This window comes from Strix aluco, chromosome 3 (assembly GCF_031877795.1).
Source record: "Strix aluco isolate bStrAlu1 chromosome 3, bStrAlu1.hap1, whole genome shotgun sequence".
Lineage (NCBI taxonomy): Eukaryota > Metazoa > Chordata > Aves > Strigiformes > Strigidae > Strix > Strix aluco.
The window spans coordinates 52595808-52884165 of record NC_133933.1 but is presented as its reverse complement, the minus strand read 5'-3'; the positions used below and the strand labels follow the sequence as shown (position 1 = coordinate 52884165).

The following is a 288358-nucleotide window of genomic DNA, read 5'->3' as shown; positions in this document are numbered from 1 at the left end:
TGAGCAGCAGCCTAGGGGCATGATGATTTCTGTGAGTTAAGTTTTCATTTGCTTGCAATGATGGTGAGGAAGTTTCACAAATAAATTATCAGCCTCAAAGCCAAATGGTAATTTCTTAGTATGGCAGAATTAGAGGCCTTCACTTAATCTTGTGCTCCAACCATCAGGATCATCCTTTTCAGGCTACCTTTATTTATGGAATGAGTGCTGCTCTCCAGTCATCCAGGTCCTCTTCCTGTAGTCTGGCAGTGCCTTCTTGACTTTCTACTGAGGGTTTCTTAAGGCAGTATTTTCTCATGTAGTTAACTAATCTTAAGCACTCAATCACCAGCTTTGTACTGATCTGTAGATATTAACTCAGAAAATGTTGGCCTTTCGGCTTCATGTTCTCTCTAAAACTGAAATACTATTTAATCATACAGCTGTGGGATTGAATATCTGCAAACATCCCCAATACTTGAAAATCTGCAGTTTGCAATATTGCAAACTTGCAACATCTGCGAATACCCCAGATGTGGAAGAGCTGAGATGGTTATATTATTATTTTAAAAGCTGAAGCACATAGGGCTGCACAGACTACTACAGCCTGATTCAAAAGTCTCAGTGCTCTGTATCCCAGATTTGCTGCAAATTAAATGTGAAGGGCTATGAACGTGAGTGGGTTAAGCCATCATGTAGCGCTGCTGTGGAGATAGCTGCTATTTATCATTGCCTCCCACTGTGAGGTTGGAATAGGCAGCCTGAATGTCACATATACTGTATTTATAATGCTCTTTTAAGGTCATCTCCATGTGCAGATGCTCTAGACAGAGGAATTGATAAGTACAGATGTGTCTGTTGTGAGGCACTAAATGGATTGGAGATTATTATTTTATAAAAGACATATTTCAGCCAGAAACACTGCTGCAGTCACTCCATCCCTGGCAACCTTCCAGTCACCAACAGCTGGCAATTAACACTTACACAAAGATGCCCAAACTTTGTCCAGCCAAAGGCTTCAATGGCCACTTGCCAGGAGCTTTAGGGCTGCACCTATTTTACATAAAATGGAGCAGATTGTGGCTGATTTAATTTTTCCCACGGAACTATGTCCCACAAAGGCTTTTGCTTCTGACGTGCTTTGCTGTACCCTGATCAAACCATTGCCCCATTGTGGAATTCAATGGACCACATTTAGCCTCAAGGTTGTATTCTGGTTTTCCCGTGAATTATGTTCACTACTGACAAAGCCCACAAAGCCTTTCAATCCAATTGTGGAAAGGCAGCAGTTAATCACATCGCTTTGTACATGAAGAGGGGAAGTGTTTGCCAAAATATAATACAAGTTCTGATGATATAATTTTAACAGTAACTACGAACAGACTGCTCGTCATTTGTGCTGAGCATTATGCAAGAGAGAAAGTTTCTGACCTGAAAATGTGCAGACTCATTATAAGGCAAGGAAAGAGAAATTAGACCCATAAAACTCCTTCAGAAGAAGAAGCCTGAGGAGGAGAAGATGCCAGTTAATGGGGAAGACAGATGGCAGTTTCAGGCCGCACCTGGAAGGGATGATCCTTTCTTTGACTGTCCCTGAGCTTGGTGATCACAGGGCTGGGCTCACCCTCTCAGGCTGGAGAAGGATTGAACCCATGGTTCCTGCTGACTGCATGGGTGGTGTACTGCTCTTCCCCTGTGTGAAGTGAGGTGTGGGCGCTCTGCCCCAGCCATATTTTCACAGAAAAGACTGGCACTCCTCCTCCCTCCCCCAGCTGTCTTGTTGGAAGGGATGCTTAACTATCTAACACAAATGAGAATTACAGGCTGTGAATCCTGGTCTGACAGATTGACTTCCCTGAAGCCTGAAAATCGATGACTGAGCTCCTAAGAGGGGTATGATTTAAGGAGCACACTTTTCCTCAGTGTTTCCTGTTGGTGAGTCCAGACACCGCCTGGTCAATGTGCAGGCTGCTGGGGGATGCCTCTGTCCCCAGTGGCTCTGTGTGGGGACCTAATTCCCAGGGGCTAAGGACTCCATGCAGGGAAGGAGTCTGACCTTGCAACCCCAGGCTCTCTTTGTGGGGTTACAATATCTGGCACCATGCACAAGGGTATGCCCAGATTTGTAGCTATAAGGTTTAGGACAGGCTGGATGTTTAGGGACTCTCACCTGACTTCTGCTTAGTGTAGTTGATAATGCTGTCATCTAGCTGTGTTTCTACACACAGGCACTTCACTGGTGTTTTCTTTTCCTTTCTGCTTTGCTTTGCTGAAATATATATGCACACAATATTCAGTGCCAATAAATGTAAATTAGTGCATAGGGGAGAGCATACAAACGTAATTCTGTGTGCCTTACCACTGACTTCAGACTATTTTTACTTTTCAGGGTTGAGATCTTGAGGACAGAAGAAAGAACGCTCCTGAAATGGCAGCTCAATATTTGGAGAGGTCAAGGAAGCAAATAGAGCATAAGGAACTAGGAGGAAAGGAAAGAGATAAGAAATCATAATCCATTATTATTCTTCTGAATAAATTCAGGGTGTACTTGCATTCTTTAAACTGTGTGCAGATCTGCTGGTCCTGTCAGCCTCTAAACCACAGCAGAACAAGGAAGAGTGCAGTAAGGGAAGCCGAGATGATCTGGTATATGGAAGTGATGCCTGAAGAGATGTTAAATACAAGAGAACTCTGCCTAGAAAATCGATGGCTGCAGGGAGAATGTTACAGAAGTCTGTAAAATCATCAGAAGCACAGAAAAGGTGAAGGGGCAATGTTGTTCACTGCAACCTGCAATAGAAGAGCTGGGGTGGTTACCAGGTAGAATCACCTACTGGTAGCTCAGGTCACTCAGATGGGTCGGGTTGTCTGTGGAACTCGTCACTTTATGATGTCCTTGATGACAAAACTTTCATGTCAGGTTAAAAAAAATAGACAAACTCATGGAAGGTGAGTCTATTATGAGTTACGAAACACAAGGATACCTCTTGTCATTCCTGAAGTCTTGAAGGTACAGGTCACTGTAGATGAGGATGACAAATCAAGGCTCTAGCTCTGCATGCCTGCCCTGTTCATGTGCTTTGAACATCCCTTGCTAGGAGTTGTGACACTAACAATGGACACAGAGCTGAGTTCAATTTATAACAAGTCTCCAATTCTTTTGCCTTTCCTGAAAAGGCTTCAAAGGGGGGGGGGGGGGAAAAATGTATCAGCCCAGACAGCTGCTTGCATCTCTTCCTGCATAATAGAAGAGATTATTCTTCAGACATGTTCACCTCATCTCAAATGTGTTGGCCTTGTGCATTGTTTTCTAAGGCAGATACTTTATAAAAAGCTTCTACATAGAAGCATTTCATGTGATTTTCTTCTTCTCCCCTTTTATTCCTTGCAACAGTGAAATATTTACATGCATCTTGCAAAGGATCCCACAAATCTTACCAAAACCCACACTGCCCCCACCATGCCCTGAGAGGCGGGGAGATAAACTGTGTGACAAAGACAGTCAAGTATTTGCCCAAGCTTACGCACAGGACCTCTAGCAAAACAAGGACCCCCAACATCCCCAACAGCCAGGGCTCAGTGCTGAATGCCAGCGCTGCCTCTTCCCAACCACTACGTGCAATCCACTCGTCTTCCACCTCTCCGTTTAGAGTAGACAGCCATTTATTTTATTGCCAAATATGAGCACATGTCAGCACATGTTAAGACTATCAGTGCCTCAGATGGGTCCTTGCTGCAGTGCAGGTGATGCTTGCATGGCAGCTCCCTCCACGGGGTGGGGGTGGGCCTGAGCTTGTACCCTGCTGTGAGGAGCATTCCCTACTGCCAGGGTGCCTAGGGCACCCTTCCCAGCACGGGGCGGAAGGCTCATACCTGAGTACTGATAGCTGTAGGCATTAAGGCCTCACCTCTCCGCTCCCAGCAGGACACCCAAAATACCTCTGCAGCAAGAAGAGGTATGAGCCTGTTGTGACCAATGTTAATTTGTCTCTCTGAGACAAAGAAAAACTCACACAGTCAAGTAGAAGGAGATTTTTATCTCTTGTGAATCAGTGTGTTGGTGGAAGGAAAAGGAATATTTTAATGAATTATTCACTACCCCTCTCCCCTCTGGAATGGGCTAAGGAGAGGAGATAGGCTTCCTGCTGAACAGGTTGAAAAGAATGCTCTTTTTCAGAAGGACTGAGCCACCTTTCTGCTGAGCACAAGTAATTCAATGCCGGGATGTGCATTAAAAGGATACTGGTAAAAGGTGGGGGATAAAAGTTAGTTGCTAGCAGTGCACGTCTTAAAGAAAAATAGCAACCAGATGATGATGCAGAGGAGAAAAAAAGTGTGGATAGAAATCCCCACAGCTTCATGTGCCGTGATTATTTCATCAATAGCTGGATGAAAAGGCATTGCCTTGACCTGATGAAGGGTAAAAAACCTTCCATGGACTCCATACTTCCAGGACAACTGATTTTCCCTGTGTGTAACAGAGTCCTGCTTGCATCACAACTACTCAGGGACAAGCTGAAGGTAGCACTGTCTGCACTGCGGGGTGGGAAGGGCATCATGGGGGTACTCGAGAGGCTGAATACCCGGAGCAGAGACAGACTGCACAGGCTCAACCTCTCGTACCAAACTGTCACAGTGATCTAATTACTGGAAGTGAAGTGTGTGACATCTGGAGAAGTGCCCAAGCTTCAAAGTGACTTAGGCAGCCAGTGAACTGTACCCTGCACCAGCTCAGGACTGCTGCACTCACCTACCCACCCGTCAGCTGCCAGGAAGGAGGAGCTGGTTTATCCTCTGAGATTCTTAACAGCTGCAAACACAAGTTTGGTCACCAGCCGGCAGGCCGGGTGTTGCTTTCCACTGAGGACAGAATGTATCACATTTGTAATGAAAAACAACATCTCCTGCAGGATTTTCCCATGCACTCAGGCAGGGAAGTATGTATTAATGAAGGGCACACGCTCTGGTGTGATGTGGCCGCTGACACCTTCCATGCAGCCAGGAGCAAGACATTATTAGGATTTCTCAGAGTTACAGGCAATAATTTCCACAGCTCTCAGAAAAGGTATTGCACTCACCATGAGGTAACCCTCTTCTGGATCTCATTAGGATGGGTGAAGATGAATTAATCGCTTGTCTGGAAGCGCTGGTTGCCTAGGGATCAGTGATCATGACCTGACTGCATTTACTGTGGGCAGACAAAAGGTGGTCGCAGTTTGGTTCTTCAAAAGGGCTAATTTCCCAAAGTAAAAGAAAATTACCAGTGAAATTAATTGGGAGGAAAGGTGTAAAGAGAGAAATGGGAGTCCTCTAAGACAACTAATTAGCTGGCCAGAAAGCCACAGTTTCACGCTCCAGAGATAGGAGAGCTCTAGCTAACAGACCTTCTTGGCTCATCTGCAAAGAGAAAGCAATTAGAAATAGCAAAGCAATATATCACACATGGAAAATAGATAGCAAGGGGCACAAACAAGTAGCTATTTAAAGCACAAGGCAAGGGATAATAGGAAGAACGAGAAATATATTAGAAACAAACACAAGCATAGAGTAGATTTAGGCCACTTGCTAGATAGGGATGGTAAAATTGTTAGTAATAATGTGGAAAAGGCAAAAAGGGCAAGAAACAATCTGCAGGGAAAAAAACAGAGAATGGATACATATTACATGAAGCTGATTCATATAACAGAATTGTCAGGTGTTGTGTCAACATTTTTTGGCAGATACAGTATTAAAACTTCGCAGACTATGAGAAAAGGAGCCACAGAAACTATGTGAAGGCTTAGCTACCAGGGCTATTTGATTACAAAATATTTTCTCCATTTGCAGGCATTAAAATGGTATTTATTCTGGCTGAGAACATTAAAAAATGAACCAATGGCTGGAAGCTGAGTCCAAAGTGTATATTTTTAACAGCAAGGGTAATTAACCATTAAGAGAAGTAGAGAAAATCACTGCCCCTCTGGAAGGCATGTTTTGGCCAGAGCCATGTTTGCTAATTCAGTGCCTGGGCAATACCCACTTGTGATTTAATGCAAATAAAAGTTGTTTGGGGATGGGTGGGTGAAGGGAGCATACCAGGTTGTATCAACGTATCACAGAGGAAATAGCTTTCTCCAGCAGCAGAGGAAGGGTGGGTCGTGGCGATCTGGTGTGGGGGGTGACCTAAGGGTCTCCCTGAGCCCAGAGCAGAGCGCCCAGAACTACAAGGTCTGTGACAGCAAAGAGAAAACCCAGGTTTCCCTCAGAAACACAGGAACTCAAAGCCAGAGGTAAACTGGAAGGGCATGAATACTTACTTTAAAAAGTACATGTTTTTTTCACTAGCACCTAGTGTACTAGACACTGAGAAAGGAAATATTCATTTAAGGAGAAAAAAAAAAAAAAAGTCATACCTGTGATTTAGCTAATTGTAAACACAGCAGGGAGGTGGCTGGGGACAGGTCAGTGACAGGGCTCGCCTTGAACGTTCTGAAACCTCAGCCTTCCCTGTCAAAGGCTTGATGACAATACCTGTCTAGGTGTTCCTAGATGGTTGTAGCCAGGTCTTAAAGATTTGGGCTTGGTTGATACCCAGTCTGGTTCAGTACAAAAAGCATGCCCACTCCCAATACTAAACCAACAAGGCATTAAAAACATTTCCTCCTTCTTGATGAGGAAACAGGACACAAATGAACTCCAATCTGTAAGTATTTCTTGTCATCTCCAATGAACATATGTATTGAACAGGTGCATTATATGCTTACCATGATCCATTATGAAATGCTTTTTTTTAATACCCCAGGCATATAAGCAGGCTATGACTACTGATCATAGTCCTGCACATGAGTTGGGTGGAGACAGCAGCAGCTTCGCTCTGGGCAGTAGTGTCAGCAACCTGCACCATCTGCACAATCCATAGGCCATGGTCTTACCACAGCCACATCAAAATTAGGAGACAAACACACCAACTATTTGCATTTTAGGGGAAGAAGAGGAGAACGAGTCTGATCTAAATGACATTGATGTTACTGGGAGCTTTTCTAGTCAATTAAATTGGAAGCGGTTAAGGCACAAGAACAAACAGAGAATGCGAAATAAGAAGTCTTCAGCTGAATGAAAGGGGAAACCTGATAAGGAAAGGCAGAGGGCAAAGCATATTAACTCCTCTGCAGTGTGAAAGAATAGGCTGCTAGTTAGCCAAGGGGAGCATGAGGATTTTTTGTTTTGTAATGGTATATTGTCATTTTATATTGAAGTGTATTTTCACATGAAAGAAGCATTAGATAGCAATGTACAAATATATAAAAAATAAAGTGCCTACCACTGCTAAAACAGGAATCCAGCCTAGCAAGGCTATCTCACAAATGACCCAGGAGCAGGACCAACAGCTGCTGGTGTTTAGAGTGGATCCAGTCTGTCTGGGGTCTTGAACACAGAAATGTGAAAGAATGCCACTAGAAAATGTGCAGATTTGAATTATAATCTTTCCTCTCCTACTCTCTGCAAATGCTTAGGGACGGAAGATGAAAACCTGTCATCAGTTTTGCATGTTTACAAAGACAAGCTTCTACTCATGGTATTATTTGCTACAGCCTCTAGCTCAGATTTCTAAAGCAGAAGAAGCTTAGTGCCCTGACATTGAAAGTGTTGCACAGGTTACAGCACAGCAGTGGATCAGAACACCGCATAGCTTCGAAATGCAAAATGTCAACAGAGTTCATAATATTTTCCTAAACTGACTTCAACCAAAGAGTGCTTTGCAAACCTATATGGCTTGATTATTATTAGCCCCTGCTTTACAGATGGGTTACTGTCTCCTAGGAAGACCACACAAACAGAAACTAATAATCTGATGGTCCCTTGCAGTCCTTTGTTCTGATTGCTGAATCCTGGTTCCTACTGATGAGCACAGTACTGTGGCTTGATGCAATCAATGGTCCTGTAATTAGGAAGACGTGCAATATCCTGGAAAACAGATACATCTTGTCTGAAGAGATTCTCAGGGGTGTCACTGAATTTAATTCACATCATCTGAAATCTCCCTGAGCCCAGCCTGAATTTGAGACCATAGATACCTTTATCTGCAGAGCTTCATCAATTTCTCTCATCAGTCATTGCAGTAGGAGTTACGTCCACACAGGGGTGTCAGCACTTGGCTCGTGATAAGATGCAGCAAGGAAGTAAAATGAGGTGCAGTTATTGGCTGCTAATAGGGCTCTGGACAATATAAAACTGTGGTGTGGCCAAATGAAATATGTTCTGTGAGAACAGGCTACTGTCCAACACTTAATGGAAATGTTTTTGAAGTGCTGGTAGATCTGCTCTATAAAATACCCAAAGCCTGTGCAAGGAATGCTAATCCATACTAGCCTCCAGGAGAAAAAAAGAAATTTAAAGACTGGGAACATTTTATGAGTGTGGGAGGAAAAACTGGTTTTCACCAATACTGTTTCCTAGATTGAGAGTAGTCTGTGCTGCCTCCGTAGTTTTCCTCAAACTTTCAGACTCAACTGCTCCTTCTCAACACTGAATCTGTCATCTCAGGTCAATCCAACATCCACCTTATCATCCTGAGCCCCATTTAAGGGGGCTCATCAGGGTGTGCTGATGAATAATTTTCTTGCACAGACTATGCACAGAATAATTTTGCCTGCAGTAACCTTTCTCTGTTTTGTCAATGTGACTACTACAATGTGTGCATCCTGACACACATTAATAATGGTTCATGTTTAAACAAGTTGCACCAGACTCCTAAAAAGAGTGTGTAGCTGCATATTCTTCATCAAGTTAAGCCCATATGGAACCAGAGATCACAGAGGCCATGAACTGCATGAAAACAGACATATTTGCTCTGGTGGGAGAGGGCTTTTTCCTGAGGACCAATGATCACATCCAAGAGTGAGAAGACTTTGTTTCTTCCAGCCCCTTACAAATTAAATTGGTAAATTTGAAGTCAGGCTAGACAATATTGCTAATACACTCAGACAGCTGCTTTCTCTGGAGTGGGACCACCACCAGTAGAAAGAAGTTAAGGGAAGTTTTGGGTTTAGAATGCAAGATTTTGTTTCATAAAAAGGAATTGAAAAATGCAAAATTATTCCAACTATTGCAATTATGCCAGAAAACCTGTGTTTCTAAAAATGCATAGAATCTGCAATACTGTCAGTAATACGAAGCTGCTTTCTCCAGCTAGGGTAAACTGAGAGAGTTGGAGTGCTAGTCTCTTCTGTATCTGTTACACCGGCATGGCTTCATTGACTGCAGCAATTATTCCTGATTGACATCTAAATGAATTAGAAACGTGCACTGCACATCTTAACTGCACATGAATTATTGCACTGTGCTAAGCAACAAACTTGGAAAGACTTTTTTTTTACTCCATGAACCTTTTTGGTGTTTCTTGAAAAGCTTTAGACCATGAGCTGAATTTATAAAATCCCATATGTGATGTCACATCAGCTGTGGTAGCATGTAATTAGCTCTATTTCATCTGAGACATCTTATTTCAAGGTAGCATCATCTAAGTGGATTTTGGCCATTTTTTTTAAGTTTTTACTTTCTGGATGTGTGCAGCCTCTGCAAATATCTGAAAATGGACACTGTGGGCAGACAATCACAACCCCAAAAGCTGTGAAGTCCACGTGTTGTGAGTTCAGATGCCTACAGCTTTTTTCCTCTGGAACCAAGCACTGAGTCATACATCAGTCCAAATGCATGCCCATAAGACATGTGTCCCTGTGTCTATACAGAGAGGCCGGTGCCCTGGACAAAATATGTCAACCCTACACGTGGCAGCCATGGTGTGACTGCAGTCTCTAGCATCAGCAGGTCTGGGCTGCAGAGCAGACAGGTGGTCTGAGGTCTGAGGAGGGGAACCAGCTCTCCTACACCACAGAGTTAACTCAATACTAGCTGGAATGGTGTCCCTCTCTGGAGTCCATCCCCACACACAGGATTCCCCTCTTTGGCTGAGAGCGGGCTGTGAGCTTAAGTCAACTGGCTGGTGGAGCCCCACATCTGGCAGCAGTCCCAGCATCCAGCCATGGGACACTAATCCCTTCCTCCAGCCAGGCTGATAACACTGCCCGTCATTCCATGCTATCGCATGGCTAAACACCAGGTTAACTCTCTAGGACAGACCTTGTGCTGTCCTGGGAAACTCCTGCACCCAGAAAGCCCTGGCAGGGTGAGAGGGCCTCATTGCTGGGCTGTGAAAGAGATCTTGAGCTGGCATCTGTCCTACCACAGGTACAGCACCAGGTGGTGCCAAGCTCCTCTGCCATCCCCAACACCACCCTGTCTTCATGCACTGCTTCTTGGCCGAGGGCTGGCAAAGGTGGGGAAAACACTGTGCTTACATTTCTCCCCTGAGCACCTTTGGGTGGCCTTGCCAGCTTCTGCTACACTGGATCCCTCAGGTTCAGTCTGCCATCATCTTACGTGCTGAGGTTCTGCTCAGCAGCTGGACTCCTTGGCTAGGATCTGAGCTTTGCCCCTGTATAGGATATCTCCTGTATTTCTCTTCTTGGTGAAATAAAAGGTATTTGCTTTCTTGCTGTTTTCCATCTGACCCATAATTTATGATAGACCATAGACAGTTAGGCTGGGTCCTTAGGACTCTGGAACCCTTATGATAAAGAAAATAAATCAAACATATTAGACTGCCCACTTAAAATTAGTTACAATGATTTGAAGAAATATATTTAAACAACAGAAGAAAATTTAACAAATGGGAATTCTTTTTTCTTTTTCTTTAAACATACATTCACCAAAACCATTTTTTAAGTATTGTGAATTTGAGGCAAAAAATCAGTTTCTTTTTAAAAAGAGAATTAGAAAAATAGTTGATGCATTTCCTTCTGGTACTTTTTAAATTACAGGTTCTGATGTTCATTCTGAAATATAGTTTTAGTTTAAAAACAGATTTTAAAGGATTAAGTCTAACAAGGATTAAATAGGCCAAGATGAAGCTTCTGCTTCATAACAAAAGTAAACAGCACATTTCCAGTATAAATAATTTTTAAAATTTTACTTGAAAAAAATCCCTGAACTTTTTCCATATGTTATCAGCTGAATTAATTTCCCCCTCTTCCTTTGTGTTTTTTCAATGATGAAACTGAAAAATCATCTATGTGCTGAGCTGTGCTGAACAGATCAATGCATACATTGCTTTTTTCACACGTGTACCTAGCAGAAAGGCATGGATTAAACAAGTTGTCTCTCTCTAATTTCACATCTCACTCATGCACAATCTCTGTTGTTTCTATAGGATGTTAGTCTGGATTAGGAAAGTAGGAGTTTGTACAGCAAGCCTAATGGATGAAGGAAGCTTTTGAAACTGAAAATGTTGACAGCATTCTGGACCATTTTCATACCTTGTTTCACAATGTGTCTGTAGAGCCATCATCTCACAAAGAGGTTTTTGTGGTTTATACCTGGAGGTGTCACTTGAATCAGTGACACTACCCAGGGAGAAATTGAGATGTTTTTAAAATGACATAGATGTGTATTTAAATATGAGCTACGTATAAAAGAGGAGCTAAATAATAGAAGCGGCATGCCGAGAAGTCTTGTTTGAATTGAGTTTTCTCTCTTTCTGAAGAAACATTTAAGGTATTTACTTCTTTAAGATCTTATGACAGGGAGTTCAATTTGGGGAAACGTGCCAACCAACTTCGGGTTCTAAATCAAGTTTCAGTCCTTGCAACTTCAGCTCCACAGATCTATGTCTGAATAACAGGCCCCAACACACTGCACAACCGAAATGGAAATATATTCAAAGCTGACAGTTCCTGCTAGTTTACAGCCACAGGCTTGTCAGATTGAACTTGAAATCTGACCCAAGCATACTCAAAATTCATCCCATGTTCTCCTAATGCTGCCTGATGATTTTTGCCTGGCAGCAGGTTTTATTAGAAGGGGCTTTCTTAAAGTATGAGATGTCGCTCCAAGCCATCTCAATAACAGTAATTATTTCAATGTTTCTTTGTTGCTAGATAGAACCCAGACCCCTGGAACCATGCAAAAAATTAGTAATTTTGTGTCAAGTCAGCATGAAAATGCTTTGGATTTCTCACAGAAAGGAGCCTTGTGTAAAATAATGTTTAAGACTCAATGAAACACTTTGTTCAGTCCAAAACAAAATGTTTTTTTTCATGTGGGGGAGTTTTTATTCTTGCAAAACGAATGTGGGTCACTCCTATTTAGCAAATTTGTTTCAAAAGATGACAGAATATCTTTCCTTACTTTCCCAAACCTTATCATGGGAGGGGAAGGTGGGAGGTGAGTGTGAAACTTGAACAAATTTGACTTCATTTGTAAATACTTCCCTTTCATCTGAAACTGCTTATTTTTTAGATGAATAGACATTTCTTCTGAACTGTTTCAGTCAACTCTATTTGGAGTCAATATGAGGTGCAAGCATGCATCATTCTGCCAATTGCAGTGAAGCCCCCTGACTGGTGGCCCTGTGGGGGTAACCTGGGCTATCCATGATGTGTATGTGGCAGACATGCTGGAGGACTGCTAATTGCTTGACTAAAGCTGTTTTCCTGAGGTTTGGGTTGAAATGAATGAGCAGCTCGGAAAGGCTGGTGGTATAAGGAAAGAAGAGCAAGTTTTCTTAGGGCTTCCTCATACCCATCTCATGGACTTATGGACTCATTCCTACAGAGGCTGATAGGGGAATGAGTATCTAAGGAACAAAGGACAACTTCAGGCTTTGTTGTTTTTGTTTTGCTTACAATGGACTAGACCTTATTTCAGGCTAAAAATCTGGCCATGAGGAGCATACTGTGTCAAGGTCAGAAGTAAACAACCACATGAGATTTCTCTGTCAAGTTTACAAATTATCAATAGCATTTCTTGGCTGTTATTTAAACAGCTAGCTACCTTGTTAGAAGATTAATTTAGCAAGGCACCTCCCACATGGCAGAAGTGCAGAAGAAAATACAAATCTGCCCTCCTTTCAAGTTGAAGGGGTTTTTGAAACAAATATAGCTCAAGCAGCTACACTTTGGTGGGGAATGAGCACGGCGTGTCATGGACCACACCTCTTCTTAGGGCAGGATGGCTGGAGGCAGCTGACCGGGAGTCAGCTCATGGCTGATGAGCAAGTTCCCATCAAAGCCACACAATGTAAAAATGTGCCCACTTTCAGACATATCACTGAGGATCTGCAGTTTCATCCCATTGCATCAAGATGAGCTAAGCTAAGCAGCTGATGCAAAGCAACATGTGGTGGCTTTATTTTCTGATTTTGCCAACCAGCGTCTTAACAAATTTATTTATATATAAAAATAATGCTGATGCTCAGGAGAATCAGTTAATACTCTCTCAAAGGTTCATAATAAACAATATTTCTACCCTTTTTTCGAATGATTTATTAAGCACTGTTTCCGTAGCTTTTTAAGCATCCTGGAAGTCTCTGAGGTTGACAAGAGAAAGGGCTGAAAACCAATTCTACCAGAATCTATTCTTGTCTTTCTCTAATGGCTTATAGATCTTGCTATTTCCATAAATGCTCTTTGAAGGGAAACTATGTGGGATTTTAATGATTTTTTGAGTTCATGGGGGTGTCACTTGCTTTGATGTATGCCAGATACAAAACAACTTTATGACTGAAGGCAACAATCAATGGGGTTTAAGGTGAATGGCAAGCACCATGTTTAGGAATACACTTATCTTGGGGTTATTGCACCCTGAACACAGCAGTAGCATTGAGCTACCACTCTTTTGTGTCTAAGGAAAAGTCTCTTTATTGTATTTTAGTGGGCATATTAAAGATGCATTATGGTTTTATAAGTAAGATATTTTTTGCCCATTGGTGACATGTTACTTATTACCTCAAGCTTAAAAGGAGTGCTTGGTCACAGTGATTGTACTCAAATCTAACTTATAGCCAGAATTTCACAAGCCATTTGACAGGAAAAAAATCATCTGGAGTTATCTGGCTAAGGGACAGAAAAGATCTAGCAGTGTTTTACTGTTGCAATATTCAAGATAAACTTGAGTTGTCACATGTGGGAGAAGCTCTAAGGCAAAATCATATTGGGAATGATTCTTGAAGAATATTCTGTGAGGAAATAATCAGGTTAAGGTTTCTCTTTCAGTCTGCTTTCTGGTGGTGAGGGATTTCAGCTCTTATTTGCAGCCTGTCCCTTTGCAGTATGCCACCAGTGATTGCAGCCTACTCCCAGACCAGTAATACTCGCTGTCCCACTGGTACCACTGCACCATATAGTCACTTCTTCCAGCCTAGATCTGTCCACGTGTGTTCACATTCCTGCACAAAACACATCTGTTATTTAAACCTAGGCTTATTATTTCATTTTTGATATTGCAGTTGTGTGCCACGACTTCGAGGACTGTGCAAAAAAGCAGTGCAAAACCAGCCAGTGCCTACAGTCTACAGAGAGCTGGATGTTTCAGCTCCCTGACCCAGAAGGTGAAACTTTGGGAAAAATACTATCTTGCTAAAGTTGCTATTTTTGTTGAAACATATCCTCCCCTATTAGGTTTCCATGTATCAGGAACATCCAGACTGGTTGACAGCCTCTGTACTTTCAAAGTATCCTGCAGCAGTTTTGTCTTTATCAAGGGGTTAGATGTAACTAGATCAGGGGACATATATCCCTAACAGGACAAACAGAACAAATGGGGGAGAGAGAGAGAGTACAGGTTTCAGCCAAATGTGCATAGCCAGGCTGGTCTTTAAAGCTGGGTGCAAGTAGCCACCGAGAAAGCAATTGTTGCAGTTACAAACAGAAAATTTTCAAGACAGTTGTTGTGATTACCTACTAAATATAATTCCTTTACAAATGTAACCAATGGAGAAACTTATACAGACTGATAAGCAGAATGCCACCTCAGATCAAATCACTGAGCCAAAAAGAGGTTTTGCTATCCATGTTGGAAGGGAAATGTGCCTTATTGCTCTTGGTTAAGAATCAAGAAATGTTTTTTTTACGTGAGGTTTCTGGCTGTAAGGGGTATACTGAGAAGACCAGTATCTGTAATTGGTTTGGGGCTACATAAAGAGATATTCTTGAAGTTCACTTTGACTAGCAAATTATTGGAGTATTTAATCTTCATGGACCCTTGCTAAAAAGAGAGCATTGATCTTTTTGTATAGAGGAGAGAAAGTATTCTCACCTATTTTGTGCAGGTGGCTCAGCTGTCCATTGGAGGACAGAAAAATGCTTCTAACTGGGAGAATTAACTAAATTTGGGCTGTGATTTATGACTTCTGACAATGGTCCTAAAACACTGCTGACATGGCATATGACCAAGCTGAACTGATTGATCCATTAGTAACCCAGAATTCTCAACCCAGGGAAAAGCGTTGATTACATGAAGAAACTAAAAGGTAGCCCAGTGATTGAATCAGCACTGACATCCTTTCCAGCAGATCCTAAGAAAAGGTGAAGTTTGTCATCTTTACGTGATAGGTTTTTATGCAGGTGGCACCCAATGCATCCTCCTCCTGATTATCTATTATAATAGATGCCGCTGGATTCCTGCTGTATCATGTATTCTCACGAGGCTCTGTACTGCCTGCTTGAATTTCAGTCGCTGAAATTATTACGGGTCCTTGCTCTCTGCCGGAGCTGAGAATTGAATACTGCCAGGAAAAATCAGCTGCATATTTCATTTCCATTTCTTTTAATATCCTTTGCATTCAGCCCATTCATAGTTTAATCACACCACAGTGCTATGGGCCTGAGGGGAAGAGAGGAGCACCGAGCAGTCTAGTTGTGAACAGGTGATGGGCAGAAGACCCTCACAGGAAAAAAACGTCCTTCTTTTTGTCTGCATTTTGTGACAGCTGTGTTGATTCTGAGCTTGGAGTATGTAGGCTGCTTTTTCCATGCATACAAGAGTGTAAGTCTGAAGGCTCCACAGGTGCTGGGCTTTGGGTGAGCTGCCCCGGTGGCTCGGCTCACTGGAGTTCTAGAGGCAAGCTGCAGGGTGAGGCCAGGCACGACAAGGCCTGTTCTCATGTGGTATGACACAAATTCATTGCACAGGCCCAAACCTGTGTGGCTTTGACATCCAACTTCAGCTGGGAGACAGCGGAAGTCCTGTGAAGAGGCATGAGAAAAAAAGGAGTAAGCATTGACTGCCCTGTTAAGGAGAAGAGCATTGACGTGTCATTAGAAGTGTCTCCCCCTCACAAAAGAAAAATTTTCGAGAGTCAGTGCTGGGACCATGATGGGATGGGACAGAATTTGGAAAGAAGGAGACCAGTCGCTGTGTTGTGGAGGGACACCCGCAGAAAGCACTTGTCTCTGAAGAGTGCCCATTTATCCGGGCAGTCTGGGTCAGCAGAGTTGCTGAGCTGGACCTGGCAAGCCAACATTGTACCAAACAACTCCAGGTGACTCTCGTGCCTGGATGCTCATGGCTGCAGGGAATAGGGAATTGAAGCCTCTGTCCTCCTTCCTCAGCATCTGCAATGCCCACTTGAGGATGACACCCAAGCTGAGACAGGGCTGAGCAAAGCTGAACAGCTCCTGGACAGAGCACACTAAGTTTCCCATTGGTATGTACACTTTTGAGAAGTACATAGGCTTGGACAACATCATTACTGAGGGAGAGTTTTTTGGTCCTTATACCTTGTCCATAAGCAGCAGTTTCCACCTTTTAATTTTCATGAAGTCCCACTCATACTTGGGAACTTGCAAGGAGACTTTTGGGATGAATGGTGCAGATGGCCAGAAGGGCCTGTACCCAAGGTGGGAGGCGTTGGTTGAGCCCTACTGCCAGTTGCTGTCCCTGCCTCCAGCTATCCTTGTGGCAGGACCTGGCTGCAGCAGCAAGACCTGTACATGTGCTCTTCCACCACAAACATCCATTTTGTACCAGAGACAAAATGCCCATTGGAGCGTAACAGTGTGTTGTCACTGTCAGTCACTGCAGCAAAGTTTAACTGATGGGCCAAGAGGGGAAAGGCTCCATCTTCTGCACTTGCAGGTGAGCTTAGACAGACAGGTCTGTGTTAGCTGCTGCAACAATACTTCACGTTGCAATGGCTCTGAAGAAACTCCGATAAAGATCCTGCAGATTAACTGCTCCTCTGCAGGTGTTTGCCGCCACTGACCCATGTGCGGCATCAATCCTGAGCTGCCATGTGAAAGCACAGATTTGTGAGACAGCTCCACAGCAGATGGAGTCTGCATGAATTACTGACATGCCTCACAAACTGATGCAGAGATGGCTGGCATTTATTAGAAGCTCTAGAATAGAGACCAAAGTGATTCCCTAATACAGAAGTTTCCCCGCTCTTAGTTTAGGCAGGCCTTGGTGATTCTGCTGTCACCTCCTCTTGTTCCCCACTCCACTTCCCTCTCCTGCAGGCAACCTGCAGCCCCCAGAGCCTTGCAGTGGGGTGAGGTGGAGGGAGGAGATGGGGCATCACCTATTTGGTGACACTGCACCTTTTGCTCTCTTACTCTTATCCCCACATCCGACAGTGTTGCTTGTACCTCTCGGCACTTGTCCTTTAATAAGAGGAAGCACTCTGAGCCCAGGCTCAAGGAATAGGAAATTTGACAAACAGGGAAGAATCCCATTTACTGTGCTTCTCCCCTCAGTACGAGTGAGGTGTGGAGGAGACACAGCAGTACCACTGCCTGAGGTGAGTGGTTTCCCCAGCCACATCCAACAGGGATCCCCATCACCTCTATACTCCCTATCCCAGGGAGGACATCATGGTTTTGGGGTGCTCTGAGATGACAGGAAAGCAGACAATCACACAGGATGGTGCTGCAGCTAGTGATTTCATATTAAATAAATGAGATGCGTTGTTGCAGGTGCTGGAGGTGATCCACGCTCACATGCTCTTCTCACAATGCAGATTATTATGGTTTTTGATGTTCCTTTTATTACTATGGGGATTAGGAGCCCTTATCATGGCCTGGCCTTGCACTGTGCTATTTGCAGTACAGAACCAGAATGAAGACAGTCCCTGCACAAAGGGTCATCTAAAACTGGCACTTGGTTCAGACATGTCAGGGATGGTCTTGTTGCTTCCGTGGCAGTGATGCTGAGGAGCAGTGGGTTGGCCAGCAAGACCTGGAGCTGGGGCTGTTCAGAGAGACAGAGAATGGGGCTTTTCTGTGGGATGTGGGCATGCTCCTGCCCAGGGGTGGACACTCAGCAGTGGTTCATTCTTTCCTTCTTCTCTCATTGCCAAAGGCAGACACCAAGCTCTTCTGGGGAGCTGTACATGAGTATAACTCAATACAGGGCCCCAAGTGAGCAGCAGCACACTTGGCTTAAAGCTATCCTCGTTATGGCCAGAGACAGGCATCTGGGATCGGTGGACCGATAATCTGATCATGTGTAGAAATCTTATTTTGTCCCAGCTACAGTGCTCTGCTTCGCTGTAATAAAAAGTAATTTGATCAAATATTTTTGCACATTATTCTTCTGTTAGAATAATTATTTCGTGTGTGCCAGCTGCAGGAGTCCTTGCACCTCTCCCTCTGCAGTGGCTGGGACTGGCTTCTCACACTCTTCTGCTTCTGGATGCTGGAGAGGCTCCTGCACCAGCAACTGCTGTGCTTATGCAACAGGTAATAGAAGAGAGAAACATTATCTTTTATTTCAAGGTGCACATGAGTTAATTTATGTCCAAAACTTAAAACAGAGAGTATGCAAATAAAAGAAACCTGAAAATGGTTCTTCCACCTGTTCTTGTTCACTCTGGGGTACAGAATACCTGGGGTGCAGGTCCTCTCAATTTAAACTCTGGGATAAATTAAACACAAGCAAACTAACAAGTGAGGTGCAGCTACCTCACTATACTCTTCCCCAGTGGTTTCATGAAGGGAAGACAAAACTATGCCTCACTTAAAATCACTATAAACACTTGTAATATTGCAGATGGATCTGATTTTTTCTAAATTAATACTACACTACAATGCATTCATTTTGTGAAGGTGCAGAGTTTGGACTCACTGCTGTAGAACTAAGGTTTAGGTTTTTGCCTGCAGCTTTTCCTCCACCCAACCAAAGGGAGCACAGTCCTGAAAAAGGGTGGCCTATGGTGCAGAGTGATTGTTCCTAATTGCATGTTGATAGGCGAGGAGCACAAAATGTACCACGACCCTGCTCCTGCACCTGATCTCTTCAAAACAAAAAGCTCAAGTTGCTTATTATATCTCAGAGAAGTTTGCTCTTCTTCCCAGAGAGAAAATAATTTATGGTCTAACTGGTCTGAGCACTAAATCCGAGTAATGAGGATCCAGCCAGAAATTCCTATTAAAGGGTTAGTATCCATCATAATTGGCTGATGGGGTGTTTTGAAACTCCATTAATCACCCTGCTGGCAGCAAGCAAATTAGAAACTCTGTGTTCTGCCGCTGACTTCCCATTTCAGCGAGCAAGTTAAATACAAAGCATGTGTTACTGGCATCAGCGATTTCAAAAGTGGGTGTTTCTTTGGATGTAAATGGTACATAATAATGTTCCACCTTTGACTGAAACTAGGGCACGCCCTGCCATGAGGTTCTCATCATCTAATTACACTTACTCAATCTGAACTCAGCAGTATCATGCAACTCGGGCTGGGTCTACCTGCCAGATTAACTCTTCAGCTTGTCTCGACACAAAAACCATATCCCAGGAAAGCAGAGCTGCCTGGCAGGGCACTGGGATGGGAAGGGCTGAGCCAGCCATGCTGCCTGTCCCGTGGCTGCTGCCCTATCAGCCATGCCTCTCTGCTTTCTCACCCATTACTGTTATTGAGAAGAAGGGGGGGGTCAGTCACTTGCAGGACCCCTGTGTTTCATGCAGACCTGATAGGAGCAGTGCCATGGGGCTGATGCACACTTGATGCAAGTTGCTGCGGTGACCGCCCTTGAGCATCGTATCCTGGGTTTATCCACAGAAGCGAAAGCAAAATGAAGTAGAAGTCTCTTGCCAGCTCTAGCAGGACATCTTGTATAGATAAGAGACCAGTCTGTGCTCCAGGCCTGCTCCACACAGTCTCTGTGCTCAGGCCCTCAGCAGCTCTCCATACAAATAAATAACACTCCCCAGAGACCATTTTGGACTCTGAGGCCAAGTGAGGTGTCACAGTTTGTTGCTTGCACTGCCAAATTTTCTCAGTCCCCAAAACAGGCTGGATCATCTCTGGTTTATGCTCTCCCCAGCTGTTGCCTGGTAGGATACTAGCTGTTATGGGCCAAAATCACACCACTCAGCAACAGTATGGACAGTCAGAGGCCAGAGCCAGTGCTCATGCCCTGACCCTGCTGTGGTGACACTTCCCTAGGGATGGGTGCACAAAGGAGGTGGGTGCAGAGGCAGCACCCTTTCCTGTGGTGCGGGATGAGACTCTGGTACTCAGCTTCACTTCATTTTGCTTTTCTAACGTAACCTAAAAACTCTCCAGGGTAAAGGTATGGAGAGGTACAGGCATGGCTCTTCTCAGCTTCACCCTAAATATTCAAGAGGTGCCTTGGGCACACTGCTCTGAGCTGCATGCCTACCTGGGGATGAAGGAACGAATGCTCCTAATCCACCTCTCTCACACACACTGATAATGGTCCTTCCAGAAAGTCCTGCTCTTGCTCTCAAGGCTTTTTTTTTCCAGCAGTTTGGGATGCTGGAGAGGAGAGAAAAGCCCAAAAGAGAACAGTGTGTGTCTCATGACCATGGATGACATTTTAACTGATAAGGCTCCCCACTCTGGTTTTCATCTTGTATTTCAGCTGTTATTTATGAAGCTGATGAAAACTGCGGTGCATACAGTGAGCAGGCAGGTTCTCCAGAGATTTCCTTCCCTCTTAATGATTCTTGGTGAGTAAATTGCCTTGTCACTGAAAGACCCCGTGTCCTGGCACACAGGAGGACAGTGTCCCGCCTGCCGTGCACAGTGGTGTTGCTGGCCACATATGAAATAAGATAGCATACAGCAAGCTTAGCCCCTCCACCTCTCTGTTCCTATCCCCTAAGGAGGAAAAGATCTTGACAGAAAGGTGTGAGGCTCTTGGATCATTTCAGTTTTAGCCACATAATCACCATAATAATGCTTCATAATTACATCTTGCATCTTTCATCTCTATATTTCAGCTGAAGTTATGAATGTTTAATTACACAAGTCTCATAGATACCTTTTGGGGCACGCCAGCATTCAGATGATACCAGTTTCCATGAGGTGTTTGCAGGTACGTAAAATCACAGGGAAAATCAGCCCTGCAGAGGGGTACAGGAGTAACCCCAGCTAAGCCAAGGTGGTCTGGTCTGTGCACAGCCCCATCTACCCTGCAGAGCCTGAACTGATGTAACTGCATGTCAAGTGCAGGGGTTACTCTGCATCTCTCAAAGTGTCATCCATCAAAGTAGGAGCCAAAATCTGCTTCCCTCATGATACACCTCGGCTACCATCCTGGCGTTCACCAAATGCTGTCTGGCACTGGTGGGATTCCCAAATGCATAGGGAGAGGAGTGTCAGGGACTGCAATGTCTCGCAAGTGATCTGCCAAGCCTGCGGTGCCTCTGAGTCTCATTGGAGTGCATTGGCCAAGTGTAACACTGAAGGTGCTTCTCCTGCAGGATTAAGTCCCCCGGTTAAATGGCAAACCATGCATCGGCCTTTCTTTTTTCCTGTTGCACACCTGTTTCCAGCAATTTTCAGGCCCTTATGACAAAGGACTGTCACTGCTGTCACTTCTGTGTCTCTTTTGTTTTTCACCTCTCAGTTGAAAGAGAGTTGTTGCTATACTCATTTCCACTACCTGGGAAGGTGCCATAACTTTGCCCAAGAAAAATCCTTTGCTTGGCATACACTGCATCCACACTGGAGCAGAGTGGGGCATCAGACAGCAGGTCTGTATCAGGATGGCCAAGCAAGACCGACAGGCCTAATTTGTATCCTCTGGAGAGAGAAAGATCCTGTGTTGTTTTCTGGTTTATTTTTCCTGCAAGATCTTATGCATTACAAGAAAGGAGAGTTCATGTCAAATATTTGGTGGCATTTTTAATATGAAAGCACTAATGAGCCCACTTTGTCATCTGCTCTGTAGCGCGCAGTGAGTGAAGAGAGAGCCAGCTTGCTCATTACACTGATCACTAGGGTGTAAAGAGCTCAGAAGAAATGGCAGGGCTGCCTCGCCTTCCTGGGCACAGGCAGAACCTTACTGGTGTGCACTGCAGAAGTGCTCAGGGCTTTAAATCAGGAATGTACTGCATCCATTTCAGCAAAGGCCCAGCTGCAGCAAGCAGGCACTCAACCAAAGAAGGTGCTTTTATTACCATATGATGAAAGTTAAGCCCTGATGCCTCTTGACCCCTAGCCACGAGCTGGCAACTGTGACACTTGGAGAAACCTGCTGCAAAGAAACTGGGAACGTGCACTGGCAGAGAAGAATTTACTTATACAGGTAGGTAAACATGTAATGCAATGAGTAATGAAACAGAGCTAATGGCATGCAGAAATCATGGGCAACAGTGACACAGAAGTCATTAATTGTGTGATTATATGGATAATGAGCAAGAGAGAGAAAACATTCATTTTCAAAACTGAAGATTTACGGTAAGGGATGTGCATAGGTGGGCTGCCTACTAGGAAAGAAATCCTACCTGACAAAACTCAGAGACTAAGTATCAGGGGAGATCTCAGGGCATCTGCAAATGGAATTTTCAGCACGGATGGACACCCATTCCTAAACCCCAGGGTGAGCCTTCTTTCTTCCTATCTAATCAGTAATACAAAATTATTTTAATCTATCTGGGAAGTTCTACTGCTTTTAATTTCAAACAATCTACAGCTATAAAGGTCATCAGTATTACTGTTCATATTAAACAACTTTGAACTATACAAAGTTATATTATCCTGTATGAGGTGGCAAATTCATCTACTGGCCATTTGTGACAAGGCAATCTTGCTAAACAGTGCCCAAAGAAAACCTGAGGCTGACTTCTTAATCTTCTCACCTCCAATGTTATTTTGGTCATCTTATTTCCTCTATCATAACTAAAACTCAGGTGGGAAAATATTGTCTATATATTTATTCTAGTTTTGCTAAACCACAGTTTACATTCAACTTCTAAAGCCATATTAAATTATCTTCAGTAAACAAGTATCTTAATAGGCTTAATCTGTCTTATGTATTTAATATACTATAGCCTACTGCAACAGTTAAGATTAAATCATGTTTGCATGCAGCAACAGAAAACATTTCCTTGCTAGAGTTGAAACCACTGGTAGGAGAGAAGTCAGAGCTAGACTCCTGGTAGTAATGCCATTTTACAGACTAACTCAGAGGTACTGGCTGTGGTCTGAAAAAGCAATCTCAAGCAGTCGTGCCCCATCGACAGCTGCCTCTTAAACAACAGGAGGCCTTGCAGGCAGCTGGCTGATTGCCTGGGGGGACATGCCTGAAGGTGTCTTGCTCAGGCACTTATGTCCAGGGTCCCTCGGGCTCCCAGGGTCCTCCTGTAAGGCCCAAGCCAACGTTTTCACCACTGTACTGGCAGTTCCGAGATCTGCTACAATACCCAGCGCTTTGCTCTTTCCAAACCTACCTCTAAACACGCATTTTTCACACAAACACACAGTAACAATCAAGCCCAGGAAATGTAGCAGGAAGCATTTGTGCTCACGTCCTGCTCTCTGTTCTACCAATAACAGCATTTCTGACATTTGTCCTTATAGTCTGAACCAAGATTACACTGAGCAATGGCTGGGGTCTCTAGTCATGACAGCGATACTTGTTTCCTTCTCTTTCAATAAGAACAGGCACATTTTGAGAAGGAATGTAAACCCCATACAGCATGCTTTGTACTTAGTGTTTTTTCAGATATTCCTACGCTAGGGCATCCATGTCATGCCTCTGTTAGATAGTAGTGCAGGGCAGTAAGTGGATCTGCTGGCCTGAACCACTGATGCTGAAGATCCAGTGATCACATTAGACATCCTGATGCCTTTTGTTAGATTAGGCAGAGGCCTAGCCATTGGCAACAGGAGTGCATTTTACTGCTTAGTTTCATCTGAAAGAGGTCTCATGTGCCCTGAGACCTCTCTGCAGTGTAAACCAAAGAGCAGACAGTGGTCACGATCAGGAGATTTGCTTCAAAAGCACATGCCTGACCTGGATTAAAATATTTAGGAGCATCTGTAGATTTAGGCTAAAGCTAACCTGGAAACCAGGACTGGATCTAAATCAGGACTTGACCCCACCTCCAATTTTAGTGTTGAGAGACCTGGAGCATGAAGAAGACATCAGAAACTGCCTGACTAGTGTTTTTAGAGTACTCGTGAAAATTACTGAGATGTACTGAAAAATTATTGTTAGGACATTTTCAATAATTTTTGCAAAAAACACCAGCTCTGTTCTTATTTGTGAACCTACTAGATAGGCTTGCTCCCTGTTCCCTTCAGTATGAACAACCGAGCTCTGAGTCCAGTTCAACCACTTCATGGAGCTAGCCCAGACCTGTGTTTAGTGGGCAGAGAGGTTCAGTCAGAGCTACTTGTATGACTGCCACGTGCACTCTTACAGCTTCTTTGCTTTACACCAGAACATGGGGTAACTTCACAGATTTTATGGATCCCCAGCATTTCTGTTACTGCCTTGTTAATGGATTCCAGCCATTAATTTGAAATTGAATCTGTCTCATTCTAACTCTACTCCTATACATTTCAAGTATACTTCAAAGTTCATTAATGAGCTTCAGTAGCCTTAATAAACCCAGGTTGTGCCATAACTACGAATGTCTAAATCACTCACTCTGAGTAGTTCAGATCTTTGCATTCAAGTGCAGATACTCAAAGGCATACTGCTGCATATAGACGCAACCACACACATTCATACTCATTTCTAGTGCTGCTCTCACAGTACTAACAAACAGGATGAACTCTGAGCCATGAAGTTCTTTTAGTGGAAACACAGATGAAATCATCTTTCACCTCCAGGTCACCAGTGTGATTCCATCAGAAAACAGGACTGCTGACTGAAAGTTTTCAGTTGGACACTGAGAGCTTAAGAAACCCCATGATCTCAGCACAGCTGTTAATAGAAAGCAAACCTAGCACTAACTCATGTCACTTTTGGCAGCCACAGCAGAAAGGCCAAACTCCCAAATCAGCATGGGGGCTGCACGGCTCTTTTAGCCCAGAGGTGGCTCCACGGTGGACAGTGCATTATCCTGGCAGGGTGGAGTTTGGAAAAACTTGTATGGCAAACCTTTGGACTATCCCTGTCCCTGGGTTAAGAGGAGGTCACTTTTCATCTCATTCTCTAGGGTCCCTATTTATAGAAAAGGAAAAATATAGGAAAGGGTAGCCAAAAGAGCTACTTGCAACTTTTATTGCACGTATGAGAACAAGCTGAATTCTGAAATAAGGGTCTGAACCTCCTGGGGCTGGATCTGAAACTTATTTATTTCACTCAATCTGTGTTCAGGTAGAAATTCCCAGTGACCTGACTAGGAACCGTGTCTCTGCAAGAGCTAAGGACTTATAAAAGTCTTCAGAGTCCAGACCCTTCACAGCAAAGTTTGCCTTCACATTTCACTGATAAGTTGCCTGAGACACTTTCTCTCATTCATTCTGCTGATGTGCAAAAAATATTCCTCTTCTTTGGACTAATCCATCCACACTCTTTTGCTTGAAAATCAAGGCAAAAATTAAATGTCCATTCCTCTGCTTACCAGTGTTCTGCAGAAGGAGAGGAGAGATCGACTGCTTCTGCTGCTCACAGAAGTATAAAGATGTAAAGCTACCGATTTGTAATGATGATGCAGGCACAAGGAGTATGAGTTTGAAATTCCAGCCTCTCCAAGAGTCTGCACAAGGTGTAGGTGCCAGCAGTTTTCTTCAGCTGGCTGAATGGAAAGTTGAAAACAAATGTGACAACCTTTCCCTGCCAAGGGAGGAAGATAAGTGTTAGAGAGATGCATTATTCAACAGGGAGTTTATTTTCATGCCACATTCAGATCTGGGCACCTAGTTATCACAAAGTTGACAAAACAAAGGGCACTGGAACATGGAAGAAAGGAGCCTGCAAAGTTGTCAGTGAGAAGGACTGGAAGAGCTAAATCTACAGAGTTATGGAGTAGGATGGGATTCAAGGTCTGTAAGAACTCAAACAAGAATTTGTTGAGTGCCAGAATGAGGAAGGACTGATCTCTTACAGATGTGCAGCTCAAGGCTGGCGATACCCTTGGGTAGCTAACATGCAAGCCACTGAATAGTTATGTTTCCATAACATCTGAAAGAAATTTTTCCACACTTACAAGGGCCCTTTCTAAAGTGTAGTCACTGATAGCTAATAGGGAGTGAGCTCATGCTGCAACTTCAACTCAGCACTCTTGTCTTTTTCTCAGAAGTGAGTTTTCATAGAACCTGTGAAAACTTAATATTTTAATCTATTAAATGCATTTGAAACTGGCCAATCAGTTCAAAACTCTGTAGAGGGAGACACACATACACACAAAACAAGGCACAGCCTATCTTGTTTCTGAAGAAAATGAGGTTAAAAGAACTTCAGGATGTAAAAATTAAAATTCTAAGTCATGAAGTATCAAGAGTCTTGTTTCCCTGTTAGGACATAGGATTTGGGACATCTTGGCCATGCCCTGAGCCATGCCAGCTTTTTGGTTGCTTCATTCCTTGGCCCAGCACAGCCCTCACTCAGACAGCAGTTCCCATTATGTGGCTGATAATGTGCAGCTGAGTTTATTTAGGCTTCATACCTTAAAGGAAGGTCTTTTACATATTAAGAGAGGGGGAGAGTTTGCCTGTGTGTGAAGCTAGAAGAGTGAAGAGGTTGTTTAATAGCTAACCTGTTTGATCAATGTGAGTTGTACTATGAGCACATTGTTTGGGGAACTCTTGTGGAGGGAATGCTACAAACAACTTCTAAAAGACTGGGCTTTAATGTGGGTTAAGCCCTCTGTAAGAGGGAGGGGTTGGTATTCATGGGTGAGCCTGTAATGAATGCGCCTGTCTGATGCTGGCCTTGTTGAAGGCCAATTCAGACGATGAATAACTTTTGTTAAAGTGAATGGCAATGTAATTGCTTCCTGAGGAAAAGTGTTTGTGTGGGTGGTGAGAAGGGTGGAGGTGATGATCTCAAATAGGACAAGTAAATGGTAGCTCTGCTCTGTTGTCCAAGCCAACAGGCTTGCAATGAAGTTAAAAAAGGGAGTGATCGGGCTAGTTCCGAAGCTTTCCAACAGTTAGAGACATTGTATTAAAATAAGTAGGCAATTTTCAAACGTGGTGGTTAGTCTCCAGTGCTCAGGCCCCCTGCAGCTGCAGAAGGGTTGGGAGGTGACAGGGCAAGGGAAAGAAGTGTATGACATCTTAGGGCAGCTGATTTAATGGGGCTAATGCAGCTTTGCCAGTTCATCAACTCAACAGGTACTCAGTGTTCACTGACTCATCTGAGAGAAGTGTTAGCAATAGGTGTCAGGCAAAGCAGTAACACCATGCTGCATTTGGGTACCTTTTTGCCTGTGTAGTCCCCTGGTGAACTTAGGTGGCTGGAACAAGTCACTAGTATGCTTTCTTCATTGGGTTTTGGTATTGACTCGAACTGTAGGAGTTAAAGTCATAGTAGCAACTTCACACTTGAATGTGCCTTCTTTTCTTATTAGTATATGTATAAATGGGCCACAAGAACTATAGGATTATTCTTAGCTGCTTCTCTCAATAAACTGGCTCTTCCAACCCAATATTACTTCCTCCTGCACCCCCTTCTCTCTATTCTTTGTTCTTTCTACCTCATCTAGATCATTTTAAAGCCATATTCAACCCCTGCTAAGATAAAGGAAATGTCTTCCAGTGGCCATTGATGGGAAGGGTACTGTACTTTATGGGAGAGTTACCTTATGCAATACTGCATTTGTTGTGGGTGGGTTTTTTTTTCAGCTTCCCCCATGGGTGACTATCCCCGAAATGGAAGATACTTTCCCTGCAATGAGATGTTCCTCTGCTCTATCACCCTGAGTGGATTTTGTTCATCTCTGCTGCCAGTCACTTCTGGGCTTGGGTGCTCCTTGCTGCCTGCCAGGAAATCCTTCAAATACTGTAATAGGTGTTGGTGATGCACAAACTGCTTCTTAAAAACATGGAGAGGGGGAAACTCACACAGGAAAAGAAAAATAGGTAGTAACTGGGTCTTTACTGGGGTCTTTTCTCACCTACAGTTCAAGAAATTGGATCTGAACGAGTGATCTTCATCTAGCAATTCAGGAGAAGCTGAAAGTGAATCCAAAGCCCCTGTATGCTCTGCTGGTTGCTCTTGTATAAATCAAATCACTTGACCAGCCTCTATAAAAGCATTATGCTTGCCTCTGCCTTCTGTAGGCATCACGCCTTAGGGCTGCACTGCTGGAAGAACATGCACCTTCCTCATGCACACAAAGCTCTGTCCTTAACTCCCACAGACATACATGGACATATATTGTGCTTTCAGGCAGGGAAATACATTTCTGACCTCAGGCACCCAGGGGTACCAAATTGCTGACAGGGTGACTCAGCCCACAAGATACTTGACCAGAAAGCCCAGCAGGGCCCAGCGTATATGATAAGATTCCTGCCTGTCATGGCAGTGTTTCTTTTGGACTGTTTTCTTCACTGTCAGTTAGGGGAAAAATGCTAAGTAAATAGGCCTCAAGCAGAGTCCAGCTCATGAAAGGGCTGGCAGCTCTGATAACCATGTTCGCTCTCACAACTCATACATAGAAAGCCTGTCTCTACATGTTGTACAGTCATTTCCACTGTAGCCATGGGAGAATAGTCTTGCCATGTTAGCCTGCTAGTGTTTGATAGGCACCTTGCACTGAAGTATATGTCAGATGTGTGATTGCAAGGATTATGCTGGGTGATAGGACTAAGATAGTTGGAAGACATTTTGAGGACACCCCACAGGAAGTAAGAGGGTAGTGATGTTGCTGCAGCTCCTGGGAATACACTGAAATGGAAAACTCCTCTCTGGTGCAGGGAGGAGTGTATGACAGGCTGGACAGGGCAGGGAAGGTATATCTGCACCACACACTGCTGCTCCAGGGCTGCAAGCAGGAGAGCCATCCATGGTGATGTTTCACTCAGGCTGCTGAGGTCTGTAGAGTAAGAAGCCTTTATGTGACCGCGTTGCTCCCAACACCCAGGCTACTGTCTGCATCCAGCACTTCCCACTCCTGCTGCAGGCATGCTCTGGAAAAGTAACATCAGGAAGGCTCAGTCAGCTGTGGTGTCCTCAGAATCCTCAACTCATAACAATGAAAACAAAAGATGGTGGAGTGTTCACCTGTTCATCCTCTTATCTCCAGTGATAACAGCTCTTTCAAAATATGAATGAAGTTTCAGGCTGCTGACTAAACCATCCTTTCTCTCCTTCACTCCTCTCTAGGTTTTAACTATGCCCATGTCTGAGATTATTCTAGGTGAATACCCTGTGACAGTGACTCCCTGGCACCTTGTTAACCAGTGAAAGCCTGCAGTGGCCCACAGTGTAGTGGTGTTTGGAGAGGGGTGGAAGCATAGCTGCCAAAAGAGTCGCTAGATAGTCTTCACCAACAATATGTTTTGGGAGGCTCAGAAGATGCAAGAGAAGGATCTGCTTCATATGGTGCCTTGGTAAAGTGCATAACACTGCCAGATATTGTAAACTTTTAGCATCTAGTATGTGAGTCCAGAAAACAACTGGAGAAACATAGGAGGAAGGGATGATGGGAGGAACTCAAATACAGAGAAATTACCTTGGGTTTTGGAAATTCCAGAGCCCCAATCTGAGTTTGAGAGAACATGCACAGAAAGTATCTCTGCTTGTCTTGTTCCTGTCTAGGTATGCACAATTGTTGTGTAAGATACTGACTGGACATTTGGCTATTCTTATATTACATTTTTATGTAAATACAGCTGCCTTTGAATGGCAAAATCCACAAAAAGAAGGTGACAGCCTAAATACAGTGGGTGTTTCTATTTTCCCAAGGTATTGAGAATTTGAGCCAGAGAGGGGAGAAAAGCTGAGCTTTCCTTTGCCCTGCATATGTAATTGCTGAGTACAGTAACCTAATGAAAAGAACCAGTGCAGGAGTTTAAAAGGATTAGCAACCTTAAATGCTGAACCACGTGAACCACGAAATGCTGAAAACTCTTCACAATCTTACCAGAACAGCACGTCTCTGGCTCTCCTGGAGGAAACCTTCTGGTCTGTCTGAAAGCAAATCCTGGAAATTCCTGTGTGCTTAACAAACAGGCCGTCTCACAACGTGCCATCCTGCTTGTTCAGAGGGTGTTGGAGATAGGGAGTGGTAGATACTGAAGTCATTTGGGTAAAATAACATACTTGGCATTTGTGGGGTGCTGATGCTGCAGCCAATCCCTTTTACCCAAGCATTCAGGCAAGGGGCGAGCCATGGTCCAGCCCAGACACACTGTGCAAGTGGTCTGGCAGCCTGTGTTGATGGACTTTTGTGACCCTGATGAGGACAAGGCAGGGCTGCCAGGCTTACTCCCAGGGCCCCAGGAAAGCCACTATCACATAGCTGAAGGAGTCTTGGACCCTACTCTCCTAGATACCAATGCAGCATGTGTAGAGAGATTGGGACATGCATGGTCTGTGCTACATACTAAGCTTCAGATTGGCCTTAGCTTAATGGAAGTTTGAGACATGAGAGGAAGGGTCAAATCCAGAAAAGTATGTTTAGAAATGTAACTGCACCATTTTTTTCAAAATTGTAATCTACTAATTTCAGAGTGGAGCCATGCCTGGAGACATCCACCTTTCTGAACTGAGGGCTAATGTTAGGCTGGGCATATAGAGTTAGGCTGATACATCCCTCTCCATCTGTCACACTCTCTGCTGCCTTCGAGGGGTGGATAGGGAAATTGGCAGAATTCCTCCAGACTAAAAGAATGAAGAGTTTAAAATGAAGGCACAGAGCAAGAAGTTGCTTTATTTGTGCCCTGTTTGTAATCTCTAGGTAATCCCTTCACTGCTTGCACAAAAGCAGCGGGATGATGTGCCATATTACCACCATAGAGGTGTGGGAGCTGCAGCATCAGCTGTCACAGCAGAATTATTTTGTGGTTTCTCTGAGACCACAGGCTCTTCAGTGCTCCCTCTGGTTGTTTCTGGGGCTTGAATAAGTAATCCTCGTACATCCTCTTGTGAAGTGAGGAGATGGAGAAAAGTGGATGTGACGAGAAGAGCAAAGATCAAAACCAGCCCTGAAACCTGCCCCCTGACTCAAAGAGAAGACCAGTTATCCAAACTGAGTGGGCATGTCCTCAGGAGCCTGGAGGAGAGGTCACAGAAGCTCACAGCTGGAGCCTGAGTCATCTTAGAAGCAATTCCTTCATCTGTTTGCTGCATTACCTGTAAATGAGATATCTTCTACAAGGCTTGTACAACATGTCGGGGTTTGTGGTAATCAGCTATAGGGCACATCTCATGCTGCATTTAGAGACTAATTTTAACAATAGTGCACCTCATTAAAGCAGTTGGTATATTCTGTGTTTTGTGGGACATGTTTGTTACCATACAGGCATAATATATTTATCAGAAGGGAGCATATTGTTTGTGTAGCTTTTCTTCTACACTGTAGCACTGTTCCTGACACTTAGTGCCTAAACCCATTTTGTATGCATCAAAATTCTCAGTGATTAATTTCTCTGCAGCCCGTAGAGGAGCCAGGACATAACGCACCAGGCTGTGGAGGCTCCTAAAACGGAGCTGTATGAGAAGAGCTCCTGCAGTGGCGTTCCTTCAGGGTTTTTACTTGGACATCGCAACCAGAGGAAGAGGGGTTGAATGCTTTGCTTGTGCTGTCCAGGCTACGTATTCTGAAGCCTAGCCACATCTCATGGGGCTGTTTGAAGACCAGCTTCTTAATCGTTGGAAGAAGCTTTATAAAATTGTTAAGGTCTTTTGACTAAAGGCCCTGGAGATATAAGGTATTATTATGATGCTATGTAGTCATAGAGATTTAATTGAAGGTATTTAACTGCAGTTGCTGTAAAACAACTGAAATTATACTTGACCCCCTCTTTGGAGCAATGCTTTTAGACATTGCTTTTAGATTAATAAGGCAGGTAATGCTTAAATCCTTACTGTCTTTCCTGAGGTTTTCTCCAATATGCCTAATGGGGTTTTCATAATGCAGCCAGATTGGCAGGTATAAGGAATTCTAGTAATTATGCCCCCTAAATTCCTTGTACTTCTTTCCAACTGAGTATCTCTAGGATCAAAGTAAACATGATAACAACTGTCTGTAAATGACGTTCTATGGAATGACATACAGAGAATCTGGCCTGACAAAAAAATTATCAAAGAATAAGTGGTTTTCCCAGTAAATCTGGGCCAAGACAGAGTCCCAAATAGACTCTTACTGAAAAACCCCTTCATGTGCATGTTTACAGGTTACTTATTCAGTCACAGGTGTAGAAATTCATGTGGTCTCCCAATTTAAGAATTAATAAAGGACGAACCAAAGAGGCTTGTTAATTTAGTCTAGATGCTAATCTGAACTTTGGTTGAACCTACTTGCTCAAGTAATCTACCCATCGAACGCCAGGAGAAGAGACTTTTTCTCATGTACAGCCAGCCTAACAAAAATGTAAGCTAACCTCTAACTGAGATGGTTATGGAGAAGAAGTTTTCCCTGTGGGTAGTTTGTGTGGGTGTGTGTGGAGGAGCAAGCAGGCACCTAAACAGTGTCTCTTTGTTCAGGGAGTTCCTTGCCTGGTTCCCTGTGTCATGGGATGGGCAGCTGGAAGCACCCAGTCACAAGCATGTCCCACGGCAAATGGGGGTGCCAGGGTGCCTCCTTTCTCCTGGTCAATGTGCTCCTGCTTGTGCACTTCAGCTTCTTTTGAGTTAGACAGTAACTGAGCAGGGATTTATGTGTAGACCACCTGTGCCTTGCTCAGTCTCGCTGAGGTACCTTTTAATGGATCTGACTTAGTTCCCCAAAGTGATCCAGAGACACCTTCCTGCCTGAAGGCAAATTGCACTAGATGGAAGTGCTGGGGTGGCCAAGGTCAGGAGCTAGTACTTGTGCCCAAAACCTTCCTTCCCCACCAGTCGCAGTGCTCCTCCTCGAGCAGCAGGTAAAGCTAGGAAGTGTTTCTGGGGCTTGCCTAGTGTCATGCAGATATGGCCAAAGCCTATGTCAGACCAGACTCCTAGCCTTGCGTGTCTCCCACAGGAACATTATTCCTTTTCTATACAAATAATAAACTGAGCTCTTGCAGTGTAGTCCTGCAGGTTACATGTGAAACTCCCATTGATGGCAATAAGATTCAAAAGGCAGGGTCACAACCACCTACTTGACTTTGAGGATTGGTCACAGATGATATGACAGGTGTCACCCCTCCCTGGTGTTAAAGGTGGTAGAATAATTTGCTGATGAATTCTTGGAATAGTTTTGATGAATTTTGCAAAGACATGTTTAAATAAAACGTTAGATACACTTTTCCTTAAGGTTTTCAGAGAGATTGTGATTATTTTTACTCTCAGTTATAAGTCTAAGAATAATCCATTACTCCATCATCCTTGGCAGGAAGTGAAGAAATATACTGGCTTCAGAAGCTAGAGAGTTACCTGTTTATTTTGAAATAAATGTTTATCTGTGCTATTCCTGACACAGCATCAGCTTTCCTGTTCCACCCTTACCATTTAATGTAAGGTCATGCACTTTTGTCCTAGTTAACTCAAGTCCTGCAACCGTATAAGTTTGTGACATCTTATTTCATATTTTTTTTAGGTCAGACCAGCCTCATCTGGCTGTTTCAGTAAACAGGCACTTGACCGAAAGCCATTCATCTTCACATACAGCAGGCATATGAGGCAATGGGAGTTGTTCAGTTGTTTGCCCAGTATTTCTTGTGAAGTCATTATTGCTTTTCTCCCACTGTCCATGCTCAGGGCCAAACATTGCTTTGTTCCTGACTTGCAAAATGAAAGGAAACAGAGGACAGTATGGGCAGGGGAATGAGTCTTTCCTCATTCTTCTGGCACAGAGCCACAGCACAAGCTTTCTGCTGTATCACGGTTATGTGCAAGGAAGCCGGGAATCAGCTCTATTCCTGGCCCTGTCACCAGCTCTGGGGACCTATTTCTTGGCTGCCTGGAAACTCATGGGTTCACTGTCACCTTCTCTAGTGGAGGTAGCAATGGTAACGTCCCAAGGTGTCATTTCACCTCATGTTCCATGTAAGCAATGTTCCCATGAAACAAAGGCACCAAGCTTCCTTTTCTGGCACTACACGCTCCCAGAGAGCAGCTTGCAGTCTGCTCCGCTGTGTTTACAGCCTCTTGCCCTGTGTGGCTTCCGAATCTGCTGGTAATTTTTTGTATCTTCTGCAGGAGAGGACTTTGATTAGCTCATAAAACTATGGACAGAGCCTATACAAATATGTGTACTTTACAGGTACATGCTTGAGTGGATGGCAAACTGTCAGGGAAGGAGAAATTACTTGGTTAGATTCAATTTTATGACTTGTAAATTTTGCTCCCCATACAATGGTTAACAGGAATGATCTAAATGTTTCTTTCTTCCTCTACCTCTTCCTGCCTGAGGGTTTTTCTCCCTCCACTCTAGCAACTCACTGCTGAAGCTGGTGCCACTTTCCAGGCATGAAGCAGTCAATGAGCATTTCTCCAGCACGATAGTATTTCTACCTCTCTTCTACCCTGCTTCTGTGTCTGCTTGCTGACACCTCAACAAGTGAGTGACACTCACGTTCTCCCATCTGCTGAGAGAGTGGTGGTAAGCCGCTCTGTGGGACTCTGCACAAGCAATGGGCTGTGCTCAATGTCATTTCACACCACGCGAGAGCCAGGTGAGAAACACATCCCACTTCTGGCAAAAGAGCAAGAGTTCAGAAGTGTTCCCTGCTTCTGCTTGGAATGAAATGAAAAGCTCTGCAGGTATCTTCCCCTCCTGGAAAGAGGCAGGAGCCTGCTAGCTGGGCATTAGCTGGGATGCGGGAGACACATGCACAAATCATCTGTGTATGTGATTCAGTCATGGGCTGGAGCTTGGTTTTCCCACATCTAAGGCAAGTGCCCTAAATACTGAATCTCTTCTGCAGTGGCTGAATTTTGCTTTGAATGTCTTGTATCCTTGTTGAATATGGCCCCATCGGAGATCTCTCATTTTGATCACTCCCGTTAAACAAACCTTACTGATTGTCCTGATCAGTGCTTCATGCTCTCTCTCAGCTTTTTCCCAAATACATTTGCCCAGATGAACAATTTCATCCCATTACCTAGGGTTGCGGTTACCTAGGGCATCGATATTTACTAGGCTTTTCATGGCACTTTGCTCTTGACCACAGTGCCACATTGAGAAGCTTTCATCATTTGATCCTTCCCTCTGCTGGTAACAGCCAGGCAGCATGCCCTGTGCAGCCATCTTTGCTTTCAACATGATATTGCACCACCAAAGCGTAAGACATTCAGGTAAGTTTTGAGTTTTGTGTCACTAATCTTTGCAACAGGCTTTCATGCTAGCCCCTGCATGGCATTCAGTTCCCAAATGTGGCTTAGCACACCGAAGTTGGCTCTTGTCTGGCCTACGAGCAATGAGGATCGGTGGCCCGGTGATGGCCCACAGTGTGTCATCTACCACATTTTCTGTTGTCTTTGTTTTTCAGCTCTCTTGAGTGAAAGGCAGCAAGAAGTAGCCTCTTTCTCAATAGTTGTAGTATATAAAGCAATAAGAAGTGCCAAACCTGCTAATGTTTAACTAATTGGGGAGCATAGTTTTCTTTCTTTCTTTTTTTTTTTTTTTATAAAAAGAACTTGAACAAATCCCTGCTCCAGTTGTGACTGAATTTCAAGTGTACGCAGTAGGTCAATGGCTTTTCTAGAAACAGTTACCCATATCAGTTAGTGTCTGCGCTACCTTTAACTGAATTGCCTGAAATAGCCCTCCCATCATCTAAATTTAGACTTTAAAATACAGCTAAAGAATGTTTGGTGGTCTAATGAATAGCTAGCCAGTCCTACTACAGGATCCTGTCTCTGAAAAGTAAATTGCTATGAGCACTAATACCACATCTCAAAAACTCATTCAACTGCAAGCTTCGTCAGCTTTAATCTGTCTTAAATTGTCTCTGGCTATTTTGTTTCCCTGGTCTATTTGTCTCTGAGGCTTTTTTATGCTGTAAAATATAACAAGATATTTTGTTGTGAAGTGAATTTTAGTTTTGGCTTAGGTAATGACAGCTATACATCCTGAAAGATGATAGTATTATGTAAAGATGAGCATATAAATTATTTGGCAAAGAAAAAAAAATTTAACCATCTTTCTGTCTCTTCTTTCCCAACTTAAAATCTAATACATGTCCTCCATATAAATTTATTTACAACAGTAAAGAACAAGCTACAGAAAAGAGAGGCATACGTTAATACATACAATAAGATTTATTTCTTTCCCTGATGATTGTGGGAATACACTTAAGCATAAAGTAGAAATCAGAGGTGTATATTGGAAGCAACATGACACTGACCTCTGCAGCAACTCAACAGCTAAAATCAAAATGAAAGGGAATAGACCTACCAGCTGATTAGATTCAGTAGTTTCATTCTTTACATGCTCTTCAGTAAGTTTTCAAAGTATGGGCTTGGATTTCTGTGAAATTTATCTTGCTAAGATTATGCAGGAGGCTGGAAAAGAAAGAAGGATGAAAATCAGAGTTCACCCACAAAATAACTCTCCTTCCCCACACATACACCACACAGCAACACGAGATATCAGTGGCAGAAGGTCATGCAGATAATTGCAATAATATTATCTGCTGTGTCTCGGGAACTTGGCTCCTCTCAGAGAGAGAGTGATAAATTAGACCTTGTCAAAATTCCATTCATGGAAAAATCCAACATTGCTAAATCTGGAACCAGGGCAGTAAACTCCAGAATTTCCCAGAGAAAATAAGTTCTGGAATTTAAGTTTTTCCAAAGTGAAATGCTTCTCCCTGACTGAATTTTGCATGTTGGTTGTTTGGGGGATTTTTTCCCCTTAGAAAAACAACCTGAACAATATCTTGTGCCCAGTTCCTGCATGCCTGGGAACCTGAAACTCTGAAATCCCTGGCCTAAGCTGGCTCTGCAAGTTTCCAGGCTCCCTAAAGTGCAGCTGTGAGTCTGAAATTCCTGAGTGAGAGAGAGATTTCTGTGGTGGAGTCGCCATAAAACCAGGTACTCTGGAAGCAAGGCTTCTCCATCAGCCTGCAGCAGACTAGCAGGAAGCCTAACTGAACAGCATTTTGTCAACAGAACTTCCTCAAAACTGAGCAACTACTACAAAACCTTTTTAGCTTTGATTAGTCAGATTGGAAAATTCTTGACCAGATGTGGTTTAGGTCTTTCTGTGAGTTCTGCTCAGTCCATTGAGTTCAATTCACATGGCCAGGACTTGGATGTATTTTGCATTCTTGATGTCCTTCTTAGTGGGTTTTGCCTCTTTCATGTATTAAGTCCTACTTCACACATTCCACCTCCATGCTAGAAATGTGGTTTTACATCTTGGGCCACTTCTTTTCACTTCTTTTACAGCTTGGGACACTTCTTGTCAGGCTTTGACTGCCAACGTCTAGATAACAATGGTGAAACTCAAAGCGACAATGTTGGTACATGCATTCACAGCCCACTGAGACAAACGGACTTCTTCGTTTCTCTCTGAATATTTGCAGCCCACTGTACATAGTGTCAAGCAGTCTGGGCTGCATTGTTCCTGCTGGGTCACATTAGAAAGTTCAGTCTGCAATCTGTGGCACAACTGTTAAGACATCATGGACCCAGGGGTAAAAGTTTATGCCTTGCTCAAGAGTCTCCCTGAAGACCACTCCCTGTTAGTAATAGCTAGTGACTTTGAGGCAGACAGACATGATGTTAGCAGTCTCAGTCCTCTATAGAAATTTGTGTGTTTTAGCAAAGAAAAAAAGTCAGCCTTGGTAGATTAGCAACTCTGGCATAGTTTACAACAAAGTATGTTTGTTTTGAATTAAAGATCTCTGTTTCACTGAATGTGGGCACTTCCTAGTCTAGGCATATCCTGTGGAACTAGAGATTTGGAGGTTTGCCTATTAGAGGAGGACAAACTTTGTACCTATTCCCCAGTCAAATGAATGCTGGTTTTCAGTGGTAAAAAAATAAACACATTTATCATAAAAACATGAGGCTGGAAAAGCAGAGAAGTTCCTTGCTGGGATACAGATTCTCCTGTTTGGTATTACTAGAGAAATTGAGGCTCGGGGCATGTATGAGAGAGGGGATAACATGGTTATTTCAGTGGATGGCTGGGAGGGCTTAAAACCCATTAGTGCCTTTGATTAGCTGAAATGTAAATGTCAATAGCACTGGCAATTCCTGCTTCTATCAAGAAGTCAGCTGTTCCTTCTCCATTCACTCTCAGTATCTATACCAAGGATTGCCCAACATTATGATGCTCCAGAGCACTGTGCCTTAATGTGTCCTTCTTGAAATGCCTGTAAACCGAAGAATAGTATTTGTGTTAATTACCTTTTTTTTTTTTCCTAAATTAACCAGCAAGGTATTACCATCATAGAAAAATGATACAGAACTTCTTGGACTACGGCCCAGATGCTTTCTGTGATGGTAAATCAATTGAAATGAATTGATGCTGAAATTACAGTGGGAAACATCTCTAAATTCTTTGTGTGATACTGAAGCATATTCCTGTAAATTAGCCCTGTTGGCAGTCATTTTGCTAATTCAGTTTTAAAGATCAGGATCAAAATGTTGCACTAGATGGTGATATTTGGAAGGCAGGATCTCCAAAAGCAGGTTCTTTAGACATATTCAACAAATAGGTAGGCAATGGCTTCTAGATCCATAATAAAATAGAGAGGCCTTTTCCAGTAAAAAAGTGTTCCTGTTTAAATGGTGACATGAATGCAGTGAGTCACATTAGTTGTCCCAGCCAGCTTTCATTAATGATCTACATTTAACTTCTGTCCATATGAAATATGGCTTTATACTTGTGGCATCTCCATAAGCCTCTTAAAAGTTTGCTTTAAATCCCATGACATTCAGACAGACGTAGGCCAGGTCCTTGAATAGAGTGTTTCAACTCTGCCAGCCGAGAGGCAGTGAGTGGCTTGAGTACAACAAATGGCATCCAGTCCCTCAGAGCCCCCATGGGCAAGCCCCAGGAGCAAGGATGCAAAGAGAGGAGTGGTGCTAGGCTGTGTGGCACCATCTTGGAGAGCAGCATATGGGCAGCTGGGGACACAGCGGTGGCCCCCCGTCCCTTGGCAGATGATGGGGTGTTCACGTGCTGCCTCTCTGCAGAAGGTGTGAGTGGTTCAGCTTGGGGCAGATGTCCCTGGGGCTGCTCTGCCTGCATCTACCCTGCCAAGGCAAAATCCCCAGGAGAACTCACACTCTTCTCCTGGTCACTGCAGCTTTGCATGCTCAGCCCTCACCCTTGTCCTTCAACAAAAGGCTGTATTTACCCCTACCACTCCCATCTGGCCTTCAGCAATTAATCTCTGCCTCTAACTGCAGCACATTCTGTGATAATTCGTTATGTTAATCCCAAGTGTCAGTGAGCCACTTAGAGGCTTCCTGGGACACAGTTCTCTGCTTCTCTTTTGGAATAAAACCTGGGTTTTCCAGTGATGCACATAAAGAAACAACCACATTCTCTGGCTTTCAGATACATGAGGCTAAAGTTTGGTTGCTCCTGTGCCTATAGCACTGTGTTCTTATCTAGCTTCAAATTTTGGATAATAGAATTAAGGGGACCTAACTATGCATTTGAACCTGCAAGCTCCCCTTCCTCTTTCAAATGCAAATCTCTAGGTCGGAGGCAGTAAGGAATTAAACATATTTACACTATTACAAGCCACTCTGTGAGCAGCAGAGCTAATGAAGCCTGGTTTTGTCCTGTCTGCACCCTGCTGCTGATTCTGATGAATCTTTCAAGAACACCTTTGAGACTATTTCTGCCTTCAGTGGTCTTTAAGATCATCCAGCAGGCTAAAATGTTGCTGGGGGGTGGGATGGATGACAGACAGAAGGGGATGCAGTGGAATCAATGACATATCCTTTTCTTGTGAAAGCAAGCTGGAATCCCTCTCACTAGCAAATTCAGTCACCTTGCAGCAAATTCAGTCACCTTGCATTATCTAACCTGGATTCAGCTCCTCTTCCCCCTCCTCTCCCACTTAATGGGGTTGTACTGAGGGTGGGGGCAGTTTATAAGATGGTCTGTCCTGGTTGTGGGCGTCAGAGAGATTGAGGACAGATAAACCAGTATGGTCTGAAATAGGGTTGTGTTTTCCTGGCACTGATGGGAAGAGCTTGTTGCTGCTCTTGGCACACTTCCCACGCAGGCAGCACCTCGGTCTCCTGCCGAGACACAGCAGATGAAAAGAGCATGGTGATGCTGACCCACCTCCTGAGCACACATTTTGGATTTAAAGAGGGAGCGGAGGGAGGGCATCCTGGATGTGTACAGGGAACAGTTTGTGCTTGGTCCCTCCAGCTAGTGCCTCCAGGCTGGAGATATACAGTCTGAGAGAGAAGTAGCTTGAGCTACCACTGACTCTGGTGTCCTATGGCCACTGAGGACTGCTGGAGATCCTGGGGCAGTTTTCCCAAGCAGTTGGCCCCTCAGAAGCTCTGAAGCTGGGCTTCAACAACCCTTAGTTGCCCGAGTACCACTGAGGATCTGGAGTGAAACACACACAGCACCTCTCCCAGAGCTCAAATAGGTTCTGAAGCCAACAGCAAGTTATGGGTGTCCTTCAGCTAGGTCACAGCGGCTTTAGATCTCAACTAACAGTGGTTTTCTTTTGGTTCTCCAGGTAGCTGAATGCCACCCACCTTGGGTCTGTGACTGAATGAAAAAAATGGAGGAAAGTTATGAAGCTAATCCGGGCTATTTTATTTCTTTTTTTTTTTTTTTTTTAGTTTTTAGTTTTTAGTTTTTTCTTTCTCTGCTTTCAAAATTTTAACTTAGATACAATTCATTTTAAAATAAATTGGGAACATTAGAATCCTGAAATGATGGTTCAATTTTTCTCCTTTTCTTTCCAACTAGATTAGTTGGGCCATGTTCTGTCTGAACTGACAAATGTTTTCAAGTGCTCTAAACTTGCTCTTTTTCTTCTTTTTAACTGAATGAAATATTTCTCTGGTATAGCATTCTCTGAATCCAGCTAAGCTGTACAACCGCATGTTTCACTTTCTTCAGCTAGCCATTGGCATAAAGACACAGTTAAGGATCTCTGTGTTTTTGTTTTTAAATTAAGGTTTTTCTCCTTAAGGCTGTTGCAGCATTGGTATTCCTCAGACAGGGAAGAACTGCATGCAGGACTAGGAAAACCTGAGAAATTGCAGGAGGAGCCATGGGCTGAATAATAAGCTCCAAACAGTCTCTGTAGTATCATAAGAGAAGCATGTTTCTGACTCAGAATGAGGAATAGGTTTTCCAAAAGCACTAAGCTTGGGCCCAAAAGCTGAACTCCGGACAAAATCAAAATAACAAGGCTCTGAGCTTTCCTGCAATCAGCCAGTGACTTCAACTCTTGCTGTTTTTAGCTTAATGTCAAGCTTCCCTACCAAGTGTTTACATGTGACTCTGCTAATCAGGCAAACAGAGCCTGCAAATGAAAGAGCAGCATCCCTGCTATCAGTGTCTAGCACAATAAATCCAGTCTGTCCACTCCAAATGGCTCTAGGCCTGCTTTCCCAGCCTTCCTCCTTGCCTCCTGCCTGGGGCTTCTCAATCTTAATGCAAAAGCAATAACGGCCTATTCCTTAGGCATGCTTCCTTAGCATATCGTGCTTTCCTGGCTTTGTTTTTAAACCAGCAATAACCGAGGGAACAGAAGGGCTCGTTAATCCCAGGGAGAAGCTGCATGCCCAGCAGGGACACAGAGCAAGCTCGGTGGCTGTGGGGCCAGCGGCCAGCCTCCCCAGGAGGCTTCAAAGACCAACTAACACTAGGAGGGGTCCCTCTGAGCCCTGGGGTCAGCTTGAAGGCCTTGCTGGCTGAGATGGCTCAGCTGCCTTTCACGGCAGATGGGGAAAGAAGGACTTGAGAGAAGCTTGCTCGGGGCCACCGAAGCACGAGCTGCAAGCAGGCTTCATGAAACGCCATGTTCCCTCTGAGCTTTTTCATGTTAAACTAAGGCGGTTGATGATGCTGAAGGGGAAGACAAAGGGAATTGAGAGCCCTTACCTGTGCTTCCCTGCTCACATCTGGGCCTGACCCATATGGCAGGCATGGGCAGAAAGATTGGTTAGTTAGGTTTAATAATCATTAATGAAAACTGTGGTCTTGGTGATGAACTGAAAAGAGAGTTTTCTTATGTTTTTTGCAAGAAACAGGAGTCACAAAAACATTTCTGTACCTGTTGTAAAAGGATCAGTACAAGCCCGTTGTGTGTTTCTTGGTGTCCAGCATTTGAACACTGTTGACAGTGCGTCATCTGATTTATGAAGATAACCAAGATCAGATGTTTTTGGCATTCTGAATGCTATCTAGACTTTTCTGGCTTTCATGCATGAGAAATTGAAGGCTTGGATCCCATACCTGCTTTATAACTCTCTCTTGAGTTGTAGAGTCTGTTTTCCGCAAGTCAGATCACAACTTCAAGAGGCTGGCAAAAAGCCATAAACCTACATACATCAATAGATGGGAATGAAGTCATAACTTATAATGATGCTGAGTATTGCAAGATCTTCTAATCAACAGCTAAAAGAGCATGATGGAAGGAAAAGATGGTACAGGGATGAATCCTGAGATGGGAACATGGACAAAAATCTGATTTCTAGGAGCATGAAAATGTTTGTCTCCTGAGGACTCAGTTTTGACTGACCTTTCTTGTTCATTTTTTCTTCCATATCATGATTTTATTGCTTTTATGGAGCAGATTTCAGAGGAGTCTGACACTGCCTCAATGGGAAAGCAGGAAGATGTATGCTGAGCTTATTGCAGGCAGTGGTTATGATTTCATTATAGAACACTAAGATTGTAATTTTGTGTGCTTACACAGAATGTTTAATGCACACATTAAGCTAGATGCATTTTATTTCAGTTTGTATAGCAGCCTAAATGGCATAACAGTATGATACGCTTGTTTATTTGACATTAAAGCTTGGATTCAGTGCTTAAGCATCTTGTTGAATTGGGGGGCCATGCTGTGATTTAATGGTTCAAATAAGAGTCTTGTTAGTGACCAAAACTCGGGGATCTGTAAATTCAGAAGATTTTCAGACTGGTGGGAAATAATACTGTACCAACATGGTAACCTTGCTGACCTTCGCAACCCAAAACCCAGTAACTTTAATGAGGCCTGTAGATGCTATCACAGTTTTCTCATGTCAGGTCAGTCTACAGACTGATAATGTGAAGGTTATAGGGTGAATTGTACAATTCTGAGGGTGGAGTTTACTGTCGCAAACATAAAATGCTTCAGAAAACTTAGATTTCTCCTACTAGTTTTGTGAACATTTTTTTTCCCCTTCATATTACTTGAAGATGTATTCCTCCCCATTTAAAACTGATTTACTGCAAAAAGTAGATATTGAAACTGGGTTATTTCATTCCAAAGCTTACTAAGATATCGGAGCTGATGTGGGTTTGGAAATAGTAGGACTGTATCACTCTAGTTATTAATAACACAGCTACTATTTGAGCTCAGGAAATACACCTGTTTAAGCACACAGAAAAAATTCAGCTTTTGATAGCCTATATTTTCATAACCCGTTAGTGTAAGATGTGGTATATTCCATAATGTTGAGTTTGTATCTAGAAAAGATCCTTGCATTAGGAAGACTTCAGTTTTAATAAAATGAGTTAATTTAGTATTATGGGGAAAAGCATCTAACAAGCAAAGTACATTCCTGCTGTGCACTGGCTGTGTGTTCAAACACCAAGGTTACTGAAATCCCCCAGCTGAAGGCTCAGCTCTCTTCCCTTCCCCCAAGCTATGCAGTGGTAAAGGACAGTACTGACTGCAATAAATTAAATTTAAAAAAGGCTGGACAAGGGATCCCTCAACCCTTTCTCCTTCAGACTGGCTGCCCTGAAGGATCAGTAGAAAATTCAGCATCTGAGGACTACAGAAGTTTAACTGTTTAATGGAAAGAACTATTTCAATTTGATGACTCCAGCAGAATCAAATTGATCTAGCAGAAAACAAAGAGATTTAGCAATAGCCAAGGTTTCTTCTTCCCCTGTGTCAGTTGTATTGCAAACAATTGTTGACAACCGGTTCTCCCTGAAGAACATACCTCAGGACATAGTGGAGGTGCCTCTTTTAGCTTCGAGGCCCACAGTTTAGCTAAGACTTAACTGTTCTTTCAGCTGCCTCAGAAAGGTGTGTTTCCTTATTTAAATAATAAGGTTGGTGTTATTTAAATATCTTGCATGTATATTTTTCCCTTGTTTAGCTTTAGGCTGATTTCGCCATCACTGAAAATCTTGCTGTGACTAATGCTCAACAGCCACCAGCAAGATGCAGGGAGTTACCCACTTACCAGATATTTTGTGATTTGGTTTAAAATCTAGGCACTGGTTATTTAGGCTGTGAGACACTTCCAGACCTGTAAAACCTTACCTGATAGCTCTTTGTAGACTACTCACACTTCTTGTCCAAGCTATGCTCACCTCTCAGGACAGCTTTGTGTCTGCCAAGTGCTGTTGTTGGCACAATTGCTTTTGCTTTGCTGTGACCTATGGCACTCCCATCCAGCCCTTTTTTTTTGGTGGCTGCAAACTTGAAGGAATGGCTGCATATCACCCTCAACAGCAGTAGGGGTTCTGGGAAAATACTCAGGATCCCCAAAGCATTCTTCCCTATTCAACCCTGTTCTGCATGGGGAGGGAGGAGAGGTGCAACCTGTTCTGCAGGACATTCCTACCCTGCTGTCAGGAGACGCCTGCCAGCTTTTCCCCTCTGGACAAGATCAGGATAAAATGATTTAGATTACATTACTGATTTGATAATGAGTTTCCTTACTTCCCCTCCCAACTTTTGTGTGAAGGGTGGCATTCAACCCAGCTGACACTAACTAGCAGTCTCATTCCCAGGGCAAACACCTTGCAGTGGGGCTTGTCACTGTATTAGAGTACAGGCTGGTTATAACAGGACAGACTTCCAGTCTACCTGTCCCCACTGCTTCACTGCCCCTCAGCTGGCCAGCTCAGAGCATGCATGTCATGCAATTTAAGGAGGATATCAGGATGTCATCTGTGCCCAGAGCTCAGCTTCCCCACCTGCTCCTGAGCCTGGACCATGACAGCAAAGTGGGGCTTCTCCCATGATTCAAACTATGACTTATGGCTTCTCAGTGGTTTCAGCTCCCTAAGCTCCTATTATATTATGCAGCATATATGGCTCTTACCTTAATGTAATGAAGTTACTGAGTAACTATTTATTTTTGCGATTAGCTTTTACACCCACTCACAAGCTTTTAATTACTGAATTCCCCACATAATTCTTTAATTCAATTTGGTTTGACCTTTCAGTTAGCAGGGAAATAAAAGAAAGGTGAAAACTGTGTTAGGCCATGGCATTTAAAGCTGGGGAAGAATCCTTGGCAGCAGTGAGCCAGGGCACACAGGCTGAGGTGGGAGAGTGTGGCAGGACAAAAGCATTGGTCCACATGAAGAAGACAGAGTATTTTGTCTTCTCAGAGGAGAAGGCTTTGACACCCTTGCTGACCACTCAGTGAAATACATCTCTTAGCCCTAGAGACCCTTTCTTTGCATTTTTTTCCCAGAAAGAAGAGGACTGACACTGAAGTTTTTGCTGTCCCTCCCATCCCATTGCCACAGCAGGCAGCTCTAGCTGTGCTCTAACTGCAAACTGTGCCCCATAAGCACAGCCCTGTGCAAACCTGCCATACCAGTCAGAGCTGTGGGGCAAGAGACCACGGAAAAAATAGGCCCCTGAGACATGGAGAACAAGGAGAGGTTGCTAATGTTATACAACAACCATCCCCAGCTGTTTGGCGAGCTAATAGTTGGCTTCCCCTGGACGACAGCCAATGTGCCAGTCCAGCGATGCCTGTGCCGGCGGATGTTTGGGATTCCACAAGGAATATTTGATCCTTGTCCAGCCAACCCGGATGGCTATGTGTCTGCTTGGAGTATTTGCACTGCAAGGTGCCGGATTAATGATTAGAGAGATTAAAATCTACAGGTGCAGTCTGGGTTGTGCCAATGAAACCTGCTTTTGACTGCCAGCAGACCTGAACCTGAGTCCAAAGGGCCATATCTAGGGGTCAAACTGCTGGTTGGACTGTAGGTTGTTCAGTGCTTGGTTTTTCTGTTGAGATTGCCAACAAGATAACATTCAATGCAGGCCGTGTGGCTGACCTTGGGATCTGTCCTGAACTGGACTGGTTATGCCGATTTAACTTGCATAGAGTCTTGATGCAGGGTGCCAGAAAAATCCCAGGGAGGACACCAGCAGCCACAAGAGGAATGCCTGGCTTTTTGTGCAAGTCCTTCATGTGAAAACAAACCCAGTCAAACAGCTTCATTAATCTTGGTTTTATCATATGAAAATTTTTGAAGCTTTGGCACGGGGGCAGATGGACAGAGGACAGGCCAAGGGTAATTGTCCCCTAAGGGTAAACTAGAAGACACAGCTTGACCACTGTCACACCTCTGGTGACAAAGGTGGGGAACTGGATGTATATAGTCAGTCATGACTACTCAGTGAGGTGAGAATCATTTGCTGGCTGGTTTTGCTGGGATCTTGTTTGTTTTGCAATGGTGATTCACCAGAAAGTGATTGCAATGAGTTTGATAATGAGGTCAGTGGGTGCTGATAGGAGCAGAAGAGTTATTATCATGATTCTTAGGGAGATTTTCTGAAATTAATCACTTAAACAGGAATGGGCAGCATTCACGTGGGTATGCTTCATTTCATGTCAATAGGGATTGACATGAATTCCTCCCTTGTCATACAAGGATCCCCTACTATTTACAGGCTTTTGTATGTTATTGCTTTCCTAAGAAATTCAAACCCACTAAGTTGCTTTGAATGGGTTTGGGTCTGGTGATGTCAGATCCATTTAAAATAAATGGGTTTAGACCATAAAGTTTCAGTAAAAATCTCGCTTTAAACATGAATCATTTTGTTTTCCAGATTGTACTATCAGGGCCTAAATTAATTTCAGTTCTTCCTTAGTATTCTTATGAATTCTGAACATCTGAAATAGTTTCAGTACATACTACAACTTAATTCTTTTTTTATACAGGCATAAAATGTAATAATAATGAATTGAAAGAATTGGAAAGAAAGGTTCTTAAAATTAATATTAACTTTGGTTTCTCAAATATTGTTCTAAGTCCTCCCCTAAGGAACAGAGAAAATATTCCAACTCCACATGACGAAAAAGCTTTAATGCAGAGAACTCTCCACAGGACTGTTTTCATTTTGTAGTGTATTTTAAACATATGGACAGGGCAGACTGTTAATTATTTCTTCTCCTTTTGGCTCAGTTCCACATACAACTCAGCAAAAGCAGAGCTCTACAGACTATTCAATGGACAATAAATGGCTGTGCATTTGCTGAGTGCTGAATAAAAATGATGAAAGGGTGTTGTGACAAGCTCTCGAGGCATTTGTTGGCCCACAAAAAAACATCCTTGCCCCTTCTTCCCTCAGCTGCTACATCTTGCTCCTTCCATGTGGTTCAGAGGGGAAACACTTTGAGAAGAGAAGTTTAATAATCCTAGAAGTTATGTCAGAAAAGATTATTCATTAGGGGGAGGGGAAGTCTTTGCAACTAGTGGGGCCATGTCCTTAAATGCTGCTGGATGCAATTAGAGTGCAACATGACGTGACCAAAAGGGCATCTGTGGCTTCTGAGGGACACATATAGGAAGATCTAGTTGCAAGAGTTTGAGATGTTGCAGCCCATGGCTGTGTGCAAGGCTCTTTGCTGTCAGCTCTCGAGCAGCGGCATCAGCAGAGGAGCTGTGCTGCTGCCTCTGCCACCACTGGCTGTTCCCCGGTTCTTCAGCAGAAACCCAGCTGCAGCAGCAGCAGCACTGCGGTCAGCAGGCATGAACTGGGAGTCTGCAGAAGGAGCACCTATATCCATCTGCTGCCTGAATTTGGCTACTCTGCACCATGTCTCCAGTGGATAGATGGTAATACCAAATAATAGTATCTGTAGTGGAAAGGATGGTAATCTCAAAAAACAGCAAACGTGAGCTCAATTGGCTTAGCCCTGGGAATGCCCTTGACCATGGGTCAGTTGCCTCCCACAAAGGAGCAGAGTCTTTGCTGGTCTTTCCCAGCTTGTCCTCCCCATGGTGTTTCTCTATCAATCACTTCTACACCCTCTGTTTCTAATCTCCCAGCAGGACATGGTGTATGCTGCAGCAGACTGGTGCTTATCTTTGTGTCTGGGGACCAGCTAATGCATCTACCCTTACCACTGGCTCCTAAAATTCAATGAATTCTTAATTACTACAGTGTTCTGTTAGCAACATTTAATCTGTTGCAAACATTTTTCAAATATAGTGGAGATAAGGTCTCTGTCTGATATAATTTTGTAGTCTAAACATGTAGCTATAACCTGGAGAAAAATAATGAACACAAATAAAGTGCTAAAGTGATGGTTTTAAGATGACATAAAGAAACGCTTGGGGGTTTTTGAGCTTGTGATTGGGATGAGAACACATCAAGAAGGAGGGGAGAGCCGCAGATTATGGAGCTATTACTCATTATTAATTATATATTTTGCACCATTACAACCACTCTGAGATCTAAACGTACCTTGCAACCAATAACAAATTAAGCTGCACAACAGCCCTTTGATGTTAATCATGGAAGACCGAGGATTATCTACCCCTGGCCAGGATAGACTTTGTTTTGCTTTCAAAGAAGTATGGGGAAGGTTAACACCAAGTTTAACATAATTGTCCAAATTAGATGCATTAGCAGGATGGTGATACGCATGAGTCACAGTCCTTAGATCTGCCTCATGGATACCATCCCTTCTCTCTCCTGTGTTTCAAGACAGAAAGAAGTGGTAGCTATGTCAGCTTCAAATCTTTCAGGATAGCTGGGGCTCCAAGAAATATTCTCTGTGGGTTTCCTTTCCAAGAAACTAAATACAACCTCAAATAAAGCAGATGGAGGCCCTTCCTCTGTCCTCCTTTCAGATGCTCTAGTCATTTTTTTCTAGACTGAGCCCCTGCTGATGTGCCTGTACCCACTGCTGGCAGGCTGATAGGAGGTTTCCAAGGATCTCCCTGTGCCCAGGGAGGCAGAACCATGTCCAATAGCTGTGGGCACCCCAACCCCTCCTGCCATGCCCCAAGACTGCATTGACCATGATGAGCTGGCACCACGACCCACCAGGAGCAAACGGCTGAGCCTGATGATGATCCCAAGTCTGCAGAGAGGGAAAGAGCAACTTCTCTGGACCGGTGCCAGTCACAGCCCTGGGGCCCTCTCTTGATGCAGCTTACTGGCTGCTCACAAAATGGCATTAGAAAGACAGTGAAAAAATTATTTAAAGTGCAAAGGCAGCAGTCCTGCAGCCATGTAGAGGAGTCTCCTGCACCCAACCTTAGCAGCAGCCTGCTCACCTCAGTGGGCAATGGACGTGTATCTATCTCATGCATACCTGCAAATGCCCAGTATTTCCATGTCTAACTAACTGGAAAGTTTATACGGTGGCAGATTTGAGAAAGGTTCACGTTTACTCTGCTGTGTCTTCGAGTGAGACATAACTCCTGAATGCAGGAGATGGTGGATCCTGCTTCAGTCCCCAGGGTGTGCTCAGGCTGTTGCCCACCAACCCCACCAGGCAGAAGGAGCAGGCTGATTTCAGCTGTGCTGAATCACCTGCTTTCTCTTTAGAAAAAAATCACTCACTTTGCCCAGGGATCTTGGAGATCACACAAGGTATTTCCCAACCAGGATTGCAGTGATGCTAATGGGATTTACTGAATGGATCTTTTCTCCCTTTCCTTTTCCTGCAGGATTTCAGTGTGAAGCAGCAAAAGAGAGGGATTTAGGACTGGGTTCCCCTTCTGCTCCCTGGCAGGGCTGGCTTCAGGTGGCCTGTGGCCTCCCTGCACTGGGTAGGACATGGCTCGGCACCCCACAGCACTGCACAGCACAGCTGGGGTGCCTGTCAGAGTGGGACGCAGATGGGGAGGCATTTGCAGCATCATGCCCTCAAATCATTACAGCCATACAGGCTGGTGATTTGCAGTCTGGTTCTTCACTGCGCTTTAGCATCTCACCCCTCATGAGATTTCAAAAGAAAATAAAAATCCAAAGCCGGAACGCTGGCAAGTGAAGCTGGCAGTGTTGAGCAGCTGCCCAACAGTCTGCAGCACTGTCCCTTCCCCCAGCCACTGTGAGCTGATGTGCCAGTCTCATTTTGATGTAGCCTGCGTTCTGATTTTGCCTTTATTTTCCCCCAGTTTTCTACCCTGAGGCAAAATTCAGCTCTCACGCTTACACGGCGCTTTGCTCCCCTCGCTCCCAGCGCCCAGAGCTCCCACCGAGAGGGTACAGCAGTCAGCCCTGGGACAGCTGTCACCATCCCTGCCGATGGATGAGGAGCAAAGTGACTTCCAGATATGCAGAGCAAGAGATTTGGATCAGCAACAAAAATGTATAAATGCAAGACTGCACAATATTAGTTTAGAATACTGATTAGATCCAGAAATAAAGGGATAGAGTAGCCAAATGTTTTGGGAAGCCAGCATTTTGTATGATTTATTATTCCCCAGCTAGATTGAGTTGGAATAGGAACTGACCGAATGCTTGAGTATCATGTTGTCACAAACTGGTACTGTTTGTGTCAGAGGTTTTGGCTTAGGATCTACAAACGATCTGGCAAGTAACCTGGCTGGCTAAATCTGCCCTTCTTCTAAAATGGGGACCAGGGAATACCACTAAAGGGATCACAGAATACGTAAGGGAAGCTGTTCCTGTTTCTCCTGTTGCACAGTCCTGACATTTTGTTTAATGATATTTCTACAGTTGTGAAGGCCTGACCAGTGCAAAAGCATCAGTTAAAAAGGAGCACTGAGAGACCTCCACAAAACACTTCTTTTGTTTAAGATGGGGAGACTTAAACAGGACACTTTAGTCCAGTGAAGGGAATACCCAGGTAGAGGAGACCCTGTTCAAGGTACACCCCACAAACTCATTGGGAGGGAGGAGCCACTGAAGAGGCAGCATGCCTGACAGACACTTGTGGAGCAAGGGCTCCAGAGGCAGAGAGAGGGGCTGGAGGTGGAGGAGAGCAGTAACAGCACTTGCACAAGAGTACCCAGAGCCAACTGCAAGAAAAGACCCCAGTCCTTCCCTGTAGGACTCTGAACTCAAACTCTTGCCTGCCAGTATAACATTGGGCCAGTATAACAAGGAAAAGAATTTGAGGTCTTTGGAGGAACTTCTCTGTGGAAAGATTTCTCTGCTAAAAAAGCGGCACACGTAAAGGCAATGCCTGAAAAGGCCTGGTCTTGATGAAAGATTGCTGCATGGCCGACCTCTCCCTGGGCTTTGCCTTTCCCCTCCCTCCTTGCACATCTCCTCTCACACATTCCATTGCTCGCTGAGTCTTTCTGGGGGTTATCTTTTATCTGCCTCTCCGCCAGCTTCTGCAGAGCCCACCCAGAGCAAGGCTGACATGTCAGTTACTATTATCACCCACTGGAAACAAGGGGTGTGGGGGACTTTGCTATTTATATCCAGAGTTTCTCGCTCTGCAAACAGCTTTCTCACGTCTCATAAAAGTATCACTGGATAAGCACCGGTGTCATGGTGACACTGGGCCATCTCAGCATGCCAGTCCCAAACTCTTAGGACATCCTGGTGAGAAAAAAGAGTGATTGCAACTGAGCTGTGCCTGGTTTGTGGTCCTATGGTGTAAGACACTGGAGACAAAACTACTCTTAGTTTTGTTTTTAATTTATTTTCTCTAAAAAAGGAAAGATATTGGTGAACAGCAAGAGCAAACTGTTCACAGATTAAAGAAAAGGAAGGTGATGCCATCTGTATAATGTAATGGGATGTAATTATTTATGTGGTACTAACTTGAGTAGTTTCTGTCCTCTGTAAGACTCAGTTTCCAGTTAATTGGAAGAAAATCCATCAAAGTCCATCCAAATAATTTAGTGATTTTGTATGTTATGATGTATGTGCACTGCAGTACACCTATGGGGGTCAGCGTTCCAGTCAGTAGTTCACCATCATCTTTTACTCCAGAAAGTTTCAGGTGTAAGGTCCCAGCCTTGCAAACTTCAAGATGGTCATTTTCCAGTCAAGGCTGGGAGGAGGGCAGCGGGACCTGTCAGAAGTCCATCCTGAACACAGTTGTTACACTGGGAGAGTTAAATGATACCACTAGCATCCCATCCCACTGCCTCTGGCTTCTCCAGATCAGAGGAATAGCTGTCAGATAGAGAAAACTGAAGGAGACACCTGAGTAAGAGGGGAAGATGGCAGGGAAAGGAAGCAGTAGAGCCCCTGGCTGTGTGTGACAGCAAGGCAAGAAATTAATTTTGTAGCCTGTACTATAGTCATTATAACAGCACATGCATTTTGTTTACTGTATTTAGAATAGTTTGACATTTTACTCTGATTCAGTTGGCTTTAACAATACAGTACTGGTGCATAAGACAGGTCAGAAGAGTGCAGTGAAAATGAAAAGAAATGCTTCTTCTGGCATCCTTGACAAATAATGGGCTTAGCAGAGAAGGCAGAGTGCCACAGAAGAGATTCTAGTGTCATTATCTAACCAAAGTATTCCAGCAGCACATGAAAGTGGTTTCACTGATCTTTGGGTTATGCCAATGTGGTGCCAATATTTACCATCACAGATAATGAATTCTATTCTGTGTAGAAGATTTGCTTCTGACAGTACACATTAGGTAAAAGGCTGTAAAATCGATCTTAAGAAGAGATTTTTATCAGTATGTTCTTAATGATACAGAATACACTTAATGATACAGTTGGGTGTTTAAAACAGCATGTGCAGGCATCTTGCATTACAAAACTCTGGAAGAGGGATTGGGGCAAGTGGGATGCATAGATATATCTTCTTTAGATTACTTTTCCAGGCAGCTGGACCGGCCTAGAACAGGACTTTCAAACTCTGCAATCATATCTACATCTTTCATTCCTACAGAAGGCTGACAGATTAAGGGATGCGATATACTCTCTTCTGTCATAATAGAAAAGGGCTTATATGGGTTTTGCAATGCAGATATGATAAAGCTTTAAGATGGTTGTACAATTTTATGCTAATCCTTAGCAAGCAGATCAATATCAAGGTAAAAGGCATAATGTTTTTGCAAAAGGAAGGATCAGCACTGATGTACTCAGATGAGAGGCAAGACTACAATCAAGTTTCCAGGTGATGCTTGTAGTACAAAATCAAATAAGGAAAGATTTCTTGTTTCTGTTCTTCAGGAACCATAAATGTTAAAGCTGGAACAGTCACATTCGATCATCTGACATATCTGAATTGTTTAGCACATCAGGTCTCTGAGTAGCTCATTTCTCAGTGTTGCTACATGGAAATTTATATTCCCTGAAGAACACTCATATACACTTATGGACATAATTAAAAATTAAAAAATATTTAATCATGTATCTCATGTGGAATTCATCAGTAACAGTGGACATTTCACTGAGTAGGTTTTCCCCTGCTGTAAATCAGTACACAGCAGTAGAATAAAATATAATAAGATGAGAATGAGTAGCTAATTTGGAGGAAGCACAGCAATCGAAAACGATGGTTTCTCGACTAAAAACAATTGGATTTTGTGGACATGTCCAGAATCTGTATATATTTCTGCCCTTGGAAAAATATAATGATGGGATTACTGACTAGTCACAGCTTGTAAATTAAGATATTTCTGATCTATTTCACAGAGAAAAGTAGGGAGCAGAAAGGGTACCTACAGGTGGGACCTGGTGCGGTGGAGGCACTCCACTCTGTGTGTTGTGTGATTGTGTAGCCTAGCTCAATGAACACAGCAACAAGAAGAACAGGGGCATAGTTTAATATTGCCCTTGACACAACAGATTAATTTTGTAGACACAGCATATTATTTTTCTGTAGCCCTGAGCTACTCCTCTCCCTCCCTCCAAGAAGTCCTGCCTGGGCTGCCTGCAGTCACCAACCTGCATGCAAGAAATTGCCAAGAGAAATGCAGGGAACGGAGGGCACTGAGCAGCTGGTTGGGCTGGGAGGAGGAGGAGGAGTGGGGTGAGCAGGTGTGCTGGGTGTGGAAAGGCAGCAACAGGATCTCAGAGCGGGGCCTTGGGCAGGAGGGAAGGGGAGTTGTGGCCATCCTTGCCCCTGGGGTACGGCAGGGCTGCATGCTCACTGTATGCCTCGCATTCCCACACCAACCCTGCTCACTTGACAAGTCAAAAATCTCCCCAAACTGTCACAGCCCTGCAAACCCTGCAAGGTCGCTGAATTCGAAGCAGGTAATACAGCTATCTCCATCACTGTCAGGGCTGAGACAAGTCTGAAGCGCTGTTTTTCTCAAGTTCACCCTGCAGAGCCGCCAGCCAAAGGGGAGTGGGCTGGGTGCTGCTTCTTTTGTTCCTGAGCAAACACTTCCAAGATCCCGTCAGATACACATCTGCAAACACAATCACACATCCATCACCAGCAACTTAATTTGAAGAGAGCAGCACAGGTGTGTGAGAGAAGCACCTGTAGCCTGCACAGTACTTTTTTAGTAGCTCCAGCAAATACAATTCTTGATTTTCCATGGGAGCAGCTGGGTTGAGTATTAAAATATCTTCTCCCCCATACAAGCACTTCAGGAGAGTTAAATACTCTGAATTTAGGGCCCAGTAAGTCTGGGTTTATGTGAGCGTGCCCTCTTTTTCAGCATACAAATTTTGTTCAAATAAGAAAAAGAAAAGTAATTTGGATTTTTTCCAGATTTTGCAGATGTCAAATAAATTTTGTCTCATCAGACAGCTTCACACTGACTCCAAATTCATTGTATACACACACACATACACTCTTACACCAACTATGCACAAGGCAGACCTGTGGCTGTGCTGCTCAACCGACCTCCACTTCCTCAGAAGGTCCCACGTTTTGTGGACACCCCTGATTTACTGCAATTAGCTGTACAGCACACATGCTACAGGCTCAGTTTGTCCCAGACTCTGCAGAGATATTATATATTGGTGCAGGGTAAGTGCTAGAGGTCTAAGATACCTAACACATGTATTTTCTACCCTCTTTTCCATCCAGGAGTCCCCTACCTGGAGATACAGGGGCCATTAGCAAATAGCCTGACTAAATTACAAGCACGACTGACACACTACACACACCCTGTTCAATGCAGCCCCAGTTTAGCTGGCATCAACCGCAGGTGGCCGTGCAGTCCCATAGCCTCTGCCAGCTCCGCAGCACCCAGCCCCGCACCCTGCGCAGGAGCACTGCAGGGGACTCCAGGCAGACCCACAGCTCATGTTGCCAGTTATCCCCGAGCTCTCTCATTTCCTGAGATCTGCAAACTGGAGAAGGCAACTGCTAATAAACAGAGTGCTTACTTAATTTCCTCCACCCTTTTAGTTGAAAAGAAAAGGCAAAAGCAAAACAAACAGTGCTAAGTGTATTATGATGGGGTTAGGTAATTGAGCTCTTTGGCAATTTCAGAGGTACGCAACTGCACAGCCTTGGTGGTGGCATGTAATTGCATATTTGCACAATGGCATGAGGCAGCAGAAAGCTACCCAGATAGGAATTTACTTACAGGTCTCATTCCATCAGTGAGAAACTTGTTTGGTAAGCCCTCATAACTCCAGGATTTTAAATAACGTCTTCCAAACTCATTCTTCTTTCCAGGGAGGCCTGTTTCTGACACCACCAGTGTGCTTTTCAGGGAGGCTTTGCCCCCAAAAGTCCTTGGACAGTTGCTGCATTCACCTGGGATACATTGTGCCTGCTGCTCGGTAATGACCGGACTAAATTAGGCCCTGGGTTCGTAACTGCCCCAGCACAGCCAGACCCCTAAGGCTCCATAAGGACCTCAGGCACGCATCTTGCCCCACAGAATCATTGGCATGGGTGGGGGTTCCAAATCCAACAACTCACCAACTAATCTTATAAAAACAAAGAAATCAGACGATGAAAGAAAAATGTGCTTTTCATGTTTCTTGTTCTAGCAACTCAGAAAGCAGCTGAATGAAGTTCTTGTAAAGAAGTTATCCCCCAGACCTGCCCTGCTGGCTGCAAAGTTCCATGCTCAGCTTTTAAGAGGAGGACATGTTTTACCCCAGAGAGTAATGGGTGAGCAAACCCAAGATGCTCATGAGGACATACACGTTGCCATTTTAAATATAAGGGCTAACGTAGGGAAAGCTGTCAACTGGATTTACAACAGACACAAAGTTTTTACAGGCAAGAGATGCCAAATTCTGGTACTTGACAATGGAAAACTCTTACTGTAGAGGGATTCAGCATCCCCCCTAGTGAAGCTCTGTTCAAAATCTGAGCCATCCCTTGATCTCATCTTTGAAAGTAGCTGCCATTTGCATCACTGACTGAAAAATGTGGATCTGAACAACACTGAACACTGGAGAATCCAAACATCAGGGTTAATATCCAGATTTCTGCTAGCCTGAAGTCTTAATGTGTCACGTTCTCAAGATCCTTGAGCAGCCTGAGAATTGCCATGGCCTTGTTGATCTTTCACTGTTGACTCTGTTTTGGGAAAACAACGGTAATAGCTGGGTTTTGGAACGACTTTTCCCCTAAGCATTCAATCTGCCTTTGCCCTTCATATAGCATGTATATGGCACAAGTTCTTTATTATTGTTATTTCCAAATTAGCTCTTCTAGGTGTGTCTCCCGCCTTTTGTAAATGGGAGTGTTATGTCTTGCAGCTGAGCAGCTATCTAGATTTTAGGATTTTTTTCTGGTTGTTCATACCCGTGGCATCTCAGCCTGAGCACGAGGCTGAGCCAGAGAGAATGAACTCCCTGCTGTTCATTCCCCCCACAATGCCTCCAGTGGGTCTGAAGATAGTGAGAAATGGTAAATGTAGGATGAATATGTGGGGAATGGATAAAACTGGAATGGAGGAGCAGAAGCTAATATAGAAGATAAAGGAGAACAGTCTCAGAAAAGGCCACAGCCACTTTTGAGGCTGTGAGGGACTGGGTTTTTTAGTCTGTCTCTGGCCCCTGAAAGATAAATGTTCTTTCATCAGCCATTTATCGTGGGATCCCTCACGAGGAGAGCCCATCCTGGCTGCCCTCTGGGGAGGCTGCTGCTCTTCTGGCCAGGATAGGAGAGACAATGTACCAGCACGCCTTGTGACTCTCAGCCTGTTGCCATCCATCTGAGACTCGCTTGGCAAGTTCAGCAGCTCATACAGCTTCCCATAAGATACTAGATAATTGCTGCTGGATTGTTGTGCGATGAGTAGGTTAGATAACAGGACTATTAAGCACTGTTTCATCACCAGCCCCAAACCAGTATACCAGATACTTCCTCTAATAATACTGTTTCATCCCAAATCTAATAAACATATCTATTTTAAACTCCATCTACTGTTACAGTGTCTAATTAATGGGAAAAATGATCAGTGTTAGATTTGATAGCTTGTGTGTAAGTTACCATGTAGTAGGATGTGTTAATTACCTGAAAAAAAAGTTAAAAGTAAACACTTTCTTTGTATTTTCAGCCTGGTCAGATGCAGTAATGATTCTTCCAAGCCTTCGAGACAATTTCCTTAATGTTTTCCTCATAATGCATTAAGACTCCCATTCAGCAAGAAACATAAACACATGCATAATCCCAGTGTAACAATCGACAGCTGCTTGTATTAACCGTAAGATTAATACCTTCTGAAAAAGGGCCTGCGAGACCTAAGGGCAAGGATACTCAGTAGACTCATCTTGGCAAGGGGAAGCAGTGTGCTGATTTGGACTGCAGTTGAAATCCCACCTGCTGAGGTTGGTGGGCAGCTTTAGGGTATGTCATGTGGTCCGGAGGGTCTGCTCCCCTCCTGCAGCTCTGGTGTGTCCCTCCCATCATTCCCGTAGCGCTGAGGGTGTCAGGAGCTGGAAATCACCATTTCAAAGTCAGTTTTCAGCTACAATCCCCAGCACCCTTCTGTGGCTTTTGGAAGGTCAAACCATATCCTGCCTCAGAGGAAATAAGAGTGAGACACAGGGAGGTCATGTCAGCGCCAGGATCTCCCGGCTGCTCACCCTGGCCTAGAGCCAGTGGCTCAGAGTCAGCAGCTCCATGTTTCCCCTTGCTCTGCCACTGTGCAGCATCCAGGGCAGGACTTACTGGGAGTGATCATGAGGGTGCAGCCCTCCCATGCCGCAAAAAGGTCTCAAACAGGGTGGGGGTCGGGTTAGGCAATGCAGAAAAGGCTCTGCTGCTACGTGGTGCCCTCCTTGCCATGGCAATTGCACTCCTGTGCAATACCTAGGCTCAAGGAGCATTTTGGCAGCAGACTCTGCCACTATCTGTTGTCTCCCAAATTGCTAGCAAGGTGATGAAGGGGTTATTATGGGCTTAGATAAAATACATAGGCCACCAAGATCATTGTCATTGATTAGACCATACACTCTGCCAAAAACATCCTCATAGCACAGCTAGCCAAAAGACTGGAATGCCATAGTTTCATTTGTGGAAAACCTTCAGAAACATCTGGGACCTGCTCCATCTTTGAGTTTTGCCAGCAGTGTGGAAAGTCTGTAGAGCAAACTGCTGCAGCTCTGTTAGCTGATGCCCTGTGACATTTTGCTAAGGGGAAAGTGGTTTTGTTGGTATGGTTCATTTCATTTTAGGACTTGCAAGAGAACTTTTTTGCTACATGTCCCTAGGTTAGACTGTGCAAAAAAGCTAGTGTCCACCTTTCAAGGACAAAAATGATTCCATGAGACATTTTAATCTCAGTATAGGTCTGCTGGATTATTATCACTTATAATTAGTTCTCTACATGCTGTGACATTCCCTGCTGGCAACCTCTTTTTCATCTGTAAAAATACTGAAGAGTTGTAAGAAGCAGGAAGGCTTGCCAAGACATCTGTATCAAGGTTGCTAGTGTAGACGAGGAGTATGTATCCCACCTGGGAGGTTTGCTGTGTTTAAGCCAGACCCATTCTATCTGCATTATAGCCCCTGCAGGGGTATGGCTATGGCAGTAGTATGGTGTTCTGTTTCAGCACAAGCTTTAACTCTTGATTTTTTGTACAATAATATATATTTTGAATCCTAATGCCTTTTTCACTGTGAGTTGGTGATAAGATTAACTACCAGAGAAAAAGTGCTTTGAATTCAATCCTGCAAATAGTGTTAATTTTTGATGGTTTGCCCTGATTCTCTTTATACACATCTAAACACCCTCTGAGTCTGGACCAGTTTGTTGCTTCCTGTGTCCTAACACCCAGCACATCAGTTATACCAAGCATTTTACACCAGTTGAGCCTAACAGCAAACGTATGCACCACGCTGAACCAGCTGAATGTAAATATTATGATAAACAGCTGACATATGAACACCACCACTTGCCTAATACCCCACTAGTCTGGTGGAAAGCTTGCTGTGCTGAAAAAGGGGAGATCAGAGTCTGAGAGTTGTTTAAATTCCTGTGTAGTTCTTCACTCACCTTATTGACTTACGCCACACACCTCACCAAGAGGAGGGCTTGAGAAGACCCACGCTCTTTACTTTAGTAATGGTCTTGGTGGTAGTATGGCCAATTGCTTCCCCAGAGGCACAGAAGCTGACAGGACCACGTGCTGACTTGCAGATATGCACAAGCATGTGATGGGGTCACTCTTAAGGTTTTGCAATAGAAAACAAGTTTTATCTGAGTTTGGGGGTGAGCTCTGATTTTTATTATTTGGCAGAGAGGAGTGCATGTCTTATGAAATGCTAGAAGGTGGGGAGCAGGACTTTGCCCTCTGCTATTTCTTCCAATCCTTTCACTGGTTTGGATGATCAGAGTATGTCCTGCCTCACGCTTAGCTGAACTATTTGTTCTGCTGCCTAAGATAGAAGTTAAACTAAACTAGCATTAGCTACCTTTTTCCTGTTAATTTAAATAGCATCCCACCTCCATCTAATGCAGAATGTTTTCCTCCCTCTTTGCTGCTCCCTGAAGGGAGTGGTCATGTTCTACCTATGCAGTGGTTCTGCTGCTACCGGGATCAGGCTGCATCTGCTGAGATATTCTTACACATTTCGAATGGCATATGCAAGAAACTTGCCCCCTTTTAATCAGACTTATGCAGAAAAGCACACTTTTCAATGGCAGAGTGAATTCTCCAAGGCATTTAATGTCAAGGCACGTCAGTCAGACTAATATTAACTCTAATTGACACTCTAACTACTCTTATATTCCTTACCTGCATCCCCTTTCTTGTCTGAGACAGTATAAATAATAAAAATCTCATCACATCAGTTCACTGAGTAGCATAAGGGGGTACATTCATCATCATCAGTAATATATGGGTCTGGAGTGCAGAGTCTGACCCAGGTATTGTTCACTGAGTCTGTGATTCAACATTCATTAATACCAGCTCTGTATCTACCAGATCATCTGGCAGTACAAGTTTAATCCAGATCAGAAACAAGCCCTCAACTGCATTTCTATCAGGTTAGTAGTTGTGTACTTTAGGGAGTCTGTGCCAGCTTGTGCCACAGTCATGACCTGGCAGCCCTGGTGTTGCATTTGCCCTCTTTTTTTTGGTTGCCTTTGCATGACTGAGGAACATTGTCCTAGTTGCATTGAGGGGATGTTTGCAGGTGGCACCCCAAGGGACCAGCCTTCCAATTTTAAGGACACCTCATGTGTGTTTCCAATGGGGTTCTGCAAAAGGTGTTCAGGGGAAGCTCAGCACTATGTCCAGCAAAATATTTCCACATCACATTAAGTAGCAGGATTAATCCACACCTAGCTGCAATCCTTACACCTGGGAGAGCTGATTCACTTAGATCCTGTTGTTTAAGTTAAATTTCCTGGTCCCTTGCCTGTTGATAAATAGGGTCAACCTAAGTATTAAGGAAAGAGTTATCCACCACACACTGCCACTCTGCTTTGGTGCAGAAACTGGACATTCAGCAAAGATAACTTTGGAGCTGATTTATGCTATCCAGAAGAGTCTCTGTTCACACTGTCTGCAGGGAATGAGCACAGATGGACGGTCTGTCAGGGCTTGCTTATATGGTTGTCTCCAGGGTGGGGACACTTGAGAAGAGGTGAATGCCTACCCTGTGCCTACCTCTGTCCTCCTCTGTTCTGTGTCAGGACCTTGTGGATGGCAATTGCTAGTTTGCTCTGCTGGCCTGGCAAACTGCACAACACCTTGATTTCTACAACTCTTGCCTGGCTAAAGCATGGAAAACCAGCAAATGAGCTCCTGTTATGGAAAGCAGTGAGGTAAATGGAGACAGTGTACTGTGGTGGTCTTTCATGCTCTTGCCTCCCCTTCCTTTTCAGAAGAGATCAACTGCCTCTAAACATATGGGGTAAGAGATGCTACCATGAAGCATCATTGTCTTATTCAAGGGCTGTACTTATGTCCCAACTTGTAATGCAGTCCAACTCCTTTGCCCCAAGAGTAGCTAGCAAAACACTTAGTACCACACATTATTGTTATTGGCTTTTTTAGGGCCATCTGAGCGAGTTAATACAAGGTGCTGAAATAATGGTGTGGGATGGTATGACAGATTGTACTATTCCATAGGTTTCCAGTGACAGCCATGGGCATGGACATGTCTCTTGACGTGTCCATGTCAATACCTGTACTTGGGTCCAGTTAGGATCCAGTTAGGACATGTGGAAGGTGGATTCTGCCTCTGCAGGTGTAGACAGAGTCATGGAGCCACACTGCTCATGCTATGCATGAGTGAGTCCAGGCACTAACATGATTGGAAACTGATGCATGTTGGCAGCAGGCAAGGAGAAGTATGAGCACAGTTCATGCCTGATGAGTGTGCAAATAGAAGAGGAAGTCCCTGGGTCCAAACCTGTTTACAAAGCAGTGCAGCAATAGCCTGAGACCATGACCTTGGCATGTAGATGGTACAGAAAGACTATGGGAAGTCCAGTCAAAGGCCTACAGACAATAAGCCTTGCAGAGCTGCTGGGAAAATGTTATCAAACATTAGCACATCTGAATCAGTAGTCTCTTTAGACTGATAAATGGATTCATGTCCTGTGGCTGTCATGTTTTTGACACAGTGCCAGGTACCCAAAATTTCATTTCTAGACTCATGGAACCATGGCCCAGGGGCAATCCAAAATAACTGATTTGGACCCTTTGCATAGATGTAAACTGTTTTACAAGCAGAGATCGGACACCCCATGCCCCCAAAAATCCAAAACATAAGCTAAATGCAGTAATATAAAAGTTAAATATGAAGCAGATAATTAATCTAAATGCTAAGAGTAGGGGATTTAATATTAATACGGAAACTTAGAAAAGGCTAGGAGATAAAAAGTTGCTACAGCTGATCAGTAGGAAGAACCAAATCTTCTCACCATCCTTTTTATTTTGGGTGTTTTTCAGAAATAACTCATCAGATCATGTATTTAAATGTCAGAAGGCGGCTTCACATCATTCCTCCCACCTTATAAAAAGGAAGAAAATGGACAAGGAATGGAGATGATAGTAGGATTTGCAAGTTAGTCCTTGAGCTGCCACACTATAGTTTTGCCATTGTGCTGATTACTGAAGGCTGAATCACCAATAAGTAAATGGCCCTTGCCAAGAACTGCAAATGTTCCAGCCATTGCGAGAACAAAAGTATGCAACAAAAGCTCACATCCAACTCTTTGGGTAATGGCATGCCTTAAGTGGGGGAAAGGGGGCTTAGGAAGTGATTTTTCTTCCATGGACTTTCCACTGAGAACTATTAAATACAAATGCACCTCCTCTTTCTCACAGAAACCCTGAGCTAGAAATCACTGGAAGCTGGGAAAGTATTCCAAGAAAATATCACTGTATGCAAGCCCTGTTCTTGCACTCTCCCTAGGCACCTGCCATTGACTCCCATCCAAAGTAACGTGTCAGGCTATGGTGATCCCCAGTCTGATCCAGTGTGGCTGCTTTTCTCTTTCTGAAGCAAGGAAAACCAATTAATTTCACTTTGAGTCATTTTTCATTACCTTTGTCCTATTACAGAATCTGAGTCTCATTTATTGTCTCTGAAACAACCAAGACAATCTGTACTTCAGCCTGGCATGTAGTCCAAAGCCGGACAGAAATCAAGAACATTTGGGCTAGCCAGCAACATGTGGGGTTTTCCAACTCAGTCCAGAATAATCAGTCTTTGTGGAATTTCACGTTGACATTCATCCATACGTTTCTGGGTATTCTTTGCTGGCTTGTTCGTCTTCAAAAATTTAGGTTATGTTTACTTGGCTGTAAACCTTTCATTGACCATCACCCTTCCATTTGACTCTACTCATTGCACACTTGCACAAAAGATGGAGTCAGGCTGCTGCTGCAAGGCTACTATCTCCCCAGCTGCAGAAAGTTTTAGGAGCAGAAAATCAACTGGCATGGACTTATCAGGAACTTCTGCAGTATTAAATAAAACAGATGGACTAGAAATGTGCTCTTAAAAAAAAACCCAAAAAACCCCAAACCACTAAGTAAACTTGACAGTCTGGCATTGAATAATAAAAACAAGCCATCCTCCAGAAAAACAAGTGTTCAGAAATCTAAGTGATTATTCCATTCAGGGAACAAAGACAAACAATTGATGAAACCAGTTAACTTTCAAGCTATTAAAACATAGGTAGGGAAGAATTAAAAAATAAAAAACAGAAAGAAAAGAAGAATGGGGACAGCATCCAGTTAGGCCAGACTGTCTTACGAGCTATCTGAAAAAATTCAGCAGGGCATCTAGAGGCAAAAGGCTGATATTTGCCATTTGGAGAGGTGGGAGCTGGCAGTCTTGGTCTACAGATTTCAAATGGGCTTTTGTTGGAGATATATATATGTATATATATATATATACTTCTCCTCAGAGCTTTCTCCAAGGTAGCTCTTCTACAGCTACATTGTACCTTCACTACCAATGCTCTGACCAGCACTCAGATAATTCTTGCCCTGCCTACCTTAGTAAATTTAAACTAGACAGGTGTTAAAACACCAGGTCTTTGTAATAATCTCCATTTTTTCTGACAATTGTAAAAGATATATCTCAGCCAAGTCAACAAAAAATGGAAACCTGTAGATCAAACCATGAACAAGACATAATACACCAAGAACATCAGAGTTTAAAACCTGGAAAAGGGACATTTCAAAACTGACTCTCTCTCTTTAAAATGCCGTAGGTGGATTGCTGCCTGGTGTCTTTCAAGATCACTCCTTGGGATGGGATGTGCCAGCTGAGATTTTTATTGTGAACAATATTATTTTTGGAGAAGTTGTAAGATAGAGAATTGGCCTAAAAGCTAACTTTTTAACTACAGAACAGCTCCTGCTACTCTATAACATTTTGGCCATTTATCATAGAGCAAGCAATAAAGCAGCTGCTGGAAGCAAACAGCAAAGCAGCTCAATTAATAACTTATGGTCACTTTCTTTTGCAAAAGTTTTCCTCCTCTTTTCTTCCATATTAATCTATCCAAGAGTAAATTGTGAAATCTCTGGATTTTTTTTAGAAAAGGTTCCCACAACTACATAAGAAATACTTATTTCAGAAGATGTCTTAGTGACCAGCTCAACTGCACTATAATGTTCCCTGGAATGTCTTTCATGTTTCCATGCAAAGCTTGGTTTTGAAGTCACTTTTATTTTATATATAAATATATATATATAAAATATAGATAAATATTATTTATATGATATATGTGAGTATGTGTAAGTATATATTCAAAAAAGATTTTATATTTTAACACCCTTTGTTATACCTATAAAACTTCATCATCGACAAATTTTGCGGCATGATTCTGCCCAATGTTTCTGCAAACCTTGTGCCTGTTCAGAGAGGACAGGGGCTGAGAGAAATAAAAAATGCAGAATGTCCTCAGGGGCTCACTCCCAGCCATAATTCATGCAGTTTGCTGCTAGTAGAGATGTGAGTAATATTTCCCATCTTGGCTCCACCCCAAAGAGTAATGACTTTCCGTTTTCATTTTGTCCTGACCTCGGTTTTGGACACTGAGAAAGCTGAGAGGAAGGTTTCATTTAACTAGTTCCCAGCTTACATAATAATTTTGGAAAACAGTCTCCTCACCAAAAAATTTTACGTTTTTTTCCTAAGCTGGCTAGCCCAAACTTGGGTACAACACTAAGTCTGAGTCATTTCACATCTTTTCTTAGAGCACGTATTTTCTGTCTTCATTTAACAACTTACAAAGTTAATAAATATTCTGAGGAAGAGTAGATCAAACTGCCACTGTTCTGTGCATTTATATTTGTGCATATACACATGCATGTATATGTGCGCTGTGTATATATATGTGTGTGTGTGTGTATATGTATATATATACACATATAAATCCCTAAAATAAATAGTAAGTGTGGCAGTATACATGAGATTATATAAAACCCTTGCTCTTACATTGGAAACATAAAACATAACAAAGCCAAGTTTGCATAGTAATTTATATCAGAGTGATATTAAAAATTGTATTTGCTTTCTATCTCCTATAAGAAACTTTTATTATTAAAGAGGATTAAAAAATAGTATGTCACTACCCACACCTGCATCTTTATATATTTGTTAGCCATAAGGTAATATTGGCAAACCTAAACAAACCAAGAGTCATATCTTCTGAAGAAGACTCAAAGGTGAACACAATTCTGCAGTCAAGCAAAATTGCCAGTGCAGGCTTCCCCACTGTTCTCAAAATAAGTGAGGTGTCAGTAAAATTCCAGTTCACATAAGGTCATAATGATTTCTCCCTCAACAAATTACACTGCAATTTTAAAAGAGGGAAAATAATCCGTGTCCTCCTCTTGACTGTGCTTGCAGAAGTAAGAAGGTGCCGCGGGTGATGGTCTCCCAGAACACAGATCATCGTAGGCAGTAAGCAGGTTTTCCCTGGCTCATTCGAACAGTCAGAGTTCATACCACAGAAAGTCAAACCAAGGATTATGTGAAGACCTAAGGAAAATAACTGGCTAGCTCGTCTAAAATTGATCCTGTAGCCTGGATAATTGTAGTGTTATAATAAATAGGCTGCTTTGTTTTCTCATCCAGTCTTTGTGTCCACTGCAAGCTTTGCTGAGCTTTCTGCTATTACAAGCTTACAAGATTTGATATCCCACTGGCCCCCATTTGCTTTATTCATTTGCATGCAGCAAACAGCCTGTAAAATACTAATACACTGACTGTAGAAAATGTGTGAAATCCAAATAGGTGCAAGTGAAACCGCCCTGATAATTGCATATCATAGTAAAAACCCAGTATAATTTAATTTAATGTGATAAGCACATAAGTCCCAATTTTCCTGACAGTTGCTTATGCGGTGTTTCAATTTTTCTTTTCTTCTTTTAATATTCTTTTAGATAAAAAAGTTATTTCTGTCAGATCCACAGTGGGTGGATAAAGATCAATAAAATATACCTACCATTCACAAAAGTGTCAGGCTTTACTTTTATTGAAAAATGTAGTAGTGATGTGTAATAAAAAGCTTTCTCCCTTTGTGGAGGTGGAGAACAGCTAGTAACATTCCAGAAGGCCTCTTTTTTCTGTACTCTTCCTGCATTTTAAGAAGAGATCACATCCATTCTCACTTGCTTTTCAGTTTTGATTGAAGCCAACAGACACAGGCAAGAAATTAAACCTGAATAAATCTGACTCTGCATTGCAAGGTTTGTGTATGTTCTTGGTTTCTCAGGAAGGTACGGGAGCTGTCCCTGAATACAAAGTTGGTCTCCTAAGTAGTCACTGTCAAAATGTTGTGCACATATTAATTATGTTTTATTTACTGGATCCTCTTTATTGTGGTTGTTTGAGAGTTTTTCTTAATGTTATAAAATATGCTAGTCATATAGCATTGTCACATAAACATTCCCAAAATAATCTTGCCTTTTGGAAGCTCCCAATTCTGCAGTGCTGGCCCCATTAACTTAGCACTACATTTTTCACCAACCTTTTCCATTTTAACTAAACAATCAGTGGCTCTGTCTGGTCCCAGCCTCTCTGAGGTCTCTCCACACTGGGTGCCTCACGGAGGCACAGGATTCCATATCCAATAACCTGCAGCTAAATATGAATGTCTTTCACATGCTAATGAGGATTCATCCCTATTCACCCCTGCCGCATGGGAGTGTGTCGGGGTCATACAGTGATGGTTGATTTCCAGCGCATCCCATACGGCTGCGCTCAGGTTGAACTCATGGAGTTCAGGGCCCCTCTCCTCGCACCTCCAGGGGCTCTCTGAAACCATTCCCGACCAAATATCTCTTATTTGGCAGACTTCTTAAAGGCGCGTCCAGGAAACTTTATCTTTAAGCCAAAAACCACTGATGAAACAAGGAAATTAAGGAGACGAGAGTGTGAAATGAATGTCCTGTCAGTACAACCACTCTTGGTCCCTGCCCTTTCCTAGCCTCCGTGCAGGCAAGCCTGCCTGTTTTATTTGCATAGACGGTGAAAAGTGCTTCTGCGCCAGGGGTCAGCGCAAAGCCTATAGATCATTTAAGACCTTGGGCTGGCCTTCTGTGCAGGGGTGAATTTTGCTCAGCCAACATCTTTATTATCTTGAAGTAATCTCCAACCTCTTGGGTTCTGTGCCATGTGGAAAAATACCTCTGCTGGGAGAAAAAATCCTCCCTGTTTATTTGAAAGGTCTAGACTGGATGGAATTTTCTTTTTCCCTAAAATTATCCAGATTATATATGTTGCATTGTAATTTTGATCTATGTCTGTTAAGATTGTACTTCTGCTCCCACCAGAGTCTGTGGCTAACACTCCCTTGATTGTAGGGAAAGCAAGCCCTTGATCCAGAGGAAGTTAGACTTCCATGGAAAGAAAAACAATTATAAGAAAATTCTAACTTCATATCGATGGTAATAGAAGGGAATAGATCAGATAAAAAATGAATTAAAGGAATGTGAAAACTTCAGGTCTGCAGGCATTTTACAGAGAATGAATATGTTGTGTCTTTAACACTCTCTGTCTTAAATGTTAGAATAGGAAATCAAAGTTTGATCCAACAGTAAATCAGCTGGTTAGCACAAAATATGATGTATTTAAAATCTGGCTTCATAAAAATGTCATTCATTGATGCAGTATAGAGAGACTGCCTGGTCTGTCAAACACCTTCAAGTAGGTCATCTTTTAGGGATTAGTCTAAGTTGCTATCATCTGTTGACATTTCACATGTGACATCATAAGCTTCTTAGAATGAATGAAACTGTTTCTTTTTTTTTTTTTTTTTTTTTTTTTTTTAAGGCAAATGATAGCCGAAATCTTGCAAGGCAGAAAGACTTGCAAAACTGGTTAGTGATTTTGGCTGCCTTGTATTTGGAGTATCCACTTAAACAGAATCTAAAGAACCTGTTTGTCAGGAAGTGAGTGCTTATTTTTTTCTGGAAATTGGACCTTCTCTCTCAAACTGGAAATCAAAACATGAAACATTGTAGGAATGAATAGTGCACTCTGAAAATCCCTAGACATCATCTTCCAATTACTGCTCCATTATTTGTCAGAAGAAGACCAGCTAAGAAGATGAATGTGAGTTTGATCCTCTAACTTTCAGTATCAGTTCTGCTACCAATTTCTTGTGTGCCCTTGAGCAAGTCACCTCACTCAGAGGTGCTCATTGCTGGCCTCATTCCTTGGGCATTACAGTCTGCTTTGAAATGATCTGTGAAGCTTTCTGTGCCTCAGTGTTACTGTCTGCACAATTGAGGCTCCTACTGCAGAGGAGCACTGTGCACACAGTGATGGTGTGTATGGCACCATTCACATGTAAAACAGACCAGTGAGACCTACACAGCAGGACTACAGGGCATTATAATACACAGATGTTTCTTTTCCAGATTATATTTTGATACCCAGACAAAGTAACAGGAATGTCTCTGAGTGGGGCTTTCTAATGGAGTGGCACAAAAGCATAGAGGGGCTACAGCTTCTTTTGATTGCTCCTTTCCTCTTTGCCCCTGCAGTAACCATGGGGTCTGGTGTTGGGGACAGGGAGAGAAGAAGAACTACACTGGGAACTGAGGTTTCTCTCTGCTATTAGTAAGAGAAAAACAGGACAGATTATTCATTTATCATGAATGAGACTAACAGCTCATCTGAATGCATTAAAATGAGACATTATATGAGAACGTTTATTTTTACTGTAGTGAAGCAGCATCATTTTATTGTGTGTTCTAACTACTTAAAGCCATTGTGTTGGCCATCTTGAATACACTTAAGAAAAATATCCTCATGGAATGACCTTCTTTTAAACATTAACTGGAGAAGAAAGCTAGTATCAGTAACAGTACACTAAGTGTACTATTTATAAATGTCATTTATTTATACATCCTTTGTATATTTGTGTATTCATTGAGACCTTAATTTCTCAAGAAACTTATCTCTGTATCTTATTTACTTGTCTGGAGTGGCTTCCCCTTTCGTACCAGTAAACTAAACATATAATTGTTTAAAAACTCTACGGATTTGCCAAAATATGAACTCATGCGCATGGAAGGGGGCAGAAGTTCAGATTTCAATCTGGCCATGTAGGGCGGCACGTGCTGTCCTAAGCTGCTCTAGCAAAGTTGTTCATCTTAGTTGCTCTCCAGAGGCTCTTTTATTGGGAGAGAAAAAAGATCTGACTGCCAAGAAGGAGGACGATGCTGTCTGCGGAGATGTATCAAGGCTCTAATAGGGAAAACAGAATATTTATTTTTTCTTCTTTCTCCCCTTCTTCTGGAGAGAATATAGTCCAAAACCCAGTAACTCTCTGCAGGGCCATATTTTCCACTCCAGGCCATGCTCTGGCCTTCACTGTGCTGGGCCACTGACTGCCCCCTTTTATTTTCTCTTTCTGCCACTGTAAAGGAGCCCCAAATTCCTGGGTCACAGGCTTCTCCTTTACTTCTGTACTCCTGCAGTCTCTCATCCACCAAACAGCTGTAACCGTAACTGCAGGCTGTTTTACAGACACATAAGTATTTTCTTGCACCTTAGACACAACTCATGAGCAATGTGCCATCATACAGCTCCGCAGTGGAACAGGACACAAAACCCCACTTCTTTTTCCTTGGACACACATTCAAATGGCTAGTCACCAACAGAAAAAACTATGGATTCGAGGATAAATAGCTTTTCACCTTTCCCCAAAAGCAAGAAAAATGTTTGTTATCAGCTGTATTGAAGCAGAAAAAAGGATCTGCTCCTTTTGGTTTTAGCTACCCACAAACCTTGTGAAATCTGAATTACTAGAGAGCACCCTATAGCTCTCCCGTGCTGTTTAGGGCTTGGAAGAACCAGGGTTTCACCAGCCTGGGAGCACCTAGGAGACCCCATTTTCTCCCTTGCTGTCAGAACTTCTAGGGTTATCCTCTTAGAGTGCTGAATGGTACCCATGCTGGGAGCTTCCCAGTTTGCCATGTAACATGGGACCAATGTCTCTTCAGGCACAGTTAACCCTGTGGTGTACTGGCAAATAAAAAGGTGTCTGCATTTTTCCTGCCAGGTATACCTTCTAACATCCCAGCTGGAACTTGTGGTTAGCATCAGCCCTGCTGCCGACTCACACGGCATGGTTTCAGACTTTTTGTTTTGATCAAGTTGCTCAGTGTAAAATGCCAAAGCATGCTGCTGACCCAGAGTCAGCCAGAGCAGGTGGTGAAGTAGAAACACTGTGACTCCTGTGAGCCAGGGTCTTGAGAAGCTGCTCAGCAGCAGCTGTTTCATGCAGTTTCAAGGGCACATCACAATAAAGAGCATTACAGAATCTTAGAGCCTGACAGTGCAGCTTCTTTGCCACAGACAGTTCAACATTCAGGCAGTGTTTCTTAGCACTTCAGAAGTCAACAAACTACAGACAAGCACTCTTGTGAGCATGCACAAGATGCAAAGGAGCCATGCAATGTGAATGGCATGCAAGAAAAGCTCAAGCTAGCTTTCACTCACCCCATCATCTGGATGGCCTGGAATAAGTCATTGCAAGGAAACCATGCTGTGAGAAGTCTGCTGCTGCTCCCTTCTGCAGAGGTTTGCTCTTCCCCAGGACATGGCCATGTGTTACGGCTCATATGGCAAATTGCTCATCAGATTGAGTTTTCTTCCCTTTCTCGGATAATATATCCCATCCTTTCTTCATTCGTTATGGGGCATGGTACATCTGGCAAGGCTCGGGGCACAGAGGGGTTGGAGGAGGTGGGCGCGTTGTGCTCAGGTGCCTGCCTCTGGGCCGGCACGCTCGTGAAGGCAGCAGGCAAACCCCACAGCATGAAAGTGCTGGCTGGGAGGACAGGATGGCATAGGGTGCAGGGTTGCTATTGGCATGTTCTATAAAATCTGTGTCTTTTTGACACATTTTGGGAGATCGCACAACAGACACGCATATGCCACCTAGCACACTTCTGGGAGCGTGGCAGGAATCCAGCGGAGTTACAGATTAAAGCTAAAATGGGATAGGATGTCATCACTCGTTTCAAAGATGTGTATCAGGCACTCAGTTCAGGTCCTTTGATTAAAATCTGTGACTAAAAAATTTCTGCAGATAATTTTGTAATTTTTCTTATATTAATGATAACCTGTATTTTATCTTGATCAACAGATATTTCATCTCAGACTAAGTATGTCCTCCCTGTGTGCTGTGAGGGACTCCTAGATCCAAACTCAGAAACAGTCCTAGAGAATGTATGCCAGCACTTTTAGGGAAGAGGTGGGGCGATATGCAGTTACAGGGAAATCTAGGCTGTGCTTTCTTGGCCAGTGTCAGTTTGATTGATTTTATATGGAAGGTCTGAACATTTTTTTGTGGGCAAGATAGTAAAAAAAGTAGTTGCAATTCTCTGCAGATGTATTGGGGGGGGGGGTGGAGAAGAGTCTCTAAATTTGAGCCACAACTCAGCCAGTTAATCAGAGCTATACCTTTGCCACAAAGCACTCCAGCCTCTCACCTGCCAGTATCTTCCAGAGGGAGAAAATTGTATGGGCAGCTCTCTTGTCTTCCTCCTCAAGGCATGGCATGAATTCAAAGTGCATCTGAAATCTGATAGAGAATCTCCATGAGGATCCTGACAGCCATTCCGGTTTTACACCTCTTTGATGTGCAGAAGTACTCCATCAGCATGCTTTCTCTCCTTGTGCGTCTGTGACTTCCAGACACAAGCAGGTCTATAGTTCTTCTAGGAGCATCCCACCAAGAGGACAATGTATGTGTTATCCATCCGCTATTATTATTATTCCCCATCTTCCAATTCTGCATTGCTATTGATTGATTGTATGCTGGCTGGCTGACTAATAGATAGCCTGTTCACTGCTTTTAATTGATTGAAAGTTCATCATCCTTTGCGCAGTACCCTGAGCAGGTTGCTATTAATTGCCATTTACTTATTTCACAATACTATTTACTGCTATCTTCCTTCTCAGCTTTTCTCTTTCCCTCTCTTGTCCTTTTTGTCCTCCCTTTTCCCCCTGCTCCCCCATCTCTTTGTCTGCCAATGTCTCTCTCCTTTTCCTCCTGTTATCTCCCTGCTCTCCTACATCATGAACCTGTTTTTCACCATGGTCTTGGTGAAAATTGTGCCTGCCACAACCTCCCTTCTTGTTGCCACCTGTCTTTGCCTGTTCTGTCCTCAGTTCTGGGGCAGCCTCTCCTCAGCCCCTGCCCCTCCTGCCCTCAGCAGCTCCCAGGAGGAGGAACAGATGGGCTGGCACGGAGCACAGCCCAGGGTCTGCAAGGACCCGAGCCCATGTCTGAGCAATACGCAGTCCTGAGCCCTTCCTCGGTGGCTGCTCAGGAGATGTGCAAGTCACAGTGCTCCAGAGGAAGGAGAGGAGACTGAGAAAAGGCAAGAGTTAGAAACAGGCTTTCCTTCAGTACAAGGAATAAGACAGGCAGTGTCTGTGCTTTGGAGTCGGAGTGTTTTCAACCCTCCTTTGCTGATCTGCACTGTGGCTACCTGTGTAGGGGCACAAGGCTCAATGACTGTTTCTTGTAGGGAAAACTACAAACAAGCAGACATCTTGTGTGTCGGGTAGTGACCCTCTTGCTGGTGTGTGTGAACAGAGTCTTCTACATGGCTGTGGTGCACATGTGTAACCTCAGCAGGTGGCAGCCAATGGGACCATGGGCAGCAGCATTCTTGTGGACATCCACTGCACCCACTGAGAGCTGTAAGCCCTCACAGTATGTCCTCCTGCACTTGACATGAGTCCAGCCAGAATGCAGCCTGAAAGCAGGCACATCTTTCTTCAGTACTGCTCATCAGCATGCGGAAATATGTACCTCCACACAGCAGGGTACAGCTATCGAGAGCTGAAGTCTGAAAGAGGAGGGGACAGCATGTTCAGGTATGACCCAGACCTTTATACATTTCATGGATCAGCACTGGGGAGGTTTTTGGGCCTCCTTGCCTGCCTTCCCCCTCCCAGGCATGATCAGTAGCCAGAGTGCATCCCAGTCCAAGGCAGTGGCTAGCATCGCAGCAGCGTGTTGTGTGGATGTTATTTCATAGGCAGGAGGAAAGGGCACAGGCAACTGGCCCTCAGTGCTCCCCTTTGGCTCCTGCCCAGGCTCAGTGACATTACAGACCTCAAAGGAAGGCTACCAGGGACACTCAGAATGCTCGACCAAAAAAAAAAAGCTAATTTTAATAACTCCAAGCCTCACACTCCTGTATGTCTTAGAAGGAGCTCTATTGCTCTCCAATCTGAATCTTTAAAAATAGTCTGTGTTTTGAAACCATCATAGTGCAGATCATCTTTTACTGGAGGGTTGATAGCAAGGTGTGAAAAAAAAGAGCAGACAAGGATCTGGAATCAAAGGCAGGGAAGCGCTTTGAGACGTGTCGATAAGAAGTGCTATATAGATGCCACATTAAAAGGACTGGCAGATTTCTATCTAAGCTGTTCCTCCTCCTGGATGCATTAATCTCTCAGCACAGCACTTCTTCATCCATATCATCCCTGTGACTGTGATGGCACTTTTCCAGAAGACCGTGTTTTGACCAAAGGTACGCAGATCTAGCCACCTTCCCTATTCAAATATCCTTATCTGAAGCCAGCAAGGTCAGGTCTTTGGTCCCTGACCTATGCAGTGCGGCGATGGTGCAGATGGTTTGTGGAGTGCCCCTAGCTCAAGCCCACGCACATTTTACTCCTCCTTTTGACCCATGATGAAAGTAGACCAGGTTGAGATTCACTCCTCTTGCAGAAGCTTAAAGATACCAGTTCCAGGCAAGGCAACAAATTCACAAGCCTCAAGTAAATATCTGCAGGTGACCAATGAGACAGCCGAGAGCTTTCCTCTGGCTGTGGGTGCTGCACGTGCTAGCACGCAGCTGCAAGACAATGCTTTGGTCATATTTTTAGATGAAAAAATTGAAGCTGTTCCTCCCACTCAGCACATGCCAGAAAAAAACAAAAATGAACAACACTACTTCCAGTTTGTTTGCTGGACAAATTATGTCTAATGAAGAAATGGCACAGTGGGGCTGTTGAAATGAAGGGTGTGTGGACGGGAAAACTGCGAGACACCCCAAGGCAGGTGCTGAGGTGATCTGTGAGCACCAGGGGAAAAGCAAAGCCTCCCTGCACTAACCTCTGCATCTCCCTGGTGCATGGGGGCTCCCAGCACAGGAGGGGATGGCGTGGTGCCCAAAGGCTGCTCAGGCTGGGCAGGTCCTGCTGGTTCGAGTGGAGGGGCCGATGCGGGTGGCTGCTGGCTGGGGGCAGCTGCGGCTCACTGGCAGTGCTGAGCAGACCCAGCAGGCCCTGGTGTGTTGCTGATGAATTTGGCAGTCATCCCCCTGTGAGCAGCAGACAGCGGGTAATATGGGAACTAAAAACTCATCTTTTAAACTGATCTCAGAAGATACAGTGACATAAATTTCAGTTTCAGACTCTCAGTTCTGACAAATTAAACTTGACCAAAAAATGATTCATTGTTCTTATTGTTTAACACTAGGGAGGAGATGCAAAATTTTCCAGAGAGAAAAGATATATGGCCAAGTTTAGATGTGATACAAAGGTGCTTTAAATTACCTTTCCTTTATCTTCATTTTTATCTTCCTTTAACTGAAAAAGATCATGACTTTTTTTTTTTTTTTTTTTTTAAATCAAATTGGTAGAATTTAGGCTTTGAGCATGAGAGAAGACACATCCACCATAGCCAAAAGATGGTTTGCAGATGTTTGTATTTGACAGCTGTCTTCCAACAGGTAATCAGATGAAATAAATGTGCCAGCTACTCACTAAAAGAGAGCTAAAAATTACATACAGGAAGATGTGACACAGTTGGTTTTAATGGTTTCCCCTGTGGTTTTTACTTCTCCTTTTGGTGAAAGCGATGCAACTGTGATTTCTCTCATTTCCACCCTCTTCAGAATTTGTGAAAGTATCCTGTCTGTGTTTCTTTTTATATCAGCATCTTCATTTTGCTGTCAATTCAGAAGCAAATCCAGTTGTTCAAACGGATTAAGGCTAAAATGAAACATAGCTAGAAAACAACATTTCTCTCAACCAGTGTTTTACACATAATATCACCAAGTCACAGAATCACGGAGCAGTTGAGGCTGGAAGGAACTTCTGGGAACCTCCTAGCCTCCTTGATGCTCAAAGCAGCTGACATACGGGGACCAAGAAATAAGAGTGTGCTCTGCCTGTCACTTCAGTGAAATGCATGCAACAATTTCTGTAAAATACTAACACTTTCTTAGTGCATCTAATGAACAGTCCTTGTTTAGATATCTTGGAACACAGGTGGTATTCAGAATTCATAAAACACTCCCTTAGTCTTCATCCCAGAAAGTAGCAACAAAGATATAAAATCAAACAAATAATTGTACACTCACACCCCAAATTACCAGTTTTTGACATAACAGCATGCCAATGCAAAAGTACTGAGCAATTTTCCTTTAAGCAGAATGCAGTGCATTGCTTTTAGGCTTGCAAGCCCCTGGCTGTGTGAAGACTTCTGTCTTTTCATAGTTTCCTTAACCACTAATTTATTATGCACATAGGAGATGCACATCTCCATCAATGTTGAGATACAAGGAGAAAGCAGTGATGTTTTTCAAAGAATGTGTGAAGACAGCTGCATCCAGTGTTTCTCTATGGGGACACCTGGCAGCAGCACACTGACATTAGGCACCACCTCATTCAGTGTGTGGTCTGTTTATGTCTTATTCTGAGTCACTGACCCTTTTCCACACTCTTTCTAGGCAACCAAGCCCCTAAACTTCAGTTTATGTGCAAGGAAACATGTAACACCCTGGTTTCAGCCACCTGAACTCTGTTGGATCTAGCTCTTCATGTCTAGTCCTGTAGTACATCCCACTGTAGGAGTTGAGGCCATCAAACACACATGTGCTTGTGCTCACACACAGCCCTGGCTGAGCAAGCAAGGGGAAGCTGTGCAAGCTCATTCATTTTAGGGGACAGGCAGGTGGTCTCCAGCAAGGCTCCTCCTCCACACAGGGTCTTTCTCATTTAATCCAGCAGCTGCAGACTTACCTGCAGACTTTTTCTTCAGGTTAAGCTTCATTGAGGTCTTTTGCTCATGTTCACCTCACAATTCACTGGGAGAGTTTCTTACCCTCTGTTTCTTGCCACCTTTCTGCCAGCCATCACCATTCCCACAGCAGAGTCGGAACAAGGGGCTTCAGCCTCTGGTTTATGGGTGGACTGACCTGGGGAATGTACCTGAAACAATGATGCTCTAGATGTCTTCGCCATGCCCACTGTACCTGGCCCTGTGCTACTCATGAATCAGGTCTGAGCTTCTGTGATTTCCAGTTGAGCAGCGGAAAGCAAACCCTCACTGATTTTGGTTTGCTCAAGACATCCCATTGTGAATGGCAGCAGCGGAGGGACTGTTGCCCCAGCTGCTCAGGCATTTGCATGGCAAACAGGACAGCAGAGGCAGTGAGGAAAAAACTTTGTGAGTCCCACCAAGGTAAGTGGCTAAGCCAATCCCATCCATCCAAGCTGGTCCCCAGTGATTTCACTGCCATGTCAATAGATACATGAACGGTTAGTTGGGACATTACCTTCAACCACTGGTAGGTTTGGCACATCTCGTCTGTCCACAGCTTAGGTTCAGTTTCAGTCTGTTCCTGAGTGCTTTGGGCAAATTTCAGCTTAACGCAGAAGATTTTAAATTTACATATTTTAAATCAGAGCTTTTTGTTGTTCTTAATCAGCTTTAAAATGACAACTGAGTTCAACCAGTACAAATTCAGTAGGTGGGAAAGTCCTGGGAAAATGGAGGGGGATCAGGAAATCTGGTCAGGTGTTCAGGTTGACCAGCTGACAGCCTCACAGGTCCTGAGTGTTGCAAGAAATGAAACTCAGTATCTACACTATTAATTAATTCAAACACTTAAACAAATGATAAAATTAAATATTGTTATAATCTGACTAATATAATTAATTTAGAATGAATTACAACTGTCATCCCAAAGTCAGATGAGCCTCAATATTACACAGGAATTTAGTCAAATTATTTCAAAAATAATCAGTCCTTATGCATTTTAAAAAGAATCTAAGAAGAGTGATGTCCTCTGTTTAGAAAGTACAGCTGAAGAATTTTACCAAAACCTGTCAAGTTGTGATTGAAAATGTTAACCTTCTTTGTGCTGAAATAAAACTACTGTCTGACAATCTGATTGTCTCAGGGATGATTATTAAAGCTTTCTTCTTAGAATTATGTTGCTGAATGGTTGAGTACTTAGACAGCCAGCTCTGGTGCTTTTGAAAATCATATTGGCAACCTTGAAAATATAGTTGTTACCTTTCCCTGCCTCCACCGTCAGAGATGTTTATCAATTTGATAAAAAGTTTGAAAACTTTATTTACTGAGAATTGTAGATAATTGATTCTTTTCAGACTTTTAAACAGAATACACTCTAAAAAACAATTTTATAAAATAATATTTGAACAGTAAAGTCTTCTCTACATTGACTCTACATGTGCTCATATGCATGCGTTCAATATGCCTGCTTTCACCCATAAGATTAAGGAACATAAAAAGACCACAGCATTTCACAGCATAGAAGACTAGAGGAAAAAAAAAAGAATAAATTTCTAAAGACAGCTGGAGTCTGAAAAACATATCAGCTCTTTCAGGCTTCTGAATTTGTACAAAGTAAAACCTAGGATTGCAGCCAATAAGCCAGATGGTGATCTGCTGGACATCACATCTCTTGAAGAGACTTTTGCTCCATTCAAGATGACTAGTCACATGTTGGTAGGGGGTAATTTTTAGTGCTGTGACTTTTCTCTGCCCAAGGTGGATGGTCACAGAGATTTTAGAACATTAATTTTCCTTATCTTTTCTTGGGCTGGTTCTTAGTGCTTTCCAGAGCATCTGTCCAAAGTCTTTGGACAAATCTGATATGATGCCTAGCTCAAAGTTATGTGAGTTACCAAAAACTTTCAGGTCAACTCCCTAACTAACATCAACTTTGAAGATTTCTACTTTTAAAAGTAATTTAAATACAGTCAGTGTTTTACTTCCCACAGTACCTCCCTACCCCAAAATATATACAAAATCCATAGACAGAAGACCATTTTTGAGGAAACTGGCACAGACTTACCTGACTGAAAGGTCTTGAGATAACATTGTGTCACCAATTTACAGAAAGTTCAGCATAAAAATAGAAGTCACTACTTAAAAAGGAACCATGATAAACATTAATCACCAAGCATTTGCCCATCAATGATATTTTGCATGGTTATTCTAGAAGATAAGTTTCACTATGGTGAGCTTTTTCTCAAAACCAGCTGATATACAATATTTTCCTATCACACAAATGGGCTCAAATTCAAGCTGTTTATCAACTGGAAATTTCATCTTGCAAGGGAAAAGCTATTTTAAAGTCATTCGGGAGTGAAATTCATGTAAAACACTAAACTGTATATATTAGATTTGCATTCCTTAAACTGCTCTTCCCATGCAGGAAATCTGGGCTTCAAAGCTGCCTGTTGTTGATAGCAGAGAATGGTTGAAATTTATAGCAAACGCTGTAGAAGTTTCTTCCATTGTGTTATTTCCACTGGGATCTGCATTCATGGGAGTGTTACCATCTCCCCATACCACCAGCAGTACCAAGTATTATTTACATGAATCCACATAGATGTTTACATCATTCTCTCTTAGGACATTGCCTTTTCATGCCATAGCAAGGCACCTTTTGTCCAAAGTCAGAGCAAACAGAAGAAAATAAACATTGTGCTGGTGAAGGTGATCAACTAGACATAAAACATTAAACCTGTGATGACTCTTAGAAGGGAATAGAAGCATAAATGCCAACTAACTCTTTGTGTGTCCTGAAAAATAGAGCTAATTCATGCTGCTGGCAGTACTACTGTGCCACAGGTACTCTTATAGGGAAACTGTTCCCGTGACTGGCTCTCTACAGGCCAGATTTCGTCATTTATGCACAATAAGAAGAGAAGAACAAACAGAAAAAACTACTTGCAAATTGAGAATGCTGAGAAGGACCAACTCTGCAGGCTTCAGGGGTAGATTATCAGAGAGGCACCACTGAGAGCTACAACTCAGAGACAGTTTCAAAGCTGTGGTACCTGGATTTGGGTGGAAACCTTCCCCTACAATTGCTTAGAAACCATTCTTATCTCTTTGGTCTCCGCCCTGACACAGTTTTATTGTTATCTCTATCTCTGCCCATGCTTCTTTGGTCTACATGCTTTACCTTGCATCTCTTGCCTGCATTAATTCTTGTCCTACTGTCCCTCACTTTTAATTCTTTATTCTTTACATTTATGTTTCTTCTTCCTCTCAACTTTTGCAGCTCCAATCACCCTGCCCATTCTCCTGCACACCAGAAGGCTTGGGGATGCTAACCCAGGAGGCTCTGAACAGGGTTGTTACCAGAGTCACAATGGAGGGAAGCCTGGGCCAAGGACAACAGCTGGAGCTGGTGGTCATATCTGTGTGAGCTTCCACACCTGGACAAGCTACATTTTCTGTAACAATACAGAGGGAACACGAATATTGTGTAAGGACCCACCTTTACCTGCACATGCAATGGCACCAGGAGTGGCGCTCATAAGGAATGAGTGTACTTTGGGTCACTCAGCTGTATTCCCTTTCATCAATCCCGTGACAAACACTGGGGAGTAAAATGTGTATTCATAAATTTTTAGTTACATAGCCACATACATATGAGTTACAGCCAAATATGAAAATTCTTATGAATCCGTGATTTCACACTGACTTTGCACTGTATTTATATCACTACAAAAGAGGCTTTACAAAATTCACCAGATTTTCAGCAAGTGTAAATCAGTTTAACTCCACTGCAGTGCATTGCCTTGACTTTGGTGTGAATGTAATTCAAACCTGAATCACTGAAAGTGCACTGACTTGTGCCAGCTAAAAATCTGAAATAAAAAAACCTCATAAAACAACTAACGTATTTATCTCCTTGTATCAAAACAAGCTTGGGTGAAAGCAAGCCAATGAGTCTATCTGTATATATACTACTTTCCATGGGAGTGCCAAAAATGTTTTGTTTAGAAGATGCGACTGACATATGAAATTCTGCATGGGAATCAAACACAGAACTGTTAAAATTGCCTCTCTGCTGCTAATGACTTTTTCCAGTTCTCATCCATATGACTAAGGTTTTCCTTATCTGATAGCTAGAGTCAGGGTACTATTAAGTATTGGTAAAGTAATTATTTTTACTGAACTTAGTAATAAAATAACTGGCTGATTTCTTCCAGTCTAAAGGACAGGCCAATTTGTAATGAGTTTGCATTGTTTTTCTTTAAAGCTCTTCAAGAAAATCCATTATTTTTTTAGGGAGATATAAAGTGGATTTAAGCTGATTCCCACTGCCACTATGTAGAAGGCAAATTGCCAGCACTGCTGACATACATGAGTGTATAACCTGAGTAACCCTTAAAACTCTCTCTGAGTCCTGCAATCTATTCTTTCCGGCATGTTGGTGTTGTGGACTACACTATTAGCTCCTCTTCCAGATGTCTTTCAGCACTCATTGCTCAGACACAGCCTGAACTTCTAGGATCTCATCTGTGCTTGGTGCCTAAATCAGAGCTTTTTTCCTTTGACTGTAACACAACTTTTACTGAGTAAGTCACAACAGAGTGTTGGAGTCCTGCCTTCGAACGGTTGATCTGAGAAGGGTGCAAGCGGATCCTCTGCTGTCGAGATTCAAAGACACTCTCATTGACCTGCCTCTATAACAAAACTCTTCACCTGAAAGTGGTACACCTCAGGAACAGATTGTGAGTGGGGAGGTCCCCATGCACAGTCCTTTTTGAGAGAACCTGACAACAGACAGGCAGGTGGCATGCTAAGGCTGCTGCTGTTGCTGCTGCATATGTAAAATGCGCTTGCACAGTCCTTAAGGCATGCCCTCTCCACAGTCCCTAAGGCATGGGAGCGCTTGACTAGGTCCCTGGGCGTATCTAGGGTACTTGACAGGTATTCAGCCCGGGGTGGCGTCCATGGACTCTGCCCAAGGACAACTATGAATGTAAGTAAGTGTGTTTACTAACAGCTCTCACAAATGACAGCCAAGTGCAGCACAACAGGTACCTATGGGAGGCATAGTGGGTGAGCGGTTAGGGAGGAGGAGTCAGAAGCCTGCTTCCTCTTTCTACTTCATTGATTCACTCGGCATCTGCTTCCTCCTCTGTAAAATGGGAGTTTCTAAGTTCACTCCCAGTTTTGATAGCTGGATGAAAAGAGGTGATGCACATTATGATTAATTTTCATACCCACATTTTCATAAGCAGCTATTAGGCTTGCTCATGATTTTGAAAAGCTCTGTCAAAGAGAAAGTCAGACTGAGATCATGATCTGACTCCTTCCCCAGCTCCAGAAAGACTCAGTACTCAGTGGATACCGAACCTTCTCATGTGGCAGGTTTATACCCCACTCTTTGAGGTATGGCAGTTTCAAAAAGGTAGGCAAACTCACTGGTTGGGCATGTCAGAGGAGAGGAGTATTCCCACAAGGGAACTTGTCTGCCTGACCTGGATATTCAGATTTTGTCAGACAGGATCTCCCTCTGCAGTAGGTGAATTTCCTTCTGCCCTGACTGAAGAGCAGTGCAGGCATTTGTTCAGGAACTCGGCATCATTAGGTACTTGAGTGCAGGAACAAGGTGGGTGCACAGGGTAGATTGGGGCACAGCCATGAAAATGCCAAGCGATGGAGGATCCACCACAGCACAACACGAATCTCCAGTACACACGGCTGTGTCTTCTCCCCTTTCTCATTGCCCACTTATGTGTGTGCTGTGCTTATCCTAAAAGAAAACACAGTACAATAAATGTGATGGACTTGCCAACTTCAGCTTTTACCCAGCACTCTCTCCTCAGGAAGGGCAACCAAAGGCATATTTGCTGCAGCTGACATTAGTCTGGGGAGCGGGTGTCCCTCAGCTCCCAGGGCTGCAGTAGCAGCAAGCCCAAGGCACGACACCTGCCCCCCTGCCCTGCTCCGGGCTCCTCTGCCTGCTCCTGCCTTTCAGCCCCATGGGGGCCAGAGACAGGCACTGTGTGAACAGCAGGAAGAGTGACCAAAGCCCCTCACTCCAGGGCTGGTGTGGGAGCTTCCACACACGGGGCGCAGGGCCTGGCACACCATGAGACATGAGGCATGTAGTATGGAAAGGATTTCCTATCATTGCTCAAAAATTAAGGAAGACAAGCATTTCCAGGAGTTGATTCAGAACAGCAAGGTGAGGATGCTGCCCTGAAGCACCCTCCACGAGAGACTTTTTAACAGCAGAGAAGCTGCAGTGAGCCTGGTTTTCCCATGGTAAAGGCAACCTCTGCAAGCATCTTGTTATCAGCTGGAGAAATCCTTGAAGATCCTAATTAAGGCCTAACTTCCCCAAAATATCTGTAGTCAGGAAAGATATGTAAGCATGTGCTTGGCATGACTTGGCATGACCTGAGTTATATTCTTAGTAAAGAGGAACTCAGCAAATATATAACTGCTTTCTAGAATGGGCAAGGCAAGGCAAAGAAAAGCAAGGCAAAGAAAGGCAAGGCAAAGAAAGGCAAGGCAAGGCAAGGCAGGAAGGCAGGCAGGCAGGCAGGCAGGCAGGAAGGAAGGAAGGAAGGAGGAAAACAGAACAGGAAAAATAGAAGGGGTAGAGTGGGAAGGGGCACTTTCTTCTAAAATGAATCTGTTATTTTATTCTACTCTTGTCCCTTCTCTGTGTACCTATTACACATTCAGTGTTGCTTTTGTTTTATCACTGTGCAGTTAGTGTGCCAAATCCCTTTGTAAAAAGCCTTGAACCACAAATGAGCCTCAATTTTGTTTTTGCCACAGTCAATAGCAAATCCATTTACACCAGTGGCTAAGGATCATGGCTTTGCTTGAAAATTAAATCGGTAGCAAGAAGGTCATTTTAATGTGTTAGGCTGGGTTCTTAATTACTTAATTCAGTTTGGGTCTGGTGTAACTTTATTTTTTCAGCACTGGTGCAAAACCTGGAATAACCCTTTTAAATCTCCTGTACAGTTAATCCAACAGGCTGCTGTACAGCTATCACAGGAAGGCTGGGCAGTTGCAGTGTCTTTAAGACGTTCCTTAAGGAAAATAATTATATTGAAAAAAAATAATTTCTGAAGTGCTCAGTCTAATGGAACCCTTTGAGCTCAAGACCTTATTTGTATATGACAGTATTAAATTGTTATTTTCTTTAAATCTGTTCCAATTTCTTACCCTTGCTGAAAGGCTGAGGGCTGTAACACCAGTATATCTGCTTTCCAGGGACAAACGCAAGTAACTGGGACTTTGGAAGATCTTGTAAATATTTCTGAAAGCACATTTCATATCCCTGCATATTTTTTTTCCTTCTTGAAGTGTATGTGCTGTAGCTTGTTCTGAGACAGAAACCCAAAACTGGCTGTTGAGCAAAGCTATGGATTGCAGGAATTTTTACCAATGACAGTCCTCTCTGACCTGCAGTAACACTCCTACTGTGTTTAAAATGAATAGAACAGTCTATAATCCTTAACAAAAGAAGAGTTATCATACATATACACAGTCTTCAGAGCCATTGCAAGCAATCTGTGATTCACTGAAGCATCCTTAATGATGTCTTAACATTTTCTCTATAAGCAACCCCTCAGGTCATTAGGACTGAGCTTTAGACCATCCCTGACGTAACTTAACGCATCACTTCTTGGCCTAAAAGCATGACATGGGAAAAAAAAAGAAGTATTGACTATATATATTTGTTTCCATTTAGAGAGATTTGTAATTGTTCAGAAGCTCCTTTGCACTTCCAGACACCAAGAAGCCTGATTTTAAGGAATTAAACTAGTTGCATTACTGCAGATAGAATTTAAACAGTTCTTCCTTAAAAAATTATACATATGTTAAAAAGATGTATGGCTAGAAAGAATGCTCTTGCACACATGAAGGAATGTTTTCTTAATATGTACTTTTTCTTTATTAATCTGGTAAAGCTCTGTACTCTCAACTGAAACAATACAATACAGCCCAAAGATTCAGGAAGAACTTGATACAAGAAGTACGGCTTAATTTATGCAGAGCTAGCCTTCATGCCAGGAGGCCCCAAAGGATTCGGTGAGTGCTCTAACTCCTACAGCCAGAAAAACGAATTCTTGTTTTGCTGGATGCTAGTATTCCCTTTCAGAAAAGTCAAGATATGCTTGCAAGTGCAGTGAACAGCCTTAGTGCTTACTTCCAAGCTAGAAAAACTGTTTTACGGTGAGAAAGAGGGTTATCTGTTTAGCTAGTTAAAAGGAAGATAAAGCAGTACCTTTATAAACCAGCAAGTAAAAGGTGAGTGTCTTAAAAAGGAGAAAATATTAAGTACTAAAAGGCTATTGAGCAAAACAGAGAAGTGTGACAAGAGCTAGTGCCTGGAAGTTGAATTTGGACACATTGAATACAACACACCTCTTAGCAGCCAGAATGATTAATGGCTGAACAAACCCCACGAGGTTCTTTATCCTCTGTCTCTTGCCATCTTCAGTTCAAGTCTCTATGAAAGATAGGACTTCACCAAATGTAAGTCACTGAATTAATCCAAAAACCAGCTGAATTAATCCAAAAACCAGCTGAATTAAATTCTATAGTTTGTATTAAACAAATCAAAACAGATCTGCTGCTCATTCTGCCTGATAATCTACTGGAATATAGATGAGTCTTTCCATTGCTCCCTCTGACTGGGGCACTTGTGTCACAGCTCATGCCTGCACCAGGGCATTTTATATCTCCTTAGCAGATCATGTTTTCTTAGCCCACTGTCAGTCAAAAGTTACGGTGAGAAGGAGCTGTAATCTCAGCACACTGCCTTCTCATATGACAGTAATTCTGATGGTCAGATTAGGGCCAATAACTGCAAGGAAATCCAGCACAGGCTGGGGATTTCAAAACACCCTACTCAAGCTGAAGTGCCTATGTCTTGGGATGACTACCCTGCCCTAGCTTTAAAATGCTGCTAGTAGCATAACCCTCACAGCAGAGAGGCCCACCAGACTGACCCTTTGACTCAGCAGTATGCTGGGTGGGGTTTGCAGGGCTCCCTGCTGCCACGACATCTTCACTAGCGACACCCAAAGCAGCCAGCGCAGCCCCATGTCGCAAATACATTGCAGCGAGTGCAACGTAGATGGGCCCAGCATGGCCAATCTCTGCCGCACTCCAGGGCCAGGGCCAAGCAGGCAGAGCCCCTGGCAGGGAAACTCACCGCCTGGCAGAACATCCCAGCTTCAGAGCAGCGCCTCCAGACGCTGGTGATTTGTTACATTAAGCAGTTTACATCCATCTGCCCTAACCACGTCTGGTGAAGTTTTTTTGCGGAGACTTTCTGTTGAATTCCCATATACGGATAGGTGTTATTGGGAGGCAAAGATGAATTTGTAAGTGAAGATTCAAAGGTGTCTTTGACGGCTGGGAATTTACAGCATTTTGGAAAACAGGTCATTAATCTAGGTGCCTATTTCTGTGCATGTGTTGCTAACTTCAGTCAGAAAGGGTAAAAGCGGTGATCTTCCCATTTTGAAATATAGAAGTAATGTGATTCAGGAGATCCTTCACCCAGAGAGCTGTACTCCTCCATAATCTTTGTCTACAACTACCTTTCAATTCTTGTTTTCTCATTTGATTGGCCTGCAGTACTGGATCTGGATAACCTTCCTCAGGATAGATGTCTTGGAAACTGTACTTTGTTTATGTCCGATCTACTACCAAACTATTTATGGTTTAGGGGTTTTTTTTATTTGGTAACATCTGAATGCACTTTTACAATGTGAAAACAACGTAAGGACAAATTTTGCACTTAGAAAAGCTGCATATGGGAAAGTTTGTCTGGGAGGTGTTGACCCTGAATGTGCTTGCAAGCTAGAGTATGTCATCTTTAGGATTTGCTTAAATAGGTCCCACAGTGCCTTTCTGGGTAACATTAAGCAAGGACACTATTACACATTTCTTAAATTACCTGTGAGACTGTATGTGGTGCGTGACAGGGACATTAACAACAAGCTCTAGCTGCCATCGTGTCAGCCTTCCCGTACTGCCAGGAGATGGTCTGCTTTTTCCATTCCTTGTTGTTGTGTAAAATTGCACTCATGGGAGAAGAAGCCAAGGGTACAAAATGCTCATGATTATTGTACCAGGGTCTGGTTGTCACACTTCCTTTCCAGTAAGCTTTAACATTTATGATGTGGTGATGCATCTTGCCCCTACCGTTTTGAGCTGTGCTAACTGCTGCACATGTACACAAGAAGATGGTCCCTGCCTCAAAGTAATATTCAAATCCCAGCACATACTGAAACACAGTAAGGAGGAAAGGAATATAAGTACCAGACAGAAGGGAAAGATGCAGAAAACACAGTAAAAATGTGAGGGTTGTGGTCAGCTTAACAAGCAGAGGTCACAGCACACCGAGTGCCTTATCCATAGGCTAGTAGTTCACAAGCTTCATGACTGTAGTGAATTTAGAAGGATCCGAAGGAAGTACCTTTGTGATTTTGGCTGGGTCTCTTCCCACAATCAAGGAGTGGCACGGGATGAAAGGTGAGGGTGTTTGAGGAAAAAACGCACAACCTGGTATTAAAGGTTGCTCTCACAGAGAAGAGTCAGGGCTCAGTTATTTCCAAGTGTAATTGCTGAGTATTTCTACGGTGGCAGATGCAGTGTTGAGCACAGACATCCCAGCTAGCTCTCTAGAAGTGAGGCAGGAGAGAATTTCACATGGACAAGTTTAGCCAGCTGAAAAGGATGCGCTTTTAAACGTAGCCCAAGTATCTCTATTTCACGTTCTGCAATGCAAATATACTCCCTAATATGCCTCCCCGCAGCTATTCCCTTCTTTACCCAGTTGGGCAGGACTGAGCTGTGACATCCATAAACTGAAAAACAGGTCCTTCATTGAGTTTGATGCCTTTGGTTTAATGCAGGTGGAGGGACTCCTTGTCTTTGTATAAATGAGATGACCAATACAGCTGCATCACTCCTCATACAAAAATGGTATCATTGGCTGAAGCAGTGGTGGGCTTGGAAGTGAAGCCTGTGCCACAGTCAAAAGACTGAAGCTTTGAAGAAGCTGAGGGATGGCAGCATTACTCTCAAGGAGGGATTCATCTCACTTCTCCATAGCCATCTAAATATTAGGGTTTAATCCTGTCACAGGATAGGTGTCAACTGCTTTCTGGAAATGGCTGCTTCTCTCCACTACCTATAGAGGGAGTCTACACTCACCCTCTCGATCTAACTTTTAGACAATTGAGGTTAGATAAAATAAATCCCACTGCAGGTTTCTACAGAGGAGTTTCCTGATGCTTTCAGTTGCATTTCATTTGTACATACAAACCCCACTTCTATTCCGTACTTGTTCTGGACAAAGACCTCAAGAATGCAGAAGCAATATACAAAGAAAAACTTGTCAAGGGAAGGATTGGGCTTTTTTTGCTGAGCAGGCACTGTCATTTCACAGGTTTACACCAATGCTTTCACTCACAAGCTTCCTGAAGTATTTGTTTTTGAGGCTAAAGCTCTCCACATACAGGACTTACACACATTGTATGATTTAAAAGAACAGTAACTGTTGGAGCAAATAATTGAATATCCATTACATTCTTAGCTCAGTGGTAAGATATTTTTAAGTGACAATCCTTCCGGTATCTTCAGATTGGTTCTAAAAAAGTGAAATCAAAACAAAAAGCCAATGGCATGCTGACCCAGTTTGCTTCCAAATCAAACGTTTCTAAGAAAAACTGCTCAGATGTGGCCAAACGACTTCTGTTCATTATATGAAATGTATGTATGAGCTATAGTCATCGTGTGAGTGTGAAAACAGATTAAAATGAATGCTCTTTTCATTTTCTATACAATGTATGCTTTGAATGGCGTTATTTTTTTAGTCAGGTAATTACAAGGCGGAGAGAATGCATGGCCAATGGCAGCAGGTTAATTACAAGACCAAACACCCACTACATCTTGCTCAAAGAGCCTTGAAATGCTTACACATTGTTGTAACTAATAGCCTAGTTTGGACCACTGATTGGAGAGCTACCCTCAACTTAATAGAAATGCATAACTTTTATCTAAGCATTTTTACAAATAATGCTGTACACTACAGAGAGATTAGCTAAATTTCTGGGTATGGGGGATGTCAGTTTATTTTCACTGTTCACTTGACAATTTTTACATAGACTCCATTTCTTCCTTTCCCTTCTTATGTTCGGTCAATTTCTCATCTTCTTTCACAACACAGCAGTTTGGGAGAAAATACTTTAAAGCAGAGATCGGTGATTAAAAATAAGAACTACCAGAAGGCTTCTGTGGTACCTGCAGCAGCTTTGAACTTTGTTTTAACTGATTGCATTTTAAATTATATGGGTTAAGGCCAGGAGAGATCATCTGATAATCTAATGTGTATTCCAGCCATTAAATTTCTCCTCAATACTTCTATGTTGAGAACAGCACTCGCTGGATACAAAGCATTTTCCAGAAAAGCATTCAGTATTCATCTGAGGATGAATCCAGCAGGATTCCAGTATTATGCTCACATTGACTGCAAACCTCTAACTGGGACCTGACCCTCTTCCCATGTGCTTCTCATTTCCAGGAGCTGTTCACCTGAAGACAAACATACATCTTGCTGAAGTCAACATGAATGCTCACATGCTGAGAGACAGTCAAACTCTTATCCACCTTGCTGAACGTGGATCAAAGAGCACACTTCAGTTAAGACAGGACTGAGGCTGTGTGTGCTCTGACCCTACAACCACAGGTATGCATGAGCACCCTGCCTGGGCAGAGGGCCCTAGCCAGTGGCGCAAGAAGAGCTTGCAGGCTCTTTCTTCACTTCTAAGTGGTCCACTGGACCATTTCAGCACTCAGAGCCACTCCTTTGTGCCTGACCATCTGTAAGTTTAATTGTTAGCATGGTCTGGCTATGAACTGGAGAGCTCACAGACAACTCCTGGGCACAGACTAGGAATCAGCACGTGCCAGCGACCACTCCAGCAGGCAATTTGCATGCAGCCACCCTGTTTTACAGCTAAAAAAATTTAAAGCCATGGAGGTAGCCAGGCTAGGTCCGTTGGCTGTAGAGAAAGGCCCTTATGCTATTTTATTAGTACAAATAGAATATGAGGGATCTTGACCCAAGAAACGTTTACCAATAAATGACTCAGAAAGATCTTTTATACATAATAAAAATTAAGCATCTTTATTAAGGGAATTTTTTTGACAGTTTTTGTAATTTATCCATAGAGAAACCAAAAGTAAGATACATTTATGAAGACAGCTGCCATTTATACAGTTTTGTGCTTCCTAAAAATAGAGTGAGGATAATTGAACTGAAAACCTAAAGATTTCCAAAAACCAATTACATAACTTGCCACACTTGCCCTGTTTTCCCCTCTACTCCCCCTCCCTACTTGTATTTTAAAGAGGTCAAGGTTATTAAATGTAATCTCCTACATTCATACAATAAGTGGGATCTAAACATACAGCAAAGATATTTCATTTGCCCACGTAGCCTGTATATACTGTGTTTGTTTACCAATTAGGCTCTGAAATTGATACTTTGATGTACATGGCGTGCGCAATTCATGCGGGTGAGATAATGGTGCAATGAAAAACTTCTTTTCCCTCCCTGACTCATGTGTGTTTATAGTGTCCAAAGCTGCAATCCTTATTCTGGCTAATTTATCTGCCTCAGTGGGTGTGTCGTCTATGTAAGGACTGGAGTTTGATGACCCAGGTTTGCAATGTTAATGTTGCTCTAACATAAGCTTTTCTATTGCGTTATGCAAAATTACAGCTCCGATACTTCTGCTCTAGAAACGCATGCAACTTGGGAAGCCATGAGAAGGGTTACTTTAGTAATTTCAGTCTTACCTATGAATTTATAACTTCTAACAGTGTGCTGATTTATACAGCGTGGCACTACACATCAGATGCGTGCTGCCTCAGAAAATTAATGCTGCACTCTGGCAACCATATGGGCAGCTGGCGAGCGGCCAGGAGACCAGCGGAGCACGACCCTACCTTCATGCAAACCTACCCTATGCAAGAGAACTATTTGCATGAACTGTGCTAGCCAAGGAGCAGAAATAAAAGGGATCCTGTACGTTGCTGTTGCTTATAGCCATCAGATCCCCCAGGGACAGATGTACGCCAATGTGATTAACGAGAGAAGCTGCACAGATACGACCCCCTCGCGGCAGGTAACTACACGGACAGGGCACTTCTTGATGTCTTGGGGAACAGAGAGGATTGCAAAGGCCTCCTTGTGTAACTGTGTTTCTTCTTTATGGATCTCTCTTCTAGTTGTTGCTCTCACCTGTGACAAAATTTAGCTTGCAAGCTCTACGGGGAAGGGCGTTTATCTTATTTGTTCTGTAAAATACATATACTTTGAGTGCTGAACAAACAATCACAATAATGGCCTATGGTAGCTTAGTTATCTTAAGCACCTTAGAAAAGAACAGAACATTGTTCAGTAAGGAAAGAAGTAAAAAACATTCTTCATTATCACTTGCAAGTAAAGCAGTTTTTGTTCCCCATTCTTCTGCTTCTCTCACCCTATCACCATATTATTTCTTATCAAGTATGTGATCATTTATAGAGTTAAATCTAACTCTGCCACCAGCTTCAGTGGGACTACCTACAGGAATGCTGGACTGAATTGGAAACTCCTCAAATAGGTTTCTGTCTTCTCACTATGTAAATAATAAAACTCTCAGAAAGAATACAGGCGAAAATTTAACTGAACGGTTTCAAAAAACTTTATGCAATACCTTAAATGGAAGATGCCTTGACGACAGCTCAAACACACAATTCTGTTTATAATGTATTTTATGTGTATAATGCTTTCCATTCATAAATATCTCTGAATTTTTTTTTACAACTGTTCACCGGAATCATGTCACTTGCGAGGCTTTACAGCAGCTGTTTTACTTCTCATTGCAATAGCCCTATGAAAAAAATAGGGATGGAAAGTAAAGCAGCACGCATTTTCCACTGTACACTAGCTGGTACACTATAATTTCATGCTTTAGCTCTCTGCACACTAGCTTTTCCAAGGAGATCAGGGCTTATGCTTTATCTCCCACAGTACAATCTCCATTCGCATACCGTCCTGCTGGTTCACTCCGACAGCTGAATTCTTGTCTATATTACGATTTTTCTTAAACCCTGATGCTGTACTAAAGCTGCTGCTATTTGACTGTTGATGGCAACAACTTGTTCTGCAGGTACAAGCAGGCCTGGTTTCTTTCAACACTGCTTCAGCACCGTCCAGCTCAGCGTACAGCTGATCAGCAGCGTGGTCGCTCCTGGTATCTGACCATCAGTAGCGTTTCCATTGCTCCTGCCACTACAGAAATACATTGTAGTGACTTGAGATTTCTGAGAAATGACATCTAAACATTATTAGCCTGCTCCAGTCCTGCTCAGTTTGAAGGGTTTGTTTGTTTCCAGGCTGGAGTCTAGCTACGGATTAGAAATGCTGACTAGCTGCGGTTAAAATAGAATAAAATCAATTCACAGCTGATTATATATACCACATGGGTCCAGCACAGTGATAATTTTATTCCTGGTGCTCCTCGGCATTTGAAAACCCAAACACGCCAGCAATGCTAAATCAACTACTTTCAGTAGCCAGTTTTCCCAGAGCAACCGCCTCTTTTCCCCAGCAAAAACAATTTTATCTATGTAGCTTCTAATAGCAAAATGGTGATCTATGCACACCCTGTACATAAAAGTCTTCTTCCTAATCCTGAAGTAATACATCCACTGTTTCTCATCCTGTGTCTTCAACAATCCCATTTCACCAACATCCAGAGACAAGCACCCAAATCAGCACACCACTCTGTAAATGTCATCTGTCACCGAGCATGCAGCTATCTGCCTGGGTTGTGGATTATGGCATCACAGATTTTACATGGTTTCTTGATCTTTGCAGGCACTGCCAGAACATCCAAAGTTATCTGGCAGCACATTCTTTCTGGACATGGAAAAAAAATTGAGCATATTTTTTTTCCCCTTTTATGTGAGTTGTATTTCTTTGTTTGTCTGTTCCATCTTCTCTCTACACTTTACTTCTAAAAGGAATATAGTATAGTTTTAGAATGATGATATCACAAGAACTTGAGGTTTTGTCCCCCCCTCCAAGTTCTCCAAGGGCTCTCAGAAGGGCTTTCAACACCTCCCTGAGTGGGATCCGAGAAATAGGATCTCTTCCGTCCTTGGAACTGTAAAACTCTAATATGGCACAGTTAGAGATGTAGGGCAAAAGTATAACTGACCTTCACCTGTAAAACCAGAACTGCTGGTACTTATACAGGAGCTATACTGGTGGATAAAAACAATAATTTAATTGCTTAATGTAGACAAGGCCTCTGAGGAATCTCCTTCTTCAAATAACCCAGCCAATCAAAACTTCATCAGCAAAACCCACTCATCTGTACTCCCTCAGAAAGAGGAACTTAAAATACTTTGCCAGGTACACTAAAAAGAAACAGTATTTCTCCCTTTTTAACCACATGAAGAAACCAAAAAAGATACACACTCCGGCAACTGAGTTCAAATATGATTGTTCAAGGACTAAATTTCAGAGGATGCCCAATGCAAAGTAAATACGACTGCTTAAGTATCAGGATGCATTACTTACTTCAGTGGGTTAAAAACCAAAGCCAAACCCCCAGAGCTGTACTGGTTTCCAAAGGCCATACAATGGGCGATGCCTCTTACAGACAACTGACACATTTTGTGAGAACCCACACATAAATTGTATGTCTAAGACGCATTCAAACATATCTGATGCTTTAACTTCCTCTCAGGTTCATCTCAAGCTGTGGAAATTTGTCAATACAGCCTTTTTTAGACAATTCCTTTCACACGGCGCTCCGAAAACACTCCACAAAACATTTTTAAACACAGCAGCACCGAGGGAAGCAGCGGGGCGTTACTCCCCTCGCTCTGCAGGGAGAAGCCGAGGCAGGGGAAGGCGAGGCGAGGGGCTGGAGGCCGCAGGGTACGCGGGTGGCACCGCCCGGCACCGCTCCGCTCCGCTCCGCCGCGGCCTTGACCTGCTCCCCCGCTCCCCGGCCGTGCGTCCTGACCTCTGCCCGCGGGCGGGCGGGGGTTTGGGAGGGAGGGCTGGGAAGCGGGGACATGCCCGCCCGCCCGCCCGGCCGTCCTGGCGCGGAGAGGCCACGGCGGGGCCGCGCCAGCCTCCACCGCAGGGTCTTTGTTCCCGCGGCCGCGGCAGCCCAGGCCCTTTGTTGCTGCGAGGGCCCGACCGCCGGCCCCGCGCGGCAGCCGGGGCTCCCGCTGAGGGCTGAGGGGCCTCCCGCGGCGCGTACGGACACACAGACACACACGCACACGCAACCCCCACTCCGCTGCCTGCTCCCCGCCCCCCCCCCCGCTAACGGCCGCCGCGTGTCCCCGGCCGCCGCCCCTCCCCCCGCGGCCGTTCCCCGCCGCACCTGGCCGCGCCCCGCCCCGCCCCCGGCCCCCTCCCCGCGCCGGAGCGGAGGGGGGGGGGGGCAGGGGGCGCCCTCCTGAGGCGCGCGGCCGCCGCCGGGAGGTGAAGGCCGGCGGGAGCGCGCGCGCGCGCCCCCGGGAGTGGGAGGGGGAGGAGGAGGGCGGGCGGCCGGGCGGGGGCGCGCACGGGACGGTGTGTGAGGGAGCGAGGGGAGGGCGATACCGGGGCGGAGAAAGGCGGCAGCAGCGGCGGCGGCTTCGCTCGGCTCAGGGCAGGCGAGTGGGGACAGACGCTGCCGAGCTGGGAGACACAGCGGCCGCCGACGACGACTTGGGGCATCCTTCCTCCTCCTCCGCCTTCTCCTCCTCCTCCCCGCCCTTCCCCCTTTCTCTTTCTCTCCTTCCCCGCTGTCCTCCGGGGCCGATCGCTATCGGCGGCGCGATCCCGGGGCGTTTCCGCATCGCCTGTGCCGGCAGCGGCCGAGGGGAGAGCCGGCCCCTCCCCTCCCCAGCCGGGACTGAGGGACCCCCCGCTCCGTCCCCGCCTCCGCCCCTCGCCGGGGCTCGGCGGAGAGGGCCCGGCCGCGGCTCGGCTCCCCGGCGGCGGGCTCGGCGAGGATGTCGGGCGGCGGCGGCGGCAGCCGGGAGGAGGAGCGGCGCAAACTCGCCGACATCATCAACCACTGGAACGCGAACCGGCTGGACCTGTTCGAGATCAGCGACCCCACCGAGGTGAGCGACCCCGCCGCGGTCCCCCCTGCCCCGCCCGCCGCGGCCCGGTGCTCCCCGCCACCCCCTCCGGGCCGCCCGCGAGGTGAGACACCGCGCCCGGGCCAGGCCGCGCCCGGCTCCGCCTCGCGGCCCGCGGTCAGCCTGGCCCCCCCCGCCGCCCCCCCGGCCGGGGGGCTGGGGCGCGGGCCTCCCCCTCGCTCTCCGGTAACGCGCGGCCCGCTCGGGCCGGGGAGGAGGCTCCGCTCCTCGGCGGGGAGGGCCGGGGAGCGAGCGCCGGGCCCCTTGCCCTGCCCGGAGCGGCTCGGGGGAAGAAGAGGCAGGTTGCAGCCGCCGGGGACAGAAAGGGAGCGCAGGGCCAGAGCCCTCCCCTCGCGCCTCCCTTCCCCTCCCGCAGGCACATGCCGGCCCGACCCTGCGGGACAGGCGGCTCAGAAGCAGGAAACCCTCTGGGAGCTGGAGGTGGCGAAAGGGGGCGGGCAAGGGCGGTCATAGAGAGGCTAACCCCCCCTCCCGACCCCGAAACGGGTTACCTCCGTGGGCTTTTTTTTGTCTATCTGTGACTTAAACAGAGCCGAAAGGCTGCTGGTGGAAGAGAAGGACCGAAAAGCCTGCTGGTGGGCTTTTCTGTTGTTGCCTGCTCGTTTGTTCCTTCAAATACTCGGCTTTGTGCAGGAGGCGCCTCCTACAAAGCAACCTGCGCTCCTAGGGCGGCTCTGGGGGCCGCTGGTGCAGTCCCCGGCGTTGCCTTCCCCCGGCGTGACGGTCGCCGCGCTTTGGTTCGCCGTGGCCGGAGGCTGCCAGCCCTCGGTGTCAAGTAAATACCGGGAGCACGTTCGTAGTCCTGAGCTCACATGTTGTACCGGAAAAACACAGCGGGTCATTTCTTCCTAATGAAATGGGTGTTTCTGATGGCTGAGGGAGGCTGGGTTTTACTCTTTTTTTAGAAAAGTAATAGTCAAACCACACCCTACCACTACCCCTTGTCATGTTCCCTTTGGCTGGTTAATGCTGCGCGTCTGGTTTGAAAGCGGCGGGGGGGGGGGGGGGGGCTGTGGGGGGGGAGGGCTGGGGAGGCAGGTTACAGCCCTGTTTGTGTGTGACAGCGAGCTCCCCTCTCCGAGGGTGGAGGCCGGTCATGTGCGTGTTCCCGGGGAAAAGGAGGAAATTCACACTTGCGCTTGGCCTGGCCCTGGTCCTGGTTGTTTATTAACAGAAGCCTCTGAGAAATCACGTTGGCTTGGTCTTGGGAGCTTGCTCCTGTTTCTGCATCCAGGTGTTGCCTGCTAGCGTAGCCACGAAAAAGTCTAGAAAGCAATTCTAAGATTAAGTCTGTGATAGCTTAAAAAGAACTGCTTTGGGTATTTTCAGTTCTGCTCGTTGCAAACTGTTTCTTGAACATGAAGATGAGGGTTTTCTGTGACTATTTCCTGCATCTTGCAATATTTATCATAATTAGAGCTCCTTGCTTGTATTGCTTAGGTTTTAATGATCTCACTGTTGGCTGACAGTCACTTGTTCAAAAAAGTGGGCTGATGCTAGCATGAAGGAGCCTTCGTGATTGTGTTTGAGAGCATAGCATGATCTGGAATTGCAGGTCGAGTGCTAACTGTCTGTGGTTTATTTTGTGTCTGATTAACTCGTTTGTCCATTCCCAATACATTCTAACTCCAGCCTGTTTTCTTCATGTTTATGGTAGATTGTGCTTCTGTAGTGTTATTAGTAAGTAGTTTTAACAAATCTTACCACTTTTTAGGTCAACCTTACGTTTATCATAATTAACTAGACTTTGCACAAAAGCTACTAGCTCCATTACAGCTGTTGTGAAAAGAAATTTTACTTGCATTAGCTCCACACTTAGGAAATTAAGCCTCTGAACCTGTATAGGAGCATACTTACCACTGTCAATGATAACATTTATTTCAGTTGAACTACCGATAGTAAAAATCAAGTGCGTGCATATCTTTGAACATCTGAGCTTTTTAGACTACTATTTCTAGAAATGTTTGATAAGACTGCAGGTGCATTTACAACAAACTGGCAGTAGGTAACAGTTTTATAGATAAAGTATATTGTCCTTCCAGATAATTACAGATACAGATCTTCACATTTCTTTCACAGTTTATCCTAAGCTGACCCAAATTTGGCAATATTTTCAACCCAGATGATGGTGTGATTCACATGTGTACTATTTATCAGCTTAAATGAAAGCCCTTTTACTAGGCTGCTTGAGAGCTGACAATCCTCTGTTGTTTTTGCCCGCTGTTCCAGGCTTAGCTTGACCATAAGGCACATCTTGCTTATTGTGGGGGATGCAGCAATCATGGCATCTCTGAAGATGCAGTAACCTGGATGTGACTTCTGGTTGGGTGTGCCTGAGCTGGATTGAACAGGATCATTTTAAACTGTTCAGACACAGTTATTGGCCTGCTGGGTTAACTTTGCGCAGCTAGCACGTGCCTGTGCTGCAAATAGTCACCCAGGAGCTTCTGGTTGTGTATATCATGTTTAGAATATGGAGACTTGATGCCTTATAGTGATTCTCCAGGCATTTCTTCAGTGTAAACAATCTGGTTTAACTGACTTGTCTTTGAAGTTTCCTATAGAGAAAGAGTAGGATTTTCCAGAGGAGCTGATCACTTCCTAATAGTAGGGTTTCAGGGAGATTTATATATTCAGAAAAGAAAAGGAAGAGTGAAATCTACTGTTAACTGACTAGAGTTTTGACAGTATAGCTTAGGCAGTGACAGTGAAAGGTATTCATTCATGTGTGACCTACTGATGTATCTCAGTGTTAGTTTGAAAGGTCTGATTCTTTGGTGAGACACAATTGCTGTCAGTCCATTGGGTCCTCATCACTTTAATGGAGAGTGTAAAATGTGACTTGGTTTTGAATGTATAGAGTAGGATTTTGAAAGTGGTTTAAATGTGTGGCGTTTTTTCAGAGAAGTGCTTCATGAAACAAATCAGTTTGAATTCCTGTTAATATTTCATGGGTAGAATAGTCCTAAGGGGTTACAGATCCACTTGTCTACTTGCCTCTTTTGAGAGATAGGCACAAATTATTTCTTGAAGTATGTTGCCTATAAGATACTAAAAAGCAAGACCCTTGGGTAGGGCACGTTGTAGAGTTCTGTTACTAACTTTTTCCTAACTTGTTGTGTGATATGAACAGTTAACTAAGTCATTCAGTGCGACTTTTCCCCAGCAAAACAGGGATGAAGGGAACTTCCTGTTCTGTGCTCAGTTGGATATTCCACTGTCTGTATCCCATGTGAAGAAGATGGAAGACTTCTTGGGAGTGGAGTGAGGGTTTCGTATCTTCACTTATGCTTTCACTGAAGTCACTTGTGGACTCATGCTTGAGAGCAAGGTGGAAACTTTAACTTTGTTAGGTATTTACCTATTTTAACACTTGTTGTTATTCTGAGAAATCTTTTAATAGTTTGCATCATTTGCATTTTGAAGATTTTTTTAATTTTATTCAGAAAGTAGGTGAGAGAAGCTCTGTGTCTTGAGATGCTTATAAATGAACAAACCCAAAACTGGTTTTTAAAGTTTTGGTTAATACTAGTTAAAATCTAGCGGTGTCAGGAGTGATGCTAGGTACAGGCCTTTGCTGAATTGCTCTGTAATGCTATGATTTAAATTTGGTTAAGCTTTACTTTGCTTTACTCAAATGATGAGGCAGCTACTCACTTTTGCAAGTCTAAAGAAGATACAGAAGGTTTGGGGGAAATGTAGGGTGAATCATGTTTTTGTAGATAAATCAACACTGAAATTCAAAATGAAACAGTATATTAGCCCTTTTCTTTAAATCTGTTTCCCCTTTCTGTTTTACTTTCTCCTTGCCTTTGTTCCAAGTGTTACCAAGTTTTTGGATGCTTTTAATATCTGGCTTGCTTTTTCCCTTTTTTTTTTTTCTTCCCTTGGCCAAGTATAGAAACACAGTAAAAAGACTTCAGACCTTTTGCAGTAGGAGATAAATTTGTGTTTTGATCTCGATTTAAATCTTGAGTGATTATAGTACCCAAGTTTTCAAAAAGGAGTAAGTTTGAATTAATGATTTGGTAACAAGTGCATACGGTTGTTCAGAAGTCTGTAGATAAGAAATAATTTGCATTTATGTACTTTCACCTTGCGCACACACTTCTCTCCCCCCCCCCCCCCCCCCCCAAGTGCTTACTGGAATTAAGTGATTGATTATATAAAATAACTGCATATGGATGTTTTGGAAGAGAGCAAGGGATGCAAAAGCACTGTAGACTAGTGCATTTATCACTGTTGGATAGAATAAATATGAATCCTCCTGAAAGCATTTAAGATCTGTTTTTAAGATGCCATACGTGAACTAGGCGTTATTGTTGGTCTTGATGTCAAAATAAGGTTTCATCTTTAATGTATGCTTTCATAATTGTGTATGAGAGGAGGAGAGCGCTGTGTTTTTCTGAACGTGGTTTGTGGGTTAGGAATGTGAATTGCATTTAATTTTTTGAGGCAAGACACTTTTTAAGACAGGTGGGGTTTTTTTGATAGTTGCCCAGGGACTTGGGGATTGTTGTCAGAAACATTAATCTGTTGTAGTTCTGTTTTCTGATGGAGAAAGCTGTTCTAAACTAATCTAATACACCTACATGTTAACAAAAGTAGAAAGGTCTAATCATAAAGCTTGGAGAAAAAGCATGCTTTGTGTTAAGAATAACTACTAATAGAGTATTTAACTTTTAAATATCCATACTTGAAAAAAGAGAAATTTGGTAGGTCTTTATGGCTATTTGATGATTTCTATTTTTTTTTTTTTGTCTGAAAATCACTTGCGTAGGCTTTGCAGCAAGGTATTAGGAATAACTCTTCAGAACGAGGGTGGAGTTATTTTGTTTAGTGTGGAGGTTTTTTTTGTTGTTTTTACATACTGGCTTCCCCCTGTTCTGGTGTTACATATGTTTGAGCTAGTCAGTATGTTTTAAATTCTTTTCACTGGCTTTAAATACAATTAATCTATTTACGGAAAGTGTTACACAGAATGCTGGATGACAAGATATTTTAAAGTTGATGCAATTTTTGTCTCTATTCTTTGGGTTCAGATCTGATTCTGGTTCATTAAAGATCATAGGGGAGACTGATATATGATGTAAATTTGTTGTCGTTGCCAAGTAGTTCTACAAGCTTGTTATTTAAATCTAGTTAGTAATAATTAGGAATCTTTTGGGAATCTACAGGGGATTTAAAACCTATCTGAACGGTTGCTCACCCATAGGTTTATCTGGCTGTGAGACTTTAAAAGGACTCATGTTTTAAGATTGGGATTACCAGTGACTGTGCCTACTGCACTGCAGGTGAAGCTTGTAGTGAAAGTGCAAGTCTAGAGGTAGGGAAGCATCAGATAAATTGGTGGAAATGCTTGGGCTTTCTCCACACGTTGGCTTCTACATTTTTTAGTAGTTTTAACTAGTGTAGCTCTGCAAACCATATAGATATCAAGAAGCTGATGAATATATCTGAGAATACTGTCTTTTTAAGTATACCAGACCTATGATACGGAAAATAAATTCTTTTTGGAACAAATGTTTAAGCCAATATTTAGACAGTCTGGAAAGGTGTCTTATAGTCTTTAAGGACTGGTGCCTACACTTTTTAGTGAGTAGAATATTTTCCAGTAATTACTACCACCAAACAGGCACAGTTCAAGAGGAGGTAAAAACACTGAGTTCTAGTTCTGCATTGAAATGGATGGAGAAAAGAAGTCAGGGACACAGGTCTGCTCATTTGCATCAAAAGGGCTACTTGGAGACCAGTTTTCGTTTAACTGAGTAAAAGTGAATACTCTGTCTTTACAAATGAAATATAATCGCTATTACCTAGAGAGCGATAAGAACTTTGAGTTAAGATTTTGACCACAGTCTACAGACAATGTACTGGCATGAAAATATTTCTAGGAAGCAGCTTTATGCTGTGCTTTTAATATTCCTTATGTAAATTATTTCTTGAGGTAGTGGCTAATTAGGTCCATACAATTCAGACATATTGGCTTTTAAGAATTCCCTCCTGATGTGTGAATCTGTTCCCTGCCTAAAATGCCACTGATGAGCATTATTTTTCAGTTGAAAAAACCCCTGGTCCTCTGGACATGTTAGGGATTTGCTTTGTTTTCACAAGCGTGTTTTTTTCTGACAAAACTACTTCTCATTCAAAAAGGTTAAAAGAAAATTAATGGAACACACTTCTATGATTTTTGAGGAAAACCTTGTTTTATAATTAATACAAATTTGCTTTTGTCAGTAAGAAATATTCATCTAAACAGGGTAAGAAAAACTAAAGCTTAGCTGAAGGTCTTAAAAATGGAAATGAATTGGTGTTTGAGATAAGGATGTAGAACATAAGAAACCACTCCGAATTTATCTTTGTGTCAGTATTTGTTTGAAAAGTTGCTTTGTTAGAAATGAAGGGAAGTAGATTGTGGCTAGGCAAAATTCAGAGCGTTGCATAAAGAGTAACTTCTGGTTTTGACCAGTTGTTCTGATGAAGGTGGAATTGCAAATCACAGTGTGAAGTAATACACTGAATGTTATGATAAACTTGTTAAATTTAGAACATATTCCAGGTAAGTAATGGAGTATTTGCTCCGTCTTTCAAGACGAACTTCATGCTAATGGAAGCCTTTTCTGAAGTATATTTAAGTAAAGCACTACTTAGGTAATTCTTGATTTTTGGCTAGGAAAAATATTTACATATAAAATATATTTTGAGTGATGCTCATTCCAGTGAGTAGAGATGTATGGGATTTTGCCTTTAGCTGGTGAAAAGGCTAGAGCCGGTTAATTTCTGCTGTTCAGGTTGTTATGTTGATTTTGGAGATCTTTTCTCTTTGCAACATTAATTTTTACCTTAAAAAATCAGCTGCTAGCAGTTAAATGTGTCGTGGTTTAGGCCCAGAGGCCAACTGAGCACCACACAGCCGTTCACTCTCTCCTCCCACCCCCCCCACCCCCCCCACTCCTCCCCGAGCTCTGGGAAGGAGAAGAGTAAAACAAAAAGGCTCAGGAATCGAGAGAGGGACAGGGAGGGGTCCCTCACCCATTTAGATGGGCACAGGCAAAAAGCAAGATGGTTATGGGAAGCAAAAAACCCAAGAACATCACTATAATGCAGATACTAACAAAGCCAACACTTAACAGACAGAATGGGACAGTGAGAAGCGTTACCATATCTTAAAACATCTCCCCCCACCCCTACCTTCTTATCGGGCCCAGCTTTGTTCCCAGTATCTCTTACCTCCTCCCCAGCGGTGCAGGGGCAGGGGATGGGGGGGGCTGCAGTTGGTCACTGCTGCTTCCTCCAAGGTGGGATTAAAGCACTCTTCTCCATTCTTCCCCCTGCTCCACGTGGTTCCCCTCTCACAGGAGACAGTCCTCCGCAAACCTCCGCTGTGACTCCTTCCCACAGATGCATTCTTCTCGAGATGCTCCAGTGGGGGTCATCTCCATGAGTTGCAGCCCTCCCAGTGCCAAACTCTAACAGTGGGGGTTTCTCCTTCCCACAGAGTCCTGGGGGTCCTCCACAGGCTGCAGGTGAATCTGTGCTCCTCTGGTGACCCCCATGGGTGGTGGTGGGGGGAAGCCGTGCCATCTCACCATGGGATACAGGGGGGGTCCATGCTCCGGTGCACCTTGTCCCCTTCCTCCTTCCTTCCACTGACCTTGGTGTTTGCATAGGTGTCCTTCTTGTAATTCCTCCTCAGAAGTCCTTCCACCCCCTCTCAGATTCCACTTCCTAAATATGTTATCGCAGGGGTGCAGCCACCATTGGTTCGGCCTTGGTCAGAGGCAGGTCCGACTTGGAGCCAGAGGAGCTTTCAAGAAGCTTTTCACAGGGGGCCGCTGCTGTAGCCCCCTCCCCCGCTACCAAAAACCCCACCACACGAACCCAGCACAAAATGCAATAACGTTTTAGGGGGATAGTTTTTTTTTAACCGGATATCCAATCCCAACGTATGAATTATTTCAGTAACTGTTAAGCAATGTGTTCACATTAATTATGTTTGTTAAGTAGTTGAGATGAAGATAAGTGGGCAACATGTTGCATTAGCTGTAGCTCATAGCAGAGTTAAGAATTGCCATATAAACAACTAGTGTGGGATTTCTGCCGTCTAGTTTTGTACATCAAGATTGGAAATGATAAATAATGTTGAACACTCATCTCCTTGGAAATTTTCTGAGATTTGTGTAGAAATGGAGTACAATACATTTCTCTTTCTGGGTGGAATCAAGATCATTAAAAGTGAAAATGCTCAAGGAACATTGCTTTTTCTAATTTGTCAGGTTTCCTTTGCTCTCTTTTCTCTCTGCTTGTTCATTTCCTTATGTCCTTTCATGCTCTTCTCTTGTTTTCAGGGAAGGAAATGTAAACTTTTCTGATTTGCATTGAGATGCTTCTTTCAGTTTTATTATTTCCTAAGCAGTCAAGAATGTGGAAATTGAAGCTAAAGTTTGCAGTAGCAACAATAATTTTTAGCGCTTTCATTAAATTCAGTGGCCTCTGTAAAGCAAATGTTCGTATCTTTTCTTTCCTGAGTTGTTGCTCAGTGTTTTTGCTGGTCAAGGTATGTATCAGAGGCAGCTCTTTGTTTTGGTTTATCTTTATGACTAAGCAGCTTAGAAATACTCTTTAGCTAAATTTTTTTGTTTCAATGAATGTTATTAGGATAAACCATACTAGGTATTAGATAGTTCTTCTGGATGCATACATGACTTGGCTCATAATTCTAGTTAAACACTATGCAGAGTGTCCCCCTCCCACCCTTAGTCTTCAATTGCAAGTAAAAATTACTGCTGTTCTGTAACTGTCCCTGTCTAGAAGTTTGATAATCCAAGATGAAAATGGGACACAACAGAGATAAAACTGTATTGATGAGAAGTAGTTCAGGTCTAGCAGTAACATCCAAGCTATTTTCCTGGACTGTATCATGCCTTGTGAACTTCTGCTTAATAAACAAATACATATGGTTGTAACATAACTTTTTGCAGTGAGAGGATATGTTTTCCATGTGATTGGTTATCCTCAATCATCAAATTGCAGTTCTGCCCTTTATTGCTGTCTAGTTTGGTTCTCTAGTAGGAATAAAAAAATCTGCTTTGATGTAAGTCTAGTGTTCATTGCTTCTTTTTTTTCAGTACTCACCTGTTTTGCTGATACCTTCTTATTCTGGGTGACTTTTAGTTTTTCCCTGTTAGGTGTGTATAATTTGGTAAAACCATTTTGTGTAATACTTCAGGATTATGGTAATCTATTTCTGTTACAGGTTTAGCCTCAAGGTTATCAATTGGTTAGTGTTGTCATATGTTGTATTTCATTACATTTTCAAGAGCTGCTTTCTTTCCTTGGGTGTTCACCTCTAAGTTAGACCTTTTGTGAACTCCTCTTCAGATCATCTAGCTCAGGTATTATTACCAGGGAATCATTCCTCTGATACCACCTACATTTTTGTCTCCTTATGAAGAAGCCATCTGTCTAGATACTGCTTTCTTCATTTCTCTCCATACTGAACAGGACAGGGCTGTATTGCCCTGGTCTGTCTTGGACTGTTTTGGTGTAGATTAAAGACATTTCCAGAAGTAATTAGTAGAGTTTTAATCCTGAAAGAATTGGAAAAAAAGTCCTAGGGTTAGGGTTGTCATCTAGAAGATTACAATGTATGGTTTGGTTTAAGTACAAATGGGACACTAGGAAATGTAAATAATACTGATACATGTATTTCTAATCTGTCTTTAAATTTTATCATATAAATAGAAGACTCTGTTAATAGAGTTTGTGATTGTATTGATGAAATTGTGTATGGTCCTCTTCTGTAAGTTTGCCCATGTAGTCTGTTCCAGTCAAGAGCAGAAATTACACATCATCAATTTTGCGAGTTTTAAGTTTTTTTAAATGGTGGTTGGTATATTCTAAGAATAATTATCAATGGATTTCTAATTTGACTCGTGTATTTCAAGATTATAAGATACACTAGACTAAAAAAGTAGTTAAGAGTTACTATAGTGATTATTTTCAAAGACATTAGAAAACCTAGTTTGCGATGTAATTAGAAATTGAGTATCTGTTTGAATATGACTTCTAATGTCAGGTCAACTCTTGGGTAAATATTCTAGAATAGGTTTTGCGTAATATGGCACTAGTTGCTATAGAGTGATGGCAGACTGAAACAAAAATGATGTTGTATGTTAATAGCTCCAGGGTGATGTTTTTTGTTTTATCTGTTCATTGTTTTTATTGCTACTTTGATATGTTGTATTCTGTTGTAGCTAGAACTAGGGAATATGATGAAAGCTCTCACAATAACTTTCTACCTAGTACTAGATTACAGTTTCTTGATGAACTGTTTTAAGTCTTGCTTGCCCTTGGTGAATTGTGTCCCAGAGCATGGCTGAATTTCTGGTCTGCTCCATAGTGAAAGCACCGTTATAGTGGCGGGAAAAAATGAAAGAAGTTGTCTGGCAACAATATTTATTTGACCAGCAAAGTATGTTGCCCATAACAGTATCTATGAACTAAAGTTTCAGTTCCTAGATTTTTTTTTTTTTTCAGCATCCCATGAGCTATTTAGTAGAGCTTTGTCAGATGGGTCTTGTCAGTCCACACTTGAGTATTTTCTTACAGGCAGATGCACAACTTAATTGCAGTGTCATGGTTTTACACGTGTATTGTATTGCTCACACAACCTAGTGGAAGATCAGAATCCCCCTTCTTAGTGAAGATTAGTGGCTGTTGTCTAGCCTACAGTTGGGCAAAAGAGTTCAAACAACAAAGAAAACCTCCCCCAATGACTACAACAAGAAAAGGTCTCCCTCCCTCTGCCCTCCCAGAAGGTGCTCTACTTTGATCATTGCATCAGCTTGAAATTAAAAAGGACCCTTTAACCATTTTATTGTTCTCAATTTTAGTAAAAAAAAAAATTATTCCATGTTCTTAATTTAAAAAATATGAGAACAATGCTGTCTGTGAAGCAGTATTCTCCTGAAAGGGAGATGTTTATGTGCCAAATTGTATCAGGTGGTGTTTTAGAAAGTTTTGCATTGATAAAATGATCTTATAATACAGTTTCTTTTATGTTGAGAAATCTGGCTTGTATTCACCTTTCAGGTATAGTTCAATAATATTTACTGTGTTCGGATCATATCCAAGCATTGCATACTTCTTGTAGAATGCTGGGCATTTCGTTAGGAAACATGTAAGTTGTTTCCACTTAAACTGATAGCCTTACTGAACAGGAATAGTATTTATTTTCAGTGTAGACAGAATGGATGTTTCAAAAGAGTTCTTTAACACTTACTGTATTTATTCTGACTGTTGAAAGAGTGGAGTAGATTGTTTTCATATCTGGAAAAGGAAAATAATTTGAAAATTGTGATGGAAGGACAGTGTTTACTAATGAAAACATTGCTCAATCCTGCTAATTGGTTTTGGTGGATTGCCTATTATGTCTAGTGTTTGCTGTATAGTGAGGAAACTCAAAAGTGGAATTAAGATTACTGCATTTTGCAATCTAATTCTTTAGCTTTGTTGAAGCCTTTTAAAAAAAAAGGGGGGGGGTGGCAAACAACTGTTTCCTCCTTCAAAAATTGATGAAATGCTCTAACAAAGCCCTTCTTTGTTTTGTGTAAGAGATGTATTGGAATACTTTCAATGAAGTCTCCAGAAATACTGAAATTTTAAGTGGTATTACCAAGAGTGTTTCAGTTGTTGCCATAGCACAACAAGGATTATTTCAATAAATTCAGCTGTTATGCCTATAGCAAACTGTTTTTAGGCAGATAAGGATTGATACCCAACTACAAAAAAAAAAATAAATCAATGAAGTAATTTTATGCACTATTGGCATATTTACTGAAGCCGTCTACAAGCATCTAAAGACCTAACCATCCCAAAGTCATGAAATTATTACAGTCCCAAGAAGTGTTCAAGACATGAGCTCAGTTTGCAGTCTGTCTCAGCTGTTCTAGCCATTTAATAAGAAAAAAATGTGGAAGAAAGGCATTGTCTCTATCCTAGAGCCTTTCTCAGAATTTACAGTGAAAAATCTGGTTCTCTGTTACCTTCTCATTTCTGTCTGTCTATGTAGCTTTTGACTAAAGTTGGCATGTAAGGTAGTATCTGTGATGACCTTATGGTGTTTGAATTTTACAGTGTTCAAAATCCTAGTAGAATTTTCTGAAGTAGTAATCAAGCAAATCTCTTAACAGTCTGATACTGACTCAGTATCTTGAGTATTGGTAGTTCTGAGGGAGTTATTAATTCTTGTTGCTGGAAATAAATTGTTTACAGTCTACTACAAGTGCCAGAATACTTTTGTTTTGTGCTTTGCTTTCTTGCTTGCATTAAAATGAAGCGTGGCTCAGAAAATCAGTCTATCAAATTTATGAGATTAGCCAAATTTGAAAACTTTGCCTGCTCAAATTAATCGTCATTCATCTTGAGTTATACGTGTCAAGTGGCAGCACAAAACTTGCATAGCATTGTACTGATGTGAGACAGTCGTGTACTGAAGCAAAGAGTATTGTACAACACTCTGGTAGTGGTAGTCTGAAATTCGTAAAAACCTATTGAAACTCAGCACTTAACCTTAAGTGTGTCTGTCTTCTCTTCAGTGTTCTGTATTTGTCTCCAGGTCTTTGAGCATCCTTGTGCGCTCATAAATATCCTTGTATATAATTATAAATGCACTGATCTAGCTCTCTCAATAAACCTGTCTGTATATAATCCTTCTCTTCACATTTCCCCTGCACACACTCTGCCCCAATAATCTCAAATCCACCACTCTAAACTGCAAACCCCAATCTTCTACTTAGGGTGAGAAATGCCAATTACAACAGTGTTGATGTATTCATCCTGCGATGTAGGCTTCAGAAAGACCCCGGGAGCATGACTCTCTGATTATCCAGCTTTGTCAGTAGCTTCCCATGAGGTTACTGATCAGCCAGTCCTGTAGCATGTGCCGTGTGGAGTTTGGAGTTTGGAACGGCCAGACCGTTGCAGTCGGGCCTCTTTATAACCAACTAGTCCCTGTGCTGATGGTGGCTGTGACAGTGGGGTTTTTCTTCTAAGGAAGTGGGGAGAAGAGGTGTTTTATTTCTTGCTTGCTGAACTATTATAACCATAGATTATAACCATTTTCCTTGTTTTGGAGAGATTTTTCTTCTAATACGCTTTGAGTTTGAGTGTCATCTGTTCTGGGTACCTGCTAGGTAGAGAGAGAATGAGTTTTCTGGATTAACCTTGCACTGAATTCCCCAGCTGCTGAGAAGTGAATCTTGCACCAAGGGGAAAAATTCCTTCCTAACCACCTCAAAGGTAATTAGGATGGTACTTACAGCAGGTAGAGCTAAATTTAGCCAAATCCTGGGGATAAAAAGGGTGTTTATGGTGCAAAATGGCCAAGGCAATTGCTCTGATCCTTGATCCACATGCCTTTTTCCTAGTTCCCTCCTTCCAAGGTGGTCTACTACCACTGACATTATCAGTGGTAGTAGAAGTCTGCAAGCAAAGTGAGATACAAGCATATTTCTGATACCATTATACCCTTAATTTCTGAAGTAAAATACTGAAGAGTACTGTTCTTTGGCATGACTGATAGATGCTTAAGTAATCTGAAGCCTTTTCCACCTCAACAGCTATAGAAGAGGATGAATAGTTTCACATGTATGTACATACTCTGTTCTGCAGTCACTTCTTCACTCACCTCTCGGCACGAAAGCTGATAGTGTTGGCCTTCTTCCTCCCGTCACTGCCATCTGATTGCCATCATGGTGGTTGTCTTCTGCAACGTGGAACTGTCTTTGATTCTCTTTCTGCTCTATTATGTTGATGACAGGGAAAGGCAATGACGGGTTTTTCTGCTGCTAATGTTTAGCAGTTGTTTTGAGCTGATCCTTACCACTTTTGCAATGTCTAGGACTACTGAATAATCACAATTAAATTTGTATGTTGGTATTTACCGTGGCTTTCAAAAACTTTGGCCAGCCCTTTCTCTGCCTTATCCTCCACCCCCAATGTCCATCTGTCTTAAACGTCATTAAAAGTTGACAACATTTTAATTGGTGCTTAGTTTATTTCAAAAAATTCTTTCCTTATTTACATGTGAACTGTATGTCAAATGAAAAAAAAGTCTTACAAGTTTAGGTGCTAAAGTTTACTGCATTTGTTTGGAAAAGCTGCTTTCTTGCTATACACAAGTGGACTCTTCTTTTTGTATTACTGAGCTTTCCTGTTTGTGTATGCCAGTACAAAATAACATGGTAGTCTGACTTTTTCCTTACATTGACTATTATCTAAACCAGTTTTCTAGGTAGAACATATATGATATGTTTTTTACGTAATGAGCAATTTTGAGTCTAATTCTTGAAAGTAGACAATGCTCAATCAAAAATATTTAGAAACCAATGATGTTACTAGATATTTCTTTTTTAATCTTTTGCTTAGAGTACTTCTCCAAGATGATAGTAAGTATGATCTAAGTAATCTCATTTTGTTTAACTTGTGTGTAGTTGTAGCCTCTTAAACTGTCTTGTGTTTGTATAAAAGACATCTAGCATCCTCAATTTGTAATAATGTCTCCAGGACAGTAGGATGGGAAAACAGTGATGCAGATACATGAAGTAATGTGTTAAAAACTGCTGTAAATTTGGTTACTACAGAGCCGGAAAGAGAAGCCAGATTTTTATGCATGTATGCAGCTTGCTATTTGCTGGGTCATGCTAACTTAAGATTTCACCTTATAAAATATAGGGCGGGGGGTGGAGTTACGCTTAGGATGTCATACGCCATTGCCACCACACCACCCCCAGTTTAAATCTTAAGCTGACTTACATGCTATAGCAAGGAATGCCCCTTTTCTCTGTTTGCTACATGGATACAGTGAGAACTAGGTTATATATCTTCGTGGAAAACAAATAATTTTAATATTTGGCTTCATTTTTTTTGTTTCAAAATACTTAAATATCAAATCTACATGAAATTGCCTCATTTCACTAAATAGGTAACTTAAGTTTTAAACTTGATGATTAATTTATCTTTTCCATGTGTGTAACTTTATGGTATTTGAACTGCTAGGAATCTTAAACTGTTAATTAAGACAAGTATATATGTTTTATTAACATTCTTAAAGTGAATACTGAATACAGAAGAAATTCAAAATCCCCAAATGCTTTGCAGTACTAATTAAAAAAAAATCTTCTTGAACGAGTTACTCTAAAGTACCTAATCCTAAAGAAAGCTTGCTTCTCATTGTGAATAATAATAAAAAATACACAGCACAGATAATATGGTGTTAACTGAGAATATAAGAAATGTTCATGGTGTTTTGTTTTGTTTATTTCTGTACAAATAAACCTGGAAAACTACTGTCATCAGTAGTAGAGAAACAAAACAGTAGCCAGCACACACATCACACTGAGAGAGTTTATTGGTTGTTAATTAAGAGGAAAAGAAGCTAGGAACTCCTTATATTTTTAAATCCCTTTCCACTTCTGTATACTGCAGTCTTTGCTTCTTGACAGATCTTTTTTTTTTTTTTTTTCTCTTTGGGTTCTCTTTTCATATTCTGGTGACATAATCCCTCTCTAATGAGAGGATAGTCATGTCTTTTGGTGTAACTTTTCAGCTATGTTAATCTTGATTTGCTGCAAAGATTCTTTAGGTAATATCACCAGTTGAAGCCTAAATTGTTTCATGGTGAGTCAGAATATATTTGAAATCTTGCATGGTAGTATCACTTATGCCTTCATTAACTATGTTTTAATATCTGAGTAAGCCAAACCAAGTTACTAAATGCTTTTGTAATCTGAGCCTGTTTAAACTCGAAAAACTCCTGTTAACTGTTAATCATGTGCGTTACTGTTTGTATTGTAAGTTGTCCTTGGTCCGTGTGCCACTGTAATGACAGCCACCTGATAAGAATAAAATTAAGGTTATTTGATAGAATTTTATTTTAGAAATATGCTTGAAAGTAAGCAATCAATTCATTTTCTGGTAGTTTTTTTTGCAATGTAATGATGACAAATGAAAGGTGGGAATTTTTTAAGTGGAGTTAACTAAACATACAAGCCGTGTCACTGGCTGCAGAACTACCTACTGGGCAGAAGTGCAAGACTTGCTGAGAATAAGGATTCATATACAGTACCCTAGCAAACTCTTTCTTCTGGCAGCTCCTGATTAACACAGCTGCAGAGACCAGTTTTGTTAACCAGTTACATGATAAAAAACAGTAACTTGTTGTCTTCTAGAAGAAATCCTTAATATAGATTTGGTAGTGCTTTTTAAAACATAGCTCCTTTGATAATCGAATGTGCCATTTGAAAGGTGAAGTGAGCATGTTCATTCCTCAGTGCAAATTTACCTTCCTGACTGGGAAAGTGCTTTTCACTTTGTAATTCTACATTTTAATAAAAATCATGTTTATAATATGAGACAGATTATAGAAAACTTAAATGCTACAAATTCCAAAATAGAATTTGCTTCAATATATTAAAAGGTGTAGATTTTATTTTCAGTCTGAAAAGCATTGCAAGCACTTTTTTCCCAGAGCTAAAGGGTATTCCAGAGGATTTGAATTTTTAAAGTAGTGAACAAATTTTAGTAAAAAATATTTTGCTTTGTTTTAACAAAAATATATCTGATCTGGACTTGATTGTTCACAAAATCTGCTCCTTGAGATCACTTTCTTAATGAAAAAAGCATGAAAATTTTCATTGCTTAGTTGTGTAAACCTTGCTGCTGATGAAGAGTGGGTAGCCTGTGGCACAGGGAGGAGTTGCGTGTCTAAGCTCAGTAGTTCTTGATCACAGCTTAAAAATGAATGGTTGCTGGAATTACTGTTTCTGACTCTGATATTGCAAATTAGTTCATCTCACTTTATTAGTATGGGTCTGTCCAAACAGAACAGCTTTCCAAAATGGAAACCTATGTCTTTATGGAGAAAATTATACTTGCTCCTTTTTGTTCAGGAGAACCTCTGAAAAATCTCACTTTGGGAAAAAGATGTTCCATTTCAGTTTGTTTACGTTTAGCTGTTTGAGATGTTACATAGCTTAAAATTTAGGCTGAAGTCCTTGTGTGGAGGTAACATCACTGGAAATTAACATCTTGAGAGGGAAGAGTCAAGACTTCAGTATAGTTTGGTCATGTATCTCAATTCGTAAAGGCCCAAATGTGTGTTTTACTGTATGGCAGTTGCTTTCAGGATAAAAGACTAAAAAATGTGATTCCTGTCTTCTACATTTACTCAAACTAATCAGTCAATTTCATTGTTCCTAATTTGTTCTGTATGTCTTTTTAATTTAAAAAAACCCCAAAATAATAATTTGCTAGTCTGTAACTTTTGGCGGCTGAAATGCATGCTGTCTTTTGGTTACGCGTTTGAAAGGTATGATTCAAAAAGACAAAAACAGCTGTTCTCTGCTTGACATCAAAAAACTCAGAGCTGGTTTTCCTAGTTCTTCAGTGCTCAGGTAGCTTGATCAGCATTAAGAAAATGCTTATTTAATTATTGCATTAAATAATTTGAAAAGAAACTGATCGAATTGCTTTGATAGTTGCCCATATGCCTTCTGTATTGAGAATTTCCAAACTTCTGATAATGAGGACCATGTTTTTATAGTGCTGAAATGGAGACTCGTACATGTGATTTTTGTGGACATAGATATCTAAAAGATATTTAGTGATTACCTGACAGCAACTACTAAATATCAAGTCGGTCTCAAAAGATGACACGATGATCCACATGTTAAAAGTAGTGTCGGTGACATATTTACACTGCTCTCTGTGGAGGAGCAGTCCTCTTGACTGCTCCAGGTATCCAGATTACAATTTGAAAACAACTCATTACTGGCTGATACAGGCCATGTAGGCTTTACAGTGCATTACTGTTAGTCTAGTACTCTCAGCAGGGGTGAATATCTGCTCGAGTATTTTTGATCATGAAATTATTGACAATGATCAGGAAAATCTTCATTTTTAGTGTAGGTGGTTTCTAGAACCAGCGCTATGACAAATTCACACGATGCAGATCCTAGACCTGTATCATATAAACAGTATCTCCATTGCCATACAGCTATAATTGTATAGTGGCATGTAGAAAATAAGACCATGACATTTTTCTGTTGTTACATACAACTTAGTAGCTACATGCTGCGTGCCAGCTAAATTAAGTTCAGAAAGTAAGATCTCTCATCTGCAAATTGAAATTAAGGAGAGATTTAAAGTTGAATTGGGTGCCTAGTGTTTTGAGATGGATAAATAAGGTGAACCACGAGTGCATTTTTCTCCTTAGAATAAGACTGTTACCTTCTTTCTTAATTTTCTTTGAGTGTGCAAGAGAAAGGCTGATCCTCTGTTTTGCGGATTTAGGACTTTTTACTTCATTTTGGGTTTTTTGTTCACAAGAACACTGAAACAGAGGCTTCTCTTAGTGTCTGAAATTCAGATACTGATTCTTCCCTCCTCCTGCCCCTATGTATACTTGTATGAAGTGAATGACTGAGAAGCTTGGAGCTAGACTGTTAGAGTAATCAGACCAGTGTTTCTTCATTCTTGATCTCTTTTTTGTCTTGGTCTACCCCACTTTCCTTTCGTTCGTGCTTTCTCAGTTTGTTTTCTTCTCATGTTCAGTTGCTTTGTGGTGTTCTCCTCAAAATCAAGTTGTACTGCTGTGGTTAGCATGTGATTATTATTATTATTATTAATAATAATATTTCCACCCACTCCTGCCCTGTTGTGCCCCATACACCCTGTAGCAACTAGAGAATAGCAACAAATTGGTATTGATGGTGGTGAATCACTTTCCCTGTTGCACTCAGATGCTTGTCTGGAACTTCAGAACTGAACTGTGTTCAAAAGTAACACATACAACCTCAGAAATCTCATCAGTTTGAGGATATAGGGAGGGCAGGTAATATTTGATTTTTTAAAATTATTTTTTAAAGCCTCTTCTGAGTCCTTGCCTTAAATTTCTGTGTTTGTCTTGCCTTTTCTGATCTTTCATTGCTTTTTGGTTGTATAATCTTTCTTGACGAATGAACAGGACTGCATGTTGAAAGAATCATCCTGAAAATTCCTGATGTTATAAAACATCACTTTGTATTCTTAAAGGAAAAACGAGGTAGAGGCTAGTCTTAGTATTTTGCACTGGCAGAGTAAGCAAGCTTATTTTAGAGCCACTGTACAGTGATAATATATAGAGATGTACATGATAATATTTGAAAAAAATGTTTTCAGGCTTACAGTTCACTTTATCCCTATTAAAAGTGAAATCATTATGCAGTTTGCTAACTACAAATGTGTTCTACAAAGTAAAACTTCTCAGATGCCAGTGAATAGTCAAGTAGTGGAACAGGTTGCACAGGGAGGTGGTGCAGTTTCTGTCCATGGAGGTTTTTAAGAACAGACTGGATAAAGCTGCAAACAGCCTGATCTGACCTCAGAGATGACCTTTCTTTCAGCAGCAGGTTGGATTGGAAAGTGCTGAGGTTCCTTACTCCCTGAATTACCCTGTGATCCTAGATGGATCAATGGTGTGTGCACCCACTCCAGTTTATTTCCATCTGGGATGGACTGCATTGCATTAGTTGGAGAAATGACTCTTGATATGTGTAGTAGAACCACTCATACAGTTGTTAGTGTCCCTAATCTCTACCAGTTGGACTCATACCTGAAGAGAAATTTGCAAATGTTATGCTGCTACTTAAACTGCTTTGTTTCTTTTGTCATGGCCCTTCTTGTGACATACCGAGATGTCCCAACATGTATCAGAACTCTCCTTTTGGTCTCAACCTCTATTATTCTGTGCTTTGGAGGTCAAGTTGTGTAAACTAAGGATGCCTGCCTGGCTGGTGTAATAATTACGAGTTTTCTTTAGGAGAATAGTCTTGGAAAATCAGTTAGCCTATCATCTATGAATGTTTAAGTAAGATCATGGGATACATTTGTTTGGAAAACTCAGGAGGTTTCTAGTTCAATCTGCTCAAAGCAAGGTCAGCCCTGAGGCCCCTCAGGGCTTTACCCAGTAAGGTCTTGAAAACCCCTAAGGACCAGGTACTACACACCCTGCTCCACTGCTTGACTGTCCTAATGGTGAAAAAGCTTTTTCTTACATTGAGTTTAAAAGCCTCTACTGTTTCAACTTGTCCATTGTCTCCTGTTGTCCAACTGTGTACTACTGTGAAGATCCTTGCTGCATCTTCTTGATGGCCTCCTTGTAGATATTGTGGGCTGCTTTGTAGGTCTACCCAAAGCCATCTCTCCTCCAGGAGGAAGAAACCCATTTTCTTCCATCTCTTCTCCTAAGACATTATTCCTTTTTGGGGCAGGACTTTGCATTTGTCCTCGCTGAATTCCATGGCATTAGAAAAACACTCAAAAACCCAAACAAAAACCAAAACAAAAAACCTCCACCCCAAAACAAAACCCAAACACCCACCTTGTAGAACTTCCTCTGGCAAAACGTTTAGGCATGTGCTTGAGTGCTATGAGAATGTTGAGCACAGCCGCCTTCTCCTGTCCTACCCAACTTCTATGACTGAAAGTATCTTAATGTTTCAGAATTGCTTTATGTATCCATTGATTTAGGCATACATTGAAGGAGCATGCTTTGCTTATATGATAGATTGTGGGGGGAGGTTGGATGAAGTCCAAATGCTGCAAGATGAGAAGTGATTGTAAGTTGTCTAAATTCTACTCTTTTCACTCCTGATTATTATTAACTTTGCTGTATTTTGTGCAGTACACTGTGTTCACTAGTTCAATTCTTCATACTGAACCTCACGTTCTTTGTGTTTTGAATTCTGCCATTGTGATATGGGCCTCTGTGATGCCTGAAAAATGTCTTAAAAAGCAGCACGCCAGTTGTGGGGGCTGGTCGTAGCTGCTGAATGTGTCTTGCATTTGTGATGTTTAGAAACGAAAAGTTTTATCTACGAAATGTTAATTTTAACCACAGAAAGGTCTTTTTTCATGGTATCAGAACTTCAAAACATCTGATATAGTTGATTAGATACGGAGATTCTGTCAATTGCATGGAAATATAGCTATGCTGATAGTGCAACATTTTTGGGAGAAGAAATGCTGAAGCACTAGTTTGAAAGTAGACTATAATATCATCTGGCCACAGATGTTTAATATTGCTATTTGTCGCTTCAGTGGGGTATTTTTACCATTAAAATTTAAATTATGACTTTGACACTTGTTAATCTGTTAATTTTGTAAATTAACAAGGCCATTATTAACATAGCAGGAATTAAAAACTGAAATAAACCAAGCAAGCAAGCCCCCAAAAACTCCACATTAGATTTTATATGTTGATATTAAATTTAAAGAAAGCTTTAAATCATTTTTCCTGCATGTTATGTTGGAATCTATTTTGATGCAAACTTGCTACCCATTCTTAAGTAGCTAAATTATCATTTCATCTGATAATCCCCAGGTCCAGATGCTTCTTTTTGAATTTCCACCTTAAAAACATGGTTAAAAAGGTTTATTGCACACTCTGGGAAGCCAGTAGGTCAGGACCGGTTTGTCCCAGAAGTTGAGAGATCAAAATCTGCAGTTCCTCAGAACTCCAGAAGTCTTCTTTCATAAATGGAATCTCTTCAGCTGAAGACAGCTGCGGCAATGTGCGGTGGAGAGAGACTGCCTGTGTTAAAACAATGTGAAGCCTTAATGTTGAATGAACAAACTCTTGAAGGAGCAATATATTGAGTTGTGCTCTGTAAGATCTGTAACCATCTACTCTCAATTCTAGGAATGAAACTGCTGCCTAGTCTAAGCAATGATCGAATACAGAAATAGATTGTTTATTTTTAAGTGCATTATTCCAGACCAGGGGTGAGTAGGAAAGGTGAGGAAGAAAGCAGTAATGTGAAGGATGCTTATGTGATGATTAAGCATTCAGCTTTTCAGTTGTCTTCAGTTCCTGTCTCCTCCCAACTCCACACACCCAGTCTTGCAACTGGTGATCTGACTGACCTGCCTTCTGAAACTTCCTCACTCTTCTGTAAGCCCCTGCTAGCAACCCTTTGTGAAACAAGGGCAAGCTGTTATGAAATAATGGGGCAGTACTGGTTTAGTTACTGAGCTGTTAAGAGTAGCCTTGTTCTGATGCTTAAATGAGAAGTGAGCAAGTGACTCTGGCTACTTAAAATGTTGAGCATTTATTCAGCTGCATCAGTCCCATACTTACCTTTCAACCCCTCATCATGACTAAAAGTGAAGCCAGATTCTTATCTTACCTGGTATTGCCACAGAATGATAATGCAAGATGCTTTATATCATTTTAAAGAAGTAATGAGATACCAGTGTTCATGAGTGGGAAAAGAGCTGCCTTGCTACTGTTTGGAAATAGAAATTTTTCATAAAACGTGAATAGTCTTGCACAGAACACTTAATCTAATTAGAGACTCAACCCCAAAATATTTGAGAGAGTAAAATCAACAATTATAAAACAGTAAATCAACCTTTCCCCCCCCCCCACTTGGTCATTTATCTCAGCTCCATTGTTTGAAAAATTAATGGTGCTTTCTGACCAAATGCCTTTTGACAGAAAATCACTAAAGTTGGTCTTTATGCTTGTACCACATGATACCTTTTTCTAGATTATTTATGCTATTATGAAGAGAACTGCAAAGGAAATGAGGAGCTTCCTATGTAATCAAGTGGTCAACTGCTGTTTCCTCTATCGGGAATAGCGTTGGTGATTACTCAGAGTCGCTGCATTTGCATTGTTGTCCTGAGTGTGGAATGAGAGACTCTGAAGCAGTAGGAGGGAAAGAGAAAATACAGTGGCCATGGCTGAAATACTGCAATTATAGAAAGAGAGTAGCTTTTTATTCCCCTAGTTATGAGGTGCTTTCAAGTGCTTCTTTGTTTTAATGACTGTTTGGTGACACAATTAAATGTTACTTTTAGCAGGTTTAGTTGAACTTTTTTAAAACATGTTTAACCCATCTGGGTTAAACTGGACTGACTTTCTTAATTATGACCGCTTCGTCAAATCTCCTTTTCTTTTACTAACTTTGCTTACTTCTTTTGGCCTGTTTTGTTGAAATGCTGCTGCTGTGATCTCTGCAGGACATTGGAGACTCTTAGGACTATAGAACTCTGTCAGTGTTTGTGTGTGGACAACATCTGATGTAGCGTTTTACAGAAGGTCTCTTGGCACCATTGAGTAATTCCTCCACCATTTGTGTCATTCCTACTATAACTGAACTCTTGTCAGTATTGTCTTTTTATGCCCAGGACATGAAAAATATTTTAGAGGCTAGTGTTGGCAGCTGGTGATTGTAGCTCTAATGTACTGTGGTTTCAGTGGCTCCTGACATTTTGGGAAAACCATTGTTTCCAGTAGAAAATAACATCACCTTGGTACGTGATGACTTCAGTTATTATTTAGTTACTTTTAGTTGAAATAATAGAAAACTGTATTTGTTTTTATGCAGTGCTATGTCCTCTAGTATTATAAACAAAACTTCTGTTCCTCTCAGTTAAATGATTTCTTAATTGCAATATAGCCTGATTTTATTTTAATAGCCTTTCTTAGGCCTTTTATACTGAATTGCAAATACTATATTGCTTCCATAATCTTTTGTTTGTTGAGCCTTGGACCAATGAAATAGGTGTTTAGACAGGGATGATGAAATACCAGAATTCCCATAGATAACCAACTTATTACCACTACATGCTGTTAAAGCTAGCTTCTAACATACTCCCAGTTGGTTGGGGTTCTGGATCTGCAGAGGCCTTCCTTGCTTTTGTAAACTATTGTTCTTGGTTTTATTTTGAGTGCCAGTAGCTACACAAGGGAAAAGTATGAGATTTCGTATTTATAGCTTAAGCTGGTAAAATGGCTTTCTAGTAGCAAAAAACCTGCTCCCCTTGCCCCTTCTTCAGTTGAGCTTTTTTTTTTCTCTTTTTTTAATCCCTCCTTTGTGCTCTCATTGGGTCTTATGTGACTCCATGGTGAAGTTCTTAAGAAAAATGGGGGACTAGGATTAATTCTCCTTGTACTTTTGTCTCTGAACTAGCTCATTAGAGTTCACCTAAATGCCTGTGTTGAAGCAATTGAAATGACACGTAGCTGGAGGGGGGGTGGGTAGGGAAAGGAGGAAAGCCCCTTCAAATGTAACTGCTAGTTGCTATTGAATTAGTTTAATGTCATGCCCTCCGTCACTTGCATGGACAAACAGGACACAGGGAGTAATTTTTCTTGACGTAACCTTCCAGTAATCGACAATTAGGGACTTTTGTGGAGTTTATTTCTACGTCTATGTGAATAGTACATTCCATGTTCTAATAATAATGACGTGGAGGATACATAAAAGAAGAAAGCATTCAGATATAGAGATTTTCTTGTCAAATGAACCTGTTTACAGTGCAAGACCTTTCAGCCAATGAACTTGCTTCCAGTCTGGCAAAACAGACACTATTGTAGATGGGAGCAAGTGTGAAACCCCCTAGGAGAAAGGGAAACTGGTAGGTAGTTGGAAGGTGAAATGCTGCTTCTTCAGAGGAAGGGTGCCAGCTCAAGTACAAAGCATTAAAGTGTGTTGTTGATAGCTGTTTCAAATCTAAAAGTAAATAGTAGTGAGGGAGTAAAATCAGAACCAAAGCAATACTTTGGTTGTGCAAGTACCTTAGTAAGAAATCTGCTTATATGTTTAGAACTGCTTTGAGCTAGCTTTTTTGTTAGAATGGAGGAATTTTTTTGTAGTATGAGACTAGTCAAAAGAAAGCTTCAGAAAACAGTGAGTGTAACATCACTATCAGTCTGAAGATACTGTAGATGGTGTTACTGCAGAGAAAGCCCTTTTTAACTTGTCAGCAGTTGTTTTTAAATGCAACTAACTGAAGCTGGATGTCATTCACCAAGCACAGTGCTTGATGAAATTATTGCCAAAGATTATACAACAGGATTAAGTAGGATTTGCAGAGAGGCTATCAACAGATAATTTTTACCAAAGTATTACAACTACTGTAAAGATTTTTTCCAAACTATCTGTGCCCTTGATAGTTCTGTCAACGAACATTAAGATAACTAACAGCATTAATAAGCTGCTTTGTAGGTTTTATGACCTGTTTCCTTTAAATGAAAAAATAAACAAGTCATTCCAAATTATAATTCCTGGAGGAGTTTTTGAGTGACAGAATTCTAAAAACCCCACTTTTTTTGACTCTCTCTCCTGTTTGGAAGTTGCAGTGTGGACCCACTATTTCTTTAAAATATTCAAAAAGGTTACAGTTAATGCTTCTAATCATGTCTAAAACTGTGTGGTGTTTTCATGTGTAAATTTGCCTACCTGGTTGTATCTGTAGTTAATGAATATCCTTTTTCTGGATGTATGGTTGAAGTAACTAGAAGGATGTCTTAGCTTTTTGTCTGTGTGTGCTCAGGATGAAGCTGCATATAGGCACTGTGGTTGTGCATCTTTGGTTGTGACACAAGTGATCTCACTAAATTTCATTCAACAGTGCAGGTTTTGGGTTTAGGGTTTTTTTTCAGAATTAATATTGTAGATGTTGATGATTATAATACAGCCTGAAGTTTGGTTGTTTTGTTCTTAAAAGGGAAAGGTCCTTTCCTGTATTTCCATAGTATTTCTTACAACCAAATTCCGTTTTAAGCTACATTTTTAAATAGTACTATTCCTTCAAACCTGCTTAACTAACCTAATTTATTTGGAAAATAACTTTCTGAAATCCAAGTCAGATGTTGGGTTTTAATCAATATGATCTGGAATGTATGAATTTAATGATTGTAGACCGAATTCCAAGACAGTGCGACAATAATTGTGCAACTGAAATGAATTTACATGTTGTACATTAGTGTCTCTTGAGGTAGTTAAATGGGTAATAAGGTTAATGAAGCTGGCAACAGTCTGGTGCAGTTCCTGAGCTATCACATTGCTTTTTGGCAAGATCTTGACCTGCTCTAAAACCTTTAGCAATGTCAATTTGGCAGTGAGCTCTTAACAGTGCCGTAAACAAGAGAACAGAGATTTGGGGTTGGGACCCCTTTCTTCCCAAATTCAGGTGCACAATAATCCCTTGTCAGCCTGCCTGTTTTGCAGTCTGGCAGATAGTATCCTCTTACGTTTTGTTTGGCTGTATGATTCTTCATATCATAGCTACTCTAAGGTAGAAAAGAAGTAAATACTTTGCTCGTTAAAGTGTTCTAAAGTGGGTCCACCCCATCTCAGAGGATAGAGTGGGACATTTGGGAACTGGGTCTAGTCAAGAATAGATACTGTGTTAAGGTATAAGCACATTTTGGTGTTGTATGGGGTTTTGATTTTTTTGTTTGGTTTTGAGGTTAGGGTTTTTTTGGTAGAGTCTTTAGTTTTTTCCAAGTAGATTTCCTGCCGCAGTTTCTCTATTCCAGGAGAATCAGGTGCTTGTTTCCCATTAGGCTTGTTGGCATTCCTACTTTTAAACTCCCGACTAATTAGCCTGGTTGCCAGAGCACTTGCATGCAGAGTATCAGATAGCACCCGCGTTTTTTCTAGTTCAGTCAGTGTATAGCTGGGTGTCTTAACCCTGTATGGTGCAGATTCCAGCCCATCCCACAGGAGTGAGAAACTAATGTAGCACAATCAAGTTTATAATTGCAGAGTAGAAGTAGGGTCAGTCTTTCCTGGTTGTGTCAGCAGAAAAAAATATGACATGACCCCTGGTTGCATTATGTAAAAATGACTCTATTTTTATGGTTTCTCTTGATACCCTGTTGCATCATACTAAAACCTGATACTGAAGTGCAGTGCTAGTTCAAAGAAATTAATTCAGACAGCTGTTTATTTAAAGGATTGTTGCTATCACGTTTTTTGGTCATGTGATGAGAGTGTATTTCCTATATTTCCAGTATACAGGTTATACTGAGAGCAAATAAAAATGAATACTTTGTCGGGTGGATGTCAGGTGGCTGAAGTGAGGGTACTTTCTGAGCTGCTCTGTGTATTGGTGGTTGGTGTCAGCCTATGGATGGATACTAGCTTGTCAAATTTGTTTTTTAATTCATCTGTTGGTTGTTAGATTTGAACCTTCAGCCCATGTCAGGAGTGTGAAGTTTCTGCAGTAAGTGGTCAAATAGAGACAAGACATTAGATTTCTTTTCCACTGTGTAGTGTGTGTACAACCCCCAGCAGCGCTACAGGCTTGGGGAGGAGTGGCTGGAGAGCTGCCAGTCAGAGAGGGACCTCGGGGTGTTGATTGACAGCCGGCTGAACATGAGCCAGCAGTGTGCCCAGGTGGCCAAGAAGGCCAATGGTATCCTGGCTTGTATCAGAAATAGCGTGGCCAGCAGGGACAGGGAAGTGATCTTGCCCCTGTACTCGGCACTGGTGAGGCCGCACCTCGATTACTGTGTTCAGTTTTGGGCCCCTCACTACAAAAAGGACATTGAATTACTCGAGCGTGTCCAAAGAAGGGCAACGAAGCTGGTGAAGGGTCTGGAGCACATGTCGTACGAGGAGCGGCTGAGGGAACTGGGGTTGTTTAGTCTGGAGAAGAGGAGGCTGAGGGGAGACCTCATCGCCCTCTACAACTACCTGAAAGGAGGTTGCAGAGAGCTGGGGATGAGTCTCTTTAACCAAGTAACAAGCGATAGGACAAGAGGGAATGGCCTCAAGTTGCACCAGGGAAGGTTTAGACTGGATATTAGGAAGCATTTCTTTACAGAACGGGTTGTTGGGCCTTGGAATGGGCTGCCCAGGGAGGTGGTGGAGTCCCCATCCCTGGAGGTGTTTAAGAGTCGCGTTGACACAGCGCTGAGGGATATGGTGTAGTTGAGAACTGTCAGTGTTAGGTTAATGGTTGGACTGGGTGATCTTCAAGGTCTTTTCCAACCTAGATGATTCTGTGATTCTGTGATACTTCTTGGCACTAGAGAATCTACATAGGGGGGAAGTGTTAGGAATAATTTGATTTGTGTCACCTGTAATAAAACTGTGATCAGCTTTGGGAAGGCCAGCCACTAGGCTTCATGAGTTTGCTGGTGTAAATGCTTGTTTCAAAAATGCAGCTTTCTGTTGTAAGTAGATGAGCATTTCTGTTAGAGATATGTATTCCTTCTTGAGGGGAAAATTATCTTTTCAGTTTTTAGTGGTTTCACTGATTAATTTTAAAACTAGTTGTAGTGTAATTTTTTATGGATTTAAGATTGTTGCTAATAAGTTCCTCTAATGATGTTTTATTATAGAGGAAACAATTTGATCTTTTTTAATTGTAGAGAAATTATTGTTTAACTCCATTGTCCCAACAACTCTTGCAATATGCCTGTTATGGAAATGCCCTTAAGAGTACAGTACCCTGAACTTTAGTTTGTGACTTTAAAAAGGTTGTTTATTTTTCTAAATTTCATGTGTTTGTGGAGTGAGTCTTAAAATATTCAAGAGATTTGCTGCTCCTATAGCAGGCCACAATTTCCACGTACCTCATCAGGACTGCCAGTCTCTGCTAAGACATGGTACCATCCTATCATCAGTATCAGCATCCTCAAGAGAATTTTTCTTGGTGATGATGCCACTGTATAGATGAGCTAGAACTACTTTTCCCTTGGAAAAATGTCCATTCAGATGTTCACTTTTTACATACAGCATTAAAAATGTACCTTTTGAAAACCCACTTGCCTCTACCTTTAAAATTCCACTTTGAAAGCAACATTGTCCCTGTACTAGAAACAGTTTATTGCTGTGCTGTTATAGTCTTAACTGTTCCATCAGAGATGTATAAACACTGCATTAGAAAACAGAAATACAATTAAATGTTGCCTGGGTGCTGTCAAGTCAAGCAGATGTGCTGCTGCTACTATGCTGTTGAGCAGGTGTGAAAGTGAGAGCAGTCAGATTAGGTTGGATAGATGAGCTGCTGGCTGCTACATTTTGGCTGCCTTCTGTGGTCTGGTGCTTGTCTGACCTGTGCAAAGACTTCACAGCATGCCAAGCCAGCATAGCCTGGAACAAAAAAAAGAAGTACCTGTTGGTTTATAATGCTGTACGTCTCTGTGCAGGGTCCAGCGTGTGCTGATGCTAGTGCAGAAGTGGGAACAAAGTGGCAGAGGTTGCTGTTTCATGGTTCCTCCGAGATAATACAGGGTGCCAGCAGGACAGTTTCATCCACATTGAGTGGAGGGGGAAAAAACTAACTCGGAAGGCATTTTTATTTAACCTGATTCATGTTGCTGTACAGCTGCAGGATGCTGGTGCCTAGCATAAGGGAGGAGGTGGGAATAAGTGTCTCGGTATGAGGAAGGGCTTTCTGCTGCAGCTAGATTTGCTTTAAAGTGACTGTGTGCTTACACTTTTAATGTTAAAGTGAGTAAAGGCAGGGTTTTTTTGTGCCTGATTGATGTGTGAATATGCTTAAATACAGGGATTGCAGCTCTGCAGGTTGTCGGCAAGTAGCAATGCCAATGAAAAATCAGACTTCCAGTACCTGAACTTTCATTTTTCCTATTGTGTTTTGGTTTGAGATGGATGTAATAACCTGTTCCTCTTCCTCCAAATCAGACTGTTCAAAAGGAACAGTCTTTAACGCAGTAAATAATATGGAGAGCTCTGACTTATTTCAATATTTTTTAAAGGCGTATCTGAAACATGCTGTAGTGGATTGTCTGTACTTCTAATTCTTCTCTTAAGTTTTCTGGAGTTGCTCATAAGCACTTGGCTCTTAAGTCCACAACAGTGACAGGTTGTAGGTAAATAGTAGAAAAGTAAGCGATGTATTCTTGAGGCCCATTAGGATTTGTTATTTTTGCTCTTGCTTTTAAATGTCATGACTAATTCCAAGGAGACTTTGTTTTGGTTTTGTTTGGCTTTTTACCTGGTTTCAAATGTCATTGAACTCTGCCTGTAACTCTGTTTTGTTGTTGGAGACTGTTTCAGGGTATTTTGATAACACCAAATGTGTGTGAATTACTTTTACTTTTTTTTGTCATGTCACCTCCTTCAAACAATTTTCCTAATAATAATTATAATTTTTTAAAACTTTTTGGTTATATTTTCAACATATCTATTGACAGTGACTACCAGATCCTCAGTGTTATGGTATTGAGAGAGTCATTGAGTAACACCAGCATCAATACAGTTTATAAAGGGTGCGATGGTTTAACCTGGGGGTATGATTTAATCTCCTGTGGCTTTATTTGTTGCATTTTTAATTTAATCAGTCTAGATTAATGCATGATTAAATAGTTACAGAACTGTTGCTCATTGTTGAGAATATTATAGTTTTAATTTTCTTCAGTTAACTGTAGTAGAATTCATTTTGTAAGAAGAACAATCTACACTTATTCTTGTTAATTGTAGAAAGGTTAAATGATGCTGTCCACCGCAGCTTAACAAAATGTTTCCTGCAGGTGGCAGACAGTAGCTGTGTGTTGAAAGTGCCATTAAGATTTTGGCGATCACTTACTGTAGGTTTGAAAATTAGAGTTAGAAGCTTAATCCTGTAATGCTTTTGGGGAACACCCTTGGCAGATTTTTGTTTATTTTTAATGGTAGCTGCTTCTGGAGTCCTAAATGTTGCCTGAAGACACTTCATGTTGCTTGTTTGATAGTCTTTTGTAGAAGGTTATGAAAATTTAAGTGTTTTCAGAATGAAGCATGGTTGATGACTGCATACTGAGTCTGGTGGATTTGGCAAAATACAATTCTGAAAACTTTTATTTGTTTTGAAGTAGTAGGAAATACTCTGGTTCATCTACCTCTTGTGGATGGGTCTGTTCTGAAGTTTAATTTTTTGAACTGTGAGGGGTAACTCATCATGAAAGTATTCAAGATAACAGTAATGTTTGCTTCATCCCAAGAGTTATTATATTAGTCAGTCTTTCTATGTGGACAGATAGGTAATAGGAAGTAGGGAGAATGCATGTAAAGTATACAGTAAAATATTACATCAGTGATAATTCAAGGTTCACATGGGCATTCAAGCTGCGTTTATGAAAGTAAATCCTTTTTTAGGGTATGTGTTACATTTATAGACATGAATTTTGGTCTTAATTTAAGATTTTTTGTGTGGCATTTGTCGTATACTGCAGTGGGTTTTGCATTGACTTAGTTGCATTAAATTTATATTATGAAAATGTTTGTAGTGCCTCTTGTTGTGTGGTGGTTTTTTTTTTTTTTTATCTTGAGGCTTTGTTTCATATTGTAGTGGGGCTGGTTCCTAAGATGAGTTGTTTTCAGGAAAATAAAGAGGGGATTTCATTTAGTTATACTCCTTGTGTTGTGGTTTATTGATAATTCTCTCTGATAGAAAGCTCAGCTGTTGCTCCTGCTTATGTGAACATTATGGTGTGCATAAATTGTTGTGGCAAATGAGTCATTCTGTAGTGGAAAGTCTTTGTTGATCCAGGTGTCAAAGGTTTGGAAGAGGAAATAAAGCTGATGAAAATTATTTTTATAGGAGCTGTTTTTTTCATCTGTATTGTTCTTCCTCTCTTCTCTTGGAACGATTTAGGGTATTCTGTTATTAATATTAAAGCTGCACTTTTTGAAGGTGTCTGAAAAACTGTAGCTTAGCAATAACATTTCTCCACTATGTGGAAAACATTTATAACAGTTAACAGGATTTTATTTTCAAAGACTACTTGGAGTTCCTTCTTAATAGTTGTCTGTAGAGTCTGTGGACAAAAATACTGTCTGCCTTTTAGTTTCAAGTTGAGAATTCACTGCTGGGAGTGTATGCTAGAAACCTGACCCTCGTGTAATTTCAGTGCTTACTCCCTTACTGATTTAATATGCTTGGGTTTTAAAACCTTGTAAGAATTATTTAAAAAAAATTCATATATTCATTAGAATTGCAGATTTGTTGCATACTTACGGCTTTTGGAGAGGCAAAGGAAGCAATTCCATTTTACTTTGTAGACAGACAACCGGTCAGGTACAAAGGCATTACGTGAATGTTTCGGAATATCCTGCAGTGATAATACTGTTGTTATGCTGACCTGTTATATCAATATTGTGACCTGAATTCATTTGAAAGCAACTTGTGTTTGCTTTAATTCTAATTTGTGCACTGTGGAATGGTTTTATTGTGATTTATATTCTATTAGCAAAACTCCTGAATCAGTACCTGAATAATAATTGCAGTTTAGTTAGGAGTTAGTCTTCTGTAGATTTTTGCCCATAGAATTTGAATGGGGCAGGAAGAAAGATGTGGCGTTCTTAATGCTGTTTTTTGGTATTTTCTAGATGCAGTCATGCAGATTTCTGCTTGCAAGGCAGTGTTATCAATGCAGCTAAAAGAGATCAAAGATAGGCCCTTGGAGGGATTACAGATGAGGATTTCTGAAGGGAAACTTGTATATTCTCTACTGCTCAAGAGATTGAATAGTTTACAAAATGGATCGTATATAATATGCTTAAGTATTGAAGTATGTATTACTTTGTGATTGATATGGGTGGGATTGTAGTTTAAAAGCCCATGAGTATTCTTTACTTGGTTTGTGGGAATAGTGATCTTCTCATTCATTGCTGTGCCCTACATAGTGAGATAATACTCTCTCATTACCTCCTCTGACTCCTTAAAGGAGGGGTTTCCTTTCTCATATGTGAACATGGCTATGGATTACTGCTCCTGGATATTACTGCTTTGTCGGCAGAAGCCTCTCTGATTCTTCAGGAAGTCTGTGTTTCCCAGCTACAAATCCCATTGTGTCCCTTTGCAGGCTTTTTCCAAACCTCGCTTACAGCCCAGTCTTTTTACCTCTTTCTACTTCTTTTTCATATTCCTTCTTGACTAGGTTCTTATGTAAAAAGAATGGGATGATTGGAAGAAAGAGAGCTGGTTTTCTGTGGGGATTTTCTAAATACCCTTGTCTTTTCATAACTGTTAACACTTTTTGTATGTGTATGTAACCAGCCTCTGTAATCGGAGATGGAAGTTTGAGACACTTTCTCTGCCTCTTTTACTTATTTGCACTTCTGTAGAACATAACTTCGAATGAGTGATTATCTTGATTATTACTGATTACTGCTTTAAAGCAGAAATACCTATTTGACAGTAAGTAACTGGGAGCTAGATTTAAAGATCAAACCGTTTTGAGAAACAGGAGTAACTTTGCTGAAGGCTTCTGGAAAACTTTGATTGATTTGAAAACTTGTATATCACTTTTTCAGTTTTAAATGTGACTCAAGAGATCTGTGTGACTGTTATGTATTAAAGTTTGTTTGCTTCCTGCTTTTGTAGCACTCCTTTTCAGTTGATGATGGTCTGAGGTCATTGAGGAGGATGTCAGAGGAGGGCGATAGCACTGAGAACGCAGGTGTTTTCTAAGAATGTTTCATCAAAGCTTTTCACAAGATTTTGTAGAATTTTGAAGTCTTTTCATATTGTGAAAGTGTTGTTTCAAGTGTGCCATTCTGATGCTTTCATGTGTTTCTATTTTCTCTTTCTAAAGATACACTTTTGGAACATTCAACCTGTTGGTTTTGAAGCAGTTAACTGCCTGTCATTGACTTTATGCAAAAAGTCATAACTAGGTAGTTAAAGCACTTTTCTCTTTTTTGTGCCTAATGAAGAGGTGATACAATTTACTTTTCTTTGTAAAACCAAGACTGGCAATTTCTTATTATGGTAAGTTGGAATAGGATGTACTTTTGAATAGGATATACTTTTTGAAACTAAATTCTTCTGATAGTGATAAAAAAGAATAATTAGGCTTTGTATTTGAGGAAAATGGCCTTTATGATTTGAAAGGTTTGAAAAGAGCTGACTTTTGCTAGGTGCTCTTTAAAATATATATTGCAGTGTAGGTGATGAGAATTAAAATTTTGTGAAAATTGTCTGTGCTTGTGTAGCTGAAGGCTGTTCTGTATCCTCACATTCCTACATCGGGGAGCCATGGACTTGCACAGCAGATACATAAAATATCCAAAATGTGATTAGATGAGAAAGCTAAAATTGTTTATGATGCATATAAACTGCCGAGAGGAACTTAAGACCATTCATACAATTATGTAATTAGTCACTTTTGAAATCCAGAAAACAACTTCTTGGTAACTTAGAACTGGTAGCTCTTGTCTTTAGAGAAAGGTGTTTTTAAGAGATTTGTAAATGTTTTGGGGAGATTTCTCCACTTATAAGGATATGTTAGGCAGTCACAGATATTTCTGTGTCTATTTAGTTTAGGACAAGTGATTTTTACACTTTAGCCTCTTCTCTTGACACAAGTCCATGTTACAGACTGCAGTGAACCTGCCTGGCGGTCTTGCCAAAGAAATTCAGGAATGAGTGAGTTTGAGGATGAAATGTAGCTCTGAAAAGTAAATGCTTTAATGCAGAGGTAGAATGGAGAGTGGAAATTTAAGTGTGGTGCCTACCTTGTTGTCTTAGTGTGAGTGGTGGCATCAGTCTCTGTGTGTGTTACTGATCTGCTAAGCACTGGCCAGAAAGTTGTGTGTCTTGAACTGGAGATATATATATATATATACACACACACACGTGTGTGTGTGTAAATACATGTAATAATAATGAAGACTAGAGGGTTTGTTGTTGTTGATTTTTTTTTTCTTTTTGCAATCTCCTACTTTCCTAATTTTTTGAAATGTGAAACCAGTTACTTCCATATCACTGTACACTTTTATTTAAATACTGTTATACTCTAGCACTGCCCAAAGGAACAGTTTGGAACTTAGTGGAAATGAAACACTAAACTAACTAGAGCTTTATATTGGGAAGTTTTGCAGTCTATCTTTTTTTTTTTTTTAATGGAAAAGTTTGGAAAATTGAACACAGGAGACAGTGGCTGGGCAGGCATGGACTGTGGGAACACAGGGTGAGAAGCCACTATAGAAGAGCATGGGGGGAAATGGACAGTCAGTGGTCAGTGCATTCAGTTGTTTTAATATCTAGATTGTCAAAGCAATGAAACAAAACTCAAGTGATGATTCTTCAGAGGAACACATTACTTCTTCTTTAAGAGGAAAACAAAACTTGGCTTTATACTAGCATTGTATCTTGAGTATTTAGAAAGCAGTTTTGTCACCTGTCTGCTTTTCTAGTGTCTGGAAGTAGAAATAAGTTTTAGCGATAAGACTTTAATAATAATAAACCCATGGTAATCTAGAGCTTCTTGAATTGTTTTCTAGATCTTCTCTGAATGGATCTATGTTGCATTCCCTTGCTCTTGAATCTCTGCTGTGTTGTAGAGAATTAAAAAAAATCTATAGGATTGAAAGCATGGCTAATGGACAGTGGTATGTGTCCTCAGTAAAATAATTTCTTCTTCTTGGAAAAAAAAATATTAAAAAGTCAACTCAAACCATACCCATGTATAGGAATTCACACAATATGTAAAGCCTGAAAAAAGACATTAGCAGTGTGCTCATTTTCTCTTTCAACTCTTGCTTCAGCAGTACCTTGAGATGGTGGTGGGGAAAACCTTGTGTAAGGGGAAATAAATGTTATAAATGGGATATGATTATGCTTCATGACACTTTTCAGAAAACTCATGTGTCGTCTTATTTGCTTTGTATCTGTATTCATTGTTGAAAATCTTGGAAAGGCTGCCCCACCAAGAACATTTTATGGGTAACTCATCAGAGGAACACTCTCTCAGATCGGCATTTGTTAAGAGTTTAGAGAAATAATGGACCACATGAAAGCATGTTGCTAGAACTAGACAATGTTCATCCAATAACTCTATAGAAAGTGAGGGATGAAATAATTTTACTAAGTGGCATCTAATGTCTCCTTTAGCTAGACATCTTTAAGTCATTGGATATGAATGATGTGTGAGGCCAGTATTAAAAGGACGTTTACTCAGGATGTTGTCTGTGCTGATTAGAAACTACAGTAACATACAGAATTCATGGATACAGGGTAATTATAATTGATTGTGGAAAGATCAACAGAGCTTTGAGAAAATAAGTTGTACCTCAAAACTTTTGAAGCTCACTGAAGGAGTTAGCAGGAACACATGTTAAGGAAGTTCCAATTTGCTATGGTAGGTAGGATTTCCAGAAGTCATTCAGTAGCCTTCTGAATGAGAGATGTAAGTCCTCCTATGGATAATTACCTAATAATTGGAGTTAAGTAATTAGAGACAAGAAATGAAGTGAATAGGATGCTTTTCAGAGGTGAGTAGTAGCTGTTACAAAAATATTGAGGGTAGAAGAATTGAGACCCACCTTTGAGTAATTGCATTTAAGTCCAGAGTGGATGAGGAGGTGACAGTTAAGATGAAGTGGAGCATGTGGCACCTGTAACTCCTTGCAGGAAGGAACACTACTTTGGGATTACAATAGCTAGTTCTGTGGGAACATCAATTTAGGCTCAGAAAGATTAATTACATAAATGGTTAGGATAACAACAGAGAATAAAACAAAATCAGCCATTGGCTAGGTCAAAGATGGATTTACATTTGACTGCTGTGTTGGCACAGGCTTGGAAGTGCCCTGGGAAGGACAGTGCTTACTGCTGTGTATCTGGATGATGGAGATGTTTGTCTTAGTGTAGGTTATAACACTTTTCTTTTTTTCTTGTTTTGTCTTTTTTTTTTTTTTTTTTTTTGAGAAGGTCTTCTGAATGATGGAGTAGCTTCAGTAAATATCTCAGGTTCTTTGCTGTTCAGAGAAACATTGCGATGTGTTTCATGTCATCAGATGTAGTACTGGAAAGGGCTGTGCTTAGCATGAAATCTACGACTACATTTGATACCTGAGGATATATCTGTTTCAAAGCCTCTAGAAAGTGAAGACGGGAGCAGTGATTGTTAAATTGTAGAGTAAATTTAGCAATATCAACTAGGACGCTTGAATCTTCTTGATTCCCTCTGAGTGCAGGGCCCCATGAGTGCTAGATTTATTCAAGAGGCAAGAATTGGCCAAGTGGAGACTGCTGGGGAACTAAAATTTGAATTTGGTGTCCTTGTTCAGATCAGTAATGGAGTTGTATGAGCAGCCAGTATCCTCCTGCAGTTTGGTAGGCTGGAGTGGAAGTCAGGATGCTGATGGCTAAGGAAAATATTTGAGGATGTGAATTTACAATAGTTCGAACAGATTGATGTTGCAGCTGTGGTGTAGCCACCTGGTTAACAGTTGCAGTCCCTTTGTTCCCTTCCTTTCACCTTGTGTTGGTACTGGAGCTTCTCTTCCCTCCCAGAGTGTTTAGACAGCTGTACCAAAGACTAACCTTTCTGAACATATAAAATGAATAAATCAAATCATTAACTTTTTGAACAGGCTGTTTCTGGGGCAGATGCCAACATAAGAGAGAGAAGCACATGAAGGGGGGGAAAGAGAAGAGAAAATATGATGCTTAGGACTGCTGTGACAGAAGGCTGTTCTCTTTCAGACATGCTGTTCCTTGAGCATATTTAGCTTGGACTCTTATAGACCTGGGATACAGGGGCCTGATCTGGATAACAAAATACATTGAGACTAGTCAAAAATGCGTTTCTGAGCTTAAAAAAAAAGTTTTTATTAATTCTCCTTCAGGTAAACCTGACAATAGCTGTAAATTGGAATACTTAAAAATTCAAGTTTTAAATATTTCCAGTAATGTAGAGTACTCGATATCTTTTTACAGAATATGTTTGTTTTTTTCAAGTTTATGGTGTCCTAGTTAGTAAATTCTGCTGTCCTCAAAATTTTGAAAACCAGTGCATTATTTGAATGTCTTATATTTTCATAATATGTTTGTAACTAATAAATAATAAAAGAATTCTGAACCTTATAACTGTTAGCCAGTACTCAGATTTGTATTTTTATTTCTTTACAGGATCTGGAGTTTCATGGAGTAATGAGATTCTACTTTCAAGACAAAGCAGCTGGAAATTTTGCAACAAAATGTATCCGTGTCTCTAGTACTGCCACAACACAAGATGTGATAGAAACTCTTGCAGAGAAGTTTCGACCAGACATGCGAATGTTGTCATCCCCTAAATACTCACTTTATGAGGTGCATGTCAGTGGAGGTTAGTATTTATTCATGAAGTCTTTCCTGCATCCACACCACCTTCCTATCCACCTCAAGCGAAAAATATCTTCAGGTTCGCCCCCAGCTTCTGAACCTCGTAAGACTTGGGTTTTTTGTTCCTAAGTGCATTGCTACTAATTGTTACGTGGGGGAGTGGTATTTCAAAATGAAAGTGCGCATATCAGGCCTGCGGTTTATTTAAGTTTTGATTATGATCTATTAAATACTGTATTTGACTTCCTGTTAATTTGTTGACATTTGTGAGAGAGTTGCTACTTTTAGGACTAGTAGGTGAAGACTAAATTTATAGTGGAGGAATAGGAGTGTTAAATTGGAGCGCTTAAGAGTACATCCTCAGTTTTTTGGTGTTGTGGGCCTTTGATAGGTAGCCTTATAATGCATGTTCCTTTACTGCTAAATTAGTGGAAGCTCAACATAGTATTGTTTGAAGCTGCTGTGCTTCTTAAACAGATCCTTTCATGTTACCCGTGAAGAACTTAGATACCTAAATAGCTATTTGATGCTGCTAGCATTTGTGTCTCCCCACCCCAGTAGAAAGCTTCAGGTTGGAAGGTGGTAGTGGGTGGTGGTGGTGGTAGAGACAGGAATAGGAGAAACTAGCTTTTTGTTGTGCTTTTTCTTTTTTGTACTTCAGAAGCTTACATGAGTGGTTTAACTACCTTTAATTCTGCTTTTGAAAGACAGAAAATAATTTCATTTGAGATAGAGAATGGAAATTTATTGTGATATGTGTCACTTTTCATGGTCTACAAATGATGACTTGATGTGAATTATGTGGGATTAGGGAAAAGTGCATGTGTCATCATGAATTTAAGCAATGAATAGTATGTGGTTTTTGTGCTTTAGGTTTCTTTAAAAATCTGCTAGCAATGTTACCTGTAGTCAAAGTGGTTTCCTTTGTAGAGCAAGTTCCTGATGTTTAAAACGTGGCTCAGGAGAGGCACCTTGTTCAGTAGGAGTGTTTCTCATTACAATAAAATGTAACTGCAAACACACCATTGTCTCGCTATGCATGTGTATTGTCTCCTATTTCTAGAAGGGAGATCACATGGCAAAACTTCTTTAATTTTTTTAACCACTTTAGATTTTTTTTTATATTCATAAAATAGATATAGTACCCTAAATGAAATTTTGTCTAGTATATGTGCATAATGGATTTTTTTTTTTTAAATTTTGTAATCTGGTTTATTTTTGTGCAGACTTTCCAGAATAGTAGTTCTTGGGCCACAATCAGACTGGTTAAATTTGAAGTAAGGAAAACGAGTATTTGGAAATCTCATGAAGTTAGAAAGTTTGAGACATTATAACTGTAGATGTAACTTCTCCTCTGGAGTGATAATTTTGTGTTCCCAGACTTAGTTCTGACAAAGGAGGTATGCAAGACTACTTTATGTGGACCTTCAGATTATGTGGATAGAGGGAATACACATAGGCTGGTTGATAGAAAGGGGACACATACGTTTCTACCTCCCCAAGCTTTCTGTCCCTGTGTTTAACAGGGAAACATGAACTGAAGTGTACCGTTCAGCAACCTTTCATTTTTTTAAGAGCATAACTTGTTTCTAAATGTCTTTGCTCTTGAGGTGCTAAGTAACTGTTATTGTTTTTCATTTTTTTGAAGAAGAAAGAAGATTAGATGTAGATGAGAAGCCTCTTGTTGTACAGTTAAACTGGAACAAAGATGATCGAGAGGGAAGATTTGTTCTCAAGAACGAAAACGATACGCTTCCTCCAAAGGTGAGTCTTTAAGGAGTATGCTAGTGGTAACAGCAGTTTCAAAATGTGTGGGACTTGCTTATATAGCAAAACGTAATTGCTACTTTTCTAATTCCTGAAAACAACTGGTGATGATGACCTTTGATATCTGGAGCAAGTATTTCGAAATACTTAAACTGTATCTTTACAACACAGCATTTTTGTGATCTTTCAGATGGCTAATGATGCTTTGATCCATGTAGCTGTCTAATACTGGAGCATGTAATGCCCAGAGAACTTAAAGCATGCTTTGTTCTAATATGATGAATTAAAAATTTCCTCAAATACTATATGATGCCATACACCTAGGAGGTAATCCTGCCTCTTTCAGAGCCTTTTCAAAGGGGATGCTAGAGGGAGTTAGGTAACTAAAAATTGTTAGCTCCCTAGGTAACATTCTGTTTCTTAACAAAACTGATGGAAGACTGTTTCCTCTTGGGGAGGTTTTTGTTTTCCTTCCAAATGCAAAATGAGGGACATGTGAACATCAGCCATATAAAAGCTTTTTTTTTATATTAGTGATTTAAACATTAAATTAGATCAGACTTTGGCTCCTGAAGTTATATAATTATATGTATTATATCTAACTTGGATGCTTATAGCTATGGAAAACATGCTGTTCAGTGTGGGCTATCTTCAGACAAGTTTTTCACCTTGGGCTGAGCCCTGAATTTTGTTTGCTCTTGGAATTAGAGCTTCTTAATATTAAAGGTGCTTTGGGTATAGGTACATGAGCTATTCTTACACTGTGCTTTTGACTGCAGGATACATCCATGTTAGAGGTGGGGAGAGAAAATTAATGATGTCTTGCACTACATCTACCAGACTTGCTACCTCTATTCATTGAATTAAGTAATCTTCATTCTTCCTTCTCTGTGTTCTTCACTTCCTGATAGAAGCAAAAACCCCTGCATCTTCTTTCTCTCATCTTCTGTTATTTTCTCTACAGAAGGCAAATGAGCCTAGGATTACAGGTATCTTGTGTATGCAAGGAGCAGGAATTGGAGAAGAGAACACTGGAAGGACAACTCAGAAAAGTACACCATAGGGGAAATGTCCTCTTTAATATTTTTCTTTCTGCAGGTTTTTCTTATCTGATGCTCCAACACAGTTTTCTTGAGAACAGATTAAGTGCAGTGTTGTTTTGTGAAGTATTTTTACTGGGGGGCAGAAATTTGTTTTTCAGCCTTCAGTTAATCTTTGAGGCCAAGTTTGATAGTAGGCATTATTCAAGTAAAATTCTGCTGTTTCTTCGCTTTCTTGAATACAGGGTGCTTAATCAGTTCATACCTGCTTTGGAATATGAAATTATTTTTGCCTTCTATGTTATTATGGAGAGTAGTAGTACCATCCCTGTGTAATAGGCTATTGTTGCCTGCAGTATTGTTTTTGTGTTAGTGATGCTGTGTCTTAATCAGATTTATCTGGAAAGTTAAAACCAATACTAACTTTTCATTGGACTAAAAATGATGGCAGTTGTTTTAAACTCATTTATTTCAGAAGGCTCAGAGTAATGGCCCTGAAAAACAAGAAAAAGAGGGAGTAATTCAGAATTTCAAACGAACTCTCTCAAAAAAAGAAAAAAAAGAAAAAAAGAGGCGTGAAAAAGAGGCGTTGCGACAAGCATCAGATAAAGATGATAGACTTCTTCATGGGGATGATATGTAAGTGTTTTAAACTTTGATCAGTTCATATAACCTACATCTTACCTGAAAGAATTCCCCCTCTTTACCAAATAAGTTGTTTATTTCAAAAGTAAGTAGTTGGCATGGGTGCAATATCATCATAAACCAAAATGTGGTGGCAGTTTCTGTGGTTTGTATGTACATTTTGCTGCAAGGTTTGTTCTTAAACCATGAAATAAGTTTGGTTTTTTTTTTCCCACCTTTGTGTCCTTGTACAGAAATTGACACATGCTTGGTGACATGGACTTTCCCCACTATGTTTATTTTTAAGCATTTAGTCTAGAGTGGGTTTATTCCTCTCCCTATGTTTGATTGTTCTTTTGCCAGAAAATCTAGTATGTGTAGGTATTTGTATTTAACTTACCACCTGACTATCAGTTTGTTTTTCTCTGAGACACATTTTGGTAGCCAGTCTTCTTGGTTCTTCAACTTTTGCTCCCAAATCTGCTGCACCTTAATCATTGAGACAGGCAGGACATATATCAATCCTTGTACAGAAATCTGGAGCACAAGAGTCAGGCATGAATAACTAGCATGTAGAGCTATGTTGAGGTTTGAACTCACCCGGCAGCCAGTCACCAGGTGGCCAGCCGTTCACCTTCCCCCACCCCGGTGAAATAGGGGAGGGACAAAAAGAAGAAAATTCGTAGGTTGAATAAAAAGAAAGAATTTACTAAATATAACAAGAGAACAACAGTAACAATAGCGAGTCCAAAAGAAACCGGTAAAATGCAGCCAGCACCCCACGCACCGGTTTGAGCCCACCTGCCTGTATACACTGGACATGACATCACATGGTACAAAATACTCCAATGATCGATTGGGACCGGCCCTCTAGCTGTGCTCCCTCACAACCCAAGGAGAGTTAACTCTATCCTGGCCCAAACCAGGACAAGCTAGAAAGCTGAGAAAGGTCTACATTAAATTAACCTTTGTCTCTGTACTAGATTCTGCAAGTTTCATATGCAGTACACCAGAAAAAAAATTGTTAAGGATGGATTTTTAACATACCCAGAAAGAAAATGAATTGTGAATACATATTAATAAGAGATTCTCAGAGATTAAATAAATTAAGTGACTGGTTGACATATAATAGAGGATTTAGCTGCTCATCTTGATTTTTTTTTTTTTTTTTAATAATTACTTTTGGATTTTTTTGAGTTCATGATTGGTTCTTATATGTATAGTGCCGCTCTGCATGAATATGTGTCGTGGTTTGAGCCCAGAGGGCAACTGAACACACCACGAAGCCGCTCACCCTTCTCGGGAATGGGAAGAAGAAAATAAAGCAAAAGGCTCAGGAATTGAGATAAGGACAGGGAGGGCTGACTCACCTATTATGGTCATGGGCAAAAGACAGACTTGTTAGGGAAAGAAAAAGGACATCAATTTAATTCAGACACTAACAACAACAACACTTAACAGACAGACTAGGACAGTGAGAAACATTACCACATCTTAAAAACACTTTCCTCCACCCCTCCCTTCTTCGCAGGCTCAGCTTTGCTCCCAATATCTCTACCTCCTCCACTGCAGAGGGCAGGGAATGGGGTTACTGTCAATCCCACCACTCTTTTTTTCCTCGGGGGGGGAGGACTCCTCTCACTCTTCCCCTGCTCCTGCGTGATGTCTCTCTCATGGGAGACAGTGCTCTGTGAACTTTCTCAGATGTGAGTCCTTCTCACAGGCTGCAGCGTTTCCTGAGCTGCTCTGGTGTGGGTCACTCCCACATGTTGCAGTCCTCCCAGCGCCGAACTACAACAGCAGAGGCTTCTTCCTACAGAGTCCCAGCCTTCTTTGGGCTCCGTCACCTGCTCTGCCGTGGGACCCCCCACGGGCTGCAGGTGGGCATCTGCTCCACTGGTGACCTCCATGGATGGCAGGGAGGGGTGGCCCTGCCATGTCACCACGGACTGCAGGGAGGCTCTGCACTGACGCACCTCCTCCCCTTCCTCTCCCTTTCCTCCACTGACCTCAGTGTTTGCATAGGTGTCCTCCTCAGCACCTCCTCACAACTTCTACTCCACCTCTCAGGTTCCCCTTCTTAAATACGGTATCACAGAGGCGCAGCCGCCATCACTAATTGTCTCAGCCTTGGCCAGAGGTGGGTCTGAATTGGAGCCAGGGGAGCTTCAAGAAGGTTATCACAGGGGGTCACTGTTGTAACCCCCTCCCCAACTACCAAAAACCCTGCCATACACACAAACCCAGCACAATATGTTTGCAATATTCTTCAGATGTCAGCATGATCTTGCAGTATTCTGTGCCGTTACTTAGCCTGATCTTATTTAAGTGCATTAGCAAAAGAAAAATCATGAGCTGTAAGCACATGCTAACCCTGCTTCCACATGATTTGCAATATTGTAAATCAGAATAAAGTTAGGGCTATAATGTAAAGTTTCTTTAATGCCCTCCCCTTCCCTTCCCTCCCCACTGCTTGCCCCTGCCCGAGACCTAGGCGGCCTTTTTTTTTTTTTGCCTTTAAGAACTAGCAACCATCAATACTTAATTGGTTGTTGTCTATTTCAGGTGAGCATGGGTACACGAACGGTGTTAATCCTAGCAAAAGTGAAGTTCATGCAGAAACCATCTTACAGTAACTTAATTGATCTCCTATGTGTATGGATTCTACTTGCTTTTTGCCTTTTATGAAGTTATGACAATAGATGTATTTGAAGCTATTAATAACAATGTCTTCTTTTTATTTAAACTAACTTGGCAGTGAGAATTCTCGCCTTGCAGCTGAGGTTTACAAAGATATGCCTGAGACCAGCTTCACTCGCACAATATCCAATCCCGAGGTGGTTATGAAACGGCGCAGACAGCAAAAGCTAGAGAAGAGAATGCAGGAATTTCGTAGTTCTGATGGCAGACCTGACTCAGGTACTTAGATTTCTTCTGGTTAAGTTCTTAATAGTAAAGTGTTTACTGAGAGAGTGTTAAGGCCAGCAGCTCCTGTAAATTTGACTTCTGCTTTCTCCAACATTTTTTGTACTTCATGGCTAATTTATCTATGGTGTAACTGAATGAAGGATTTGTCTAGGTAAGATTCCACAGGAGTGTGTTCTGTGATGAGTGCGAGTCAAAGCTTTCAGTGATGGGCACATTGATGGGAGAGAATATGCTCATTGATCTTGCTAATAGTGCTAAACTGGGAAAGAAGAAAGGACAGAGTTAGACTGATTAAACTGACAAAGTCTTCTGAAATAAATGTCACGCATTTTACTAAGAACAAGCTGAATGACCTGAATGTAAAAATGCAATCAGTAGCACAAATACAGGATGGCAAGGAGTGATTGTCCAGGTCTGCACAAAGGGTTCTGGTAGATCTTGTGAATATCAGTGATCAAGGATTTCACGTTCTAGGGAGTGGGGATACAACAACAGTGGTTGTATAAACATCAGCATTACATGAACAAATGAAGCAATTTTAGTACTGGTAAAATCTCAAATTATGTATTCTGTCCATGGAAGAGTAGTGAAGGAGGAGTTAGGAGTGTAGAAAACACTGCCTGTGAGGGAAATCTTAAATAGTCTTTTTAAAGAGAGGGGCGATTCCTGAAGGTTAGCACAAACATTCTGTCAAGATGGGAAAGGTCAGTTCTTCATCCAGTTGTTGTCACTGTTTCATTTTAACTTCAGGTAATATTAAGAATGGTGAAGCACTGAGGAAAAGACTTGCTTAGAGAAATTAGGAAAGCATCACTGGAGGTTTTTACCAGCAGCGGAGACAAATATATTTTGGGGATGTTATGTAACTTTTATTAGTGGCTTGACTAAATGATTTCTGAAGGGGTTCATTCTTATATTCTGTTAAAAATATAATAAATGGCTGCATGTCTGTCATTTTATTCTCTGGTAGCATTGTTAATTAAATTTTGTTTCCAAGGTGGGACACTGAGAATTTATGCAGACAGTTTAAAACCAAATATACCGTACAAGACAATCCTGCTGTCCACTACGGATACTGCAGACTTTGCAGTTGTTGAAGCACTGGAAAAATATGGTCTGGAGAAGGAAAATCCTAAGGATTATTGTATTGCTCGTGTAAGTGAAGTTACTAAGTCACAATCTTCTCATGCTTTTTATTTGGTTTTGTTCATTGCAGTAGCTTTAAAACTAAATGGAAAGACTGGTAGTTCTGTGGCTAACTTTTTTGGTTTTGTTTTTGGTTTTTTTTTAAATATAACAGCCTTGAGAATTCAGAACTGATTTGTCAGGTTTTTTTGTTTTTAAAACCTAAATCTTCCAGTCTTACTAAGTCATTACTTGCTACATAGATAAACATTAATAATGAAAGTAACGTATTTCTGTATTTGGCACTGTGGTTTTATACCACTAAGTGTGCTTATGGTTCACAGATGTATCAACTAATAGTTAATCTTGTGGATACCAAACTTTGTCAGGTTGTGCACATAGCTATTCCCCTGAACTGAGAGTGTGTGCTCAGAGGCAAAAGTGCTGAGGTGAAAAAAGTATGTGTTACGTGCTGTTGCCTTATGCTTTCAGTGGTAGCTTACCCTCATTACAGATCAGAAAAGATGAAACATATAAGTGAAACTTACACTTATTTTCAGAATTTAATTATTTCAGGAGTTCTAAATTAATTGTATCGAATCGGTGTTTCTGAGAGGTATGGTTTTACCAAAAAGTCCCATGGGCAGTGCTGGTTAAAGGTTACAAACTTCTGTTCATAGCATCTTCTGAAGGAGCTTTGTGAGGCTTGAAAACAGTCATCCTTGTTTGAGTCCAATCTTTGATTACATTTCTGGCTCTTAGTTGTCTAATAAACTTGGATTCATTGCTCCTTAAAACGAAGAAAGAAAGGGAAAACCGTTTGTGTCTCATCATACTGTGCTCTCTTCCCCTGCCCCTTCCCCAGTGCTTAAAGTGCCACTGGAAGACAGTAAGGAAGCTTGTATTATTTGCTATTCCCCGCACCTCCCAGCTGCTCTAAAGGATGTGGATGTATTTTTGGTCTTAAAGGTGCTTTCCGATTTGTTTTGTATGCTATCTTTGAGTAACTTTAGTGTCTACTTCTGCTGTGCTTACAGCCTCTAGTAGTATTACTATTACAATTCTAGCTGGGAATTGACATGTTACTCTAATGTTGTTCTAATTAATAAGGAAACCAAACAGTGGTAGTTCTTTTGTAGTTTCACAGCAGCAAACTAACCTTAGTTTTTATTGTTTCAGCAGTTTTGTCTTAGTTCTAGACATATTTTTAATGAAGTTCTGGACATTTTATCCTTGTCTTCATTAACCTGTAATTGGGGTCTCAACTGTGAAAGTTAATTTTACTTAACTTCAGTAAAATTTTACGTAGGTTTTTATTACAGAGGGGACTAATTTTATAAATAATAGTTTGGGGGTTTTTATGACAGCGTATTAAAAATTGATTTTTAGTTTTGACTGTGAAGTATTTTCTGTGTGTAGTTTTAATTATGGCAATTATCTTCATGTTGTGGGTTCTATAAATTCATGATTTTCAGCCATTGATCTTCTTAAATAGGCTGCTGACTTGACACGTTCATTTTTCTGCTGGTTCGAGAGAATTGTGGGCTACAGCAGAGACATTGTGACTGAATTTAGGAGGCAGTTTTGCATCAGTCTGTTTAGTTCAGAGTTAGAAGGTATTATGATGTATTATGAAATATTTATATTTTAGAGAATTTATTGAACTGATTGCACACTTACCAGTGAAACTATTGCAAGTCGCTATGGTGGTGGTGGTGCTGTTCTCTTTCACCTCCCCCTGTTCTCTGATCTTGTGTGGGGATGTTTAATGTGGGGATGTTTAATGTAGAAAATAGTCTGAGGAGTGTTGCTTTGATCTTGGGAAAGATTAACAAAGTCTTTGCTGTAAAGCAAATTGATTTAAATTAGTTTTCTGGAAAGCACTTCTGGAAATATTTTGTCTTTTCTGAGCAACATATCTTCTTGATATAGTAAATTTCTATACTGACATAAGTTGTATGCTTACATTTACATTTGAAATATGTGAGTGGTCTTCATTGTCTAATAGCAGATCTTTTTTATACCTTTAACTGTAGAAGACCTTACTGTTTTGCTCAGGCCTAGTCAGCATGAGTTTATGAAAGGCAGGTCCTGCCTGACAGACCTGATCTCCTTCTATGACAAAATGACCCGAGTATTGCATGAGGGAAAGGCTGTGGATATTATCTACCTGGATTTTCAAAAAGCATTCGACACAGTTCCCCATAGAATCCTCATTGAAAAACTGGCTGCCCACGGCCTGGACGAGCGAACGGTCTGCTGGGTCAAGCACTGGCTGGCTGGCTGGTCCCAGAGAGTGGTGGTCAATGGAGCTAAATCCAGCTGGTGGATGGTCACAAGTGGTGTTCCTCAGGGCTCAGTGTTGGGACCATTTCTGTTCAACATCTTTATTGATGATCTTGATAAGGACATAGAGTGTATTATCAGTAAGTTCGCAGATGACACCAAGTTAAGCGGGAGTGTCGATCTGCATGAATATAGGGAGGCACTACAGAGAGACTTGGATAGATTGGATCAGTGGTCCAACGTTAACAGGATGAGCTTCAACAAGGACAAATGCCAGGCCCTGCACTTGGGCCACAACAAGCCCATGCATGGCTACAGGCTTGGGGAGGTGTGGCTGGAGAGCTGTCTGGAAGAAAAGGATCTGGGTGTTATAATTGACAAGGAGCTGAACGTGAGCCAGCAGTGTGCCCAGGTGGCCAAGAAAGCCAACGGCATCCTGGCTTGTATTAGAAATAGTGTGACCAGCAGAAGTAGGGAGGTGATAGTCCCCCTGTACTCTGCACTGGTGAGGCCACACCTTGAGTATTGTGTCCAATTTTGGGCACCTCAATACGAGAGAGATATCGAGGTGCTGGGACGAGTGCAGAGGAGGGCAACGAAGCTGGTGAAGGGCCTGGTGAATAAATCCTATGAGGAGCGAGTGAAGGAGCTGGGACTGTTCAGTTTGAGGAAGAGAAGGCTGAGGGGAGACCTCATCACTCTCTACAACTACCTGAAAGGACATTGTAGAGAGGTTGGTGCTGGTCTCTTCTCACAGGTAATTAGCGACAGAACAAGTGGGAATGGCTTTAAACTGCAACAGGGGAGGTTCAGACTGGACATTAGAGAAAAATTTTTCACAGAAAGAGTGGTCAGACAGTGGAATAGGCTGCCCAGGGAGGTGGTGGAGTCACCATCCCTGGATGTGTTTAAGGGTCGTTTGGATGAGATGTTGGGGGATATGGTGTAGGGGAGAACTTTGTAGAATAGGGCTGATGGTTGGACTCGATGATCCCAAGGGTCTTTTCCACCCTGAATGATTCTGCGATTGTAGTTGACTGAAATCTACTTGGCTTTTCTCAGTGCCTCTTGCTTGGGTTTCAATTTTATAATCCTTCTTTTTTTAATAGAGTATTTTTAACTTAAATTTAAAATCTACTTCTTGTCAAATACTTTATGAAGTTGCTTTCCTTGCTTGAAATGCTAGAATATCCTAGCTTTAGCCTGATGTGTCTTTCATCACTGTTTTCTTGTTTGGAAACTCACAGTGCTAAGGTGTCACGGCCATTGGTACTCCTTTACGCTGGAGTCTCATAGCTGTTCTTCACCCCGGTAGGGTTTTTGCCCCTATTCTTCTGACAGTTCACAGTCTTCTGGGAAATAAAAATCTATTGTGTACATGTTCCTATTCTTTACTTTTTGTTGGGTTTAAAGCAGTGTACAGTGAAATGTATAACTTCAGTTTCTTATTAGTAGGGATTTTTAAATGTGTTATTCTCTTTGGGTGGCAGGTGAAGTGTCTTCCTTGAAGACTTAAGCAGTTGACATTTACTTAACTATTAAGACAGATTTTAAGATATATGACAAGACAAGGCTGCATAAGTACCTGTAATAAAGTTCACTTCTGAAGTTTCAGTTGAAAGATGAACACTGTGAGAATTTTCTCAACACTTATCATTAACAACTTTTATTGTAAATGGCAATTTCTTGTCAGTTGCTTGCTTTCGTACCTTGGTTTGCAGTGTATCGGGCTGTAGCTTTATGCCCATTTCTAAAGTGCTCTTCTGTGTAATCAAGTAAATGTAAGTTTGTTCCAATGTAAGTTTTTTTTGTTTGTTTCAGTTTGCTTGGTTTGAGTTTCCCTCAGTAATACAGGGTTCACTGCACATCTCTCAAGATGTCAAATTAGACAGTCTTACAAGCTACCTGTGCATATTCACTTAGGGCATAAGACTTGAGGCATGCAGCAAACCAGTTAACTCTTAAAAGTAGAATCTTGATTCGACTTTTGTTTTAGCATGCTCTTATTTTTTACTCGAGGATAAAGCATAAATAACTTTTTGTAATGTCAAACAAAACCATGCAGTTCACAGTAATTAGGTTTTTGATTTTGTTTTTTTTAAGAAATAGACATTACAGACACGAGGCATTAAATATTTTTTAGCAAGTTCCGTTGTTGGGGTTTTTTTCAGAGCATGTGTTCCCAACTTGTAAGGAAAATTGAGAATTAATTCATTTGAATAAGCAGATATATTAAAACATATAGTAGGTACAATATTATAGCATGAATTTTTGTGTGTGAGACTTTTGCTAAGGCTAGATCTGATAACTTCCAAGGCATTTGCTGGGATAAACAAGTAAGAGAAGGTAATACTCAAATACTTAAGCCCCCTGTGATAAGTAATAGCTACAGATCAAGTTAAGTCCTAAGTTGCATGGACTTCATTTAAATTTCATAGCTTGTATTTTCTGCATGTTTCACTGCATTTTAAATTAATAAATATAGGTTGGAATGAATTTATGATAATCTGTATACGCTCATGAATGCAATTATGAGGAAGCAGAGTGTATGCTTCCTAACTATCTGTTATCAATTTGTTTCAGTTCGTAGGTTAACAACTGAAAACCTACATCCAAGACTCTTGATCTTAAGCTGGTTTTACGCATCTCCATTTCCTATGCTGTTGCAGAGATCAGAGAATGTCTGTGCCTGATCTCAGCAGTTTGTGTGGATTCAAATTCATGAAAGGATATTTAACTGCATCTTCTGTTTTTCAAAATGAAAGCAAATCTCTACCCACAAGCCAAAACCCAATCATAATATAAACTTGTTGCCATGTTTTTCCATTATTCTAAAATGTAGAATTTTACTTTATGGGTGACACTGAGGCAGCATTTGTCTAAAACAGAGATGTTTTCTAAAATGGCTTCATCATGCTTAGAAGCCTCCTGGCCTTCATAAGCTCAGATATGGTGTTTTGTGTCTTTCTGCGGGTTAGGTCACAGACTTTTTTTAAGTGAGGTATGTCTGAGCTACTGGCTCACGCTTCCTGAGAGATGGGAGGAATGGTAACTGGCTGGGAGGATGAGGGTTTAGTGACCCCTCTTCTCTAACTTGTCTAGTTTACCACTGCTGTTGTTAAGCCCAGCGCCAAGTTGGAAGTAATTTCAGGTTCAAGTAGTAGCACCTATATATTTATCTCTCATTTGTCCTCTGACTTCACTGTGTTTGGGCTTTCTTTGGTTTGCTCCCCAGTCCGGTATTGGTCAGCCCCTGGTACACATGCTGTAGCATGTAGTTCTTATGTTGTAACTATTTACCTGCTGTTTTGAGGGCTTTGGAATTTAAAAATTGTTGCTTGTTGAGTAAAGCTGGAAACACAGTGTTACTTTAATTAGCTAATCAAAATTATCCCGTAAGTATAATTGATTTTAAAAATCTGAGATGTGAAATAGAAAAGAGTAGTTTGGCAAGATAAGATTTGAGTGTAGATCTGTTTCTGTTTCCCTTCGGTTTATACATTTTAATGTTTTCCTCATTTTATAATATCTTGTCTATTTGAAAATCTAATTAAAGATAATTTAATTAGTTCTATGTTTAGTCAGGTTTTGCATAGAAAATGTTTTAGGGAAAGGCCAATGACTTGATTACATACTTTTGATTTTAAATGTGCTTGTTTCCTTCTTGGAAGAAGATGAAAGGACTTTTGAGGTGGATCTGTGAGAACTTAGTTAACACTGAAAATGGGTATGGAGAGGAGGTGACAAATAAGAGTGGAAAGCATAGTAAGATGCAGTAGCCAATAGCTGCATTACTTCAGAAGGTGTTACCTGGGTCATAGTTCAGAGATTAATTTTGAGTAGCTTGTTTAAAATAGAGCTGTCTGAATTTAAATAACATTGTTATGGTCACAAATGAGGGACTAAAATGTGTGTGCATGAAATCACAGTCTGTGTCTTCTTAAGAGTCAGAACTCGTGAATCAAGGTTTCCCCTTTCCTCTACCTTGTAAGGATATAGCTCTAAAAGGTATGAACAGTCTGTGGTTCTGTTCCCAAAGTATACTTAATTTTGGTTCTTAAAGCTAGACAGCATGAAGCACTTGTGTGAAATGCTCCAGTCATGCTCTTAGTCTCTGTGTAGTCCAGGTAAAGGTTGGGTAAGACAAGGATGCAGGAGGTATCACAGCATTTCTCTTTGCCGGTTTATCTTGCCATTTCTAAAGATACTTGCGTGTTGCATTAGCGGAATGGCATTAGCAAAATGAAAAGTTGATTCCAATGTGTGAGATGATAAAGGAAACTACAGTTTTATTTTTGTAACTATCACCTCCACAGTTATTTTTTTTTCCCTTGGCTCTTGAGAAATTGGAATAATTTTGTTTACTGGAAGATGGTCTTGTGTACCTTAAGTGTAACTTGCTTTCCTTTCTTTTTAAATATATCTGGTGTTCTGGGAAGTGTGATTTAACAGGAGGTGAGAGAGTTAAAGTCTTGGAAAGCAAAATGCATTTCAGGTTACTGAATTCTTCTGCTTTATCTCCTAATAAACAAATAAACAAAGTAATCAGAAGATATACCCCTGAATCCTCTGTTCTAATTGTCCACTAACAGCTCTGAAAACGATAATGGTTCTTTTTCTAGGTCATGCTGCCTCCTGGTGCTCAGCATTCTGATGATAAATGTGCTAAAGAAACTATTCTTGATGATGATGAGTGTCCACTGCAGATATTCAGGGAGTGGCCTAGTGATAAAGGTAAGTCTATAAAGCTTTAAGATATTTCTGTGCCTTGAGTGTTGTAAGCCATGGTGTGGACCCTCTGTAAAGTAAGGAATTGGAGCATACATTTTAAAGTGTTTTCTTTTCAGGCACTTTGAATACTAGGTGCTTTTAGAGTTACTATTAATTCAACACTGTTTATAGTAATACATCTTTAGACAGTAGAAGGGTTTTTTACATTTTAACCTAAAGTTTCTAAATTACCCACTGTGGAGAAGTATGCTGTTAATCTTTTAAATAGTTTTAACTTAAAAATAACTATGTAAAGCGTCAGGAACTTAGTAAACTGAAAGTAATCTTATGGAACACTTGCAAATTAATAGATATTGCATGTGCACTTGTTTACCAATAGTGAGACTCAAAGGATGTATAATACTGTGTTTTAGGAATACTAGTCTTTCAGTTGAAAAGACGGCCTCCTGATTATGTCCCAAAGAAATCTAAGAAAATAACCGATGGAAAGCCATTAAAGGGGAAGGAAAGAGTTGACGGGTCTGGCTATGGCTCTTGCCTTCCTCCTGAGAAACTACCATACCTGGTAGAATTAAGCCCAGGTAAGAAAATTACATTAATACATAATCATTTAGATTTTCCAAAATAAGACCTTAATTGGCAGCACAAGAAAGTCTGTTAGCAGTGTAAGTGGATGCCACATCAGTTCTTCTGATGTTAGGTTCTGAATTGGAGCTATAGACGTAAAGCTGCATATTGCTATAATACTGAAATTTTAATAGCAAATGTCTGAAGTAAAAAAAGGGGAGAAATGATTGACTAAGAGTTTGTCTCTATTAACGTGGTTTCAAGTATGAAGTTTTAAGTGTTTCAAAAACAAAAAAAAATCATTTAGTCTTCAACTTGCTTTGCATTTTGGGGTTTAAAACTTGATAGTAAGTAAAAAGTTAAGACATGTCTTGTGATTGGGGGGGGAACCAGAAAAGCAGTGTTTAAATCTGGTTTGTTTTACGTTCAGAAGTATACTGTAGCATACCTTGTAAGATATATTTGACAGTGCCATATGTGAAAAATACATTTTTTAGAAGGACAAGAACATGACTTTTTAAATCAGACTTATTTGCTAAACATTTTTCAGCCTATATGGAACCTTCAGATCACTAGCAAGGCTGGGTTTTATTTTGGTTTCATTACAACTTTCTAGGCTGCATTGTAATTTACAGTTAATTTTATGATCTAGGAACAGCCAGGGGAGCTTGATTGTTCATAGCACAACTACTGATAAAACACATACAACTTCTTATCTTAATTTCTATTGTCTTCATGTTTAAAGATTTGGATATGGACTTTCATTTTTGGTGATTTAGTTATTTGCAGCTCTTTTTCCTATTAAGTGTAACTTGGGTACACTCAGGTATTCAACCAAGTGATTTACAGTTTGAAGACTGGTTGTTTACCATTTGGGAAGCAAGGTTGGAAGTTGATGCTGAAAACTTTGACCAGAACTGCAAACAAAAGGTTAAATTCATAGTCAAATAGTGTGGGTTGGTTGGTTGGTTGGTGTTTTTTTTTTTTAAAAAAAAAAAGGGCCAGATGAAATTAGCAGTACACAGAATGTATTAAATGTATTTTATATTGTGTTCTATATGCTGAGGTTTGGTTTGCATATTAATATTTTGGGTTCTTTTAATAGTACTTTCAATTTCTTCTCTTGTGCTCTAAACTCTTACTCTTTGTGGAGCCTAGTTGCTTTAATATTAAAACATTGTGCTTGGGCAGTAGAGCAAGACATCCTATAATTTGGAGAGGATAAACAATCTGAAATGCCACAGGTGGCAACGCTGTGTACTAAGCCTTTGGAAGTTGCCTGTGGGACCGACCCATTGTTCATGTTTTTCTTCTAACAGCTTGTTGTCACTTTTCTAAACAATAAGGATTGTTTCATTCAGTAGCTTTGGAGTACTGATGTCTTTATATTCTACTCAGTTTCTAAAGGTGAAAGACTTTAATGCACTTCATCCTTATAAATTGACTAAGAGTTGTCTGGCTACAGTTTCACCCTTTCCTGTCTTTTCTTTTCCTGCCCTCTTCCGCATGTTCTGCATGGTATCTGTCCTGCTGGTGCTGCCTTCACCTGGGTCCTCTGCATGTGTTTCTAACCCCAGGGAGAAGGAATCACTTTGCCTACTACAACTATCACGCTTATGAAGGTAACGCTATATTTAATACTGTTCTCTCATTAGTCACTAAAAGCATCGCTGGCTCTAAGTCTTTTGTTTCTTTTTGACAGACGAAAGGCTATCTTGCTTCTCTTACTTTTTTCCAAGGGACTGCTTTTGTGAAGTAGTTATCTGTCTCGTCAGCTGCCATTTAATTATTCTATCTGTGAACAAACATCAAATAGATCATGAATGTGCTAGAAGAGTTCAACCTTCCAGCTAAGGTTAATAACTAAATTTCATAGGGTGATTTACAAGCAATGTTGTAGTAGAAAGAAAAACGTTCTTTGATCCATCTGCTTGCAGAATTAATAATTAAAAAGTGAATTGGGTAAATGGCATTGTGTTTTTCAATGTTTGACCACGTTGATGCAGTGGATGAAATCCGTGATGATTTTTATGTGAAACTGTGTTTGGACCACTGGTAAAGTGACCTCCCTTTCTGCTGTGTGGTGTTCCGTAGCATCCTTTGGTATTTCTGCTGCCTGGCTTGTGGTATTGTCTAATATTAACAGTGTACATTGAAGAGATTTAACCACATGAGACAGTAGAGTCATGTTCAGTTTTATCTGTAGCACTTGAAATTGATAACCTAACCTACAAATCATTATGGATCTCTGATTCTCCTTGGAGTTTAGAGTAATGTGCAAAAATCTCCTGGTTTGGCCAAATAGACAAGAATACAAAGCCACTTTCTTCTTCTTCATGAAATGTCTACCAAAATACCTTTTCCTTGTTTTTTAGCATCTGTTTCCTCATTTTATTTTCTAGATTGCTTTAAAAATACTATATGTCTGTTGGTGTTGCTCACTCCATGGCTGTGGAGTACAATATTGGGATTTAAAGAACTTTGTTCAAACTTAATGCCTCCGGTGCTCAACTCTTTGAATTCAGACTTCCATTTCATTAACATCATTACTCCACAGAGCAGAAAAGTTCTGTAGAGTGTGCTGAACTAATAAGCACATATGAGTTCTGCAGCAATACCTGACCATTGAGTAGAAAGCTTGAAATTTTGTTCATCTCACTGGAAAGAAAATAATTTCTTCAATCTTTATCTTGGGCCTTAGTACTCTAGAGTCCAGTTGGTCTCTTTGGAACAATGCATTTCAGGATACTAGTATTTATTATAGAAATAACTCCTGTAGAAGGTCCTTTTGTCAAAACATTGGCTGTTCATATTCTTCCTGAAGTACCTGGCAGACTTTAGTTTCCTGCCCTGTGCAATTGCACAAATTCAGTAAGTTTGCTACTAGAAGCATGTCCCGTTTTTCTGCTTCTCCACAGCTGCTGACGTTGCTGGTTGTATGACTGTTTTATAGACTGAAGATCAGATTCTGCACAGTACAGTAGAGGATGCACTTCAGTAGCTTGTGGTTGTAAATATGGCAGTTGGCAATTGTCTCTGTCTTCCAAGTCATGTAAATGAAGCAATAAAGTGAGATGAATCTGATAGTAATAGAAATAGACTGGATAGAGTGAAGTGAGTTATGGCAGCACTTTGAATAGATGATACTGTCCGTGTTATCTGTGAATACGGCTGCTGCTGACTTCAGGGATGTTACTGAACAGCTGAAGTTAATAATAATATTTAAAGGCTGAAACAAATGACAAAGCGCCGTTTTTGAGGATGTGAACCTCTGAGATTTCTCCTGCAAGCCTGAAATAAAAATGACAAAGCATTTAAAAAGAAAAAAAGGCAAAACTTTAAGGGTTTTGTCCCTGCCTCATCACATAAAAGCAACCCTGATCCCTAGAACTGGCAGTAATGGGAGATGCTGAGAACATAAAGGTATAACAACTGGAAAGAAGAATTACAGGAGGTTGGAGAAGCCTGAAAGCCTTGGCCATGGCAGTTTCACTGGCCAGCCTTCTTTCTGAGAATGGAACTCCCATATGGTATGTGGTAAACACCTTTACCTGTTAGTTTGAAGGAGCTTTGCTGTCTGTCACATTCCGCACTGAATCTTCCTTTACCAAAAATGTTCGCTATTGGCTCTTTCTGCTGGAAGTGCACATCATCTCTGAAATTTAATAGCAGAATTGTCTCCTGATTTTGACATGATATTTCAAATCTGCCCAACCAATCTCTTAAACTTCTTACTGTCTAAACTCTTAGCACTCAGGAACTTGTGGAGGAAATCTGCTGCTTTTCAAATGCGGATTTATCTAATTTTTAAGTCAATAGGTGCAGTCCCTTGTGTGGACATTTTTGTTGAACTTTGGGCTTACTTGTTTTCTATGATCTGATCTTCATAATTTAGTTTAGTCTGGTTTTAAGTCAATACTATTTCCCAGCATTGTTTCAAGCACTGGATTAGCAAAATCAAGTGAAATTATCTTCTCCAAAATGGTATAATTTTAGTGGTGAAGTAATGCGTTTTAAATATATATCCATAAAGGGAGGCCTGTCTTGTCTTTTTCTGTGTTTCAAAAATGTACATTTGTATTATGAATCACTGAGTTGATGTGCTTACAGTGACTGTTCACTTCTGTTCACTACATAGGATTTTTTTTATAACACTTCTATTTAAAGTGTGAATGTTGACTCGTAACTGCATAAACCCAGTCATGGAATCTATTTGTATTGCATCCTTAGCATGGAAAGTGATAGAAAGCCACAGTTTTCACAGGTTTTACAGAAACAATTTCACTAGTGAGTACAGGTGAACAGTAATACGCTGTGCATCTTTTTACACTGTGTGTTTTATGGCAGTTGTTACTGTACATTTACATGCTTTAGTGTGTTTGAAAAACCCTTTTTTTCGAAATCACTGTTTCCTGTCTGGTCTTTGTGATAAAGTCTGCTTTCCGAGTGAGGGTTACCTCTTGAAATGCAAGTGTTCAATCTGCAAAAGCTGGTATACAGAGATGTATATGTATCTTTGTATGCGTACTTCTGTCATGGGGGAAAATAACTTGTGAAACTGACTTCAAATGCAAACCATACCAAGTGTTTTTGAACCCTTATATGATGTCACCGGGAAGAGCTCTGTCAGGTAGATAATTAAGTTTAATGTATGCAATAGTGGCTAACTTGGTCTCTTGAATCATAGTTCTTACTGCTTCTGCTTGTGTCTTGGAGGCACGTTCCAATCTAAGCTTAAAAAAACCCCGAAAAACTCGACGTTTTCTGCATGTATTTATATCTGCTAATGTTACTCAGTCATGGGTGCCATAAATAGAATACAGGCCATCTTTCTTCTATGCCACATGTTTACTTATGCACGCATATGAAATGAACAAGTCTGCATAGAATTCATACATTTTCCTTATGCCTCTTGCTGCTGCTTCTGTATTGTCTATTAATGCCCACCTTTCTGAGAACTTTGACCTTCCAAATTTTTGAATTAAAAGAAAATTATTGTTGTGTCAGATAAAAACCCCAGATATGTTATTCTTCCTCCTCCGCGCCCCCCCCCCCCCCCGCTAGACCTGAAGTCATGTGACTTAAATTGTATGTATTGCCTTTCTGAACCACCACAGGTCTGTAAAGTTTGGTCCTTGGAGGCTAAGCACAGCCTTCTTGGACTGTCACAGTTTGGGGAGCAGGGACTTTGCCATAGGTATGGCAGAATCTGTATCCCGATGCAGTGAGTTGAGGAATGCATTCCAAACAACGTGTAGGCAACCTTCCAGCTATTGAAAAACAGGAAATACAAGACTTTACACTGTAGTATAATGCAACCTTCCTTCCCTCCTGCATCCCTCCCCTAGAACAAAAAGGCCTTTCATCCTTTTAACAATTTGTAGTAACTCTCTTCAAGAACAAGATACTTTTTACCGTGGAAATTGGCTTTTACTGACTGATGATTGCATGTGTGCTCCAAGTAACTTTCAGTAACTCCTTGAATTTTTCTCATTTACCTGGGAAGAAAAAAAAAAGTGTTTGTACCTAGTGCTGTGGTTGTAACAAGAAAAAACTTACTTTAAATTGGACACTTCAGAGAAACCAAACAGGCTTAATTTGCCTCAGCAGAAACATTGTGATACTTAAAATGTATTTCTTACGTGAAAGCACATTTTACGTGACATGCATATATATTGAGTATATACGGTGGTGTGAGGTAAACGTTCTTTAGCAGGAATTGATTGATTATTCACAAGTACTGAACTCAGGAATGAGATCCAGAAGTTGTCTTAAATAAACACTTGAAAACCATAATATTTTATCATGTATTTTACAGAATATTTCAGAAATGTGTAGAAACATTTTAAAGGTTTTTTTTTTCTTTTCCAGATGTCAAAAATTAAAAAGTCCAGAGGGGAAGTATATTGAGTATAGGGGTGAAATCACTAGACTGTAAAGCCTATTCCCTAATCTGTATATAAGGGTTTAGGAGAAAGTGCCATAGCAAATTAAGTACAAAAGCCCTAGATAACTAGCCCTGACTGTTATGCCCCTGACTTCTGAAATTCCAGTATTTTCGCATGTTGAATAAAGGTCCTTGCCTCCAAACTGAATCTTGTATCTTTTGGGTGCCAGTTTTACCAAACTGGGATGTGGGTAGGAGGAGGAAATGTTTGACTTTTGGATTCATAAATAAGTAAATGAAGGAGCTACTCTAGGTTTTGATGTGGAAGTTGTGGGGAGACATAATAACAGTTCAGAGAATTGAGGGTAAGCAGCCAAATGTATTCAGCAGTGTATTACATGTCTGCATCTGGTGACATTGAAGATGCAGCCATATAATTTCTGATTAGCATTATTAAGTATTAAAAACTGCACACAATTTACATTGTTGAAGATACTGTATTAGCATTACCCTTTTTAGTGTACAGTGGTATTAGGTGTATGTCTCTATAGACTCAAATACTGGGATTTAATAAAAGGGTTATCCCTGTACCTGAAAAATGTTTAGAGGACTGAGTGTTCTTATGTTTAATACTAGTTTTGTGATGGATGACACAGTACTATCACGACAGTGATTCTAGATATGTTTGGTAACTGGATATTACTATAGTATCAGCACTTAACTTTGGTATCTATAGTACTACTCTGTGGACTGTCTCTGCCTGATGTCTTTATGTCCCAATAACATCACAACACCCCCAGGAGAAGCTTACTACTAGGACCACCCATTATACTTTTCCCCATGTCAAAATCATCGAAAACTCTGTTGGTATCATTCTTCATTGATACCCAGCTTCTCCCTACCTCCATTCACTTTGTGTTTTCTGTTCTTTTGTACTGTTGCCTTATTTTCTTTGAATCTTCTGCTTTTAGTCAGTGTGTAGTTCTTAACAGTTAAGTTTTCTCTGTGCTGTTGACTTTTAGTTCCTTTAAATACTGTTCATTGAAGGACTGATAGAGGACTTCATAAACTAAGTGGAATTTTATGGTTAAATGGCTTGTGTTATGATTTTAATAAACAGATCCTGCTAGTAATGCTGGGAGTTTACAATTAGATTTATGGTGGTTCTGTTTATGTTGGCTTTCATTTAAATTTTGAAGATGACTAGTATCCTATTGAAGTCAGTATCACTGTATGTGCTATGGCTTTAGTAATGTTCTCTGATGCTTTTGGGGGATGACTTGAAATTATTGTTCATGTCCCCAGGTAAGATGTTCTTTGTCTTGCAATTTCCTTTTTTTGCATCTTCTCTGTGGAGGAGAAAGTGGAAAGAAGTCAGAAGTGACAGTATTAGTTTAGTATCTGATAGTAATTAAAGTTGTAGTGTTTTCTGGGAAGCAGGGAGGATTTATATGTATGTCAAAACCCATCTGTGTTAGCCTGTGAAGGCAGCAGCTAAATCCTGTGCAGCATCCAGTGTAACTTGCAAAATTTGAATCTATTTGGATAATACGTTCTTTTGGGGGAAGGAGGAAGACGAACTTTATCTTTGACCTCATTTTCTGTGAGATGAAAATATAGGTCAATGGGACTGTAAAGATAAGGCCAGAAGTGCTGCAGTCTTGTATCTCAAGACTAAAGCTGTCATAAGTAAACATTTTGTAAGTTTCTCTTTTAATATCACCTATTTCAGTATCTGATGAATAGGAAACAGTTTGGTATGTTGGCCACCTGACAGTAGATACTGCTGATAATCTACTTTTAGTAAGATCAGTGTATACTATTATTGTAGAGATCTGCAGATATTTTGCTTTCTAAATCTTCTAAAGTCATATTGGCATACCCATACAGAATCTTAGAGATTAACAAAAATTGTATTGCTTAAACTACGAAGGAAATAGAAAAAGTTTTTCAAAGTATGTTCAGAATAGTAGTTCTTGATTACTTTGTTCTTTGCACTTGTAGAAGACAGTCACCCTGAGCGGGCTCGTGTCTATTTTCAGTGTTTACAGTATGATGAACAACTAAGTTGCCAACAAATCTTGAAAGAATGTCACTCAGTTATTTTTCTGGTGACTGCTAGTCTGAACTATATTGCAATGATGTAGAAATACTATGTGAATATTTGAACTTTAATAACTTGCAAATTACTATTTGTCACTTGCTGTACAGATGGTTCTGACTCCAGAGATAAGCCAAAGCTCTATCGTCTACAATTAAGTGTCACTGAAGTTGGAACCGAAAAATTTGATGACAATTCCATTCAGGTATGGAAAAAAAGCACGCTTAGATGACAGAACTAATCCAATCTCTCGGCAGTTATGTGTAATTTTGAAAACTAGTAAAATATTCTGTGAATACCCTTCAAAGCTAGAAGGGTAAAATGTTGCTGCAATTTCATGTTAATGCTCATAACTGATTTATTTTATTTCCTCTCTCTTGCTTTAAGAGGAAAGTAAGGGTTTCATTATTTAAAAAGGGGTATTCTTTTTCATCACTGGATCAAATGGTACATATCAGTGTTATCGTAACTGCTTAACGGCTTTCAAGTCCTAGTTTCAACCTCTCTGAGTGAGGTAGGATTTCTTAGATGTATAAAGCAAGCATAGTTGTATGAAGTTCATGCCAGGGAGTCTCTTACAGCACCCTGAGTCCATGTCAATGCAGGCAGTTGACTTGTAAATACTTGCATTGTGAGATTTCACATCAGAACAGCAAGTAGAAGAAAACACCATGTGACCAAAAAAGTGAAAAACTTTTCATTAAGGGATTTCAGCTGCCCGTGTTAGTTAAATGTGTGTTTTATTCTCTCTGTTGCAAGGAAAATTGAAGTGAAACTCAACTGATTTTAGTACCACTCATCTGTGTTAAATTCATAAGCAAGTAAAGTTAAGTTACTAGTCTGTAAATATGGTAAGCTGCAGCTCAGTCTTTTTATTTTAATTTCTGCTGCTGTATAATTTAGTTTATTCCGTGTTAACTAAATTTATTTCCAGTTATTTGGTCCAGGAATTCAGCCTCATCACTGCGACCTCACTAATATGGATGGAGTTGTTACTGTAACCCCGAGAAGCATTGATGCCGAAACCTATGTGGAAGGTCAGCGTATTTCAGAAACCACTATGCTGCAAAGTGGAATGAAGGTTCAGTTTGGGTCATCTCATGTATTTAAGTTCGTGGATCCCACTCAGGACCATATTATTCCTAAAAGACCTGTTGATGCAAGTCTTATGGTTAAAGGTCCAAGACACAAAACTGGGTGAGTAAAATTTTTTTATTCCCACTGAAGTAAAGGGGGGAGCCTTGGAAAAAAAAAAAAGAGAATGAGAGCATTATAAATGGCCTGTGACTAGAGTATGGCTTTAAATGAGTTCTGAGTAGCTGCTTTTAGGTGTTAAATGTATAACTATTTTAATACTTGAGCTCCACCTTGTGATTTTTTTTAGGATTAGCAATTGTCTTTTTCATTATGAAGTATTCGGACAAGTTTTCCTGATTGTCACTTCTGCATTAAAAACAGTGCACGCCTTATTTTAATATATGTCAAAGCTATTCCAACCTCCAGGAAAAGTGTTCGCTGAATGTTTTCAGAGATCGTGGGTTTTGTTTTTTCTCAGATAGTAACTTTCAAAATTTCACTGGAAGGATTTGGAAATCGAGTAGGGTAGTCACGAAATGAGACTGTCAAGATAGGGAACTAAATGTCTCAGTATAGCAATCTGATGTGTGATTGCTTACAGTGTGATTGCTTGTCTTCTAATTTGTTGCAAGGACTAATAGCCCAGAAGACCATCGTGTTGTTTCTCTGTATATTCATATTTTTGAAAGGTGCATAATAAAAATACTGATTATAGATCTAGTGACTTGTAGGGGCTCAGGTATTTTGTTCAGTGGCTATAGAAATATTCAGGAGAAACAATCTTAAAACCAGGACTTTATAGCATGAAAAAAAACCTATCATCGTATTTTCCACCCTCTCTGGCTCCAAATGAGGCTACTACTGTAGTGTACTGTGGTTTAGAAGAGAAGCAGATTGCCTTGGAGATGAATGGGGGAAAGATATGTAGGAAAAGAGGCTCTTCTGGCTATCTGAGTTAACAGATGTATACTTTAAGCTTTTTTTTTTTTTTTTTCTCCACTTTATTTTAATGTAGAAGTGCACTGTGTGCTTGTTCTAGGACCTGTCTGCAGGAAAACCTCCAGCCATTTAGCCGTCATGTAATATTTCTGCTTAAACCTTGAGTTCATTCTACATCTAGCCTGCAGATCAATAAACAAATGCTCTTGCAGGTTTACATAGTCAACTGCAAAGCACTGTACTACTGCAGAGCTTTGCCTGGACAGCAAAATCTCTGGCAAAGGGCTATTGCAGCTTGAACAATCAAATATTTTTTTTAATCTTTAGAATAAGCAGATAATGTATTACTGTGATTTAGAAATTATTTACATTATCAAGATTGTTGTACATTTAGTACTGAAGAGCTGAGCAAAAAGTTGTAGCAAGTCTACTACAGTGAATACAATACCTTGAATGTATTTTTATATGTTGTTATGTTTATGTGTATTTATAGTTTTTTACTTGACAGGGAAAAAATGCAACTAAGAATCTGTTTTTTCAAAGGGATTTATCTGTACAAAAATTTGTAGTGGATTTATATAAAGAATTGATACAGTGTTTTAAAAAGTGAATATTAACTGTACTCATGGTGTACCTCTTGAATTTTAATTTACTAATTTTAGCTACTCTGTTCCTTGTTTGTTAAATGTTTAACAATATAATTTCTAAAAAGTACTTGAAATGTTATCTTGCTTTTAGGGCTGTTCAGGAAACTACATTTGATCTGGAGGGAGATGTTCACAGTGCAACAGCATTACCAGCGAGCAAGGTATTATATTATGACTAAATTAGCAATAAATAATAAAAGATGATGTGTAAATTAGGTCAAAATTATAACAGCAGCAGTGTTTGGTAAAGTGCGACCAGTTCCTCATTCTCCCCAGCCATTTCCAGTTGTGGGTGGGCTTGGGTGTCATGTGCATTATTATTTTTTTATTTATTTTTTTTCCCACGAAACTGTTCTGTTTGAGCTTGTATTAGCATTTGGCATGCATTTCGTGCCAAGAATAGTAACTTTTTGTAGAAAGGGAAATTCCTCAAGCCTGGAATAGCTTTCTCCCCAAACTGAGCTATTGAAGGCAGATTACATGCAGGTAGAGAGTCATATTAGAAATGATAAATCATTATGTATATAGCATATGACTGTTGTCATCTGTGATAGGGTAAATAAATATTTCCTATAAAATGTGCAAGGGTGTTCAGTTTTAATTTAACTAGGCTTTTAAAATTTAATGGATGTGACTTTGACTTCAATAGAGCTTCTGTACACACATTGACTAAACAAACTGCCTCTGCAGTCATAGTTATAAACATTTTATGAGGTAATAATCTTTTCTTGCTTTCTTTCTGCACCGTTTTTCTGTTAATAAATTCTGTGCTAAAGTTGCATTTTCCAAGAGCAAAGAGAGTAAAATGACACAATAGTTAATGCCTTTCTTGGTGCTATGATCACATGCCTCAGATGAAATGAGAGAATGAATTATTTCAGCAGGATGAAATGTAGTAGTCCTCCCAGAAATGCATTTCCTTCTATGTTTTATTATTACTATTACCAAATTGAAATACTTGTAAAGAAATTTAGTGATATTGGTGTGGCAGTGTAGATATTAATAACACTCTGATAGCTTTTGAATATGTTAGTCTTTTTTCTTGTTACAGACTTCTGATTCAGTTTTTCTCCTTTCTTTGTAACTTCGTTTGTGACAATGCTTTGTTTTATCTTGGATGCATTCTTTACCTGTGATAAGAATTTACTTAGTGACATTTGGGGGGGGGACAAGAATAAAACTTTATTAACTATTAAAATGCCTCACAACCACTCAGAATTTGAGTTTCTGACATTATTATATAGCATATCTCATATTCTTTTCAGACTCATCAGAAAAATACTTCTAGTGGGCCTAGGGAAGCTTGGGAAAATTTAATTTTTTTTTTTTTAGTTGTACTGTTTGAGAATGTTCGTGGCATCTTGTTAAATCACTGGTGAATCAATTGTTTTCTAATAGTTGCACTTAAGAGTTTGCTTTTCTACTTGGAAAAAAGGGGTAATTATAACTTTAATTGGAAGTTCTCTAAGACCTGGTGGTGAAAAGTGATTCATGGATTGGTGTGTCAGTACTGGAAAAACTATTTTGTTCGAACTCTTGTTTTGAGATGCAATTTTTAGCAGGTTTTCTTGTGTCAAAGCAAATTATTTAGTCCTAGAAATTTCTTAGGAAATGTGGAAACACTTCATATGTTACTGATGTTTTGATTTCAACTTTTTATACTGAAAAATAATTTCTACATATTTCACTGCCTAAAGCAGCATGTTTTTCCCCTTCCTGATAGGGTTTGATGTGATTGGAAATCATAAATTAAAAGCTTCCTATTAAGGAGCTTCTAACACTGAAACAAGCAAAATTGTACATAAAAAATTGTGTAGTTTGGATTGCTACCTCTTTTCTTGGAAAATTATGTACTGTCTAGCAGATCAGACTTCCCTTAAGAACAGGATAAATTATGACATGGATCAATAATGTAAGCACTTGTATGGCAGAAGCGGAGTAAGGGAGCATAGCCAGTTTTAAATCTGTTAATATGTTTAACTTTGTCTCTTAGCTGAAGTTTTCATTGGCAATTCATTCTTACTTTGTGTTGATAACTATGCAGCTTTTAAATAAAGACACTTGAAATTTTCATTATATGTTCTTGCAATGCATTAACAAATAGCTGCTCTTAGCTGGCCATTGTCATCTTTTGAATTGCAAGTGTGCTCTTTGATGCTTCGTTGTGGTGAAAACACATGCTGAGCTGCTGGATTCTGTGCTGTACATTTTTCTTCTGTTTTCCCATCTCTTCTCAAGCTTCAGATTGACTCTTCATTTTAATAGTGCCAAGCCCAAGTAGTGTCTAATCCAATGTTGCATGCTAAGCAGCTGTCCCACTGTTTTGAATTAGAGCACCAGCAGGCTTGATGGTGACAGGACATCATCAGCATCCAGCACAGCCGAACGAGGAATGGTGAAGCCAATGATCAGAATAGAACAGCAGCAAGATTACCGCAGACAAGAAAGCAGGTAGGAAATGTGTAATCTGTTACTCCTCATAATGGAAAAACCTGGATACGTTTTTCTGATAGATCGAGCATTGTGTTAAAATATTTTAAACTACCTGATTTTCCCTATGGAAATTGAGACTTCCTTTGAGATCTCGCTCCAGATAAAACCCAAGATTAATAACCAAAGCAAAAAACTTCAGAATATTAAAAAAAAATTCCTTTGCTTCAATAGTCTGTTATTTGTAGTTCTCTTTTTTTTGTAAAGCCAAGCTGATAGTCATGTCACACCATTGATGATTTGTGGTTAGGCGTGTTGTATGAAATTTTTTAATAACAAAAGTACAAGTATTTGAAATTTTCATTTGTCAGTGGCAAGATGATGTGATTTACTCTGGAGAGGGAAGTAACCAGGTCATTCCTATTTCTACAGTAGTGTTGTGGGCAAGTCTTGTGAGCAAGAATTTTAGCTGGCTCTGAATGCTCGTTTTGTTTTTTCTCTAAAGTACAGTGTATTGGTCAGTTCTGATAAAAAGAACATATTTATGGAAAGAATGATTGGGTACCTAGAGTTGGAATTACATGGTCTTGATAAGAGAAGGCCCAGGGTGGATCTTATCAATGTGTCTAAATACCTGATGGGAGGAACTTCTTTACTGTGAGAGTGATTGAACACTGAAACAGAGTTCCCAGAGAGGGTGTGGAGTCCCCATCCTTGAAGATACTCAAAACCTGACTAGACAAGGTCATAAGCAACTTGCTCTAGTTGACCCTGTTTTGAGCAGAGAAGTTGGATCAGATGATCTCCAGAGTTCCCTTCACTCCTCAGCAATTCTCTGATTCTGTGAAAAGAATTTTTTTCAGATCTTAAGAACAGTACAGGATTGTACTCCTGTCTACATAAATCAGTTTTTAAATTTAGAATGACTGCTATGATAAATGGATGAAAGGTAAGGTAAATGTGCTTGCATGGTTAAAAAGTGCAATGATTCAAGTTGTAAAGGTTCTACTATGAAGCTTCTAGTATCTTTAGGTGGATTTCTTGTTCACTAGACAGAAAACAGACTTCAGAGATGTGAGTGGTAGAAAAAAAAGAAAAGGGCAGAAAGATGTGCTTCCACCTGAACTGAATTCCTGATGGTCAAGTGTTTTGTAGCAGGGACATCATTTAAATGCTTTCAGTGAAGTTATAGTAGAATACAACTCGGTTCTACTCTGCACATTCTTGTTAGAGTGCCTGGGCATCTTGAGTGTCTTTTTCAGAACTGTTTTTATTAACATTGCTGAAGATTTAACTCCTCCTTGTTGAATTTCTAGTGTGTTAACTGTAATTTTCCTCTCTCTTAAGAGAGATCAACAAAACTTATTTGTGAACTTTTATAGCCTGTCAGAAGTTCTTGAGACTTCTACTGTTAATATTTCTTGGAGTTCTATCTGTGCATTTTTATGTGTATGAAGATTATTAAATTTCTGTATTTCTGCCTTTCAGCAAGAGCACTTGTTATAAAGGGGATTATCTTGTCCTGTAGTAGTTGTATATTTCAAAAATGCAGAGCCATCTGTGAGCTGTGTCTTGGCTTTATTTTGTTTTTTTAAACTTTTAAAATCCCCTTTGAAGACAATATGCATACTAGTCTTACTGTTACTATACAAGGGTTTTTTTCACCTTGGTGCCTGTGTGCAGAAAATGTTTTTAGAGAGGCATCCAAATTACACTTAAATTTGTGATAGCTACAACCACAGAGATCTTTTTTATAACCAGCATTGACATTGATATTTTCTGTATATATCTTATATGTGTATAGTATATGTTGTGTAATTACATTGAGGTTATTTTTCTAAATACAGCATTTCTATCACATGCTCTTTCTCAGATATATTCACTGTGGTGAGATTAACAAATTAGCAAAGTCAGGCTGTCTGATTAGGAAATGCCAGGCAACTTGTTGTTCAAGTAAATTTAATTCTTCCCCTTTGTGGATGTATTTTGTGAATCTTCGGTTAGGCTTTCTCTGGGATACTCTGGTCTCGTTTTGTGAACTGTAAGGACAGTAATCATGGAGTGAAGTAACTGCTATGTTAGTTTGAAATACCAAAAAATCTTCACTGAGCATTTCCAGGTTCTTGTTACTGTACAGCTAGTCCACCTCTGTACTAAGTGTCCTTTCGGTGTGTGTTCATCACTGCTGTTCAAAGGTGAATAATAAGGCAAATAAGACTTTCTTCCAGTTGGTCACTGAATGGGTTGAAGACCAAAGATTAGAACTTGGCTGCCTTATTTTTTCATCTCTAGTCTCTAGAAAAAAAATAATTGAAATCTGAGAGCATAACTCCAAAACTCCAGTTTACTTATTGGGTATGGTTGTTCTGATTCAAATGTAATTCTGTGAAATAAAAGATGGTGACTGTTTAATTAAGGATTATGGTCATACATCCTCGTTAGAAACTGTCTTCAATTAGCATGAGCAAGCGTATAATGAAAAAGATGATAATTTTTTCTCTTGGAATACCCTTCAGGAGTTCTTAAAAATGTGTTTTGTTGGAAATAAGAATAGTGATATATAAGTGGTGTTAATGCAATGCAGACACTTACCAATTGCTAATTTTAGTGTGCCTTACGAAGTTTATATGTAGCTAGTATGCTGGCTAAAACAACCACATGAGGACAGAGGATATTTTGGGGTTTTATGCAGTTTATCATAGACACTTAATCTAGGAGAATACAGAAATATCTGGAGAATGTATTACTGTTTTTAATGCAATTTTAAAATGTAATATTACATGATACTATACTTAGAGAGGAGGCAACCCCTAATCAATATCTTATGGCCTTGCTAGACATACTTTAACTAGACTTTCAGACTGGTTTAGCTCAGAGAATTTCATCACCACAGAGAGGATTTTTCTATAAAAATAATAGCACAAAGACAACATATATTTAAAATGTATCCAGTAATATAGCAGGTCAGCTAGCTACTATCATATCAGAAGCACAGAGAGTTATTTTAACTTGAATTTCCAATTTGCAAAACATAATCAGAGAGTATTTCTTTTGTGTGTACTTGGAGAAGGCAGAAGATGGTTGAAGGAAACATATTAAGGTAGCTAAAATAATTTACTTATGGCGTGTGTTCCTAGAGAACTAATTTACAGGTAAAACTAAATTAACATCTTTATAAAGAAGTCTTTCCTCTTCCTACTTCATATTAATTTATTTGTTAAAGCCAGTTTTCAAACTTCTGTAATATCAGTTCTCATCTCTCATGCTGCTTTCTTTCCCATTGGAGGGAAGACTGAGAATCCTGTTCCTTCCTTTGTGCTGCAAGGGATCACTATCTTTTTGTTCTAAATAAGAGGAAATAAATCATCAACTGAAATCTGTCACTGGTTTATCAGCCAGTTTGTTGAAATGTTTTTTGTCTTATTACCATTCCTATAATGACAGATCAAAAATTTCTCTGGACTTGTCACTGTAGTTCTATTTTGATAATGCTGTGTGAGTATTAGTTATTCTTCTATGGAAGTAATTAAGTTCTCAGTGAAGACAATGCACTTTTGACAATGTGGAGGTAGTGAGAAATTAGTTAATCTTAAATTTATAGCAATAACAATAGAGGAAATGCTGCAGTTTACACACCAGCTGAGTGCTCTTCATAAAGAGAGCATGCGGTCATGTTTGAAATGTAACTGAACTGGCAGAAATCTGTGTACATATTGCCCTGCTGTGCCTGCTGTTCCTTAACTTTCAGATCCCTAGAACTTTGTTTTGCTGATCACTTTTTATAATAAAGCATTATCTAAATGGCATAACTGAGTTTTCCGTTGGTTTAAGTTTTCGCAAGTTTAAAAAACAAAACAAAAAAACCACCAAACCCCAAAGGTACCCTTATTTTTTTCATTGAATATGCTAGAGTTTAATTTCAGATCTTTTGACATCAGCCTTCAAAGTTATTTTGTGGATTTTTACTGCAGGAGATAGCTGAATAAAAGCCTTCAGTGTCCTATCTTTGCTTTGTGGCATAAATAATATTTCTCAGGAGAATGAGGCATATATAATCATGTTACATTCCTTATCAATGTTGCTGGGGAAAGTAGAAAGCTACCTGTTGTGTTTACATGTGGTTAAAAATGGCTGTTGTATGCAGAAGATGTTAAGCTTTTACATATTTCCTAAAAATAGGTGCCTATCTAACAGAGAACAGCTCAGTTAATGTTTCTGCTTAAGGAAGAAATGAAATATGTGCTTAACCTTTTGTAGACACCAGAAAAATAAATTTTCTGGTCATTTTTCTCCTCTGTGAATTCTCTGATAGGTACTGATAAGAAAGAGTGCTGCAGTCAGTTTAAGTGAGAACGTAGTTCTGGGGCTCATGGAATGACTGCTGTTTCTTAACATAGCATAGCAACAGCCAGGTGAGGCTAGGGGCTAGATTTTTACCTCCTTTCCCTGCTTACCAGAAGAAAGGACAAATAAGTTGACTTAAGTTCCCATCAGTTTTGAGGGCATTAAAGACAGCAAAGTACATTTATTGTAACCGAACTGATGTTTCAGGTGAAGCTTCATTCTCTTTCTTTCATGTGTCCATGAATAATTTGTTACTTGAATCCTGTCAATGGCAGATGGCTAACTGATCCTATCAGTCTGCCATACAGCGCAGAAGAGGAGGTTCATTAATATCATAGACTCCACAGTTCAAGTCTGTATTTTGATCTGTTGTGTTGTGGGCAAATACAGCTTGAATGATTTTAGAGGAAAGGTAAAAAAAGGATCATTTCGAGGAAGGATGTTGTGTCAGCATTTGGAACCAATGTATTTGGAGAAATCTGTCATTTAAAGTGGAATTAATATCATCTCTGTGGATTGTTTATTTCAGTTTTTGTCTTCTTTCTTTAGACCTCAGGATACCCATGGACCAGAACTGATACTACCTGCCAGTATTGAATTCAGGGAAAGCTGTGAGTAAATTGTGAAATTATAACACTAACCTGCTGACATGTTTTTCTATAGTGTAAAATTTCAGTCAGTTTGAAAACTTAAGGATAACTTTAAGTAAACATTGAAAAGATTAATGACTGAACAGATGATAGCTAATCCAGTAATACAATTTATTGTGTTGGGGAAGGTGAACAGACACTTCAGGTATTGAGGCAGGTTCATTTTATTTAAAATCTGATGAAATTTTCATTTAGAATACAATTTTTTGTTATCTTGGTCCCAGGTTTTTAAGGTCTCAGATCTTGTAGAAAAATATCATACCAGAGAATGTCCAGATTTCAAGTATTTGAAACCAAATAGATTTGTGAGCAAGCAAAGACAGATTTTTATTAGTATAAAATTCCCTATAATAAGGGGACTTTGTAGGAATAGAATGGACAAGAGGAACCTTGCATTTTTCTGTTCTCTTGAAGGTGCAAATTTTCAGCAAAGAGATATGAAATAGAACAGAAGTGTTTCCTGATGATCAGATTTTCTAGCTTTATATAGAAGTGTGTTGTTAGTGTGCTCTAAATTGCCTAGTAGCTGTAGTACATACTAGGCAATTTAGAGTTCCAATTCCTGTAAGTTGCTCCACCCCCCCACCCCACCCCCCCCCAAATTCTCTATGCTCCAAGTTAGGAATTTGTTTTATTTCATTTTCTTCCTGTCTTTGGCTTTACGACATGTTGGGTTTTTTTCCCTGTTTCTCTGCAGCTGAAGATGCCTTCTTATCTGCCATTATAAATTACACAAATAGCTCAACAGTTCATTTTAAGCTGTCACCTACATATGTTTTGTATATGACATGTCGGTATGTATTGTCAAGCCAGTACAGACCTGACATCACTCCTGCTGAGCGTACTCACAAAGTCATTGCAATAGTCAACAAGATGGTGAACATGATGGAAGGAGTGATACAGGTGAGTTACTCTGCAAAAACACGTCAAGGGAATGAAATACATGTTATAGATAACTATAGGAACCTTTTTAGACTTTTTCTTAGAGTTTAACCAACTATTGTTAAGGGTCAGACTAATACCTATATTGATTGCCCATATGAAGGTTTGCTTTTGTGTCAATGAATAATGTCTTGGTAAGAAACTCTCTCCTGAGCAATGTGGGAGGTTAGGGAGGGGCTGTTGCTCTGAAGATATGTTCTCTGACAAGAAATTACTCTTCTGTTCTGTGGAAGGTAAGATCTTTGCAAGCATTTCTGGCTGTGAGTTCTTGTAAAACAAGTTGGATGTGCTTATTAAAAAATATTGTATAGATAGCAGTTGTTTGCACTGATTGATGCTTGAAGTGAACAGATGAAACAGAAATGACGTTTTAATCTTGATCCTGTTACTCTTACAACCTCTGTAACCACAAAAATGGTAATAAAACTGGACTTTTTGAACCAAGCTGACACAATTTCTCTGTAAAGAGAAGTAGAAGTTCTCAAACGTTTCAACAACTTATATGTAGTCTGATGCTTTTGCTGTTATATGTGCAAGACTTCTACAGAAGCACAGGGGAGTTGTGTTTTGTGTAGGAATGCAGGATAAGATCCACTGGGTTGTCTGTGAAACTAGACAATACCTTGCATTCTGTAACTGTTGATAAAATGTAATGGTCATTTCCTGAAAAAGGAGTGCTAGTTCAGGTATCCTCACTAACTAATTAATTATTGTAACTTCTTTGTCTGCAGGTTTTTCTCAGAGAAAAAAATGAAATACGTTTCTGTATTTATTAAAACATGTATGTGTTTGTTGCAAAAAGTACTGCAGTAGTAGCCCATATAGAGCAAGGACCCTGCTGTGCTAGGCACTGTACAAGCATAACAAATGCATCAGTCCTGCTTTAGATAATTTATTATGCAAGTGTTACACAACAGGATGATTAAGGGAGAAAAGTAAACAACAAGAGAGTGGCATGAAAGTCACAGCAAAACAAAACTGTTCAGCTTTTGTTCAAGTGTTGGAAAGATTTAGTGGAGTTTTCAGCAGGGAGAATGTTTTAATTAGACAGCTCTGTAAACAGTTACAACAGGCTCCCACCTTTCACAAGAAAAAGAATGGGAGAAAATGCCACTGTTGAAGACACTTTACAGTAAGAAAACAACAACTAGCCTTTCAGGTACATTCTGAAGCTGATGAGAGGTTGAAAAGTGGTTTGAAGTGAAGAACTAGTACATTGCTTTCAGTCTTGATGCCATGGTAAATGGATATTTGATAAAATTGAAATGGTATCAAAAGTTAAATATTCAGGTTCTCCTATATAAAAAAAATAATCTGGCTGTGGAAGAGTGAATTTGTTAAAGTCAGAGGGAAGAATGTGGCAGTAGTGGAGAACATGAAATGCAGAGAGCCTGAACATAAGCAATTTAGCTGGGAGAATGAGAATTAAACATTGAAAGAGTAGGTGTCAAATGTAATCTGGAAGTTACGGGGCTGAATTAAAGGTCACTTGGTTTATATAACTACATAAACTAGTAACAGTGACCCCAAAAAGACTTGGGGTGACAGGGATGGGTACAGTGGGAAAGCAAAGAGAAAGTTCTGCATTTGTTGTGTTGAACTAAAATGGGTAACTGCGTAGCTTCTAGAAGATACTAGAGAGGTGGGCTCAAACATCGGTTTGATTTGACAACAAATCAAAGCTAGAAAGTAGATTATCCTGTGAAACATTCATTTACAGCACTGAGAAGGGCTTCCCAAATCAAGTCCAGCCTTGTGGTTGTTGCAAGCAAGTGTATTTTATATAATCCTGCTGATAGCATTAAAAAACTTAAAACCGAGTATTTGTCTGAAGTGTCCTTTGTGAAAGCCATTTCTACAGCCCTGCAACTCTGTAGTTGCATTCTAATCTCCATCCTAAAATTTAAGGAAGACATCAACAAGGAAGTGGTAGCTGCATTTGTGGGTTTTGAAACATGTTACCTAGTTGCAAGAAGTAAGAGAGTTGGAGGTTAGAAGAAGGTTGGAGGAGGTTCTTTCAAATGCCCTGTTGGAGAAACTGGAGGAAAAGGGGAAAGTTACAAATGTTATGGAAGAGTAGAACTTCAGTGAATTTGCAGGGTAATGGTCTGGAGACAAATGCATGGATTCTAAAGCTTGACCGGGAAAATGTCAGTATCTTGGACCTGTGTTAGTGGAGTATAAACACTACTTAAGTCAAATTACTTCATCTAAGCTGTAGAATGAGTGTTTATATTGATGGCTGTCACAGTTAAATTATGATGTCATAAGTTGCTGTATCACAATAGCTTTTTTTGCATGTCTGAACTGTAGCGCATGCCTGCACTGAAAGGGATCTGAGGGTGTGAAAGACGGAAAAGACAGATGGGAGGCAAGGGGAGAGAGGAACCAAAACAGAAGTAGTGGGAAGGAGCACAAACTCTTGTGCTATACTGTGGGAGTAAAATAAATTGTTTAGATCCTAATTTTGCCTGCCTAGATTGTAAGGAGACTTGATAGCTTTCTGAGGTTACTCAAGAAGTACTTGCTAACAAATTAAGACTGTGACTTTCTGTAGTCTGCATTAGTGTATGCAAATATTACAGAAGACTTTATATGAGAGAGAGATAAAATTGGAGAGATCCATGAGAAGACTTAGTGCTTTCAATAAAAATCTAGGCATAGAAATTTAATTCATATAAAAAAGCCAAATTTTTGTATCATGATTTTTTTTCCTTTTCAAATCATTCTGTGGCATTTCTGATCCTCTGCAGATTTTAACATTTGTTTGTAGAAGGAGCATCTCCTTTTGTTTTGTGCCAACACATCTTCAGTCAGTTCAGAGTGCCTTGGTTGGAAAGAGGGGAAGAAACAAAAAATCAGTGGCAATTTGGTTTTTTGAGCTCTAACTAAAATTACAATAGCAACAGCAAATGACACCTCAGAGTTTTGCATCTAAGCTCACTGTGTTGCAGGTGGGGGGGAGTGATCTGAATAGAAGGCAAAAAAAAATTAAGTGTGAGCTCAGTTTTAGATAATCAGACAAACATAACTGGTGGGGTTTTTCTTGTTTGCTTGCTTAACTCAGTGTAGCTTATATGTACCAGCATTTAAGAAGCTTAGTGTGGTATTTCATTTGACTTCTCTTTTGTTGTTTAAAACAGTCTTTTGTTCTTTAATTGAAAAGTCATGTATTAAATCTGTCCTAGGTGTTTTATGTTTTTTGTTTGGCTTTGTTTTGTTTTCTGGTGGGGATTTTCTGTCCCCCTTTATGTTTGTTTGTACATTGTCTTCATTGCAGCAGTGTGGGCAAATAGCTCCCTGATCTGTTACTTGGATGGCTAGTTACCCCATTGCCTGCAAAAAGTTCTGAGGGGTTTCTGTGGTGCACTGAGCATGGAATAACCAACTAGTCTGGGATGTCAACTAGTATAGAGCATTCCTTGAATTAATTGTGACATGTGGGCACTTCAGTTCTTAGCTGTTGTGCTACTAGTCCTTTTAAAATAATTCATTTTTTAAAAGGGGCTCAGTTGCATTGTAACTACTGATTAATGCATCTGTGTATAACTGTGAACATAAGTGTTGTACCTTCATATTTAGTGTTTGATTTCTAAAGCTATCATGATTGTTCACAAGTTTCTTTCTTCTATTCTGTTTGATTTCCTTCGTCCGTTTTTCTCCAGGAGGTAGACCAGGTTGATCAGGTAGGATATATTGCTGGGAACTGATCCTAGCTATGTTGGCTTAGCTCAGTTTCTCATGCTGCTTCCATATCAAAATACAATACTCAAACAGCTGGACTTGAACAGTTCATAACACTCATTCAGCAACTGGAACATGCAGTACTAAAATCCTTTTTTGACTTTGCAACTTTTACGGCATTCCATAATTTCTGCTTAACGCACTTCAATGTGGATATGAAATGACCAAAGTTCTTTTTCTTCCCTTTATTTTCTTTTTTTGTTGTTTGTGGTTCCTATTCTTTGGATTTCATCTGAGGTTGCCTGGCCTGGCATTTGTGGTCGGGAGATGGTGAGATAGATCAGTACTTGATACTGAATCACCTGGTATGTAAGCCAGTGAGCGCAGTATCAGAGTGGCAGTGGGCAGTAGTGAATATGCGCTTAAAAGTGCACAGATTACCAGATACTGCATTCTGCTAAGCTCTTAGCACTGTATAACTAGATGTTTATGCCGTGACTTTATTGATATGGCTATTGGCAATTTAACAGAATTTCATATGTTCAGTGACCGTGTTAAAATTCAACTTACCAGTTACAGCAATTGCAATATTACATATAAACATTTTGCGAATATCTGGTATCTGAGATATGTTTGGTGAAATGGGAAAAGGTACTGGTCTATCTTTTGGAGCCTTTTTAAGCTGCCGTGCTTTATCAGAAAACTATTTCCCTGTACTATTTCTTGCTTCTTTCTACTTACAGAAACAGAAGAATATTGCTGGGGCACTTGCCTTTTGGATGGCAAATGCATCTGAATTACTGAATTTTATAAAGCAAGACAGAGATCTTAGCCGAATTACTGTGGATGCACAAGATGTTTTGGCACATTTGGTTCAAATGGCATTCAAGTAAGGCTATCAAACTTCTGTTTCACTTAACGTATTCTATGTTTCTGTGGTTTTTAGAATAAATTCACGTTTTTGCCAGATCTTAGGTATGGCAATAATGTCTTTTCTGTATTTTTAAATATCTGAGAGGAGGACTTATAAGAGGGGCTAGAATTACTTTTTTAGACAGATACTTTGTTTTATGAATACGGATCACTGGGTTACGCAAGGAGTTTCACTGTTTAGCTTCAAGGGGGACTGTATTGTTCTAAAGAGCAGTATGTAGTGTGTGAAACCTTGTCATTGCCTTTGGAACTTCTGAAAGGTATCAGAGATGCACCCAATTCATTTTGTATGTACTCCTACAGATTTTTATTTTTTCCTGTTGGTGAATTATGGGCAAATATGGTATAGCAAGTAGGTATTTTGATAGTCTTTCAATTTTATAGCAACTCTAAATTACTAAGTGTTAATGAAGCTATGCCTTTTTGCCACAGGTCAGTGTTTTGGATTGGTGGCTAATTGAATTTGCTTAGACAGTCATTGAAGAAAGAATATTGCTGTGGCTAGGAAGGAATGGCACTGTATTTTTCTGTGTACATGATAAGCAGGCTGGATGCAAAAGGGTATTTCTGAATTTTAGCTGTGTGTGAATTCTCCCCTGAGTACGCTGTAACATGGCAGACTCTATATGGATGTATTAAACTTTTGGGAGAACTGTGGGATATATATTTAGAAGGCAAATAAAAAAGCACAACAGAATCATGAAAAGAAATAAATCTCCTGTGAAAATATTATTTGATGGGGACAACTGGCATACACCAGAATTGGTTGAAATTGCCATGGCTTTTGTTTTCTAGCAGTTGAGGGTATTTCATTAAAAATGTTACAGTGAAACAGAAAGGGGAGTTGTAGAAAGCCATGAAGTATTCTCCTATATATATGTGATTACAATTTGATTCCCTTTTAGTTTCAGTTCTTAACAGAAAATGTATAAATTAATTATAAAAAACAGTGTTAAAGAAAATGTTTAATTATTAGAAGAGAAAGAATACAAAACCGGACTTTTCACTGTAGTTAAAGATAAGAGAGATACAAGAATAAAATTGGTTACACTAGAGACATTTAAGGATCTTGTGCATTGGCTCAGAATAGGAAAATTAATTTTTTAAAAAATACTACTATTGGTAGATTTTAAACCAGAGAAAAACATATTTCTGTTTGGAAAAATAGTTTTTGCAATCTTACAGAACCAGAGTTTGGCCTGACAGCATCTATTTATGTATCATATGACCTTTGCTTACAAGTGCGGTAGCGATACTGCATTTAAGTAGCTGTGTGTGTTCTCTGACAACCTCATTCTTTTTCCAAGATTTCTAGGAAAGTTATGGGAGAACTAGTCTCTCTGACCTTTTAAAAAGTATTATTTGATTCCTTATAGTCACATACATACCACTGCGATTTCAGAAACCTTGTAATTTGATCTCTTTTCTTCAGAAGCATTCATAATTAACACATACAGGATTTAAGGTTTTGTTTGTGTGTTTGTTTTTTTCCCCCCTCCCTTCCAGGTACCTGGTTCATTGTCTGCAGTCAGAGCTTAATAACTACATGCCAGCGTTCCTTGATGATCCAGAGGAGAATAATCCTCAGAGGCCTAAAATAGGTTAGACTACTTGATCTTTGCTTGTGTCTTCTAAACCACCCAAATAATTAGTAATAAATAGAATTTTTCTTAACAGTGATATGACATTTACAAATTGCCCTAACCCCTGGGAGTTGTTTGGATCAATTTTGTATGAATGACAGTAAATAATGATAGTGACATTCAAAGAATCTATGTTGGGTTTAAAAATCGTGGACTACTTTAGTTTGAAGGGGAACCTCTGGATGTCATCTAATCCAGTGACTTACTCAAAGCAGGTGCAACTGGATCAGGTTGTTCAGAGTATTGCCCAGCTGAGTTTTGAATCTCCAGTGAGGGATGGAGATGCCACAACATCTGAGTAACTTATTCCAACATTTGACCACCCTCATGGTGAAAATACTTTTCCTATATCTAATTGAAATTTTCCCCATTGCAATTTTTGTGTTGGTTTGTCTGTTGTATGCAATCACTGTGCACCTTTGAGAGGGATCTTGTTCTGAACCCTCCTGTTAGGTAGATGAAGACAGCAATAAGCTGTGCCGTTGGCCTTCTCTTTCTGCAGGATGAACCAAATCCACTTCTCTGTCCCTCTTTTATGTCCTTTTCTCCAGCCCATTAATCATCTTGGTGGCTGTCTGCTGAATTTGCTCCATTGAATAGGTATCCTCCTTGTGCTGGGGAGTCTAAAACTGGGTGCTGTGCTCCAGATGCAGTCTCTCAAATTCTGAATGCATAGGAAGGGTTGCTTCCCTTCCTTCTGCTAGTTGTACTGCTGCTAATTTAACAGCTTAGTATGCAGCTGACTACCTTGCAAGCAAGGACACGCTGCTTAATCTTGTGCAACTTGATGTTTACCAGGATCTCTGCATCATTTTTGGCAGGGATGTTTTCTATCCAGACGGCACCTAGCCTATACTGTTGCATAGACTTACTCCTTCCCTTGGACTCCCAAGGACTTGGCAGTCTTTGGACTTCATGGAGTCCCTGTCAGCCCATTTCTCCAGCCTACTGAGGCCCTCTGAAAAATACCACCACACTTCAGTGTATCAGTATTTGCCCCCAGCTTGTTATCATCTGTGAATTTGCTCTCTATGCAATCCAGTGGAGAATGCACCCCATCCAGTTGCTCAAGTTATTCATAAAGTCATTAAACAGTGTCACTCACAGTCTCAATCCATGAGGGAAGCTGCTAATAGCTGACTGTCAGCTGGACTTTGTATCCACAAATCTATCAAGTCCAGTGGTCCAGCCAATTCTCTACCTATTATCATCTGCTTATCCAGTCCTTATCTCAGCAATTTTACTGTAACGTTGCTATGGGAGAATCTGACAAAGTACCTCCCAGTTACTAAGGTTAAGCTGACCGGCCTTGTAGATTCCTGCCAAGGATCCCTGCCGTGGTACTTTAAATATGATAGTGCTTTGCAGCAATGTCAGCCTTCCTAGGTTGTTCCTGAGCATGAGAGCATTCTGGTCATGTGTGCTATCCCACTGTGTCTGTAACCCCAGCTCAGTGACTGTGCTCAGACTTCTAATGCCTCTTGTTTTTCCATACTGAACACATTCACTGACGGGCCTCTGAGATAGGACCCCCCATTGTGCTTTTCATGGGGCAAGTGTGAGAGCCTCCTACATTATGTAGCCTGATGACTAAAGAAGAAAATGGAAAATGTAAAAAATATTCAAGTTTGAAGGGATTAACTGGGGATAAAAGGTTAGAAAGAGTTAATAGTGACATTCTGAATAATTGAAGATGATCTGCAGCGCTATTAAATACAGTCATTCTGTTCAACTACGAAGAGTATTTATACAAAATTTATATACACTTCCTGGTCTTTTGGATATTAAGTTTGCTTTTTTCCTGTGTTGAATGTTGAAGGAAGAACATAAAGATGTACTGGGGTTTTTTAATGCCCTGTACTGTAAGAGAGAACTTCATGGGACACAAACCTTGAAAAAGTAGCAAACTGATATTGGAGTAAAGGCAGATGATGTTCATTATTTCAGTTATTTTTGAGCTGCTTTATAGATTTCTTATACAGATTTTTTTTTTCAGTCACAAAACTATGTTTCAGTGCTGAAGAAATTACTTCAGTGGTCTCTTCAGTAGAGATTTCAGATAAAAGTACTGCCTTAAAAGAAGGCTTGGAGATAAATGTTCTGCTGTTCCATGAGGAAGCATATAAGAATGTTTTCTCTTGGTGAAGCTAACAGGAGGTCCTTATTGCTTCTCACATGATATCACAATGAACTAATGGGCAAAATGAAATTTGAAGAATATTTTAAAAAACGAATGTGTAAAGTACATTATGCAATGCACATAGTTTCTGCTGAAATTTTTGAATACAGTTTGATATTTAACTGCAAGGAGCTATGAAATAATTGCAATATGCATTTGAAACAATATAAAGTTTTTAACTTGTTCTTAAAATAACAGAAAAATGAGTTTACTCAAGTGAGGACATGATTTAAGTGTCAGATATGACCAGTGATATACTTGTGTACTAAGTATTTCCCCAAAAGAATTTATTTTCATTTCAGGAGTTAAAAAACATATTTCAGCTATCAGTTTATGTTCCATCTTGCAAACCATGAAGCAGTGAATTTATTTCTGAAAGTATGTATAACAAATACATGTAGGTTCTACCTAACATTCACCAACCTGGGTTAGGTGTCTGTATTATTATTTATGCCCTAAGTCAGTTGTACATTACAGTATGTGAATGTGGTTTACTTTTTGTTTTATCTCTGTAGATGATGTGCTGCATACATTGACTGGAGCTATGTCCCTGTTACGGCGGTGTAGAGTGAACGCTGCTCTCACTATACAGCTTTTCTCCCAGCTGTTTCATTTTATCAACATGTGGCTTTTTAACAGATTAGTTACGGCCCCAGATTCAGGGTTATGTTCACATTATTGGGGAGCTATTGTTCGTCAACAGTTGGGCCATATTGAAGCCTGGGCAGAAAAACAGGGTTTAGAATTGGCTGCTGATTGCCACCTGAGCAGAATAGTGCAGGTGAGTGTATTTCTTTCTGATTAACATTTCTCCCATAATTGTATATTCTGTGTTCCTAGGGAATAGTATGTGGATGAGTGTAGTTTGTGTGAATCAATCCTGGAACATTGAGGTAACATGCAAAACCACAAAATATGCTTTCAACATCATTAATATTTAAGTTACACATGAAATTAATAATTAGTGATTTTAGCCAACATATGCTGTTCAGTTTCGAAGACTGAGCTATAACTATGCTGAAAAGAGACAAGAAGAGTAGCTGAAAAATGGATATGCCTAATTTATGAGAGATTAGTATTACTTCATGTTGTAGGTACAAGAGATTTATTTAGTGGCTGTTTTGGGGATATTTATGTTGCTTCTGTAACAAATCTGGTTTCTTGCTTTGTCTTTTCCTATCTGTCATCTAAAGAAAACTTAGAAACAAGGCTTAAGGTTTCATTCTGATTTGGACTTGTCTCCAGTGACCCTTTTTTTTTCTCCCCTAGGCAACCACATTGCTTACCATGGACAAATATTCACATGCAGATGTTCCAAATATTAACAGTACTTGCTTTAAGCTGAATTCTCTGCAGCTACGAGCTTTGCTGCAGAATTATCACTGTGCTTCAGATGAACCACTCATCCCAAAAGTAAGTCTCTTTTATTACTTATTGTGCTGTTTAACATACCTGAGGAATATAGACTTAAAATAGAAACACTGTCTGAAAACAGCTATCTTATTGTTGATTGGTTTGGAATTGTTATGAGAAGAGTCAGAGTGGGCAATCTGCCCTCTATACTGTAGGAAGTATTGGTGTTATCAGCCTGCTTCTGGCCACCAACTTTAGGTGTACTTCACTGCAACTTGGGCAGGATATTACCAAAAATCTCTCTTACACCGAGTTGAAATGTAAGGTAACACTGCATGTTAAACATACTCAGGTTTCACTGCACCTTATGTCATTTGTGGGTGAAATCCAGTAAGGCGGTAGAGGAGAGGTGCACAGAGCACTCCCAAAAGCTAGTTCTATGTATAATCACAGGAACAAAGATTGAAATTTTGACTAGAAATCAAAGGAAAGAAGCAGGAACACTAAGCTTTTTGCATGTGGGATGTAAAAGTCAATGGATCTTGAATCCCTTCATACAAGGAGCAGACATGTTGACCTTTGATGGGCAGATTGATACATGGAGCATGTATGTAGAGAGAGAGAGATGTTTTTTTCAGAACTGTTGTTTTATCTTGATATTTAAGATATAACTGACTATTCTAAGTTTTATCTGTGGGAAACATCTTTTTGGCAAAAGGCAAAAGAGGTTTTGTGTTCCTTGCAGATTTGTAATCATATGTGGATGAAAATTCTTAAGGTAAACCCTGATTACAGGATAGTTGACCGATCTCAAAAATCTTAAAAGATGAAGATAATCTAATATTTATATAACTGAATGCATTGTCTACAAAGCCTGGTTTTTAATAACTTCAGATACATCTGTCTATTAGATCAAAGGTACTAATACAATGGTTCTAAAGGGGGTCTTGTAGCTTGGATATATTTTTATCTATCAGCTACTAAACCAAAAAGTCTTTTGCTGAAGAACATAGCTTGTATTTCCTGTTTACACATAGGTAGAATTCCACAGTTAATTATTATTGTTCTTTAGGGACCTCCAAAGAAATATAGTGCTAGATTTGACAGGTGGTCTTTGTGTCAGAGGGAGGATTACAATATGACTAATTTGTCCTGTTGTGGTGAAGTGGTATTTGGGGATTCTTTGCTCCTTGCTATGAAAGAGACTTGTATGCTCAAATCCTGGCTTACTGCTGCCAAATCTGAAAAATTTCAAAGCTGAACAAAGCTGTTCAAATGTTCAAAAGAATATAAGTGTATTTTCTTCTACATATTTTAGTTTGATGTAATTCTTTTAAAAATTAGCACCTTTTATGGTAAAAAGACTCTTCTAAAAGAGCACTTCTAAAGACAGTCTGGATTTATCTGACTTCCCCTTGGAAATTTGCTGAAACTGAACATTTAGATGAGAACACTTACATGATTGTCTCAGCTGTGTTCTGCATTGTGCTCCAGTAATGGAATTGTTGTATCAGGTTTATAGATTCTAAATTGCACATTAGTGTAAACTGGGGTGAGATTAAGACCAAACTGTTAAGCTGGTTTTGTGGGCTAAGTAGAAGCTGTGGGAAGAGACTGGAAATCACATATGAATCTTCGGTAAAACAAATACCTGTAGTAAAGGAATCTACATGTAATATTTGCAGCAGCTTTAGGTAAATTAATTGTAGTAATTCTGTCTTGATGACAGCAAAATCACACATGTCTGGGGTGAGTTCTCTTCCAGAAAGAATGCTGGTTAACTAGAGGTAAAGATACTTTCAAGTATTGATGCTGCCTGCTCATTCAGATGTAGTGATGAGTCAAACCTGGGGCGATTTCTTGGTTTCTCAGGCAGAGCATGCAACTTGGAAGAGACTGAGTGCTCAGAGAATTACTACTTACATCTTTTTAAAAAGTTGCCTGTAACTTTGTTTGGTTTCACTTAACAACTGAATACTTTCATGCTAAAACTTAGGCCAGCCTGAGGGATATAAGGTAACAGAAAAATGAACTGTTTCAGGAGAGAGAGAGGAGAGCCTTTTCATTGTTCACTCTTTGGAGTAATTTGGGATAGATAGAAGAATGTAAAAACACGAAGTGTTTCTTGGACCATTACTTTTTGCAAAGTGGTTAGGAATTTTATTTTTGTTAACTTCTGAACTAATTTTCTTCAGTTCATACTATCTAGTAACAGATACCCTACTGAAATTTTACAAATAGAAGGAAAAGTACTGTGTGCTACATGCAACAACAGTAGCTGCATTGTGAAAAGTATGCTGGTATCATAAAGCTTTTTGTGCACCAAATATAAAACTTAAAAGTTCCCTGCTGCACTCTGAGTGATCCAGCACTTGTGTTGTGTGCTTCTACAGCGTTATTTAAAAAATAGATCTACCTTAAGGTACCCTTCATGTTATAGTGAACTCCCAGGAAATGTAGAATTAAATTAGTTTTATAAAACTTCCAAACTAGGGAACTGTATATGCTGTTGGTCCTCTGTGAGTACCTGTGTCCTGATGGAGCTGAAAATCCAGGTTTACACAAGTTGTTTGTTTCCTTCCTATTTATTTAGTCTTACAGAAGTGTATATATATACTCAACAAAGTGTCAAAATTTTAAAGCTGACTGTGATTCCACCTCTGCATATGCATGCTCTCTGCTATATATTTTTAAATACAGCTCTCATATCAAGTAAAACCATGCACCACAAGTTTCAAAAATACTGAAGGAAAAGTAAATGCTTCTGTTATGTTCTCTAACTACGTAATCTATGGGTTTTAATCAAATAAAGCAATGCAGCATACTGACTGTACATAGTGGAGCCGAAGAAGTTTTATATCTGATAACTTACTTTCCAAATTCCTTTTTCTTGCACTCTTAGTATTTTCTTCATGTTAGGTTTTTTTCCATAATGAAAATTATCCCTTTATAGTAACAATGTATTTCTGCCTTCTGTCCAGGAATTGATAGATAATGTAGTAGCTGTTGCAGAAAATACAGCTGATGAACTTGCTCGCAGCGATGGCCGAGAAGTCCAACTGGAAGAGGATCCTGACTTACAGCTACCTTTTCTTTTACCAGAAGATGGCTATTCCTGCGATGTTGTTAGAAATGTTCCAAGTGGTTTACAAGAATTTTTAGATCCACTCTGTCAGAGAGGTTAGTTCTTCTGTTATTGTACAACGATCCTCTATTTTTTGGTGTAATGAACACAGAATGCAAAATACATTTTAGTTAAATGTAGACCACTTTCTTTATGTATGTTTGAATCTTCTTATGTTGTGTTCAAGTGACTCATAAAAGGTATGCAGCATTTTTTAATCCTTACCCTTTCTTCCTGTCCCTTTCATTCACTTTCAAAGTTCTGAATAAGCAGTGCTGAGTTGCCAGTGCCTACTGAAACTTTGTTTTGCCTTTGCTCCAGAGCTTGTTTGGATTTTGGTGCTAGAACAGCAAAGATTTACCTAAGTATAAATTTTGTAATACTTCAACAATTTCATAGTCAACTTCTAAAGCTAATATGAATTAAATAGTTAAGTCACTTTTTTTACTCATCAGCTGCTTCCATGTAACATTAAAAAAAAACAGGCTTAAAATAGTTCTTTTAACATTTATCAATGTACGAACATATGGTTTGGGCATTTATAGTCCAGCAAAATTTCAGATGACAAGTAGAGAGCTCTTGTGGTTGTACAAAAGTGATCTAAACTTGAGAAAGTAAAGCAGGAGGTCTGTCCGAGCATTTACAGTGAATGAACAAGTTGTGATCCTTACCTTGTAGTACTCAATTTATTAGAAGCTTTTCTGTTACATAATTTCTTAATAATTTTTTGCTTAAAAAGCAGTTGTTTAAAAAATTCCACAGGAATATCTTGGTAGGTAGGACAGCAAAGGAGGCTATTGACAAAGCAGACTTACTCTATCCTGTAGTGAAGTTTGCAGCTGTTGGTTCCAATTTAGTTTACAGAAAAGCCATATTCTTGTGTTAAAAAAAGGTAGGAAACTGACTGGTTTTGGCTGTTTTGAAAGGACAGTGAGTTACAGAGGATGCAGTCTTGAGACTAAAGAAGACTAGTAGAATAAATAATCAGTAAGTGTAATTCATTTACCATACAAATGTCTGTATAGTTACTGTAAGTAAGGCCTTTTTAATGCATCCATTCAAAATTTTGCTTTTTAGGTATCTCTTAAATTATGCTGAGGGACTGGTTTGCCATAAATCAGTGAAAGCTCAATTGCTGAAGGATGGTCATTATGAGGAGGGGAATCTCGTCTTTTTGGATGGAGTGATTTGTAATTTGCCTGGATTCTCGCTGTCCCTGATTTAGGAGACAATGTTGGATACCTCTCAGCTGCTTTCACTCCTTTTTTCAAAATTCTAGGAATTGCTCAATTAACAAAAAACAAAGCCCCACTTTTAATTACATAATTGCATTAAAAAAGTAACGAGTTCTGCCAAATATATGCTGAGACTGGTTAGCTAGACTCTGCAAAGCAGAAGATTTCTGCGGTGCTCTCTTATTCAGAGTTCTGTTGGTTTGTATTCTAAAAGATGGCTTGGTGTTTCATGTCTCTTCTGAGTCTGGTTGGTACAAGCAATATTTTGCAGCGCAAGAGTTTTCTATGAGCTTGTGGTGTTTTTTAAATACATATGTTTCTCAGAAGCAGCAGCTATAGAACTATAGGATTTTGTAGATCCCATAAAATTTCAGTGAAGCACATAATGGTATCTAAGATGCAAGATTCAACATACCAGTGAATATAAAAAGATAAATACTGCTATTTGGTATTTCCTTGTGGCAGGCTATTTGATTTTAATTAATCTGTTGAGAAAATACCTCGACTATGTTGATGTTACTTGTTCTTTTAGGTTTTTGTAGACTAACACCTCATCCACGGTCACCAGGCACATGGACAATATACTTTGAAGGTGCAGACTATGAAAGTCACCTGTCACATGAGAATGCTGATCTAGTAAGTATTGATTCAGTGAATAATTGTCAAAACTGATGTCTTGGAAAGCCATTGTGTTTTATGTGATGAGTTTTAATCCTTACTAGGAAGAACAAGCTTCATAATTAAACATGTAGTTCATCAGTGATTTGCTGAATCTTGTAAGTCAGGTTTTTTTCTAGGCTGTGGCGTGATATAGTCTCTCAAGTAAGCAAACTTTGCATTGTTCCCCCACCCTGGGGATACACAGTGAAGAAATTCTTTTTAAAGACAGGCAAAAATATATATGGACATGCATCTTTAAATAACTTGTAATGTGAATGGAGCTGCAGGCTGCTTTTATTGATAAACTGGCAGTTATCAAATGAATGTTTAGTATTAAGTTGTAATCTGGTACTTTTTATTCTGCTAGGATTTCAGGAAAAAGTATTTAGCTTTCCTTTTCATTATATTTATTAAAGAAGAGTTCCACTTCAGTGTGAGGTGGCTTTTTTTCTGTTGCAGGGGGTTTTTTGTTTAGTTTTTGTGTTGTTTTTTTGTGGTGGGTTGGGGTTGGGGGGGGGATGCGTGTGTGTGTGTGTTTTGAATATGTGATAACCAAGAATATAAAAGTTACAGAACAACTTGGTTTTGGAAAGATGGTGGCTTTATGTGAAATAACTTTTAGAGCAACTAAACAGAAATAGCTTCATATTTATAATTAGTATTTCAATAAAATCATAAAGGCCAACATGAAACTAGAACTATGTTCCTAAGGCCTTCTATGAAAAATACTTGCCCCTCACTATTCAGAGGGACTGGAAAGTTTCACCTACTCTGTTCAGAACCCAACATTTGTCAGATGACATTATGCTGTCTTGCTGCAGTGGCCCAAAGAATGTGTTTACTTCACAGAAGAGAGCATCTCCTAAATCTGTATGATTGGTACAGCAGAGCCCAGTCTTGAACTGATAAGCCAGGCTCTGCAAGCGTGATGTATCTTGGTAAACAGGTATTTGACTGAGGAAAATACAGCAGAGACATTCTTGAGACATGCTCTTCCTCCTCCCTTTGTTGCTCTAAAGAAATGCATTTTTTAGAGCCAGTGGGAACAAAAATCATCTGAAGTTATACTAGCTATTTGCTGTTCCTCATACTGAGAAAAAACTATAGTAGAGTTGTGGACAGTCTTCCTTACAAAGACTTGATAAAGAAATGCAGGATGAGTGGATGCTACTATTTCATTCAGCCATGAAGATGAATGCCGTGCAAGACCATTCAGATAACCTGATCTAATCATTCTTCTCTCTGGTGCATGTATGTTAATTGAATGTGCCAAGCTTGAGAGTTCTAAATCTTTAGTCTTGGTGTCTGAGCATTGCTCTAAATGCTGGTTCAGAAATCACCTCTTGGTGCAACACATCTGTATAACCTAAATGCTAGGTAAATGTTCCATTTTATAGCTGTGAGGTCTTTTCCTTTTGTTTTTGTTTTGGGGTTGTGTATTTTTTTTTCCTTGTGGTTTTTTTTTTTTTCATCCCCAAGCCCAAACTATTCTTACAATTTTGCTTCTGTTGGTAGTCTGGGGAATTGCCCAGTCTGGGCAGTCCTCCTCAAGTTTTCCCTGAAGAATTAATTTTATTCTTAGACCAAGAAAGAAATTCAGTATACACTAAATGATAAAGTTATGTTCCCAGTGCCTTACCTTTTCCAGTATGTATGGTTTTTGTTGAATTAGTTTAATAATGTTTCTATTTTAATTAATGGAAAAAGTCCTATTTAAAGTAGGAATAGATTCTGCTGTTCTGCCATCCTTGGCACAGGAGTGATACAATACTCCTAGCTTAAAAACTACTTGCATTTCTAGTACCTAATCAAAAAGTGTTAATATTTTTTGAATTAATTTCCTTTGCTTATATTTTTACTTTGTTATGGGTCTTGTGGAACTTGAAGTTAGGTTTTAATATGAATACAGGCTAGGGTGCTTTAACTTACATGCTTCACCTAATGAAGACTGATGGCAAATTTTTGAGTAGAGGGAACTGGCAATGTTGCAAAGATATAAAAAAAATACTGAACATGTTTAGGGGCTCAGGCTGTATTCAAGTTACAGAGTTTTCAGAGGTGAAATGTTTTGGAACTTTCTTTAGAGGCTTTAATTCTGCCTTTGGAAATAATTGGTCTCTTAATATCTTTGCAGAATTATTATATTCTGTATGCAGCACTAAAAACTGAGCTCCACGTAGATCACACTCATGTTTCTAATAGGGGCCTACCACGTCTGAACTTCAGTTTTCGTTAAAAGTTACTACAGTTTTATAGGCCTGTTACATTTCAAAATCTGAATTATTAATAATCTCTTCACTGAATTAGAGAAGGAGAAACAATGGGTAGACTTCAAAGCTTTGTCAGTGTTCACAACCCAGGTGTAGTACTTGATAATGTGAATCCATATTAATCAAATGTTAGAGATTCTACCTTTAAAATGGAGTACCAGACATATTATTTAGGATGTGAGATCTACTGCTGCAGTAGCAACTTAGTTTTGATTGTAGAGGAACTATTTTGTGCAGTAATTTTCCTAGCCTGGCAGTGAATAGTGAACTCTTGTCTTTTTTCTTCTTTCCCTTTCCCTGTTTGATAGGCTCAGCCTTTGAGGAAAGAACCTGAAATTATCACTGTAACACTAAAAAAACAAAATGGAATGGGCCTAAGCATTGTTGCTGCCAAGGTATGGAAGTCGGTTTGTTTAAGTGTTATTGAAAAAAGCTTTTTTTTACCAGCCTACTGTGGAAAATGTTAATGGAAAAATCTATTTCTTTTCAGTTTGTTGTGCACATTATGTTGATCATACTTTTATTCTGGCTGGGGAATGTTTCTGTAAAATACACAGATGTGAACAATGCAAGAGGAAACATAATATGGATGTAGTGATTGACATTTAAAATTAAACCTGTACTATAGGTCTATTAATTTTTTCAGAGCCAAAAATTGGTAGTGTTACTAAATGGATTTAATCAACAAGTTTATTTAACGCTGCTGCTGCAAAGCATCAGAAGTATCTAGGAAAGAAAAGCAGTAAATGTAAAGAATAAAATGTGTGTAGTTTTTCTAATTTGAAAAAATAAAATAATTCAAATATATACATTAAAGTTTGTATGCTTTCTGCTATTAAGATAACACCTTATCTTTCACAGTGTACAGATGCATGTATGACTTCAGTTTTGCTTCTTTATAGTGGAGAGCTACAGCGTATTAAGTAGCTTGGTGAAGGAGGGTATGCCTCTTGCCCTGACTTGCTGAAATTGTGGCTGTATGCTACTCTTAGTAGCACTAGATAGTAATGTATAGAATGCACATACAACTCCAGCCACCAGATGGAGGACTCCACTAGTTGGTTTTGCTTTATTAACTGGGTCACATATCAGACATAATCTTTGAGTTTTAAGCTTGTTATAAATCATGCAACTGTGATATCCAAAAGTCCTTGTTGTAATTATGTGGTGTGAAACAGAGAACAAGTCTTCCCTAATGTCTATTCACTGTGTAGTACTTGAGACTTCAGAATGCTGTAGTCCTCCTTGGCACTTAGTGCATGGGCTGAAAATGTGACTGTTTTACTGCTTTTAAGTTATCTCACATAGTTAATTGCTTCCAAACAGCACTGTTTTTTTAAGTACAACTTTGTTCATTTCACAGTCTGTTCTTGAAATGGTAATCTTGCATGGTGTCGGCTTTTAAGATTTATTTCTGACATCTCTAAAGGAATACCAGGTGTCAGGTGTGTATTTCTAACAATTGGCAATTATTGAGGAAACTATTCAGGATCTGAAAAATTTAACTCGGTATTCTGCTCTTATTTTGGTGGAGTGGGTTAATAATTTGAGAAGCAAATACTAGATCTTGAGATAGGCCACATTAAATATGTATCAGACTTCTGGCTGCCATCTGCATTTCTGTTGAATGTTTCAAAATGTGCAGTGGAAAATTTTTTTTTCACTTCAAACTGAAATCTGATTATTGATTTAGCAGGATATAATGGTGAAAAAGTTTTAATTTTCACTGTAGCTGGCTGGCTTCTATACATTATACATTGTTTTAACAACTGACACTGAACTGCCATTAGCAGTATGTAACAGTGCTACTGGTCTGTGTGTAAGCTTGATTTGAAAGTTTCTTACAAGTTATTTAACCAATTTCATGATTTAACACTATCAGTGATGGAAGCAGCAGTCTTCATCTCAGCACAGTTGCAGAAACACCAATTCAGGCAGTGATTGCATTTCATCTTGCTGCTGTGTGCCTGCTGCAATATTGGAATTCTGATTTTAAAACGGTTATGTCTTAAATCTTGAACTAAAATAAGCAAGAGGCAGGTTTTTATCTTACTTTCAGTGTGCACAGAATAGAAACATTTGCTTAATTTGAAGTCAGCAGAAAGTTCATTGGATAGGAATAATCATCTTGCATTGTGTTGGAACAAGTTGCTGTAGTAGTTAAATAGGATTATTTTCAAGGCACTATTTCAAGGTGTTCAAAGTTGCTTCTTGTGATTATAATTAATAGCATGTTTTTCCTGTGTTAGGCGTTGTATAAACAACAGAGTAAGGAATAATACAAAGGCATTAATTTTCTCAATCTGGCCAGAGCAGAACAGATTAGAGAATTGAGTGAGCGTGACTGAGAAGCTAGTAGTGAGTGGATTTTTTTTCTTTCTACTCATATCTCGTTGACTTTTGCTAATAATTTTCCAACATGTCTCAAGTCATGTGTGCTGCTTTGCCAGCATAAAAATGAAAATTCTCATTTTTTTTTTTTCCTTTGCCTGAGGAAAATGAAGGAAGTCCAGGAGACAATTTGTGAAATTTTTCTAAACATTAACTGGATAGAATACCTGAAATAAGAGGGAGAGACAAGTGTGGGAATAGATTTAGCTTTTTCCAACTTTTTAAGTAGCAAAAGGTTGGCTATCAAATGCTCATATGAAAGTATGAAGAAATGAATGCTCATATTCAGTTTCAGAAATACAGTTACTGCTGCCATGCACAGGATCCCAGCTGATTGCTGACCCAATTACATTTATTGAACTATTGGTTTCTAGAGTGCCTCAGAAGTGCTGTAATAAAAGAAAATGCAGCGGCTGGTCAACAGGTGGCCCTGCTCCAACCAGTGAGAGACAACCCTGAACTTTTCAGTTTTGGTTAGGAAAACAGTTGTTTTTTTCCTGTGATGTGACAATATAGTTGCTGTCAGTAGCATGCTGTGAGAATGCCTTTGCATGTCAGTGCTGACCTGCCTTTCTTGTTAAGTCTTAATGGGCTCCTCATACTTGTCACAGACTTTGGATGAAGTTCGTTAAAATGTAGGTTGGGGATATCCTAGAGATGGATGAAATGAGCAGATTCTCAGAGATCGTAAAGAAAAATAATTCCTACTGACTGCTTTTCTTCTTTCTACCCATGGCAGAAAATCTGCACTTTCTGAGTAATCTGTGCTCATCTCTGAGGAAACATCTAACAAAAGTTATCATTTGGTAATTCTTTGGGGTTTTATTAGTTTGCAGGGGTTTAGTAGATAAATGAAGGCTGTGCCAATTAAGAGTTTTTAATGGGGAAATTAGATACCATGACTTACCCCTTCCACACCAAATGTTCTTAATTACCAAATTACAATCAAAAAAGATGGAGTTAAAGTTAAGCTCATACAAGCGGAGAAGTGGTGCAACTTGCATTGAAATGCTGTGCACCTGCTTATTCTTATGATAGATGGTTTCAGTTTGTCATACTAGGTGATTGCAAACACACTGACATTAATGTAAAACTAAAACCAAACCAAAGGAGGTAAGTCAAGGAGCACATGGAAGTGTTAGGTCCCTGGGGAACCCTGTATTTGATCATCTTTCAACCTAATGACAGGTGAAATGTGTAAGTGTGTTACTTATAATTAAATAAAATATGAGTAACTGTGAAATAGAAGTTTTAAAGGCCTGCCAGGAGTGCCAGAGAGAGCAGAAATGCTGCGCATCACCTAGTTCACCTCACTTTGCTGTAAGGGTGTTTTCTGAGGCAGGACAGCCCCTTTGAGCAACCACGTAGTAAGCATGTATGCTATATGCGTACTTACCAGAGAAAACAAGTTTAGTTATGCAACAACTGTTAGCTGCCAGAGCACTGTAAACAGTCTTGTGTTTGGGTTTCGTTTTGGTTTTTTAGATTGGGAAAATACCTAACAGCATTTCTTAAACTGAATGCACAGATGCTTATTTTTATTTAAAGTTAAATTGTATAGCTTCAGAAAGTGATCCAAAAAGGTAACTTGTTGTTCTACCCTTTTGTAGCTATTGCATGTTTTCTTACAATAACGCTCCTGTAGCTTTATTAGCAGTAGCTTTTGTAATGGGTATATGGAAATGTAGCTGGTAGGAGTGGTCGGGCATTGGGAACAGTATTGCTTTTTGAGGTTGTGTGCAGACTTGGGTTGCTCTAACTCTGAAAGATGTTTTGATGTTAAAAGCTGCCTGACTCCCAACCACATTGTGGTTAAGTTTTTATGAAATCCAGATGATTTGGAAGCAGCGTGTGCATGCAGTTTACTTTAAAAATATATCGCTTTTTGGGGGCTTTCGCATGTGACTTCTCAGCCATCTGTGGGCCAGCACATTACTTCCTGTTTAATTTGGAGGTTTTTTGTCTTTTGTACAAAAGGGCTCCCTTTTTGTTTTTTCTAGCAGTTTTCAAAGTTTAATAAAGCCTCTAAAGTAAATGGAAGTCAGAACAGCATAACTGATTACGTAAGAGTCTGAATATTGTATTGGTTATAGCTGGTGTTGATAAATGCTACACTGTGTCATAGCATCCAGTTCCAACTTATCTGGATGGGTATCTTGGAAAATCCAGCAGACTAGAGTGGTTGTTGCTGTTGAGGGCTGAAAGAGAAGTGGAGAATTGTTTTTTTTCTTTCAAGGATCTGTAGTCCCGGAGATCAAAATGTGGTTTTCTGTTGTTGGAAGAACAGAATCCATGGTAAGTCTGTTCAGGTTTCTGTTGGGGCTGTTTTTCTCTGAAGTTTTAAATACTATCCCTGTACTTTTTCCTGCTCTCTTGCTTGTTTAAACCTGCCAGTAGTTATTTGTTCATGTAGCAACAATGTAATACAGCATGCAGTTAAATATAGTCAGATGTTAGTAGCTAACTTCCTAAAATGTAGAAAGAAAAAAACTAATTTTTTTAGCTTGTTCTTCATATGCACTTTTCAAATTTGTGGAAGTGACTATTAATATGGAAAGTTTCAGGTGTGATAACTACTGTTTTATTGTAGCAGAGCATGAATAGCATGACCTGTAATCTGTTTACTTGTCATATTAGTTGGCTTTAATCCAGGTTCTTCTAAAAGTCTGGTTTCCCCTTATAAAGCCTTAAGTAGAATTGACATCCCAAACAGTATATGCAAGATTTTTAATACTCTGTAGACTGTTCTGAAAAGACCAAAACATGCAAATACGTTGCAGTTAGGGTATCTTATGTTCAACACATTCACAGAGTAGAGGCGTTTAAATTCTGTTTAGATTGCTACTGCACAAAAGAAAGGATTCCCATGTTCTGCAGGTTTTGTTGTTTCGCATGCTGGTTATAGTCATTAGTATACTACAATTTAGTTCTTTAAAGTATTGCACACTTTATTTCTTGCTCAGTCATCTTTTATTAGTATAAGAGAAAAGGTTACCTTAAAATATATGCAAGCACCTTAAAATGCCTTTATATGCCCCTGCTGGCATATAAATCAGAGTGTATTTTCTAGGGTTTTTTAACAGATGGTTAGATTAAATGTTCCCCATGTGCTTGCTAAAATAGGATGAGATGGTGATAAGGTGCTTCTTTTTTAATGGAAGCATTTCAAACACTGAATGAGAAAGTTCATCAATAAATATTCTGGGGAAGGGGCTTACTTTTCTAAAAACAAGTGTGTGGCATCTTAACCATAAATAATTTGTATTATTTAGCAAATTTTTTTTGTCCTTAAGGTATAATCATTCTAATTAGCTTTATTTTCTAAACCACTGATTGTCATTTTATATTTAACAGTCAATTTAAGGTGTTAAGTTTAAAGAAGGTTCAAGACTACCAGAAATGTCAATTTCAATGTGAAATTTTTCTGAAAGTTTGTTATACAAATATCTTGTAGATAATCTGTGTGGAAGGTACAGACTTAAACATTCATTTAACAATATTAATATTTTTTTTTCAAAATTGAAAATTAGGTTTATAGTTAATGGTAACACAATCTACTAATTTGATTCTCTCTACTCTGTGTTTGCAAATATAGACAGTTGATGGGGATTTATTTTTTTAGCTGCTTGTTAGCTCTTTACTTGTGGTCCAGGTCTTGAGATTTCAGATACCTCAGTATCTGAAGTAATCTTGTGCCTGTGCTTTCTAAGTATAAGGAAAAATTTTGCACTTTCCTGCCAGCATGAATTAATTGAAATGTTTGATTGAGAAGATTTAGAAGTTGATTTGTTTTTTTAATGTTTGATACTAATTTACATAAGCTGTCTGAACTACTGATGTTGCCTTAAAAGGCTTCTTAGGAGAACTTAAATAAAAGTATACTATTGTCATTTCCAGCACAGATTTCTCAGTCTCACAGGAATAAGATAGTATGTAAATTGCCAGTTTAGTCTTTGTCATGACAAATAAGTAGCTGTGTGTTAGCAATTTTCCTGTTTCTTGTTGATTCATAACTTCCAGCAGTGTTTTTGGTTAAATTTTGGTACCTTGTAGATGTTCTATAAAATTTTGCTAGTGCTTTCATATGCTGTTTAAAAACTAAAGCTTATGCCAGCACAGCATGACTTTTATTCTCTCTAGCTGTGAGACCACAGCTCTGCTCAGGCAAAGTGTTTCTTGTCTTATTTATTCGCTTGTATTTAGATTGATACTGCAAATGGGTCACGCAGACATTTGTATTTAATGCCTTCCGGAACAAAGAGGGTTTTAAAATTCATGTGCCAGTTCTTCCTTGCACTAATACCTTCTGTATGCAGGCACTTGCTAGCAAGCCTGCAAAAGTTATAGTGCACATATGCTTTAGCTAGATTTCCTCTACCAGACTCCATTCAATTCTGGCATTCAAATAGCTTCCAAAATTCTGTTTAGATACATGTTAATACAGCATTTTAATTTTAAATTTTTTCTCCTACTAATGAAAAAGGCTTTCAGAAGTTAACAAATTCTGTGTATGAATAATACTCTCAACTGGAGTAGAAATTTAGGTACTTAATAGTACACTATAGTGTACACACTGATACTGTATTAAGTTGTATCCATCTGAAACTGCAGAACAGCATTATGTGGAAGATTGTGCTGTGGGGTCTTCTTGGGTTGTAATTTATCCTTAACTATAGAGCCAAGAGCCATTTCTTTGAAAAAGTGCAGAGATACAGGGTGATTTTCTTCCAAAATAGATTGCCCAGTGTGTCTTGTCTGTGAAGTCCTATCCACAGACATAATTAAGGTGAGGCATTAGTTCAGAGTTGCCTTAACAGGGAAGAACATCACTGACATTGCAGTGCAACTTGTAGATTGGTACATAACTCTGAATAGCCCTTAGTTTGTCACTGCTTATAGAGTATTTATAGCAAACATACATTAAAAAGTTAACCCTTGTTTAAATAGGCCTCAAGCAATGTATTTTCCTTGAGCACAACAAAAGATTTTTCCTTTGAAACAAAAGAGAAATGGAACCAAACAAGCTAATGTATTTAATTTCTTTTGTTAAAAATTAGGAGTGCTTTTATGCATTTGTAGAATATTGTATGACGTTTAAGTTGCAGCATTTATAATGATAAAAGAGGCTCCCCTTTCAGAAAGGTCAAGAAAGATTAATGAATAAAACTTGCTTAGTCTTTTGCGAATGACGTATGTAAAACATTTTGCCTTTACTTACCACTTTTGTTCTCATGAAACAGGGAAAGTACAGTTAGGTAGAAACTGTTGTATACTTGATTCCAGTCTCAGAATGAGACTTCAGGCCAGTTGCTTTAGCTAGTTCGTTTAGTTGCTTTCATCAAAGAAGGTATCTTTTAGAAGCACTCAATTTCCAGAGTGTGAGAAAAATCACATTGTTACAAATTGATATACTCCTGTCTAGCACAGAAGACACTACAGCTGTTTGCATCAGCATGTCTAATTTCAGTGGTTATCTAATTGCCTTACTAAGGTTTCTGAATACCATAATTATTTTATTTAAAAAAAAAACCCAAACTACTACATAGGCACAAGACTACAGTACTGCATATTTTGTTAATGACATTTCAGGAATTCCATTACAGAACACCCTGGGGTTCTTTGGTCTTTTATCTCCTGGGAGAAGCACACCTTAGGAAGATAGAGCATATATTCACTTGCTTGCTCTAGTGTGCTAGTCAATCTTGATTGCAAACATTCTTTTGTAAAAAAGTAACAGGTAACCCTTATTCTGTTAAACAGAACAAAACTCTTCAGTCCTTTCTCTTTACTCCTCTTGAGGCTATTTGTAAATAGAGGTTCTGGATACACTGGATATCAAGTTTCCAGGTTGTTGGATGCTTCAGAGTCCTGTGATACTTACTGTATTGCTTGCAATCTAGTGGGTTTTTCTCTGAATAGTAAGACACTTATTTTTCATCTGTTTTCCCGCCCAGTGCAATTTAAAGCTGCAACGGAATTCTCCATAGATGATAAAAACTTGATGTTTCTTGGCCTGTGTATAATGTTGATTGTCACCAAAGTTTGAATCTCCACTGTTTAATTGGAAAAGTTTTGCCCACTTGTGACTGTAGTTTGTCCAACTCCAAAAATGTTTGGTTTCCCCCCACCCCATGAACAAGAATTTGAGAGGGGAAAGCACAAGTTCACATATGTGGAAGATGGGTCAGTTTTAAAATTCTTTTTAAGTCAGGGGATGATGTTACGTGGAGCAGCTGTAGCCGCAGCTAACAGACCAGCTTTACATACAGTACGCTGGTTCACCACAGTTATGTTTGGAAATTATACAGGGCATGCTATGAAATATTTTGTCTAACAATGACGGATTTCCAAAGTCTCTACATTGGTCTTGAGACAGCCGAGGCCTTTGCTTCCTCTGACAAAGTGTTTTTTTTCTGATATTCAAGGCCAGAGAAGTTTGCCCTCACTGGAGGTGGGACCAAGAACTACAAAGTTGGCCTTTCTCATTCCCCTGGGCTGACAGCAAGTAGTTCAATGAGTTGTAGATGTAGTGTGTTCAGTACATAAAGTAGATAAGTATGTACTCATCCAGATACAACCTACAAAATGCATGCAGCTTTAGGGACTGTGAGTGTTTGGGTGATAAGAAAACTTTGCTTTTACCTCCTAGAGAGTACATTTGTAAACTGCCTGCATAGTTTAGTAAACTGGTATTTTTTAAAGTGCTTACAAGCTTGGGTTATTTAAATGCTTCTAGGCTAATTACTTGCCAGGTAGGTCCGATTGAGACTTCATTTTGTTGCATAAATTTGCCTTTAAGGATGTTTATAAAAACTTAGACTTTTTCTGTGTAAACTTAAGAGTCTGGAATCAGAAACCTAGCCCTGATAAAAATGAGTAAAATCTACTCTGGGCATAGGCAGGTAAAAGATTTCAGGCCTGATAGCTGGCATCAGGCTTGATAGCTACATTTCCGTCCAGTTTTGTTTAAAGACATTTTAGTTGCAGGGATTCATTTTCGTTTTTAGTTGCAGGGATTCATTCTGTCTTTAAACTGTTTAATTTTTGTAAAATACAACAGAAGCTTAATGAAAAAGACCAGCTTGTGGAAACAGTGTCATCCTTGAACTGTTGTGAAAGATACCAGATCCTAATATTTCAGCAAGATATATTTGTGTATGTATGTATATATGTGTATGTACATGTGTATGTGATATCTACATTATTAAAATGAAATCTTTGTAAATGTTTGCAGAATTATGCAAAAACCAAGAAAGTATTTGATTTTTTTAAATCTCCAATGGTTTATGTGAACCACTGGAGTGTTTTGACATGCAGTCTTGGTATCTGAAGCCACTTAAATTGGAATATTATTTTGAAAAGATTGGTAGCTGTATGGCACACTTTTGTGGATTCAGCCAAACTATAATTGGAGAGTGAAGATACCTTTGCTTCAGGAGTAGTTTTTCGTATTACTATTTATGTGAAGCTTGAAACCATTTAAATATTCATGTATTTAAGACAGAAATCTTCAAATCGGTATTGAAAGGTCATTAGGAAGGCTTTCTTGCATTTTATGTAAATAAAAGTAGTTTTTAATACTTGTAACATTTTTTTTAAAATTGTTACTGAAGTGTATTTTTTTCTTCAATCAAACGTGATATTGGAAGCTGTTCACTGCTTCAGTTTTATTGGAGTGATAAACAGAACACGTGAAGCTAAACAGGTATGGGCAAATGATGGTATAGAACAAGTAAAGACAAGACCTTACTGTTAATTGTCTGGAGCATTACCAGTTTGGTTAGGTGCAGATGCATAGTTTTTCCTTAATTAATACTACAATTTCGCTGTCATTCCTAACAACTGGAAAAGTGTGCTTGTAATAGTTTTCATGGTTTTAATTCTAATGATAGATATTGAAATAGCTAGGTCATCCTACAGATGTACTACAACTGCAAGAATATACCATGTCACCGAAAGTATGGCTAGTTTGTGGTCTGCCTAAGCTAGTTGTGGGACATGGTATTTGAGGATGGGAATAGCTTAACTGTTAAAGAGGTTATCACCTTGTTGATACGTGGACCTTCTTTCCCACTCTGATACCTTCAGATTGGGGTACTGGAGGGGCTGTGTGGTGTCTAGACACCTCCAGCCCCTCATGCTGCTGGTGGCAGATCCCCACATAGCGTGGCATGGGTGGCTCGCCTGGGAACCGAGCTGTGTGTTGACACTCACCAGAAGGACCCACCTGTTGTTTCCACCATGCCGTTACGGCTGCTTGTCCTGGCAAATACCAAATGGGAAGGAGGAGCAGGCGGGATTTCTTCTGTCTGCTTTTAATGCTTCCATGGTGACTGACTCACCAGCTCGTGGGCTAGCTGTGATGCTGCCATTAGGAAGACTATATCTGATGTTCCTGTTACTCAGACTTTATATACAGTTGCACTATATGGCATGTTCTGATTTTAGGGCTGATGTAATGTACATGAGCCAAAGTTTCCTGTGTTTGTTACTGACAAGGAGGTCTTATAAAACTCATCTTGCAACACAGCAACACTAGCAATGAAATCTATTCTCCTTGAATACTTTCTTTAATTCTGTCATTACTACTGTAGTCTTGTACGTCCTCAATTTTACATTCTTCTGGAGTAGGAGTAGTTGTTTCTTTTTTCATATCACTGTAGTCTATCTCATTCTTTTTCTTATTATTCTGATTATTCTGTAGAAGTAGCTGTAAATTTTTTTTAATGCTGCCTCTTCAATTTCTATAGTTCTCATAGTAATTTTTTAAGCAAATGGAATATTTTGGGCGCAATCCTGTTAGAGCAAGGAGGGGCTTGCAAAATAACACTAATTGTGAAAACAAGTATGGACTACTGTACGCTGATGTGTTGCTTGATAGATGGCCCAGATGATAAGCAGATGTGATGGAAAATGACTCGTTTCTTGTTAGGCTGTTTCAAAAGCCAAGCTTAAATTGCATTATCCAACTCAGTCCTTTGGCTTCTTTAACTAGATACATAGAATATGATAGAATTTTTATAGTCAAGCAGAGAATCATACCAGGCTTAAAAGGGACAAATACCCATTTGGACAGCAGGTGTGAAATCTTTGCATACCTTCATCTGCCATAAATCTTAGTCAGCTGAGTGTATTCTTGTGGGTTGGTTGTTTTTTTTTTCCTTTGATGCATTAAATATGCGATTGACTTGGATTTGTTGTATCAACTTCCATTTTCCCTCCATTCTCCTGCTCACAGCAAATTTCCAGATTTTTTTGAGGTTGCAGTCTGTGTGACCTGAAGAGTGGAAATCCCATGAACAAACCTAATATTTGGGAGGTTTGTTATTTTCTTCACCTTCCAGATTCTCTTTTAATGAGGGACTCTAGTGCTGGACACCTTTTTTTTTTTTTTTTTTCCACTTTTACTGCCCTGTGTTAGTGCCATGACTCTTAAGTGTATTGTAGCAGCATTCTAGAGACTGAAGTTGGGCTGACCAGAGGTGCCAAAATTTGCTCTTTATTTTCTATGGATTGCCATAGTTGCATGAGTTTTCAGAACTTTTCTAAATCTTTTAGACCCTACAGGAAAGTCATTCAGTCAATTAATCTGTTTGCTCATTCAGTAAATTCTTTACTAAATTCCTTTATATCAGGTGATGTGTCCTGGGATACTAGCTTTAAGTTTTCCAGTTGTCCTCCTGCTTATTTAGAAAAGATATTTATAAATGAAAGTTTACAGTTTTTGTTACTTCTTAATTTTCAAAATGTAAGTACTTAGCAAGCACTTTTTCTGAATTAGTGGAGAATATATACGTATATGAACATATATGTCAGTATATACCAATGTTAGTTGTACTATATGTGTAACAAAAGAATTTTAAAAGTTGTTGTTTCAGGTGAGACTTTAATTTTGACCCTTTTTTGTTGGCTCTAGTCTGTTTGAATTCATTAATCTCTGAGATAAATAGGTTTTTCTTGAAAGGGCTGAAAGCTCTTGCTGAAGTTCCAGTCTTTGGTCATATTTTCAGATGAAGTTCTGTTGATACTGTAAGGGTATTGGGGGTGTTGGTTGGCTGTTGGTTTTAGGTTTTGGTTTGGTTTTTTTATTCAGTGTGATGGAGGAATGATAAAACATCCTCTGAAACAAATAACTACTGCTATTTTTTTTCTCTTACATGTATAAGCTACTTCTTTCTTGTTCATGAAATCCTCTGCTGTTTTAGTGTATATACATGTTACTTTACGGTTTGGGAATATAGTCTGCAATTTTAGTTTCTTCTAACAGATCAGGGGTTTTTGCTTTGAAAAGCATTGATTTGGGAAGTTTTGTAGTATTTTATATAATATTTCATTACATAGAGGGGGCACATCCATTTTTTTTTTATGATCAGTTTATGGTGTTTTGGAATTGAATTACAGTATTTATGTATTTTACAGTGTTTCGTAGTTGAATTGCAATATTTACTACATGAGTGGACTTCAGGTGCAGAAGATTCCATGTCAGTTCATGTGTAGGGTCTACTCAGTTATTTGAGAAGGTCCCTTGTCAATTCAACTACAAACCACCAGAAAAATAAGTATCTCTTGTTATAAATAAGTTTTCCTTATATGTGCTAGATAAGAACATAGCTGAACATTGTTGAACAATGCTTACACTAAACTAGGGCCTAACTAATACCACTTCAATAATTTGAAGTTTTCATTTAATTTCAAATGAAGAGTTAAATTTGCATGGACTATGCAACCCGTGACCTATGAACAGTACTGATGTGAAACTCCCAACAATCGTCGTCATCCAAATGTGTAATAAACTTAAGCCTCTCTGTGTTTTATTTCCTTCCTTTTATTTATATCCTCGGGTTGTAATTTTAGACTTCATCTTGTAAGATTTTGTTTTTGTTCTGTGATAAGAACTATTTGAAACTAGGCTACTGTGACAAAAATAAAGCTAGTCCTCTTTTCTAAAAGCTTACGTATTTTCTGTCCCACTTTAAATATTGTGGGCCAGAGTATGTAGGCCACACAGATGCAATAAAGCCAGATCTAAAGGAAATAGAACTGCTGGTGAGTTTTAATTGCTGGGTTTATTGATAGTGATTCATATCTCAGTTTTGTGGTTATCTTCTTGACTTGAAGCTCCTTTCATACTTGCCCTAAATGAGGAGGACTCGTTTATTTACTTTTTACAAGGTAGTCTGGTCACTTAAATATTTTCCCATACATTCTTTTCTTCATTTAGATTTAGGATAAAGACCTGACTTACCATTCTAAGCAGACTTCTGTATGAAGCAGTGTCTTGTGTTTGCCTTTACCTCCCAAGTAGGATTAGAAGATCTATTAAAATTCCATCTAAATATGAAAGTTCCCCATTGTTATAGAATTCCTGCAGCAACCTGTACGTCACGGCAAATTTAGGATTAATTATTCTCATACTCTAACTAAAGTCAAGTGCATGCCAAACTTGCAAGTGTGGTATGTTAACATCTTTCAACTTGTGCTGTTTTAAAGCATTAAATTACTTCTTAAGAGTTAGAGGATAAGAAAAACTTCATACAGGTATTGCATCTCATGCAGATGCGTGGCTTCATTCTGGGTACTAGATCTAATTGTTCTCCTCAGTTTCCCACGTGCGTTGGTTGTGTACATCCATCTTAAAGATGAATAAACCCAAGCACAGAGAAGATTATTGTCATGAACCTTTTTGTGTTTTTACTCAGACCCGACTAAGCTTCCTGGAAAAAAAAGCGGGACATTTTTATCCTGTTGTGTAATTACATCAGTAAAGGTGTGTTGTTTTTTTTAATGGGAATACATTTGCTTCAATTCTAGATATGCTATTCATTTCCATTCCTTGCTTTAAGTTAGGATGATTTGTATTTTTCACAAATCATTTTTAGAAGGGGAATGGGTGGGCCTTGGCAAAGTTGGGAAGTGTCTTTTGGGTGCGCTTGCCATGCAAGCTACTAAAGCTTACAACGAAGATGTTTTTCCGCTGTGTAGTTTGCTTCTCTGTGTGGGAATCTGGATGTTTGTGGCTCTTTTTGGGTTTTGAAATTGTTTTGGGACTCAGCTTCCACTAGAAGACTTTTGCTTTGCAGATACTTCTCAGAGCTGCTTGACAAGTCAATAGGTGACCTATAGTAGGATTTAGGAATTCAGAACAGTTTAAGTTTGTTGGGTCAAAAATCACATTCACCAAATAGTGGAGTCTGAGGCTGCAGCAGTGAAGCTCTGATTATTTTATGTCATGCTGTTTTAACCCATTTGAGAATTACTTGGGCAGTGTTAAACTGAAATACTCTGTTAGGTCAAACTTCCTTGGCATTTTTCTGTATTGCTTATTAAAAAGACTTCCTTAGTGGAAGTTCACAGATATGCTCTAACCATGGGTGAATGTTCTTACATTTAAAAGACGAACAATTCTTGGCTCTTATTTTCCTTCTCAAAGAGGGCTTTTGGGTTTCTAGCAGTGAAAAGCCCAGCTTGGGGTCTGATGTGAAAGGCCTACCTGATATTTGTCTTATATATTCACAGCCCCTGACAATTACACATTTGTTAGCACAGGTACACAGCTTCTGTAACTTCATAAAAGTTAGCACAACAGCTTAACGACAGTAATGTCACCCCCCCTTATTGATCCAGGCCCCTCCTAGCACCCCCCTTTCCTGTATGGTTATGAACAGTCATGCTGTGCTGTAAACAATTTTAGGAAGCTGATTTGGTTGAAAACAAAGCTTTCATTTGGGAGGAGAGGATCTGGGGATTGTCAGCTTAGCCTTCAGTCAGATCTGTTGTGGGACCTGCCACGACACAGTAGTGCCTGCAGGGGTCCAAGTGCAAGACAGCATGGGAGCAGGCAGGTGGGTGGGTGGGTTTCTTCGTGACACTGCATGAGTGCTCTGCTAGTGTCATTGGAATTAAGTTAATATAATGTTTTTCAAAAAATACTGAAATGTGTAAATAGTGCTCCACTGCTGGCCTCCAAATTTAGTTCTCTGTGCTTTATGCAGTTTTTATGATCTGGGTTGTTCTTTCATACTGATTATTTAACTGTATTGTAAAAGTACAGAATGGAGGTGTTTTCTCATTTTGAAGTTCAGGTCTAATGTTCTTGAAGTATCAGAATTTTTAAATACCATGTTCCCTTTCTTCAGTTCACAATTCACTGTTTGTCTAAATCAGATCAGCTAATACCTTCCTTATAAATCTTTTTTCCCTATGGTTCTCCTCTTTGGCTATGCATTGCAGCAATGGATATCATTTAGAGCTAAACAAAGGAGATCTTCAGAGTAGAGTGTTATGCTCATGCAGTTCGGTTCAGGGATACTGTCACCCAGTAGCAGCAGTAGTAGGTTTGTGGGGTTTTTCCAGTTACACACCTTGAAAATTTCCTTAAATTATTGCTGAAGGGGAAGGATTTCTCACTTTTTTCCTCAAAAGGCTACTATCATTTAACTTTCTGCAAGGAATGTGGGAAAAAGTTGCTTCAAGTGTGAAAGAAAACAGGTAGATTGGTAGCACTAGACAGTTTACTACTGTGGGTGTGGCTTTTTTAAATCTAGAATTCACAGCAGTGTTTTTTGAAAAATACTTGTAAAGTTTTTTGGGGTTTTGTATTTGACTATATAGATTTGAGAAAATGTGCTGCAGGTTCCAGTAAGTTAATCTTGAGTGGGTGAGAGGGGCTTATAAACCATCTTTTATGCTTACTAAATTCTTGCTTTCCAGAGTCATTTAACTTCTTTACAGTTGTGTTCTTCTGTTCAGACTAACAGCTTTATAGATACACATGCTTTTGGTATTCAGGATTGGAGAAAATAAACTGAAAAGAATGTTTACCATATTATTGCTACTGATACACACATGTCATTGCTCTGTGTTGTTTGTGAGGGAATACTTTTGTGTTGACCTTCACATTCCTTTGAAAGAAAAGCACATTAATAAGCAGTTTACAAAGAAACCTGTTTTATTGTAATGTCAGTAAATGACAGGAGAAAAATTCATGTGGTGTGTGTGAGAATTTTGCTCACTTTGGAGTTTAGTGTGCATGTCTAGCTACATATTAACATCCCTTTTGTGTCTTTAATAACTGTACATTTCCTTCTAAGGCAGTCTCCTGGAAGGTGGAACTGAAGCAAAATTAAGTCTGTTTTAGTAGAAATTAAGATTTGGATGCAAATTACTATAAAGCTTAGGGTAAAAGTTGAGGGAAGACGATGAGTTAAATTTGAGGATGCTTAGTGAGAAGTCTTCCCAAGCATAAGTGAGAGCACAGGCATGTTGTTAGAAACATTAAATGACATGTGAATTAGGCAGAGAAGGAACTCATTTGTCCTAATAATATGTGAGTAGATGTGGTAGCTGATAAAGATTTTTTTTAATGTAATCTGAATGGAGATTTATTTTTAAATCATTTTTTATGCTTTCAAAATTCATTAGTTTTGTATTAAGTGAGATGACTTGGAGCTAACACATCTGCTCGTAACTTCTCTTAAAAGAACAGGAAAGGGATTGACAAACTGTATAGGCTTCATAAAAACATTTAAAAAGAAGGAATAAAGACTAAAATGTCAGCTCCTTCAAATCATAATGAAGAATTACTGTAAGGCTTATACCACAGGAGCAGTTCAAGCAAAAATCCATCTGATCTGGTATCTTCCAGCTATAGGGTGCTTAGCCAAAGAACATAACAAAACAAGTGTAAAATGGTTCCTCCTGGTTTCTAGCTTTCTGTAATTTCAGAATTTGTTTCAGAGTGCATTATATCTGTATCTTTTTTTTTTTTTTCCTCTCTCTCTCTGAAAGCCCTTTAAGGGCCGTTACATGAATCTATGATCTTTTTTGTGCATGTTTACACTTTGGCATCTACAGCAGTCTTGTTCCTGGCAGTTTCCCAATTTAATTATGAAATGCTATGGAAAATGTTTGGGATCTGTTTTTTTGTTGTGTTTTGGTTTTTACTTTTTAAAGTATGCTAGCTGTGCTAGCATGAGTAAGAAAGCTTTCTCTGTTGGCTGATTAGAGAGATGATAAATAATCCAATCTGTGCCACTCAAAATCCCATAGACCTTTACTTCCTTGATGGTTACTAAGCTGAGGAGTCCATGTTTGTCTACCTGGTTCTCTCAAAAAAACTATTCCATGTTTCTGATCATCCTTGTTATCCTCTGAGCCTCATAGTTCTGCTGGTGTCATTTTTGGAAGGCAGTAATCAGAATTGTAAAGTTTCCTAAATGTAAACCTTTTGGATTTTTAGTGACTGTGGTGGTTTCTGTTTTGTTTGTTCTTTTCTGTTAGTTCTGTTGGCTTCCAGATATTTGAGCTGATATGTGAAGATGGTTCTGAAAACAGTGACTAAAAAAGATCTTTATTGAGGAGTTAAAGCTAGTTTAGAAACTGTTATATGGATATTTGTGCAATTACAAATGTTTATCCCATCACTATCTGCAAACCAGTTCATGGGCTTAAATAAAAGGTTTCAACTTCATTTAATGTGCACTAACAATCATAAGCATAAGAAAGGTGATGTGTATGGATATAGCGTCTAATGTAAAGTCACAATCCCAAAACTGCTTGATTAATATGTGCATTGTTCTAAGTGGCAATGCTCTTCTAAAGGCTTGCTGGTTTTACCTAATCTTTGACTGTATTAGGCAGATCTTTTTTTGAATTCCTGGACCCAAGGGGATGAGATTCTTGCTAGCATCCTTTGAAGTTAGGACAGAATAAAAGCAATGTCAATCCCAGGTGGCTTCAGAGGCTTCTGGTTAGTCTTAGATAGTCTGGTCTCCTAGAAGAACTGCTCTTTGGTCTGTGCAATTAACATTACCACATGATGCATGAGGTTATAACTACAAGGTGGGTAGGTGAGTTGCTGTTGACTCTTTTGCCCTTTGGAACTAAAGGAGCTTGCCTCTAGGTGTATGTAGTGTTTGGAGGCAGATGAAGGAGCATATAAACCCCATGAAGGAGCATATAAACCCCATCATCTTTGTTTTCAGTTCCCAACAAGGTAAGGTGGTAACTTGTTCTGCTGCCAGTGCCCTGGTGGGACTGGTCCCTTACAAGGTTTGGAGCATTACTTCACATTTGGACCAGTGAAATACATTTTCCCCCATTATTTCTCCAGTGTTCAGCATCATGTGATCCTTCTCCAACTCTTGGTTTTGACTTACTTGATAAATTTTCTGTATGGTAAATTCAGTTACGTTATTGTTTGCCCTTTTCCTGGAACACTTACGAGCATAGTGAACAGCACATTCATTCAGGGCTTCTCTGAAAACTTCCATTCTTTGTGAAAACTAACAACTTCCTATCCATTGTTGAATCAGTTATTATCACCAGAACTCCTGGTAAGAGATATTGCCATGACTGTCTTGGAAGTCTAGCTGTTCTGTCAATAAGATCATCCTTCCCTGTATGCTTCTTGGTTGGTTGGGAAAAAACAAAACAGATTTGTGAAGCATGATTTCATTTTTCATTATTTTTATCTAGCTATGTTTTGACTTGCATTTCTCATAACTTTAACTGATCTTTTGATATAAAGTTGAAAATATTCTGCAGTTACCTTGAAGTTTTTAGAGCCCGTTATATTCTTTCCAGACAAAGAAAGTGTCCTTACTTCAGTTATTTATTGCACTTTTTTCCCTTTTATGAAAAATTTGGACGTGTAGAATGTTAATCTGGAATCATGGGACTTGAATGAATTCCTTTTCTGTGGCTTTTGAGTAAACGTTTGGGATTAACTCAAGCTTTAATGAATAAAAATAGGTCTTTCACTTGCTTAGAAAACCATGTGCAACACTAGCTTTTGAATAATCTTCACCTTGATTTTTATTTTACTTTATTATAACAGTGGAAGCAATGAATGCTTTTGCTGTGGAAAAAAAAAAAAAGGCGTTGGTAAAGCTGGGGTTGGGGGAAGAAAGGAGGATGAAGTTGCATATTCAGTGTCGAAGTAACTTGGGGAGATATTTCAGAAAACAACATTACAGTAAAAACTGTGCTCTGTTAAAAACTTGGCACTCTTCCAAGTAAAGAGTGTAAAATGGCACCATTTGCTATAGTAGATAATAAAATCACAAGTGATTGTCTTACGTTATAAGCGACAATTTAAAGGTTTGTGGTACTAACATTCAGACTGATCTGTGTGGTGTCTTGTAAATTGGAGCATGTGGATGATGCAACAGCATGGCTTGAATAGATGCTTATGTTCTCTTGTCTTGAATCTGTCTCGCCGTAAGTTCACTGTTAACAGTCCTTTCAAAATTTAGCGGAATACTTTGAAGCAGATGTTTTATGAACAAAATCTCATGGTTTTGCAGTAGACTCAAATATTGGCTCTGTCAGCTCTGAAAGACTTATAATGTCTACTTGTTTAATTTAAAACTAGGGCACTGTTTGTTCCTTTACACTAGCTCCTTCACGGTCCTAACAAATGTAAAAAGCATTTCTATTCCTGTTTCTTGTAATCTGCAATTTACCTTGTTTCATTTGGGTATTAGCAAGGGAAACAATGCAGTCTTTTGGAACATAAAACATAAAAAATAATAACATGCATGTAAAAGTGCAAATAAGTATTTCTTATTAGAAGGGGATTAGAACAAACGTCTAAAGCATAAATTTTAGTTAATGTATTTTCTTTCTTATTCAAGCTTGCATTAAGACCAAATATTCTTTGCTTCTAATAATGCTTGCAGGTTCAATAGGCCTAATATTAAAATTTTCTTTTGACTTTAAATGAATGTAACTCTTTTCTGTGTAACTGTTTTTTTCCAGTTGTGGAATATCTAAAAGTTTACCTAGCCATGTAAAATTCTGATTAACACTTGTGGAATGCTTAAGAGATCGAATATAAATGTAATAAATTAATGCCCCTTTCTCTGTAGGGTGCTGGTCAAGACAAACTTGGAATATATGTCAAGTCTGTTGTGAAAGGAGGTGCTGCCGATGTGGTTAGTAATATTCTTAAACATCAGAAGTTCAAAGGTAGAAAGATCCTTTGGAAATGCTTTTAAATCCTTTGTTTGCTAGTGTGTGAATAACTGTTTCAGACCATGTTAGCATTGGTATATGAATTTTCTTCCCTCTTGAATATGTATTTAGGATGGTCGTCTGGCTGCAGGGGATCAGCTGCTCAGTGTGGATGGTCGAAGTTTGGTGGGCCTGTCCCAGGAAAGGTATGGAATGCTTTCCTTGAGTGTCTTTACATGAAGAAAATGCTAGAGTAATAATTTACTGGAAAGGACTGAACCTTATTTTTTCACATGTTAGGCTTTGTCTTGGCTTTTTATAACTGCCTATGAATAACCTTAGTAACAAGTTCAATTGTTCATGTAGTATTTTCTGTATATGACATGGGTTATCTATGTAGAAGAGATTGTATTACACTTTTGGGCTTTAGTTTTGGGCAAATTTTATTTAGCTCTAATATTAAATATTTTGACTTCTGACCTTTAACTGCAGAAATTGGAAATAGTACTTGCCTGTAGGACATCTTCTAGTCATCATCATCATCTAACTTTTTTCAAAATTGTTTTAAGTATTAATCAGAAAAAGAGTGTTTTGTCAAACAAGATTACTAGAGTAAATGTGAGAAATCATGACATACAAGCTGATAATAATGCGAACTAAGTAATACAGTGCCTAACTCTGTTTTGGTTGCTTTGGCTTTTATTGCAGGGCAGCAGAACTTATGACTAGGACAGGTTCTGTAGTAACACTGGAAGTAGCAAAACAAGGAGCAATTTACCATGGTCTGGCAACCCTGCTTAATCAGCCATCCCCCATGATGCAAAGAGGTAAAAATGCTAATATTGTTTATGTTGATAACACCTTTATAAGTCATAGGATGCAGAAAATACAATAATTCACAGTAGTTTGCCAAATATTACCAAAATATTAAATAAGAAAACATAATTGCACAGAAAATAATAATTTCCTTTCTTATCAAAAATTCATCTGGTTTTAAATACTGTTTGAAATTATGCTAGTCTAATAATTAATAAATGCTTCGCATGTGTGCCTTTTAAAAAATTAAGTGATGCATTTAAGCACAGTTCTCATTTTAAGTAATTTTTATTTTAACAAAGGGAGTATAATGAATACAAAGGGTGCAAAATAAACTTCAGTGGCTTTTTTATCCCTTTCATAAAGGCTTCTCCCCTCTTGGAATATGACTTCCTTGTAACCAGAGTACAATATAATTATTAAGAGAGAAGTAAATAGAAACAGAAGCCCGTGGAACATGTTTTGCCATTGAATTTTTTTTTTTTTTAAAAACTAGAAATGTTGAAATGCATCTTCTTAAGTTTCTGTGTCTGATCATAAGGAGTTCTTGCATGTTTCTCTAATGTTATATATTTCATCACCCTACTTCAGTGAACTAACAAAAGACATATTTAAGTCTTAGTAAAATAATGTTGTAGAGGAAGACCTTTTCTACATATAGGTTAGTACTACAGTATAGAAAAGAATAGGGTAAAAGGATAAATCTTTATAATCGCAGTTTAGAACACCATCCCAGATGCCCTGTGCTTCTGAGGGTCAGCAAGAGACTTTTCAGTAAAGCACATTAGGCTTTTCCAAATATTCTGATACCTTTTCAAAAGCTCTTTTGAAGCATACAAATCAAAGGAATCCTATATAGGTGATGTAAGAGTGGGATTGTGTGTCTGCAGTAAAGACACTAAAATCTAGCATTTGCTTTACTGGGAACTAATTTTTAATTATAAATACAAGGTAACTCTGGTTTGAAAAAATATATGTTAGATGGTAGTTAATATAAGTGAAAGGGAGAAAATACATATCCAACTGTTACAGTTTCTGACCGCCGTGGCTCAGGTAAACCCCGACCAAAGAGTGAAGGTTTTGAGCTGTATAACAACTCCACTCAAAATGGGTCACCTGAGAGCCCTCAGCTGCCGTGGACAGAGTACAGCGAACCAAAGAAGCTGCCAGGGGATGATAGATTAATGAAGAACAGAGCCGATCATCGCTCCAGTCCCAATGTAGCAAGTAAGTAAGATTATCCTTCTTTTAGGGGCAGATGCCTCCTCCACCAGTTTTAGAGGCTGTTGTGTTCAAAAAGGAGATGATTGTTTTTAAAAATTGATTCAGTTTAAAATGACAATGGAGTACTAACATTTGGAGGAAGCCTCTTGTTAGAACTATTAAAAGGAAAAACCATGGTTATTTTGTGAATACTATTATTTTATTAAGTTATGTAAATTATTATTAACAGTCATGTAAATGTGCACTTCAACTTTCCAACAGATCAGCCTCCAAGCCCCGGGGGAAAGAATGCATATGCATCTGGAACTACCACCAAAATAACCTCAGTCTCTACTGGAAATCTTTGTACAGAGGTCAGAAGTGGCAAGCAAAATGCTGGCTATTAAACTTTCCTTAGCTATCAATAGCGTCAATGTGCTTGAGTCAAACCAGTGTCTGTCTTAACTATTTGAACATAATGCTGGTGCTAGTGACTGGGTGGGGGTTTTGCTTATTACAGCTAATGAAAGATTGAGACAGCTTTGAGTGTTTTTATTAAATTTTGTTCATGAAGTTGTCCTTGTGATTTCTTAGGTTTGTACAATACTGTGTACTTGTTTTCAGACCATAAAAACATGAGTCATAACCACAATTATGTTTGATATTAGACAACCTCTTTATCTCCTGTTCCAGACAAATAATGCTCTTATGAGACAAAAGAAAACATTTGGAAAATGTATGTTTAGAATAATACTCTGTACAGATCTGTGTGACTGGAAAATTCTACCTTATGTTCTTTCTACCTTTTTCAGGAACAGACTCTGCCTCCACGACCTGAAGCTTATCCCATCCCAACACAGACCTATACTAGAGAATATTTCACATTCCCAGCTTCAAAGTCCCAGGATCGAATGGGTCCAGCTCAGAGTCAGTGGCCGAATTATGAAGAAAAACCACAGGTCCAGGCAGAAAGTAATCATTCAATCAATACTACAATGCAGGTGAGAAGTAATTTCTTTCAATATAAGAAGAAACCAGAAAGAAGCTGCTTGCTTTAAGTTGCCAAACCTGTGGAGACATTTTTTGCAGAACAGTCAGCAGCTCTCTGTAATCTCTGAGCTGTTGAGGGCAAACTATACCGTGGGATGGGGAACAACTGTACTTTTGCTAAGGTTGGCTTGGGTTCAGAAACCCTACTCTTTCCCCACCCTCGCCCCCCAGAATTTGGTATCATGTTCTCCAGACCTGTTATCTGGGATGTTTTAATCCCCTGTTAGAGGTAATGGGATATAGGTGGTAGTAGGGTTTGTCTTGTAAAATGTTTTGTCATTTTCTAAAGAGCAAATTAAATCTTTCACTTTTCCAAGAAGTTTTATGTCAAAAAATCTCTTTGCCTGCAGGGTGCATTGTTTAAGTGACAAAGTATTAAAAATGAAATGAAACAGTACTTTGAGACCTATCCAAGGTCTTCACTGAAACACATTCCCTGCTCTCAGCTACAAAAATAAATAAATTCAAGTTGCATCTATTATCAAAGTGCAGATGCTTCTTGACCTGAAATGAATTTACCCCCACTGTACCTTTATAAATTCAAAAAATAATGTTGTTCTGGTCTTTGTAAATGAGGGCTTTACTCAGATCCATACAGGAAATTAAATCTAGATCTACTAAATCCAGTCACTGGATCATCTTTTTCTCTAATCCACCAGAGACTTAAAAATATAGAGAGAAAACTTTTTTTTGCTATTGCTTAATTTGTGGTAAAAGCAGAGCCTTACACCAGGCTTGGTATGTTTTACTTTTGGAAAAGCAGTGTCATATAAATTGTCTTGATATTGTGTGTTAGAAGCAAAGTAAGGATTTATTATTGATTACTCACAGATATATTGGCAAGTGAATTCAGTAAAAAGTCAATTGAATAAAAGCTGAGTGCTTTTTTTTTTTTTCAGTATTATAGCTAGCAAGTCCTAATTATTTCAGCTGTTCAGAAAATAGATGTTATACCCAAAGTAGGATGGTAACTTTGAAGGCAAATGCTGCAAGTTAAATGACAGTGGCAAACAGCTATGGAAATACTTTGCTGAATTTCCATGCTTAACTCCTTCATGTTTCGTGATTTCATCTCACCTAATCTTAGCTGCATAGTTAATGTCTAGGCTCTGTCAGTGATGGGACAGGGGGAAGCTGGTACCTCCACAGAATGGTTCCTACCCATTTGTCTTAATGGGATGAATTGCTGCCTGGACATGCCTCTCTCCCCTGCTTAAGACAAGCTTAAGTGAGCAGCTTAGATGAGATGGTTAAAACTGGTGAGATAAACCCCATCTGTTGAAGTTGTTGACAGATGCCAAATTTGAACGATGGTCTTAAGGCTGAATGCAGTGCAGAAAAGCATTTTCATAAAGCAAACAACTAGAAGCGTTAGCTCCTTACAAACATTGAAAGGGTATACACAATTTTTCTCTGCCATACAACAGCTTTTAAGTTGAAAATTAGAGGAACATAGACTTTAAAAAAAAAAACACCTTCCTTTTAATCTTTACAGTGAGAACTGGGCTTGTAAAAAGCTGCTGTAAGCTACTGACTGATGCGAAACGCCTGTTTTCTGTTCTGAAGGCATTAGCAAACTGTTTGGCTAGGTGCATCTTTACAGCAAATCTCACACAAATAGCTGTGTGTTCTGTTAGTCTGCTGGACTAATAGAGCATAAAAAATACACTTGTTCATTTCAAAGAAGGCATTCTTTAGAGGTCATGGTTAAGGTCATTGATGGAGGAAAAAGAAAAGGCGTTTGCTTTGTTAGTCTTCTCTCAGTTGTTGATAATTGGTACATCATGTGTTCAGTGCTTAGTAGTTCCTAATATTCGAAGTATGAATATTTGCTTCAAGAAAATCATTAACAGATTTGATAAGCCTAATTTATGGTCCAGTATTCCTCTTCAGGAGGTTGTACATTGCAGTGAGACCCTGAGCTTGTATAAAAAAAGACTTGGTGTTGATGCACCAAAAAAAGCGACAAAAGCTCAGACCAATACACCCACGCCCCAAGAGCAGGTAGAATTAGCCCTGACTGCCCAGATTCCATACCCATGAATGGCGCTGTAGTAATGAGAGCTTCCCATGGGTCATCGCACCTGTTAATGGAGGAGGGTGGGCAGAGGCTCCCCTGTCTCTTTCTCAGCAGCTTTCTGTTTGCCTTCCCAATAGGAAGAATGTTCGGTCAAGCCAGTTGAAGCCTGAATGGCAGAGCTGGTATGCCCGAGCTGCTGTTCTGAGCTGCAAGGGCTCTTGTGCTCGCATGTGGGGGAGGGGGTGTCAGGGATAGTCCTGAGAAACTATGTGAGCTAGGGAGGTTTTCAGCTTAAATGCCATTTTGCGTTCATCCTTCCTCCCGGTCCAGGTTTCCAGGAATTTCGGAGGTTGCAGTCTTTCATCACTCGAATGAGTTAAAAAGACTGAGAAGAGTATTTTATTGTTGGTTTTGGGAAACTTACTGGGCACGGAAATGCTGAAATTCACTAAAAGTAATTACCTTCAGTAATAAGAATGTGGTTTGTGAGCCATTTTCAAATATATTTTAATATAGATGGACTATGAAATACATGCCTTGTTTAATTTTTTCCAGCGTGTAGCTCGTTCCCAGGAAGAACTCAGAGATAAAGTTTTCCAGCCAGAGAGGAATCGTTTGGAAGTTGTTATACGGAAGGATGTAGAGTACATTGATCGGAAGTCAGACAGCGATCAGTGGATGAATTCATCTGTGGATTCTAGCACATCTAGCCAAGAACACCTGAATCATTCATCCAAACCGGTCTCGCCTGGTTCTTGTTTAACTAAAAGTGGACCTGGCCGTTGGAAAACTCCAGCTACTAGCCAGCCGACTCCAGTGGCCATTTCCCAGCCTATCAGAACAGATCTTCCCCCTCCACCGCCACCTCCGCCAGTGCATTATGCAGCTGAATTTGATGAACTACAAATGGATTTGCCTCTGCCTCCCCCTCCTCCTCCAAATCAGATAGGAGCACAAGCATCCTCCCAGGTAGCTGCTGCTGAGCGTAAAAAAAGAGAAGAGCATCAGAGGTGGTATGAAAAGGAAAAGGCACGTTTGGAAGAAGAACGAGAAAGGAAACGTCGTGAGCAGGAGAGAAAACTGGGCCAAATGCGTTCTCAGCCACTAATTCCTGCTCAGCCTGTGGTTCCTCCTGTTTCCCTTCAACAAGTGAAATCAGAAAAACCTTCAACTTTGCAGAGGCCTCAAGAAACAGTCATTCGAGAGTTGCAGCCCCAACAGCAGCCTCGGACTATTGAGCGGAGAGATCTGCAGTACATTACTATCAGCAAGGAGGAACTGTCCTCTAGTGATAGCCTCTCTCCAGATCCCTGGAAACGAGATGCTAAGGAGAAACTGGAGAAGCAGCAACAGATGCACATTGTGGACATGCTGAGTAAAGAGATTCAGGAACTGCAGAACAAGCCTGATCGTACAGCAGAAGAAAATGACCGCCTCCGCAAACTCATGCTTGAGTGGCAGTTCCAAAAGCGACTTCAAGAATCAAAGCAAAAGGATGAAGATGATGATGAAGAAGAGGATGATGATGTGGATACTATGCTCATCATGCAGCGACTGGAGGCAGAAAGAAGAGCAAGGGTAAAAGGGGATAATTCTTTCTAAACAACAATATTGTAAATATATCTTGGTGGGTTCTCTGGCTTTGTCTGAGTGTTTTGATGTTCTTACAGGGTAAAGGAGGATGAAGCTTTCTTAAGTACCTTGACTTTGAAATTGCTAACTTACAGTGGCTTCACCAGTTAAGTGATACATTATGAAAGTTTCATAGCTACCTGTTACAGAATCCAAGTTAGCAGTCAAATTTACTTTTCTGGTTGTGGGGCAAGAAATTCCCTATGGATAAAGGGATTTTGCCATGTACCTGGAGTAGAGTTAGAAGGTTAAATATGGCACAGATTTGCTTACAGGAAGGCAAGCAAAACCATTTGAAATTCTGAAAGTCTCTAGGAGAATCAGGAGCAAAAATAGTGTGATGATTTTTTTCCCTCTTTTTTTCCCCCTCTCAAATATATTTACCTCTCAGAGTTCTTATTTGTAGTCGTGGACCCAAACACAGACACTGAATGCATGCTGTTTCTAGGGGACAGTGAACTGAACTGAGATTCCCCCTTGCTGGTCTGCTTGCAAGTGAAGGCTAAGGTATAAGGCAGCTGCTACCTCTACCTTTACCACCACCTCAGTGGTGACCCCAGCCATGCTGGGGGGGGAAGCATTAGGTTGAGCCATCTGGTTTTTTGAGTGTTATAACTAATGCACCCTGTCTAGGGCTCCAGCTCATGCATACCTGGATTTTGCATGGTGTCCAGTTTAATCAGTATCTGACAAGGTTTGCTTACCTTAGCTTCAGTACTGTGAAAGCTCATAATATATGTAATAAGATAATACAACTGAATAGTATGATGAAGTTTTTATCATTCTGGTGGCTGTTGTCTCTCAGAATCTGTTAAATGTATTGTTACTGAGAAACAATTTCTATAGGAAAATTTGTTTTTCTGAATAATAGCACAGATACCCACATTACATACCAGTAGCTGACAGGCTTAAAAACTAGCTCTGTAATATGCTGAGTGTCTTGTTTGTTTATCTTGAAAAGTTGATTTAACTCTATGATAAGCAGTCTTTAATTCTTGATAAATGTTTGGACGTGCTGATTTTGACATTCAGAAATAGCTATTGGCTTGAGTAGCATTTGAGTTCAGGATTGTTTTGGCAGCTTGATTTCCTAAGCTTACTCTTCTCATATTTGCTGCAGTCTGCATTGCTTTCCTTTTTCCTTGTGGCTAACTTTATTACTGTGTAAAACAATAGATACCTCAAACTTGGAAACTGAAAAAAGGAAAAGCTAAATATATCTTTGGCAAACAGGTTGCGTTAAAGCCCAGCATGGTTAGCATGTAATTTGTAGCACACAGGCAGTTACCTATGGGCATAAAAAAATCCATGTAAAACTGCCATTTTAACAAACAGTGTCTTTAAAATTTTACTGTAGCAGGCTAAAAAAGCCATGTGTCATTAACAGAAAGCCAGTTGTATTGCATAACATTGTATCAGTCTTCTCTGCAAGTGCTGGATTTAAAATACTGTTTGTGCATAAAGTTCTTCCAGCATTTGGGAACATTTTGAAACTAAAAAATAACAGTTGTCTTGAACTGAAGTAATGTTTGCACTTTGGTTACATTTCACTGTCTATACTACTAGAGATGCAATAAGTAGCATCTCTGGAGAAATACTGAGGTTTTCAATGAGTCAAACCAATACTGAGAAAAATTTGAGATTATTTGATTGTTTTCATTTCTGTATTTCAGGATTATGTCAATTCAGTTACTCATTCTAAAGCATCTGACTTAACAAATAAAAATGCTTTTGAAATAGCACCAGTCTAACCTATCTTTATTTTCACTGTGCATCTTTCTTTTTTTCCCCTTTCTTACTACCTGCAGCAGACTGCTGTGCCAGCAATCTCTGTTCTAGATTTGGTATGTTTGTTTCTTTCTCTTCAATATCTCTTTCCCATTTCAATTCCTGATATTATTAATAACCACCCTATGTGCTTTGGATGATTTGGCATCTTTCGGTGTTCAAAAATTATTGTGATACAATAAGCAGTAAGTTAACTGTAAGCATGCATTTGAATGTTTCCAGATGTGGTGACTCCTTTCCCTATGTTTCCTTCCCTTTAGATGTGTTCTGCTTGCAGGCTTGATTTGTTTGTTGTAGCAGTGGTCTGATACAAAACTGTGTATTTGTTTTGCGCAATCATGTTTATAAAATCTTACTAATAACTTTGAAGGAACAGGCTGTGAGGTAAGATTTCCTCCCTTCCCTTCCCCACTCCTGCAGGTTTTAGAAAAGCTCTAGCAACTCCATTCCTTTCCAAGTGAAATTGTCCTGAGAGCCTAATAATACAGCATGCTGTTTCAGCCCATGCTGAAACCCTGTTGTTTACAGGTGTTACAGTTTTCTCATTAAAGTAAAAATGGATTGTAAATGCAGAAATTACTTCTGAAGTAATATTGCCAAATATGTTACATATACATGCAATTCTTAAGTTACCATAAAATTTCAGTTTCAATTGGTGAATACTATTTTCTTGCATCTAAAGCATGACAGGCTTTCAAATTGGAGGGGTAAATGCTATGATTCCAGCTAATTCTGTATTTTATTGCTCTCGTTGGGAGTTCTGTAGTCTTCTAGAGAAAAATACATCCCCTTCAAAGTGTATTTCTACATAATTAGTATACCAATTTGAAAGAAAGGTAATGCTTGCAAGTCCTCTTAATATGGTTAATTTGTGCTGCTGGAAAAAAATGTAAACATATCTGTTTAAAACACAGATTTGGATATTTGGCACAGCTTTATTTAAAAAAAAAAACCACCTTTTAAAATGCATACTTCAGATTACTTAGTAAGTCTATCTAAGGCGTTCAGTTTTGTATCTGTGGTACATGAGCATTAAGCAGTTGACAGCAGTGAAACGGGTGAAGCGTGTCAGCTTTCTGAATTAATGGACAAGCCAGGAGTCATGGATTTTTCAGACTTAGTATCTATCAGTATTTTTTCTTATTACTAGTCCTATATTTTTTGCTTAAGCCACAGTCCTCGGAGCTGCGACTGGATAAAGTACTTTGCCAAGCAGGCTGTAAACTTCTGGATCTTTCTGCAACAGGAGGTTGTGAAGGCAGACAGTATCATCAGCCTTAAAAATGAATTAGATAAATTCATAGACATCACGCCTGTAAACAGCTACTCAAAGGATTACACAAGGCTGTACCAGCTGACGGCTCAAGTACCGTGCTGAATGCTGGGGAAATACTAGAAGAAATGGCCAGGCTCATGGGCAGCTCTTCTTGCCATGGTCAGAGGCAGAACACTGTGCTAGATGAATATATGGCCTGAGTCAGTCAAGGATTTATTATGTTCATAAATTTAACTCTAAAAAAAAAAAAGAAAGCTAATTCTGAAATAGGTGATGTTGAATGTGCTGTACCCAGCAAATACCTCTTTTTGCTAATTTCATCATTTTCATACTGTTGACATGACTTTCTGGGCATAGTTGCATCTATCCTATGCCACTTCAAGTACCCAAGTAATTACTACTTTGTTTCTAGAAAAAAAACCCACACTGTCGAATGGTGAATGCTTCTTATGTATGTCTGACATGAGCATTGGTGATAGCTGTCTGCTGATTACAAGGCTGATGAAAGGTGATGAATAGTTAATGAATTGTCAGCTTGGCTACTGTGTGTCTTTTTAAATTCCCTGGGCCACTAACAGATCTGACCCAGCCTTAGCTGTCATAAATAAATAGATGTAAGTTTTTAAAGTTCTTCTGGAACGTCTTTTAGAGTATTGTAAGCAGTGCTTGGAGAAAATAATTTTGTCTGGAATCTGAGACTTCCTGGATGCCTGCCAGTCCCATGAATACCTTAACATTTCTGATACAGATCAGCCCATCGGCTCCTTTATGAGGAGCAATAGCTCAAAAGAAAGGTGGCCTTTTTTGCCCTCCTGGATAGGAATAGCGTAGCAAGCGTATATTGGTGATAGAGGGACAAGAGTTCTCAGCTAAGCAAACCGTTGGCAGTTTGCAGCAGAGCTGGGACAAAGCAGGGAGAAAGAATTAGTGCTTTGTGCTTAGCTGCTTCACTCAGTTACAGCTGGGAGAATGTTCTTCTCAGTCACTGGCTGTATGGATCAGTTGTTTCTACTCATTAGAATATAAACACATACTGCTTTGGAGAAACCCTGGAAGTACAGTAAATCACATGAAAACATGACTTTTAAACTAGAGAAAAAATAAGTGGGATAGAGAAGTATCAAATCAAAATATTCAACCTGGGAATCTGTTAACTCTCTTACTACAAATGGGACGTGAAGCTGATTTTCCTTAGTGTCTTGAAAATTTGGGATGAATTTTGAATTGGGTACTGTTGTGCACAATTACAAACACAAATGCCTGCAAATGCCCTGGCATGCCTTGCCATCCCCCAGCTCCCTGCCTCGGTCTGGGAGTGCTCCGAAGTAGAAACTAGTTACTAATCATGAAGACATGAAATGTCACTTTCTTAATAATTGCTCTATTCCCGTTTGTGCCTGACATATAATTTTTGGCCTTTTTACTAGGTATTATGTTTAGAATAGCCTCTGACCTGGATGCAGTTGTCTTTGCAGTTATTATGGTTCAGATGTTGACAACAGTTCCCAGGTGGGCACCCTGCCCAGTTTTCCCTTCTTTCTTTAGTTAAGGTCACAAGAAAATAAAATAAACCAGTCCTACTCCCCTTTAGTTTGAAATATTTTCTTAAGTGCATTTGAATAGGAGTACTTGCTACTAAGCAAAAAGGCATCCATGCCGTAACCTGGGATCAGTAACTGCCATATTCAGAGTTTTTCTCTAAATGCAACTGGGGTTGGTCAAGTTGCTTTTCTGTACTTTTTCACTGTGCAGTTTTTGCCTTTGTTTTTTTTAAGAGGAAATTACTTCTCTTCTGTAAACTCTTTTGAATTACTAGCTGTCTTTCCTTTTGACAGCAATATTATCTCCCTTGCTAAAATAATGTCCTTTTAATAACCAAGGCAAGAGGTCTTAATCCAAGCAGGGAGTTGGTTAACTACTTTATTCCCTGCTCTACCATATATACTGAGCTTGATCTCTATCTTTACGTTGTTTTCAGTTAGGAATTACAAAAGTTTTAGCCCTCAATAAGGGGAATTTACTCGGAGGTACCATCCTTTAGTATACATTTGATAAATTACTGCCTAAATGAAATGAATTAATTTTGTTCTCTAGCTTTCATGCTCAAAAATGGTGGTTTTAACACTTACAATGAGAGGTGTTTTCACTGCAATTAGTCTGTATAGTTGATTGAAGATGTAGAAGGCAAATGCTTTCAAAATTACCTGTTGTACAAGGTCATAAGATAGCCGTAACACACAAATGCTACATGAACAGTGGGGGGAAATAGTTACCAGAAAATTAGTCCAAAAAAAAAGTATGGTTTTAGAATACTTCGGAAAATTGATTAGAAAACCTAATCTGCTTTAAAGCACATTTCCTGTTAATTGACTGGGGAGGAGAGATACCTACATGAAGGTTGTCCTCTCAAAGTCTATTAAAATTAAATTTCTCTTACTATATCATTATTGCTTTGTCTCTTAAGGGCCTTTCTCTGGAAATGAAACTGGATTGTTAAAACAAATCCAGAAATAGAGAAGTATCTGTGTTACATGCAGCTTATAGCAAGATCCAATGATTTCCTGATCCAATGATTTATACCACTCAGTATAAAAGATCGGGGGGGAGGGGGTGATGATCACTTTAAAACATATGCTGCAGTAGGAAATAACGCATCATGTATGTAGTCCAGTTAATTTCTACTTGTGAATACTACTGTGCTAGTGAATATTCCTGTCCATCAAGGGCTTAGATACTGTTAGCTTTAAGAGAATCACGCAAATTTTAGAGTGTTGCTCAGTTTTCTTATGTGTGCAGTGTTTATCATAAGCATATATAAAATAGTATTGTCTGTTGGACATCAGTTGTTCATGTGAGCTGTTTAATCTCAGTAGTCAAGGATTTCTTTGCCTTTCTGCTTTTTCCAAAACACATCTGTTGCAGATACAGTGGGAGATTTTATTTATCTCCTGAGACTATTTGCAGGCTTGCTGAATGAGCCTGTTACTTTAAATGGATTGACCCTTTTGACTAATGAGTCATGATTTTCCGGTGCTTAAATACTAATCCAAAATGAAAAACCAATTGGCTGCTGGAGCTGTGAGCTGTTGGTTCCAAGTATTTAATTTCACTTTACTGTACCTGTGAGACTATGGTTGCTGAAGCTGTCTGGAAAGTGAGTCACCTCAGCCTTCTGCTAGGGGTTCATATATGACTGCTAAAAATGTCTCCCTGTATGTTTTGTATGTAGTTCTGTGCATATCTTTTTTTTTTTCTTTTTTTTTTTCTTTCTTAGGGATTTTAGGGAAACCAATGTAACGAAGCATACTCTTAACAGCTGGAAATTATATTGATTTATCCGCAGTATAACATTTTCTACTGAATGAGTTATTTTTAAATGCAAATACTTGGGTTACATTTTTTGACCCATCTTACCCCCAAGTGACAAAAAAATTAAAGATGTGTCTCTGTTAGTTACAGGATGAAGAACGCAGAAGGCAGCAACAGTTGGAAGAAATGCGCAAACGAGAAGCAGAAGATAGGGCCAGGCAGGAAGAAGAGCGCCGACAGCAAGAGGAGGAGCGGACCAGAAGAGAGGCTGAAGAAAAGGTTGTGTTCTTCTGAGTGCTGCAGGGCTTCTTACAGGCCTCCTGTCTTTAGCCTGGCCAGTAACAGCTCAGTGTTGGGTCAGCAGGGGTTAAACACACTAGCCCTAGTGATAAGGGTCATGGCTCAAGGCTTCAGTTTATCCAATATAAAACAAAAAATAATTTTAAAAAATAGCCCATTTGTGGTGGCTGGATTTGACTGGTGTTGCAGAAATAGTACCATAGGCTTACCGGCTGAAGGCTTTTAGTAGTGGCGAGGACTTGCCTTCAGAGCCTTTTCTGAAAGTTATGTCAGAAATCAGTTACCTCCTGGTTTCCTTCAGCCCCCAACATGACTTGCCTACCTTCTTTATTATAATGGCTGAGTTAGTGGTGTTGGGTTTTGCTCTGTCTCAGAGATGGCATTTTAAATAGTTTTGCAGTAACTGTTTTATACAGATAGAGAAATATGAAATATAGTGGAGTGCAGATGAGTACTCCATATTGTCTTTTATGTTTGGACTATAGGAGGAAAGGAAATTGGTTTCTAGAAAGGAAGTAAATAATTTCAGCAGATATGTTACTGTGCAATCAAACAGATTCTAAAATCTCAGTCTTCTGGATTCCTTCAGAACATTATACATGAATTTAAGAAGCTTTATTCAAAACTGGAAGACAGAGCACCTTATTTGACTCTTAGCATGTTTAAGACCCTCCTCTGAGAAGTAAGGAAGGTGTGGTGTATCTGGACTGAGGAAAGTATTTTAAAATATACTGTGGGAAGTTTTTTTAAAAAAGGCAACACAAAAAGGCAACTAAAAAAAAAAACCAACCAAGGTTTTCTTAATTTCTGACAGTGACACAGCCACATGATATTTGGATCAGACACTTGAAAGGGTTTTCACTGACAGATCTTGACTGAGACACTCGTACAGCTGCCAACTCAGAGCTCAGTACCATCTGACCGCTACACTGGTTTTGGAGAGTAGTACGAGGAGATGAGTTTCGTGTCTTGCTCTAGATGAACAAGATCAGATTGACTGATTTATTTTTTTAGGATAACTGACTCATGGTGTTGAGCAGATAAGCAGGATAAGGTGGATTTCTTTAAACACATGTATTAAAACCAGAAAGGATGGTTGTTCAAGAAGTCATATATTCCCAGCAGAAGTTATACTGTGCTTAGAGAAAAGGTTTTTTGTAACATATGGTTTCCAAATATACATCTTCATTCATTATCAAACAAACTACTGAATAGACCCTTGTATTAATTTGCAATGTTGCTTAGACAAGAGCTGAACCAGAATTAAATGCTCTTTAGTTTAAAAACAGTAAAAATCTTTTAAACTGGAAAAATACATAGAAGATATTTCATGGCCTTTTAAATGATCAGTAGCCTCATATAAATATCATTAGCATAGGGTTTTTTTAATTTTTTTGTAAAAGTTTTTTAAAACAGTTATTTGATGTCTGTTTTAGAAAAGTTTTTTGTTATTTGATTTGTATGTGAAAGTAGTTTTCCTGGTATTTATACTAGAAGCTTTGTTAGGAGTCATCTATTCCAAGGCTCTGTTGATTAATTTACATTGTATAAGCATGCAGCAAAATTACAAAGTTCCTTTTTTAAGATGGTAGTTAATTTTAGTTATTTTCCTCTCCCACAGATTCTTTACAGCTTTAGTAAATCTACCCCTTATTAACTGTAATTACATTTTGAGTAATAAATGGTGGAATCGCCCTTAGTTCACACAGGCAGTTGCCTTAGTTACCACAGGCAGTGGTAAATCTGGAAATAACAGCAACGCTGTGTTACAGGATGACTGCCATTTTTTTAAGAGTAGTAAATATTCTTTGTATGAGCCCATACAGATGCCCTGTTTATTGCCAGAAAAGGATACAAAAAAAAATGTTTGTAGCTCAGTGATGGAAAACTTAAATTTCTCTTAGATTGAAGTGTCTGTCTTTCTGACCACTGTTTCCTCTGGACTTGCAGAGGCGACAGGAAGAAGAGTATTACAGTCGCTTAGAGGCTGAAAGGCGCAGGCAGCACGATGAAGCAGAACGAAGATTGCTGGAACCTGATGAGCCTGGTCTGTACAGACCTCCACTTCCACGGGAATATGAACTCCCATCCCCAACCCCTTCATCTAACGCTCCTCCTCCCCCACCTCAGCGAAACACCTCTTACCTCAAAACACAGGTCCTCTCCCCTGACACGATTTATACTGCCAAGTTTGTTGCATACAATGATGATGATGAGGAGGAGGAGGATTCCAATATAGCAGGTCAGGATAAGTACTCCAGCACAAGAAAATCTTATGGTGACTTTCCTCCTGCCACCCTTAAGCCACAGCAGCCCTCCCGCCAGCCTCGCCCAGTTTCAGATGGCCTCTTTCTTTCCAACTCATTCCAGTCATCTCCAGTCAATGCCAACAGTACTACTGCCAAAAAAAGCCAACCCCCACCCCCACCAAACAAACAGAGTTTCATCCATGCCAGCAGCTCTAAAGGTAGACACCATGAAATCAATCATCTCTACAGAACTATCCTCAAGTTTTCAACTCTGGTGCTGCAGATTGAATCGCTTCCTTTGTGATTTATCTTTTTCCCACTTAATCACTATTTTCACTGTGGTGATCTAACTTAAATCCTGATATTACTATGAATCCTTCAATTTTTAATTGTTTTGATCTCTCAAATTTCCTTGTTCCTTACCCAGACTCTTCAAAAGCAAAAATTCTATCTTTCACAAAATGAATCAGAAATTATTTTAACTGTTACTCAACCAGTTCAAAGTACTGTTGGTTTTGGCTTTCACTCTGTATCTTTCAGTGATTTGTTTTGTATGACTGACCACTGGTTACTCAGGGCATTTGGAAGTGCACCTTTCCTGAACGCAGGAAACCTTTTCTAATGGGTTCATGGACAGAGCTTCTCTTCTGCTTTTGTTATTGGTACCAGGGTTCTCTCTCAATAGTGTGTGCAAATGGCTTTAAAAATGACCTTGGTAGATGTAGTTCTTAAAAATACAAGCACCAAGAGACATACAGGACATGCAGTTAGTTTCATGTATTAGGCACCATTCCTGTACTTCTGGTTTGTACAGTGCAGTTTTCTTGCAAAGAGAGACAAAAATCTAAATTTCATCTTAGTGCTTTTTGCCTTAGTCCTTCCTTCCCCTTCTACACCCCATATTTCTTTGTCTCATCATCTTGTTTCTTCTATAACTCCAAGTGGGCAACCATAATGGAGTTTCATTTCAAGGAGAGCTCTAGCTGTTAGTAACTTCAGCACTGTATTTTACCTGCAGAGTACTAGTTTAGCTATACTCATGAATTCAAAGCTAATTCAGTCCAGAGTTCCGTGCTAATATTTTTTAAACCCCTGCTGTATAGGAGGAATCTTATATACTTTGCTCCTTGAGTATGTGTCTCTGTAAATCTCACTCTAACAAATTTGCAGTTTATTAATATATTTTGTCTTTAAATAGCAGCATCTGCCAGCGCTTTCTCTACATTTGTTTTCTTCTTCTGTATTCTTCTGAAGGGAATGGTGGCCATGACATTCCCCTAGTTCATTCTTTTTACTTATGCTGGAAGTCAGCAAGTGCCAGCTGATCAAATCATCCTTCTAAAATGCAAAGAGTAGCAAGTCCCTCCAGATAGTGAGGGAAAGTGTTTATGCTGGCTTCTAGCTAAATGGCTAACTTGTTTACTGGATACAGTTGATTCTTAGCAGTTTCACTGTTTGGGGTCAGTACAGCACCCAAGCTGCATAAAAAGTATCCACACTGATACTCATTTAAAGGAAAAAAAAAAAAAAATAACCGACCTGTTTATTTACTCTGGTGTTGCCTGTCAGATCTTGTAGTCCTTATGGATCCTGCAAGCCCATCTGTCACTCCTGTCTGGCTCTTGTCACAGGTTCCAAATCTCACAGGAAGGTGAGGGAAGGTTTTAGCTTTGCAGTGTGTTGTCAGTAGAGTGGAGTGTAAGTAGACACACTACACTGCCTGCTCTGTGCTACCATTGCAATGCAAATAATGCCATTATGCCTACCTACCACTGATAAACCCACCACCAGTGAACCCAGATCATGGTTTTGTATCAGAAGGACTCGCTTTTGAGCACCTTATATCACACAGAATTAACAAATTAAAATAAGATTAAGGAAAAACAGGAAATACGTGGAAAAGACTCTCTTTTAAACGCTATGACTATGTTGTCAGCTTGCTCTTAGGAATATTCTGAAACAGCAGGCTTCTGACATGAAACTTCTGTATTGTATGTCTGTACTGAATTTTTGTTCTTTCAAAGTACTTTTTTTTTCAAGAAATTCTTATTTGAAACTGACTATAATAGAGTGTAAAATATGCCATCCATCACAACACATAGGCTTCCAAAGGCCCTTGCTTCTCTTCCTTACTTAGCACTTTGAAGGCTGTACATGTGATGAATTAAGTAACTCAAGAACCATCAGTCAGTAGTTGTCACCACCACTCTTCCTGCCTCCCATCATCCACAACCCAGAATGCCATTTTATATGTAATTGCATTTCCCAATCCTGTTTTCTGTTCATTTTAATGGGAAAATGAATCTCAGGAAAGTGCAATGTTCAGTGGTATTTTTTGTGTGTGCGCGTTTGTTTTTTCTGGAAAACAATCAGAAGGACAATCTACAAAGATTTGGTCAGGGCTTTGGTAACAATTAAGGAATATTGTAGTATGATGCTTCGCCTTTAATAACCTAATTCATAAATCATACAACTAATTCTGAATACTCTTATCTCATAATTTTTAAAATAGCCATGAGAACAGGTTAACTTCACATGATTGCTCAAGCTTCTATGAAGACTGCCTGCGTAACGTACAAAGCCGTTTGCACAAAATGCAGAATTCACTGTGCAGTTTACCATCTCCCATCTCGCTGACTCTGTTACATTACTGTCCTTTGCAGCTCTCTTCTGTTCTGAATGTTAACTCTAGTAAACCACGCTTCTGCAAATTTTGCTCTCGTACCTTCTTCCACTGGGTCTCTTAAGACCATTGGGTCTGTCAACTAACCAAGAAAAAAGCCAACACCCAAATCAAAACTACTGTCTTAAAGCAGGTGGAAGTGTGAACCGCAGCATGTGGATCCAGGCTTTTCAAAGCAGGGAAGGTAGTGCTTACATGCATGTAAGACTCATGTCTGAAAGGAAAAAAAAATCTTCATATGCCTAGCATACCTAGTATGATTTGATCTGCTACAAATTTTTGGTGGAAAAAATTCAGCCTACAACATGCTAGCTAAATTTGCTTTTGTGTTCCAGCCTTGTATGTCTCTTTTATTGACTATTAATGAGAAGTTACGTATACCAGTGGAAGAAGCAAACATTTCCTTCTGTACCAGAGAAGGTTCACAAGACATAACACGTACAATATTGAGACCAGAACTGTCTGAAGGCAAATCTGAGTGTTTTGCTGACACTCTTTTTCTGACAGTTATTAAAAGAATATAGTCTTAAATATAGATTAAATTATTAAACTTCTTGATTGGAAATAAAAGGTTTTGTCTTGTGGCCTTTAGAAAGAATTAATATAATGTGTAAAACCTGTGTGTTGTATCAACTTAAACTAAAGGTGCAGTGCTGCAAGATACTTGCTTGAAATTTAAATTTATGGGATGGGGGAAGAGGGCATTTTCTGAGTGATAGAGTTTACTTAATCAGACTAAACAGAGACAAAAACTCTGACTGCTGAATTGCAAAGATGGTATATACTAATCTTAGCTTACTTCCAGCCTCATAAAGAGAGCAGCTGCAGATAACTTATTTCCTGTGGAGTTTGTTACAGGATAATGAAGTGTGTTGCTCTTTCCTTGAACAACTTCTAATGTCTGTCTTACAGTAGAGCCATAATAAGATAAAGACCATGATTTGATATGTGCTCTGATTCAAAATCGGGAATTAAAAAAATCGTAGCTGTTTTGAGGGGGAGTGGAATTTAGTAGTACTGGTTTTAAATTTTCTAGAGGTCAGATGACCCTCTAAATTTATTTCTAATTCTAGTTTGAGATTATTTCTTGAAAGAAGCACTGCACCTTTTTGAAGAAGCACAACATAAAACTTTTGTGTTGTAACTGCAATCCTTCAATTTACTTTTTCTTTTGCATAAGGAATAAATTCATACACTGGATCTACAGGAGCGGCTGTTGGGGCCCATGAAGTTTATCGGGATCCAAGAGACAAAAGATCTAAAAGGTGACATGCAGGAGTCCATTAACTTTTATACACCTGATTTGACTAACTTCTGCAGTATTTTCTGTTGTTATTGTTGTATCTCTGTGGGCTATTCAGGAGTTCTGCAGTTGGCTCTGGAGTGTCTTGAGTTACTATAAAATACAACTAAGTTCTCCACAAGTCTTTAGGTGATCTGAAGTCCTACTTCATAGCAGCAAATTTCAGTGCTACAACGAGTAAACTAAATCATCATTGTAAATGAACAGCTGCAACTGGTTTAGGTGTATTTATAAATCTGAACAGTACCTCTCAAGTGGGATTTTTACCAAATCTGTAATAAGCATAAATAATACAGGCTGTGTCTTATATGTGAGTGGCAAGCTTGACTGTGTAGCATACTGAAGATGTGACTGGGCTTGGCTAGGATTCTGCAGAAGCTGTTAGCCCAATTCCTGCATTTTAAAATGTAGTTAATGTTTCAGTGGAGCATGTAGAGCAGAGGCCTCTTGGAGCTAAAAGTGAAACCTCTTTTGATGAAGAAATTGAAATATATATTAAAGCTTTATTATATGAGGATTCATCATATACGTAAGGTATTGTTACAGCTACAACTAAGAGTGATTGGAGATCTTCGCTGCAGTGATCAGAAACACATAATACAAAAATTGGTTTGCTACAAGGGTAAGAGATAAGTGCGAGAGCTTAGGCAACGATTGCACTTGGAAATTTTGCCATTATAGAATGAAATACAGAGGTGTTGAGCCTTTACAGCATACCTCAGTACTAACAGCTTTTACCAAGACAGAACAGCTTTGTACTGCAGTGCTTTTTCCTAGTCACGTGCCACCACAGACAGGTTTGCAGATTTAGCCATAGCAGCAATGCTGTGTTAATGTAGACAGAGCCTTAGTTGACACCAGCACTTCACCTTGAAAATTGACAAGCAGTCTCATTCACGTTAATGTGCCAGCGATGGTCATGAGCCATTAATTTATCTAAGTGATAGCACAATGTCAGAGTTAAAGGTATGTGTGGGGAACAAAACCTTGCAGAACACCAAACAGAGAATATTTTGCTGTAGTCAAAAAAGCTGTCAGTGAATACATGTCACTAAGAATTACTATATTTAAGAATATTGTAGATAAGAATTATAACAAAGACTTTTTTTCCCTTTCCAGTCAAGATACAGATTTGCCAGGAGCACCAGAAAACTTGACGTTCAGGGAACGCCAACGACTTTTTTCACAGGGTCAGGATGTATCCAATAAAGTAAAAGCTTCTAGGAAATTAATGGAACTGGAAAATGAGTTGAACACAAAATAAGATTAAAGCACCTTACCAGATGTAACTGAAGATCTCTAATTTGAGGGATTGAAATGGGGGGCACACTACTAATGAACAGAAAATGAATGTTTTCTGAAAGGAGTGACTTTGATTCCTCTATATCTAAGACTGTTAATTAAGATTTAGAGATGTTGCAATAGCAAGAAAACTGATTACTTTGCCAGGAGCTTGTGGTTTATACAATGAAAGCACTGCAAAATTTTAAAGATATGAATCACGTGAAGGTAACTTTTTTTTTTCCTTTCTGTTTTGGGGGTTAAGTTCTTGTGCACCAGACCAAGTAGCACTTGTCAAAGATAAGTTCTGTTTCCTGGTGTTTTACAGACACACTTTTGTTTTAGCTGCTGAGCAGAGAGCGTGAGAATAGCTTGAACTGCCTAAACTAAACTGTGCACTAGAAATTAGCATTTTAGGTTGTTTGATAAGCCAATATCTGGGCCACCTTAAATAGGACTTTATATGCAAGTTTGACATACTGTATGGTGTTCATAGAATGATCAGCATATCAATACAGATCTTACCATTACTTAGTACTGGAATAACACACATTCTGTAGGTAGAACTTTGGAATAAAAACATTTCTAGTCCTATGTATTTGTTGGGTCTAAAATGGTTGCCTGAGAATTTATCTGTAGTTACGGAAAAGTCTGATGTTGATGCATCCCCACTGTATGTGCTTCAGACTTTGAAAAATGTGAAGATAAAACCTTTGGATAATTGTTTTATTAAAATTTACAATAGCAATAGATAGTAGGCTACGCTAGTGGCCCTTCATCAGCTAGGACCAAAATGTTAGTAATGTGCTAGAGGCGAGGAGTAAAGAATCCACATCCAAGGTGAGCGGAACAGATACGTATGTTTTCTGAGAAAGGTAAATTAGAAGTTATTAGGCAATGAGGCATGGAACAATATTGATAAATCTGCTATTATCAGTTCAGCAATATCTTTCTTGTTTTTTCTATGGAGAAGTGAACTGGCACATTAGATAAAAAGTCTGAGGTGTGAAGCATCAGATACAATACTGCTGGCTGGGAGTGGGACTGTTAGTAAGGCGGTTAACAGACCTGGTGTGCTGGCAAGGAACCATCTCTGCTCACGCTGAGGAAGCAGTGCTAGCGAGCTCTTCTTTAGTCTAGTTGGCTTTACTGACATCCTGTTACTGTTGTACTGAAAATCTTTTTTGGCAGTTCAAGCTATTTTTTCACACTGTAATAGCCTTATTTAATTTTAAATTGTTAATCTTTCCTCCCACTATTTCTTCAGCTGTGCGTATGTGGCTGATGATGTTGGGAATAAGGACCTCATCAGAGTTTTTCTCATTGTGTGATGTTAAGACAATATATATTGTGATTCCAAACAAATTTTCTATTTGACAAAGCCCTTTACTGGCTTTAGATGATTTTTTTTTTTTTCCTGTATCATATTGTTCTCTTATAAATATATATTTAGGGAATTGTGCACACTTCCAAATACAAAGGGGTAGACTTTCACTGCCTTAGGAAAGAAATCACTTTTAATAAGAGTTGTATGATAAATAAATGCAAGTTAATGAAAATCGGAGTGTAAATATTTTTTACATATTTCAGGTTTCTTATTTGAAAGTGTGCTTTTACCGTTTCACCTGTTAAATATGAAGTAGAAGATTAAACTGGTTCAAAGTGTTAATGAAGGATCTGCATGCTTGCTATGTCTGTTAATCAGGAAAAGCAAGCCTCTCCCAATTTATCTTGAGAACACTAGCAGCCTTACAGTGACAAACTTTTCTTAAGGAAAAAAAAATTATGCTGTGGCTGAATTACTGTTGCTGCTAGAATCTGAAAAAGGCTTAGCAAAAAAACCCTATAACCTTCAGTTGAGTGGATTTGGCCGCTATTGGGCATTCGGGTCAAGTGTGAATATGTGTAAAAGTGCTTTTCATATTTGTCTGTGCATTATTATGAAAAACATCAAAACTGCTGTAGTTTCCCATTTCTACTGTATTTCACTTGCAACCTATTTTTAATAAAGTTTGTATTGTATTTAACTTTGCATTAAATGTTTTTTGTACTGTTTGTTACTTGATTCTGCATTCGTAACGTTATGATAAACTAAAGGGGCTCTTGTTAATATGTTTTGCCTTACCTGTCCTTTTAAAATATATTTACAAGCAAAGTTGGTGTATCTCATAATGAATAGATGAAAACATCAAATTTCATATGGAGAATCAACCAAGGAGGCTGATTCTCAGTGATCAGAGACGAGAATTTCTTGGCCTAATGTTCAGTGTCTGTAACAGTGACTTGAAAGAAGTGATATTTGCAGCTTAACCAGCAACTTATGAAATAGTAAATATTGGTGGGGTAATTACGCAGGCTAGTCCTACTGTGTTTGTATCCTCCTCAAGTGCAAAGTTGTATTTCTAACAGTGAAGGGGAACCTGGAATGCAGCTTCTTTTGGAAGAGTAAACAGTATTTCAACCAGAGTCTCCATTGTGATTGCTGTGGTTAAACAGTCATTTGATCTCTTTATTTTGAACGCAAAGACAGGATAACTTCTTGTCAAATATCTGGAAAAAAATCTGTTTGGCTGACCTAGAAGTTTGGAGGGGTGGACTCAAATTCAGTGTGTATGTAGGTTTGAATGAAGGTTGAGTTAAAGGACTTAGGAATGGTGGTGCTCCTCCTTTATCGTAGGATTGATACGGGTGGAAGACTTGACTCTCGATGGGAGACAGCAGCTTAAGCTCTGGCTGGGGAGGGAACCGGGCGTCAGTGAAGTGCTGTGAATGCTTTCTGCTGGAGCTGAACGTTCACTGGAGCCGGGATTGAGAGCCACCTATTTCTCTTTCCAGGTAAGTACCTTAATCTCTTGAGCTGTGTGGTCTACATTCTGGAATTTTCAGAATCACTAATGAGGACATTCTAGATTTTAGAATGAGAGATGTATGTATAAAGTCAGGGAAGAAGCTGAAGAACCACAGAAAGCCAGAGGTGCTGTTCAATATGTTGCAAGGAAATGACTGCCTGGACCTCAAGGCATGGCTGAGAGGAATCTTTTATCCATGTTTTGAGTCTGTAGCTTTTGACTGTGAGAACAGCCTAAAGAAGAAGAACTTTTAATTTTGAATATAGAATGTGTAGTCTAGAAAAAGGAAAGAATCCATTGTCCTTCTGTATGGTAGTCCCTCAGTCTAAGCAAGAGTAAAGAACTGGTACAAGCAAAAAGTGATTTATTTGATGAGATTATAGTTGTTGCAGCTGTGAACTGTGTCATAGAAACATTTGCTTCCAGACTAAAGTGGTCCAGGGGTTGTGGGGGAGGAACTGTACGATACGTAACAGGGGTGATGCGTTTTCAGTGGCAAAATAAGTTTGAGCTATGCCTTGCACAAGTTTGCGAAGTGAGCACGCCAGTACGATGCAGCTGAACAGTGCAGCATCTGCCTTGCTTTAGGGACGTGAGCTGTCATCCTCAGTAGCATGCTTCTTGATACTGTAATTCATCATGACCCTCATGGTGATAACTTTGAAATTAGATCTGCATATACAGCAAGGTCTGCTGCTCCCATCAAATACTCATTATTTTAAACCTCTGTCAAATTCTCCCTTCTGCATCTATCATCCATATACACTGCTTTTCAACTGCTCTTACCTACTGTTTGTACTATAGTCTTGCTGGTAATTGAGGAAAAGGTGGGGAAATGAAGAAATTGACAAAGTCCATAGTATACATCCTGTTTACTGAAATAATAAATGATATACTTGATCATACAGATTGTTATTTGTAGGTCAAGCAATGAGTACACAAGCAGCAGAATAAAGACAACCGTTCAATTAGATAACATGAGAAATCAACAAATACAGCAGTGGTAAAAAATGAGCTTCACTGAGAATAGTCTTAAAACACGCATAGTAACTCCTGTATTGGATAATAAAAATGGGAAAACATTTGCCTCTTCCTCCTGTTTTGTCAGATGATACTGCTGTCTCAAATGGTCACTTAGTGGCTGTGTGGCCCAGAAGGCAAAGCCTCACAGGTTAAAAAGTCTGAGTCAGACAACTTCTTTCCCAGCTGTAATGGCAGGTAAACTCCTTAAGGAGATCAAAGTGCAATACACCTGCTCGAAGAATCTCAGTTTATTCTTACTAACAGATGGATGTTCAGAACTGACCTACGGTTACCGAAGCAAATGTCTTGCTAAAAATGTGGAATGAATTATTTATTCACTGAATACTGTTTTAGGAGGTTCAAATGGCAGGCTGTGTGCAGTACAGCAGTCTCGCATTACTGTCTGCTGAGCGATCTCATAGGGGCAGTAGAAAATCCGAAGGCGTACAACAGTGCGTCTCCATGTTTGGCACAAGAGGGAGAGCAACCTTCTCTCTTGGTGCTTCTTCCAAGTGCTTTTCTACCCATTTTGTTTCTCGTTAGTGCACTTCAGAATGCTCTAACAAACAACGTGTATCAGAATAGTGAAGCTGGGATGTCATTACTCATGATGGTTCCACTACTGGGCTTAACATGAAACACATTAGAACTATTCAAGACAATGCTTACTTAGTATCTTAAGATTTATAATCCACCATGGTATTTCACTGATGCTAAAATTAATACAGTAAAATGGGGATTTAGGCAATCTCATTACATTTCTGGCCCTCCAGTTCCCCAGAAGGGTCTAATAAGGCAGGGCTCTGCATTTGCAGGGGGAAGACAGAATCAAGTTGGTGTAAATTTGGGGAAAAAAATAAGATTCTTCAAAGCAGCGAATCAGTGTAGAAAGGTGTGCTGGAATACAGCCTTGCAGCACTTCCAGAAGATAGCTGGATTTTATGTTTGTTTCTTGCCTAGATCACACTGATGGGACTGTTTTGTTCCCTGCCCATCGAGCCAATTCTCCTGAGCTTTAGAAATAAAAGGAAGATCCCAAAAGAGAATTGCTGCTGTTATGGTGAGTCACACATCATATTGTGGGTTTTTTTGGTGTGTGGGTTTTTTTTAAATACAGATGAGACTGAGTGTTTAGTACTATCCAACTTTCAGGTGTGCATAGAGAAATGACTAAATAACAGTAGTTTGGATGCTCAGTTTTAGGTTACTAGTTCAAAGTCAGAGTGATAGTAAATTGTCTTCTCTGTTACAGCCTACAAAACCCCTCATTCATAGTGGGTAAAAACCCACAGTAGGGGAGAGATCAACCATTACGCTTCAGAAATTATATTTGAGATGAAGCTGAGTTTTGTTGGAAAACAACATTGTTCTGACTTGATTGCTGCTGCAGGATAAGCATTACATATAAAAATCACAGCTCAGTGTCAAGAACTGTGAGTCACACCCCCCCTAAGCTACTAAACTATTCTCCCCAAAATAGGTGATGTTGATAAAATCCTGTCTGCCTTACTTAGTGCCAACATCTCCTAACATCTACAGTATTGCAGTACTTTGGAACTCTCTTTTTAGACTAAATCCATTTGTCAGATTTCATTTTTCCAGCAATGCAGAACTAGTTGCAAGGATGAACTGCTGAGAGGCTTTCAGTCAGTTTGGGGTTTTTTTTAAAACTGAGGATACAGTTTATGGGAGGAAGTTGCGGTATCACAGAAGACAGTCGATAGAGTGGCCCAGGGATGTTTGGTTTGGTCTGTGAGAGAGGGGCTGCATCTGGGTTCCTCTGTGAAAGATTGCTATCCCTTTTGTGCCAATCATGGCAAGATTTACTGCTCTATGCCTTTGGATTTTGAGAGCATGTTTGCCATGTTCAGTAGACAGTAATTTGAGACTGCTGTTTTGTGGAACTGGATTCCTCTGTAATTATGATGTTGGCTTTGGTTTAAAAAAAAAAAAAACCAAACCAACACTGTAGTGCAAAATACTTTCACATTTAATAGCCAAATACTATTCCGACTGCTTTCAAGATAACGTTCATCTTTCACTGCAATATGGTAGAGCACTACGTAGTATTACTAACGTATGTCACATACTGGCCTCAGAAACCTTAGTATGAAACCCCCTGCCACAGCCTGAATGATAGCTCCTGTCTTGGGCAGCCTCTCCCACACCATCTGGACCTGCAGGCTTTGTCCATCTCCTAAGACTAGCCCTAGACACTGGCTTTGTTCACAGAGTTACTGGATAGTTGATCTCTAGACACCATCTAGCCCAGGGTCAAAGCAAGGTCAACTACAGCCAGTTGCCTAGGGCTGTGTCTAGTTTGGTTTTGAGCATCTCCAGGGGTGGAGACTCCACAGCCACTCTGGACAACCTCTGCCAGTGTCTGACACCCTCACAGTAAAAAAAAAAAAAAAAAAAAAAAAAAAAAAAGGTGTTTTTTTTAGATTTAGAGGGAGTTTCATGTACCTCTTGTCCTGTCACTGGGCACCACAGAGGAGTCTTGCGCTGTTGTTTTCATACTCTCCTGTCAGGTATTTATACATGCTGACCAGAGCCCTCTCAGCCACCTTTCCTCCAGGCTGAACAACCCCCAGCACCCTCTGTATAACAGATGTTCCCATCCCTTAATCTTCTTTGTGGCCTTTTCAGCCTTAGCCCCTAGCACACATCACCAACTGCTCAGGGGAAATGCTGTAGCCAATACACGAACTCTAGGCTCTGTCCTCCTTCCGCCCCTTTGCTGTGGGTTTAACATTTTTTTTCAAAGCCTGTGCCCTCGGCCCTGGGAGCTGGTGTTCGGAGGAGAAATCTTTCTGCAGCCTTAGATCGGCCATGGCAGCTCCCAGCTGCTCCTCTCTCCCTGCGCGCCCCACCCTCACGCTTGGCCCCGGCTTCTGAAGTCACTTATCCCCGGTGACGCTGCAGAGGCAGGGACAGCTCCAGCCCTACCCCAGCACACCCGTTAACCGCTCCGTTAAACGTGGGGGGGTAGCGGTGCCGCCGCTGACACGCCCGAGGGGCATCTCCGTGGCCCCGCCCCATCCCCCCTTCCTGCGCGAGGATTGGTGGGCCGCCCTGCCGCTCACGGGCGCGGCGCGGGGGGAGTGGCTGGCAGGCGTGGCGCCGCCGTGGCCCCGCTAGTGGTCGGAGGCGGCGCGCGGGCAGCGCAGGAGGCGCTCGTGCAGCCAATCGAGGCGCCTGCTGGTGGGAAGGGGAAGGAGGCGGGACCTGTCACTATGGCAGCCGGGCGGACGCCCCAGCTGCCTTTCTCATTGGCCGGTTTAGAGTCCCGAGGGGGTGCGGGGGCCGGGCCAGGGCCGGGTCTGCCGCGGCGCGGGAGCGGGGGGGAACGATGCGGCCGCCGAGGGGGCTCGACCCGGGCTCCGTGTGGGCGCAGCGCCTCCGGCAGCTGGAGCAGCGGTTGCGAGTGAGCCCCGCGCCGCGGCGGCGGGACGGGCAGGGCGGGGCGGGGCGGGCGGTGGGGTGAGAGCTGGCGGGCCCCGGCCTCCGCGGCGACGGCGGGGCGGGGGGAGGGGCGGGGCACGTGGCGGCGCTGAGGCCGGCGGTACGAGGGCCCCGCCCCTCGTCTCCCCTCACCTCTTTTCTTTCCCGCCCTTTTCTGAGACGGGTGTATTTCTAGGCTTAACGTTTAGGCGAGAATCCTAAATAGAGCCGCCTCTGGGGGCTCGGCAGGCAGCCTGAGGTGGGGGAGAGGCAGCTCCCACCCTGGGGCCGGGTTAGAAACGGGGTTTCAGGGTGTGATCCGCCTTCCCAGCCCCGCGGCCGGGCCGCCAGGGGGTCGGGGCGCAGCACCTGAGCCGAGGGATCGCCTTGCTGCGACACCATCGAACTCCCTGCCAGCGCAGCCTAGGAAATGGAAGTTTGTGTGGTTATTTATAAAGAAATAAAACAGCACTTCTCTAACGACCAGAGGTCTGGAAAGGGCCGGGAGATGGTGTTGTAAAGCAGAAGTGGTTCATATGTTGTACATATGCATTTCTGCCCAAGCAGGCAAAATGACAGGATGTATAGGAAATAAAGGAATATTAAGAGTTTATCTTAATGTTTATGTGCTTGTGAACAATTACTATTGTGCTGAAGAGTTTGGGGGTAGGTAGTCTTTGTTTTCAGAAGGTTGAGAAACAGGAATATAATGATGAAAACTATCATAATGAAACAATATTCATGAGACCCATATTTATTTCATTTTTATTTTTGTGGTTTTGGGTGGGTTTTCTTCCTTAGACCAAAGAAGAACGAATAGTTGTCCTGGAAACTGAAAATGCAGTTCTTCATCTAAAACTTGCAGAGGTAACTATTGTTTATTTTTCAAAAAAGAATTCTTATGAAAATAGAAAAGAAAGACACTGAAATCTGTCTTCCTGTTTTCAGGTTTTGCCCTCTTTACCTGTTGGGGAAATCTATGAAGAGATTAAGGCTCAGTGTTTCTTTGGGTTTTGTTTTGTTTTTTTTTTACTGATAAAGAATAGCAGTAACAATAGACTGATTAACTAGAAGTTGTCATAGAGTTAAATAATTGCATTGTTTTAAATCTATAAAAGTGAACTGAGAGAATGACTCTGCAAGCATTAAATACGAAATGTGGCTTTCTGCTTGCAGGGAAAATGTCTAAAAGACAAGGGTAGATTTTGGAGGCACACTTTATAGACATAATTAGGGTGATCCTTTAAAAAGGGCTGTTCATGGAGCGCAGGAAAGACATTTCATTATGAGTAGACTTACTAGAGATGCCCTATTGCATGTCTTCATAGCTCTAGGGTTACGCCCGTCTAGAACAAGCAAGGTACTGTTGCAAGAAGTCAGCTGCAGAGCATACAACAACAACTGGATGCCCTCATTTCCTTGTATACTTTTACAGAAGCGTATGTTGTTTCTAGATCATTATTGAAACAAGAAGCAGCCTGTGTTAATGTTTAGAGTCTTCAAAGTAGGATTTCAGAGATTTAGAGAATTCTGAGTATCGATCTACACTGCTAGAGCAGAGCCAGCTGTGAGTATTAGTTGTGATACAGACTATTGGCCAAGAGTTTCTAATCTGGGCTGAAACATTAAATGGTTGGGTGACCTCAGGAAAGCCATTTGCCCTCTCTGTGGGTTTGTTAACACCTGTGGATAAAAGTGGGTTTAACATTTTTCAGAGACTGACTGGAAGCAGACAGTACATCTGAAATGAGTTTTGCTAGGTATACAGAAGAATACTGTAATTTATTCAGAGAAAGTGTTTCAATTGTTTTTGTTCTGCTTTATAATATTTACCAAAACCCTTAAGTATTTCAGCTGATTATTTTTTTTCACTCTTACAAGCACAAGAAATAAATTATTCTAGTCAGTAAGATGTATCAGATGTAGGAAGAAGTTATCTGAGTATTAGATAATGAAGCTTTGTTCTCCAAATACAGCTCTGTTTCAGTTTATTGGAAAATGTGCTGGAAGATATGAACACCTACAGACACATGAGGAGCGTGGCAGTGTTACCACCCTTAGTTAGAAACATCAAATGATTTGTGGAAATACTTTGCAATTAACCTTGCACTGATGTTTCTGTTCAGGTGGTAATTTAAATATACTTAAAAGAATTTTGCTTCTCCTTGGTTAATTTGTCCCAGCAATCTGAAAACATGAGCTAAACTGACATCTATGAAATAGTTTTACCTTAATTGAAGCATCTCAATTAAAAAGAGTACTAATTTTAATTAGATGAATTTAAGGTTCTGCAATGTTGCACCAAATCTCCCAACATTTCACCAGCATAGCTGGTGAAAAAAGCTACTGCCCTCAGCTATCAGCTACTGACCCTTCAGATCTGCTGGTGGAGCTGCCAGAATGATTGAGCTGTAACAAGTTCACTCACACTGACCAGGGTCAACAGAGGTCTCGTTCTTAAGTTGTAAAAGTTAATTGGATTCGTTTTGGCTGAAGTGAATTAGGGAGCTTTGGAGACAAATTTAGGAGAATAGCTCAAAATTAGGATTTACAGTGTAAATGTTTGTCTATAGGTTGCATCAGTCTAATAAAAATGTTATCTCTTGCTATAGGCATTCCCTTGCTTATATCCTTATATCATGAATATTAGCACTGCCACTGTTTCTGCAGCCTGGTATATTATTATTCTAGCACCATATTGTAAGGGTTGTTATTGAACGTAAGAAGTCAGATTCTTTCTCTATAGACTGGCTTTTGCCTATTTGGAAATGTGTCTCTGTCTGCATGCCCCTTGCTTTTGTTAGCAGTCCTTGAGGTCCTGATCCTGCAGCCTTCTGTAAATAAAGCCAAGTCTGTCGGAAAGGATCCAATTGCAGAACTGAGATTTCACTTTGGAGAATGCCACTGAGTAGTTCAGTTTCACTTCTGTTTATAATAAAGCTGACTATAAAAATTTTATAGTCATTTTTTTGCTTCACATGCATGAGCACAGATTTGCAAGTTCTGGCCTGCGAACAACTCTGATGAATGCTAAAACTATTTTAATGGAGGAAACCTCAAAACCAAGGCATCATTTGCAATAAAGATAAACTTGATAGTGGAAGTGATGAGAGTTGACTTCAATGACAGTAGAATCGACCATTCCGCTTTTACTGTTCGGGTTGAGACAAATGGAGGGTCAAGGGCAACCTGTGCAGATGGTAGAAGATGTATTAGATGATAAAAGTAGGTTTTGACTAGCTTAAGCTTATTTAACAATAAGTCTTGAGTACTGCAATTGCTTATATATATGCTTAACTTTCCACATGTGATTAGCAGCACTAATCCTGGTGCACTGTTTGTATGCATTTTTGTCAAGCATGTTTGTAAATATTGCATCTGAGTAACATGAGTCTCGAAAATCCTCTGAGCAAAAGAACACATGAACACTGTATAGAATCAGTCTCAATTTGTGGGACCTTAAAGCCTGTAACGAAAAAGAGAGTTTTTTAAAAATAATCTCTTCCTGCTATTTCTTTTCCACGTAAGAACTTTTTATATTAGTTCTAAGGCGTTGTATAGTTGTGCAGGACCTACGGTTGCATTTGTAAATAGAAGATGCATGATTTGTGAAGGTGAAAAAGCCACGTGAAAAGGTTTGTTTAGATTAGTGAAGTACTTTTCTTAGAAAATATAATCTTTCTTTATTCTAAGAGTTCCAGGACACTGTATTGTTGTTTTTGCAGATGTCATCCGTAGTTAAACTGCAATTAAATGTTTCCTTTTTACCTATCATTATCAGATGATTGGAATTAAATCTAGCCTATTATCTGAATAAATTTAGCTCTTTCATGTCATCGTACTCTTCTATGTTTTGTTAATTTAAATAACGGAGAAATGCAGTCACAGAATTTATGGCCTGAATAAAGTAGGAAATAAGTCTGTGCCAGAGACAAATGCATTCTAAAAATAAAGAAAGAGGCTATTAGTGCTGGTTAAGGAATGATAGATGTCAACAGGTGGTAGGGGAAAGTAGGTAAAGAATTTGCAGCTCATTTTAAGCACCAGGACTGTCAGTAAATGATGAAAAAGTAGTTTTTAATATAATACATATTCTGTCACATTGCAGAATTTCACAAGTACTCTACAGAGATTTCTTTGCGTTCTTGCCTGTAAATATTGAAAGTTGCACTATTTCTATTTTCCTTTTGAATTCAACATCTCAAAAAAAAATTTTGCCATAAAAATTGCTTTTGCATAGTAGGTAATTTTAGATTATCAGAAAGCATTCTTCTCCACATCCTTTAAAAATTGTTTTGGTTGCTTTGATCTCTGAAGACCCAGCTTAATGCTGTAGTGGTACGGTTTTGGAACTCTACTGACTGTAATGGAGTTGGTGTTGGCAGGAAGCTAGAGCAACGAACATCAGGTCAGGGGCTGTGTGTTACCAGCTCCTTCAGGACTTGAGCAGTTAACACACGTGTATATGTGTCCTTGTTCTGTTTCATGACCTTTCAGAAGGCTTTCTGCATTAAATGCAGTTCATAGAATCATAGAATGGTTTGGAAGGGACCTTTAAAGCTCATCTAGTCCAGCTCCCCTGCCACAGGCAGGGACGTCTTCAACTAGGTCAAGATGTTCAGAGCCTCGTCCAACCTGACCTTGAACATTTTCAGGAATGGTGCATCTACCACCTCTCTGGGCATCTGTTCCCGACTCTGTGAAACGCTGTTCCAGTGTTTCACCACTCTCATCATAAAAAATTTCTTCCTTATATCTAGTCTAAAAGTTAACCTAAATGTTACCTTATATCTAGTTTAGCTACCAGAAGACACTTAAACCAGCTATGTAACCAGCCCTTTTCAGTAAGTGAAGGCACAGTTTTAACCATTTAGATACATCTCAAGCGTAAGTAAGCGGTTTTAGGTGCTGCAAAAGCATTTTATTAATCTGATGCTGTGGTTTACCAGCCTAAGGAAGTGGAATATTGTGATGTTAGCCAGTTACCCCGAGGTGCTTCACGTGACTCAGAAAAATGTAAAATCAAAGAAATCATGTATTTACAACATCACATGTAATCAGATAGTTGAGTTACAAATGTTTATAGAGACAAAGGAGACATAATGCAACAGAAAACAAGTGCTTTAAAGTGATTTTTAGGAGGGTCTTTTTTTTTTCCTAAACAGTATCAAGGGTTGGCTGGAAGAAGCACTAACGAAGTATTGCAGCTGTACTCTGCTCATGGCCAGCAGCAGAAATTGCAGAGGAGATCTGTTGTAACCCAGCTGCATGGAGCAATAAAGGTAAAGACATTTAGTAATGATGCAGGCATAATCTATGCCCTAAACATTTACAATGCTTATCAAATATAGAAAAACCTGGAAAATGGTCAGATAAGAACCTGATCTGTGGCTTTATTGTATTCACAGCAGTGCTTGCAGTGAAGTGTAGCAATGCCTGAGTTAGCTTAAAATTTATAGTGGTTTTCCTGCAATAGGCTACAAAGTCACCCGAGAAGCTGGTAACAGTGACGGCTCCAGAATTTCATGTGTAGGCTGATATCATTATCCAAGATGACTATTCTTGTAATCAAAACCTAAAAGTCCTCTAAAAAACATTAATTGTGATATACTTTAACCAAATAGGCAGATTCTTTAAAAAAGCATTGGAAGGTTCCATTGATTTGACTAAGAGTTCTGCTCTGGCGGACCTCGCAAGAGGGAGTAGTTTGCTGAGTGATCGCTCGGGTTGTCTTAAATTTGCATCAAAGAGACTGGGACTGTTCTCCCAGTACCAGTACCGTAATATTTTCCTTTGTTGAAGTACTTATTCCTTAAGTTACTCCATAGAATAGTGAGTTCCTTTTAGGGACACTAACAAATGTCAGCTTTTCCCAGGACAGCACTCAATTCCTGCATAAAATTACTGAAAAGTATCTCAGGAAAGAAATCTGATTCTTAACAAACAGAAGGATGTAGCTTAATTGTAGCATAGTTGGACTAGATGATCATTGTAGGTCCCTTCCAACTGAACTTTTCTGTTCTATTCTAATTACAGTGATTCTGCTCAATAAATTTTGCAGTGGTGTTTTACATTTTAGGTTAGCTAAAATGTCAGAACTCCTTGTGATGCAAGTGGATTGAGATGGTTTACTGTCAGAGATCAATGAATGTTAGGAGAGAGCAAAGCTCTTCAAATAAAAGTCTAGATTAGTGGTAATCCTATACCTGTAATTTAAAAAAAAAATAAAATACTTCTTCCCAGTTATATTCTGTGGATTTTGAGAGTGAGAAATGCCGTGATTTTCTCCTTTTAGTTTAGATTACTGTTTTATCATTGAAGCTAGTCGATTAATTCAAGGTCAATACCACAGTTGGAAAATAAAATTTCACAGAATATGTGACACTTTGTACCAGGCTGACTAATGAAACATCACGGTGCCTCTGTGAGATAAGGGATCATTAAGTTCAACTTGCAGATGGCTTTGTTTAATGAAATAATGTGTTATGTCACAAGTATGTGTTATGGTTAAAGTATGTACCATAAGATGGTATGGATCCATAAAGTCTGGCTGAAGTCTTTAGGAAATGACATTGCTAAATATGTTGCAGAATCCTTCTCTAAACATGCTGAAAGATATACTCCTGAAGACTTCCTTTCATCAAGTAGAGGGTTCTTCCTGACTCTGATATCTCACCAAAATTATTTGTGGTGGTGTTATACTGATTCTTCCTTAACTGCTGGTTTTGTGTCTTTATAACATATTTTTCTTTCTTGCTGGGAAGAGGCTTAAGCAAGACCTGAAGAGCCTCCATTCATTTGCTCTTGAGCTTTCAAAAGACTTTCAGCGTCAAAGCGAGACTTATCTTTACCAAATTTTGACAGCAGTCCAAGGGATACAGCTGCAAAATGAAGCAATGCAAAGTAAGGCTCATTGCACTTACATTTCAAACATGTAACATCAACAATGTCATTGTTAAATGTTGCTAACATTAAAAAGTTGAGTTTGATTTCTGAGAAACATGTCACTGAAATTGCAGCAGTTTTTTGTTTCACATTAGGTCATCAAGGAGTTCTGAAGCGTTAGAGCACGAATAACTCTGCAGAGGTTATGACTGAAAATTTGGATTTAGCTTTTGTGTTGATTGCAGCTGCTATTAGACTGCTGCTGAGTTGCCTCAGCTGTAGTATTTTTGATCTGAAGTTCTCAGGCTTGTTATTGTGACTATGCTAGAATAGCTGAATAAAGAATGTGTTGCTTTAGCTGAAATTTGTCTGCTTTTGACTGTACCCAAAAAGGACTCAGGTGATTTCAGAGATTTCTGAAAATACTGTCTGGTATTAGGACAGACTGGATTTTTAATGTTTCTGTGTCTTCAGGGAGAAAACTTTACTTCCAAATCAAAACCAGTTCCACTTGCTAGACTGTAGGTAATAACACCACATGAACTACTGTTTCGGAGTTCAGGTCCTCCCTTGTTCATGTGTACGTATAAAGCAGACCCTGCAGTGCATTGGCACTCTCTGCCCTCATCACTGAAGGCTTAGTGCATTGGTCCTACACCTGCATCTCTTGGCATGGATCTCTGCACCTGCTTTCAATATCCTTGATTCTGGTGGAGCCCCTACCAGGCCTGAGAAGCACATGACACGTATGTAGCTTACACTGTTTGAAGCTTAGCAGCCTGATGAACTAACAAAATATACACAAATTTATAATCAGAGCTCCTGGGTGATGCTCTGATATCCATGTGTTGCCATTTAAAAGGTACGTTTTTCTCCTGCTTTACTTTTTGGTTGAAATATTTAATTTTGGGACCGATTTGATTCTGATGGAACTGCTCATGTCAGTAGCAACAAATGGCATTCTCAGTGATGGGTATTTGCAAAACTTGTTCCTATATGTAATGTACTAAGTTATGATTTAAATTGATTTTATTACTGTATTATCCATATAGAGAAAAGCTTAATCAAGTTGTCTTTAAAACAAAAAAAAGACTCAAGTGGAAAATCAACCCTAAATAAAGGTGAATGTTTCCCTTAATGAAGCAGGGGGCTAAACGAACAGATAGCCCACCCCAACAACTTGAGCTGTTGTGGTGTAAATAAATAGTAAGTGTTCCTTCTGAGACCTTGCAAATTCCTGTTGACTGTTCTCAATTTGCACTTCATGGTGCATTGTTCTATGAAATCATAACCAAGAGAGGCCTCCTTGCCTACAACAAAGTAAGTGTGTTGGTACTTAGATGGATGACTTACACTTTTAGTCTGGACATTTTTCAGTTCCTCTGTCAAATGTTTTAGATGCAGATTCTATTGTTAACCTTAAATATGACAGTCGGAATTGCCATCCTTAAATTACATGTAATCTTTTGTAAAGAGAAAGTCCGATGTATGTATTCTGGAAACAATGTGTGTTATCAGTTTAATTCTAAAACAGAGATTGAAAATGAGGGAGATAATTATAGAAGAAACATTCAAGTAGGTTAATTTCAAGGCTGTAGTTGACATGCAGCAAAGTATAAAACTTTCCTGTAATAACTGAGTAGTCCCTTGCTTAGAAATATTTATTCACAGTCTGAAAACCAGGCTATTGCCATCTTTCCCACTGAAATTTAAATAGTAGTAATTCCTGAGAGAGAAGTGCTCATTATTCTTTTGTTACAGATATGTTTCTCTCATAAACAAAGCTGCTATCACTTTAGCAAAAAATACTGGCCACCTCACTGCAAATGATACTGCTGAGGCAGATGCAGTCATTCAGCAGATTTCTGGAAGGGTAGGAATTTCTAAAAATTGAAGATGACTTTTTAGATTGCTTCACCATGCAGGTATTATAAGAAAGAGGAAATAACAGTATCTGTGCATGCAGAACATATTTTCAGAGAGGGGAAACCACTGTTCTCACTGCTTGGCAAAGTGGCGGTTACTAAGGAGCAAAATCTGTCCAAGTCAATGTGTGACAGGTGCTGCAGGTTACTGACGTATTTTGTGAAAGCTGCTGCAGCCTGGTGACTTAACTATCCTTTGTGATTCCAGAACGCTTCCTCTCTGGGGTGGAGAACCCCAGGGAACTATGGGGACAGCTACACATCCGTATCTGAGCTAGGCCGTGGCTGTCCTAGGTTATGCTGCTCCTGTTGTTCACATCCCCATCATGGACCTTTCTGTTGTGCTGGCATAACTGTTTGTGTGATCACAAACAAAGCAGATCAGGGAGCTGATCCAGGACAGAAATTACTCAGCAAGAAGGATTGCTTTTAGACCTCCACGTGACCGTGGAAGCAGTTGTGCAAGCACAGAGAGGGTCTGGTGCAGCATTGAATAGGAGGGAATGAAAAGCCCCTTAGCCAGGACTGTCAATTAAAGAAACATTACAATCCTGAACATGTTTGCAAGCCATCACTCTTCTACAACTGTTAGTCTGATTATCGATGGATTAAAATGTAACTTCTGAATAGCTTGCAGCTGATGCCGCGCAGAAAACTAGGAAAATGTTAAATAAGTGTTTATATAGCTCCACTTTCAGAAAAATTAAAAGTTCAGAAATAATTTATCCATTAGGAAACTTGCTCTGTGGAGCTTCTATTCAAGAAGTTTTTCTGTGCTGCACGTAAAGCTTTACAGAAGACGGACATTAAAACTGATGGCTCACTCTTACATATAACAAAATATCATCTGCTAAATGCAACAACTTGACTCATTTTCTACAGATTGAAGTTCTTCACCTGTCTGCTCAAAAGCCCTGGTGTCAAATTAGGAAGCCCCAAGGTTGATTTCTGTTTTCACAGTCATCTTCATCATAGGAGGGCTAGTTAGAAAAAAAAATAAATTAGAAATTAGGGCCTAAGTTAACTGAAACTGGATCTATAATGTCCGGTAGGCTTCTCTCAGTCCTCATGAAGAGACCACTTGAATATTGAAACAAGCTAGTAATTTTTATTTTTTTTCTTTCAACACTGGAAGAATGGAAGAGTACCCTTAGCACCTATTTGCAGGGACTCCTTCCGAATCCCCACACCTATTGTGTAACTTTATTGCTTATTCAAGAGTCTTCAAGAAAGTGTGTACACAAATTTATAAATTAAAATACTTATTATGGAGATTACTTAAATAATCAATGGATTCCAACCTCATATTTTGAAAAATACTGTATAATTAGGGACCAGTGAATCACTTTTGACAAATTTTTGTAACACATTTGCATGTGATTCTCCAAACCAAGACATATTAGTGTTAGTCCACATACAGGATGCAAGAAAGGGATTTTTCTTAGTGAAACTCCTAGACCTTGATTCCCCAACTATTAACGTCATGTTTCCCCTCCATGCATTCACTTGTGGGGGAACATTATGAGCTGGAGGTGAACAGCATAGGTATTGCAAAAATAAGATCTGACAAATCTGTAGTATAGCCAAATGTCCCTTGAAGTTCTCTGATTTGTGTGACATACTGAGCTTTTTAAGCCTGTTCCTTTCTTTGTAAGGTAGCATGTACTGAGGCTGGTGGCCACCAGCTAACTCAGCTCTCAGACGGTGGTTTTGACTGCTTGCTACACTACATCTTCAAACTGCTCACTAATTGCTGTGGAGATTGATTTCCCACTGGGGTTCCTAAAAGCTTGCTTTTTACACTAGTTTACAGTCACTTTATGTGCCTTTTGGACTGTATGTTTTAGGCCTGCACAGTGTTAATGTAATTGGGCTGAGATAAAACCATTTGTGATGTTGGAAGGCTTTTGTAATGACCCATACTGCTCGCCTCAGTTTTGTGAAGAAGACTCCATGGGTTTCAAAAGATCAGTCTTTTTTATGAAACCCTACCCATGAAGTGAATGTACCTATCTTAAAAGGGAACTTTATAACAGTTTTGCAGGATTAGTAGCACTGTAAATGAGGCTGAGGATAAATGATAGGTTGACTTCTTGTAAAGTTAGCTGGAATGAATCTAATAATCTGCAAATATGGCATAAGCATTGCAAGTCACAGCCCCATCCAGAAGCAGGTTGCTTCAGGTTTGGGTTTCAGGCTTCACTGACAGATAACATTACTCTTAACTAAACTGACATATTTGAACTGCCTTTAAATATCTTGTATTTTTGATTGCTTTTCAAGATTTCACATGTATACCTGTGGTAATTATCTGTAACTTTGCATAGCCATTCCATAGCAAGAAGTATGATGGGATTTTTCAGAGGTGTCTAGTAAATCAGGAACTAACCTTCCTAATTTAAATTTGGTAGAAATTAAAAAGGTTTCTGCTTGTATTTCATGAGGTGCTACTGGAAAATTAATTTTGTAAAGTCAGAGGATTCAGTTCTTTGAAAAAACTTTCTTCTTCCAGTGTTCCAGATAAAAGCTTTAGATCTTCAGCAGTCTCTACAAGAGGTGACAGAGAGATACGAGAAAGAAAAGCAAAAGAGGAGAGCTCTACATAACAGCTTAGTTGTAAGTATCTTTAATGACAGAACACTTCCTTATTTTCTGATGATTATGCCCATAATTTCCTCACCAATAAAACTAATGAATATACTTTTTATGGGTATATCTCTTCCCCCAGCTGTCTATATATGATGCATTTTTAGCTGAGGCACATTTGTCTTACAATAAGCCCCAAGCCCCTTTTTCTTTTTTACACAAGTATCTTCCAAATGCACTCCTAGAGCATATTGCACTAAGAAGTATCATCCATTTTGAATAGCGACCAAAACTTGAGTTTCTTTACCCTCATCTCTAAATTTGCAGCTTCTGAAGTTGTGTCAGAATTCTTAAAATTAATTTTTTTCATTTTTGTACTTTACTCTTCCTCCCTGCCCCCCCAAATGACTAGTTTTGGGTTGCCTGATTCAGGACCTGATTTTTAGAAACACAAGCCTCCTTCAGAGAAAATTCTTCTAAGTTTTTTCTACCTGGGATAATGAAGCTCTTTGGTAAAAAGTACTTACCTTCCAAACTCTGCCTCGTGTTGCAGTTTACTGAAAGGATATTCTCCAAGGCAGTGAGGAGTTAATGCCAGTGGTCACTAGTCATCCCAGGCAAGCTGTTTTCACTAATACAAAATGAGAAGAACTGATCACCAATAAAAAGAAAGGAAAAACACCAGGTTAGATAAACTGAAGTCTGAAACAGTCTGCAGAGAAAAATCACTTACTGACTTTTTAGTTATATGTGAACACAAAGTGGAGAGGAAAAAGTACAAAATGTTTTATATTCCACATCTTCCTCAGGGCTGGTGGAAGAGAAATGGAGTGTGTAATCTTGTCTGTTGAGTTAATATATGTGTCTGAAGAAGCTCAAGTAAAGAGGAAAGAGACTGAAGAGGGGAAAATGGCTCAGATTGAAAACCTTTTTTTTTTTTTTCCCCTATAGACTGGAGAGGGCTACACCAGTCCAGAACTCTGAAAAATGCATACTTCCTCAAGTACTTTCTCCTAACTTCTCAAGGCAAATGATATTGATACTATTTTTCTCTCCATAGAATCTAAGACTGTGATGTTGTAAACACCTGCTTTCTTAAACACGTTCATGTCTGCTTCATAAATTCCAGTGTATTTGTCCTCTCTAGTTGTTTGTGTTAAATACATCTTAATATTCTAACCTTAGGAACTGAGAGGAAATATCAGAGTCCACTGCAGGATCCGACCATTACTACCTTTTGATACTGCTGCTGGACATTCAATATCACAAGATGGGTAATTTATTTTGGCTGTGTTAGATCTTAGCTGACTCATAATTAATACACAGAGAAAACAATAGTTATATGTATGTGAGAATAACTGTGTTCTTGACTTTTTTTTTTTCTGTTTTTATGTGTGTGGGGAGACAGTGGTCTCATAAAAAGTGATTATTGTTTCCTTTTCCTTCTCCTGCTAAAATGGCTTTAGCCAATCTCATCCCCTTTTCTAAAAGTATGTTGACCTGAATAGAAAGCCATAGGTGTTCTGTCAGGATTATCCCTGGCTTGGCAGAAATAACACAGTTGCAATCAGTTTAGAGTATATTCACTATCCTATACAAATTCTGGGATACAGTAATGTCGTAATACTGTCAGAAGTCGTGGGTAGAGAAACACAGCATTCCAGTTGTTTTGTAATGCTATAGAACAGATTTGCTGTCAGCACAAACACTGGTAATTCTATTTCAGTATAATTTGGCTCTGCATCCCTAATTTCTAATACACTTACTGTAACTGAAGTGTCAAAACATTCCAAGATCCAAAAGGAAAAGAGGGATTAGATGCAAGCGTGTGCTATAACAAGCTGAATTCTCCATAGATGATTAACATGAAAGAAGGTAGGGGTTGAAACATACACAAAGAAAGAAAGAAAGGGGAAACTAGGTGGGTGGCTAGAAACCAGTAACATTATCATTTACCCTATCACTAAATAACTGATTTAGGGCTTTATTTTACTTTTACTGACTGGTAATTCTGAAAGAGTACATTCAGTGTTTTAAAGTTTATTAATTTTTGGCAAATCTTTAAAAAAATACAGAATTGTTTTAATTAAAACAACATTAAAAAAAGCAGACAGGAAATTTCAAGGAGCTTGAAGGGGAAACTTGCATTAACCTCTGCTCGATATACCTGGGAAGGAACTCACTTGCTGGTTTTGTAGCTATATGGAATAGTGCAGTCAGGTGCTGAACTGCAGTGTAAAACAGGATGGGCTGGGCCAAACAAACAATTGTTAAGACTAACATTTCTTAGCTTATCAAAAAGTAATTTAAATAAAAATTAGTTGTAAAACTAAGGACTGATTCTCAAAATGCTTACACACATGAATGAATTTATACACCTTAGCAATCCCAGTCAGTTTTTCAACTAGTAATGGATGCAACATCAGGGACAAATACCTAAAAAGAGGGTGTTTTTCACTTTAATGTTCTAAAGTGAAAGCCTCTTGTTACAAGCTCACATTACAATCTCAAACTAATAAATGGTTTGCATGTGAATTAGTCTTAATTGGGTTTGTTCTAAATTTATTTTTTAAGCAGATTATTTTGCTTGATTGCACCTTAATTTGTTTTTTATTCACAATTAACTATGGTGTTAGTATGTACGTAGTGTACAATAAAATGGCAGTTCTGAAAGGTACTCTTCAGATAGTGCGTAGTTCACAGACATTTTGAGCATTGACTTTCCTGAGCTAAATGGAACACTTACTGTTTGAAAGGTACCTTTTTTTTCCTTATGGCTTTTTTTTTTTCTTCCTTACAGGCAAAGAAACTTTTCAGAAAAAGTGGCGTATGCAGCTGATGATGTGAGTATTTGATGGTGAAATTCAAAAGCATGTTCACAGATACTAGGAAGGAGAAACAAGAGGGTCATGTGGGTTTTTTAAAAAATGACGTACTTTCTTGTCAGTCGGTGCCCAGCTTTGATCACCCATGGGTGCAACAGCAGGTGATTTGTGCTATTTTCATCCTGACTCTTTGTAGTAGTAATAGCTTGGAGCTTCTGTAGGTGCAGTCATCCATAAACCGGAGGTTGTGTGTTTGCAGTAGTCAAACTGTTGCAGACTTCCTGCAGTCACTTCCTTTGAGTATTTACTGTAACTCTTTCTAAAATTATGTCAGGCTTCTTCATTTTGTTATTGCAACACAACTAATGCATTAGGAGAGCAATATGATATCCCATGAACCACAACACTCTATGTGGTACTGCAGTCAAGCATGTTAAAGTGTCCTGGCTTAGAGCCATCAGAGGAAGGAGAATGAACCTTGAGGTTGCAAATCCAGATGACATTCCAGCATTAAATGAGGCCATTACCAAGATATAAAATTTAAAAAGGCACAGTAGTGTGAGCTAAGGTCAAAGTATTAACTTGGGTGTTAATTTTCTTAGCTGCCATAGTTCTTAGTTGGCTGCTCACTGTTACTTACATGGTGATTAGCCAAATTCTCTTCTATAGTATAGCGCTTAAAATATTGCTGAAGTGACCTACAGTATGTTATGCATTTAAATCTCCTGAATTATAGCTTCATTAGGCAGATCTCGGTTGCATAAAGTGGATACTTAGAGAGAGACATATATATATATATGCAATTAGGAAACTAATGGAGCACATGAAAAGCCAGCTAAGGAATAGTAAATATGTCAGGAGATAAAAACCAGGGATCTGTAAAAAACCAGGGATCTATAATGGTAGACATATAGTGTTCTGGATGTCGTGACCCATTTATTGTACTGTAAAATGCCACGGCCATTTCTGACCTGTTAATTTTTATTGCATGAAGATGAAATTAGATAATATTTAGGTTTTGGATTATTTCATAGAGATATCTGATACATCTATATGTTTACAGGCAAAGCAGTGTCTGCTTGCTTGTGCCAATTTATGAGTTTTAATTTGTATGAAACAGTGACCTCGTAACCTTCAATACGCTAACCTGTTCTCATGTTTAAAAGTCCTTATAAAATATTCCAGGAAAATAAGTGTATACATGGACTTGATTGTAAAATGAAATTTGCAAGATACTAACTTCCTGGTTTTGGAAAACACAACACTGACTTCAAATGTTTTATTGGTTTGCATTGACATTTATTTGGTTAAAATGCTTTCTAGTTTTGATCAAATACCTTAGGTCTTTGTGTTAGTTTCTTAATATGATTTTTTTAATGAAAAAAATAAATATTTTTGTTTAAAGTATCCAAGTCACAAGGGAGGATAAAAGCCTAACTGACTTTTTACAAAAAGCAGCCAATTTGGACTAACCTAACAAAAATAAAGTAAAACAATGGTTATTGCCTGCTTATTTTGCTTTTAACGACTGAAGGTCTTATGCTTGTGGCTAGGATAAATATGCAGATAAAATTATGGGGCTTGATTTGTTATTGAGCTTTTAGTTGCAACGTAGTCAAAGCTCGTATTTCTGGAAACAAGTTAACCATTTTCTAGACACATATTTATGATTTAAAGGAAATTTTAGATCAAGGTGAAGGAAGACTGAGATAGAGGTGCTGAGTTTATTAGTTTTGCTTTTTAGATCATGGCTGTCTGTCCAGATTTTTCCCTGTAAATACTTTATATGTGTAACATAACAAGGCAGTTATCTGCCATGATCATTTAGAGCTACTGTACATTAGAAAGCAGAGCTGCATTTGAGAACCAGAGTCACAACGCAGTCCAGCATGCATATCAGAAACTATGGTTGGATCGTCTAGACAAGCTTTAGCTTGACATTGTTCCTGGGTTGGACTGAAGCTCTAGTAATATGCTGATCTGTCTCATCTATGCTACAACTTTGTCATGTTATAACTAGAATCAGGGAAACATCTGTCTCATAGTCAAAGATCACAACAGGAGTTGCAGTACAAAGTAGCTTTGTTTCTCTTCTGCCAGGAGCTGTGTTAAGACTTCCTTCAAACCATCTAGACAGGCAGAACTGACACCTGGACAGAATGGTTGTGTATCTTTTTGTGAGACTGAGACTACATGAATTCTATTTAGTCTTTGAGTTTTTTTCTTTTGTTTATTTTGAGATTCATATAATTCTTCAAAAGACACGTATGATCTTTTCTATAATCTTGCTCATCTTGTCTAGAGAATCATATTTTGATTCTAAGTCTAAAAAAGGGCTTAGGATTTTACTGGATGTACATAAGAGTATTTCATTTCAGTTTTTGAGCTACTTTAAGATTTCTGAAGTTTTCTTTTTGCTTTCCCATGTATGCCAGCTCCTCAGCATAACAGTAACAACTGTCTGAGCCTTTCTCCTGAAGCTTGTTGCGGAGCTTTTTCCTGAAGCAATGGTAGAGAGTGAGTACACACTACATATCAGGTTGAACAAGTCCACATAGCTTAGGACACTGAGCAGCACTGGTATTGTCACTACCTGAGAAAATGAGTAGATGAAAGCTCAGACTCTTCTTGGTGGTGACAGGACAAGGAGGAATGGGTGCAAACTGAAATACAGGAAATTCAACTTAAACAGGAGAAGCTGCTGTGAGGGCAGTCAGATACTGGAACAGCCCAGAGAGGGTGTGGACTCTGCGTCTTTGGAGATACTCACAACCTGACTGGGCACGGTCCTGGGCAACCTGCTGTAGCTGACCCTGCTCTGAGCAGGGGGTTGGCCCCCATGGCCTCTGTGAGTCCCTTTCCACCTCAACCATTCTGTGATTCTGCTCTAGGATCCTACCTTCTGCTTTTCTGTAATTTTGTCCATTTTTGGCCAGGTGTCCTGTGTGCGCTAGTGAGTGTAGGTGTCATGTTTGAATGAGCAGCTATGTTTTTGTCTGGATTCACAACACCAAATGTAGACACTTAAATGAGGTGCCTAATCACTCCAGACTCCCCTTGTGGTCGCTGAAGAAAAGTAGCCACCTCCAGAGGGAAAGTCATTCACCTCAGATCTGAATTAAACTTTAAATATGTTTGTCTCCACGACTACATAGGCACCCAAGGCACCTGTCCTAGCCCAATACCTGAAGTGATATTTGAACTGAGTTTGAACTAACTTCCTTCAGCACAGAGAAAAGAAACTGGCTGCCTCTATGTGATTAATTTTTTTCAAGTAATTTTGAGAAGATTTTCACATAAGTAGCTCAGAAAAAGGTGATGGCGAAGAGGCTGCTCTGAATATCAGAGAAGGTGCCAGATTCTGCTGTTTCTTCAAGACAGGACCAGGCAAACATGAATTAACATAGCCAAGACCCTCCTTTTCTTGGGAGATAATTTTGTAATAGATCAGATGGATGTAGCTATAGCAGTTGGAGACATTATTGCTCCCCAGTTGCTTATCACCATCCCCAGCTAGAGGTTTCTTCCCCTGGTGCTTACTCAGTGTGGGGAATCCTTTAAGCTGTCCATGTCAGCCTCAGTGCTATGTCAGACAGTTGCACTGAAGTTGACAGTGAAACATGAGGAGCAGTCACAGTCTCCCTTACATTGGCTCTGCTGTGGAGCAGTAGTCTTGGGAAAGGGGGTATAGCCTTCAGCAGATACGCAGTAACAAGCGATAAGAAATTATAATTACCACAGCTGGATTCTGTGATCATGTCTACATCTACTATTCCATATAACTCATTTAAAATTATCTCTCTGCCTTACTGAATTTTGCTTACTGAACTGCTCCCCGGGCTTGGGGAGTCAGGCTTGGGTGTCAGGACAGATTGTGAATATTTATGAAGTATCCTTTTGTCATTTCCATCATTCAAGTTGCCCTGAAAGAACTCAGACTGGGAGTATTCTGTGACTCTGGGGTGAAAAAAAGGTTCTTCAGCATTCATGTGAGACAGCTGTATGGATTTCATAAGCACTATTGACAGGGAAACCTGATGAGATTCTGTAGGCCAGCAGCTGTGGTGGATATGTTAGGCCATACTGATCTCCTGAGAAAGGAAGGTCATTACAAATGTTCGTATGAAACTTCTGCCTATTAACAATTCTTTTGTTTCTATGTTATACAAATAGAGTTTTTTCTGTCCCATTTCTCACCTAGGGAAAGCTGATATGCAAGTAAATTTGATATCTGAATCAGAAATGTGTTCCATAATTCTATATCCTTTTCTTTTTCCTTTTTTCTTTTTTTTTTTTTTTTCCCCCCAGAAGCCTGTTGGTTACTGATCCTATTAGAATTTCTGTCTCATGCCACTTTGTAGCAAAGTATTGTGCTCACATCTGTACTGCTGCTAGATTTGCCAGTACCGGGATGAGTAACACAGCTAATTCTGTAGAGTGACTGTTGTCATCATTAGGTTGATAATGATACATTGGCCTTCTCTGAAGAAGAAAAAATACTTGTAAACTCAAAACAAGAAATTTGATTTTTATAAGCCATTTGCATGCTGGGTGTACTGTTATGCAGTCGTTATTTGCTTAGCTCTGTGACTTCAGTCTGTGGCAATACTCATTCGAAGGCCATTAGTTCAGTGCTCTAAGCTACTTGTCTGAAGCACAGTAGGAATTTCAGCACTCCCATCGAATGCAGTAAATGTAACCACAGGTTAGTAAGCTAGGAAACCTCCTTGAATTAGATGAAATATTTTGCATGCTAGTGAGCTTCCACCCAAATTGTTGTAAACTCCCACTTTTTTTTTCTTTACTTTTCTCTGCAATTAAGCAACATTTGCCATGAGGAGCAGAAGGGCACAGAAGTTGCTACGTAAGGCATGCCTGACTGCTGTGATTACACTCTGGTAATAGTTTCAAGAGCTGCTTACATATCTGTCAGATTTATAAAACTACTATATAATCCATCTGGAAAGTGGATTCCACAAAAAACTCGTGAAATTCCAGCAATTGTGCTAGTGCAGCTCTTTCTCACAGTTGTGGACTAGCATGTTATTCTATGAAATGAGCATCTTCTGTGCAGTTCTAGGCACAGATATGTATGAAATCAATCTGCAAAGGCACTATGAAAACTGGGCCTATGATAAAAAAGGGCTCTTGCCATTTTTTCTATCTGTGGTGGCAGTTAGGAAGGTTGGATTAACTTGCTTGTGGCTTTCCAGGCACATAAGAAGTTCAGGTAAGGGTTTAGAACTTTGTCATGAACTTAAGTGCGCATAGTTTGTGTTCGTTGTTCTTTAATAATCTGAATGTGTTTTGAGATCCTTTCTTGCGGTCTTGCTAGTTCACTGCAGTATACAGGCTCAAAAGCCTCACATGTTGGTGACTGCTGGAGAAGGGCCTTGGACTTCATGACCCTTAATTACTGCTGTCATCTGGAATGTTAAAAATTATAAATATTTCTTTTTGTGTGTGTGTGTGTGCCTGTGATATTAACTGTAAGTATTTTGTTTTTCTCTTAGGAAACTGTCCTTGTAAAGTGCAGCCGTCCTGGTCATGCATCAATAAACAAGACTTTTCAGTTTGAGAGGTGGGTAGTCCTGGGTAGCAATCTGAATTGCTGGAAGATTTGTATAGTAAAGGCTAATTTTTCAGTAAGCTTTGGTTAGAAGGTAATGTTCACATTCTTTTTATTTATGTGGTATTCACGTTCTTCCCAGCACAGAATAATGCACTTCAGGATATAGATGACACACTTAGTCTTCCCTCTCAGTAAAGACTACTGACATGCCTAAGTTTGAAACCTGTGTAGAGACTCATTTGACCCTCTTCACAGTTTGAGTAGCTCTCATGATCCTTGAAACATGTTGCAAGATAGCAAATGTTATCTGCATTTTAAAGGGAAGGAATTGGGGTGGATTGCATGATTTCAGCATTAGACACACAGCATGACTGAGACAGAAACTGGACTGAGGACTTGTAAGACTCGATGTTCAGCTGTGCTACTTTTAAGTTAAAGTTAAAATGGCCTGAACATAGACAACAAGATAGAGTAGTGGCATGTAAATCTGTGCTCCCTAAGGGAAAGGCTGTAGTGGGACCACTTTCCTTATGAGGTGCTCAGGAATCCACATAGACAAGAGAGATTTTGAATGTACCAGCTGTGGTAAGGGTTTTAGCTGGTGTTTGTGCCTTATGAGACACCGGAGAGTCAGTCCATAAGACAGAAAACTGCAGGGAGTCAGGCTGAAAGGTGCCTTATGTTCTTTCAGAATGGAACTGACCTGAACCTCTGAAAACAGGAATGAAGAGTTAAATTAATACACAAGATCTCTGTAAACCAAGACATACAAAATTTCATCCCATGCCTTTTTCCTAATGCAAACTGTGCATCTATATATATATATTGCAGTGACTCCTACAGTAGGCTCTGTACTCTGAACCATGCTTCAAAACCCTCTGGAAACAGAACACCTAAGGACAATTCCATGCTTCCTTGCTTGAAGGCAAAACTTGATTTCAAGTCAAATGTATCCAACACAAATTAAATGTTTAAACTTAAGGTCTGAACCTGTTCAGCCTGAACTGCTGTAGGTTTGCTAAACACTGCCAGTCATTCACCCTTGATGCATCCTTTTAAGATGCTGCTTTTTTCTACTCACGAAGACTGGGGACTGCTGATGTGTTGGCCACCAAACAACTGAAAATTCCTGAGATGATGCAAATCTTGGGGAAGCATTACTGACCCCACAGGTTATAGCACTCCCTTGATACAAGACATAGGAGATCTCTCAAGGTACATGGCCACCTTGCATGTCTTCCATGCTACTCAGAGTAATTCTTTCCACCCTCCAGCTATGCTTAACACAGCCATACCAGTTGAAGTAAATGCAGAATAATGCTGGAATTCAACTCTGTGCAGCAACGCAGTTAACGGTATTGACACAGGACTCCAGAGGTGCTGTGACTCGAGACGTGCGGTGTCGATCCTGATAATCAGGAAAAGGGTTAAAAAAATGTAAATCCCCCAAAGAATGCAGTTCTTGGGGAATGTTTTTTCAGTGTCCCAGCACAGCTCTTTTTTATAAACAGAAGAGCATATGGTTCTTATGAACTCAAAAATGTTTATTTTTTTAGCAACGTTTTATGGAACTAATAAATGTCAAAATATTTGATTTCAGCTCAGGAAGAAAATTCCAGCTTTCAGCATGTTATGCTTTTATAATTTTATTGGCGAATCAGTTAGAAAAATAAAAAAGAAGCTCAGAATTTTCAAGGTGAAATTAACATTAATCACTGCACAGGGACAAATCTGTCATCATTCTGGTAAAAATATATGGGCTTATAGTAAGAGATTCTCTGGATTTGTTGCATCTTTCATGGTCTCAGATAGCTAATTAAGTGGGTGTCCATGCTTCAGTCAGTGCTGTGATTAGTGTAGCATAAATTAGTTCAAGCCAACTTCAAACTACTTCGTTTGGGTACTGGTAGCATTTGAACCACAACAGCTAAGCAATGGCAGTAAAACCCCTTTAGGAAGTTGAGTAAATATTTAGAGTAGTTACTGTAACATGGAGCCCCGTGCCTTTCTTCTGAACATCTATCAGAACCTGAACCTGACATAGTTAGCTATGGCTGTACTACTTTGTAGTGCAAACAGACTACTAAGACTGGTTGATTCTAGCCCTGGTTGTGGTTGGTAGTGATCTGTCTGCTTTATTAGGCAGCAAAACCCATCAACAGCAAGTGAAGGCCAGTGTGAATGTTATGTCTTTTAAGTTTGGTTGGGTTTTTTTTTTTTTATGTAGTAGCTCTGAGATGTTTTGATGCATTAAGGAAAAAAGTATCATTTTAACACATATTGAGTTAGAGGCCTAGTTGGTTAAGATGGAGGGCTTGCTGCTAATGAATATTTCATCAATTGCAGATGATAAATGAAGGAGAGAAAGTGTTTGGAAGTGCTTTTGTTCTCTTCTTTTGACCTTGCAGATTTGATGTGCAAAGTTTACTGAAGCACATGTGCGTGTATGCATGCAAAGCAAGGACGGAGTATTGCTATTCGGTGTCTGTGTCCTCCCAGTACAAACTGTGCCACATCTCTGCATATTTGTTGGTTTCTCAGTGTAGTATGACAGCACATCAGTGGAATGGCAAGACAAGCAGTATTTGTCCATCAAGCCAGACAAGTGCTGCTTTCCTGATGAAAGAGAGTACATTTTCATGCAACTTGTAATTAGACTGTGGAACACATTGCCACAGGATGTTACTCCAGGCCAAGAATTCAGCAAGATGCAAAAAGAAACTGAATACTAATTCTAATAATATTTTTTTTGAAACAGAGTTTCAATTCATATCTCAGTTTTGAGGCCAGTTTACAGCTTTTAAGCATTAGGATGAGACACAGAGATGAATTATTGTGTCTCCAGCCACCGTAGTGTTTCTTGCTCTTTCCTCTGGCTATTGTGGGGAACAAAATGCTGCACTAAGTGGGTTGGCTCTAATTCTGTACCTGTTTATCAGTGATCCCTCTGTACAGTCTTATTTATGGAGAACATGAATACAAAATCTAAATTTCTGCAGGCTATAGACTGTAGTGGCCAGATCCTGGTCAAATATACAAAGAGGCTTAGTAAATGCTAAAGAGCACACTATGTCTTCATTCAGTTAAACTTGTAGTATCATATACAAGCTGTGGGTTGCTGCTAAGTGAAGTGTACTAGTATACTATATACTCAGGGAAGTAACTGTGCTTTGTAATATTTGCTGTTAGCAAAATCCCTGTTTCAATTAGTTGTTTTGCTAGAAGCTATAAAGAACACACATCACTCATTGGAAAATGGAGCTAAACAAACAAACAAAAAAGAATCACAATGGGAAGGTATCAGAAAAGGAAGCTTTTTCCAAAGATAAACATTCATACCTCAAATACTTAGGTGTGGTTAATGACATTCGTGGCTTAGATTCTGTTTGTCTTATATAAAAGTATTTACTGCAGGCTGTTATCTGGGGAAGAATAAGTTTTTCATGTGCTAGAGAAGAAATGAACGAGTTAGGGTGTCCACATTTTGCGATCAGAATTTCATCCCTTTGATTTCCTGTTTTCAGGTCTCGATTTTATGTTGTACAAGCTTTATAATTGAAGGGGTTGAAGGAAAAATTTCTTTGAAGAGCTCTGTGTAGCTTTTTTTCTTTCCTTGAATTTGAAAAAACATATGCAGTTGTTTTAGACATCATTGTTCTGGCCCAAGGATCATACTGTCATTGCTCTATTCTAAGAGATGGATTAACTCATTCAATTTAATTGTCTTTCATTCTGTTTAAAAATTAGTCTGAATTTCACATCAAAATGTAAAAGACAGTCTTCCCTCGAGTGAGAAGTGTTTATTTCAGAGCAGATGATCATTCAGCAGGGGTGGGGATGGAAATACCTTAGGCTGTTGCTGCCCACAAAGACAGGGCATCCTTAAACATAGCCCTCAGGGGCCTTCTGATTTCTGCTCTGCCACTGACTCTTCTGGGACAAGTCCTGAGGCAAGTTTTGCAGCCTCTGTACTTCTTTTCTTCCCAGTCCTCCACATCTAAAGGGAAACACAACTTGATCACTCCCTTCCTTAGTGTGACACAAAGGAGACACAGGCAGCAGGGATATTTCACAGTCTGGTAGCTGGGAGAAAGTAACAGGGATCCAGTACAGCCTGAAAAAAGATTCTGTCTGCCAGAGAGGCAGGCAGAAGGATTAGGATGAGCTCAGAGAGCCACAAGTGTACACCTGCAGGTCGTTCCCTCCAGCACAGGCAACTGCACTCCCCAAAAGCAGGCGAGAACCTTGGAGTTCTAATTTTCAGTCCTCTGACATAGAAATGTGGGCAGGTCACAGGTTTTATGTCACTAGCCTACATTTTCCCTAGTCTGTATTCTTGTATTGTGACAACATATTTATATTTTTTCTTCATTTAATCATTGCGCTTTGCTCCTCAGAGTTTACAATGCTTCAGAGTCTCAAGACACAGTATTTGCGGATGTGGCCCCTTTGCTAACATCTCTCCTGGATGGGTAAGTTAAAAGGTGGGAATAAGAAAACTAAAGGACAATAATCTACTGAAATCCATCGATTAAGAAAAATGTCTTAGTAGCGGTGGTCCCGTCAAGTGTTCTGGCTTTGCAGTTGCATTTTTCTGTTTTCTTTCTACTCAACACCAAGCGAATGTTGTTTCCCCATATAAACAGTGAAAACACTGTTTACAAAATTTAGCAGAGCAGACAAATTTTGGGGAAAAAAACCCATTTTTTTTCCTCTGGTCTCTTTCTTGCAAATTTAAGCATTGCTTCTAATGGAGGATACTATCTTTTTTTGTTTTAGCAGGTTAGGTTTTATAACTGTTTTTCAGTTGTAGACATGCTATGATGCATCTTTTCCACCAGTGTATTCATATATGGAAGGCCTGCCAGGGCACTCTCTGATCATCTGTTCTGTTTTTGTGTACAGCAAAGGCCATAGGAGGTGGTATACTCAATTCCTGGTTGAACCAGAACTGAGCATCCTCAATCATAGTTCTAACACTCCTTCAGGCACTGGCATTAAAATAGAATTCTGGTGTGAATACAAAACTGATTAGTAACAACCACTAACAAATATGTGTTATTATTTCTAGCCACTAAATTCAAGAAGTGTGATTCTTTATTTATACTAGAGCCAACTTAAGCTACTCTTGTGAAGAAGCCTTGTTATAATCCTTGAGGCTTGAACTGAGATTTATGCAGAGCTTCCCTTCTGCTCCTTTCTCACCCCCGCTCTAACTCCACTCAGTTACAGATGGTTGCTGTAGAGCTCTCATGGACCGTTCCCTCCCTGTAGAGGGAAAGCCAGTCCCTTTCCATCCACAGTGGCATAGTTGAAGTGGCAATCCTTGTTCCCACCAGTCTGCACACTGAAGTTTCCAAGTGTCCTTTTCTTAAAAGCAGCCTAGAAGAGTCATACTGGGATATTGTGAATATTGGGAAATCCCAGCCATCCCTTTACATATGCCACAGAGGGGCCCACAAGGGCTACCTGGGCTAAGGGAAGTCCTCTGTGGCCCATATGGCATTATTTGAGTTTATCACAGTTTCCATAGCTGAGCAATCTAGGGACCACTAGGTTGGAGGAGTTTGAAGAAGTCCTTATAACCACTGTTTTCTCTCTCTGCTTTTCCTTTTGCAATGAACATGTTTGCTTTGGCTCAATATGTTGCCTGTGTATCTTCAGACATACCTGATCTGTACCTTGCTCTGCTGTACTTCCCACTTTCTAATTTCCACATTGAGAGAATCCTAAAAGCTAGAATTTTTATATTCAGTTAGGAAATGTTCTCTTATTGAAAACAAAAGAGCTGTCTTGTTCTTCCAGAACTGTCATTTAAACAGAAGCAGATTTTCAGGGAAGGCGAGGCCAGGCTGTGTATATGAGCCATGTTTCTCAGCAGCCTTCCCACTGTAAATGGGAACCAGACATACTTAATCTGAACCTTGAACCTTTTTGCTGCTCCTGATTGTTTTAGTCTGGGCTCCAAAGTGGTCTGTAACAACTTTTAGCTTAAGCAGAACAGAGTGTTCCGCTCCTTTATTTTTCTTTATTTTTCTTTCTTAATGAATTGTTTCATTTTTCAGTATAAATATACAGGAAGAAAAGATTGTTCCATATGCAAAACGAAGTACAGCAGGCTTCAAAGTTTGCAGTTAGTCATACAGGGCTGGCAAGGGAGTAAGATAACATATCTTTTCTTTACAGCATTGAAGAATCGAAGTTGTTTATTTATTTTAAAGAAGAATACATTTCTCTTTCTTTGGTTTCCTTTAACAGTGTTCTTTCCTAGTGATAACTGCTATACTGAACACCCACATTCTTTTCAGGGGATAAATAGTACAAAACCATTGGTATTCTAGCTTGACAATAAGAACTTTTCTAGAAAAGAATGTAACTAATGAAGCAGAGTGGAGAAGGAGAAATGTCAGGGCACATAGGTGACATTTTCAGATTGCTTTGTTTGAAACCCTCACCTTGGAACCAGAACACCAACAAAGCAAACTAGGTAAATATAAAGTGGTCTGCTGCTGCTGCTTGTCTTCTTGTTGAATCACCCAACAATTCATTCTCTCCTGTGCCTACTTAGATACAATACTGCTTCAGATAGTTTTAGCTCATTTGGGCTTCCTGAAATACTGTTTTGACTTTGGCAGAGAGGTTATCACTGACTGATACCTGATTTGCATCTCTATTTTCAATGTTACAAGCACCTGTCTACTTAGCTTCTAATCCCATCATCTTATCTTGTCAGAACTATTTTGTCCATGATGCTTACTTTCTAACAAGTAGCAATTAAGGAAAATTTGAATAGCTGAACTATATGAAAGTTTGAGATACTTCTAAAAAAGACTTCCCTTCTGTTTTTCCTATGGAAAACTCCTACTTGCAATCTTCTGGGTCCCTTTTTGGTTCCAAAGATCTCTCTGATTTTGAAGCGGGGCTACAAGTCTCAATAAGCTACGGGCTGGCAAGGCAGTGTGCATTAAGGGTGGAATTGTGAAAATTGCTCATTGTTAACCTAGCTGAAAACTACCAAAATTAGTTGGAGCTTTTCCACTGACAAAAATGCGAGTTATGTCAGCAGTGAATACTTAGAGAAATCTCTTGTTTCAAATTTACAGCCCTAGTTTCTAGCACATTTCATTTTGCTGTAGTGTTCTTTATTTTCAGTTACAGTTATCTCATCTCCTTTACTTCCTCAAATCTGTGACTACACTTCTGTTTTATACTCTGCATCCTGAAATGTGGAGGGACCTTACTGTAGGTCCACTGACTGCAACTTTGACTTTGCATCCCCAGAAGGGGTACCCAGGTGTTTGCTGTGTTTCTTATCAGCCCCCATTTCTTTCTAACAAGAGAAAGCTTTCTAAATAATCCTCAAAAAATAATTGCTTCTAGACATATTTAATATGCAAAAAATTGCTGCAAATATATTTCTCTGCAGTGGCCATGTAAGTATTTTATGACTTGAAACCATAAATTTAAAACAATTAGATGAGGGGTGTTCGCTGAAATTTGCTGGCATGTGCTTGAAACAACATTTTTGATGTGAGGAAAAGCATCAGATAACCAAAAGCAGCTGTTCAGGTCTGCCCACAGAGGGAGGTAGCTTAGGCAGTGAAATTTTACTCCCTGGCAGACAGGAGCAAGACTGTTCTTGCAACTCTCTAGTAGAGCAGAAATTTCAGCATACTGCAAAGTACTCCTTGTGTCTGGAGATTCTGCTAATGTGGTGTCTCTGAACAAACAAGATACTCTAAGGAGAGAGCAGTCCAGTCAGCATAACTGCATGTCTTCCAAGAGCTTTTGCTGGCACGGTTCTGTGGTCAACACCAAGGTGCTGGCAGGTGCTGCAGGGCGGACACAGCCGAGTAGGGACTAACCTTCAGCTGCACGCACAGTAGTGTTGGTCCTCAGTACAAAGTGGCTGGATACATCCACCTACTCGTTTTGCTTAAGATGTTGACTTTGATCCGACTGTTTTAGAAACACACTTTCTGGATAGGATTCATACATCTACATTCAGATCCCTGCGGCACAGACATCCACAACAGAGCTCACAGCTGTGGACTTCTTTATTTTCACTGCAGAGAAACGGGGCTTTTCAGAGTTCTGTTCATTACATGTATTTTATATGTCTGATTCAGAAGGTGATGAGTTGTGTTTCATAGGTGTCTGTACTTCTGCAGTGACATTGTACATCTTCACCTTCTACAAGTGCGTATCAGAGCAGTTTCTACCACCTTTATTCCAGAGTAGTCTTTGTGTGCATGCTTATACTGAACTAAGGCATTTGGTTTAAAATTTGTAGCTCTTACTATTAGGGCTGTCTTACCTTTTCCAGTGACTGAGGGCTATGACTGATGAGCCTGCCTGAAGAAGGCTACAAGAGCTGAAGAGTTTACTGTTCCCAGCTGTTAAGATATTAGTGCTGTGGTCTGCAGTAAGACAAATCAAACCCAGCAATGGTTTACTTTAAAATGCTGTACTGTAAACTGCAGCGGTTCAGGAGCTGATTAACAAGCAGCTCAGTAGTGCATGAACTGGAAGTTGGGCAGACAGGAGGTCTAACCTCATCAGTCATTTCAAGCTAAGCATCCCTCTTTTCTCAGTTCCTTGCCCTTCAACTCTGCTTAAAAAATAAAAATCTGTTTAGGCAATGTTATGAACAGTATCTTAATTTCTGTTAGATTTGGAGATCTCCAGAAAGAGGACTGCAGGGCAGTGTATTTATTTTTTGTTTCAGTTTGTGTTCCCGAATTGTTTGGGGTTTGACCTGCCACCTAACAAACACATTTGGTAATGGTGAAATAAATGAAGGCCCTTTTAATTTTCAGGTACAATGTGTGTATCATGGCTTATGGGCAGACTGGAAGTGGGAAGACATACACAATGTTGGGACCACAGTTGGAGGAGAACTTTGCATTCTCCATAGAAGATGAATCAGAACTTGGAATTATTCCTCGAGCTACCCAAGAAGTGTTCAGGTAGCAACTAAGTAAAGGCTCGTGTCAGCGGCAGTTACCTTAAACTTTATAGAAAGGATGAAATAATGTTTGTAAGGTATTTATCCTTACAGGTTTCAGCTTCACAATGATTAATATTTATAGCTTTTCTGACTGCCATTCGATATGTGAGTTTTGATGTAGATTTCTAGCCTCTCTCCTGCTTAGACTGATTATCTAAGAAAATAAGATTATGCAGTCTTGATGTGTGTTATTGGTCCATCTGTCTTTCAGACTCCTAATTAACTTTGGAGTATGTTTCAACCATAGTTGTGGGAGTCCAAAACATAATTCTTATAAGTTTTGTAAAGACAATTGGAAGAGATGAAGAGGATCCAGATTAGAACCCAGTCCCAAAGAAGAATGATAGTAGAATTTTTAAGCATGATCTGTTCTTGCTTTGAGAATTCTTAGATTTTTTTAGTTGAACATAATGCACGATTTGAACTGATATGCTGCTATGTTATAATAGAAAAGCCATTCGAAGTTTTTCCAGCTAAGCCTGTTTCTTTTGGAGAAGGGTATAAGCTAAATCAAAAATATCCAATTTTGTACCAGAATAACTGTGTCTAACTGTAAATGCTCTCCTGAATAGACTTAATTTATGAATTTTCTGAGGCTGTGGACAGATAACCTCTTACAGGTCTAGCTGGGCAGTTTACCATCTCTGCCTGTTCGTTGCTTGCACTCTGACGGAGTTTATCATACCTTGAGCTCTGAATCCAATAACGTCCAGCACAGAAATGGTATAAAAAAAACATGAGGAGGGAGGGAGGTTAGTGGAGAAAAACAATTTCAGCTGGCACAGCTGTTTGGAAAATGAAGTTTTATTTACTGCTTCACATATAATTTAAGTGTATATTATGATTCTTCAGCTTAACATTAGCATGTGGATAAGGCAAAGCCATAACTGTGGATATTTAATAAGCACTTTTATCAGATTACAATTACAGAATAGATCTTAATTTACAGATTGTTCACTTGGGGTTTGACTTCTACATTTTTTGGCTTTTTTTATTTCTTTTTTTTTTTCTGTTTTTATTCTCCAGGCTTATTTCAGAAAAGCCACCAGGAAGTTACTGGGTTGAGGTTTCTGTTGTAGAAGTGTATAATAATGAAATTTTTGATCTTCTGGCCAAAGACAGTTGTGGAAAATTATTTGGCGTCAAACGTGATGTCATCACAACCAGAGAAGGAAAGAGTGATGTTCCATTGCTTACGTATGAGTAAGTACATGATTTGATCCTTATCAGCAGATCATGATCTGGTGTCAATGCAATGCATAGTTGTCACAAAATTGCACTATAGGTACCAGTTATCACTTCTAAACAATGTGTCCTTATCACATGCGAAAGAAAAAATTGGATGGTTCTCACTGTTTCCATTAGTTCAGTTTGTTAGACTGCAGTTGGCTGCAAATGTCAAAATACTTTCTGAATGCGGTGGTTTAGTCCCTGCTGGGGTCTGAGACCACGCGGCCGCTGCCCCTCCCCCACAAAGGGAGTGAAATACAAAGCCCCGGTCTGAGATAAGGAGAGGTTTAATACAACAGTGCAACAGCAACACAACAAACAGCAACAATAACAATAACAGTAATAACAATGAACAGAGCAAAATATCTACCAATACAGCAGTGAGAACAGAACAAATCCCACAGTACACGAGGTAACCGACTTGTCCTGCTTTGTTGCCAGGATGTGACATCTGCATGGTATCTGAATAACCCAGCTAGAGGTCCCCCCCTACTGCTGGGGAAACTTAACCCTATCCTGGCTAAACCAGGACACTGAAATAACAGTACAATTAGTTTTGGTTGTACTCCTGTGTTGAGCACCTTCCACTCGGAATGCCTGAAGATAGCTGTGTATTTTGTCGTGCTGGATCTAGGGCATTTTGTCAGCTGTAGAAAAAGAAGGGGTAACCTAGACACAAAGTACTTTCCCTTTAGTCTTACTAAGTTATAAAATTTACATATTATATCAGAAATGTGTGTATTTCTTGGAGATTTTTAAGCAGCTGTAGAGCGTTAGCTTTCCCTACACGCATTGGAGGTAAAAAAAAAAATGCTTTAGAAAGAATAAGATTTTAAGTGATCTTTTAATATAAACACCCATCTTACACTGCTTAGTATTCTGTTTTTATAACCGGAGGCATTAAAGTGGGAACTGATATGCTGGTATTTGAACCTGTAGTTCTTGAAAATCCAGGTTCTTCAGACTAAAAGCTAAGAAGTAGCTAAGCTTCTACTCGCTCAGTTTTAAGATGCATACCTTCCCAGCATCAGTATTTGTTAAATTTGATTCTTATTTACACATCTTGACAGTGTAGGGAGACCTAGGGTAGTTCAGGCTGACAGCTATACTTATTTTAATGTCGTCTTCTATTTCCTAAGCATTACAAAGGCTTGTTCTCTTAAACGTAGGAATGATTCTTGGTGTTACGTATGTGTAGTATACAAAGCGAATGTGTAATACTTTCTTTTATATGTAAAGCACTCACCTTGGCTAATTAAATGGTAAAAATCACATGTTTATAACAGTTCATGCATTAGCAAGAGTGAATCTGTTTCAGATGCTTCATTTTAGTAGCAGGTGTGGTGTTTATGCTACTATTAAGTCAACCAAATTATGACAAGCAGTACTAGTGGCACCACAGAGGTGATGTTATCCAGTGGAATTAAGCATCTGCCTGTGAGTGCCCAGCATGTGAACAGATTCCAGAAGGGAATGTTTCTGCTTGTGCACTACAGAGCGGTCTAGCAACTTAGAAAAAATGTTCTGTTCCTTGGGCAAATAATGTTTGTGAAAAAAAACATCTTGCCCTGTTGAAATGTTTAGCACAGTATTATAGTGGTTTATGTTTCTGGGGGAAACACAATGTTTTTCTTCACTTCTCTATAATAATGCTTGTCATGGTCTAATCTCTACTTTTCCAGGAGGAATTACAAGTCAGATATGAAAAGCATTCCCCCCATCCCCATTAAAATAAAACACACCCTCAGCGTAAATAATTGAAGGCAGTATTTTTGTCTTGCGGGACTTAGTCACATAAGCAGACTAGTAGTTGTTTGTTTATGTGGGTTTATGCTGTTGCCAGAAAGCCTTGATAAAAATACAAGAATGTGCTGGAGGGTTGCACAAACATACTTTTATTCTACCTAGTTTATTGACTTGTATTTCTAGCCATTGAACAACTCATAGAAAAGTGGGACCCCAGAGAAATTGTGAAGTCATTTTCTTCACCATGGGGGCTATATAACTCTCCTTTCTTTCTGTGAAATAATAATCCCTGCAATATTCTAGGAAGGATTAACATTTGTATCTGCCTGCTCTTCAGTCTTGAAGTTAAATATGATTACCAGAGAAATTCTGCATCCTTGCTTGCAATCTGCATGCTCCCCAAGAGCCTGGAAGGAATGAAAAATGAATGGAGCTTGAAGTGATGAATCCTTTTGCCCTCTCTGTCTGTAGTATGCTGACTGGGGAGGGTTCTCTCAGTCTCTGTTCTTAGATTTCCTCAGCTGTGACTCCACTCCAATTTTTAGCCTGTGGTTAAGGCTCTGCTGTCAAGAGAAGGAAAAACTCCTTCAGAAGAGATTGGGAGTGAAGCCTAACCTGCGTGTGCTGAATCTTTCTTGAAGGAGCTAATCTTTTTCCTTTGACTAGAGAAGAAAGAAACTGTATGACTTAGAAAATGGAAATGGGTGCATATATGTGGATACAATTGAATTTTTCCTGCTTCATCAGAACCTTCAAGTAATTTTTAATTATGGTATTTCAGTAACCAACATGCTGGCCTGGTTTCATTCTTGAAAAATTCCTACTCCCCTTCCCAAGGGAGCTTCACATAGGTGACCCATCTCTTTTTCTAGGCTTTGGGGGAGAGGTGAGAGGTAGCTGAACTTGCGCCACAGAGGCAGGAACTAGCAGCTGCAGTAAGGTTTCATCTGTCTTTCTAGTTCATAAAATGGCTGCTCTGTTTATTTCTGTAAATTTTAATTTATGGTAAAGGAACATGGCGCCTTGAACTAAGCACCTCTTATAAACCACTTAATCAATCGCTAAATACTCAATTCTAATGCAATTATAAAAAAGAATATGGAGTTGTATCTCAATTACAATGCAAGCAGTGAAAAAAGTCCAATTCATAAACAGGTTATATTAATAATTACACAGAAAGGTTAATAAGAAAAAGCAAACCCAAACAAAGTAAGGGAACGATTGAATGAGGCCACCCAGCTGCCTGAAATCTAAAGTAAACAGCTGGTGCTTTGAATAAAAACACATCCTCATTTGTGATAATATTTCATCTAGAATATATTGGCCTGCTGAGCCTCATTGGCTTCTCCATATATCCATTAAAGTACAGTAGTCTCTTTCCTGCTAACATGTACATCTTACTGAATCACAAAAACCTCAGTCTCTTTCTTCTTTTATGTCTTGGTTGACTTTGGAGAACATTCAGCATCAAATTTTTAACCTAACCACAACAGGGCTTCCCTTTGTAGAATCTGGTCCTGGAACGTGCAGTACATACAGCATAATAAAGTTGTAGAGATTATACTAAAAAATTATTACTGTCGGTCCTGCTGAGAAGCTACTGTGCCAAGCCTGCAGCACTGGGCTGGGATGCTGTTCACCTCGAAAGTCAACTGCCGTTTCCCAGGAGGTGACCAGCACTGACAGCATACCCCGAGGCCTGTGCTCTTCCGCTAACGCTAACGCTGGTTACAAGACAGCAGCTTGCAGCACTGAGCCCTTGCCAGCGCACAGCAGCAGCTCGCAGAAGCCAACTGCCTGTTGCTACACCCTAGTGAAGGCTGCTCACCTCTCAGGCTGCCCACTCCTGGCTGCCCAGCCGTTAGAAGATGCAGTTCAAAACTCAGGAAGGCAAGATCTGCCTCCTTGGACTTGAGGCACTAGTCAGATCACCCCAGTGTGAGGCTCTGCCTACTGGGACAGGAGGGACTAGAGCCGCTGCCTCCCTCCTGGTGCCAGGTCAAACAACCAGGGAGACCTTACACGTGGATGCACAGAGGCAGAGACATTACAGAGGAGGCAGCATCTGCAGCTCAGGGTTGACAAGTGACATCTATAGCAATCACTTAGCTCCTGCAGCCCTGGTTACACAGGGAACTACTTTTAGGTGGCCGCTTCTCTTAAGTGTCCATAAGCATGGTGTGGATGAGTGGTTTTCTGTTCTTCAGATGCCCTTGCTTTATTTTCAGAAGAAATTGTTTTCATTTGGTACAGCTCTTTTGTCTCTCACCTCTTCAGGTATGGCTGCTCTTAGCATAAAATAAGTTTGTGCCCAGTGTGACTTTCACTGAAATTGGCCAAATCTAGGTCATGAAGGCTTTGCCTTTTATCACATGCCTGCTTCTGCTTTTGCTGAGTGCAGTGATGTGGAACCAAGCAGGTAGCCTGTCAGGAGAGTTATTAATGGTTCTGGTGTGACAGGGCATTCAGTAACCAGGCTGTGATGTGCAGTCACAGTAATTTAGACCCCCCGTCTAGAAACTAATATTTAGGTGATGTAACTTGAGTGATTATTGAAGAGGCAATGCAGTGGAAGGAAGGAGTAGGCAACCTTACCTCAGTTGTTTTAAACACTGCAAACCTGGGGGAAATCATAGTGGTTTTTTTCTTTACCTAATCAGTTTATTTCACTTTCTGTGTTAGGTTTTTGCCCTTCGATTGGTCATATTTGCAGTATTTCTTTTAACTGGAAAAAAAAGCAGATAGCACAAGATCAAATAGTCTATAGAAACTTTTGTCTGTCTTATTCTGACACTGTGCTGGAGTCTCTGCTCACAGAATGGCAGAATAGAACTTTTTTCCAGGGATTCTGGATTTAATTCCAAATGTGAAATATGATTTCCAAAGGCCCAGAGAAATTTCTTTTTTTAATCCCCTAATGCTGTACCTCCCAAAGAACAGGAGCTACCTTAACATAAACTGGGCAACTCCACTTCTGTAAGACCAGAGATTACAGGAAAGTCTAAATCTGTGTCTTTTCTTCCGAAGTGTGGAGGTGTAGAAATTTCAGTCACTTCTAGAGCTGAGCTACAGCACCTATAGACCTGCAAGGCTGGGAGGCCACTTCTTCAGCACTTTCAGTACTACCTCACAGCTTTTGTCTTGAATTTTCATCTTGGACTATATCCCACCTGAAAAAGTCTATATACAGTTGCTTGTGCAGCTCAAAACTGAGGTTAGTGTAAGGAGTTAGAAGAGTGGGGAAGTAGAAATGCTTAGATTCACATCTAAGTTGTCAGCTTTCTTGTGTGATTTTTATTGTGAGTCAGTTAAATCTTCTGCTTGTTTCTTTACTTCCTAGGACTGTTGAAAATGCATCTGAATTTTTGCATCTAGTCAACAAAGGCCTACAGCTGAGAGTCAGGCACCCAACGCTGGTGCATGCTCATTCCTCTCGTTCTCATCTGGTAGTTACATTGACCATAACCACAATTGTCTCTGGAGATAACTTTGGTAAGTAGAATGTTACTAAAATACATCTAGAGCCAGTTGTTATTTGAAAAACACTTTGTGGACTGAGAGATGCTCATATTGATTTTTCCTCCTTTTTCCAATGTTTAATACATTCCCTCAGTTCATTTCCATTGTTTAACTTCTACGTACCTTCTTAAATAACAGACCGGTCTGATGTTTGAATGCTACTGAAACTTTCACTTTCATAAAAACTTTTCACTTTTCTTTACATGTTTGGACTTACAGAGTTCTTGAAGTTTTACAGCATGAAACAACCAATGAAATAAATTTTATCAATAAGTTGTAAGATAAGGTATAAGATAAGACAGGTAAGATATCAATAAGATAGATACTCAAATACTGTAGTTAAATCACTTTGTATGACATCACATAATTAGTCATGCTAAGTTTGTGGTAAAGCTAACCATGCGTTTTAGGGATCAGCATATGCTTTTGGGTGAGAAAGAATTATTTTTTTTACCCACTGCCTTGCAAAAATGTCCATTAAATTCAGAGTCTCTTGAACTGTTAATAATAGGCCACTGTAGGAACAGACAACATACAGGTTTTGCCATAGTAAATAAGACAACTACTTCTATTTTTCATTACCACACCAAGACTTACCAGTTTATTGCTTTAGGAATAACTTTGGGTTTTGGGGGTTAACTTAGTTTTCTTTTGTTCATGTTGTAATTAGGTTCTCTCTTCCCGGTGCTGTGGTCCACCTCCTTCATACTCTGCAACGACAATTTGGTTTTAGAAAGTGGAAAATATCTAACATTTCTTCCCTTAGATTGCTATCATTAATTAACCTGACAATATTAGCAAAGCAGAACAAACAGTGCCCTCGCTTACCTATGGGCCTTGCCAAAGGACACAGTAACTTCACAAGTTGCAGTTCCAGTGTTCCAGATGTTAGCTCTAGCCACTTCCAGATTCTTGTCAGTCAGACAGATGTTACTTTTCAAAACACGGTGTTTGCACCGTTAGCACACCAGCCATCTTGTCTAGTACAGGCTTTCCTTTGCCACTTGTAATTGCAGTCGCCCTCCTGTGCCATGTTGTCTGGCGGCAAAACTCCCCAGAAATGTCAAATTTATGTTGAATGCAGAGTCAGGCTTTCAGCTCACAGCACATGGATGAAGATGTACAATATGGGGGCTGGAACAGCACTGCAAATGGAACCTCACTATAGTGTGACAGCACATTCTGTCTTGTTTAAAGGGAGAAATTCCTGCCTTAAAAGCAAGGTGCAATCATCAAATATCTCAACATGGGAGATCTAAGTCACTGAATAAAAAGTTATAAAGTCTATGATGAGTTCTGCACCTAGAGCCAAGGTTGACAAGCCAGAACTTTTTCAGGTTTGATTAAGGTCTTCTAGCATTTTTTTTCAATATTAACTGTTGTTTGAGGAGGGCAGTTACTTACTTTCCTTGTCTCAAACTGTAGAGGAGCGAGAACACTTATTTTTACACTGTGTGGTCTGAAGCCATTTATTCTGTACACCAGCACAGCTGCTCCATCTACACTGTGAACAGCTAGCTTGGGTTTTAGCAACAGTCTGACAGGAGAGGTACAGAGCTCTGCAACCCAATTCACTCTGTTCCTTACTCAAGTTTTGCAGCTGTAAACTTTGTACTATTGCAACTAGACTAAGTCGCCAAGAGAGTTTGCTGTCTCTGTTAACCTGTGGCAGAGTGTGTGCCTTTTATTCTTTTATGTCTTTCAGAGAGAGAGAGATGAATGAAAACCAAAACACTGAAGAAAAAAAAGCAAAACTGCTTTGGGAAGGCCCTTTTGCATATACTCTTGCTAAGCTAACATCAAAGCAGCTTTCCCAAAGACTCTGTCTTCCTCTTCCTTCCCAGCAGAGTGTGAAAGCTGTATGCTGCTGCTGAGGAAGAGGAAGGATATGAAACCATCTAGTGCAGCTACAGAACTACCAGGAGTAGTAGGTAACCAACCTGAACAAGTGGGAGTAATGCTGTTGAGGCTAATGGCTCATCATGTGGAGATGCACCAGTGGGATATGTGGACTGAAGGAAGTCTACAGGGAACAGCAGCAAAGGACAGAACAGAAGAGGCAGGATGAACTATTTTTTTTTGCTAGAGCACTAGCAGGTGGTGTTTCAGAGCTGCTCCCAATCATCCAAAAATCTCACTTTGGTTGCAGTCAATCTAAAACATGAAAAAATGACTCTTCAAAGTCCTTACTGGACTCTTGTTTCTTGTTTTGCCCACAGAAGTGTGAACAGTGGGGATATCAGATACAACCTACACCGAGTCTTGTTATCAACTAGTACAATCGATTTGATGAACAAAACTTTAAATAAGATAGAAAAAGTCATTCAGCTCACCCATGCCATTGACTGACTTGTATATTGCTTCTGTTAGAATAGACTAAACCAGCAGATATTGTACTTCCCCTATTGATGCCCCATTTTTTCCCCATCTCAATTTCCAGTGTCAGTCAGAAGCTCTCCTTGTTTTTTCCATTAACCAGGTACTTCATGGGAAGATGAACAAATCAGTCAGAGACTAAATAAAGAGGTTTCCTACACCTTTCCACAAAAAATGAGAGACAATAAATCCACCTCTTCCTCTAGAGCCTCTTCACCAGTACAACTTGAAGCAACTGAGAAAATGAAGCAAGTCAAAACTAGATTGCAGCTGGTGGACCTGGCTGGCAGCGAGTGTGTTGGTAAGTGAATGTGTCTGTTCATGGGCATGGATCCTCCCAGATCTAGGTTACAATAGTTGCCTTTACCTGTTTACGTAGGGAATACATGCTACCCTGCTTTCACATGGGGTGGTTTAAACCCACGGATCCTGGGGGCTGACTGTTCCAGTTTTACATTGGTACAGTTTAACAGAAAATCTGCCTGCATAAGCCTGAAATAAGCCCAGGGCGGTTACCCATATTATAGGTGTATTATTTGTTCAGACTGGTTTTATTAGGCCTGTTTTTCTACTCTGAAAATTAGCATGTCTTTGTACAGAAATGTTTAAAGTGCATAAATTATTTAAAAATTACAAATATCGGTAATAATTGATATCACCATGTGTGGGGTTTTCTGCCTTATTGTGGAAAAGGTCTTGGAGGAAGTTAGTGTTGAAAAGATAATACTGTTTTCATGGTTTCTTCAAAGCATTTTCCTCCTCCTGCCTCCTCTATGCACACAATAATTTCAAAAACTTGATTATTTCCTAAAGGACAAGCTTTCTTACCAAGAAAAGCCATGCAGCCAAATGTACCATTCCAGAAATAATGTTTTGAAAACTGAACCGATATTATGAAAGAGTCTTTTACTTTACTGCCAAGAATTCTTGCTGTTGCTCACTGTTAAACTTTTGTTCTACAGAGAAACCTAATATAATACATTATTTTTTTTCATCTGCTCTGAGTGCTGAAAACTGTTTGGTAAACATGTAATTGAGCAACAGTGTGTGTGTTTGTTCTCTCAGTTCAACCAGGACAAATGTTTGCTTGGTTTGGGGCTTGGTGGGCCAGATCCTCCCATGCAGCCAGAAGAGCTGCGCTCACTTACATCCCTGTTAGATGCAGCCCAGCACATGTGGCAGACTAACCTCTACCATCGGCTACTCTGATAAAAGCCAGAGCAGCTGTTAACTCATAGTTGTTTTAAAATGTGGACAAACCTAAGCGAGCAGCAGTACAGCAGGCTTCTCGCACACTTCAGCACCCTGCCTTCTTAGCTCTACAGCTGTCCTGGGCCATTTACAGCACCTACAAGCGAAGTGGTCCCTTTTTACCAAACTAGGTTTCAGTTTGAAAGCTCAGCTAAATGCTTTGTGGAAGTTCATCTAACCAAACATAGATAATCAGCGGTTTAAACATGTACCCCCTCACCTATTTGCAGTTCTCTGCTTTAGGGTGATAGCTGTTGTCTCAGGAGTCCACCTTTGCTTGCTATAAAAGAAGCCCAGGGATGGCTGTACACACCTCGGCCCCAGTAATGTTAGTCTGAGATACATCCTATCTCAGATTACTGTCCACCCTGCGGCAGAGTCTTCCAACCTGTTTTGCTCTGTGCCTCTCTGCCAAGAGACTCTACCACTTCAGCCCTCACTCTCCAGACTTCTGGGGGGTTTTGCTGTTACTGTGCCTTTTCACATTTGCACTTGAACACCTCTCTCGTTCTCCCAGTTCGGAAGATGCTGGCCTACAGGGAGAACAAGATCCCTAGCCTCTCTCTGTACCTCTCTAGAGGCGGGACAGGAGGCAGTTGACAAAGACCGTTAGCCTGGTCTGATCATCCTGCTACCGTTAGTCCTGCCTAGCACGGATCATGCGCTCTGGGCAATGAGAAGTGATTGCAGATGCATCTGTGCCGCATCCACTAGCCTGAAGAAAGGTTGAATTTCAATAATGTGATGCTAAATGCTCATAGCAAGTTTATCTTCCCCAAAGGGCAGAGGAAAGGACAGGAGGAATTAATTACTCTTAACTGCACACTCGTCCAGGCTAATCAAAGAGTTGAGCTGGCAGCACCTCCTTAAATTGGTGCAATGGGATGTGTAGACCAAACCTTTCCAGTGTTGCTCAAGGGCAGCAGAGCTACACTCCATGCTGGGTGGATGGTAGAGGGGCATCGTTTTCCTTTATCAATTTCCTTACAGCAAATCATACCACAAAACAGCACCTGATAGACTTCAGTGAACAGGAACCCCTCACGCTTATGGCTGCTGTACGGTTTTGTTTCTGCAGCTTATGCCATCGGTGTCACTCCTCTTTTTCCTAAGGGGTACAGCCAGGCCAGTTAACTATTACATAAAATGGTGGAACACAACAGGCTTCTCTCTGGGGACGCTGTGGACTGGTGTTTTCAAAAGCAACATTGTCTTGTCTGATCTTACAGCGTTCCTACTTTCTCAGTTCCCTGTTCTTAATATATTTGGAGCCGAGATGCATTGTACAGCTGAAGAGATCAACTTGAACATGAGATGCTTCAGACCATCTGCAGGCACTGAACCTTCTTTAACCTTCCTTCAAAAGAGCAGAAGTACTGAACAATGTATTGGCAGTCCAGACTGAAAAAACGCTGCATCTTGCTTTTGGTATGGCTGGACTGGAAGACATCGTTCAGAATCTGCGTTTAAAAATGTTGCATCAAAAGTAGATGATACAGCAATAGAATTTTTCACACATTATAGTGGAGCAGCTTTGCTTAGTCTTACCGTTGCCTTTTTCTACACTCTACCAGGTATGTCTGGAGTGACAGGTGCAGCACTGAGAGAAACTTCATTTATTAACCGGAGCTTGTCTGCCCTAGCAGATGTTCTTGGAGCAATAGCAGAACAGCGACCTCACATACCCTACCGTAACAGCAAACTTACACATCTGCTTCAAGACTCTGTAGGTGAGGGATTACTCTGACTTTTGTTTAACAGTGTAGATTTCTTTTCCCAATTTTTCCCCTCCTTTGTTGTGTAAAACTAGAGGATGATCTTGTACTCTTCCCTTGTATGTGTGCCTCTATTCAAAGACTCTGGCTTTGGAGCAGCGTGAGTACACAGTGAGAGTTCTGAACTCCTGAATTGGGCTAAATGTTTCCAAGGTTCAGTTTAGGGGTACACTTGTAAAAATCACAACATCTCTAATAGGATTGTGTAAAGGGTAATAATCTCATTTCATTGGCGTTTCACATCAGCTATGGTTTAAAAGTTCAGCTTCAATCTTTAATGCTACAGGGTGTAGTCACATATTTGCACATTTTTTAACACTGTGCCCTGTAGCAGTAAGACAGAACATATGCGTGATACTGTGCTACAACTTTTTGTGTTTGGGTCACCTCCTCTTCTCTAGCTCCTCATCTATGGAGAAACAGTTTTAAAGTAAGTGTAATTCCTGAAGTAATGTCAGATTTGTGTCCATCTATACAGCATATTAGTCCATTTTTCTTCAGCCAGAAAGCATCAGCCCTTATGCTTTTAGTCTCCAGTTCAAGGCATTGACAATGACTGAGGTAACAGTTCTTCAGAGCTTCTGAGAGACTATTAGTTTTTGCTTGAGCTTTGAATTTCACCTAGTGCTGGAGTCTCCACTGTGAAAGGGAAAGCCAAAGAAAGAAGTGAGTTTAGGAGCTATGTTGTATGGGCACTGAGCCTGGTTTTAACCATGCCTGGTGTGTGACTTGGGTGACACTACTTAGGTGAAGTGTTGAAAGTGGCAATTTCCTTGTTTGTGTAATCATTCTCTGTGAATTTCTAAGTCTGTTTTGCTTTATTGTCACACAAATAAGGCATTTTGCCATTACCCCAAATTTACAAACATCTGACAAAGCTTAATGAAGTGCCCAGACCCATAACATAAATGCTGACTAACTGATGAAGCTATAAGGGCAAAAAAATCTAAGTTACAAATTGTGAAACATTTATTCTGCTGGGGCAGATATCATTAGATATAGCTTTCCCTTCCAGGAGCTGTCTTCAACAGCCCTCTTCACAGGCAGTCATCTGCTTCATAAAAGCAAGGGCAGCCTATGCTCATTGTTGTGTAGATCAATACCTCACCAGTATATAACTTACTGAAAATAATGAGGTTAAATCAGTATGTTTTGTCTTTTTTCTGCTTTTAGGAGGAGATGCTAAACTGTTGGTGATGCTGTGCATCTCCCCTGACCAGAGGTACTTAACAGAATCAATGCAGTCTCTGGGATTTGGAACTCGTGCTCGGCAAGTTCAAAGAGGACAAGTCAAGAAAAAAAGTTTCCCAGTGCCGAGTAAAGCAAAATAAAGCCTAAGACTCCTGTGGATTAAAGTATTATTAATGAGTTCCTCAGACTGAAATGTATATTGTTGTCCTAAAGCCATTCTTTTAGATATCAACTGCCAGATAAAATAAAGAATCCTCAACATGGCATTAGTAAGCCATAAACCTGCTGATAATGTTCTTGCTCCAAAGATAATAGCAAGTATTGACAACAGCTACCAACCATGGTGGAATGGCATAGAAATAAATCATGCTTTTTTAGGAAAGCTACTTCAAGACATGGTTTTGGTCATGTGTTTCCTTTGGGCAAGTAGAACTAAGTCAGCAGAGCCCTGGTTTAGGATGGCTCGCTTCTGAAAGGCCAAGGGTACATTCTGTTTTCTTAGCAGAAGAGAGGAGTCTAAATACCATTCCAGTGCTTCGAAGCAACAAGAGAAATACTTCCTCCCAGCTTGGATTAAAATTAAACAGGTCGTCATGGCTTGCTCTTCTGTCTAGCACAGATGGGGTCGTTCCTAATGCACTATCAACAGGTAGGAGTGTAGAGGAGCCTGCCAGCTGTACTGGATGGAGTCCTGGTCTCTGGCTTTAGGAAGCAAATAATAGCACTGGCGAGATGGAGAAGGGGGAGTGAGGCTGTATCTGTTATCCTGCTGGAACAGAGCTTAGGGAGCAAATGAGGGATTATACAACTTTTTGAAAACACACTCAGATTAAAGGGCTGGAGTGAATCCCAACTCTGCTGAGTTCACCGAGACTACAGCTTTGCCCATTTTGGGTGGGGTTTTGTGCTCCGTGAGTGCTGAAAGACCCTGAGCTACAGATCCTAATGGGACCTAACTTGTACAACTCTTTTAGTAGTAGTCTGGCTTGTTGTTTCACTTGCTTTTCTGAAGCAAATTAACCACATCACAACCTTGAATACGTGCCTGCACATTAGAAAAGGATAACTACGCACATCCCATCCATCACATGAATAAACCACCAAAAACTCATCCTGTGACACAACACTTGCCATCCTCAGGAGGCTTCCACCCTCCTACACCAGTGTCGAGACAACATCACACCGGCTTTGTGAATGAAGTTACACTGGGAGAAGTTTCAAGGAAACTGAAGCAATGTGAGAGATGAGTAGTTGGGTTCAAATAACATCTGTTTTATGCACTGCATCAGTGCTCAGCAGAGGCCTCGGGATCCACTCTGAATTTTTACCTCCAGCAATCACTCTGCCTCTAGACTGGGAGAGAGGTCACGGGTAGGTCACTGCAAGATGGCTTAAATTGCAGTGGCCTGCCCACAAGGCTGGAGTTTATAGTACTCCAAGTCACTTAACCTTCACAAGCATAAATATTTATCCAGCGATTATATAGCATACTATTATTGGAATTTCACCCTTGAATATGTAACAGCTGCTGTGTCGCAGGCAGCGCCCTGGTGCTCAGAACATGAGCATCACAACCGGAGAGCTGCAATAATACTTGTTTTCCTAAATAATGTCACGAGGGTAAAAATGCCTCAACTTTACCTGATGGGTAGGAAAAGAATCTGGACACTGGACCTTATGAAGCTGAGTGGTCTTTAAAGCAATATCAGGTAAGAGAGGGCCAGAGTAAGGGCCATTAGCCTGCTAAATGAAACGCAGGAGCAGAGAGCTTCAAGCTCCCCTTAGTCTCCCAACAGCTGGGCTACTATAACAGCGTGGATTAGAGCTCTGAAAGAGGTTGTGACAAGAGAGGACTGGCTGACTCCACCAGCATTTTTAAGTTCCTCAAATATTTGTAAGGGTTTGTCATTTCCTAAGTGTTACATAGAAATGTAACTTGTCATGAACTGCGCTTTCTTTTCCGGAGCTGCTCTTCAAAACTTGGCGTTTATTTACAATCTGTGTGGTAGGGAAAAGCAGCAATACTTATTGTTAAAGCTGAGAAATAAATGACTCAAATATCAGCAAGTACCAAAAGTCTAAGTTTCTATTAACTGCCAAATTGTGCGTATGCACCATTCCCTTTTTCTGTTTTCCTTGTCAGCATAGCGTATCACTGTGCAATGGTTTGACCTGTGCAATGAAGTGTACAGGATATGCAGGGCCGCAAAGGCAACATTCTGCTCTAAGAACTTTCAGTTTTAGAATTTCCTGGGTTATAGAGACGTGATTCCTCAATCTCAGTGTCAGATGTGATGCACTGAAAGAAAGAAGGGTAAAAGTTGTGAGGGTGAAACAGCTTTACTCCAGCATCTGCTGTCAACTGTCTCCTGCCCCAAGATTCACTTGGACCTGCTAAAGGAGAGGCAGAGATCTTCACACACGTAACTGATGTCCTGAGGAGCAAGGAAAACAGCATGAGCAAGGCCCTATACTTCTCTGCTATGATTTTTTTTTGTTTTCAGATCTTTCAAGCTTTGAAATGACAGCTATGTTAGAAAGACAGGTGTGACATACTCATGGAGCTGACTTTAAGGTTTCCTTTGTTGACCAAAACCTTTCCTGATAAACCAGTCCTCATCATCTTGACACTGTAAAGCTGAAACACATGTACCAACTCTGGGAGAAAGAAAGTGACATTTGAAAGTGTTCTAAAAAAACTGAGACAGGAAGTCATAAGCACCAGGAAAAAGGTGGTTCTTTTAAGAGTGCCCATGTAGTCTATTTGCTAATACAGCTTTGCTCTCTGGGAGGGCAGGGGCACAAGCAAATGAGAGAAAAAAACTATATCATCAGGAGAAAATCCTTCCAGTGAAGCCCATAAGTGGATAATCCAGAGCTCAGCTGGTCTCTTGGTGCACTGAAGCAAGAGTGCTCAACCCTGCTCTACCTCCTGCCTGCTCGGCCAGGCCCCTGAGTCACTGTTTTGGAGGGAGTGCTGCTCAGTATCGGGGTGTCCTCTCACCTACCCACGATCCGCATGCTGTGGTGGCAGCCAACACGTTACCCTTTCACTGCTGGGCTCTCATTCTCCTCCACTGGGCCCCCACTTTCTCCTGTGACAGTTTGGCCACCGGTCAGCTACATCACACTAGCCATAGGAAAGAGGTGTTCCTCCACACAGCCACACAAGGCCCCACACACCCCAGCTACCCCTTGGACTGCCCTTCAGATGCCCCTCTCAAATTTATTCTACCATCTTCCTTGCCCTGCAGATGAGCTGAGCAAACCATTGTAGCAACAGTACCTAGGAGCCTCCACCTCCTCCTCAAGAAGCCTACCCACGATTGAAACCACAGCAAATATGAGAGAATTTGGTCTTGTGCATACTTCGGTATTCAGAATCCTGGTTTAGTGTCAAGTTGGCCAAGGAGTCAAGGGCGTGAAGTCCAAGCACCTTACATAAAGGTGGAAGCTGCTTCCACGCTGCAAGCACCCCTCTCCCCCTGGCACCCTACTCACGTGTCCTCTAACCCACGGGCCAGGCACCCTCCCAGAAAGCAGAAAATTTGGATCCAGTTCAAAGACAAGAGATTTGAGCTCATGGCTCTCCCCACACAAGCACATGATCTGGCTTGTAGGACATCCAGCAGATCTGGAGCTGGGGCAGGGAAAAATGGGACTGTCAGCACAACCCCCAAGTCCCACTAGCAGCAAGTGCTCATCGAGCATAACTACACAGATACACGTACACATATAGGCCTACACAAAGTTAGCCGAAGTCTAGACATATCTAGACTCAGACAATAGCCTTCAAGGTACAAGTCCAAAAATTGGCCCAGAAGTACAGCTTGGTACCCACATTTCTCTGTGGATTTATCATTACAGATGGAATTTATCAACTCCAGTTGTTGGCTCCTCTTGCAGCCAAGGGAAAGGGATTAACAGGATAGATCCACTTTCAGCAAGTACCTCTGCCTCCCTAGTCTAACCGGGGAATCCAGGCAAAGGGTTTAGAGCCCTAACTCTTGGTTTGCCACAGCCAGGGAACCTGAGTGCTCAAGGACCTGATTTTGAAGGATGTACAACCGCTGTGGAGGTTTTTCACTTCTTTTTTCAACTTTGATCCCTACCACACCTACCCATCTCTAACATTAAGCTCTGCACCTTCTTCCAGCCTTTGCAAATCTCCCTGGTTCACTTGCAGCACCTGGCTTTCTGTACAGGGGAAGGCAGCGTGCAGTGGGGCAGAGCAGAGCGTGTGGCACAGGAGCTGCTCCCCATCAGTTCCCTGTGAGGATGTTCTTTTCAGCACCCACAAGGAATGCCTTTGTGCAGGGCAGCTGACCACGCTCCGAGAGCTGCCCCAGGCCAGGCGCATGGCTGGTGTGCTGTAAATTCATACTGCTGTTCATAGCACTCTGCACCCTCTGCAGACCAGCCATTAACCTTCCTCACCACCTAGGCATACTCTTATCAGCAAAGCCCAAGGAAGCAATGTGATCCACAAGTGCTTAACAGTGCTGCATCTCATCACAGGGTTAAAAACAGCAGTAATTAAACCAGCCAGCTCCTTTGGCCCACTCTTAAACAAAACCTTAACCTATGCTGACGTTTGAAAATTATATATTTAATTTCCTTCATGCCTTGGCAGCAGGCACACCACAAAGCAAGGCTGCTCTTGGTTTTAGCCAGGCTAGGAAAACCATAATTAGGATTGGAAGGTTCACAAAAATGTTTAATTTGTTATTAAATTGCAATTCCATTTTATGAAGCACTTTTCCAAACCTCTGCAGAATGCAAGGCACAGGCAGAACGAAGCGGTTATTGGGAAAGGCTTTCAGCTCCTGCTGTGTACAAGTAGTTGCAAGCTGATGGGCTTTCAAGTCCCTTCCAACCAGAGGAAGAGGCAGCAGCGTCTGTTCACGGAGGAGCAGACGGGTCCAGAGCACAGGAACGCCAGAGGTACTGCAGCCGTTCACAAAAGCAACTTGGTGTTTGAGCAACGACATTAACCATAGTCCCAGCCAGACAAAAATGCAAGCCACATACCATACAAAGGAGGCATAGGGTGATTTAATTGAAGGGTATGAGTGAGGGGAAATGTTGCCTACAATTCTTCTTTCTTCATCCATTTTTATCAAACCAGGGTTTATCTTGCAATGCATTTGCCCCTTTTAGTTTCATTTATATAAAGGGAGACAAAAAAATCTAAGATAAAATTTGAGCCTTCTTGAATTCATGCAAGTATCTCTGGGGAGGCCGGGGGAGCAGACGGCTGCATTCAGTTTTATTTATCTGAATTGGTCTTTAGTAACCTACAAGGTGCCCGCAGTCCTGACTAAGGTTGGCAACGCATCCGAACAATAACTGTCCCAAAGCTGCATCAGAATATTCTTTGGTGACATTTAGAAGTGAGCATGTCACAGCATGGCCCCAGCGGCAGGAGAACGAATGCAGCCAAGGGCTGGGGCACTGCAGTGTTCAAAAGGTTTCAGCTTGCGCCTGGCAATGGGCTGGTACCAGGGACTAAGGACCGCGCAGTGCCCTTCATTTCAGGTGTAACCTACAGCCTCCCAGATGGTGCTGGCATGCGACAGGAACCACATGGGGCTGTGCAGAGAGTGTTGAAGCCACCAGGTAATGCATCTTTGTGCTCTACTGCACGTCCCTTGCTGAACTTTTGGGCTGCAAGAGCATTTTCAAGACATGATCTTAACACCTCTGTTACTTTATGACAACACTCCCCTCCACCTGTGTTTTTACCTAACATCTCAGATTTTAGAAAAGGGATGATTCCTCTTCCCCATACCCAAGAGTTTGAGATTGATCAGACATAGCTTTTGGAAGAGGAGTCCCAAACTCAATACTTGAATAACATGATGCAATGCTCCAAATTCACCTCCTTTGTTCAGTACATGTCTCTAATGGCTTGGAGATCAGCCTCAGAAAACCTGATGAAATGCTTAAACGGCCAAGTGACATGTCAGTATTAACAGTTCAAACACCAGGGCCTAAATTCAACAACAAGAGAATTGCAGTGCTCCAGCTATCAGGGATGAGTATTTAGCATCAGCTTTGACAGTAGAAACAATGGGGGGAAATATCCATAGGTATCAAACTCCAGGAACATGAGATTTGCACATCTTATCCACAGACTTGCAGGCTTGAAGTTGTGCCTCTGCTCATTACCCTGGGGAACCACAGTTAAGCCAAGTTATCACCCCCATGTTCTTCCAGCTCCATGCTTGCAAGTATCTCCACCACGTGTCCCCTCTTGTCCTTTTTCTGTTCCATGAAATTACTATCCTGGCTGGGATGAGTCACTGACCAGCAGTTCACTTAAAAGCACCAGAAGGAGTGGTTTTCCCCTCTCAATTTTCTCTGGACTTCACTAATCAAGCCTTCCCTTTTCTAAACAAAAACAAAATAACAAAAAAGCCAACCCACTACTATAAAAAGCTTTGGACGCCACATGGACAGCTTTGCAGATCCAAGAGGCAGAAGATGATACCTCCTCCCTCGCTTCAGGTTTTTAGCAACATGAGCCTCCTCCACCTCTTTCTGAGCACACGTGCATGCACACACACACAGACTCTGCCCACTACACGCTCTGAGCTGGCATTTGGAATAACCCAAGTTCCAGGTTAAACTACAACCAGCTTCAGAAACACAAGCATTTTGCAAGGCACGCGATGCAGCAGCAAGCAGTCCTTCTTTACACTTTAGCCACAGGCCTCTGGTACTTCCAGCCCTATGTACTTTGGCTAAGCAGCGCCGACATTCATGCCACTTTTTCCCAAGTCCGCACTCCTTCTCTCCCGAGCCATCTCCCAAGCCCTCCCCAGGGTAGGTGGCTCAGTGCGGGCGGATACATGCACTCATCCACGTGCTACTTAGAAAGGAGCTGGAGGAGGAGCCCATGCTGCTCCGGCTGGGTCCACTGCCAAGACTGAATCCACAGTGAATGGCTAGCTGGTGCTTAACGTGTCGATGCTTTTAGTGCTTCACAGCGCAACTGAGCTTACGCAGCCAGATCTGACAAGTTATTTCACGATGTCTGACTTGTGGGAAGCACTTCCCAACAGAGACGGGACAGAGTTCACAAGAGGCTATTCAATATTGCAGCACCCGAACAGGGACACCTCACAGAGATGGCATAGGGCTCAAGCCACAGGGTGTTGGGAAGGTACCAGCCAGTGCAAGAGACACTGCCCAGGCCACCTCCAGGGGCCATAACAGGCATCGTGTCTCTGGACATCCCTCACTGATGCTGTCTTGTGGAGAGACAAGCGTCCCACCTGCTGCCCTCCCAGTCTCCATCCAGAAGAAAGGCTTTATTACACTTCTTGTGGAAAGCTGTTGTAGATTCACTGTGGACATGTGCTGGCTGGAAGTTACAGCAGTATTTTTTGCTACTGCTCACCACCTAATGCCATCAGAGCAGAGAAACACCTCTTGGTATCGAGCCCCTTAGATCAGTCAAGACATTGCAGTTGAGGTACCTGTTGTGCTCTACCTCTCCTCTTACTTTGGCTCATGAAGACCCTGAAACTGCCCAGACCACCTACCAAACCAGCAGCTGTGATGTGGGGAACATGCAACGGGCAGTTCAAAGAGAGGAAAAAGAGGTCCAGAGTCAGATCTGAGCTTGACTTCCACTTCCTTACCAGAATCTGTTTTACCTGCTAAATTTGGCATAGCATTTGGAACAGCAAGAGGCAGGATGAGACTGTGATCAGTCTCACACAAGGAGCTGCACCTACATGTTCACCAGCATCGCCTCCACATGAACAAGGAGAGAGGACTTATGATGGACATGCTGATGTAGACACTGCATGACTGCAGGCAACTCACAACAGCCACTTTCCAGACATGGGATGCAAGCAGCAGGCCTACAGTTTTTCAGCATGAGCAGGTTTGTGTTAACCCTTTCTACCTCGGTCCCATAAATCCTGGCACATCGAAACATCACAACCTTTGCAATCCCAGCTGCGAGTCACAAGCTCAGCTCCCAGGTATGCAGAGAAAAAGCACAAGAATTGATGAATAATGAAAATGTAAAAATGTGCAGTTGCACAGGGATATGAGGCAGAAGGAGAGAAGTGAGCTACCTGCACAGTCACCATGCAGGTCCTGGGAGGGCTCCTGCTGCTCCTTGCTCACAGGTTTGCTCCTGCTGCATCTCTTCCGAAGCGAGCAATGCACTGCCATGGGGCAGCAAGGTGCTCCCTCTGCAGAACAGGCCAAACCAAGCCCAAGGAAGGGGAGGTGCCCCTGGGGTCACCTCTGCCCATTTGCAAGCAAGCCTGGTGCTGCACAAGGCAACACCAAAGTGCCTTCGGCCAGGACACCTTTTTGGAGAGTCCAGCCAAGCACCCAGGATACCATCACAGCACATGAATGCTCTGGAGAGGGTCCCACACCACCGGTTGGGCCCCGCCAGGGCTGTCGCGGGCACAGCCAGGTACAGACAGTACATGTGGGACGCTCACAGCCAGCTGTGCTCTGGGTCACACGATGCCACCATCACAGGGTGTGGCAACAGCAAGCGCAAAGGCAAGGAGATACCTCACTGCAGGCACAAGAAAGCAAAAGTATCTGGCCTCCAAGGTGGCCAGTGACCTCTGGACATCACCTATCTCCCATAAAGAGTGGAAAGGGAATAGAGAAAGGGCACAGGGTCCTGAGGGAGCTCCAATAAAGTTCTGGCAGGCATGAGGTACTGGAGACATGGTGACACTGGCTTGTATGGCATTAATTCATTGAAGTCCTGATAACACACCTGACCTGGCCATTCAGATTTCGTTGGCACTTTGCACCAGGCAGCTGAGGTTCTGCTTGACCCTGGCCAGAGTCTCAGTTTAGGCATCTGCTTTTAACAGAGCAAGTCCAAGGGTCCCCCGGAAAAGTCCCCCAGTGCCTCCCACCCACCAGCACCATGTGGCACTACCACCAGGTCATTTCCTGCAGGTCTCCCACCACCACGTCCCAAGCTGCCATCTTCAGCTGGCTGCTCACACTGCCAGACACCTGGAGTGCAGAGCCAGGCAGGGCTTCTCCCAAGACGTCACACTCAGCAGCCACAGCACACATGCTCTGGGAGAGGAACTTATCAAGATCCTGGCGAGTTGCTGCTGCCCTTGACATCATGCCTGCAGTCCTTGCAAGTTATTCCTTACACCAGCACATCCCAGGAAAGAGGCAGCAGCTTCACCACTAGGATGTGCCAGACAGGGGGAAGGAAGGTTTCCAGGCCATATCCCAGCAACTGCTTCAGACATCCACAGCAAACAACATTTGAGCAAGACTGAGAAGCCAGCCCCACCCCACCACCCTCAGCAGGGCTCTCCTTACTTCTCTTCTGGGCAGCTCATCCACAGCACTGCAACACTGGAACATGTTGGTAACTTCTCCCTGAAGGTCTGCAGAGACTTCTTCCTTTCTCTGGCTTTTCTCCTCAGAAGAGGGTTGATTTCCTGTGCCTTGATTGCCCTCCTGTGTAGCACCCTCCACCTGGACCTGCTACCACCTGAGCCACCAGGAACCCTTTCTGGCCCCTGCCCTTGGGCAGAGGAGAGCAGCTTGGGGACACCAGAAACTACCTCATGCTCCTCCATGGCTAGAATGTCATTGCTGAAACAGCTGTCCCTGCTGTCACCGTGCCTCGTGGGGCTCTGTGTTTTATCCATCCACCCTCTACACAGGGAGAATTTGTACTTGAAGCTTTGTGGGCACCTGCCTGGAGTCTGAGAGGCAGCTCTTGAGTCTGCAGGACAGCATCAACGAAGCAGGACCAAAGTAGTGGTAGCAGTGGTGTGGGGCAGCAGCTTTGGGACGTGTTTAAAGCTCACTAACCAGAAAGGTGCTGGGTTGTCTGAAAGCTCAGCCGACGCTCTGGCAATGTACTTGGGAAAGGCAGCCTTCAAGCGCTCCTACCCTGTTCTGCTTATTCTGAAACCAGGATAAAATCAGCATCATGGCTGTAGAGGTCTCCCTTAGCATACTAGCCCTATATTTTTCAGCAGTAATTCGGCTCTGGATCTCAAAGTGGTTTGTGTTGAAGCAGATTGGAAAGCAATGGTTTCTACCCTCTCTATTATTTTCAATGCAAACGTTACGCAAAATTGTACCCAGCTGCTCCTGTAGCAAGCCCTGCTGCAGGACGTGGCTAGCTGAGTGCCAGCGCTGGCAGCAGGGCTGGGCTGGGACTGGCCGAGCACAGCCACTCCAGAGGAAGGTCCTGTGTCCGCACCCCCGGACAGGCATTTCCTAAGCTTGAGTTTGGATCTAGATGTTCAAAAACACACCGGTACTTGGGGCTCTCTTTATTGCTCTTCTGGCACAGGGCCTTTAAGCAGACCTATTGCCAAATTTTCCCTTCAGTCAGGTAGGCTGGGAAGGGTTCCTTGTTTTTCTTATTACAAGCTGTGAGCCTTATGCAAAAGCGTGACTCGGGGAGCTGGGGCTTTAAAAAGAAAACTAGTGTACTGCAACACCTGCAAGAAATGCAATCAAAGCTGACAATACGCATATTACCCACCTAGTCCCAGGTGCCTCACCTGCCTTAATGCACCCGCTCCAGTGACTGGCACATCCTTCTTGACCATCCCAAGGAGGGAAGCTTCCCAAAACACATCCTGTTAGCACTTTAACAGAGGGATTATAGGAGCCCTCTGTTCATGTCTGACTAAAAAGACCATCAGCAGAAAGTCTGCATTAGCCACGTAAGGATCACATGGGCAGAAAACCCTCACTGACCCCAGCAGTAGCTACGTGTGCCAGAGGAGAGGATAGAAGCATTGCCACTGTCGCTGGTCCTGCAAACGCAGCGAGCTCAGGATCCACTTGAGCAGATGCTACAGCCAAAAGCCAGGCTGGCTTCCCAGGCTTCCTCCATACACAAAGTAAGCAATTTAACCCTAAATATAGAAGCAGCCCACAAGCCAGACAAGAAAGATTTCAATACCACCACCAGGAACAACAACAAACTGCACCACAGACCTTATTTCCAGCAGTGGGTAAGCACCGGTGCCTCAGAGGGGGCAAAATGCCCCTCTCTCTCATCCCCTGAAATTATGCATCAAGGAGAGAAAACATTACCTGGCTTCCTACAGCGCATGTTTTTGCTGAGGGACTTCCATACCAACAGCTGGAGTTCTTTTGAATGCACTTGGGCCTGAGACACCATGGAGGGGGGGTAACCCCGAAGCCTGCACCCAGCAGAAGAGCAGGTAGGGGCTGCCTCAATGCAACCCTTCCAGTCTGACCCCTCTCGGTTACAGGGTGAGCTCCATTCAAAGCCTCATTTTCTAAGAAGAGGGTGGGGAACGTGGCTGTGGGAATCGATCACTGTTGCCACGAACGTCAAACAGCTCAGGCTATTTGTCTGCTGGTCATAACAAAAAGGCCGAGTACTTTCTGTGGCTAATGCAAACTAATTTTTCTTACACCAAATGCTCTGCTGTCACTAAAGTATTCAACGGTATTTTCCACGTGGTGGCTTGAGACTTAAGCCTTCTAGCACATGCCATATCCAATTATCTCATTGCACACTGAGAAGAGCAGTGATTAGAGAAAGAAAAATAAAGATTGGTATAAATGTATTTATGAGATTTAAAATAAAAATGTGAGGCTGGTATTTTCAGGAATAAAAATAAAGCAGAATTTTAAAATACCACAGCTATGTTCTTCAATAGTCCACATTCAGCTGTCCCTGCAGTCTACCAGAAAGGATAAATACGATTTTTGCTCATTACATCTCTGCGGTAGAACAACAGACTTCCAAATGCAAGGGTTTCTATCCAGATCTTACTCTAACAATCTCATCCTTGCAGAGCCAAATGCAAGGTTCAGAAGGACAGAGGCAGCCAGTACCTGGCTGACTGGCAGTGTGAAAATGCAACACAGCCATGGGCTGGAGTGTGCCCCCAAAAAACAAGCTGCAGGGACACAATATGTGTCAACAAAGAATAGGTGGGAACTACTTTGAGGTGTGTTTACTTTATAAAATGTTGTTTGGATCTGAGAAGTGAAATAACCCCTGGGGAAACAAAGTCCTTCCCGTTCATTTCTCCACCATCCCATCGCCTCCTCCAGCCTGTCCCTGCTGACCTGCTGCCCCTTGCCGGTACCAGATTCACCCTTTCCTCTGCTCCCCTCCACGACGAAGCCCAGCGCCGGTGCGGCGGTCGGGGCTGTCGCAGAGCATGCCGTGCCAGGAAGGTGCTGTGCAAGAGGCACCCCGTGCACCAGCGCTGCCTCACCAAGCTGGGGCCCTGCTGCTGTGCCCACTGCCCCAGCTGCAGCTGGGCTGAAGGCCCACGGGCAAGGGCAAAAGGGCCCAACCGTGAGCAGGCGGCAGCCCACCGCTAACATGCAGCTACCCGAGGGGGTCATGGAGCTGGAGCTGGGCAGTGGGCAAGTCACTGCAACAGCGTGAAGATGTCGTTAAAAATTCAGTATGAAATTAAAAAATCAGTACGTTTGATTTCCTGGGTGCAGTTTGGGGAAATACTCAGTGACGCTGCTCTGATGCCTGCAGAGGTTCTGCAGAAAGGATGCTCACCGTGAGAGGAGGCAGCTCGGTGATGAACGAACTTCACTGAGTGGTACCAAAGCTTGTCTGCTCCTGTCCTGTCTCCAGCAATGCCCCATGCACGACACTGAAGGAAACTACAAGCACAGAACCGGCACAGCAGACACGCTGCCGCACTGCCTTAACTACAGCCTCTCAGGTGACAACTGCCCGTGCCTCCAGGACTTCCCATCCCAGGGGTATATTGCACGGGATGGGCTTGTCTTCCATAAACCCACTCGTTGGAGGGTATTTTTGAACTACCATCAACATTTCACACCTAGAGAGATCCCGGATGCCGAGGATTCCCAGAGGCTAAGAAGCAGCAGCTTTGTCCCCAGTGCCACTTGGATGTATGACCTTCTGTGAGCTTCTGTGCAGGAACCGGACCTGCTGCCCTCAGGCCCAAGAGATGCTGCCCCATGACCTGGGACCACTTCATACACTTCTTGTACAGGATTCATCGAGCGGCTGATGGCCACAGTCAGTCTCGGGGTCTGCCCGGTCAGCTACCGGCTTCCCGCCTGTTCGGCCTGCGTGGGCCTGCCGGGCTCCTCCCGTTTGATGGCGGCCGTGTGTCCGCGCCTCGGGGCAGCGGCCTGCCAGCCCTCCGGCAACGCGTTGGCAGAAGCCGCCCGAGGTGCCTCCCCTGCCCCAGGGGACGCGGCCGCGGCCCCACCGGCCCCCCGCCCGCCGCTCTGCGTGAGGCCGCTCGGCCCAGCCGCCACCCGCGGCGGGAGCGGGCAGCGAGGGGCGGCCGGCTGCCAGCACCCCCACCCCGGGCTCGCCCGGAGCCCCGGCGGGAGGAGTCCCAGCCGTGGGGCAGCGGCCGCCGCGCTCCTCGGGCGCCGCCCCGCGCCCCAGCCCGGCACTGCGGCCCCACCGCCCGGCCGCGGCCCCGTGGCGGCGGGGGGGAGCCGAGCGTGGCCCCGGGCGTCTCCCTCCGGCTCCCGCCTCCCTCCCGGGGCCCCTCAGCGCCCTGCGGGGCGGGCGCGCAGCCCCACGCGTGGGCTGCGGGCCAGCGGCCCCGTTCTTACTATGGGGCTAGAAACGGCGCCCGCGGGCGGGCGGGAGCACGGGCAGGCGGGGCGGGGGGGCCGCCCCCAGGCCGCTCCGGGCGCTCCAGCGCGGCGGGGTGTCCGTGCCTCGGCTCACCCCAGGGCCGCCCGGGGCCAGGGAGCGGCCTCCAGCGGACACGTTTGTTCCTTCCTCCTCCTCCCCCCGCAGCTGGTGGGGCTCCAGGAGAGGCACGAAGGCGGGGGCCTGTCCTCGGGCACGGCCGGGCTGGGGGCACAGCCAGGGAAGGGGCAGGCGTCAGGGGAGGGGCTCTGAGGTACAGGAGCCTGGGGTAGGGAGGAGGGGGGAGAGCTGCCAGGAGAAGCCTGCGACGAGTGGCCGGGAGACACCGTCCCCAGACAGAAGCACCACTGCTGGTGGGCAAGGAGCTACAGGAGGGAGCTTGCCC

At 40.6% G+C, this 288358-nt stretch overlaps 2 protein-coding genes and 1 long non-coding RNA gene across 26 annotated transcripts; 2 read left to right on the top strand and 1 right to left on the bottom strand.

The window, feature by feature from the left end:
* Positions 1–25333: 25333 nt before the first annotated feature.
* On the bottom strand, positions 25334–36697 carry LOC141920949 (uncharacterized). The gene is made up of 3 exons (XR_012622504.1): positions 36490–36697; positions 27420–29131; positions 25334–25832 (listed from the first exon to the last, which is right to left on the bottom strand). It is a non-coding gene; the product is annotated as an uncharacterized LOC141920949 (long non-coding RNA).
* A 57564-nt stretch (positions 36698–94261) lies between these two features.
* On the top strand, positions 94262–227157 carry AFDN (afadin, adherens junction formation factor). 24 transcript variants are annotated; one of them, XM_074818590.1, is made up of 36 exons: positions 94262–94767; positions 132517–132712; positions 134357–134472; positions 135991–136154; positions 138898–139058; positions 140065–140222; positions 147101–147212; positions 147623–147790; positions 149354–149398; positions 155875–155969; positions 156699–156961; positions 158519–158588; positions 160760–160878; positions 165751–165812; positions 166549–166754; positions 170459–170479; positions 171221–171366; positions 172917–173011; positions 175748–176013; positions 176502–176645; positions 179567–179765; positions 181477–181580; positions 184183–184269; positions 204136–204201; positions 204353–204426; positions 204929–205047; positions 206069–206263; positions 206522–206613; positions 207052–207240; positions 209865–210887; positions 212750–212785; positions 217459–217593; positions 219565–219661; positions 221433–221514; positions 223727–223811; positions 224969–227157. In XM_074818590.1, exons 1-35 carry the CDS (start codon positions 94654–94656, stop codon positions 223773–223775), a joined length of 5268 nt encoding a protein of 1755 aa, XP_074674691.1. In that variant the 5' UTR covers positions 94262–94653; the 3' UTR covers positions 223776–223811; positions 224969–227157. The 24 variants fall into 24 exon arrangements, with proteins under 24 accessions (XP_074674691.1, XP_074674670.1, XP_074674673.1 ...); XM_074818569.1 differs by lacking the exon at positions 221433–221514 and having other exon boundaries at positions 134360–134472; positions 219565–220081; XM_074818572.1 differs by lacking the exon at positions 221433–221514 and having other exon boundaries at positions 206090–206263; positions 219565–220081.
* Positions 227158–232312: 5155 nt separating this feature from the next.
* KIF25 (kinesin family member 25) lies at positions 232313–274729 on the top strand. Its single transcript, XM_074820685.1, has 15 exons — positions 232313–232429; positions 233248–233313; positions 237612–237728; positions 239211–239349; positions 243769–243872; positions 245028–245116; positions 246643–246685; positions 252181–252248; positions 256637–256711; positions 261059–261208; positions 262276–262452; positions 267566–267717; positions 270224–270421; positions 272946–273101; positions 274320–274729. The coding sequence occupies exons 1-15, from the start codon at positions 232355–232357 to the stop codon at positions 274475–274477; spliced, it is 1767 nt and encodes a 588-aa protein (XP_074676786.1). The 5' UTR covers positions 232313–232354; the 3' UTR covers positions 274478–274729.
* Positions 274730–288358: the final 13629 nt, after the last annotated feature.

What these genes read in the sequence shown, in the direction of transcription:
- KIF25 (XM_074820685.1), top strand. Translation starts at nt 232,355, where the DNA reads ATGCGGCCGCCGAGGGGGCTCGACCCGGGCTCCGTGTGGGCGCAGCGC. An exon ending in TGGCGTATGCAGCTGATGAT is followed by an intron (nt 246,686 to 252,180) that starts GTGAGTATTTGA and finishes TTTTTCTCTTAG; the next exon opens with GAAACTGTCCTTGTAAAGTG. An exon ending in GTTCCATTGCTTACGTATGA is followed by an intron (nt 262,453 to 267,565) that starts GTAAGTACATGA and finishes TTTACTTCCTAG; the next exon opens with GACTGTTGAAAATGCATCTG.
- AFDN (XM_074818568.1), top strand. Translation starts at nt 94,654, where the DNA reads ATGTCGGGCGGCGGCGGCGGCAGCCGGGAGGAGGAGCGGCGCAAACTC. An exon ending in TTGATGACAATTCCATTCAG is followed by an intron (nt 155,970 to 156,698) that starts GTATGGAAAAAA and finishes ATTTATTTCCAG; the next exon opens with TTATTTGGTCCAGGAATTCA. An exon ending in AGATCCACTCTGTCAGAGAG is followed by an intron (nt 179,766 to 181,476) that starts GTTAGTTCTTCT and finishes TTGTTCTTTTAG; the next exon opens with GTTTTTGTAGACTAACACCT.